This window comes from Pinus tabuliformis, chromosome 4_2 (assembly GCF_031772625.1).
Source record: "Pinus tabuliformis cultivar Carrire ecotype Pingquan chromosome 4_2, CPIR1, whole genome shotgun sequence".
NCBI lineage: Eukaryota > Viridiplantae > Streptophyta > Pinopsida > Pinales > Pinaceae > Pinus > Pinus tabuliformis.
In genome coordinates, this window is record NC_142304.1 from 810,551,556 (window position 1) to 810,839,913 (window position 288,358).

The window sequence follows — 288,358 nt, forward strand, 5'->3', positions numbered from 1 at the left end:
AAATTGTTTTGCAGCTACAATATGTGGGTGTTGGAATGAATTTTCAGATTAGTGCAGGTTTGGGTCACATGTTTTTATGGTATGATTGCATATCCAGATAGAATAGAATGGGAAAATTTGAAATTACGTATAGATTCAACTATAAGAGTTTTGTCACTCGTGAATATTTCATGGAAGGTTTCTTGTTTGCTTCTTAAGTAACCATTGGAAGAATTAAAGGTTGAATATTAGGATGGCATCTTCAAAGAAATCTCCTTTGAAAAAAATTTGTAGCACAATATGATGCTCAGAATTTTTCTCGACTTGATGATGTTTCTGGTATAAAGGATAGGTTGAAGAAAAGAGGTTATGCCACCACCTGTAAGTGGAATTCCAACTAAGAAAGATGCTGGAATCGAGAAAATGTAACACTTCATAAACTTTGCAAACCTCAACACACAATAGAATATTGAAACATTGCTCCCCATGGATTCTGATCTAGGTAAACTAATGTTCCTCAAGGAAACCATGTTGTAAAATATGTTTGTCTGTAGTTGACCAAACAAATAATTTATTAGACCAGAGCATGCCTTTTGGGAGTTGAAGATTTTTCTAGATGATGTTGTGTAAAATAAAAAAATCAAAGAAACAAAGAGTATGGCTTCCTGATGTTAGCCATAGGAGAGAATCAAAGAAATGATCGTGACCTATCAGATGACAATTATATGCACCCTCAGAAGTCAACGTTTTAAGGATGGTGGAAGAAACACTAGATGCTTTGTTTTTAAATAAATAAATAAACAAATATTGTTATTCATAAAATAATCCAAAAAAATAATAAACATAATTTAAATAAAAATATATATTATGAATTACAATTATATGCTGTAATTAATGATATAATTAATTTGAATTTTAAAATGTATGAGAGGTTTTTCTAGTAGCTGTGTGAAAAATATAAAACAACAGATGTAGAGGACCATTTCAATTTATGTGGCTTAAACTATCTTTGGGAAAAAACAGTAGGAATGGTAGAGGGACTAGCTAATACTAGACCGAACTTGATGGGGGGGCGTTGAATCCCCAAAGAAGGCGAAGGTTGTAATGTAACTAATTCCGGGGGATTGAAGCTAAAGAGGGCTATACATATATAACTGAGAATTCTCAATTGATGCGAAAGAGTAGAGATGGGCTGAGCTGGATTGGATTATTTTTAATTTAAAAGTTGAATAAACCAGTGATGATAAGAAAGAGTAACTCACAAAACAAAGTTGTATGTATGTTTTAAATTTGAAAATGGATATTATATATATTAATTTGAAAGTTTAATAAACTTGTCAAAATAAAGGGAGGGTAACCGCAAGATGATAGAAGCGGGAAGTTGGTTCCATTAAACTCAATAAATTCATTGGTGGGTTTAATTAACATGTTAAAAACCTTGGATTAAAGCAATGGATGGATAACACAATACACAGAGACATGTGTACACAGGTAGTTAAGCTGAATCTGAATCCAGAGACATGCATACATAGGTTGATAGAAATGGTATGGTTAAAACTATGGAGGAGGAAACAGGGCATTGAATGAAAACTTCATTGGTATGCTGGACACACCCGAGGAGGAAACAAAACCTTAAATCCATGGCTGATGCACATGGCACAACATGTTATGGAAAAAAAAAAAAAAAACTTGAAGTTAAACCAATACACAACTAACGAGTTGCGGCATATGAAAATTTTCTGGCAAAATGGTTTTCATAATAGTTGTTAGGTTATTTTTCCAGTAATAAATATAATTTTATAAAATTATTTGGTCCCTAACTCTTTTGTTTAATGTCGAGGGTTTTGATTGACGAAGCTTCTACTATTCGACTAGCCTTTACAAAAATATTTCGAAGGACTTTTGACTACTTCAAATTTACAGAAATACGTAAAGGATCACCCGCTTGAAAAACCAAAAATCGCTAGAGGAAGCCAGAATTCACATTTCTACCGTCAGATTCATCCCATGAATATAACACCATTTCTGTAATGAGAATGCCAAATGGTTTTAAGGAAATAGAGAATTCAAGTTATCAAGTTTCTTTAAAAGAATTTGATCCTAGATTGGTATCCTGTTTCCAGTTGAAGTTCACAGTTGAGTTTTATACAAGTGACAGAGTTATCTCAAAGCATTATGAAGCCCATTTTCGTTGAATCCATTCGACACCGTCATGAAAATTAGCTTTAGGAGAAACCGATTTTGAGAAGTGCACATACACAGGGTAAAACCCTTGTAAGTTTCAATTGCGATAAGAGGTGCCCACAAAATCAATGGAGATGATTCAATCTTAGATCCACCCCCCCCAGGCATTTCGACATTTAATCGAAGAGGGGACCTCTGCAATTAACGGTTTTGAGCAAATGCGGGGGCTCCCTCCTAAAAACTGCTTACTGCCTAGACTCCCTCCACATTCTGCCAGTTTGTAGGTTGGGTGGTTTTCGGTGTATTACCATGGAATTTGAATGCCAAAAGGTATGGAAGGTATGCCTTACCTTTAGCTAATGATGTTTGGAATGAAGGAATGGAATAATTCAAAACTTTTCCATATTCAAGTCAAGCTTGTTGCAATGATGGTAGTTCCTTTGCAGGTTATGTCATCTTTGTAAAGGTTATTAACATTAATACAAAATCTCAAAACCATTAATGCATTTTTAGAAATTGTAGAGGTAATCAAGAAAATTACCGAGCGAATGGATATTTCAAAGAGAACTCAAGCTACAAGGAGGAGGTACATGTGAAAGCTATTGGGACCATCGTAAGACAGAGGAGTTGATTGCAAAATGGAAACAAGTTTTCTATACATGAAATTGACTTCCAAATTTCTCAAAGAACCACCTTTAAAGTTCATTTATGAAAAGAATATTGCTGCACAAAATGGTCTTCTACACAATTTCATTTTCCTGAGAACATAAAATTTTCTTGTTGCAACAGAAACTAAAATGTTATTTTAGCTTAGATGGAAGCTTCTACAAGATTGCAAGGAAAATTTTAAAGTGCAATTTACAGGTTAGTAATGTCTTGGTCTTCAAAGATTCAACTAGATTTGAAAAATCTCTAGTAGGTAGGCTTCAAGGTCCAGATTTTGAACCAAAGCTTTGATACCATGTGTAAGAGCCCTATCCTAGGGTCTTCTAACATATCTATTTCTGATGAATTTAAATGCAATAAGAGGCAATAGTTTACTTTCTTACAAGACTTTTAAACAAATAAAATTTTACCATTTACATTCTAATCCTTATAACTTATGGTGAACATTTCATTTTAATAAATTTACATGAGTAATCTATAGAGGAATACTTGTACCGGTGGCTGGTGGAGATGCCTTTGAGCTGCTGCTCCTGCTGAACACTCCTCTTGACTGACCCAACTGGATTTACCTCCCATCCAACTAGGAAATAAATCCCTAGCCCAGGAAACCTCCACAGGTTCCCTATCCCTCCAAGCCCAAGTCCAACCAGATGTAGTGTGCATGTCCAAGACCAAGGTAAACAATATTTCCCTCCTCTCAACTAACCCAAGAAACCTCCACAAGTTCCCTAGGTCTCCAAAATTACTCTCAACCCACTAAAAATCACAGCCAACCCAAAATCATAAGCAAGACCCAACATCCATTTTCTCCCTTCCTTCTTCCCTTTTATACCTCCTCTCTCTTCTCCATTTCAACCACTTCTCATTAATGTCATTAACTTCTCATCCATCCGTACAGTTGACTTCTCTTCTCCCAAGTAAATCTGGGAGTACATTTGGAAATTTGATATGAATATAAAATTGAGAAATTAATGGGAGAGGACCATGTCTTCTCCCATGTAAATTTGAAAGTACATTTGAGAATGTGAGATGCATATATATATATATATATATATATATATATATATATATATATATATATATATATGGAGAGGACTATGTCTTCTCCCAAGTAAATGTGAGAGTACATTTGGGAATGAGATGTAATTAAATGGAGAGGACCATGTCTTCTCCCAAGTAAATGTGAGAGTACATTTGGGAATGTGAGATGTAATTAAATGGAGAGGACCATGTCTTCTCCCTAGTAAATGTGAGAGTACATTTGAGAATGTGAGATGTAATTAAATGGAGAGGACCATGTCTTCTCCCTAGTAAATGTGAGGGTACATTGGGGAATGTGAGATGAATATTTATATTGATAATTAGTTGGAGAGGACCATGTCTTCTCCCAAGTAAATGTGAGAGTACATTGGGGAATGCGAGATGAATATATATATTATTTGAAATAATGGAAGGAGACCATATCCTACCCAACATTCAAATTGAGAAGGCAAGTTGAGAATTTGAATAATAGAAATCATGAATTTTGTATTAGACAATAAATTTATAGTTTCCCAAATGAAGGTATTCACCAATATTTCTCAATATTTTTAGGTAATGTAAACATTAATAAAATTTGCAGGGTAATATTTAAGTGGGACATTACATGGGGTGAATTAGTAGTTCTTTTGGATCTTTTTTATTTTGCAAAAGATAGAGGGCATTGATCCTTACATGTGACTAGAGATTTTAGAGTTATAATAGACTAGTTCAATGGCTTAGCATAGTTGGAAAGTTTATTCCTCTTACCTCAGCAATGTCGAAGACGGAATTTGCATGAGTTATTTGTTGCAGTCTTTATTAATCATATGTATCATGAGTATAATCATTAGGTTGGCGATATTAAATGAAGGGCACTTGGTCATTAAAGAAGTTAGAAACAATGAAGTGTTTCTAGGGCATTAGTTCATTTTATTATGAAGTGTTAAGTCAAAGGATAATTGTTATTTTGCTAATTTGTAGCTTGAGAGGTGTATTCGAAAGATATAATGTTATGTCCCCTTAATTTTATTTAACAATCTACACTAGTACAAAATGGCTAATTAGTTACTAAAACAACGACTAAAATTTGCATATAAATGACTATTTTTCAATCGGTGACCAGTAGTAGCTAATTTACAGTAGCTTATAACGCGACTAACTTTTAGTCGTTTTTAGCTTAGTTATTAATTGATTGTCTCAATTTTATCATCTAGCAGTGTATTTAGTCATAAATTTGGTCATTAATTTAGTTATTTATTTAGTCATTAATTGCCACAATTAATAACCAGATATACAACAAAATATATTACTATATGATTGTTTAGTCAATTAGTGTTCCTAAATTGATGTCATTAATTGTCAACCCGGGGCTCGTAAGCTGATGAAGTGAGGGTGTACTATATGTACTTAAGCAACCTCTTAGAGTTTTTGTCGTTTGGGGGGTGTTGTTTATGGTTAACTTATCTTCCTAAGATGGAGTAATGATTATAGACAGATGAGTGCAAGTGTGTGAAAAGTGAGTTCCAGATGAGTGAAAGTGTGTGATTGGTGATTTCTAATTACTTGCTGAATTTGTAAAGGAAAAAAACTTGAAAGAAATGAATAAATTGAAATGACTTGAAAGTAAATGACCACGTTCTAATGGCATTAGTCTCTACCCATATTGCTGCAAATAAAAGAAACAAGAAAATGACTTCAAGGATTGATGATAATGGTTATCTCCTCCTAACTCCCTGCTTCTACCACATAGTACTGCGTAAAACACGATTAGGAGGTAGCTGAAGACAAATCCAAGAATTGATAAAAACTCTAATTGACAAATTGTAACACTACTAAGCCTTTTCCATCATACTTCTTCCTACATATGTGATTATGTGTAACAAGTGGAAAAAGTATTAGTGCCACAAGCCAAGATTACTCAAAAACAAGCTACAATTAATTAGTGTTATGTTCTCTTGAAAGATAAGCCATTCATGATAAAGAGAGCATAAATTAGTCAGCATCCAACTTGTAAAACTAAGCTAAAAACTAATCTAGAAAACAGAGTAAAAAGGGCAGCATTATGAATCAGACAACTGCAACTACCATTAGATTTTAAAGCAAATACAACACACTCAATCCCGGGTAAACCTACAAAGAAGCAAATCTGATCAGTGAAAATAAAGGCTGCAGCAATGAAAAGAAATGAAGCTGTACATAACTCAAGAAAAGGAAATGCTGTATGTGAAATAAAGAAATTGCAGAAGTATAAACATAAAAATACTTTACAAGGCTAATACGAACAGGGGCCCTCCATTCATATTATCCACAAAAAACTCAGATGCTCTTAAAACTTCAAAACATCACTGTTTCCATTACTTTATATGTAGAAATACATAGTCAAAAAGTGCTGGAACAACTCTTATAAAAACAGAGTTCAAAAACGTGCCAAAATTCTCACAAGTTCATAAACTACAGCATCTAAAAGTTAACATAAGCGTACGCAGACGCAAGTATATATAGGCATCTGCAAGATGGCCTAATACGTAAAGCATAAAACAGAAAATAACTGAATATCATGCGTATTAAAGGTGCAGTTAACACGTCATAGGCTTCATGGTCGAGCTGGAGGTCCTGGTCGATATGGGCAATGAATCCAGCATTAGATCATGTCCCCCACGGCTTTCAAAACACAGACAAATCACCTTTTCCACCGACGTGATCAAACAGCTTACGTATCAACGTTAAGCTGCCTTTATTTGACCGTAACTTGACCCCCTTTGACCGGAGGTACAGATGACGTGGCTGGCTGAACTGATGGCACAGGAACCTCGAGCACGTATATTCCAACATGCCCATGTGGCTCGTTCTGCAAAATAGCACGTGGAACCTTGAAATCAACAAAATGGCTGCGGGATCATCAGATGGCTGCGGAATCAACAGATGGTTGCGGAATCAGCAGAAGGTTGCGGAATGCCTACAAATACGTCAAAAACTAAACAAAACAGTTACCCATTAGCAAAGCTCACTTGATCATGTTTAATGACAACTAATGTAATGATCTGGGTGGAAAATGAGGCAAAAGAGAGAGGAAAGTGATGAAAAAGTAGGTAATGATGGATGATAAGGTGTAAAGTAGAGACTCTACATACCCCCACTACGAGGGCATTGCATGTCCTCATGCAAAAACACTGATAAATCAACCTGCTGTGATGCCTCTGCCAAGACATCCAATCTCCTCTTCTTTCTCTGTGTAGACACATTGACCCTTGGCTTCTTTACTAAGCATCTGAACTTTAGGTTGATCAAGGCTCTGCTTAGCTTTTTGCATTTCTTCCTTAACTTTTTGTTATTTCTTTGCCACAGACCCAAATGTAACATGGTGTTATCATGAATCATCTTATCCAATTTGGCTTGCTCTTTCAACTTTTCATTTTCTTGCATGATATGTCGATTTATAACCTCAATCTCAAAAATTTCCTGTTTCAAGGAGTGGACTTGTTGTTCTAAAGGTTGAACATTGCTTGGGCCAGCGGCTGCTTGCTCCAATGTTTCCAGATAATTATACACTTTTTGCTGCTCCGGATCAACCTCAGGTGACTTTTTGGGATTTGGTTTATAATCAAATTTAGATCCATGTTCATGCTCAAGTTCATGTTCAAACGGACTTTCCTCACGTGGAGGACTAGTCTCACTATGCTCAGCGTGTGAAGGACTTTTCTCTAAGTCAGGACTTGTAGCACCTTTTTGAGGTGAGCTTAAGTCAATGAAGAATGATTGTTTACCCTTTGTGGCCCCTACTTTTCTGTTTTGTAATCTGTTGCTCCTTCTTACAGAGGTGGTACTCTGTTTTTCTTTTGGTACTTTTTGCTTTTGTTTTTCCTCCTTTTTGGAAAGGGCAGTTTTATGAAGTTTGGCCATTCTTTGAGCTAAGGGCTAAGTGTCTTCCTCACTAGTATTCTCAGGAGTGAGGTGAGTTTCTTGGACTACAGATTTACCTTTATCTTGCTTTCGTTTCTTCCTCCCTTCTTTTCTTTTCTGAGCAATTTCTTGAGCAAGTTCTGAAAGAGTTTCAGTGATAATTCCTTGGGCTGCTTGGTTATCATCTTCAGTAAATCCAGGATCAATTTCCTGTTCAGGATGCTATATATCAGTTTCCTCATCAAACTGTTCTTGAACAGTTTCCTCTTGGGCAGTTGTTTCAGGAATAGTGGTATCAGGAACAATAGTTTCTGTTTGGGCAGTAGTTTCTTGGTTAACCCCCTCTCCTCTTTTTCTTCTACTTCTTTTTGGCACTTGAGGGGACCCTCCAGAAGTTTCTCCTAATTCTTGAAAATGATTTCTTATGAGAAACCTCTCCCATGTGTCTCTTTTTTATTTTAATTGTTCCTCAACTAGCAATTTCACAAGACCGTGATGATATAAATGTGCTTCAATATTTCTGGGGTTCTTTTGGACCATTGCACACATTTTCTTAAGACTTGAAAATAGAAAGTATGGGAGGTTAATATCATCTCCTAGAAAATGCATCATAACCTTTGCATGATAAACATATAAGACCCCAAATCTTCCCTCACAAGTGAAAAATTTTTGCACTAACAAGAGTAAAGTGGTCCACTCCTCCTTAACATAAGAAACATGAATCCCTTTGGTAAAGATACTGGTGTCCATACCTGGGTTTTTTAAAATTTGTTTCCACTGCTGATCTTGAACTGACCGGTTCTTAAACCACCTTTCTCCAGTCTGTGGAAGTGAGGTAGCTTGTGCTATGCTGCTTTCATTGACTGTGAATTGTAAGTCCCCTATCTCCACGTGATTATCTTTTTCTCTGAAGGACCTTGCAAAGGCCTTTGTAACCTCCTTATGGTAGCCTCTGAACTTCTGTATGCATTGTAACCAGTTTGCCTTTTGTAATGCCTCTTTGACCTGAGGATAACCCTCCAAAAACTTTGAACCTTCCGGTTCTGCCCTCAAGAGCTTCCCCATTGGCTCTTACGGCTCTGTTCTATTTAAAACATGGCTTCAAAACGGCCTTACACAGTCAATTCACGGCTTTGTTCTAGAACACGGCTTCAACAAGGGTCTTACACAGTAAATTCACGGCTCTGTTTTGAAACTCGGCTTAAAAATGGCCTTGACTTAGTGGATTTACGGCCTCAACACAGTGGATTATGGTTTCAACTTTGAATACGGCCGTAACAGACCTCCACTGGTGATTAGAATTAGCGGAGAGGGAAAAAAAAACAGAGTATGGTGAATGGTAGCAGCGTAGTGAGCACAGCGTAAATGGAATGAAACAGTGTGAGTGGAAATGAAACAACGAAAGTGAAATGATATGAGCATAAGAGGGTAGAAGGGTTATGGAATGATGAATGGAAACGACTATGCCCTTAGATTTTGGTTTCGGAGTTACACTTGGCTGCGTGAGTTAATGTCATAGAGACGTAGTACATTAGGTTACGTCACCTAAGTACGAGATCTTAATGGAAGAAGCAGCCGCAAGTGAAATTCAAAATCGTGGTAATCAAGGACTGATAGACGTGGGAGATACGTGGGTATATGGTCGCATGACTGGTAATCATTACACTTAGTGGCAAGAAACATAACCTAGAAAACTTTGCATAATGAAATAACTGTAAGTTTAGGTTTTAAACCATACCTCAGATTCCCGCTTAGATTTGCCTTTGATGACTTGCCACTAACCCTTCACTGACTTATGGCTGTTGCATGATTATTTTCCATTTATTATTGATGACTACTGAGCTGTAAAGAAATTTCAAACAGACTGTGTTTTTTTTTTATGCAGGTACAGAGAGCTGCGGAATCATTAGATGGCTGCAGAATCCTCAGATGGCTGCGGAATCTGCAGTAGTAGCCTCCGACTGCACAAAAACAACTTTAGTTGTAAAAAAAAAATGACTTTATTGATGGAATGGAGTGTAGTGAGTGGATGGATGAATGAAAAAAATGAGGTGGAGTGAAAATGAATGAAATGGTGGATGAAATGGTGGTGATGATGAAATGAGATGAAATAAGGGAAGAAAGAGATTTTTTCTTTTTGGAAAACATGAGGTGTCAGGTGACCCTGATTTTCACCTCAGGTTTTCTGTATGAGACTGCCAATCTGGGATTGGTTTTCAGGCTCATACATTTATTCCTTTTTTTTTTTTTTTTCAAAAAAAACAAAGATTAGGCTGATGGAGGAGAAGAATCCTTCTCCACCAGCCTGATTGCGGAATCTTCCTTGAACAATTTGACAAACTCTTCTTTTGAGAATGGCTTCTGGTAGATTTTCAAGCGGTGGCCATTCACAATAAGAGGAGTATGAAATTCATCGATAGTTTTTACTCGAACTGCTCCATTGCTAAAGACTTCATCAATCTCATATGGCCCAAGCCAATGAGTTTGAAACTTTCCTTTGAAGTCTTTGAATTTTGAATCAAACAATAGAGCCCAATCTCCTTTCTGAAACTTTCTTTCTTTGATATGACGATCATGCCATTTAGATCTTTGGTGCTGAACTAGATCGGTCCTTAGAATTGCATCTTGTCTTATTTCATCTAGCTCATTTAGCTGGTCCATTCTGTGTCTTTGAGCTTCTGAGAGGCTCATTCCCAATTGGACTGTCATCTTGAAGGTCTTGATTTGGAACTCAATAGGAAGCAGGACTTCCTTCCCATAAACAAGTTCATAGGGAGAATGTCCTGTTGTGTTCTTCCATGTGGTCCTATAGGCCCATAAGGCTTCAGGGAGCCTTTCCGCCCAATCTCTTCTATGAAGATGAACAGTCTTGGTGATAATGCCTTCAAGAACTTTATTGGTAGATTCCACTTGACCATTGGATTGCGGATGGTAGAGAGTAGATGTTCTGTGCTTGATCTTATACTCCTCCATCAGCTTCTCCATCAATTTAGATGTAAACTGGCTGCCTTGATCTGTCACAATTTCCCTTGGGACACCAAAACGAGTGAAGATATCCTCAAAAAGAAATTGAACAACTGAATTTTCATTGGCATAAGGCAATGCTTTTGCTTCTACCCACTTAGTAACATAATCAGTACAAACCAGTATATACTTCTTTTGCTTTGATGGTGGATTAATTGGTCCAACGAAATCTAGAGCCCATTTCTCAAAGGGTTCGATGCATACATGAGGCTGTAGAGGCATTTCATTTGAAGGAGTTGGTTTCCCAACTCTTTGGCAGCTGTCACACCTTTTAACATACTGCTTTGCATCTTTAAAGAGAGAAGGCCAATAATATCCTAGAGATAGGATTTTATAGGCTGTCCTCTTGTCCGCAAAGTGCCCGCCGCATGGTTCATCATGACATGCCTTAAGGATGTCAGGCATTTCATCTTCCCGAACACACCTTCTGATTATACAATCTGGCCCTGTTTTGAACAATTCATTAGAAATCCAAGAATAATGTGAACTCTCCCGAATGATTTTCCTTTTCTCATTAGGAAATAAGTGTAGAGGAAGCTTCCCTGTAACAAGATAATTAGCCATATCTGCATACCAAGGCGTCTTGGTAGTCACTGCAAACAAGTATTCATCTGGAAACTTATCTTCTACTGGAGAATCCTCATTAGTGTTTTGGATTCTAGACAAGAAATCTGCTACTGTGTTTTGCTTTCCAGGTCTATCTAACACAGTAATGTTAAATTCTTGCAAAAGTAAAAGCCATCTTGTAACTCTACCATTAGTGACAGGTTTTTTCATTAAATATCTTATGGCAGAGTGATCAGTATGGACAAAGGTTTCATAGCCGGTTATGTAGTGTCTAAACTTGTTGATTGCATGTACCACAGCTAAGAACTCTTTTTCTGTAACAGTATAATTTAACTCAGTAGGAGTCAAATTCTTACTTGTGTAATAAATGGCATAAGGGATCAAATCCTTTTGTCCCAAAACAGCTCCTAGAGCTGTATCTGAAGCATCAATAGAGATGTGGAAAGGGAGTTTCCAATTTGGCCCCCTTAAGATGGGTGCTTCAGATATTCTAGACTTTAAAGCTTCAAAGGCAGATTGACACTCAGGATCCCATTTAAACTCATAGTCTTTGGTAAGCAATTTGAAAAGAGGAGATGCTATCCTAGTGAAGTTTTCAATAAATCTTCTGTAATACCCAGTAAACCCAAGAAAACTTCTAACATCCTTCTGGCAATTTGGAACAGGTAACTTAGAGATGACTTCAACTTTGGATTTATCAACCTTAATTCCATCTTCTGAAATATGATGTCCTAAAACAATCCCTTCAGTAAACATCATAAAACATTTTTCATGACTTAAAGAAAGATTTGTTTCCTTACATCTTACCAGTACTTTTTCCAAATTTTCCAAAGCTTCTTCAAATGTATTACCATAAACTATGAAATCGTCCATGTATACCTCTACACAATCATGAATCAGATCTGAAAAAATTCCTAATACAACCCTTTGAAATGTAGCAGGTGCATTGCACAATCCAAAAGGGAGTACTCGGTAGGCAAAAGTTCCCCAAGGACAAGTAAATGTGGTTTTGTCTTGATCTTCAGGTGCTACCTGAATTTGATTGTACCCACTAAAACCATCCAAGAATGAGAAATACTTTTTACCTGCTAAAGTGTCTAGTACCTGATCAATAAAAGGTAAAGGAAAATGATCCTTTAAGGTTGCCTTGTTCAATTCTCGATAATCAATGCAAAATCTCCATTTACCATTCTTTTTGGGAACTATAACCAAGGGAGAAACCCATTGGCTGTCTGAGATGGGGTAAATGAAGTTTACCTTGAGCAATTTCTGGAGTTCTTCTTTCACGATTTCCCTAAGGTTTGGATTCATCCTTCTTTGTGGTTGCCTAATAGGTCTGCTATTCTCTTCAATGTAGATGTGATGAATACAAGTCTTAGGATCGATTCCTTTCATGTCAGTGTATTCCCATGCAAAGGCAGTGGAATGTTTTTGCAACAGTTTAGTTAATTCTTCTTGTTGTGGTCTTCCCAAGTTTTTGTTAATGTTTAATGTTTTTCCTGGGAGGATTTCAACTGAAGAACTACCAAACTCTTCCATTGAGAAGAGAGACATTTGTCTAGAGGAGAGATATTCAATGTCTGCATCTATCTGAAAATGTTCAGAGTCATATTCTAAATATACTTCAAAATTTTCTAATGTATTTAGAATTTGACTATCCTCACTGATCTCAGAGATGGTTAGAACTGGTTGTATAGTATCTTCATCCTCTACCCATTCATCTTCTCCTATTTCTGTTATAGCTTTTGCTGGGGGATACAAGTTGAACTTCTTGGTGGAATTACCATCTGATATATACATGTCTCCAGACCTACAGCTTATGAAAGCATCAGCTGTGGCCAGCCAAGGTCTTCCTAAAATAAGAGGATGTCCTCCTAGATTGTTCTTGGGAGTTAAAATCATAAAATCAACTGGATATTCCCAAGAATCTAGAGAGACTGGAATATCTTCCAATACACCATCAGGTTTAATGATTGATCTATCTGCAAGCTGCAGCAAAGTGGGTGTAAAGAGAAGGTTAGGAAGCTTTAACTGATCCATGGTCTGTCTACTCATGATGTTGATCGCGGCCCCTAAGTCAATTAAAGTATTTGGGATTTCAACCCCATTAATATGAGTTTTGACAATAGGACTTCCGGGATCTACATACTTTTGCATGGTAATCTTACCCATCATTATGTCTGCAATTTTTCTAACTAGATGTATCCTTTTGGTATCTCTGGTTCTTTTTACTATTTTCTTCAAACTCAACTCCTTTATTGTCTTCGCTAGAATGGGAATTTCCTTAATGGCTTGTAACAAGGGGATCTTGATACATACATTCTTCAATTCATCTAGGAAGTTATAGTCAGGCACCCATATCTACTTTTCCACCCCTTTGTCAATTTGCAATCTTTCAGGAAAGGGAGCTGTAGCTGTAGGTGTAGGTTGCTCAACTAGGGGAGTTGTAGAGATTGATTCTTTTTCTTTTTCTTTTTGGATATTTTGGTTTTGAAGTGATACTTCAGAACCTTTATTGACTTTGAGAGATTCCTCATCAGAAATGCTTGGTTGTTGAACACTTGTGGAAGGTTGATCTAGGATTCTACCTGATCTAAGTTGTACTTCATTAAGAGGAACAACCATATAGGTAGGGAATGGTTGACCTTCCATCATGTAAGCATTTTGAGGGTTCCTATTATTTGGATTTGGTAATGGCTGAGAGGGAAGTTGATTAGATTTCTGCTGGGATTGAAGTGCTAATTGAGAATTTTGATTTTGTGGAGGAGGTTGTTGTTGTTGAGGGTATGGCAATGATAGTTGTTGACCTTGGTTTGGAAGTTGTGGAGCTTGCTGATTCTGAAATGATGGAGGATATTGATAGAATTGTGCAAATCTCCCATAAGGATTTTGCATGCTTTGCATCCATGCTTGGAAAGCATTTTGAGGTTGAGGCCAAGGTTGTTGCCAAGGATTCCAACTTGGTTGGGATTGAGAATTCATAGAGTTGTTAAACCCTTGATTCTGTTGTCCTTGCCAAGGTCTCCTTGCAATAAAACAGAGAGATTCAAGTGTATCTGGATCCTCTTGAAAGACTGCTTTGAGGCCATGGATTGAAGGACAATCCTTGGTCTCATGAGTTTCTGAGCAAATTACACATGTTTCTACAACGTGTGCATCTAAGGGACATTCCCTTAAAGCATGTTTCTTTCTACATTTCGGGCAAAAGATAGCCAAAGCCTCAGCTTCTGCTTTTTGTTTATTGTGAATCTTAAGGGTATCAAGTTGTTCACTAAGACTCCCTAAGATGTCAGTTTTAAATTCATCAAGCATACTACCGATTTCAGCCCTACTCACTGATCCTGTTGCAGATTTATTTGCCCTAAGGAGAGAAGGATCTCTAGGCCCTTTTTGAGTTTTTGATTTGCCCCTTGAGAGATGGATACAAAGTTCTACTATGTCATTGAGAGAAAGTTGAGAAATATCCCCTTTCCCCATCATGTTTAAGATGTCTATCCATTCATCCCTAATGGATTTCAATAAGAGGGCTTTTAAGGTCTCTTCATCCAAGGTGTTCATTTTTGCTCTTTTCAAGTTATATTGAAACCTTTCAAGTAAATCTTCTAGACTCTCATCTTCTTTTTGTATCATTTTAAAAACCTCGTCCTTGTGATTAGTAGGCATGCAATAGTCTAAATACCTATCCAAAAATGTCTGTTTCATCTCATCCCAAGTCCTAATGGATTGAGTGAGTAACCCCATGAACCATTTCAAGGCATGATCCTTCAGTGTTGAAGGGAACAACTTGAGTTTCTGAGAGTCATCCAGGTAGTCATAAGTTCGACACACCACTTCAAACTCAAACAAGAATGTTTCAGGGTCCTCAGTCCTTAACCCATGGAAGTTAGGGAGGACAGATGATGATATGTTTTTCATAGTGGCTCGGGAATCCTCATCAACAATGGGAAACCCAAATGAATTATCCCCATTTCTATTCCCTCCTCCAATGGGACCTCTACCTCCATTATTGTTATTGTTATTTCCTCCTCCTCCTCTACCTCTACCTCTACCTCCTCCTTCTTCCTCTGCCATGATGATTCTCCTAGGGATTTCAAAATCTTCTGGTTCCTCTATAAAAGGTGAATGAGAAGAGATTTCTCCTTCTTCTTCAGATGATTCCAATTCCTCAATTACAATTGGTCTTCCTGTAGGAGAAAGAGAAGAGTCTCTTCCTGGTTCAAACTCAATAGAAGGTGTAGGAGAGTCAACTCTTGGCTCTTGAATTCCAGGAATTCTAGGACTAGGAGTTTCGGTTGGAGATAAGGGGGGTGTCTCTTGTCTATCCCTTGAAGCAGATGGACTTGTAAAAATTGAACTTCGAACTCTAGCTAAAAACCGTCCTCTAGAATCTCTAGCTCTATGCATGTCATATTTTATTTTTTCTTCAAGTCAAGTTAATAGTTCTTTTTCTGATCTTCCAGTTCACTCTAGGTGCAAGAAGAGAGCATACTCAAGAAACTACTAAATCAATAACTTTCTCCTTTCTGATCCTCCAGATCACTTTAAAGTGCAAGAAGAGAGCATACTTGGATAGGTTATTAACTTCTTTCCTTGAAATTTTTTTATGTTTTTTTTTCTCTAAGTATGGCTACTTAATTTCACTTCCCCGGCAACGGCGCCAAAATGTTTAGTCAATTTAGTGTTCCTAAATTGATGTCATTAATTGTCAACCCGGGGCTCGTAAGCTGATGAAGTGAGGGTGTACTATATGTACTTAAGCAACCTCTTAGAGTTTTTGTTGTTTGGGGGGTGTTGTTTATGGTTAACTTATCTTCCTAAGATGGAGTAATGATTATAGACAGATGAGTGCAAGTGTGTGAAAAGTGAGTTCTAGATGAGTGAAAGTGTGTGATTGGTGATTTCTAATTACTTGCTGAATTTGTAAAGGAAAAAAACTTGAAAGAAATGAATAAATTGAAATGACTTGAAAGTAAATGACCACGTTCTAATGGCATTAGTCTCTACCCATATTGCTGCAAATAAAAGAAACAAGAAAATGACTTCAAGGATTGATGATAATGGTTATCTCCTCCTAACTCCCTGCTTCTACCACATAGTACTGCGTAAAACACGATTAGGAGGTAGCTGAAGACAAATCCAAGAATTGATAAAAACTCTAATTGACAAATTGTAACACTACTAAGCCTTTTCCATCATACTGCTTCCTACATATGTGATTATGTGTAACAAGTGGAAAAAGTATTAGTGCCACAAGCCAAGATTACTCAAAAACAAGCTACAATTAATTAGTGTTCTGTTCTCTTGAAAGATAAGCCATTCATGATCAAGAGAGCATAAATTAGTCAGCATCCAACTTGTAAAACTAAGCTAAAAACTAATCTAGAAAACAGAGTAAAAAGGGCAGCATTACGAATCAGACAACTGCAACTACCATTAGATTTTAAAGCAAATACAACACACTCAATCCCGGGTAAACCTGCAAAGAAGCAAATCTGATCAGTGAAAATAAAGGCTGCAGCAATGAAAAGAAATCAAGCTGTACATAACTCAAGAAAAGGAAATGCTGTATGTGAAATAAAGAAATTGCATAAGTATAAACATAAAAATACTTTACAAGGCTAATACGAACAGGGGCCCTCCATTCATATTATCCACAGAAAACTCAGATGCTCTTAAAACTTCAAAACAACACTGTTTCCATTACTTTATATGCAGAAATACATAGTCAAAAAGTGCTGGAACAACTCTTATAAAAACAGAGTTCAAAAGCGTGCCAAAATTCTCACAAGTTCATAAACTACAGCATCTAAAAGTTAACATAAGCGTACGCAGACGCAAGTATATATAGGCATCTGTAAGATGGCCTAATACGTAAAGCATAAAACAGAAAATAACTGAATATCATGCGTATTAAAGGTGCAGTTAACACGTCATAGGCTTCATGGTCGAGCTGGAGGTCCTGGTCGATATGGGCAATGAATCCAGCATTAGATCATGTCCCCCACGGCTTTCAAAACACGGACAAGTCACCTTTTCCACCGACGTGATCAAATAGCTTACGTATCAACGTTAAGATGCCTTTATTTGACCGTAACTTGACCCCCTTTGACCGGAGGTACAGATGACGTGGCTGGCTGAACTGATGGCACAGGAACCTCGAGCACGTATATTCCAACATGCCCATGTGGCTCGTTTTGCAAAATAGCACGTGGAACCTTGAAATCAACAAAATGGCTGCGGGATCATCAGATGGCTGTGGAATCAGCAGATGGCTGCGGAATCAGCAGAAGGTTGTGGAATGCCTACAAATACGTCAAAAACTAAACAAAACAGTTACCCATTAGCAAAGCTCACTTGATCATGTTTAATGACAACTAATGTAATGATCTGGGTGGAAAATGAGGCAAAAGAGAGAGGAAAGTGACGAAAACAGTAGGTAATGATGGATGATAAGGTGTAAAGTAGAGACTCTACATTGATCATCTGAGAAAACCAATTAATGACCAAAGAAATATGACCAAAATGTTGGTCGTGTTATAAGATACTGTAAATTTGCTACTAATAAGCATATATATGCAAATTTTAGTCGTCATTTGAAACGAATTAATGACCAAAGAAATATGACTAATTTTTTGTCGTGTTATAAGATACTGTAGACTAGCTACTAATAGTCATATATATGCAAAATTTAGTTGTCATTTGTAATGAAAAATTAATCATTTGCAATAGTCATTTATATTTTTTTTTTAGTTTCATATTCATTATATAGACGACTAATTTAGTAGTTTATATTCATTTCATTTATTTTCATTAATAATCTTTATAAACGACTAATTTAGTCATATATTCATTTTATTTGTGTTCATCATTAATTGATATAAACTACTAACTTAGCAGTTTTATATTGGTTTTATGTGTTCATTATTAATCAACATAGATTAATTAGTATGATTTTGCGACTAAATTAAAAAAGCATCATACAATGTGAATTGGTCCATCTAATATGAAAATTCAAAATTAAATATGTTAGTTAAAATACTAAACAATATCAAGTGCAACTATAAATAATTTCAACCACATAAATTATATTATATGAAATGTCGAGTATTACAATATGAGTTTCCAACTTAACATTGGTTGGACTACAATTTACACATGAAATGTTGTTTCATCACTATAAAACATTATCATTGTGTTGTCAAGTCATTCCAGATGAATTCACCAACTATGAAGACTTGAACATCAATCTCTATGTGTGTGTCTTATGCGGGATATTGGCTTTAAGGGTTCCATTAGACCGGTTCTCTTCTCTGTCTTTTTGCATTTGTCACTCCAGCGTTAGTGTTCTCCTTTTTCTTCAAATTCTACTGCTTTCCATCAATACTAAGTTCCTTTTCTGAAAACAAAAGAACCCAGAATGCAGAGTGTAAGACATGAAAGGCGATGAACACTAGAATATAAATGAAAGTAGACTATAAAAGATTTATATTGCATATACCTCAAAATCCGTTCTTCCTCATAAGAGTAAGAAACTTGAACAAGTTTTCTTCAGTTGAGCAAAAGTGTGGCCAGATGACCTGTATAAACAAATTAAAGTCACCATAGAAAAAACACCTTAGTAACTTAGTATTCAACCTTCAAGGAAAGCTTAGGCACAATCATGCCAACTAAGTTACATGCTAAAAAGCTCAAGTTGTAAATAACTTGTTAAAAAAATAATTTGAGGTGTGGTGTCTAATCCTTGTCATTTTATTCGCGACAACAATTTATTGTCTAATGCATGAACTTGGTCAAGTATATAAACAACATGTTCTCAAATAACAACATGAAAGTAAACTTTTCTAATAATCATGAAAATCTTTCAATACAAAACAGTTAAAAGAATTTCAATCAATATCATGTAATATTAATTTCATCTTCAAGCTTTAGTTGTTATTTAAACAGACATAATACCAAGTACTTTCAATTTCATAGTTAAAATACAAATAAAAATTGAAATAAATGTTCAAAATACAATCAAACAATAAAGAGAAGATATCATGGAATGGACTTTGCAATTATAAAACAATTTTTTGCATGTCCATTGATATCTTATCACGCATTCCTAAAACATTTACTTGCCCAAAATAACCATGAGGTGAAAGAATCACAACATTAAAAACCATAGGAATACTTACTAGAAACATTTCCAAAGTCGATGGTTGAAATGCCTGAAGGATCTCCAACAACAAATGAATCATATCTAAGACACGATCTCTATATTGTCTCCCCATCCTTTTTCCATTCACATTTCATTTAACACTTTGAATATAATTTGTTTTGGTAACATATCAATTCATATTTAAAGCCTTCCTATCATGAGAATGTATCAATCAAGTAGAACATCAGAAAGATTGACCTCAATGAGGTCTTCTAACAATTTCTACAATATCAATATTTGCCTTGTTGTGATATCTTGGATAAAAAAAAAAAGAACATATCTGCAAACGAAAAATCCATACATTACTTTTTAATATGTCCCTCTACCTTTACCAAAGCGGATTGTAGCTTGGTTAAACTCTTTATCCTTTCATTCAACATCAAATTTTGCAAGATAAATGTCACATATTATTCTTTCCCATTTCTCAACATGCTAGATATGATAAATTGAAAGTCACATAAAAGCAAGAGAAAACCATTTTCTAACCAAAACAAATAAACAAACAATGCCTCTAATAAAAATTCAGACCTCAGAAATTACTCTGCCATGTGTTCAGGCTAAAGGTGATATTATTTGAATCATATTTAGGTCATATTTAATGGGATATTCATATTTTTACCATGATTTCAATTTGGTGCTAAAAGAAATATATAAATCTAGGTTATTATCAGTGAACTTCAAGTATAATTCAAAAAAATAATGTCATTATAAGGTATGGAGACAAGAACATCTTCATAACTAGGATTCTCTATTTTAGTTTGGTTTGAGTTGAGTTGGTATTTGAATATATATTTTTCTCTAAAGAAGTGAAATAGAAAGATGAGAATCGAAATAACCCTGTGAATTTTTAATTAATTCATATTATATATCTCTAAAACAGCCAGGTCATCCTTCTCTGCTATTTGATAGAGATTTATTGGCATAGAATAATAATGAATTAACTATCAAACACAATGATGCAATATATTAACCAAGGAAAGAAAAATGACATGGATTTGGTATTTGTGTGCTTGAAGGAAATCCAACAATGGTTGTGTTCTTTCTTTATCATGAAATAGTATTGAAGACAAATTTTGGTTCAGAAATTGAACTCTGTTACCAATAGGAGATGGTTGTGTTGGGTAAGGAAAGGATGAATTGAAGGGCTCAAGGTATAGCTCCAATACATAGTTATCCTTGTCACTACAAAATACAAAGTTGTCATCATTTTCTTATCCAGGTAAAAATAAAAGTGAGTTTGTATTTGTGCACTTGTGATAGTATATGAAAAAGAGAGCACTAGTGGAAATCAAAGTGTGTTGTCCCATCATTAAACCTAACAGAAAACTTATATATTCAGTTGTTGACTACAATGGAAATCAAATGTACAACCCACTCAACTTGATCTTTACATGACATAGTCATAATGAACTAGTACAACAAAAGCATGCTAACTCATAAAAAAGAGATGATAAAAAAATAATGGAACATTATTTCCTGCCACATAATTGGCATGAATAAAATTTCCATAGAATTCATCCAAAAAATGAGAAGAAATTATGGCAAAAGAACATATCATTAGTGTTTTGTACCCTCTTTAACAGATGTAGCCTAGGGAAGTAGAGGAGTCCAAATATAGCAGGATTCCAATTGTGGGGATATAAAAACATAAATGTGGAAAAACACAATTGCCAATTCAAAAAATCTCATTCTAAATAATAAAACATGTTAAGGATAGTAATGATGAAAATAGATCATGTATTAGGATCAAGCCCCTTATTGGTCATCAATTAGCAAGGCGGTTGGTAATTTTTACTCGTAAAAAAATATATCATCATTAGTGTAATGATTGTGTGGAGCTTTTTGTGAATTTTTTAACATTGCGTCCTTGCAGGAGAGAGTGATGAAAGTTCTCTAGGTTTGGTCATATTTGTTTCTCCTTTCATATGCTTATGTGAATGGACGGAGAGCTACCTTTCTTCGATTTGGAAATTTAGGTGTCCCTCCCTTTCATTCAATATGTGGAGATGCCCCACCATTGAAGGACCTTGATAGTTCTGAATCTAATCTTACAGACATAACAGATGGATCTGGTCCAAATCAAGATGTTTCTATGGTGATTGGAGAGGGAGCAACAACTTGAGAATTGTTTAGTATTCCTCTTGTGGAGCTTGAAAGATAGTGTAGGAAAAATGGTTTATCTATTTGTGGTGGTAGGGAGGTAATGTTTTTCCGATTGCTTAGCTTAGAAGAAGAAGAGAAGCATAAGAACCAAGATCAAGATGAGGATTTCAGGTATGGGTATAAATTTGCAATTAGAGGGAAGCATGCAAGAGAAACTGATGCTTATATACAATTGGGAGGGGGAAGGTGGAGCACGGGTGAAGAAAGAAAATCCATACTTTATGATGATAAGGACTATATATCATTATCATCATATAGAAAAAATGTCCACAAAGAATCATCTTTACAGTCACGGGTTGAGGAACGTGAATCAGTGGATGCCTCTTGCAGTGGAACTTTACCAAAAAATGTTGGTGTCGTGATGGTAGTGTCACGTGATGTGCCCCCAAAAGTTCAAAATATTCTAGGCAATGTCAAGGAAAATTTCTTTCTCTACTCCTTAACTCATATTTCGCCCCATCCACATTTTGATAGACCAATTATCAAGATCATAGAATGATCTTTTATTTAATGAAGGAGTCCACGGGCTAACAATTTAAGGATATGACCATTCTTTTTTAAAATGGATAGCCTTGTCTAACTTGCAAGGACTTGGGTGTTAAACTTGTTGTCGAGCCAATGTTATTCACATGTCACAATTTTGAGTATGATTTGGGGTTGAGTTTGAATGACAGGATTTTGCTTAATACTATTTAGTCAAGGAAAAGAACCAAATTCAGAGTCCATTTGAATTATGGGTTATGAAGCATAGTAACAGAGTTGGTGAGCTTAATAGGGCTCATCCTTGTCATGATGTGTTACATTCGAATGGCATGAATTCATGAATTTCAAAAGGCTAAGATATGATATAAATCTTGGGAAATTTTGACCAAATAAATAACCCAAACCTGACAATTGAGATATGATATAAATCTTGGGAAATTTTAACCAAATACATAACCCAAAACTTAAACCTAGTAGTGTGAAATCCATTGTTTGAAGTGTGGCGATTGAAGACAAATTTCTTAAATACTTTTAAAAATTAACATACAAATAATTTATAAAAGTATGGAATTTCCTTGTCAATCAAATGTCAATTTGGATAACAATTAAAGCGATAACCCACAATGACAATCCAAAATCGCCAAGGAATATTGGACAAATGCTCAAAACTCATCGGGAACATCCTAATCCTACAACCTGCTCATCTAAAGCAATTGAAGATGTTATCTTTCCTAGGAAACATGGAATGTTAATGATATAAATGACAAAAAGATAAATAATTAAAACTGACTATTAGAACCATTGCAAACAATGAATGATAAACAAAATGAAAATAGGGCAAAATGTTGCATACCCACTCCATGAGACTGTCATCCGCTTCCATACTCGATGTTTCCCAAGATTAAGCAGGTCATTCCACTGGTGTCCACATCCTCGTATCCACAGTAGAATTCATCCTCGTATCCACATACAACCTGCATTGGTCATACCCTTCTGTAAAGAAAAAATAAAAGAAAATGAAGCCCGAAAGCCTTTTTACTGGTCAACGGTTTAAAGATTTTGAAGCGTGTATTTAAAAACAAGATTCCCATACGAATATCCTTGCTTTCTTTGAAACTTTATTCAAATACGTCACTTCCTCCCAAAACTTTACATATCGTGGATCGTCATAATTCAAGTCATCAATTAAACAAAGTTCTATCATCTCTAGAGTAGGGGTGCTCTGAAGAAAGCAACCTAATACATTGATTTCCCTATCATGAAATTTAGTTATGTCTACATAAACCTGTATATACGGAGATGAGAGAGTGGGGATCTGAGACGTCGAGGTATGGGATATTTTGAAATTTCTTGCATTACATTTCAAAACCAGAATAAGCCAACTCTGCACTCATTTATGAGGTAAAAGACATAAATATTCATTATGAACATCATGGAAAAAAACCATGGAAGAATTTTATGGTCTTTTCACATCTTATAGTAGGTTAACTTTTTTAATTTAGGTAGTGTATATTTTCATTAAGGAATAGATATGAAACAAAGTCATTACTTGGTTTTGTTTCATATCTATTGGATATACTGAATCTGCAAACAAGACATAATAATGAACCAAAACATAATAGTCAACCTAAGCTACATCAATATATGCTTTGTATAATTTTTTTTATGCTATACCTGACAACTAAGTAGCAAATGAAAACATTCTTAAACATTGAAACATGTTGTTCATTGCACATGTAAAAGAAAAGCAGAAATTTTGTTTTTACCAAGATAAAGTTGTCACCCATTAACAAACATTAGAGATTAGGAAGCCTCTCGAACAACAAATTGAGAAGACACATATTTCTTTAAGCAAAGGCACAACAAATATGACCAGCTAATTTAATGACTTAAAGTTCCCCATCATCTCAATGAATATGTCCACAAAGAAATTGTATGCATTATCAGGATATGAGTCCATTTCCAGTATGGTCAAATTACTTCCACGTTGCATATTGAGTCTCAAGATAGAGCATGAAAGCTCTTGAAATAATATCCCATTCACTCTCAAATATTTTATCATGTATGCCCCTGCATACACATACAAGACAACCTGCGTTTACAGTGGTTTATATTTTATCCACATACAACCTGCATTTACACTGGTTTCATTGTAAAGCATTGAAAGTAATAGTAAAATCCAGACTTACATGGTTCTAGTTTGAAGCAATGCGATTGAAGAGGTTTTTTCCATATCTAGCGGATGTTTGATGCAAATTCAATGATTCCTCTACTAAGGACCACAAACGCAGGGAGTGCATAGAAGGTCGAATACTGACAATCAAATATTCTTTATGGTTTGGCTAGTCAAGTGGGGCGTCTGATCAAATTGGATGAGCATACAGCTAAGCTTCAAAAGGGGTCCTATGCAAGTGATTTTAAATGATATCCCTTGGAAGCTTCAACATAGTACTCAGTATCATCATACAAAGGACCACCTAAAAACAAGCCATCTGATCCCGTCGAATTTTGAAGAACCAAGTCACCCTTTTTCAAAAGACCATTGCTACTGTCATTTTAAGCAATTATTTTAATGTCAACACCTGTGATTGCTGGCAACAGTGACCCTGAATGTACTTTCCTAGGCACCCCACGAAAGAAGGAATAATAGATTGGCACCCATTAGTTTTAACAACAACATGCTGACTTCTTGGATAAAACAAGACCTTTTCAAAACAATTTTTCTCACTAGCATTCCTTTTATATCTTAGAACAAAGACCATTTCATCTTCAAGATTGGCCTAGTGAGTGTACTAACGTACAAAAATGTTGCTTGGTCCATTAGCACTTGAAGCAAGTTTGACATTATTGATCATATCTATAAATGCACCCTCCTTTTGCCATATGTATACAATAATGCTTCGAGACAACTCATTTGCTTTGGGATAAGAACTTGAATCAACATGTATTTCACCACTCAGTAGATATTTTTCACCAGTCAAATATATAGGCATATGGTTCAATACATTGAATTCTAATGAAGACGTTCCAAAGAAAATGCACTAGTTCAAGAAATGAAGCATGTGCACATGAGAAGCTTCTAAGAAGATTTGCCACCATCCTTTTTAAATCAACAAATTCGTTGGTTCTTTGTTTGTTTGTACGATGTAAGAAGCCACAGGATGAGTAGACGTAATACACAACCAATAGCCTTTTAGATAAACACTATCTCTGAATGATCAAAAACACCAACATTGACATCAATAACCTTTCTCTCCCAACACCACTCATCATCCCAATCTAACAAATCAGATGAAGGTCCATGTTTTACCTCAAGACGCAATGCACCAGGTAGGGCTTTCTAAAATATGAAGTCACTACTCTCATTTGTTAAACTTAAAGAGTTAAGCTTCTCTAAACCTAGAGTTCAACAGCCAAAGAAGTAAGTGATATAGAAACCGAGGAGTCACATCCTTCCTTGCATGTTACCGATCCATGGATATCAATAAGGGCCTTTATAAATTCAATGCCAAACATTGGAATAGTTACTGTCACATCAATATGTGATGGTGAAAATTGAAGACCAGAATAACGTTCTGTTGTTGTGGTTAGTGGGGATATTTGATATTAACATGGTTCAATCTCGAATCAGAAGTTTTCCATATCATCAATCCTCTTTAGTTTAGGCTTAACATTGTCTGGCCCATGTGTCAAGCCAACTTGACGCTTTCCATAAAAGCCATTTGTCACTAATTTTATGGAACCACAAATATTATAATGTGTTGTTTCTATCTTTGGGATTGAAGCCATGTTTGACACAACAATGAAATTCTCCAAACTGCTAAACTCAAAGTGATCCTTCTCAGCCTTGATTGTGTAGAATGTTGATGTTGCATGATCAAGTTTGTAATATCCCTGGACATCTATTCTAGCTCTTTATCGTCCATCAACTAATATCTTAACACCTTCAAAACAGACTCCTTTAGAAGTCACCACAAGTCCTCCAACTGAGAAACCCGTGACCTGAAATCGGTGAGATATATTAACATGACTTTGCTCAACAAGAACCTATATAGATGGAACTGAAACATCAAATATTGTATTCTCACCCTTGTAGAATGGAAACAACCTTTATTTTCCACATGGAATAAAATTAAAAGAAAATTTCCCATATGCATCAGATATTGCATGACAAAGCACTTGATTTGGCCAAGGAGCTTCTTTGAGGGAACTTCACCTCATGGACATCATCTGAATAAAGGTATACATGAACACCTAAAATAGGGTTGCCCTGAGAAACAACTAAGCCATCCTTCTCATAACTTGGGACATAAAATATGTCATCTACTACCAGATTTTCAAAGCCTAACTCCATCTCTGGAGAGCCTCTTTGGACAATTGTTAAAAGAACATGAGAATCACGTATTTGAAAGAGAATATTATAGAAAATATACTATATAAACCTCAATCATTGTACCTCATGTGTAGCGCCATCCTAGCTAGGATCGACATTAGGTATGACCTTGTATCTTCTTCCTCTGTTTAACAATTGGCTCACAGAGCCCGCTCTTTCCACTTATTCACATTTGATTTCATGGAGGGCTACTATGTCCTCTCGACACTCATCCTTAAGGAATCTCCAAACTTAGTCTGTGTATCAAACGAAGTCAAAGAGAGAAAATTATCATGGCCTTTCCTTTTTGAAAACAAATGTAGTGGGATTTGATATGACTTGATATTTATATACTACTTGAGGATTAATGAAGTTTATGTATTCATGATGGGAAGAAACTAGCCTATATTTCCTTGGAGTAATATTTGTAAACGTGTAACTGCCTCCCTGCGATGTAAACACATCATTAATGAGATCATTGCTGGTGGAAATGAGTTCAACATTCACATTGGCACGACCTCCATTTATATCTAGACAACTTTCTGCTCCAACAACCCCCATCACTCTCCCAGAAATAGTGAACCCAGTGAAGTGAAAATTGATGTCTTCATGGCCATTGCAACCATTGTGATCCACTGATACATATTCACCCATTTAAGATATATTCACCAAGTCAGGGAATATGAATATTTCCAATGTAATTTTTCCACTCGATAATCTTAACATCAAATTTGAAACTGTCTTGTTCATCTTCACATCAAATCTGAAATTGTCTCGTTCATCTTCAGAGAGCTCTTGAAACAATTTTTCAGAATTGTATCGAATTTGCACAAATATATTAAAAAATTTATTAATGTATGCTACTTGATTACCAATCAAAATGTTTAAAATAATACAACATCAATAAATTTGTATTTCGTCTCCATTGCACATAATTCACCTTCCTTCGTAGAATGCATATGGCTCGTAGATCTTTTCTAGGTGCTTCAATTGATGTAACATATATTTTGTAGATGATCTTGATAACCCCGCTATCTGCAATATGACTATCAGTTTGCAATGATTCATTATATATATATATATATATATATATATTTATTTTATAATTATGGTGAATCAATAATTCTTTAGATTAAATAACGAATCTACTCCTTGAACAAAGATTATATGAAGAAATTATATGCAAAGTAAAATTTACATGAGTAAATTTTTAACTTTTCAAATTCCACTTATAGTCATCAAAATTTCGAGTAAGAAACACAGAGTATCATTACAACTTACGTTGTTTGGTGAACTAACCGCTCTGTCTAGAGCCTGCCCATAATTATCCATAGTATTAAAGGAGGTTAATTGCTTCAACAATTTTACTCGGTTTCCTTTGTGATTAATGTAGGGATTACATTTAAAATGTTCAAACCTTTACGCCATGCTTTTATGTGTGTCTGGCCATGGCTACTAAAGTTGCATTCGCATGTCTGCCAATATCTGCTATTTGAATTCAACCAAAAAGTTAACACATTTAAGAGAAAAAGGATAATGGTTTTTTGGGTCAAAGTTTTGAAGACATATATGGAAGATTTGATCTCCCAAGAGAAATAAATAATGTAAAGAAGCTCCAAAAAAATCAAATAAATATGATTTAAATAATTAAAAAATGTCAAATCTAAGTTTGGAACCATCCAAATATAGATGAAAAACATAACCTAATAAAAGTAAAAAATTAATATGGAAATACTCCAGAAAATCTAAAATTAATTATGAAATGTTTCTTAACACTTTGTTAAGAGTTACTCACCAGATCTAGCACAGTATGTGGATCGGCCAAGAAGCAAGATAGTTGACCTTTGCCATAGTGCGTAACGATTGGATCAATCATTATGCAAGCTGAATATTTGATTTAGCTCAACAATAATGTGAGAGTAATCCAGCATCAGATCCGAAGGTTTCCTCAACTTCCGACTTTTGATGAAACCTCAGCATCCATTGATCCGTCCTCTAACGAACATCTGAAGCACCCACCATGTCTCCATTACAAGGAACTTCGAATCTAAAAACCTACTAGTTTTTTTCCAGGTTTCAGTAGCTCACTGCATCTCTATTTCTCAAACCACTCTAATGGTTGAGATGGTTGAGATGAGGGGCACCAAACACATGGATCCACTGAAAATCTAGCCACACGATCTGGATCAGTTTTATCCTCCCAGAGATTTGGATAGCCTTTACATTGCCAATTATCAAGGCAAGATGACCTATAACCCCTATGGTTTAGGGCAAAATCACCCAACACCCCAAATTTATGGCAGTTTAAATTATTAAATTATTAAGTTTGTTGTAATTCAAAGTTTAAATAAAATAATTACAAATCTCTATACTTCTTTGAAAGTAGAAAGCAACTTTTCATTCAAATAATATTATTTTAATTTTCAATTAATTGATTTTTTTAATTAATATATATATATATATATAATTGTTTTTGGTTATTTATATGTATTTTTCAAAGTTATTTGTAATTTAAGATTAAAAATAAAATAATTATCGCACCCATGGGGTAGATCTTGCGTAAAAATGTAAACATGTAAACTTAAATGTAAATATAAACGTAAATGTAAATGTTGATATTTAACATTGTTAATCTAATGTGGGCCCTATTTAAAAATCAATCTAATTATTATTATGTATAAACACAACATAAATTTAAAATATAAAGAGGTTTACGAATAGTAAAAAAAAAGAGCTATGGTAAATAAATAAAAATATAAATAAACCAGAAGTATGGTAAATAAATAAGACTTTTTTTTTTTATATTTACTCCAAAGGTATGGTAAATAAAAAAAATAAAAAATAAACTAGAGGTATGGTAAATAAATAAAACTTCTTACTCCATTAACCTCTTTATATTTATGAAAACTCAAAAAATAGGTTTTATTTAGGTGGATCCTGCTAGACACATAATTATTAATACCATGGGCCAATTACCATATTTATAAAAGAGGTATGATAAATAAATAAATATAAAAGAGGTATAAAGATGTATGGTAAATAAATAAAAACATATCAAATAAGATTAGAAATCAACATCTAATTATATACCAAGCCTATGGGCCAAATACCATTGTAAATAAAAGAAATATGATAAATAAATAAAAATATAAATAAACAAGAGGTATGGTAAATAAATAAAACCTCTTTTTATATTTGCTCCATAAACCTTTTTACACTTATTAACACTCAAAAAATAGGTTTTATTTAGGTGAAGCCTATGGGAAAAATACCATGGGCCAAATTATTATTAATACCATGCACAAAATATTATTAACCATAATATTAATATTAATATTATTATTAGTATTATTATTATTATTATGAAATCTAATATTCATATTAATATATCATGATATATATTAACTCTATATATATGGGAGGTAAGAACAAAGACATAAAGTTATAGAGGTGGTGAGATAGGGGGAGTGACAAGGGAGAGATGGAGATAAACTGAAGGAGAGGGGAGAAGAGGATTAAAAAGAGAGAGAGGTAGAGAAGGGTAAAAGAGAGAGAGGGAGACACAAAGATTGAGGGGGAAGAGATAGGAGAGTAGGAGGGAGACAGTGAGAGGATTGGAGGGTAGAGAGAGAGAGAGAGAGAGGGAGAGAGAGAGAGAGACGGGGGAAGAGAGATAAACGTAGGAGAGAAAGGGAAAGAGAGGAAAGATGAGAGAGAGGAGGAGAGAGGGAGGGATAGAGATATGGAGTTGGAGGGGGAGAGAGGGAGGGAAGAAGAAAGAAATAGAAAGTGAGAAGTGGAGAGAGAGGGACTGACAAGGGAGAGATGGAGAGAAAGAGTGTATGTTTAGGGGTGAGATAAAGTGATAAATAAGGAGAGACAGAGAGAAGGGAGGAGAGAAGGAGATAGAAGGAGAGAGGGAGGGATATAGTAACATAGGTAGAGAGAGAGAAAGAGAGAGATGGGGGAAGAGATAGGATTGGAGGGAAAAGAGAGAGAGAGAGAGGGTAGAGAGAGATAGAGAGAGTAAGAGAGTGAGAGAGAGGAAGAATGAGATATAATACTTGAGAGAGAGAAGGTGAGTGATGGGTAAGAGAGAGGATTAGCGAGAGAGAGAGAGAGAGAGAGAGAGAGAGAGAGAGAGGGATGGATAGGGAGATGGAGTTGGAGGGGGGGAAAGGGAGGGAAGAAGAAATACATAGAGAGTGAAAAGTGGAGAGAGAGAGGGCGTAAAAATGGAGAGATGGAGAGAGAGTGTATGTTTGGGGTTAATATAAAGACAAAGAAGGAGAGATGGAGAAAATGGGGGAGAGAAGGAGAGAGGGAGGGATATAGTAACAGAGTTGGAGGTCGAACAATAAGACAGAGAGAGAGAAAGAGAGGAAGGGAGAGAGAGAGGATGTTAGAGAGTGGAGTGAGGGAGGGAAAGAGAGATGGAGTTGGAGGGGGAGAGAGAGAGAGGTAAGAAGAAAGAAATATAGAGAGAAAGGTGGAGAGAGAGAGAGAGAGAGAGAGGGATTGATAAAGTAGATGGAGAGAGGGAGAGAGGAAAGAAGTAGGGAAGAGATATAGAAGCGGGGGAGAGAGAGAGAGAGAGAGAGAGAGAGAGAGGAGGAGGAGGAGGAGGAGGAGGAGGGAGGGATAGGTAGATAGATTGAAGAAATAGAGTGTATGTTTTGGCAGTGATATAGAGAGGCAAATGGACATAGAAATATAGATGGAAAGTGAAGAGAGGAAAGAAGAGAGATATGGAGAGAGGGAGGGAGGGACAAAGAGATTGATAGATATGAAGTGAAATAGCATGTGCGTTTGCAGGGTTGAGATAGAGTGGAAATAATTAGAGATGGAGGGAGATATAGATATATATGAGGGGGGGCGGCGGGGGCAGAGGGAAGAATATTTCTTGCACTAGATACATTGATTTCAGTGTAGACGGTGATTTCTAATCCATTTTTATTTATTGCACTAGATGCATTGATTTTAGTGTAGATGTTGATTTCTAATGATATTTGATTTCTTTCACTAGATGCATTAATTTCAATGTATATGATTTCTAATCCTATTTGATTCCCTGCATTAAATTCATTGATTTCAATTTAGATGGTGATTTCTATTCCTATTTGATTGCTTGCACTAGATGCATTGAATTCAATGTAGATGGTGATTTCTAATCTTATTTGATTACTTGCACTAGATGCATTGATTCCAAAGTAGATGGTGATTTCTAATCCTATTTGATTGCTTGCACTAGATGCATTGATTTCAATGTAGATGTTGCTTTATAATCATATTTGCTTACTTGCACTGGGTGCATTAATTTTAGTGTAGATGGTTTATAATCCAATTTTCCTACGTGCACTAGATGAATTGATTTGAGTGTAAATGTTGATTTCTAATCTTATTTGATTTCTTTCATTAGATGCAGTGATTTTAGTGTAAATGTTGTGTTCTAATATATTTAATTGCTTGCATTATATTCATTAATTTCAGTGTAAATGTTGATTTCTGTTTTGATGTAATTGGATGTATGATGGTACATTAATTTTAAAGTGATTGGATTAACATTGTGCATTGATTTCAGTGTAAGCACAAAAAGTTATTGACAATGTACATTGATTTTTGTTTATAGCAATTCAACCTATTAATATTGGAGAGAAGGAGAGACAAGGAATGGTGTTTACTACAATAGATTGAGCTAAAGATTTAAATGGTTTATGGTTTAACTTGTCATTTTCATATAATCAATATGAAAATATGACAATCAATATGAAAAGATGACAAAAGTAAAAAGGGTGACAATAAGAATAATATAAGAAAATATTTTTAGATTAACCACAGTGAAGACTATTTGTAATTTACTATATTCTTATTATTCACATTTTCTATCATTCAACACTATTACATTGTCCCTTTACATTCAAAATTTATATTTTTTCATTTTCAATCATTAAAGTTATTATCATCAAAACAAACTGAGGCAACTTAGAAAATTTAAAATTAAATATACAGATTAATCTGAGACATATTAACATATTTAAAATGATTATATTGATATTAGATAAATTTACGTATTATTGATAAAATTAATCATATGTTCGTTAGATTTTCTTTGGCCACACATGACTGAAAACAAACCTAGATCCATCTTAACTCTGGATCTATCAAGCACTGAGAGGGATCAAATATCTTGAGGTACAAACCTTTCCTCAAGTTTTGCACTCAAAAAAGAGGTTTGCACCTCAAGAGATGTGATCCCTCTCGTCGCTTGATAGATCCGGAATTAAGATGGAACTAGGCTGGCTTTATTTTAAAATTGAGGAAATTACAAATATTTTTGAAAGTAACTTTTCATTAAAATAATAATTATTTACTTTCAATTACATAAATTGATATAACTGGCTTGGATCTATCTTAATTTTAGATCTTAATTTTGGATTTACCAAGGGCAAAAGGGATCAAATCTCTTTTCACTTTAAAAAAGGTTTGTATATGAAGAGATTTTATGCCTCTGACAATTGGTAAATTAGGAGTAATATGATTGAATTATTAATTATAATTATTAATTTAACATTTCACTTTACTTATTTTTATTTTATAATTTACCCCAACTTTATTTTACTTAACATTTTTCACATTAAAATTTATTTTACAGAGTTTCCTCAAATTAGATGTTAAAATTGATTTTCAAATAAAATAAATTCGCTACATTTTTTAATATTAAAAGTTATTTTTAATTTTCTCCATGGTGTATATTAGTTGATGATAGAATGGGTTGTTAAGGCATTTCTTATGATGTTATTGGTTTAAACTTTGATTAGCTCAGTGTGCCACATGTGAGGCAATGTGGGTACACTTGGAGGTGATTGTGATAGTGGATAGAATCGATCCTTAAGTACAAACATGCTATAGTTGTCTATTTTCTCATATACAAAAAGTTAACAATAATAATAATAATCTTATTTTTTAATTTTATTGAATTACTTTTTATCAAAATTAGATTTTATTAAAAGCACATGATTTTATTGGAAGTAGTTTAGGTGATGGAAACAAAGGGAACTAATTTTCTTGTAAGCATTTTCTAAATTGTATCTCCACTCAAACACTCTCATAGAAAAAAAAAGTGTTGACCCCACCCATCAAGCAAGGCACCCAATGTCACCTTGGTGGTCTTCTTTAACTCTTTAGACTACAAGAAGGATATCCTTATCTAGGTGGGAATCCTTAAATATCGAGCTAAGCTAGGTCATTGAGTAATGAAAGGCGGTTCCTTAACGAAGACTAGTGATTTGACACTACTCACTCTCAAAGTAAAAGGTCAGGGATAAGTGTGCGAATAGTCAAACAAACCATGAATTATTAACAAATTTTGAATGATTTTAATTACACAACTATGCTTATTCATGCAACCAAATTATACTTGAAAAATGAAAGATAAAGCTTGCTCAATTAACCATATAACATGAGATGCTAGTGAAGCATATATACAATGGCACAATAAAAATAGAAAATGAATCATAAATTGTCTATACAAGTAAGGCATTAGATCATTCATTCATCATGTTCATGAGAATTGGAGATTGAGAGTTTGTTATCATCATCAAGAGACCATTCCACAATTAAGAGATCACACACCAACACTATTAACTATGTTTGGGACAACAAAGAGTTATGTGTTTGTGATAATAAATAAAGGAAATATTCAAACTTGTCGTTGTTACTAAGGACAATGAAGACAACAAAGTTGAATGTGGACTACTTACACGTTTGTAACATTCAAATTTCATCCATTTATCATCATGCAAGTTGCATGAAGGAAATTTGGTAGTGGTACTAAGTGAACATTCTTTGATCAAAGTTCATACCCTATCCTTAGCACTACCACTTTGCAAGACGAAAAACAAATGTGAAATATATGTGCAACCAACTAAATAAGTTGGAAAGGTTGTTGCAACATATATAGGTGGTCATGTCTTGTTGCAAAAGGAGGTGTTGGCCCACTCTCCTTTTCGATAATTTGTCAACCTTTGAATTTGATTCCCTGTGAATGTGATCAAATGATATGACCCTAAAGATTCTAATAAGCTCCATAATTTTAATCATCATTTGATCCAATAAAGAAGTGTACGAGGAAGTATAACCTTTCACCCAATCTAAAACAAACTTTGAATCCCTATTAATTGTAAGTTTAGATTGTTGAAGTGACGAAATTAAAATGACTAACATAAACGACTAATTCATATTATTGTAGTTTTTGTTAGGTAGTCATATTTTTTTTCCTAGACTAATTTAGTCATTTATGTTAGTAATTTTTAGTAGTATTACTTATTAGCTAGTCGTATATTTTAACCGGTGTCTTAAATAGTCATTTATGTTAGTCATTTTTAGTTGGGTATCTTAATATTGCTAATTTTTGGTAGTATTTCACTTGGAAAAATTGTGATGACTAACTTTTTTCGTCACCTAGTCACTAATTTCACCATTTTCTACTAGTGCTATATGATTGTTAGGTTCTGGAAAGTTTGGTTTAGATGGCCATTGAGCTCAAATGGTGTGGTTTTCCTTATTAATAGTGATAAATCAACTTGTATTTCGAATAGTATCCAATAACAAATGTCCTCACTAAAAATTGTTAACTAAATTATGATAAAGTTTACTAATAAAAAAAAACAACCTTCTAGTAAATAATAAGCGATTGGTTAATTTATAAAAAATTATTGATCTCAACAACTATGTTAATATAGTAAATGGCATTTTTATTTTAATGTGATATTTTTTTAAAATCATATATAGGAGTCGAGCTCATACTCACATGACACAGAGTTGATTCCAATTGATACCACTATAACCTCTATATAAATTCACAAAACACAAAATTAATCCAAAAAATTTAAATCTAAAATCATATACTTTACATAAAACTTCATATCATGACCATTACAAATTAAACTAAAAATATTCCATAATAATTTTATTTTATTTTTTAATTTTTTTAATATATTTATTAAAATAACATTATTACACTTTTCCCATGCTTAAAAGCTATGTGCAAACAAAAGGGTTACACCTTCACTTTTTTCGTGAAACACCTTAGAATTGCATACGTAAATTCCACGTCGCCAGCTCAAAAAGACGTGAAAGTTCTAACTTAGGAATAACGAAAAAAATAAATATTCAAATGATTTTCTTAGCATTAAACGTTGTATAATTTTAAAAAAAGTCCCACGACTCTCGAAAAACCTTTAAACAACAAAAAAGTGTGGTTGGCAACATCATGGAAAGGACGATGGTTAATAATCATTATGCTGCTCTGCAATAATCGTTCAGTGAATAATGGAGATGTTTTTAGTGTGATTTTTTAGATTTTTTTGGTGCCGGAATTTGGTGGAAAAATTTGAGGTAAAATCTTGATTTGTGTTATTTAAACTGGTTTTTTAACTGTATATATGGATTTATCACCCTGGAAAATTTCTAGGGCACTTGGATTGTGTATGAGTTACTCATCAAACTTGTGATTTCAATAAATTCCTGCCGAAATTTATAGAAATTAGACCGGAAAAACCCACCGGAAAAGCTTCCAAAAAGTCACACTAAAGACAATTTAGTTAATAATAATGTAAATTGACCAAACAATATGATTGGTTATATGAACATTTTCTACCAAAGTATGTTACTATTTTAATAAAATTTGGCGGAATTTTTGGAAATTTAGGTTATAGTTGTCAAGCTTCAAGATTTTGGTATCTCTAGGATTTTTGAAGGTGTTGAATCCATTTCCACCATTAAGAAAAACGATTCAAACACTCCTATAGTTAGATTTTTTCAAAAATTTCTTATCGGATTGCAGCGAGAAATTAATCATCCAGGCAAAATTGTCGAATCGTTAGACAACGCCATTTTGTTTAACTCTCATTTTTATTAATAATATCATTGAACTCTTAAATATTGTTAGCAACCATTTAAAATGATAGAGTTTAAATTTATAAACATTTTTAAATGAGAGTTTAAATTTTATGAATTTGATTTTTTTTAACCAATTTTTAATATTACAATTTTTTATAAAAATATAATTTTTTATTATTTAAATTGTATTTTGTAAATGTATAAATAAATTCAATACTATAAAAAAAAATTATTAAAACATTAAATTATACAATCACAATAAGTTAAATTTACCATTTTAATAAATTTTAATGAAATTTCAAACAACATTAATATAAAAATAAGCACTAAAAAAATACCATAATTTAAAATAGGCACAATTTAAGATACTACTTTTAAAATTAGGTGGATTAATAATAACAATAAAAAAGTGTTGCATACCTGTGGTAGCTTAAGTGGTTGATAGTATAGTTTGTTCTCTCGTTTACATGTGTTCAATCATTTCAAGAGATATATTTAGCCCCTTATGATAAGGCTTGAAGAGTTGGTGTCTCATGACATTTCAGTTTTTATTAAGTCATAAGCTATTAGTACATTTAGCTTGCAAACTCTTAAATATACTTTAGTAGTATAGTAATAATTTACAAATTATTAAATATAATAAGAGTTGAAAATTTTGAATAAAGAAATATGTAGTGGAAAGTACAAAGGTGGTGAATGTGAAATCATCCCAGGATAAAGGGAAAATGATTGCTTAAATAAACAATGATGAAGAGATCGCTAGAGAAGAAACAAAAGAAGATTCCACCAAAGTTTCCAAAACTTGGGCTCAAGTTATTGGCAAGTCTGCTAATAAGGAAGGAGAAACAAATATTCAGGTTGACAACATGCAAGATAGTGAAGGCAAAGAAAGACAAAATAGGGCAGCAAACATAATTATTAAAGGGGTGAAATACTATGGGAAAAATGAATGCACTCTTGACCTTGCAAGAGACTTCTTGAAAGACAGTTGCTATGGCAAGGACAAATATGCCAAGCATGGAGGGTGGGTATGTTTAACAGGGAGAGAGCCAGGCCCATAAAATTCATTATGCCTAGCTTGCGTGATAAATATATCATTCTAAGAAAGAAACATCTCTTGAGGGGTTCTCGTTTTTTCCTAGAAGAATATTTAACTGTAAAACAACAGGAGGAAAGAAGGGAGGAAATTTTAAAGGTTAGGGCAGCAAGAGATGAAGGCAAGAGAGCATGGATTTATAAAGGAAAAGTTGTGATAGCGCGATTTGGGCCTCCTTCCAAAACAGAGAAGCAAGATGGTAATAAAGAAGAGGCAACAAACTCTTCAAAAGGAAATAAGAAAGAAAGGTCGGTATGGGAAAGCAAGGACAAAGACTCAAATGTGAGTCTTGCATGTCAAAATAAATAACAATCAAGTCATACCCAGGTTTCCTTAAGATTAGTTTGTTGGAATTGCAGAGGTTACCCATGGAGACGAGGACCTGAGTTAGGGCCTACTTCGGAAGATAGAGACATAATTTTCCTCATAGAAACGCTTGAGCATGAAGGGTGCAAGACACCTCTGTTTGAAGGATACTGGAAGATGGCAGTGTGGAACAAGGTAGTAGGGAATGGCAAAGGGCACGGGGCTATCATGGTTTTAGTAAGGGAGAAATAAGGTCATCTCATTCAGTTAGAAAAAGAAGACTCAAATAAGCAATTCATTTGGTTTAAAATATTAGAAAATGGAAACCACATCAAAATTGCAGCATGCTATTTTGCGCCGCAGGTTTCAAAAATCTACAAAGGTAGAGGGCTTGACTACAAATATCCATTTTCAACCTTAAAAGCAGATATTGCAACATATTCGCAGCTAGGTGAAGTCCTTACAGTGAGTGATTTCAATGCTAGGACTGCAAGTGAGCAAGCTAGCATTATTTGTTGTAAAGATGATTGTGACCCTATTTGGCTTACATAAGAAAGTAATCATCAATGGGAAATAATTTCATAGGACAAGGGTTGCAATGTCTTTGGTGAACAATTGCTTACTCTATGTGGGGCATTTTATTTAGTCATTTGCAATGGCTTGACTACATGGGAAAAGTCCGGTAATTTCACTTGCAATACTTACAATGGGGCAAGTGTGGTAGATTATGTAATTTGCTCGCATGGTTTGTGTGAGAAAATGGAGGAAGTTTTGATTGGATATCAGTTGTGGGACTTGAAATCAGATCACAAGCCAATTTATTTATGTTTCTCTTGGATTGGAAAGAAACAATTAGAGTAAAAAATTCAGCATGTCCAACAAAATCTCCCACAGGGCACAATTCTTTTGACCCCAGAAAATTGTAATACCTTCAAAATAATGCTAGAGAGTCTCTTCGAGAAGGAGAAAATTGCAATTCACGACCTTCATAGTCATGAATTAACACATTTAATTCAATGCGCACTTGCAAAGTGCAAAAGAGCAAAAATTAAGAAGTCTGAAACAAATTGCTTTTTGCTTAACGCTTGGTTTGACGAGGAATGCAAAAAGGCAAGGAGGATGTGGAAAGATTCAAACAAGGATAACATAAATCTCAAAGATTACAAGAAGTTATTAAGTAATAAAAAGGCCGATTTCACGGTTTCAAGGAGGGAAGAACTAATCTTCCTTGGGAAAAATAATCCCAAATTATTTTGGAAGGAGCTCCAACCGAAAAAGATACAAATTGGAAATAATATTACAACTTCTAAATGGTTTGACTATGCAAGACAAATCTATGAGCAGGTTCCCAAAGTTGACCCTCCCCCCTTGGTCAACACTGACACTGATCTCTTCACAATACAAGAGGTAGAGATGGGTATTAAGAAGTTGGGTGTTGGAAAAACAAAATACTTAGCTGAACTCCAAGTAGAATATCTAAAGTGTGGCTCAAAGATTCTTGCACCTCACATTACAAAAATCTTCAACAACATCATACAACAAGCGCTCCCCACAGATTGGACAACTAGTCTGGCAATACCTCTTTTCAAGAGCGGCGACATCAATAATCCCTCCAATTATAGGACCATCATGATAAACCCTTTGCCTGGAAAGCTATTTGGAAGCATTCTGGAAAACAAAATTAGTAAGTGGGCAGAAGAAAGAGATAAGCGTGCTAAAGGGCAAGCAGGTTTTAGACCTAAACATTCCACAGTTGATCATTGTATAACTTTAAGGCACATCATTGAAAAAGTTTGGGAGAAAAAGGAATAAGTCTTTTGTTGCTTTGTTGAATTCAAAAAAGCGTTTGACTTGGTTGCTAGGGATAAGATTTGGCACAAAATGAAGGAACTTTGGGTTCCTAAAAATTTGAGAGCAACTGTGCATAGGCTGTATGAAGAGGTGGAAGTCCAAATTAGAACTTCAACAGACATTTCTGAAAGTTTTAGAAGTGATATCGGGGTCAAGCAAGGTTTCCCACTGTCTCCTACCCTTTTTGGTTTATACATCGACAAGCTTGAGGAGTGGTTAAATTCACAAGGGGGTGATGGTGTCTATTTGGGCAAGTTTGTTATAAGGCTTCTTTTGTATGTAGATGACCTTATTCTGATTGCTAAATCGGCTCTTGGTTTGAAAGAGCTCTTACTATCCCTTGAACATTTATGTAGAAGTGTGGGGATGCAAGTCAATATCAACAAAATGAAAGTAGTGGTCTTCTCTAAGACAAGAAAACATAACCAACATAAGTTCTAATTTGAAGGAAAAATTCTGGAAGAAGTTACGGATTACAAATACCTCGAAATTGACTTCAACAAAAATCTAAGCTAGAATGGTTGTAGAAAGAAAAGGATTTTGGGCGGTTGGAAAGAATTTTATGCTTTTCAAAATAGGTGTAGAGAGGTAGAGTTATAGGACTGGAAAACCACTCAAACTCTTTTTGGGCTTCTAGTGATTTCGGTGATTATCTATGGTTGTGAACTATGGGCTAGCAGTACATCTGACATGCAGTGAAGGCAATTTGAGAAAATCTAGAAGCATTTGTGTTAGGCCCCTATACTACTAGTGTAACCCCTTATTGTTATTAGTATAACCCACTTATTATATTGATGTACCCATGTAGTGCCCATATTGTTACTATTATGCCACACAGAAGCCCACGATTGTTACTGTTGTGCCCTACAATATTATTGTTATGTAGGCTTTGATTGTATTGGGACCACTTAGACTCCTATATATAGAAAGGAGGTATTTTCATTTGTATCATCCAAGAATTGTTCATTTATGTAATGTAAAGGAGGTTGCCCCCTCGAAGAGGCTGAATTCTAAGGCGTGGATCTCTCTTTTCTATCTTTTTGTGAGCTGGTTTCATAACATTTGGTATCAGAGCTTTGGATTCTAGGGTTTCGCTGCTCCAAACAGGTCATCGTGGCATTTTCGCTATAACTTTTTTTCTGTGATGTTTCAGAAGTCGCAAACAAAACCCATTTGAGAAGAATTGGCGCTAAACCTTGGGTCCGAATTTCAGATCTTTTCGCGCGATATTTTTGGAGATATGATCTGCGGAAGTTGGTCTTTTTGCAGACTCCTGAATTACACTCAAAACAGGTGACCTGGGGAAAATCGTCATAACTTTCTTTCTGAGCATCGGATTGAAATTTCGTAAGAAGGTACAGAAATAGAACGGACTGTAGTTTCTGTTTATATATTTTTCAGAGTCAAAGGTTGAAACAGTGACACGTGGCACTTCATACAAGTTCGCTCTACTGAACCAGTCTATAATCAGGTCATTGCGGGAGATTGTGCATAACTTTTTCTTGGAGAATCCAATTTGGATCAGACTTGTGGCATTGGAAAGAGGACACAGAGGGCTACTACAGGTCACAAGTTCAGAACTTAAATATCTGAAAGTACAGAGTTACAGTCGTTTCAAGGTAGATCTCCTAAAATCAAGAAAAAGCAAGATGAGGAAGTTTGATGGCAAGGATCCGGTAAATTGGATACTTCAGATGGAGCAATATTTTGATATACATGGTGTACAATTGTTACAAAAGGTATGTATTGCATCTTCATATTTAGAACCAGATCAATTTTTATGGTACAAAGGGCTTTGTTCTCGTAAAAAACTTGTTACGTGGTCAATTTTCACGGAGGAAATGATAGCACATTATGAGGATATAAAGAGAAACACCTTCTTTAGAGCAACAACACAACAATTGGAAAGAGTAAAAGGGCTTTGTGACATAATGGAAAGCAAAATTATGGAAACCAGGAATCATACCCCTCACAACTATAAAGATGGAAGTGTTGTTTCTCCCAGCCTTCCACAACCTACAAGGGTTACACCACAACAATTGGAAGAAAAAAGAGAAAAAGGGCTTTGTTACAATTGTGATAGCAAATGCACTAAAGGTCATAGGTGTGCTGAGAAGAAATTATTTTACATAGAATATGAAGAGGAGGAAGAAAAGGATCAAGAAACATCAAAAGAAGAGGATATACGTCAGGACACCACCCCAGAGAAAGAAGAAATGAATCAGACCATATCTTGTAAAGCCTTGGCAATAATTACCACTCCTCAAACTCTCAAGATAGAAGGACATATCAAGAAGAAAAAGGTGCAAGAAGTGAAATATCACATCGAGAAAGAAGAAATGAATCCAACCATATCTTGTAATTCAATGGATGAAATTACCACTCCTCAAACTATCAAGATAGAAGGACACATCAAGAAGAAAAATGTTCAAGAAGTGAAAGATCACATCAAGCATCAAGAAATGAATCCGACCATATCTTGTAAAGGACTGGAAGAAATTACCACTCCTCAAAAGATAGAAGGACATATCAAGAAGAAAAAGGTTCAAGTAGAGAAAGATCATATCGAGCATCAACAGCAAGTTCTCCAACTTTTAAAGGATAACGCCACTTCGGTGCAAAATCAAATGAAACAACAGGTAGATCAACATCGTAGTGAAATTTTTTTTGATGTGAGTGATTGGGTATTTTTACTGCTACATCTCAAGCAAGCTATTTATGAGAAGGAAATGTTGGCAATACTACATGCACTTAAAAAATGGCGACCTTACCGAATGGGAAGACGCTTCAAGGATGAGGATGTGGAAGAATTGTTTTGTGCTATTTATATTATCCAACCAAATTGGATAAACGAAGCAACGGATGAATGGAAGAAGAACGAAGAAGTATGGCGACTTATTCAAAAGTTGCAAAAGATCCCAATTCAAGCAATATTGCCAGAAATTGAAGAGGAAGGAAAAATCATATTGGAACCTGGAGCAATCATAGAAACAAGAACCCGACAGCTACGAAATCGATCAATTTCAGAGTATCTCATCAAGTGGAAGAACTTACCCGCTGAATATTCCACATGGGAGGACAAGAATTTTATATAGAAGCATCAAGAACTACTCAAGCGTTGAGGACAATGCTTTTTGAAGGAGAGGGGCATGTTAGGCCCCTATACTACTAGTGTAACCCCTTATTGTTATTAGTATAACCCACTTATTATATTGATGTACCCATGTAGTGCCCATATTGTTACTATTATGCCACACAGAAGCCCACGATTGTTACTGTTGTGCCCTACAATATTATTGTTATGTAGGCTTTGATTGTATTGGGACCACTTAGACTCCTATATATAGAAAGGAGGTATTTTCATTTGTATCATCCAAGAATTGTTCATTTATGTAATGTAAAGGAGGTTGCCCCCTCGAAGAGGCTGAATTCTAAGGCGTGGATCTCTCTTTTCTATCTTTTTGTGAGCTGGTTTCATAACAATTTGATTACAAACAAATTTAAGATTAAAAGTCCAGTTCCTTATGATATCTTGTTAAGTGAAACAAGGACTCGTCCTATTGAAGCAATTGCTATGGTGCAAGTCATATGGTATTTAAAAAAAATTGAGCAAATGGAAGAGGGTAGATGGCCTAAGGTTGTCTTTAATGATAGATTGTGCAAGAGAAAAATAACTTGGATGCAAAAAAATGAAAAATGGTTTAATAGATGGGGTATTTGCTTGAACGCGTGTCCCATACACAACAAAGAGATAAAAAAAATTGTTATGGAAAAGTTCCACAAGCATACCTGGGATAAGGAGCTAGGAAGAAAGAAAAATTACTATATTGAAGTGCTTAATCCCACTCATAGTCATCAACCAAAAGCATACATAGAGGTCAATATCTCTTGGAGAGCCAAAATTCTTATTGCTCAGTTAGGGACTAATTCTCATCAACTCCGTTGTGAAATAGGGCGTTAGAAAATGCCAAAGGAAGTGTGGGAGGAAAGGTTATGCAGATATGGAAACAGAAAAACATTTCATTTAGAATGTGAGGCCTTCAAAGACAATAGGGAAAGTTATGCAGATATGTTGGTAGCTAGCTCTTGGGATAATCTATTTAGTGAGGGGTTTGTCGAGAAGTTGGGAACATTTATTTTGAAGCTTCATAGAAAAAGGGCCGAATACATCAAGCAGATGAAGAAGCAATCTGTCCCATAGGCTATCCTTAGCCTCGTGGATATTAAAATATTTTCTTCTTCTTCTTCTATGAATTCATCGTAATAAAAAATTAATAAAAAAAATATTAACCAATCTTCAAATATATACCTTTTAAGTTTTAATATAACATTTTGAAAAATGCACATTCGCTTATATGATTTTGTTGCATCCAACCAGGATAATATGCTTGGTCCTCGGGGGATTCAAAGGTCCATTTACATCTATGAAGGAAGATGCACAACATTATACTAAGGTGACTTGTTGAAGACCAATTATGGGGTGAATCTTGTAACATGTGTACTTTATAATTATGGTTGAAGAACTTTTTGATAGCTTATTAAGTAAAGATAAGAACAACTCCTCATAATGATAAACATATAAACTACATAAGTACATTGGAAGTCATTAAAAATTATAAAACATATAAATGGTCATTTTTAACCTTTATATAAATACATATAAAAAATGCTACTCAACTCTACAATTTCAAGTTTTTCATTTATTTTTATATGATTTTTATTTATATATTTATTTATTTATTTTTCTTAAGTGGTGGAGATGTAGAACGTACAATGAGTGTTCGTAGTATAAAAATCTACTACCTTTCTAACTATGAAAATATTTAAATAATGTCATGTTTATCATCCCATTGACCCATCGAGGATGAGAATGACGAATCTATAATCAAGAAGAATGTCATCCCACTGAGGAAATTGTCTTTTCAATATTTGACACAATGAAATGATTTTTTCACGATTTATTCACATGGTTGGTTTTATATATATCATAATTGGTAATTTATTGGAGCAATTTAGATTAGGTTTGAGATCAAATTTACTTGTTCTTGTTATAATCTAAGAGTGTATACAATAAATCGCAAGTTAGATATGACAATCACTTGTGGTTTATTAAGGGTTGTGTCTCCAGGCACATCAAAGTGGACCTCTACCGCTAGGGACCTCTACTCTTTTAGCCTTATCACAGTGGGCCAACATGTCACTTGTGAGCAATGAACATGGGTGGAGAGGAGAAAAAACAATCCACCCAATCTTTTGAGCTATGAATCTTAAACACATAAACATTATTTATTAGCAATTTAAGCCTAAATTTTAATAATATAGGTTTTCACATGTCTATGAGATAGTCAAATTTAATACTTTTATGTATTAATATGAAATGCAGTTGAGATTTATAATGATCATCGTACATGAGGTTCCTTCATGTGGTTATTTTGTTGTCTAGTTGTATTATTTTCCTAGGAAATAATTATAATTTTATTTTATTTGGAGAAATGATACAACTTCTATATATACGCATGTATGCATGTATTCAAGTTCATAGTGAAGGTCTAAGAACTAGTTATATTGAGAAATCATTTGGATTTATATTGGTTGGATGATTGAGAAATGGCATGCTATAGCCTAAGAAAATGCTCATAACCGATGTTGGGTATGATTTTTGCTATTTAATAGATTTGGAAATGCATATTATTTGGCCAATATATCTGCACTTGTATCAAGTGAATAAAAAATATTGTTGGGTGTTATTTTAGGTAAATATAATTAATGGAATCACCATCAAATCCATCTTCAACAAGCACATTCAAATAACAAAGTACTAATTCGTTGGAGCATATACAAATGCTTGTACAGGTAGATAAGAGTGTTAATTTCTATTTATTTTTTGGTAGATTTCTAATTGATGAATTTCCTAAAGGTATATTGGGTGTGCATGAACGATGTGTAGATTTATAATTAATAAAATGTTTGAATCTTGTGGTATTTTTCCTGGTTGGCAAAGAACATTTACATGTTCACTTGAGCATTGGTCTTGGCAATGCCAATAAGTAGCCCAATCTAGAAAACCCATCTTAGAAACCAAGCCATCCTTGTATGGTTGTTGATGATTGGTAGTAGAGAGGTTTGCATTTAGAACTCCACCAAGAGCATAGAACATTGTTTATTTCCACAAAGGATTTGTGCTAATGAGATGGACTGGCCATAGGCATACCTTTTATGGATCATATGGTATCACAATGGTTGAATTCATGACATTGAAGAAGTTGTATCACTTTGAGGAGAGAAGAGTGGGCATCAAACCATTCCATGACTAATAGAAGCTTGAAAGAGGGTAGCCAAAGGGGGTTCCATGACCTAAAAACTACACAATACTTTGGAGACCAAGTAAACAAGTTGACAAGAAAAAATATGGGACCGTTCAAAAGATGGGAGAATAAGAATTAGAGGTTGTCAACATCTAGAGAAACATGTCCATAAAGCTTTGGCATCGAGAAAAGACAAAGATAAAACAACAACAGCATTAGATGGTTGTACCGAAGACTGAAGAAGTTAAAATCTATCCATGACTTTCCCATGGTTATGAATGTGGTTCTAGAAGCATTGCAAAATATCCAAAGATTTGTTCAAGGTGATCAATAATACTTGAGAATGAGTGGAATCCCTTGCATTGTAATCCTCAAATCAATCAAGTTTCGAGAAGCGAGAGAGAGTGTGCTGGAAAAGAACATAATATACCATACCTTCGAGTTGAATCTTATGGTAACCAAAATCCCATGAATGGAAAGATGTAATTTGAAATGGAATCAAATATTTCCTCATCCAAACTTTGTAAATTAAAATTAGGCAAAATTTGCATTAAAAAATCAACTTGAAGATAAAAGGCCAAAAGGCCTTTGTAAGATGAAGGAAGTGAGCTAGATGATTGGCATTCTAAGATAGATTTATTAAAGAGAATGCCTACTTAATGGTATGAAGCATGGGAACATGAAGGGCAATGGAAAAGAAAAGAGCTTGAAGAAGCAACTTGCTCGAAAATTAAGCAATAAAAAAGTCATGGATTCTATCTATGCATAAACAAAAGATTACCTATGAACCAAAGACATCTAAAAAAACATTCCTAGTGAATATGAATGTATCAAAATCTCATATGAATATATCAAAATCTCATGTAAGAGTGCATCGTTCAGCCTTGTAATAATCTTTCTCATTGTAAGCAAATCTCAATGAATGTTTTTTTTTTCCTTTTGAATTTTTAGGATAAAAAAAATCTATATTATCTTGTGATGTTTAAATTCTCTATAATTTTATATATAATCAATTGAAGGTATTAAAAAAATCATATTCTATGCCCCATTTAGTTCACATATAACAACATAGTGATTGAGTTGTTTTCAACACTAAAATGGTATCCCATTATAATTACCTCATAACTAGTTCATCTGCATTCTCGGATTCAATTTCAGATTAGCTTTATTTATTGCTGTGAGTAATCACATTATATGACACTAATATGAATTTACAACCACTAAGTGGGTTTCGTGTATCAATTTATTTGAATAGTCGGATGCACCCAGAGATCGATATCATAGTCAATTGAGTCATTGAATGACATCTAATGCGAATTGTTTACTTGCTTTTTCATTGGTGCAATGACTTTGGGGGAAGTTATACGCAAGGTCAACATTATCATGTTGTTGATTCATTGAGATTAGCGTTAAAAACATTGCATGACATTACCCATTTCTTTCATAACAAAGCTCACACCCTAAAGAGGTGCAAGTTTGACTAAGCTTTTGTGAATGTACACTAGATGGTAGTGATCCTCTTCAATTTAATAGCTACGTGAATCATATCTTATAGCCATATGTGCTTTCATATGTGGTTATTTTATTGCCTAGTATATTGGCTTGGCTGGCCTATTATATTGGATTGAGTAATAGCATGCTACAACCAAAGAAAATCTTATAACCAACACCAAACATGAAACTTGCAATTTAACAAATTTGGCAGTGCATGTTATATTCAATCAATGGATTTGGAATTCTTATATCATGTGAATAAAAGATGTGTTTTTTTATATGTACCACCAATGAAATTTAAGGCTATATTTAATAAGAAACTTTTAAATTATATAGTGCTAATCCCCTTAGGCATACAAATATGTTTGAATGGAAAAAAGAAGACTGTTAACCTTTGTTTATTCTTTGGGAATATCTCTAATTGATGAATTGTCTAAAGGTAAATGAAATGTACCTGAATTATAACTACATTAATGAAATCTTGTGGAGTTTTATCTAGTTGGTAAAGTGCATTTGCATTCTCATTTGAGCATCAGTCTTGACTATGCCAACGAGAAATGTAAGCTTGAAAATTCATCTTAGAAATGAAACCACTATTGTATAATTGTTGATGATTGGCGGTAAAGAATTTTGTACATAAAATTACACCAAGAACATAAAACATTGTTTATTTCCATAGAGGATCTATGTTGATGAGATGGATAGGCCATAGTCCTACCATTTAGGAATGATATGATATCATAGTGGTTGAATCCATGACCTTGCAGTAGTTGTATCACTTTGAGAGAGAAGGAATGGGAATCAAACCATTCCAACATATTTTTAAAAGAATGAAAGAGTTCTCCAAACGGGGATTCCAGCACTTGAAACTATATCAAGATTTAGGGGATCAAGCAAACAAGCTGAAAAAAAAAAAAATAGAGGGTCATTTTGAAGATGGAAGAAGAAGACTTAGAGTCAATCATCATCTAGATAATCAATTGCATAAATCTTTAACATTAGTAGGAAGGAAAGACAAAGCAACAACAATATCAAGGGACTATACCAAAAGATTGAAGAGGTAAAGGGATAGCAATTACTAGCCCATAGTTTAGGGAGGTAGTTTTGGAAGTGTTGCAAACTATCCAAATAATTGCAAAATTTGAGTAAGAACAATCATAAATGAGTGGAACCCCTTGCACTGTTATCCTTGAATTAATGAATTTTTGAGAAGCTTGGGATATTGTGCTAGAAAAAAACACAATATTCCACACCTTTGAGTTGAAGCTTTTTGGAACTAAAATCCTTTGAATGGGGAGGTGTGATATGAAATTAATTAGTTCAACCATTTCATATACAATTGAGTCAATGATTGATATCCAATCCCAATTCTTTACTTTTCTCGTCACGTTTCTAATAAAATTTGTGGAACCTATACATAGGGCTAGCATTCTCATGTTGTTGATTCACTGAGATAGAAAGTTGACACAATTGATTGAAAGGAAACATAAATCCACATGTGAATGTATGCTAGATGGAAGAAATCCTCTTTGATTTAATAGCTATATGAACCATATCTTATAAACATATGTTTGGCTTACCTCTACGTGGTTATTGAATTTCCTAGTTGTATTAGGAAAGGGACCAGATTTATATTGGCTTAATAGTTGAGTAATAGCATGTTAGAACCCACAAAAAATGATTAGAGTAAATGTTGGGCATGATTCATTTTATTTAATGGATTTAAGAGTGCATGTTATTTGGCCAATATATTTAGACTACTTGTATGATGTGAATAAAACACATTATTGGGTGATGTTCTAAAGATATAACACCAATGGGATCACCGTTAAGGTCATCTTGAATGATTACATTAAAAAAATAGAGTATTAATATACTGAAGCATATACATATGATTGTATAGGTAGAGAAAAGAGTTAACTTCTATTTATTCTTTGGGTGGATTTCTAATTGACGAATTTCCCAAGTCATATTGAATGTGCATGAATGATGTATAGAATGTTGAAATATTTTGGAGTTCCATTTGGTTGGTAGAGTTAATTTGCATTTTCGCTTGAGCATTGGTCTTGGAAATTCCAACAAGTATCCCAAGCTTGAAAACCCATCTAAAAAGAATCCATTTAGATATGATTGTTGTTGGCTAGTAGTTGAGAAGTTTACACTCAAAATTGCACCAAGCATATAGAACATTGTTTAATTCAATAGGGAATCCATGTTGATGATATGTATAAGCCATAGGGATACCAGTTATGAATCATATGTTAAGAGAGTGGTTGAACTTGTGCTCTTGAAGCAGTTAGAGCACTTTGAGAGAAGAGGAGTGGTGATCAAACCCTTCCAACCTACTTGTAGAAGCTTGAAAGAGGGTAGCGAAATGGGATTTCCACCACTAGAAATTGCACTAACACGAAGGGGACAAACAAGAAAATAAAACATGCACGCATAGAGGACCATTTCAAATATGAAGAAGAAGACTTGGAGTTTTTCATCATCTAGAGAATCAAGTCCACAAAATCTTCGACATTAATAGGAAATAGAGACAAAGCAACAACTACATTAGAGGAATGTACCCAAGACTAGAGAGCTAAAAAGATATACATTACTTTCCCATAGTTATGAAGGAAATTCTAGAAGTGCTACAGAATATCCATATAATTGTAAAAAGTGAGTAAAAACACTTGTGAATAAGTGGAATCCCTTGCATTGTAATCCTTGAATAAATAAAGTGTCAACATGCCACACCTTAATATTCTAGGAACCAAAATCCTATGAATGGAGAGGTGTTATTTGAAATGGATCTAAAGCATTTCCTTGGCCAAAATTTGTAAACCAAAACTGGGCAAAGTTTGCAATCAACAACTAAATTGAATACAAAAGGTCAAAAAGCCTCAAGAATTTGAAATGGGCCACTTTAATGGTTGGAATTTTGGGGTAGTTTTTTTTAATTAAAGAGAATCTTTTCTCAGTGGAAACTAATTTGAAGGACATTTAAAGCTTGGGAAGAACAAGGAGTAACAAAAGAAAAGAGCTTGAAGAGATAGCTTGCTTGAAACTCCAGGGACTAATAATTCATTCAGTCTATCAACACATGAGTAGAAGATTGTATGTGAACCAAAGCCATATACAAATGATTGTCAGTAAGTGTGAATGCACTAGAATCTCATGTAAGAGTATATAACTCACTCTTGTAATAATCTTCCGAGTAATAACCAGATTCCAATGAATGGCAATTTTCCCGTTTGGGTTTCCAAGGTTATATATATATATATATATATATATATATATATACACACACACACACACACACACACATACATACATACATATAAAATCATGGTGCTTAATTTTTCTTCAATTTTGAACCATTGTCTGCTTTCTTGGTACTGAATATGTTAATCAACCTTAATAAAAAAATAAGAAAATAAAAGAAAAAAAATATTGTTTATGCACAACAATTGAGTTGTTGCACCATTAGAATGATACATAATTGTAATTGCCTCATAACCAGTTTGTTTACATTCCCACATCACTATTTCCCATTTTCTCTATGTGTTGGTGTGAGTAATCACACTCTACAACACTACTCTGAATTTATGGCCATTGTGTGGATTTCTGATCCAAATTGGATCCTAGAACACTCTCTAATATTTCATGAACTCTTAAAAAATTATGCCAAAGGCTACAAATCTTGTGAAGATCAAGCTTAACAGAGGTATCCTCGTAACAATTGCAATCGGTGATCAGCGCAAAGCAACGAGGACCGTCGGTCAAGTGTGCAGACCTTCGACCCATGGTAATGCGCGCTATCGCAAATTAGCAAATCTAGGGTCGTTTCAAGAAATAGGGGTCGTTTCCGATATCGTAGGGCAAACCGCTCAAAGAAGGAAAGGCTGCAAGCACCCAGACCCGAAAAATCATAAAATGCAATGGATATCGTTCTAATTCCATCAGAAGCGAGGTCCCACAAAAACCGGCAGGATATCGGAAGGGCTTTGAGTGGTAAGAAGTTTCAACCAAGTCCCGCCCGATGCCATACAATGGTTGCCACGCATCCGGCGAAAGAGAGAGAAAGCTGCTCACATCGGACGGATAAACATCATGTTACTTATCTGCCCGATATGGATGATGACCGTAGGATTTGGAGGCTCCAGATCAACGGCGAATACACATTCCGATGGATGACCGGATTTAACGAGGTTAACATGCAGAGTTGTATAGGATTTGAAGTCCGATATGGACGATGAGTTGGCAGAAGGTTATGTTTTGCGGGCATTCTTGGAGTTAACGGTAAAAACGGTCGTTTCAAGTATGTCCAAGAGAACTGACACTCATCCATTATGAAATAGGTGGCCACCTCCCTGTGAGGCGTTATACAGTGACTGATGACATAGGATAGAGGGATTCAAATGGACAGAGGCAGGGAAACGAACAGTCAAGAAGCAGATTGGCTTTTAAGCCACAAACTGACAGAGAGAGCAAGGAGGCAGAAAGCTAAGAGCAGTAGGCAGTAAGCCGAAAGCAGAGAGGAGAAGCCGAGCTGACCTACAGAAGCAAAGGCAGCATCGAGCCAGAGTCAGGACAGAGACAGAGAGAGTCAGAGAGTCTGTGTGCTCCAGAGAAGGCTTGAGAGGTTCAAGCGCACTCCTCTATAATGCCTGTCATGTATGAGTCTCATATTGGGCTCATACTACTATGACCAATAGAGGTCGAGAGTCAGTAAGGAGAGTCTGTGTACTCCAGAGACTTGGGGGATCCAAGTACAATCTTGCTGATTTATATCTGTTGTGTGAGACTCAAACTGAGCTCACTGTTGTAAAAAATCTGCTTGAAAACATAATAGAGAGGCCACCACTAAAGGCTGGACCAAGAGACATAGCCCAGGAGTATTGGGTGAACTCCTTATTAAACTTGTTGTGTTTATTTGATTGTTATGTTTCTTTAACTACTTCATTGCCTGCGTATTTCGCAATCTTATCGATTCAATGCATAAAATAACATAGACACCTCCATGCACATGAGTCTGTAATACCTTATTGTTTGTCTTAGATCAATTTCAGATCAGTTTCCTCCACTAAGTAATAGTTTGTTAAATTGCTAATGCATCCATATATCAATTTCATAGCTAATTAAGTCATCATTTAGTATCCAATCCAAATTGTTTACTTGTTATGTCAGCCATATAATAATATTGATAGAAACTATACATACACGAAATTTTCTCATGATATTGAAAACCATGGTAAATGCCCATGTGAATGTATGTTTGATTGTAGTGATGAATTTTTATTTAATAGATATGTGAACCTTAGCTTACAACCATATATTTAGCTTAATGTTATGTTCTTATTTCATTTCCTAATTGTATGGGGGATGGTTCAAATTTACATTGACTTGATGGTTGAGTAATAGAATACTACAACCCAAGCAAATGTTTGCAATCAACATTGAGTAAAAGCGTTGTTATTTAACATATTTGAGAATGCATGCTTTTTGGTTAATAAATTTAGGTTACTTGTATTGTATAAATAAAAAACATTATTTGATGTTGTTCCAATTATATATAATTAATGAAATTATCTTCAAAACAATCTTTTATATATACATTCAAACAACAAAAACTATCTTCTATACAACTCGTCAACAATGTCTGAAAATCTTCTTGACTGTGTCATTACCAACAGTAGTTGCACCCTTTGTAAAGCGCACTGCTTCATGATTGCCCGCTTTGTCAAGCACTTCAACGATCTCAAAGAAGAAGTTCATGCAGATAGCAAATCCAAGAGGAAAAAGATGGAAAATCAGAGGGCGGAAATAAAAAGCCTCAAAGAGAAGTGCAATCACCTGGAAGAAGCCATCAACCACATAAAAACTATGACCCAAAGCATGCAAGGGGAGGCCTCTATAAAGAACAGTAACAAGAAAGAGCCACCGCCCGATGATTCAGTAAATCAATTTATGTAAAACATCTTATGCTTTGTAAATACTGCTTGCTCCTAGGACAGTTCATACGGCAATATAGCCATTATATCTTCCAAGTCTTAAATCTTAAGTCTAGTGAATTGGACTAAGGGGTTGTGTGCCCATTTTGGATCCATTCAGCTTCGCTTCCTCCAATATATGTAACAGGACTTGTTCCTCTGCTGAAGTTTTTTATAATATAACAGTAATCGATCTTGTTAAAAAAAAAAAAACTATATTCTATAAACACATTTAAACAACAAAGCAATACTATGATGAAACATATAAACAAAGTGTTATATTCAGTGAACACATTCAAACAACAAAACACTACTCTAGTACAACATATATATAAATTTTTATATACAACTTCAGTGGGCCTAATGGTTAAGAGCATGTGTTTCCTCCTAAGAGGTCACAGGTTCAAAACCAAAGGGGGGTAGAGTATGTATGCCTTCGTAGACTTAGCAGTCAAATCGCTACGCAAATGTGGGTCCCTTGTCCCACAAACAAGGGGGTCACATACACCAATTTGGAGTCCCTTGTCCCACAAACAAGGGGGTCTCATACACCAATTTGGTGTCTAGCTTTGCTGTGACCTTAAAAATGAATATTATTATTATTATTATATAAATAGAGAAAAATGTTTTTTTTTTTTTTCTATGTAAAGACTGAGCTAATATATTAAGAAAAAGAAAAGTATTTACAAAGAGGGTCTGGCCTCTGAGGATGAATAAATTCACCCTCCATCTGGAAAACATAACAGGTGCAGAAGGCTGCCTGAATTACAACGGAACTGGAAGTTCGGATTTACAAAAATAGATGCATTGAAAATGAGCATGGAAGTAACAGTTGCCTTAGGACTTCCTCCATACCGAACCTTAGCAGCATAATTACGACACCAAAGATCCTCTTTCCTCTGCTCTCTTCTTGCTGCCATTGCCATTTTACTGATAGAGGGTAAAATGGTTGGTGATTCCAGAAGTCTGGAAACACTACTGGAACTGGGTACACCTCTATTCTTAAAACAAAAGATGGGCATCTCTGACAGAGTGAGACCCCTCCAAGACTTCAAAATTTGTTCAATTTTCATCACTCAAAACTTCAAAATTCGCCTGCAAAGGCTCACCTTAAACGTTTTTGTCCGAGTCTGGAATATGCGCATCTTCATTCATTAACTGGCTGGAACTCGGAGGAAATTCTGTCTGTTGAGACTGACCCATAACCCGAACATGCTCGTCAGAATGAGCAGCATCTGGAGGAGGATTATCGTTGCTTAGTTCCGCCCTCTCTTGCGTCATGCTGGCTTGTGCTAGCTCCCCTGCATCGTCCTCCTGGCTCTCATAATCATCATCCTCTTCCTCTGTTGCAATAACCGTGATAAGCAGTGAAACCTTGGATCGATTTTTCCTGCACCTAAATGTAAAACTGGAAGTGTGCATTTGGCTATCGTGCTGGTCCGACTCCTCAGATGGAGAAGACGGTGGAGAAACCATGGCCAGAGGTTGAATTGCCCTTGCTTGGGCCTCCTCCCTTCCGCTGATGCCCAAAACCCCTCCTCTTCTCGGAACACCACGTCTTCTAGGCGCCATAATGGACTGCTGGGCCAAACTCTGAGTACCCACTACCAAAATCCTCGTCCTACAGCGATGGAGCTCCCCCTGAACTAAGGTATTTCCTCTGTCTCCACTCACGCTAACGGCAATAACATTCTCTCCCCTCTGCTCATCGCAGAGCCTTATAACATCACAGACACTCATGATCTGAAATCGATTCTCCTTAATGGCGTTCTCTGTGCGGAATTCTCTGGAATCCGCCATTCCGAAAACCAACACAATGGCGTACAGTACCATGGAGCTCACCTCACGCGAACCCATCTCCCCTGCTGCCGTTACCTCCATTCAGTGTTTAATAGCATTAAAGACTGGTATCGCCATCTGGAATGGCCTTCCCACCAGCTCTTAAGTTCACGCCAGCTGCCCTTTGCTGGTTACCTTTATAACCACCCGCATCCGGGTTAAATAGAGAAAAATGTTAATCTCTATTTATATTTTAATAAATATTTAATTAATAATTTTAACAAAAATATATTAAATATAGATGATATTGTGTAGATTTACCATTCTTGTAATCTTGTGAAGTTCTAATACGGTATGTATTTTCATTTTCACTCTAACATGAATCTTAACAATGCTAACGAATAACCCAAACTTATAAACCCATCTCCAAAACAAAGGCATTTATATATAATTATTAATAATTGACCGTATAAAATTGCATTAAAAAATAGGGAGTCTTGTTTATCTTTACCAAAATTCTACATTAATAAAATTAACACACCATAAATCTATCTTTTATAAATTACATATCAATAAAACGAGCAGCCCATAAATAACAAAAACAAAAAACAAAAAGCAACATCCTGGCAAGATCCAACATTAATGCTCTCTACGTCGAATTTCGATTTAATATAAAACCTACATCGATGCAGGAATCATTTTAAAAAATGAAAATGGCAATGGAATACTTACATATTAAGCATGTCATTTATTAGGGGAAGAATGCACATTGCCTCGTATAATTTTGTCCCACCCAACCACCATAATACGCTTTACAACTTGGCATTCTTGGGTGGTCCTCATATGGGCCACATTATGCTAAGCTGGCATGTTTAAGACCAATTATCACATGAATTTGGTAACATGTGGAGCTGATATTCGTAAACATCCCTTCGAAATAATAAAGCATATTAAAATTGAATAAGTTTTAATATATATAATATAAATTTATTAATATAATTTAATTTATAGATAAATATATTAATATATTGTAGATTTTATTTGTAGAGTTAACGATTTATGTACAAAATATAAGACAAGAATCTACTCTATTTTTATAGCGGAAACCAATAATGATCGATGAAAATAATAATAAGAAAGAGGAAGAATATTAATGGCACATAACACAATATTTCTCTGGGGAAAGCAACTCCTCAAAACCCTGATTATCTATATTGCATTAATCAGAAGATCTGAGAAGAAAATACAATGCGCGTTCCTCTTGAACAATTCCTGCACAAGTATAATCTAACTCTCTGCTCACAAGCTAGCTCAAGCCAACACTTAACATATTATGTTTCCTTCCAAGCCCCTACTTCTTTGCCGAATTCTTAGAGGAATTAGCTTATATTTAATGAGGAAATCCTTCTTCCATAACTGCGCAATCCAAAACTATGTCCTTAACTGATTGCATGCACCATCTATACAACTCGAAAAATTATACAATTGATAGTACATTATCCCTACACTCTAGTCTCAACTAGGTCTTCCTTTGAACTGACATGCATGAATTAATTGTAAGTGAATCTTCAGTTAACTGGTGTGGCACTGAGGATGCACTGACTCACTACTAAACCTCTACTAGTTCCTCCAACAGTTAGAAGTAGTTTAACTGACTATAACTCAGTTAGAGTGAGTTATCTAGTTACAACTCCAAGGAACTCAACTTGGACCACTAAAATTTAGGGATCACACTTACATGACTCCATATAGACTTCCAACTCGAATTTCCTAAGTTAACTAAGTCAACTTAACTTAGTTAACTATTACAAGTTGCTATGAGAAAATAATTACAATTTAATTCAAAGACAGATTAAATTAGAATTTCTAGATGTTGTTTTTAACATTTCTTCTTGTTATTTTCAACATATATTAATGACTTTATTAAAATTAGTGTTTTTAAGTAGCTTAGAATTTCCTTTCATATTTATTTTATTCTTATATAATAGATATCTAGTTATAACTATACTTTTAATAAGAAAAGTGTTAACTTTTATAAAATAAATAAATTATGATGTATTGTTTTTAGTTTTGAAATTTTAAGTTATATAATTTTTTTTTAATCTACTCTATTTTTATGGAGGATTCTTTAAAAGTACCATTTCTCTTAAAAATTTGTAATTAAATAATATAATTTTAGGGTTAAAGTCATGGTTATGCCAAGACACCAAATTGGTATATGAAATCTTCTTTATTTATGGAACAAAAAACCTCTTCTACAAAGTGATTTGATTACTAAAATCAACTAAAATATATATATTCTGCCCTCCTCTAATTTTAAAATAAAGTAATTAAAAATTAAAAAAATAATATTCCATCTCTAAGTGTTTTTTCCTTAATGTTAAACATAAAATTGACTTGTGTATATTTAGATAACTATAATAAACAAAATATTTTAATAATAACAAATAATTGAATATGGAAAATTTCTTATAATTAAAACATTATAATAGTATATTATCAATTATAAATAAAATATGTAAATTCTTCCATATCTACTGTAATATATAAATTTATCTTAATTTCATATATATAATTCAACAAAAATTATTAATATCTAATAAATTTAAATTTAAAATAATTTTATGTTAATTTACATATAAATATAAAATTTTAATTAAAATAAATTATTTTATTTATAAATTAATATAATAATAATAATAATAATAATAATAAATATGGTTAAAATGACGCTGTTCAAATTCAAATCTTGATCATTTATATACCATATTGCATAGGTTATACATCATAGTTACTCTGAAAATGTTTAAAAACTTTTAACTTCTATATATATATAATTATATGTTTTCATTATATAAATAATAATTTTATTATAATATTAAATTATAATATTTTATTCATATTTTTATTATAATTTTAAATTTTATTATTATTATAATATAATTTATAATTAAAATTTTGTTATTATATATATTCAAATAAATATTTTAATTTTTTTAATAAAACTTAAATCATAAACTTTCAAACATATAATGCATATATCTCTCTCAAAAAAAGGTTTAAAGACATTGCCATAAAATCATTTTAAACTAAATATCCTATCAAATAATCGACAAAGCATTAACTTTTCCTTGAGTCTTTAAAATATTTATACCAGTAACCAGATAAACACTTTCAAGTTTATTTATTTGATTTTCATTGAAATAATAACTAACATAAAATAAAATAAAATAATTTTATATATAGTTTTAATAAAAATAATTATTATTGGTTTTTAAAACGTCATCAAATATATTAACAATCTAAAATTTAAAGAAATTGAGCAAAAATAAAAATTTACTTTTTACTAATTATTTTAGATTATATTTAATAATAATGGTCTTTAATGTGATTCGACAATTAAGTCAGGATGGATTTTATATATATGAAGAATTGTGGATAAAAATAAACCAATTTTAAAATTGTTTTATTATTTATAATTTAAAAAAAATTACATCTTATAGTTAGATTTTCCCTATTAAGAACAAAAATATGATTAGCTATTTAATGTATAAAAACAAGATAAATAACATGGAAGACATTATGCTTTCTAACATTGCTTCAAAATTTAGTCAAAACTATTTACAATTCAAGTGGGGTTAGCACAAAGATGCGAAGCCTTGGCTAAATATTTGTGAAATAAAATTAAGAAATTAGTTTGCAATATTGAGAAAATATTAAAAATATTATTTTATCTAAATTTAAGGGGAAATTGTAGTGTGATAAAGAGTTAAAAGATAAAAGAAAATTAGGATAATATAAGGAGGTCATCAATCCTAATATGAAAAATTAAAAGTATCTTTTTATTTTGACTAGGGTAAAGAAGAAAATTTGCATTTCTAAATTAAAAATAAACTCTCATGGGTTCCATAGGGGTGTTGGACAATTTTTAAAACCTCATGGGTCAAAATAATTTGCTATCTTTGCGACAACAAACAAGTCGAAGATGGAAAGCACTTTATCTTAAAATGTCTCACATACACATACATTAAATTACAACTTTAAAATATTTGTTATAATATTAACCTTCATAGTCTTTTAACTCATAAAAACTATAATGATATAGAAATACTTTCCTTAAGTAGTTCATGGACACTGGGTGGCCGCTACATCCATGGGAAAATCTGGGCAGATCAACCCCGAAGGGAATCAGATCCTGTCGGTTAACCCCAAGGGCATCGAGGAGAATTGATTGAGGCACTTGGAAACGAGAACTCGACCAATTGAGCTAACCCTTGGGGCTTAGAAACATTTTTCTTAGATTTTTTTCAAACATAAAAATTGTTAAATTTGTACCAAGAAAAGGCTCCATTTGACTTGTGGCTTAGTCAAATGGAGAAATTTAATTTTTGACATCAACATGATGCCTTAGATTGAAGTTAGCTAGAGTGACATGGATTTGTCTCCTAGTTAAATCGGTAAATTCGAGTTATAGGCTACAAGTAGAGTTGTGCATGGGTTGATTGCTTAAATATACCAATCTAGTGGAGTTATTGTTAGTTAAATTGAGCTAACTGAGCTCTAGCCTTTAGTGGAGATAATAAGAGTTCAGTTGAGTAGTTATAACAATTGTTAACCAACTGATCTCTTAGTTAACTGATCAATTTACTAAAAATAGTCCTAGTCATGCATGGAATTTGAATTGTCTAATTGAAGTGGAGGCAAAGGCACATTGTAATTATCAATTGTATACTAGTTGATTGTACAATTTTTTTTTGTATTGAGCAGGTGGTCAATTCCTTGAGGATTTGTGCAAGGAAATAGGAAATTCTTCCTTTTTTTAGGGGATAATTTTCAAGGATTGTGCAAGGAAATAGGAGGATAGCAGAGGCCTATTTTGGCTAAGTGTTGGTCAGAGTAGGTAAGAGAGAAGGATATTAGAATTGTAGTGCAATGTGTGCTTCAGGATTGAAGCAAGACATTGTAATTGATCCATATTCTCATTTGAATTAATGCAAAGTAGTAGAGGGGTTTTTCCCAGTTGGGTTCCCCTGTAAAATCATCGTGTTCCTTGTGTTTTAATGGTTGCATGTTATTGCATGTGTTTCTATCATGTGTTTTCCTTTCCGCAAAATAGTGGAAGAAATTTGTGTCTCTTGATTTCAGTGCAATTTCATTAGCAGTAGAAAATTTATTGCAATTTATAATTAGTATCAGAGCTATGGAAGGCTACATAGAAACCTTGTTCCAAACATTTTCTCATAGAAATTTTGATTTGCAGAGTTTTTGGTGCATATTTTCTTCAGTGTAGGAAAAATGTATTTCAATGGATTGAGGCTTGAGAATGCATTAGGGGGACCCTTGAATTTTAGTGCTTGGAAAGATAGGATGAAAGTTTTCCTAGATGACAATGGAGTATGGGAATACACACAAACTGGTATTCCAAAACCAAAAACATTAGATGCACATGCACTTGCTTAGTGGAAGAAAGACACATCGAAATCCAAGAGGATAATTCTAGAGGGTCAAACTTGCATGGAAAGGAGACTCCTTTTGCAATGGGGAAAAATCTCACATATCTATTCCATAGCAGCAGTGATGCCAGGAAATTAGCATTGGGAGATAAACTCAGAAGAATTCAAATGCAGAAAAATGAAACCAATCCTCAATACCTATCCAGATTCACTCAGGTTCGAGATGAACTTGGAGGAGTAGGAGAAAATGTTCCATCATCTGAACTTGTGAGCTTAACACTCCTTGGCCTTCTGAAATCCTGGCATATCTATGAAGATTTAGTTAATGGAAGAAACAAGCTACTAGATTGGGAGAGACTTTGGTCTGATTTGGTGCAGGAGGAGATCAGAAGAAACAATAGATATGGTGTCTCATTCATATATGACGAGGAAGAAAATTATGCTCTAGTTGGGAAAGGAAATAATTCCAAAGGCAAGAAGGCCCAAGGTGAGGCAGAATCTAGCCAAAACCACGACAAGAATAAATACCTCAATAAAATTAAATGCTTTCTTTTTTTTTGGTTGACAAGTGGGTGAATCCTGAAAATCACTCTTACCTTGTGGCTGAGAGGCCACGACTTAGGGGCATCTAAGCCGTCAAAGTCACCCGGGGATCGTACCCGGCTTGAGCCGCACCAGCTGAAACCATGCTGGATTTTTTGGTATCGGCGAGACTAGAACCGGTGACCTTTGCTTACGGAGCGCCTTAACATCGCGCTCCTTCACCAACTATTCTAAATCTCTTTGATATAAAATTAAATGCTTTCACTGTTATGAGTATGGACACTTTGCAACCAAGTGTCTACACAAGAAATCCAATAAGCAGCGCACAACAGGAGTGGGAGGAGATGCTCTGGCATCACAATTCAAGTTGGATTTCACCCTCATTTCTTGCATTACAAGCCCAATAAGAGGGAGTGAGTGGTAACTAGACTCTGGTGCCTCATATCATATGACATGAAGTAAGGAGTTCCTCAACAACCTAGAGGAGAAGGACTTGCAATTACACAGAGAGCTTAGAGATGATGGAAAGTATAGTACCAAAGGGATTGACACTATCACATTTATGAGGGAGTCAGGCTCCCATCTTCACCTAAAGGATGTAATGTATATGATTGGTCTGAAGAAAAATCTAGATTTTATAGTTGTACTTGAAGACCATGGATATAACATGTTATTTAGTAAGGGGAAAGCTTGAAGCATGTCGCTACTAGACAAATAAAAAAAATCGTGTTCAAGTTAAAAATCTCTATAAACTAGAAGTATATTTCGCCTTGCATGAAACTATGCCTCCAAGGGTGAGGTGGGGTGATGTAGAGACTTAGTCCAGAGTTGCAAAGGTTTGGGCAGAGTGCATACGAGATTAGCAACAATTGCAGTACACTCTTCTCATGGATCATTACCCTTGCTATAGGGGCCCACAATATTAAGTAGTAGAAGGATCACTGTCAATTGATGTAGTCATATTTGAGTGACAATTGCAGGCTAGCAGTAGTCAAAGACTTAGGAGATAGATGCAACTCAAAGACAATTGATTTAGTATTTTGGATGCTTCTTAGCTGTAGTTGTTGCAGTAGCAACAAGAACAATGAGAGGGAGTGTTAATTGTGTTATAGTGAATTCTATTGTAGCAGGATTAGAGTTGTGCAAAATATTTTTCTTTCTAAAAGCGAACATAAAATTGTAGCAAGAAAAGGCTCCTTTTAACTTGTGCGTTAGTCAAATGGAGAAATTTGATTTTCCACATCAGCAAGATGACTTGGATTATAGTTAGCTGGAGTAACATGGCTTTCTCTCTTAGTTAAATCAGTAAATTCGAGTTATAGGCTAGAAGTAGAGTTGTGCATGGGTTGATTGCTAACATCTAGCAATCTAGTGGAATTATTGTTAGTTAAACTCAATTAATTGAGCTCTAGTCTTTAATGGAGTCAATAGGAGTTCAATTGAGTAGTTATAAGAATCGTTAACTCACTGATCTCTCAATTAACTAATCAATTACTAAAAATAGTCCCAATCATGCATAGAATTCGAGTTTCCTTCTTGGAGTGGAGTCAAAGGCAAATTGTAATTATCAAGTGTATACTAGTTGATTGTACAATTTTTTTGTATTAAGAAGATGGTCAATTCCTTCAGGATTTGCGCAAGGAAATAGGGAATTCTCCTATTGTTTAGGGGCTAATTTCCTCAAGGATTGCACAAGGAAATAAGAGGATAACATAGGTCTATTTTGGCTAAGTGTTGGTTAGAGTAGACCAACAAGCAGGAGATTAGAATTGTACTACATGGTGTGCTTCAGGATTGAAACAAGACATTGTAATTGATCCATATTCTCATCTAAATTAATGTAAAGCAACAAAGAGGTTTTTCCGAGTTGGGTTCCCCAGTTAAATCATTGTATTCCTTGTATTTTAATAGTTTCATGTTATTGCATGTATTTCTATCGTGTATTTTCCTTTCCACAAAATAGTAAAAAAAAATGTGTCTCTTAATTTCAATTCAATTTCATTAGCAATAGAATTTTTTTTACAATTTCTAAAAAATAAAATTTTAAAATAAATCACATCATTTTTTTACCTTTTAAAAATGTGATAAACTAAATTTCATATCAATAAACATTTAACACCATTATCATCAATATCGTTAAACCATATAACTTATATATTATAATTACATTTTATTATTTTTAAAAAATAATAAAGTAAATTTATATTATTATTAAGTAAAATGAGAAATACCTATACAAAACTTGATGATACTTTAAATTTCAAAAATATAATCATTTCAAATTCAAAATGCATCAAAATTTTTATTAAAATAAATTTCAACCATTTGTATATACTATTAAAATATGACTTTGCCTCATCATCCAACTTTACAACTTGCCATTCTTAGATGGTCCTCAATATAGAACATGGGCAACTTATACTAACTACACATATTGAACACCAATTAAGAACACATATTGAAAACCAATTATTGGATGAATTTGGTGACATGTCTGCTCGTTGCTAGCTTATCTAGCAAAGATAAGAACATCCCCTTAAGATAACAAAAAAACATCAAAAGTCAAATGTATAGTTTTTAAAATATATTATAAAGATATAACAACAAAGCTAAATGTGATTTAGTGAGAACATCATTGCATACCTCATCTCAACCACTTGAAGTTTCCACATATGTTTTTAAAATGATCTCTTTTTCACTGCTTTTTAAATATGTGTTGAGTGGTGGAGTTTTAAAACTCCCAACAGGGAGTGTTAAACTAATTAAATTCAATTGTCTTATAACTATGAACATATTTAATAAATTTGTCCTTATCACCCCCATTGAGGTTGACAATGTGCAATTTATCATTCCATAGAGATGATACCCAATCGAGGATGACAATGTCCAATTCATAGTTATCACTCCATCGAGATGGCTATGTTCAACTAAGCAAATTGTCTTACCAAAAGATTTGTTGAAATTTTTTGTGATTAATATATACATTCTCTTCATAGCCATTTAAATTTAAGTATTGATACTTATAGATGTTAGATGTGCATATGAGTTATTTAAATTTAATGACTTTAGATGTGTATGTGTATATGAGTTAGTTCATATTGAGTGAAGATAATGATCATTGAATGTGATGTTCTTCTATTCTTCTATGTGGTTAGTTTTTTTTTTTTTTAATTATATTGGAATTCTTTTTAGATTTATATTGACTTGAAAATTGAGTAAGTAGGTTAGTTTAAATAAATGCTTATAATTAATATTGAATATGAATTTTGTTATTTAACGAATTTGGAGATAGATGTTATTTGGCCAATAGATTTACATTATATATATATATATTTATATATATTTAAGGTTTTTTATAATAGATACATTTAAACGCATTTGAATATATACATATGTTTGTATAGGTAGAAAAGTGCGTTAACTTTTGTATATTTTTGAGAAAATTCTGTAATATATACATATGTTTGTATAGGTAGAAAAGTGCGTTAACTTTTGTATATTTTTGAGAAAATTCTGTATTGATAATTTACTTAAAGGCATATTGGACGTGTTTAAATTATGTGTAGACTTATTATTAAATGAAATGCTGGAAGTCTATAGAATTTTAATTGGTTGGGAAAGTTTATTAGTGTTAAATTCACTTAAGTATTAGTTTTGGTAATGTTAACAAGTAGTCCAAACTTGAAACTCATATGAGAAGTAAAGTCATTTTTATATAATCGTTGATGATTGGAAATAGAGAAATTTTCACACAATATTGCACAAAAAATATAGAATGTTATTTATTTCAACAAAGGATTCATGTTGATGAGATGCACAAGCTACAACCCTACCATTTATTGATCATATGGTATAATAGTGATTGATTGAATTTGTGATGTTGAATAAGGTATATCACTTTGAGGAGAGGAGTGGACATTAAACCATTCCAACCTACTTGTAGAGGCCTAAAAGAGGGCAAAAAAATGGGGTTTTTCCCACCCACAATTACACTAGCATTTGGGAGACCAAGCAAACAAGTTGACAAGTATAAATACATGACGATTTTGAAGATTGGAGAAGAAGAATCAAAGTTTGTTATCATTTGGATAATTGAGTCCACAAAGTTATGGCATTAAGAGCAAGTAGAGATGAAGCAATACTAACATTAGAGGACCATACCAAAGTCTAAAAAGGTAAAGAACTAGCAACAACTTGCCCATGGTTATGAAGGAAGTTTTGAAACTACTACAATATGTCCAAAGAATTGCAAAAGTTTAGAAAGAACACTTAAGAAGGAGTGGAATTCATTACATTGTGCCTCAAATCCATGAAATATTAAGAAACTAGAAGACAATTAAAATGAGGAAAAATTTGCAATTAGCAATCAACTTGAAGACAAAATATCAAAAAGCCTCAAGAAGTGAAGCACCTTGATGATTGGCATTTTGGAGTATTTCTATTAATTAGAGAATGCTTGCTTAATGCGAACCAACTAGAGGGGGAATTGAAACTTGGCAATAATAAGGATGGTAACCAAAAAAAAAGCTAGAAGAGACAATTTTATCAAAGATCAATGGATGAATAAGCCATTGAGCTTGTCCACGCATGAGGAAAATATTTCCCATGAAGAAAATCCATTTACAAAACACTGCTATTGAGTGTGAATGCATTGAAATGTCATGTTAGAGTGCATATATCACCCTTATAATAATCCTCTAAACAAAATTCAAATCCCATTGAATGTTGATTTTCTCATTTGGATTGCCAAAGGCAAAAAATTCTCTATTATTTTACGGTATTTAAATTCTCCATGGTTGATGAAAAATAAAGTGATTACTTGGTTTTAAGTATGTTAATCAATTCTTTGGTTTCCCATTTAGATAGTTTATATCATGTGAATAAAAGTCAATATTAGATATTGTTCCAAATATATTTAGCAACGAAATTCCACTCTAGGCAATCTTTAATGGACACATTCAAATAACAAAGTGCTAATCTATTGAAGCATATACATATACAACAAAAGAATATTAGCATCTATTTATTTTTTGAATAAAATTTTAATTAATAAATTTGCTAAATATATATTGAATGTACAAAAATTAGCTGTAGTCTAACCAACTCGCAAATTTGCCTTGGAAATCATGGAAATTCCGGTAAGGTTTTGATAAAATCCGGTAGAGATTTTTGTAAAATCCAGGTTACCACTATCAAACTTCAAGATTTTGGGTGCCCCAGAAGTTCTTGAAAGCACTGAATCCATTTCCACCATCAAAAACATGATCCAAAGACTGCTACTGCGAATTTTTTTAATTTTTTTGTGCCAAATTCCAACCACTTTTGACGGTTCAAACAATTCTTCCACCTCAATAAATGACGCTTAAAAATTATATAAATTTATAAATAATAAAAGATTATAAAAATAAACATTTTTATTTGATTTCTCAGTATATTTGCATTTTCATTTAAGCATTGATTTTGTCAACAAATAGCCACAACTAAAAACTCATCTAAACTGTTTTGTTTTTTTTGTTTTTTTGTTTTGTTTTGTTTTTTTTTTTTTTTTTTTTTCTGGGTTAATGATAGATAATAAAGAAAATTACAGTTAAAACATTATTTATATTTATGCAAAAGATGCATTAATGAGATGGATTGAACATTATTTATATTTATGCAAAGGATGCATTAATGAAATGGATAGAGCATAGATCATATGAGGTTGCACTTTGAGGAGAAAGGGAATGGGCATCCAATATTAACACTCTCCTCGAAATTTTCATTATCTATAAAATAAAACAACACAACAACACATGGTGGGTCCTCTTCCTATAACAGGATTGATTTTAATAATGAATATGCCAATAGAATATATACATTGAATATATACATTTTGAGCTTTAGTAGGACTGGTGGAAGAATGCACATTGGGTTATATGATTTTGTCTCATCCAGCCACAATAATACGCTTTATATAGTTCTTGGGCCAATCGAAGGTCCAAATCCCAATATTCATTTATATGTTAGGGAAGGAAGATGGGCAACACATACCAGGGAGACATGTTGAAGACCAATCCTGGGATGAATTTGGTAACATGTGGAACTAATAATTATTATAGAACAATTAGATAAGAACACTTCCTCAAATTAATAAAATACAAGTCAGTAAAAATTATAAAATAATAGAGCAATTAGATAAGAACAATTCCTTAAATTAATAAAATACAAGTCAATAAAAATTATAAAATATTAGGACTGGTAAAGAACATCGTTGTAGAACAACTAGATAAGAACAACTCAAATTAATAAAATGCAAGTCAATAAAAATTATAAAATATGTAAATGCATAGTTTTAAACATAATGTGATTTAAAAGAAAAAGGCCAGCCCATAGATGAGCATATTATTGCATACCTCATCCCACACTTAGTTTCTACGTTTGCTTTTTCTAATGGATTTATTTTTGTCTTTCTTTCAAGTCTTAAGTGGGAGAGTTTTAAAAGTGGTCAACATATAAAATACAATAACCTTCTAACTATGACAATATCTTAATAAATTTATATTTATTACTAGTTTCTACGTTTGCTTTTCTAATGGATTTATTTGTCGTTCTTTCAAGTCTTAAGTGGGAGAGTTTTAGAAGTGGTCAACATATAAAATACAATAACCTTCCTAATAAATTTATATTTATCACTCCATGGATGGTGACAATGTCCAATTTATCCTTATCACTCTATCCACTCCAGAGTTTTAAAAGTGGTCAACATATAAAATACAATAACACAATTCGAATAACATATATGGATATAACCTAACTCCCACATACATACATATATATTAATAAGAATGAATTTTGTTTATAATTAACAATTTCAAAAGATGGAATGTTCTCATGACACGGGATACAATTATTTTATAAATACTCTAAATGAATTAGTTATAACATGTTCCGAGAGACTTTAACCCATATAGTTAAAACATGTTCCGAGAGACTTTAACCCATATAGTTAGAAAAAAGAATGGTTTACCAAATCATTAGAGGCAAAGTCCTTTAACATATAATTCTAAAATGGTTAATTTATAAATTTACTTTAAATTAATTATTAAATAACGCAGTAGATTTTTGCTTTGTTATATATATATATAATGTAAACAAAAAGTAAAATAAAAAATAGCAATATATATATATATATATATATATAACCTAAAAATTATATATATTTTTATGTTGATAATCCAGAAAAAGTGCAATGGTTACCAACATTTTTTGAGAATGAAATCTCCAATTAATTAGAGCTCCAATAAAATGAAATGTTGGACAAATTGTTACATAGCCTTTTACCTTTATAAATAGCTCCTTAGAAACAAAATTTGGACCACTTTTCTCATCATTGATGAATATGAACCACTTAATGTGTCTTTTTTATCAAATTTCTTTTACGTTGAATGGTCACACTAATTATGTAATGGGTTTTATTCAAAGAAGTTGGCATCATATATCAATTGACTAATTATTAAGTGCTCCAAGGTAGGGAGAGTAGAGTAGAGAAGTAACATATCCTCCCCCTGTAAAAGCAATATTGTCCTCAAGGGTGGAGGACTTGTGGAAAATGAATTAAAATTATTGTTAGTTCCAAGGTTTTTCAATATGAAACTCCTTTAATTGTATCAGTATTTCATAAATAATGTGATGGAGTAGTTAATCCTCTCTTGTGGCTACTATTACCTTTGAATGTAAACAAATGGAGCTTGACAATGTGGTCTCACTGCCTTCATAAAACATGATATATGAAACACTGGGTGGAAGGCTTAGAGTGGGTCAAAACAACCAATCTATAGGCAACTTGTTCAATTCATTGGAGGATATAATAGGGCCCATAGAAATTTGGCACTAACTTCTATTGGTCCTTGTATTTGAGAGATGTTTGCTTATATGGTTAGAGATGAAGTAACACCTAACATCTTTCTTCAAAAGAGTACTCAAATTGATGATGATCCCTTTGTTGCTTCATTCTATTTTTAGCTAACAACAAATAGTCCTTGAGTGTATTTAGAGTTGTTTCCCTCATGTTAAGTATGTGATCCACTACATGATCCTTAGATCTACAAGGTAATTGGCATGAAGTGACTAAGGAAGGTTTTGTCCATAGATAGCTTCATATGGTGATATTATGGTAGCATGATGATAGGTGTTATTGTACCATCAACGTTTAGTAGGTGGTAGCTATTGAATCCATTAGTCTAATACAAAAAAATCACAAATATGTTTCTAGGCATGTATTGATCACCTCTATTTGACAATCTATTTGGATATTATAATTTTTACTCATTGTCAAGTGTGTGCTTTGCAGTTTAAACCAATATTGCTAGAATATGCTCATGAAGGTGGGATCATGATCCATCACAATGGAATTATCCATGCCAATTGGTACATGGGGCTCTACTTTCCTCATTGGAATTGTTACCCAATGCATTTTTTTTAGAAAAAGGTTAGTTTAGAAAATTCAAAACATGACACTACGAGGAGGTTTTGCGATTGCATCAATTTGTATATTATATTTTGAATCAACTTTGTGTCAAAGTGTGTAAGTTGTATCATATTATCATCATCATATGTTGATATAAGGCGGTGCATTTGTGTTGTATGTACATCATGCTAGCATTGATATTTTGAACTTTTGCCACTTTGCATCGAAATTTGCAACTTTGTAATATTTTTTCATCTCATTTGCATTAGTTTTCATCTTATTAGCATTATTTTACATCATTGTTGCATCATGTAAGAAATATTATATTCTTCTTTTTTTTTACTTAACATCATATTAACCAATCATTTTTCATGTTAGCATCAACTCTACATCTACATCATTATTATTTCTTTGCATCTTCTTGGCATCATATTATATATGTTTTGCATGGTTAATGTCAAAATTAAATTGTGTTAATATCATATCACCACATTATTATTATTATTATTGATTTATTTTTTTTAATTATAGTATGAGTAATTAGTTAATTATTTTTATTTACTAAATTATCATTAATTAATTAATTAATTTATAATAAAATTTATTATTACTAATTTAATTATTAATTTTGTAGTGCATTAATGATGAGATAAAATGCATATATAAAAAAACAAAAAAACCATGTTTATATAAATATAATTATGGAATTTTAGCGCTCTAACATTCAATCATTTCCACGCTGTAGAAGGAAAACAAATGTGTATATAAAAATACAAGGATGAAATTTACAATTTCATAGGGGCAGTTCACTTGGCAAGCCCATGATATCTTAAAGTTATGTGAATGATGAAGGTCCCATGTTCAATTTCCTTGACTGTGAAACATGTGTCATCCTAGTGATGGGGGGTGGGGGCAGTTACACCTAGAGATATAGTGGTAGGGATCGGAATCGTCCTTGTGTCAAATGAGTATGAGCCCGACCTAGTTGTCAATTCCTCTATTATTAAAAAAATCACAAAATAAAATTGTAATATTGTTACCTATAAACAATGTTACATCTCCACCCTAGGGAAATGTCAACCGTGTGTACAACATTAAATGAAAAGACATGTATACATAAAGGAAATAAAACGAATTTGACATCAAAAGTTGATTGACTTTTATAGACTAACTGTATAACTCCCTAATCAACTGACAAATAAACATTGATTTGCACTTTTTGTTAGCATAGTTTGTGTGAATTGTATTTCAATACAAATAATTCACAATGTGGCATTTGGTTACCATCTTCTAGAAAAATTATCAATGAAGAGTAATATAGAGAAAACTCAAAATGCACCCAAAAATGTAGCAAGGACGTCAGAAGAAATCATATTGAGACTCAGAAATATTTCACCTTGCATTATGATTAAAAGAGAAGAAAAGGAAATCTCATATTGTAAAAAAATTGGAATTATGCTAGGTGTGGGATTATGCTAGGAGTTCAAAAAGGAGTTTGTGTAGGGAATCATGTGCTTCAATCCCTAAGATCAGCCTATAAATACTTGTTGTAACTAACATTCAGTTACAAATATGACCTTCTTGGTCTTGATGGTTTTTTGGAGGTGAATCCCTTAATGTTTATCTCACTCCATTTGTAATAGCCTTGGGTTAAAAGTCCATGTAATAAAGGAAAAATAAGACCAAGGTCATGGGATATGTATTCCAAGATGAATCTTGGGTAAAACATCCTAGTGGGCATCACTTATTGTTTATTATGGCTAAGGGGAAATTTGAAAAGGCATATTTGTTTTTTACTATGGCTAAGCACCTTTAAATTATATAGTGTTAATCCCCTTAAGCATACAAATATGCTTGAATAGAAAAGGAAGAGTGTTAACCTTTGTTTATTTTTTGGGACTATCTTTAATTGATGAATTGTCTAAAGGTAAATGAAATGTGCTAGAATTATATGTAGATTAATAATTAATGAAATGTTGAAATCTTGTGGAGTTTTATCTAGTTGGTAAAGTGCATTTGCATTAGTCTTGTTAATGCCAACAAGCAACGTAAATTTGAAAAGTCATCTTCTAAATGAAACCACTATTGTATGATTGTTGATGATTGGCAGTAAAGAATTTTGTACACAAAATCACACCAAGAACATAGAACATTTTTTATTTCCATAGAGGATCTATGTTGATGAGATGGATAGGCCATAATCCTACATTTATGAATAATATGATATTATAGTGGTTGAATTAATGACCTTGCAGTAGTTGTATTGCTTTGGGGAGAGAATGAATGTGAATAAAACCAATTCATTCTTTTTTTAAAAGAATGAAAATGCTCCAAAGGGGGATTCTGCCACTTGAAACTACACCAACATTTAGGGGATCAAGCAAAGAAGCTGAAAAAATAAATTAGAGGGTCATTTTGAAGATGGAAGAAGAAGAATTAGAGTCAATCATAATCTAGATAATCAATTCCATAAATATTCAACATTAGGAGGAAGGAAAGACAAAGAAACAACAATACCAAGGGACTATACCAAAATATTGAAGAGGTAAAGGGATAGTAATTATTAACCCATGGTTTAGGGAGGTAGTTTTGGAAGTGTTGCAAACTATCCAAATAATTGCAAAATTTGAGTAAGAAAAATTATAAATGAGTGGAATCCATTACACTGTAATCCTTGAATTAATGAAGTTTTGAGAAGCTTGAGAGATTGTGCTAGAAAATAACACAATATTCCACACCTTTGAGTTGAAGCTTTTTGGAACCAAAATCCTGTGAATGGGGAGGTGTGATATGAAATTAATTAGTTCAACAATTTCATATACAATTGAATCAATGATTGATATCCAATCCTAAATCTTTACTTTTCTCATCACTTTTCTAATAAAATTTGTGTAACCTATAGATAGGGGTAGCATTCTCATGTTGTTGATTCATTAAGATATAAATTTGAAACAATTGATTGAATGCCAACATAAATCCACACGTGAATGTATTCTAGATGGAAGAAATCCTCTTTGATTTAATAGTTATGTGAACCATATCTTATAAACATGTGTTTGGCCTACCTCTATGTGGTTATTGTATTTCCTAGTTGTATTGGGAAAGGGCTCAAATTTATTTTGGCTTAATAGTTGAAATAGCATGCTAGAACCCAAAAAAAATGATTAGAGTGAATGTTGGGCGTGATTTGTGTTATTTAATGGATTTGAGAGAGCATGCTATTTGGCCAACATATTTAGACTACTTGTATGATGTGAATAAAAATATTATTGGGTGATGTTCTAGATACATACAACCAATGAGTTCACCATTAAGGACATCTTGAATGGGAACATTCAAAAAATAGAGTATTAATCTACTGAAGCATATACATATGATTGTATAGGTAGAGAAAAGTGTTAACATCTATTTATTCTTTGGGTGGATTTCTAATTGATGAATTTCCTAAGTCATATTGAATGTGCATCAATGATGTGTAGATTTATAGTTAATGAAATGTTGAAATATTTTGGAGTTCCATTTGGTTGGTAGAACTAATTTGCATTTTCACTTGAGCATTGATCTTGGAAATTCCAACAAGTGTCCCACGCTTGAAAACTGATCTAAAAAAATCCATTCTGATATGATTTTTGATGACAAGTAGCTGAGAAGTTTATAATCAAAATTGCACCAAGCATATAGAACATTGTTTAAGTCCATAAAGGATCCATGTTAATGATTTGTATAACCCATAGGGATACCATTTATAAATTATATGTTAAGAGAGTGGTTGAACTTGTGATCTTGAAGCAGTTAGAGCACTTTGAGGAGAAGAGGAGTGGTTGTCAAACCCTTCCAACCTACTTATAGAAGCTTGAAAGAGGGTAGCCAAAAGGAATTTCCACCACTGGAAATTGCACTAACACGAAGGGGACAAACAAGAAAATAAAACATTCACACATAGAGGACCATTTCAAATATGAAGAAGAATACTTAGAGTTTGTCATCATCTAGAGAATCAAGTCCACAAAATCTTTGACATTAGGAGGAAATAGAGACAAAGAAACAACAACATTAGAGGAATGTACAGAGGACTTAAGAACTAAAAAGATAAGCATTACTTGCCCATTTTTATGAAGGAAATTATGAGAGTGCTACAAACTATCCATATAATTATAAAAGTGAGTAAAAACACTTGTGAATAAGTGGCATCCCTTGCATTGAAATCCTTGAATAAATAAAGTATCAACATGTCACACCTTTGAGTTGAATATTTTGGGAACCAAATCCTATGAATGGGGAGGTGTGATTTGAAATGGATCTAAAGAATTTCATTGGCCAAAATTTGTAAACTAAAACTAGGCAAAGTTTGCAATCAAAAATTAAATTGAATACAAAAGGCCAAAAAGCTCAAGAATTTGAAATGGATCACCTTGATGGTTGGCATTTTGGGGTAGTTTTTTTAGTTAAAGACAATGTTTTCTCAATGAAAACTAATTGGAAGGACATTTGAAGTTTAGGAAGAACAAGGGTAGTAGCAAAATAAAAGAGATTGAAGAGGTAGATTGCTTGAAATTCTAGGGACTAATAATTCATTGAGTCTATCAACATGAGTAGAAGATTGCATATGAACCAAAGCCACCTGCAAATGATTGTCAAAAGTTGTGATGCACTAGAATATCATGTAAGAGTATATAACTCACTCTTGTAATGATCTTTCAAGTAATAACTAGAATACAATGAATGAAAATTTTCCCATTTGGGTTTCCAAGGTATTATATATATATATATATATATATATATATAATCATAATCATGGTGCTTAATTTTTCTTCAGTCATGAATAATTGTATGATTTCTTGGTACTAAATATGTTAATCAACCTCAATAAAAAAAATCAAAAAACAAAACAAAACAAAATTATTATTTATGCACATCAATTGAGTTGTTGCATCATTGGAATGATATCTAATTGTAATTGTCTCATAACCAATTTCTTTACATTCCCACATCACTATTTCCCATTTTCTCTATTTGTTCATGTGAGTAGTCACATAACCATGAAATTATGGCCATTGTGTGGATTTCCTCCACCAAGTAATAGTTTGTTGAATTACTAATGCATCCATATATCAATTTCATAGTTAGTTAAGCCATATGTTATCATCCAATCCAAATGTTTAATTGTTATGTCAGCCATATAATAAAATTGGTGAAAACTATACATAAGGGAAATGTTCTCAGGATATTGAAAACCATGGTAAATTCCCATGTGAATGCTTGTTTGATTGTAGTGATGATTTCTGATTTCATAGATATGTGATCCTTAGCTTACAACCATATATTTAGCTTAATGTTATGTTCTTATTTCATTTCCTAATTGTATGAGGATGGTTTAAAATTTCCATTGACTTGATGGTTGAGTAATAAAATAATACAACCCAAGCAAATGTTCACAATTAACATTGAGTAAAAGCCTTGTTATTTAACACATGCAAATGTTCACAATCAACATTGAGTAAAAGCCTTGTTATTTAACACATTTGAGAGTCAATGCTATTTTGTTAATAAATAAATTTAGGTTGCTTATACTGCATAAATAAAAAACATTATCTGATGTTGTTCCAATTATATATAATTAATAAAATTATCTTAAAAACCATCTTTTATAAATACATTCAAACAACAAAAAGCTATCTTCTATAAACACATTTAAACAACAAAACACCACTCTAATAAAACATATAAGCAAAGATTTATATTCCCTAGACACATTCAAACAACAAAGCACTAGCATAGCACAACATATATGTAAACTTATATAAATAAAGAAAAATGTAGCACAACATATATGTAGACTTATATAAATAAAGAAAAATGTTATCCCTATCTATATTTTAGTAGATGTTTAATTAATAATTTTAACAAAAATATATTAAATATAGATGATAATGTGTAGATTTATAATTCATAAAATTTTGAAGACTACATAAAATTTTATGATGCAAGAGCATCCAGCTAGGGCATCATGATCGGGAGTTGGTCTCCGCCAAGATAGAAGTTGTCTTAACAAGTTGTTGGTTTTTTTTTGTTTTTTTGTTTTGTTTGTTTGTTTTTTTTATGTTAGTTTGTCAAAGTAGGATTTAAGTTTTTGTTCACTTTTAATTTCAATACTAGTTAGGGACAGTTTGGTCGGTTAGCGTCATTATTTTATCTGTTTTTAAACAATAGAGATTTAATAACTGTTCTGTCATTCTGGAAAAAAAAACAAAACAAAATGTGTTTGATGTAAAATCTTGTCATAGAGCAGAACCGAATACAAGCATTGTTATGTAACTAAATAGAATTACAATTGAAAAACTGTAACTGCACAGTTCAGGTAACTGTGAACAGAGACTACAAATGTACATGAAAAATCCATTGAAAGGGTTCAACATTTTAGCATACAAGCATTGATAATAAAAGAGCAAACTTATTCGAATCCATCTGTGTAACCAAAACATTTTTATTTTTGCTTCCTAATTTACCGAATAGTCAGAGATATTGATACAATGCATGCATACTAGTTTGTTCCTTTTCTTTTCCTAAGAAACAAAGCCGGACAACGAGATTGTAACGAAGTTCCAGAATGAGGGTTTGTAACCCATGAAAAGAAATCAACAGTGAATGTACAGGAACAAACGCATACACAAGCCACATATCATTTTCCCAGTTTCGAATCCATCCACCAGAACGAATACAAGAGTAACCATAGCTTTTTTGTTCATTGAAGAAATTGCAAACATAACCTCAAATTAACAAGCATAAGTCAAGAACGTTCAAGCTAGAACGAAAGGAATGACAGTCAACAGTCACCATTTCAACAGAGGTAATTCGAGCCTACATTTTCTCTGAAATTTCCTTTAAATTATTATATGAAATGTCTGAGCACACATAGCAGAGTTCGAAAATAACCACGAACAGTCACAAGACCGACGACCGATAAACCCTAGGTGAGGGTTTTGGGAAACGACTCCCATATTATACAAATTACAGTCAATGAGCACATAATCGAGGAAGCCTACGTTAAAAATGACCAGGACATCGAACTACAGCCGAGACACATCAACGACAAGCGTTGAGGAGAACCAGACCCTCAACCCACAGGCCCTAACTCTAAAACTAAGAATTGATTATGTTGACAGAGCCTACCAGGCAGAGGTTGAAGAGATTGTTCCAAGCACGCTCAACTGCAAACCCCATAATCTACAAAAGAACCAAAACACAATTGTTAGCAAACTATCGATAGAGAAAGGAGAAACCAGTGCAAGAATGTAAGTGGAAGAGGGATACATTTCCCTACCTGAAAGGTTCACAGCAAGAACAGAGCACAGGCCATTGAGCCACGAATCCCATACGACGACTGAGACAAAGGAGCAGTTACATTAGAAACAGAACAACAGAAACAGTAAATTGAATCATGGATGGAAGAAGCTACCTGCATTGAAGCCGAAGACCGGAGAGCGCCACTGTTTTGCAACCTGAGTGCATGCCAACCCACTGAGTTTTACAAGCAAGACGACCTCATACCAGAACAGAGACTGTGGAGCAAAAACTAGTTAAAACAGTTGTAGAAGAAGCACAGGAATATACTTACGCAGGCGACAGAGCCACCCTCGGTTGCATAATGAACCAGGACCAAAAGTTAACCAGGTGAAAGAAAGAGCTAAACCCTCAGACATAAAACCTGAACAACGCGCCCAAGAGTTGTAGCGCAACTGCATATCCAAGCGGCATAACCCTACCAGACCAACCCTCGACAACAAAGAACCAAGAGCAAAAATGACCAAGTGATAGACGGAAGAAAGGTTTTGGCGTGAAACGAGGAGCGGGAAAGCACAATCCAAGGCACAATACACCACAATAAATACATACATAATTGCCACCTAATCATATTCCAGAAATATCTGAGAACGAGATGTTAATAATATCCTAATCCACAGTTAATCAATCATTTAGATCATCTAATTATTGATAAACCGAAACAGTGCTGGGCTGGTCCCATCATTTTGAAATCCTGTGAAATTCTAATCTGTTATGTATTTCCATTTTCAGTGTAACATCAATCTTAACCATTCTCACGAATAACCCAGACTTATAAACCCATCTCAAAAACAAAGCCATTGATATATAATTATTAATGATTGACCAAATAAAATTTCATTAAAAAATAGGGAATATTGTTTATCTTTACCCAAAACCTGTTTTAATAAAATTAACAAATCATAAATCTATCTTTTATAAATTACATATCAAAAAAATGAGCTGCCCATAAAGAACAAGAACAAAAACAAAAAGCAATGCCCCTTGCAATTGAGAAAAACACACCTGGCAAGATCCAACATTAATGCTCTCTACGTGGAATTTCAATTTAATATAAAACCTCCATTGATGAACGAATCATTTAAAAAAATGAAAATGCCAATGGAATACTTACATTTAAAGCCTGTCCTTTATTAGTGGAAGAATGCACATTACCTCGTATAATTTTGTTCCATCCAACCACCATAATACGCTTTACAACTTGGCATTCTTGGGTGGTCCTCATATAGGTGACATTATGCTAAGCTGACATGTTCAAGACCAATTATGACATGAATTTGGTAACATGTGGAGCTGATATTCGTAAACATCCCTTCGAAACAATTAAATATATTAAAATGGAATAAGTTCTAATAAATATAATTTAAGTTATAGATAAATATATTAATATATTTTAGATTTAACCGCTCATGTACTGAAATACAAAACAAGAATTTACTCTAGTTTTTATAGCAGAAATCAATAATGATAGATGAAAATAATAATTAGAAAAAGGAAGAATATCAATGGCAGATAACACAATATTTTTCTCGGGAAAGAAATTGCTCAAAACCCTAATTATTTATATTGCATTAATCAAAAGACCTGAGAAGAAAATACAATGTTTGTTCCTCTTGAACAATTCCGGCACAAGTATAATTTAACTCTCCGCTCACAAGCTAGCTCAAGCCAACACTTGTCTTCTTTTGTTGCCTTCCAAGCCCCTACATCCTTATGCAATTCCTAGAGGAATTAATCTATATTTAATGAGGAAATCCTTCTTCCATAACTACACAATCCAAAACTAGGTCCTTATCTGATTGCATGCACCATCTATAAAACTCAAAAAATTATACAATTGATAGTACATTATCCCTGCACTCTAGTCTCAATTGGGTCTTCCTCTCAATTGACATGCATGAATTATTTGTGAGTGAATCTTCAGTTAACTGGTGTGGCACTGAGGATGCATTGGTGCACTAACTCACTACTAAACCTTTACTAGTCCCTCCAACAGTTAGAACTAGTTTAACTGACTATAACTCAGTTAGACTGAGTTATCCAATTGCAACTCCAAAGAACTCAACCCAAACCCCTAAAATTTAGGGATCACACTTACATGAGTTGATATATACTTCCAACTCAAATTTCCTAAGTTAACTAAGTCAACTTAACTTAGTTAACTATTACAAGTTGCTATGAGAAAAGAATTACAATTTAATTCTCAATTTAATTCAATGACAAATTAAATTAGAATTTCTAGATGCTATTTTTAACATTTCTTGTTGTTATTTTCAACACTCCCTCTCAACAAGAAAGGAATTCAACTCTATCCTTATCCCGAACCTTTATGCTTCTCTCTAGTGTTGTTGTTACAACAACTCCTAAAACTGTAAAAACATCCAACTTGAATCAATATGATGCATCTGTCATCAAAGTATCTGACTGCTACTAGCTTTGCCTATGTCGACTGAAAACTTTGTTCTTTTGTTAACTCTGCGTTTTTGTAATGTTGTCAACTCTACTTTGTGCTATCTAGTATCTAACTGTTCTAGCCTTTATCACTTTGATTTCTGATTGTATCAACTGCCACTGATTCATCGTGCTACTTTGTACTTTAGGCTCGCGTAGCAAGGTATGATCCAAGAAATAAAACCTCTGAATGGACCCTGCCTAATTTCTACCCTCTTGGGACTATCACTTCACATCACCCCACCTTTCACCTGGAGGTATGGTTGCATGTACTCCCTCTACCCACTTGGCTAGAAATTCCCCCCTACTGGAAGTTTCAACATGAGTGGATGCCTTCACTCGGTCTCCTCTTTGCTTCTCCAATCGTGGCTGCTCCACAATTGTCTAAGATTGCTTCTTCTCTACTTGAGTGGATCTCTCCACTCGGTCTCCTCTCTACTTCTCCAATTGTGGTTGCTCCACAATTGTCTGAGACTACTTCTGAGGCTTCTTCTTGGGCTACATGTTGAAAGGTAATGCACTCTCCCTCTCAACCACCAAGTATCTAATCTTTGCATTGCTCCTCAAGGATTTGCATGCATCTTGTAACTCAAGAGCATATAAGTTCTTGACTCGTACACCAATCTATTTGACCTGTCTCGTGGCGATGTGTCTAAGGAAAACTTTTCCCTTACTGAAAATCACATCATAGCCATGGTATTTTAATACCACAATGGAAACAAGATTTTTCTGTAGTCCTGGACCATACATCACATCTGTGCCTAAGATGGGAGCCAGAATCCCTCTGAAAGGTAACTGTACCAATCCCAGTAGCACTATACCTCCCATCATCTCGAAACTCTATATTATGCTTGAGGTCTTTCTCCTCAAAATCACTAAACAGATCTTTGTTCCCTGTCATATGGAATGAGGCACCGCTGTCAAGATACCACACACCTCCCATTATAGTGTTGACCATGCATGCAATGAGAGTGAAATCAAGTTCGAAATGTGAAGCTAGAGCATCACTTGCTTTAGCTACTACAGACTCCTTCTTGCTTTCTTTTTTCTGTGGGAAATTTGTGACATAATGCCTGTACTCATGACAGTGAAAAAACTTTACTTTTGACAAGTCCATCTTCTTGTCGCCTACCTTGCCTTGGGACTTCTTTCCCTTGGCTTTCTTTGCCTTACTTGCTAAGGCAAAGTCCTCTTCCACTTCTTTGGAAGAGGTCCCATCTCTAGTGTTCTGTTGAAACTCTTCTTGTACCAAATCCAACCATAGTCGTTCCCAATCTGGCAGCTTATCCCTCCCATTGACAGAGTCCTGATAACTGTGCCAACTCTTGGGAAGTCCTAGAAGAGCTAGGCTCACCATATCATCCTTGGAAATAGTAATCCCGACACTTCCAAGCTCATCTCGACAATGGGTGAACTTGGTCAAGTAATTCGAAATTGAGTTTCCCTTCTCCATCTTGATCTTTTTGAGTTTGTCCTTCAGTGCCAACTTCCTATAGTCACTGCTATTCTGAAATAGGTCCTTCAATGCCTTCCACATTGAGTATAGAGTTTCCTTGCTGTGGAGACTTGAGACAATGTGATCTCGAAATCCCTCAAGGATAATCCACCTCGCCCTTTGCTACACACTTGCTCCATTCAACCATATCTTTAGCATCCAATGTTAGAGGCTTAGGAATGTCTTGATCAATGAATTCCTTGAGGCCATTGTCTTCCAGCACTGCTTCTATCCTGTCCTTCAAGGCTATGTAATTCAAGCTTCCATCCAAGTTATACTCAAGTCTCAAACCATAGAAAGCCATTTGCCAACTCTGAAGTATGAACTGCAAATTCGATTTTCACCTGCACAACAAACTTGAAATCTCCTCTTCTATACTGTCTTCAACAACGATACCATGTAGAAATTTCTACAAATCTAGCTCTCATTCCATGTAGATTTTTACTTGTAGATTCAACAACTCATGTGATGTACTAAAACAAAACACAAGAATCTACTTTACTCTTTACAACGAAAACCAATAATGGTCAATGAAAACAATAATCAGAAAGAGGAAGAATATCAATGCCACATAACACAATATTTCTCTGGGGAAAGCAACTGCTCAAAACACCGACTATCTATATTGCATTATTTAGAAGATCTGAGAAGAAAATATAATGATTGTTCCTCCTGAACAATTCCTGCACAAGTATAATCTAACTCTCTACTCACAAGCTATCTCAAGCCAACCATTAGCCTATTCTATTGCCTTTAAGCTCCTACTTCCTTACGTAATTCCTAGAGGAATTAACCTCTATTTAATGAGAAAATCCTTCTTCCATAACTGTGAAATCTAAAACTAGGTCCTCAACTAATTGCATGCACCATCTGTACAACTCGGAAAATTATACAACTCATAGTACATTGTCCCTGCACTCTAGTCTCAACTAGGTCTTCCTCTAAACTGACATGCATGAATTATTTGTGAGTGAATCTAGTTCACTGGTATGGCACTAAGGATGCACTGGTGCATTGACTCATTACTAAACCTCTACTAGTTCGTTCAACAGTTAGAACTAGTTTAACTGACTATAATTCAATCAGCTTGAGTTATCTAATTACAACTCCAAAGAACTCAACTTGGACCCCTAAAAATTAGGGATCACACTTACATGACTCGAGATAGACTTCCAACTCGAATTTCCTAAGTTAACTAAGTCAACTTAACTTAGTTAACTATTACAAATTGCTATGAGAAAATAATTACAATTTAATTCAAGGAAACATTAAATTAGAATTTCTAGATGTTATTTTTAACATTTCTTGTTGCTATTTTCAACATATATTAATGATTTTATTAAAATTAATATTTTTACGTCATTTAGAATTGTCTTTCATGTTTACTTTAATCTTATATATTAGATATCTAGTTATAACTATACTTTTAATAAGAAACGTGTTAACTTTTATAAAATAAATAAATTATGATGTATTATTATTAATTTTGAAATTTTTAAGTTATATAATTTTTTTTATTCTACTCTATTTTTATGGAGGATTCTTTAAAAGTAATATTTCTACAAAATTTTTGTAATTTAATAATATAATTTTAAGGTCAAAATCATGGTTATGCCAAGACACCAAATTGGTATATGAAATCTTCTTTATTTATGGGACAAAGGACCTCCTCTACAAAATGATTTGATTGCTAAAATCTACTAAAGTATATATACTCTACCCTCTTCTAATTTTAAACATATAAAGATAAGTAATTGAAAAAAAAAAATTAAAATTCCATCTATAAGTGTTTTTTCCTTAATGTTAAACATAAAATTTACTTGTGTATATTTCAATAACTACAATAAACAAAATATTTTAATAATAACAAATAATTGAATATGGAAAATTTCTTATAATTAAAACATTATAATGTATACTATCAATTATAAATAAAATATGTAAATTCTTTTATATCTATTATAATATATAAATTTATCTTAATTTCATATATATAATTAATTTTTTTATATTAATACCTAATAAATTTAAAATAATTTTATATTAATTTACATATAAATATAAAAATTTAATTAAAATAAATTATTTTATTTATAAATTAATATAATAATAATAAATATAGATAAAATGATGCCTATTCAAATTCAAATCTTGATCATTTATATACCATATTGCATAGGCTATACATCATAGTTACTATGAAAATGTTTAAAAATATATAAATAATGATTTTATTATAATATTAAATTATAATATTTTATTAAGATTTTAAATTTTATTATTATTATAATATAAATTATAATTAAAAATTTGTTATATAATTTTTTTTTCAAATAAATATTTTAATTTTTCTAATAAAACTTAAATCATGAACATTCAAACATATAATGCATGTCTCTCTCAACCAAAAGCTTAAAAACATTGCCATAAAATCATTTTAAACTAAATATCCTTTCAAATAATCGACAAAGCATTAACCTTTCCTTAAGTCTTTAAAATATTTATACTAGTAACCAGATAAACACTTTCAAGTTTATTTATTTGATTTTCATTGAAATAACAACTAAAATAAAATAAAATAATTTTATATATATTTTAATAAAAAAATATTAATTATTATTTGTTTTTTAAATGTCATGAAATATATTAACCATCTAAAATTTAAAGACATTTAGAAAACATAAAAATTTACTTTCGCCCATTATTATAAATATTAAAATTTCCATTATTGTTTAATGATAAATTAATTTAAATTTGTAAATAATATTTAATAATAATTGTTTTTAATGTGATTTGACAATTAAATTAGGATGGATTTTATATATATCTATCTCTATATATATAAAGAAGTGTGGATAAAAATAAAGTAATTTTAAAATTGTTTTACAATTTATAATTTCAAAATAAAAAAAAAATACATCTTATTCTATTTTCTTTATATTGATCTGAATTTGAAACTAAAGAATTGTGGATAAAAATAAAGTAATTTTAAAATTGTTTTACAATTTATAATTTCAAAATCAAAAGAAATACATCTTATTCTATTTTCTTTATATTGATCTGAATTTGAAACTACTTGTAAATGGTTTGCAAGGTATTCCATTCAGATATATACATATTTAAAAGATGTCCATGTCTTGCAGAAAGAAAACAAATGAAATTTTCAGCTGTTCATGACCCATTTAAGCATAGCAGATTTATTTCCTTTTACTGTTTAACACACTAAAACGAATTTGTTTTGCAAAATAAATCAACCACAGATGCAAAAGAAGTTGATAAAGCAGTTCACCTCTCCTGGGCTACGTCTGCTGGGTTCAAAGCTCCCAAATGACCCTGTCCTTGTTTTAATTAAATGCTCAAATTGAAGATACAACTGAATAGAAGCATCTACAGGTGGAATAGATGGTAAAAACGGATTTAGAACACTTGAATCCTTCAGGATTGACTATTGGTTCACCTCCAATGGATACCTGCAACCCTATACAGTCTTCACAATACTGGGCCCTAGTGGCTCCTAGAACTTTCACGGCTCCAAAACCTCTGCAAATGACCTCAGATGGCTGTAATACCTACACCAATAGCTTCAGAAGGTAGAAAATACCGAAATAAAAAAAAAAAAAATCATCCAAAACCGCCTTTCCTAGCCAAAGTTATGGCCCATTAAAGATTTCCTCCAGTTTGGCCTAAAAAAACTCCAGTTAACTGTAGTTACGGCCAGATAGGTCCGCCAAATATGGAGCGGCCACCAAATTTGGCGCGCTCCGCCAAATATTCTGCCATGCTAACTGCAGTTAATAAATACATGTGAACGGATTTGTGGGGCGGCGGTTAGGCGCCTCGGATTTTGTGCCCGACGGTTAAAGGTTTGGCCCACGGTTTTTGGGCTGTGGTCACATGGTATGGGGGGCTGGCCCCCTTGGGGCCCCGCCAAAACATATTTCAAACCTTATAAACTTTTCCACCGCTTTTACAACGCAACTTATAGCGCTGGTCCATTGGTAAGTTTGTTCATTAGCACATGGGAGGTCCCGTGTTCAAAACTTGCCAATGCCAAAATTTTTAAATATGCGTCCATAGGATATGCTGACGTCATATTTGGGCCACGTGGCGGCCTCTGGGCCTGCCATGTGGAATCTTGTGATTGGCTGCAAAAAAAGAATATTCCCTAGAATATTCTACAGAATATTCTTTTTTTATTTTTATTTTTTGAAAAATTCAAAATTACAATGTTATTGAGAAATTCATCTTTTTGCCATAACTTTCTCATACGGCGACTGTTTTTCGAACTGTTTGTGGCGCCGAAATCAGGAGGATGAGCACTTTCCAGTCGTTCAAATTTGAACTAGTTCTGAGCATTTTAAATTTTGAGCATTTTACGACACTTAGGACATGAGCACCTGATCACGCCTCCCCATTGGGAAGCTTTTGGACCCCAAAAGCCTTCAACTACCTATTAAATAGGTGAGGGTACAACTCCCTCACTCTGTCCACTTCCATCCACTTTGCCTTGTTCGGTTTGCTGCCTTTGAAACCAACCCGAACATAATCTACATTGCCCCCCCTTGAAGTGCGTGTCCTTCTGTCAAGGATTGTATCTTCTTTCAGCTCATCTAAGAATTCTGGCGAGAAATATTCTATAGATGGTAGCTGAACAACACTTTCATGATCAACAATCAAAGGAGGTTCATACAAACGTAAGTTCTCCACATTGACAACAGAATACATTTGCATGTAGGAAGGCAAATCTAATTGAAAAGCATTATTTCCAACCTTCTTGAGGATTTTGAATGGAACATAACGAATAGGCTTCAGCTTTTTACCTTCTCTTTACATCCTTTCCTTACTAATGTACAACCATACCTCATCCCCTTCTTGAAACTTGTGATCGACTCTATGCTTGTCGTGTCTTTCCATGTACTTGCCTTGACTCTTCTCAAGCTGTTCTTGAATTTGCTGATGTATTTGCTGAATTCTTTCAATGAATGAATGAGCTTTGTCAATATCACTATGTCCCTCAATGGCAACATCTTTCTCAAGAATGAAATCAAGAGGTGATTTTGGCAAGTAACCAAACCAAGCTTCAATCAGTGAGGTGTTTGTGGAAGAGTGCTTGGCACGGTTGTAAGCATGCTATATGTATTGCAAATGTTCATCCCAAAGCTTGGGATGCTTTCTGCAATAACCTCTCAAGAGGTGCACAATGGTTCTGTTCACAACTTTTGTTTGTCCATCTGTTTGCGGATGGAAAGCAATACTTTTCTTCAACTTTGTGTCCATCATCTCCCATAGGTTGGACCAAAAATTCCCAACAAATCTGGAATCCCTGTCACTAATAATGGAAGTAGGCAAACCAAAATGAATCCATACATGATGAAAAAATAATTCAGCAGTTTGTTCAGCAGTTATAGTTTTCTTACAAGGCATAAGTATACACATTTTGCTGAAACGATCAATTACTACATATAAATAATCATGCTACTTTCTAGATTTTGGCAAACCTCCTACAAAATCCATAGAGATGCTCTCCCATGGTCTAGAAGGTATCGGCAAAGGAGTATACAAACCAAGCTTCCTATTACTAGGCTTGCTTGTAGCACATAATGAACATCCTCTTATGAACCTTGAAACAAAATCTACCATGCGAGGCCAATAGCAATACCTCTGTAGATGTGCAATTGTTTTGCTTACCCCAAAATGGCCAGCAATAAGAGAAGAATGAGCTTCTCTTATGACATTTATTCTCTCCCCCTGTGGTATACACAACTTTCCCAAATGAAATAGCAAATTGTTATGCATGTGATAGTCATTTTCCTCTACATGATTCCCTTTACTCAAGTTAGCATACACATCTTTAAAGTCATCATCAGATGCATATTGTTCTATGTAACTATCATGTACAATGGAATCATTCTTAAGTAAAGTAACAACACCAATAATAGGTCTTGAAAGCATATCAGCAACCTTATTCAAAGTACCTTTCTTGTACCTTATTACCAAATGGAACTGTTGCAAGAAGCCCATCCATCTGAAGTGCCGTGACTGTTGTAACTTGCTTTGTGATTGCAAGTACTGTAAGGGCTGATGGTCGGTATGTATAACAGTTTCTTTGCCCATCAAATAGTGTTTCCACTTTTTGACGCTTTGTACCAATGCATACAACTCCTTATCATATGTAGGATAATTTACAACAACACCATTAAAAGTTTCAGAATGAAAAGCAATAGGCTTACCATGCTGTAGAAGAACTGCACCCATGGCATAATCACTAGCATCGGTTTGTATCTCAAATGGCTGTCTCAAATCCGGTAATGCAAGGACCAGAGCTGAACTAATCTTCTCTTTCAAAGATTCGAAAGCTTTTTGCTGCTTGCCTCCCCATTGGAAAGCATGCTTCACACTTGTCACTGCATGCATAGGAGCTGTTATAGAAGAGAAGTTAGAGATGAACTTCCTCCAATATTGAGCTGCACCCAAAAAACTTCTTACCTCTGTTATGGATTTGGGAGTAGGCCACTTCAAAATAGCCTCAATCTTAGCAGGATCAATTCTCAAAGAACCTCCTCCTACTATGTGTCCCAAATAAACCAAAGAAGTCTTTCCAAATTCACACTTTGAAATTTTAAGAAATAACTGATTCTTCTTCAAAACATCAAGTACTTTCCTAACATGCATGACATGATCTTCTCTAGACTTGCTGAAAATTAAGATGTCATCTAAGGAGACAATAATGAAATCATCAAGAAAAGGATGCAAGACATCATCCATTACCCGCATGAAAGTTGCAGGTGCATTGCACAAACCAAACGGCATCACAAGCCACTCAAAGAGTCCTTGTTTGGTTTTAAAGGCTGTCTTCCAAATGTCACTTTCTTCAATTCTTACTTGATGATATCCACTGCGCAAGTCTAACTTAGTGAAATATCGAGCATCTTTCAGCTGGTCTAGCAAATCATCTATCCTTGGGAGTGGGTAATGATTCTTTACCGTTATCTTATTCAAGGCCCTGAAATCAACACACATACGCCAAGTGCCATCTTTCTTTGGAATCAATACAATCGGTGACCCACATGGCAAAGTACTTGGCCTTATGAAACCCTTGTCCAACAAGTCCTTGATTTGCTTCTTTATTTCAGCATTCTCCATAATAGACATGTGGTACATGCCTATGTTTGGAAGAGGACAATCTGGATGAAAATGGATTTCATGCTGAATCTCCCTCTTAGGAGGCAAACCTGTTGGCTCTTGAAACATCTCATGATATGCATCAACTACATCATACAGTTCTGACTTAAGTTTTGGATCACAATTGTCAAATGACTCATGATTCACATCAACCTTGGGCTTAATCATAAGAAGAACAAAATTCTTACTTGAATTGACCAGCCTTTTTACCTGTCCTACATTCACCATCGCTATATTTGTCTTCTTGCGATGAGCTCTAACAATGAACTCCTTGCCATCTTTGAAAATATGATATTTGTTTTCATGGCGATGAAAGATAGCTTTCCTGTCAAACAAGTAAGGACTTCCCAAAACAATTCCTGCTATATCAAAAGGTACCACATCAAGTTCAACTGTGTCAATAAAATGTGCAGTAATTGCAAAGCGCAATGTGCACTTTCTTGAAACTTGTAAATTTGCATCTTTGCAAATCCATCCAAGTGGATATGGCTTCGGATGTGGAACGGTCTCAAGTTTAAGCTGCTTGACAAAGTCCTATGATATAAGGTTTGCTTGTGACCCACTATCAAAAAGTGTGTCAATTTTAGTATGTTTTGAAATCACCCTCACATGAAACAGTTCAATTCTTTCTTCCTCATTAGGAGCTTGTACATGGCAGTTTGAGGTACTAGTGCTGGCTTGAGTTTCAATTTCTTTTCCCTTCAAGTTTTTCAAACCCATGGCTGCAATTTTGGTTTCATCACCTGAATCATCCCCTAAATCCTATGGTGTAGATGTAGTAGCAGTAGTTTTCTGTTTCCCTTTGGATTTGTTAGATTGAGGTCTTTTTTCAGGATGTAATTTCCAACAGTTTTTCTCCTCATGGCCTGGTTTAGAACAATGTTTACATATCACTTTCTCACTCTCCTGTTTGACAGCTGCATTCTTTTTGCCCTTTCCCTTGGAGGTTTTCTCTTTGTTTTTCCCCTTGGGGGGCTTGTTTCTACCCTCTTCAAATGTGTTTTTTCCCCTTGCCTCTAAATGTGTAGCTTGGACACAAACCTCGTCCAGGCTAGTAGGGTTAAACATCACGATGGTGTGTCTAAGGTAGCTATGCAAGCCACCAATGTATTTCAGCAAGGTTTCTTGGGTCTGTAAATCTACCCCTAACAAGAGAGCTCTTCTCCTGAATTCTTGGGTGTAGTCTTGGACACTCTGACCCTTAAGTTGTCTGAAATTTTTCCAGTTCATAATGGCTTTCTGCATGTGAGCAAGAGGATAAAAATGTTTTTTAATGGCTAACAGAAATTCAGGCCATGTTAAGGTAACCTTACCAAATTTCTTGATCTCCTCTTTAGTCTTGCCCTCCAACCAGACCAATGCTGCTCCATCCATTCTCAAAGAAGCCAACTGACTCTTTGTGGCATCATCATGCATATTATGGATCCTCAAGCAAACTTCCAACTGCCTAATCCAGTTGTCAAGATTTTCTGCATTCACTTCACCATTAAACATAGGTAATTCGAATTTTACATCAAGCTTCAAAAAAGGACTTTTTCCAGAGGATCTATGCTTATGCACAAAAGAAGAAGACGAGGATGAAGAGGAAGAAGGTGACGATGGGGGTGGTGGATCACCATTACCTCCATGTCCTTTCTTGGAATGATCATCATCCTTCTTACCTCCTGAAGAGCCCTCTCCTTCCTGTGGATGTTTGGACCCTTCTCCAGCCAATTTCTCATTTCTTTCTTGGTACAATATCCTCACCATTTCAGTGAGGTCCAAGAAAGCCTTTCTGAAGACTCTTTCTTCTTCTTTTGGATCCATGTCTGCAGGAATTTCTCCTTCATGTGCAGACATTCTTGAAGCTTCTGCTGAGACTCTTGAGGGTGAAATTGAAGGTGGAGGTGATGGCTCTCTGGCATTCCTTGACTGAGGATTCTCTCGTTCTCTAGTCAACTGTCCTTCCCCTCTTTTAATTTTCAACCTGGTAAGCATCAATACTTGCAAGACAGTTAGAAGATCTTTGCACAAAAATAATCAAAAGACAACTACACCAGAGATTGACTGAAAGAGCATTTATCTATTTTGCAATTGTATAACAAGAGCATTTCGAAGGCTTCTTGGCTCGTTTCAGTGTCCATCTATAGTTTATTTGACTGCTTTTGATACAAAGAAACAACAACATAGCTCTGATACCAACTTGATCTGAATTTGAAACTACTTGTAAATGGTTTGCAAGGTATTCAATTCAGATATATACATATTTAAAAGATGTCCACGTCTTGCAGAAAGAAAACAAATGAAATTTTCAGCTGTTCATGACCCATTTAAGCATAGCAGATTTATTTCCTTTTACTGTTTAACACACTAAAACGAATTTGTTCTGCAAAATAAATCAACCACAGATGCAAAAGAAGTTGATAAAGCAGTTCACCCCTCCTGGGCTACGTCTGCTGGGTCCAAAGCTCCCAAATGGGCCTGTCCTTGTTTTAATTAAATGCTAAAATTGAATATACAGCTGAATAGAAGCATCTACAGGTGGAATAGATGGTAAAAATGGATTCAGAACACTTGAATCTTTCAGGATTGACTACTGGTTCACCCCAATGGATACCTGTAACCCTATACAGTTTTCATAATACTGGGCCCTTATGGCTCCTAGAAATTTCACGGCTCCAAAACCTTTGTAAATGACCTTAGATGGCTATAAGACCTACACCAATGGCTTCAAAAGGTCAAAAATACCCAAAATAAAAAAAAAAAATCGTCAAAAACCGCCTTTCCTAGCCAAAGTTATGGCCCATTAAAGATTTCCTCCAGTTTGGCCTAAAAAAGCTCCAGCTAACTGTAGTTACGGCCATATAGGCCCGCCAAATATGGAGCGGCCGCCAAATTTGGCGCGCTCCGCCAAATATTCCGCCATGCTAACTGCAGTTAATAAATACATGTGAACGGATTTGTGGGGCGGCGGTTAGGCGCCTCGGATTTTGTGCCCGACGGTTAAAGGTTTGGCCCACAGTTTTTGGGCTGTGGTCACATGGTATGGGGGGCTGGCCCCATTGGGGCCCCGCCAAAACATATTTCAAACCTTATAAACTTTTCCGCCACTTTTACAATGCAACTTATAGCACTGGTCCATTGGTAAGTCTTTTCATTAGCACATGGGAGGTCCCGTGTTCAAAACTTGCCAATGCCAAAAATTTTAAATATGCGCCCATAGGATATGTTGATGTCATCTTTGGGCCACGTGGCAGCCTCCGGGCCTGCCACGTGGCATCTTGTGATTGGCTGCAAAAAAGGAATATTCCCTGGAATATTCCAAGGAATATTCTTTTTTTATTTTATTTTTTGAAAAATTCAATATTACAATGTTATTGAGAAATTCTTCTTTTTGCCATAACTTTCTCATTCGGCGACCATTTTTCGAACCATTTGTGGCACCGGAATAAGGAGGACGAGCACTTTCCATTCGTTCAACTTTGAACCAGTTCTGAGCATTTTAAATTTTGAGCATTTTACAACACTTAGGACATGAGCACCTGATCATATATAAATGGATTTTCCCCATTAAGAACACAATTATGGTTAGCTACTTAATGTATAAGAACATGATAAATAGCATGGAAAACATTATGCTTTCTAACATTGTTTCAAACTTTAGTCAAAACCATTTAAAATTCAAGTGGGATTGGCACAAAGATGCCAAGCCTTGGTTAAATATTTGTGAAATAAAATTAAGAAATTAGTTTGCAGTATTAAGAAAAAATTAAAAATATTATTTTATCTAAATTTAAGGGGAAATTGTAGTATGATAAAGAATTAAAAGATAAAAGAAAATTAGGATAATATAAGGAGGTGATCAATCCTAATATGAAAAATTAAAAGTATCTCTTTATTTTGACTAGGGTAAAGAAGAAACTTTGCATTGCTAAATTAAAAATAAACTCTCATGGGTTCCATAGGGGTGTTGGGCAATTTTTAAAACCTCATGGGTCAAAATAATTTTTTGTCTTTGCGACACCAAAAAGGTCAAAGATGGAAAGCACTTTATCTTAAAATGTCTCACGTACACATACATTAAATCACAACTTTAAAATATTTGTTATAATGATATAGAAACATTTTCTTAGGTAGTTCACGGACACTAGATGGCTGCTACATCCATGGGAAAATCTGGGTAGATCAACCCCAAAGGGAATCAAATCCCGTCGGCCAACCCCAAGGGCATCGAGGAGAATTGACCATGTGACCTCCCAATTGGCGAGGTACTTAGCAATGAGAACTCGACCAATTGAGCTAACCCTTGGGGCTTAGAAACATTTTCCTTAGATTTTTTCAAACACAAAAATTGTCAAATTTTTAGCAAGAAAATGCTCCATTTTACTTGTGTCTTAGTCAAATGGATAAATTTATTTTCTACATCAACAAGATGACTTGGATTGCAGTTAGCTAGAGTGACATGGATTTATTTCCTAGTTAAATCGGTAAATTCGAGTTATAGGCTACAAGTAGAGTTGTGCATGGGTTGATTGCTAAAATATACCAATCTAGTTGAGTTATTGTTAGTTGAATTAAGCTAATTAAACTCTAGCCTTTATTGGAGATAATAGGAGTTTAGTTGAGTAGCTATAACAATTATTAACTCACTGATCTCTTAGTTAACTGATCAATTTACTAAAAATAGTCCTAGTCATGCATGGAATTTGAATTGCCTAATTGAAGTTGAGGCAAGAGTACATTGTAATTATCAATTGTATACTAGTTGAGTGTACATTTTGTTTTTTTGTATTGAGCATGAGGTCAATTCCTTCAGGATTTGTGCAAGGAAATAAGGAATTCTTCTATTTTTTAGTGGCTAATTTCCTCAAGGATTGCTCAAGGAAATAGGAGGATAACAGAGGCCTATTTTGGCTAAGTGTTGGTGAGAGTAGGTTAGAGAGCAGGATATCAGAATTGCAGTGCAAGGTGTCCTTCAGCATTGAGGCAAGACATTTTTATTGATCCATATTCTCATTAGAATTAATGCAAAACAATGGAGGGGTTTTTCCTAGTTGGGTTCCCCTGTAAAATCATTGTGTTCCTTGCGTTTTAATGGTTGCATGTTATTGCATGTGTTTCTATTGTGTGTTTTCGTTTCTGCGAAATAGTAGAAGAAATTTGTCTCTTGATTTTAGTTCAATTTCATTAGCAGTAGAAAATTTCTTGTAATTTCTAATTGGTATCAAAGCTATGGAAGGCTACATAGAAACCTTATTCTAGACCTTCTCTCATAGAAATTTTGATTTGCATAGTTTTTGGTGCATATTTTCTTCAATGTAGGAAAAATGTGTTTCAATGGATTGAGGCTTGAGTATGCATTAGGGGGACCCTTGGATTTCAGTGCCTGGCAAGATAGGATGAAATTTTTCCTAGATGACAATGGAGTATGGGAATACACACAAATTGGTATTCCAAAACTAATAACATCAAGTGCACATGCACTAGCTCAGTGGTAGAAAGACACATCGAAAGCCAAGAGAATTATTCTAGAGGGTCAAACTTGCATGGAAAGGAGAATCCTTTTGCAATGTGGAAAAACCTCACATATCTATTCCATAGCAGCAGTGATGCCAGGAAATTAGTATTGAGAGATAAACTCAGGAGAATTCAAATGCAAAAAAATGAACCCAGTCATCAATACCTATCCAGATTCACTCATGTTCGAGATGAACTTGGAGGAGTAGGAGAAAATGTGCCATCATCTGAACTTTTGAGCTTAGCACTCCTTGGCCTTCTGAAATCCTGGCATAGCTATGAAGATTCAGTTAATGGAAGAGACAAGCTACCGAATTGGGAGAGACTTTGGTCTGATTTGTTGCAGGAGGAGATAAGAAGAAACACTAGAGATGGTGTCTCATCCAGATCTCATGAGGAAGAAAATTGTGCTCTAGTTGGGAAAGGAAATGATTCCAAAGGAAAGAAGGCCCAAAGTGAGGCAGAATCCAGCCAAAACCACGATAAGAATAAATACCTCAATAAAACTAAATGCTTTCACTGCTATGAGTATGGACACTATGCAACCAAGTGTTTACACAAGAAATCCAGTAAGGATACCGCAACAGGAGTGGGAGGAGATGCTCTAGCATCACAATTCGATTTGGATTTCACCCTCATTTCTTGCATTACAAGCCCAACAAGAGGGAGTGAGTGGTACCTAGACTCTAGTGCCTCATATAATATGACATGAAGTAAGGAGTTCCTCAACAACCTAGAGGAGAAGGACTTATAATTACACATAGAGGTTGGAGATGATGAAAATTATGGTACCAAAGGGATTGAAACTATCACATTTAAGAGGGAGTCAAACTCCCATATTCACCTAAAGGATGTAATGTATATGACTAGTTTGAAGAAAAATATAGATTTTGTAGTTGTACTTGAAGACCGTGGATATGATGTGTTATTCAGTAAGGGGAAATCTTATTTGAAACATGTTCATACTAGACAAATAAAACAAATTGTGTTCAAGTTAAAAATCTCTACAAGATAGAAGTAGATTTCGCCCTGCATGCAACTATACCTCCAAGGGTGAGATGGGGTGATGTAAAGCCTTAGTCCCAGAGTTGCAAAGGTTTTGGAAGAGTGCATACGATATTAGCAAAAAATGCAGTATACTCTTCTCATGGATCATTACCATTGCTACAGGGGCCCACAATATTAAGTAGAGGAAGGATCAATGTGAATTGATGCAGTCATATCTTGAGTGATAAATGTAGGCTAGTAGTAGTTAGGGACTTAGGAGACAGTTGCAACTCAAAGACATAGTTGATTTAGTATTTTAGATGCTTCTTAGTTGCAGTTGTTGCAGTAGCAACAACAACAATGAGAGGGAGTGTTAATTGTGTTACAATACATTCTATTGTAGCAGGATTGAGTTGTGCAGAATCTTTTTCTTGCCAAGAGTGAGTGTTAAAATTGTAGCAAGAAAAGGATCCATTTAACTTGTGCATTAGTCCAATGGAGAAATTCGATTTTCCACATCAGCAAGATGACTTGGATTGCAGTTAGCTGGAGTAACATGGCTTTCTCTCCTAGTTAAATCAGTAAATTCGAGTTATATGCTAGAAGTAGATTTGTGCATGGGTTGATTGCTAAAATCTAGCAATCTAGTGGAATTATTGTTAGTTAAACTCAATTAAATGAGTTCTAGTCTTTAGTGGAGTTAGTAGGAGTTCAATTGAGTAAGTTATAATAGTTGTTAACTCACTGATCTCTTAATTAATAGATCAATTTACTAAAAATAGTCCCAGTCATGCATGGAGTTTGAATTTCCTTCTTGGAGTGGAGTCAAAGGCACATTGTAATTATCAATTCTATACTAGTTGAGTGTATAGTCTTTTTGTATTAAGTAGGTGGTCAATTCCTTCAGGATTTGCGCAAGGAAATAGGGAATTCTCCTATTTTTTAGGGGCTAATATCCTCAAGGATTGCACAAGGAAATAGGAGGATATCAGATGCTTATTTTGGCTAAGTGTTGGTTAGAGCAGATCAGAGAGCAGGAGATTAGAATTGTAGTGTAGGGTGTGCTTCAGGATTGAAACAAGACATTGTAATTGATCCATATTCTCATCTAAATTAATGCAAAGTAGTGGCGAGGCTTTTCCCAGTTGGGTTCCCCTATAAAATCATTGTGTTCCTTGTGTGTTAATAGTTGCATGTTATTGCATGTGTTTTTATCGTGTGTTTTCCTTTCCATAGAATAATAAAAGAAATTTAGATCTCTTAATTTCAATTCAATTTCATTAACAATAACAAATTTCTTGCAATTTCTACATAAATAAAAATTTAAAATAAATCACATCATTTTCTTACCTTTTAAAAATTTTGATAAACTAAATTTCATCTCAATAAATATTTACCACCACTATCATATATATCGTTAAACCATATAGTTTATATTTTATAATTACATTTTATAATTTAAAAAAAAATAAAAAAATAAATTTATATTATTGTTAGGTAAAATAAGAAATAGCTATACAAAACTTGTTGATACTTTAAATTTCAAAACTATAGTCATTTCAAATTCAAAATGCATCAAATTTTTAAACTAATATATTAAAATAAATTTCGACCATTTGTATATACTATTAAAATATGACTTTGCCTCATCCAACTTTACAACTTGGCATTCTTAGATGGCCCTCAATATAGAACATGGGAAGGTTATACTAACTACACATATTGAACACCAATTAAGAACACATATTGGAAACCAATTATTGGATGAATTTGGTAACATGTGTACTCGTTGCTAGCTTATCTAGCAAAGATAAGAACATGCCCTTAAGATAACAAAAAACATCAAAAGTCAAATGTATGGTTTTTAAAGGATATTATATAGATATAACAACAAAGCTAAATGTGATTTAGTGAGAACATCATTGCATACCTCATCTCAGCCACTTGAAGTTTCCACATATGTTTTTAAAATGATCTCTTTTTCACTGCTTTTTAAATATGTGTTGAGTGGTAGAGTTTTAAAACTCCCAACAGGGAGTGTTAAACTAATTAAATTCAACTGTCTTCTAACTATGAAGATATTTAATAAATTTGTCCTTATTTGCAATTCATAGTTATCATTCCATCGGGATGACACCCAATTGATGATGACAATGTCCAATTCATAGTTATCACTCCATCGAGATGAGTATGTTCAACTAAGCAAATTGTCTTACCTGATTTCTTTTTATGATTAATATATACATTCTCTTCATAGCCATTTAAATTTAAGTTTTGATACTTATAGATGTGTATATGAGTTAGTTAAATTTAATGAATTTAGATGTGTATGTGTATATGACTCAATTCATATTGAGTGAAGATAAAGATCATTGAATGTGATGTTCTTCTATTCTTCTATGTGGTTAGTTTTTTTTTTTATTATATTAATTTTTTTTAAGATTTATATTGACTTCATAATTGAGTATCTAGGTTAGTTTAAATAAATACTTATAATTAATGTTGGATATGATAACAAATTTGGAGATGCATGTTATTTGGCCAATAGATTTACATGATTTATCTTTAAATTTTTCTATAGTAGATAGATTTAAACCATAGAGTTAATGCATTTGAATATATACATATGTTTGTATAGATTGAAAAGAGTTTATATATTTGGATATATACATATGTTTGTATAGGTAGAAAAGTGCGTTAACTTTTTTATATATTTTTAAAGAAATTTTTTATTGATAATTTACTTAAAGGTATATGGGATGTGTTTGAATTATGTGTAGACTTATAATTAAATGAAATTTTGGAAGTTTGTAGGGTTTTAATTGGTTGGAAAAGTGCATTAGTGTTAAATTCACTTAAGCATTAGTCTGGGTAATGCTAGAAAGTAGCCCAAACTTGAAACTCATATGAGAAGTAAAGTCATTTTTATATAATTGTTGATGATTGGAAATAGAGAAATTTTCACTCAATATTACACCAAAAATATAGAATGTTATTTCTTTCAACAAAGGATTCATGTTGATGAGATGCACAAACCACACCCTACCATTTATTGATCATATGGTATTATAGTGATTGAATTTGTGACGTTGAATAAGGTATAGCACTTTGAGGAGAGGAGTGGACATCAAACCATTCCAACCTACTTGTAGAGGCCTAAAAGAGGGCAAAAAAATTGGGTTTTTGCCACCCAAAACTACACTAGCATTTGGGAGACCAAGCAAACAAGTTGACAAGTGTGAATACATGATGATTTTGAAAATGAGGGAAGAAGAATCAAAGTTTGTTGTCATTTGGATAATTGTGTCCACAAAGTTATGGCATTAAGAGCAAGTAGAGATGAAGCAATACTAACATCAGAGGACCATATCAAAGTCTAAAGAGGTGAAGAACTAGCAACAACTTGCCCATGGACCATGGTTATGAAGGAAGTTTTGAAACTGCTACAATATATTCAAAGAATTGCAAAAGGTTAGTAAGAACACTCAAGAAGGAGTGGAATCCATTACATTGTTCCTCAAATCCATGAAATATTAAGAAACTAGAAGACAACTAAAATGAGCAAAAATTTGCAATTAGCAATCAACTTGAAGACAAAAGATCAAAAGGCCTCAAGAAGGTGAAGTGAAGCACCATGATGGTTGGCATTTTGGAGTATTTCTATTAAAGAGAATGCTTGCTTAATGGGAACCAACTAGGGGGGGAATTGAAGTTTGGGAAGAATAAGGATGGTAACCAAAAAAAAGCTAGAAGAGACAGCTTTATCAAATATCAATGGATGAAGAAGCCATTGAGCTTGTCCATGCATGAGGAAAATATTTCCCATGAAGAAAATCCATTTGCAAAACACTGTTATTGAGTATGGATGCATTGAAATCTCATGTTAGAGTGCATAGCTCTTCGTTATAATAATCCTCTAAACAAAATTCAAATCCCATTGAATGTTGATTTTCTCATTTGGATTGCCAAGGTAAAAAATTCTCTATTATTTTACGGTATTTAAATTCTCCATGGTTGATGAATAATAATGTGATTGCTTAGTTTTAAGTATGCTAATCAATTCTTTGGTTTCCCATTTAGATAGTTTATATCATGTGAATAAAAGTCAGTATTATATATTGTTCCAAATATATTTAGCAATGGAATTCCCCTCTAGGCAATCTTTAATGGACACATTCAAATAACAAACTGGTAATCTATTGAAGCATATACATATACAAAAAAGAAGAAGAATATTAACGTCTATTTATTCTTTGAGTAAATTTTTAACTAATAAATTTCCTAAATATATATTGAATGTACAAAAATTAGCCGTAGTCCAACTAGCTTGCAAATTTGCCCTGAAAATCATGGAAATTCCGGTAAGATTGAAATTTTGGTAAGATTTTGATAAAATCCAGAAGAGATTTTTGTAAATCCAGGTTACTATTGTCAAACTTCAAGATTTTGGGTGCCCTAGAGGTTCTTGATAGTGCTGAATCCATTTCCACCATCAAAAAACATGATTCAAACACTACTAGTGCGGAATTTTTTTATTTTTATTTTTCCAGATTCTAACCACTTTTGACTGTCCAATCAATTCTTCCACCTCAATAGATGACGCTTAAAAATTATATATAAATTTATAAATAATAAAATGTTATAAACATATATTTTTTATTTGATTTCTTAATATATTTACATTTTTATTTATTAATATATTTGCATTTTCATTTAAGCATTGATTTTGTCAACAAATAGCCACAACTAAAAACCCATCTAAAATGTTTTTTTTTCGTTAATGAGAGATAATAAAGAAAATTACGGTTAAAAAATTATTTATATTTATGCAAAGGATGCATTAATGAGATGGATAGAGCATTATTTATATTGGAGTTGTCTATAATGCGACTTTTTGGAGATTCCGGTGATGGAATCCGGCGGAAGAAATTGAGGTTAAATCTTGATTTGTTGCAGTTAAAGTGGTTTTTTAACTGCATATTTGAATTCAGCACCCTCGAAAACCCCTGGGACGCTTTCATTGTGCAGAAACTAGCTATCAAACTTGCGATTCCAATAAATTCCTGCCGGATTTCGACCGGAAAAACCCATCGAAAAGACTTTCAAAAAGTCGCATTATAAACAACTGCATTTATATTTATGCAAAGGATGCATTAATGAAATGGATAGAACATAGATCATATGAGGTTGCACTTTGAGGAGAAAGGGAATCGGCATCCAATATTAACACTCTCCTCGAAATTTTCATAATCTGTAAAATAAAACAACACAACAACACATGGTGGGTCCTCCTCCTATAACAGCATTGATTTTAATAATGAATATGCCAATATAATATATACATTGAATATATACATTTTGAGCTTTAGTAGGACCGGTGGAAGAATGCACATTGGGTTATATGATTTTGTCTCATCCAGCCACAATAATATGCTTTACAGCGTGGCATTCTTGGATAGTTCTTGGGCCAATCGAAGGTCCAAATCCCAATATTCATTTATAAGTTATGGAAGGAAGATGGGCCACACTATACCGAGGAGACATGTTGAAGACCAATCCTGGGATGAATTTGGTAACATGTGGAAAATAATTATTATAGGACAATTAGATAAGAACAATTATTATGTGGAACCAATAATTATTGTAGAACAATTCCTCCAATTAACAAAATAAAAGTCAATGAAAATTATAAAATAATAGAACAATTAGATAACAACAATTCCTCAAAATAATAAAATAATAGAACAATTAGATAAGAACAATTCCTTAAATTAATAAAATACAAGTCAAATAAAAGTTATAAAATATTAGGTCTGGTAAAGCACATAGTTGGAGAACAACTAGATAAGAACAACTCAAATTAGTAAAATGCAAGTCAATAAAAATTATAAAATATGTAAATGCTTAGTTTTAAACAGAATGTGGTTTAAAAGAAAAAGGCCAGCCCATAGATGAGCATATTGTTGCATACCTCATCCAACACTTAGTTTCTACGTTTGCTTTTTCTAATGGATTTATTAGTGTCAAGTGTGTGCCCTGCAGTTTAAACCAATATTGCTGGAATATGATTATGAAGGTGGGATCATGATCCATCACAATGGAATTATCCATGCCAATTGGTAAATGGGACTCTACTTTGGAATTATTACCCAATACATTTTTTTGGAAAAAGGCTAGTTTAGAAAATTCAAAACATGACACTACGATGAGGTTTTGCGATTGCATTAACTCTACGTTAGTTTTTGCATCAATTTTTCATTGTTAGTTTTTTGTTATATTTTAAATCAAATTTGTGTCAAAAGTGTGTAAGTTGTATCAATAATATCATCATCCTATGTTAATATAAGGCCGTGTATTTTGTGTTATATGTACATCAGGTTAGCATTGATATTTTGAACTTTTGTCACTTTGCATTGAAATTTGCAACTTCGTAATATTTTTTCATCTCATTTGCATTAGTTTTTATTTTATTAGCATTATTTTACATCATTTTTCCATCAGGTAAGAAATATTATATATATTTTTTTACTTAACATCATATTACACCAATCATTTTTCATGTTAGCATCAACTCTACATCATTATTATTTCTTTGCATCTTTTTGGTATCATATTATATATGTTTGTCATTGTTAATGTCAAAATTAATTTGTGTTAATATCAATATCACCACATTATTATTATTATTTATTTATTTATTTTTAATTATAGCATGAGTAATTATTTAATTATTTTTATTTACTAAATTATCATTAATTAATTTATAATAAAATTTATTATTACTAATTTAATTATTAATTTTGTAGTGCATTAATGATGAGATAAAATGCATATATAACAAACAAAAAAATCATGTTTTTATAAATATAATTATGGAATTTTAGCACTCTAACATTCAATCATTTCCACATTGTAGAAGGAAAACAAATGTGTATATAAAAATACAAGGATGAAATTTAAAATTAAATCATAGGGGCGGTTCACTTGGCAAGCCCATGATATCTGAAAGTTATGTGAGTGATGAAGGTCCCATGTTCAATTTCCTTGACTATCAAACTTGTGTCATCCTAGTGATGGGGGGTGGGGGTAGTTACACCTAGAGATATAGTGGTAGCGATCGGAATCGTCCTTGTGTCAAATGAGTATGAGCCTGTTATGAAACCAGCTCACAAAAAGATAGAAAAGAGAGATCCACGCCTTAGAATTCAACCTCTTCGAGGGGGCAACCTCCTTTACATTACATAAATGAACAATTCTTGGATGATACAATTGAAAAGACCTCCTTTCTATATATAGGAGTCTAAGGGGTGATAACATAATCAGAGCCGACATAACAATAATAATGTAAGGGCACAATAATAACAATAATGGGCTTCTATGGGGCACAATAATAACAATATGGGCACTACATGGGTACATAAATATAATAAGTGGGTTGTACTAATAACAATAAGGGGTTACACTAGTAGTATAGGGGCCTAACATGCCCCTCTCCTTCAAAAAGTGTTGTCCTCAACGCTTGAGTAGTTCTTGATGCTTCTGTATAAAATTCTTGTCCTCCCATGTGGAATCTTTAGCGGGTAAGTTCTTCCACTTGATGAGATACTCTAAAATTGATCGATTTCGTAGCTGTCGGGTTCTTGTTTCTGTGACTGCTCCAGGTTCCAATATGATTTTTCCTTCCTCTTCAATTTCTAGCAATATTGTTTGAATTGGGATCTTTTGCAAATTTTGAATAAGTGGCCATACTTCTTCGTCCTTATTCCATTCATCCCTTGCTTCGTTTATCCAATCTTGTTGGATAATAGAAATAGCACAAAACAATGCTTCCACATCCTCATGCTTGAAGAGTCTTCCCATTCGGTAAGGTCGCCATTTTTTAAGTGCATGTAGTATTGCCAACATTTCCTTCTCATAAATAGCTTGCTTGAGATGTAGCAGCAAAAATACCCAATCACCTACATCAAAACATTTTTTACTACGATGTTGATCTACTTGTTGTTTTGTTTGATTTTGCACCGAAGTGGCATTATCCTTTAAAAGCTGGAGAACTTGTTGTTGATGCTCGATGTGATCTTTCTCTGCTTGAACCTTTTTCTTCTTGATATGTCCTTCTATCTCTAGAGTTTGAGGAGTGGTAATTTCTTCCAATCTTTTACAAGATATGGTCGGATTCATTTCTTGATGCTCAATGCAATCTTTCACTTCTTGAACATTTTTCTTCTTGATATGCCCTTCTATCTTGATAGTTTGAGGAGTGGTAATTCCGACCAATGAATTAAAAGATATCGTTGGATTCATTTCTTCTTTCTCGATGTGATATTTCACTTCTTGCACCTTTTTCTTCTTGATATGTCCTTCTATCTTGGGAGTTTGAAGAGTGGTAATTCTTTCCAATGCTTTACAAGATATGGTCTGATTCATTTCTTCTTTCTCAGGGGTGGGGTCTTGGCATATATCTTCTTCTTTTGATGTTTCTTGCTCCTTTTCTTGATTTTAGGAGCTCGATCTTGAAACGATTGTAACTCTATACTTTCAGATCTTTAAGTTCTGAAGTTGTGATCTGTAGTAGCCCTATGTGTCCTCTTTCCAATGCCACCAGTTTGATCCAAATTGGATTCTCCAAGAAAGAGTTATGCACAATCTCCCAAGATGACCTAATTATAGACCTTTCCAGAAGAGCGAACTTGTATGAAGTGCCACGTGTCACTATTTCGACCTTTGGCTCTGAAAAATATCTATAAGAAACTACAGTCCATCCTCTTTCTGTAACTTCTTATGAAATTTCAATCCAATCCCCAGAGAGAAAGTTATGACGATTTTCCCTAGGTCACCTGTTTTGAATGTAATTCAGGAGTCTGCAAAAGGACCAACTTCCTCAGATCATATCTCCGTAAATATCACGCGAAAAGCTCTAAAATTCAGACCCAAGGTTCAACGTGATTTCTTCTCAAATGGGTTTTTTTTGCGACTTCTGAAACGTCACAGAAAAAAGTTATAGCGAAAATGCCACGATGACCTGTTTGGACCAGCGAAACCCTAGAATCCAAAGCTCTGATACCAAATGTTATGAAACCAGCTTACAAAAAGATAGAAAAGAGAGATCCACACCTTAGAATTAGCCTCTTCTAGGGGGCAACCTCCTTTACATTACATAAATGAACAATTCTTGGATGATACAAATGAAAATACCTCCTTTCTATATATAGGAGTCTAAGGGGTGATAACATAACTAGAGCCGACATAAAAATAATAATGTAAGGGCACAATAATAACAATAGTGGGCTTCTATGGGGCACAATAATAACAATAGTGGGCTTCTATGGGGCACAATAATAACAATATGGGCACTACATGGGTACATAAATATAATAAGTGGGTTGTACTAATAACAATAAGGGGTTACACTAGTAGTATAGGAGCCTAACAGAGCCCGACCTCGTTGTCAATTCCTCTAGTATTAAAAAAATCACAAAATAACCTTTTAATATTTTTACCTATAAACAATGTTACATTTCCACCCTAGGGAAATGTCAACCGTGTGCACAACATTAAATGAAAAAACATGTATACATAAAGGAAATAAAATGAATTTGACATCAAAAGTTGATTGAATTTTATAGACTAACCATATAATTCCCTAATCAACTGACAAATAAACATTGATTTGCTCTTTTTGTTAGCATAGTTTGTGTGAATTGTATTTCAATACAAATAATTCACAATGTGGAATTTGGTTACCATCTTCTATGGAAAATCTTCTAGAAAAATTATCAATGAAGAGTAATATAGAGAAACTCAAAATGTACCCAAAAATGTAGCAAGGACGTGAGAAGAAATCATATTGAGACTCAAAAATATTTCACCTTGCATTATGATTAAAAGAGAAGAAAAGGAGAATCTCATATTGTAAAAAAATTGGAATTATGCTAGGTGTGGGATTATGCTAGGAGTTCAAAAAGGAGTTTGTGTAGGGAATCATTTGCTTCAATCCCTAAGATTAGCCTATAAATACTTGTTGTAACTACCATTCGGTTACAAAGATGACCTTATTGGTCTTCATGGTTTTTTGGAAGTGAATACCTTAATGTTTATCTCACTCCGTTTGTAGCAATCCCAGGTTAAAAGTTCATGTAATAAAGGCAAAATAAGACCAAGGTCATGGGATACGTATTCCAAGATGAATCTTGGGCAAAACATCCTAGTGGGCATCACTTGTTGTTTACTATGGCTAAGGGGAAATTTGAAAAGGCATTGCCAAAGGCTTTGAAAAGGAAAATTGGAAATTATTAGAATTTATTTATGAAAATAAAGGAAAATAGGAGAAAAGGGAGATAAAAGGTCACACGTTGCATGTGAGGATGGAATTGAAGGGAAATAGAGGAAACATGAAGATATTAGATGCATCAATAATTAAAAGGCATCAGAGCATTAGTTTGGGGCCTTTTGTCAGTTGAGATCTGGAATTGGTTTTAGAAAGAAGAATAGCACCAATAGGAGAAAGAAAGAAAGCAAGAAAGAAAGAAAAGTAAAGAAAGGAAAACGCAAGGAAGAGTTGGATCAAGTGGCTTCAACAAGAATACTTTCAGGTAACGGGTTGCATGTGTGATTTCCTAGCTATTTTTGGCATGCATTGTACATTCATGCGTGTATTTGGTTCACTTGGTATCATTTGCATCGTTTTTTCCTGGTTTCGTAGCGGTTTCATCCTTGCCTTGCCATTTCTAGATAGCCATGGTGTGATGAGATTCATTCTTATTTGAGCTTTGAATTTCCAAAAGGTTTTGGATCCAAGTGAGGTGGTCTAAGGAAAATCCCAAGGGTTGTGGGTGGAGATGGTTTTCTCCTGGAAGACCTCAATAGGTCGATGGAGACATGAAAATTTCTCAAGGGATGGGGAAGGAATTCTAAGGCATCCAATCTTGGTTCACTTTTGTGATCTCGGGACCGGTTTAGGTGAGATCACAGTAGCATGAGGGTGGAGTTCGTTTAACCTTTGGATTCCCTTGGTTTTTTATGTCTTAATTTATCCCATGAGATCCCACATTCATGCTTGGAATATGGCATGGGGGTGATTGGCTGAAAGAAATATTTGGTTCAATCCAATCTATGGTGGGGTGGTACATGGAAGTCCCTAGCTTGGTTGGCTTTTGCATATGTTAATAAGAGCTAATTTCTTCATGTATTTTATGAGTAAATGTACTTGTTATGATGTGGCTTTGATTTTTATCTATAATGCTTATTATCTTGGTTATATGCTAGATTCTAGTTATGGCTCTTATCATGTTTTGATTGGTAAATGAATGGTTATTTGATGCATGACATAATAGATGTTATTTAAGATATTTTGAGAGATCATTAGACTTTCTTGATGATTCTCAGATAAGTTTCATATCTCTATGTTCAGATATGCATTCATGACCTGTAGATTTCATGTTCACCATGTGTTTGACAGAATGTTTATCATGGTTATGCCTGGTTAGGTCAAGTTCTTATCTAAGTTTTGTGTTAATGGATTTTCCCTAGTGTCATTCATCATTCTAGAAAGTTTTATCAAGTTATAGGCAGAGGCATGGATCCTATCCTTGAAAAAGTGGCTCAGATTCTAGGGTTGCATGCAAAGAACTGGGAATTCTAGATTGTAGTTGCTGGGAGGCAGGGTCATGCATGTGACTGGAGGGCTACAATCCCTAACTTGCCTTGTTATGCAAGTGAACCATGGTCCATATCACTAAAAATGCAAGTTAACTTAGGGTTATGGAACCTGGAGTGGTTGTTTGGCTCTTGGAGGTCCTGCAACTCCCGAGTTTTAAACATAGACAATATATGAAAGGTAAATCATGAATTTCATTTACTATTAACATAGATGTACATTTATAATACATTATTGAAGCATCTGTTTGAATAATGAGTGGTTTTATGAAAATTCTGACATGGATGGAGATCAAAACAATGATCTTTCATATGGCCAACTTTGTGACAATGTTGGCATTTAACAATCTATTGTAGAAGAGGACCAGAATCTAGAAGAGCTGAAGTTGAACTGTCATAAAGAAATCCAACACTCTCGAACTAGATAGGTTTTGACTAATTTGGAATATGAGAGGAAACATCCTTATCATATCCATGACAAGTTCTGTTTTGGTTGCTATCAAGCTCTTCCCAAGGTATGATAATGGGCTTGGGAAGTGGAACTTGAATTTCTACTTCTTTCTATAAATCTACTCCTTCATTAGGTTTTGAATGTGAATCAACTTCAACCTTAATGATTTCATCACTTTTTGGTTATTGATGGGTGTTTGTCTCTATGTTTGAACAAAAACATGTTCAAAATGATGTTTATTTTGTTGTATCTCTTCTTGCTGGAACTGAGTTCGATTTGTAGAAACTCAATCTTTTCTTGAGCATCTTGTAGACATGTTTGAATGTCAGAAAGAGTGATTTTTCTTATTTGACTGTGTCTACAATGGTGGACAGGATTAGAGTGCTTAGTAACTCTAAAAAATCATTAAGTCTCGCCATTGTCTTAGAAAAAATAAAGACTTAAAGTTAACAAATAAGCATCAAGGAGTCAAAAAAATCATTTAACCAAGCCAATAATCAGTTTGAGTATTCCTTCAACACTATAATTATTTCTTGCAAGGAGCCAACAAACTAGACAATGGAAACTGGTTCTTGGTAGAGACTTTTATATATCAAAATACTAAAGAATGCCAAAATATCAATATGTGTTCCCAGTGGAATATTTTTTTATGCGCTGTCTGGACTCTCGAATGGAAATTTTTTTCATTTAATGCATGCATAACTTTATCGACACTAATGCACATTACTTATTCAATTCATAATTGTATACATACCTTCATGATGTTCACAACTTATGCACAACATTTCACCGCTAGCAGAATGACCAGCCAATATATGCCATCATCTTAGAGAGAAAAATGAGTTTAAGCATTAAAAATAATATATTACAAAAGGATTCTAGGCTTGTTGTGACTCGAACTCCTTCCCTCTACTCGATCATTTTTTGCACATACCTTTCTTAAAAGAGCTTGTTCCATGTGTCCATCATTCCTTTTGTATGAATTATAACTCAAATACAGATATCGAATGGATTTCACCAGGAATCAGCGTACACACGAACCTAGAGCAGTAATAACCTCATTACATATGACAACTAGTGCCTAATATAATATTTGGTCATCAGCTCGCATAATACAAAACTACATCCAAAATAACATTTCTATGGGTGTAAATATGAGCAAAACTAAGAAACACAGTGCTTGATAACTACCCGAAAATCCTCTAGTAGACAGTTGGGTCGAATTCCTTCCCTCATTGCATGGTGGAATAACAATTTGCAACCCAATATCAAGTGAGATGTGTGGGAAATAGAGGAAGAGAAAATGTTGGTCAAATGTAGAACTCGACAACAAATGGGTTGAAATAGCAAAGTGTTTTCCAAGAAGAAAAAAGAATGCTATTAAACATCATTGGAATTCCTAGGAAGATGTCATGAAAGCAGGACTTATTGGATGTGGTTTTGGTGATTTCGATGCTAATATGAATTTTTATGTTCTCTACGAGGATAAATGAATTGGTTTAGGTGAAGGAGTACTGCTTGATGATGTGCGTGAAAAACTATTTCAATCCTTGATAATCCACAAATGTTGAGGTTCCCCACATTAATAACTTTGATTATGAATAATCTTGATGCTTCCGTTGTGCCACTTCGATGAGTCACTTGCATGATCTACGATACCATGTTAAACACAACACTCCCTTGGGAAGAGGCTAGAACGGTTTCACTTGTCCATTGCAATACAAATGTTACAACAATTATTTAGTTTTCTTAACTATGTATGTGCACCGATGAAGTTTACCAACAAGTCATAGGCCAATGCAGATGCAAGTGTAATTTCCTTCGACATTGCAATCATTAGGATCATGAATTCACGGTTCATGTTTCCACTATAAACTGATATTATATGCACATAGATAAATTTACCACGCATTGAGAAAAATATATGAATGGTGATATGTGAAATATCAACCAATGCTAATGACCCAACTTTTTCTTATGGTTTTAAAAAACTTGGTGACTCATATCAACTCCTCACATAGGCATCAAAAGAGACTTCAACACATATTCATTGCAACTTTGCCATATTAGGAAAACATTCCACATGAATTATCCAAAGGACATCGCAAAGAAGAGAGTGTGGCTTTCAAAACATTAATACAATGTGCATATATGAATACAACACATATATATTCAACATATGAACCAACGTACATAACAAAAGGAGCTTCAATGCATTTGTAAAACACATAAGAGAAGGAGAAATTCATTGCTTCATTCACCTTTGTGGAATTCAATACAGCGACAGATTATTTTTTATTCCCTTTGAACTTCAAATCCAGGATACGCTAGTATGGTAAGAACTTAATGGAAAGGTCGTTGGCGAGGAGTAGGCACAAAGACATTATGGAAAGGATTGTTAGACACATCTGAGAAATCCAGAGCATAGGAAATTCATACTTAAAGACCTGACACTCTGATACCATGTTAAACATAGACAAGATATGAAAGGTAAATCATGAATTTCATTTACTATTAATATAGATGTACATTTATAATACATTCTTGTGACTGTTGGATTCATCTTCCAACGTCTCTTGGACTCCATTTGATTGTCCAACTTCCACACCTTAACCCTTAGCGGATTAGGTGTCCAACACTGAGGAAGATCAGTAAAGTTTCAACGTTTCAATTCTACTTCCTTAACTATACTTAGGAGGTTGATTCATGTCATAACATCCCTCAGCTCATGTTTAGCCTAGTAGGATAGTGAAATTGGGTAAATGTGGGAGGTGGCATTATAGATTGGTATCAGAGCATGGTTTAAACACTTTGACAAAATGGGCTAGATGCATGTTGGTATGCATGTGTTGTCATGGTTATGGTTGTCATGCACGAGGTTATAGTATACAGTTGGTATTGTCATGCATGATGTCAACATATTGATATGATTATGATTATACATGTATCATGCTAATTCAGATTGATTTTTAAAACAAGATAAGTCTTCCCTGAACATCATTGAGGTACACTTTTGGTTATGGTATCTATTTTGTTTCTCTAACATGGCATGCTTACAAGAAGAAGAGAATCAAGATGACGAGAAAAATGGTGGACTACAGTTCACATAACTCTTCCTACAGATAAGGTGGGAAACAAGGAGATGTGTATTCTCCTGATATAGCAGATACATTAAGGCGTTTTAGGGCAGAGATCATAAGTTGCAAGGTAGACAATGATAGGTTGGTTCAGGTTCATGAAAGACTTGCAAGGACTCAAGAAAAGCAGGTAGAGGTCAATGAAATCATCCTTCAGAGTTTGTTAGACTTGTAGAGACAGGGAAAACTAAGGATTGGTTAAGAACATGAAGAGAAGACTAATGGGGCATATGGTAGTAGGTCTCGGTCAAAATACAAGTTGGATAGAGGGGACATAGTTAGAGGTGGGAGATCATTAGGTACATTTGATAGGAGGAATGACATGTATGAGTTTCATTATAATTCCTCATATAGGAGACATCATTGCCATCATCACTGCCAACATCCTTATAGGAGGAGTGAGTACTTAGTTTTCGTCTTATTAGCATTATTTTACATCATTTTTTCATCATGTAAGAAATATTATATTCTTTTTTTTTTTTTACTTAACATCATATTACACGAATCATTTTTCATGTTAGCATCAACTCTACATCATTATTATTTCTTTGCATCTTCTTGGCATCATATTATATATGTTTTGCATGGTTAATGTCAAAATTAATTTGTGTTAATATCAATATCACCACATTATTATTGATTTATTGATTTTTTTTAATTATAGCATGAGTAATTATTTAATTATTTTTATTTACTAAATTATCATCAATTAATTAATTAATTTATAATAAAATTTATTATTACTAATTTAATTATTAATTTTGTAGTGCATTAATGATGAGATAAAATGCATATATAACAAACAAAAAAATCATGTTTTTATAAATATAATTATCGAATTTTAGCACTCTAACATTCAACCATTTCCACATTGTCGAAGGAAAACAAATGTGTATATAAAAATACAAGGATGAAATTTAAAATCAAATCATAGGGGCGGTTCATTTGGCAAGCCCATGATATCTGAAAGTTATGTGAGTGATGAAGGTCTCATGTTCAATTTCCTTGACTATCAAACTTGTGTCATCCTAGTGATGGGGGGTGGGGGTAGTTACACCTAGAGATATAGTGGCAGCGATCAGAATCGTCCTTGTGTCAAATGAGTATGAGCCCGACCCCGTTGTCAATTCCTCTAGTATTAAAAAAATCACAAAATAAACTTTTAATATTTTTACCTATAAACAATGTTACATTTCCACCCTAGGGAAATGTCAACCGTGTGCACAACATTAAATGAAAAAACATGTATACATAAAGGAAATAAAACGAATTTGACATCAAAAGTTGATTGACTTTTATAGACTAACCATATAATTCCCTAATCAACTAACAAATAAACATTGATTTGCTCTTTTTGTTAGCATAGTTTGCGTGAATTGTATTTCAATACAAATAATTCACAATGTGGAATTTGGTTACCATCTTCTAGAAAAATTATCAATGAAGAGTAATATAGAGAAAACTCAAAATGTACCCAAAAATGTAGCAAGTATGTGAGAAGAAATCATATTGAGACTCAGAAATATTTCACCTTGCATTATGATTAAAAGAGAAGAAAAGGAGAATCTCATATTGTAAAAAAATTGGAATTATGCTAGGAGTTCAAAAAAAAGTTTGTGTAGGGAATCATTTGCTTCAATCCCGAAGATTAGCCTATAAATACTTGTTGTAACTACCATTCGGTTAGAAAGATGACCTTCTTGTTCTTCATGGTTTTTTTGAAGTGAATACCTTAATGTTTATCTCACTCCATTTGTAACAACCCCAGGTTAAAAGTTCATGTAATAAAGGCAAAATAAGACCAAGGTCTTGGGATACGTATTCCAAGATGAATCTTGGGCAAAACATCCTAGTGGGCATCACTTGTTTACTATGGCTAAGGGGAAATTTGAAAAGGCATTGCCAAAGGCTTCGAAAAGGAAAAGTGGAAATTATTAGAATTTATTTATGAAAATAAAGGAAAATAGGAGAAAAGGGAGATAAAAGGTCACACATTGCATGTGAGGATGAAATTGAAGGGAAATAGAGGAAACGTGAAGATATTAGATGCATCAATAATTAAAAGGCATCAGAGCATTAGTTTGGGGCCTTTTGTCAGTTGATATTTGGAATTGGTTTTAGAAAGAAGAAGAGCACCAATAGGAGAAAGAAAGAAAGCAAGAAAGAAAGAAAAGTAAAGAAAGGAAAACGCAAGGAAGAGTTGGATCAAGTGGCTTCAACAAGAATACTTTCAGGTAACGGGTTGCATGTGTGATTTCCTAGCTATTTTTGGCATGCATTGTACATGAATGTGTGGATTTGGTTCACTTGGTATCATTTGCATCGTTTTTTCCTGGTTTCATAGCGGTTTCATCCTTGCCTTGCCATTTCTAGATAGTCATGGTGTGATGAGATTCATTCTTAGTTGAGCTTTGAATTTCCAAAAGGTTTTGGATCCAAGTGAGGTGGTCTAAGGAAAATCCCAAGGGTTGTGGGTGGAGATGGTTTTCTCCTGGAAGACCTCAATAGGTGAATGGAGACATGAAAATTTCTCAAGGGATGGTGAAGGAATTCTAAGGCATCCAAACTTGGTTTGGTTTTGTGATCTCAGGACCGATTCAGGTGAGATCAGGGTAGCATGAGGGTGGAGTTCGTTTAACCTTTGGGTTCCCTTGGTTTTTTATGTCTTAATTTATCCCATGAGATCCCACATTCATGATTGGAATATGGCATGGGGGTGATTGGCTGAAAGAAAGATTTGGTTCAATCCAATCTATGGTGGGGTGGTACATGGAAGTCCCTAGCTTGGTTGGCTTTTGCATATGTTAATAAGAGATAATTTCTTCATGTATTTTATGAGTAAATGTACTTGCTATGATGTGGCTTTGATTTTTATTTATAATGCTTATTATCTTGGTTATATGTTGGTTATAAACATGGTTTTATGCTAGATTCTAGTTATGGCTCTTATCACGTTTTGATTGGTAAATGAATGGTTATTTAATGCATGACCTAATAGATGTTATTTAAGATATTGTGAGAGATCATTATACTTTCTTGATGATTCTCAGATAAGTTTCAGATCTATATGTTCAGATATGCATTCATAACCTGTAGATTTCATGTTCACCATGTTTTTGACAGAATGTTTATCATGGTTATGCCTGGTTAGGTCAAGTTCTTATCTAAGTTTTGTGTTAATGGATTTTCCCTAGTGTCATTCATCATTCTAGAAAGTTTTATCAAGTTATAGGTAGAGATATGGATCCTATCCTTGAAAAAGTGGCTCAGATTCTAGGGTGGCATGCAAAGAACTGGGAATTCTAGATTGTAGTTGCTGGGAGGCAAGGTCATGCATGTGAATGGAGGACTGCAGTCCCTGACTTGCATTGTTATGCAAGTGAATCATAGTCCATATCACTAAAAAGGCAAGTTAACTTAGGGTTATGGAACCTGGAGTGGTTGTTTGGCTCCTGGAGGTCCTGCAACTACTGAGTGTTAAACATAGACAATATATGAAAGGTAAATCATGAATTTCATTTACTATTAACATAAATGTACATTTATAATACATTATTGAAGCATCTGTTTGAATAATGAGTGGTTTTATGAAAATTCTGACATGGATGAAGATCAAAACAATGATCTTTCATATGGCCAACTTTGTGACAATGTTGGCATTTAACGATCTGTTATGGAAGAGGACCAGAATCTAGAAGAGCTGAAGTTGAACTGTCATAAAGAAATCCAACACTCTAGAACTAGATAGGTTTTGACTAATTTGGAATGTGAGAGGAAACATCCTTATCATATCCATGACTAGTTCTGTTTTGGTTGCTATCAAGCTCTTCCCAAGGTATGATAATGGGCTTGGGAAGTGGAACCTGAATTTCTACTTCTTTCTATAAATCTGCTCCTTCATTACGTATTGAAAGTGAATCAACTTCAACCTTAATGATTTCATCACTTTTTGGTTATTTATGGGTGTTTGTCTCTATGTTTGAACAAAAACATGTTGAAAATGATGTTTATTTCGTTGTATCTCTTCTTGCTGGAACTGAGTTCAATTTGTAGAAACTCAATCTTTTCTTGAGCATCTTGTAGACATGTTTGAATGTCAGCAAGAGTGGTTTTTCTTATTTGACTGTGTCTACAGTGGTGGACAGGATTAGAGTGCTTAGTAACTCTAAAAAATCATTAAGTCTCGCCATTGTCTTAGAAAAAATAAAGACTCAAAGTTAACAAATAAGCATCAAGGAGTAAAAAAAATCATTGAACCAGGCCAATAAGAAGTTTGAGTATTCCTTCAACACTATAATTATTTCTTGCAAGGAGCCTGTTATCTCAAAATCAGGCCCCTGATAGGCTGCTGGTCAGGTTGACTCTAAGTAACTATTTCAAACCTACTTTAGGCTGAGGCTTAGCCTCCTCAACGTGAGAGGGCTCTCTCTGGGTATAATAATGATTTTGGTTTAAAATAAGATGGCTAACTCTTGTAGAATAATTGTGACAAATATGAATGCTGGAAATACATTAAACAAGTATCCATTGGGCCTATGGAGTCAACAACACCTCAAAATAACAAAGATCTTGACCTTACATGGAAGTCAGGGCATTCAACATTTGAATATTCAGAACCTTCACTCATATGGAACCACAGTTTACAGATGCATACAGGAAATCAAAGCACATTCAGTGAATTCTGAGTGATTATACATCCATACTACTGGAGACAAAACTAAGAAAAGGAAAACATCACACATTCTGAATATAAGAAATCCTTCATGAATCCTAAGAAGTAAAATCAAAATTCTATTACTAAAAAGTCAGTCTTTACATAAGCCAAATACTATGCTCTGTTATAAAGTTTCCAACCCTGATTACATTGCTGTTTCAGCTATATATAGAGCTCTTCCACCTAACTGAGGTTCCTCCTCCAGCGTGAGGGGAACTCCAATTCTGCCTATGATGACACCTACTAACACTTTAACTAACTAATAATTACAACTGACTACTAATTGACAGCTCTGGAATCCTAAAACAATTAAGATTCTAATTCTACTAGATCTTCTAGACTTCTAAATCAAATAGGACTCTAATTCCATAACAGCCTTGGTCTACAATCATTTTCGTTCTCTGACATCTGGTTCCCTTCTGGCGGTGGCTGTGATGGACCTTTAATGCTTCATGTTGCTCTTCGATATCACATGTTTTCCAATGCCCTGAAACATAGGAAACTGCCCCTGTTTGTCGGTCTTTAGTTTTCCTCAAAATATTCGAATCCAAAGAGGCATGTCCTTTATCCTTGATTATCCAAAATGTAACAGATGGCCACGTCCTTGATGTGCTGTCCACCTCTTTTATGTGTAAAGGCAAAAACTCTTTCAACTGCTCCAAAGCTTTTCAGAGCTGAGTGAGGATTTATGATTCTGAAATTGTATTCATTTATGCCACAGTCACCGGACAGCCTACATAAACAATGCTTGAATCTGCGACTTTATTTCGATAAGTTTGCAGCTCCTTCAAATTTGTAGGCCCAGCCATAGGTTTGATATCTGAGTTCATCATATGATAGAATGGGTCTTGTAATTTCAAAATGACTCTGAAAGTCAATGTCAATGATCAGGCGTTCAGTGGCTCTGTCATCACCTTCCAGTATAACATCTATGTACTCATATTCACCCCCTGGAACTTTATCAGTTCCCTTCCACTCTGACTTACAAACTGCAGAGTTGTATCCAATAGACCTCAAATGCTTCACAATTGACTTGAGCAAACCAATTCCAGATTATTGATGTGAACAATTTATTGAAAATACCTGGGGCACTTCATCAGTTGAAAGTTGCACCATACTAATTGCTAAGCCTAACCCATTTTATATCAGAAATACTGGTGCATTTAATAAGGATTGTGCAGGCCACTAAACCAAATGAGTTTCAGGTTAAATACCAACTGCACTCTTATCAAAATTGCACTAAGGTCGCTTCATCAAGCTCAGCCACAAAACCCGTCTTAGATAGCTTCCCTAACACATTATTGCCAAAGTCACTCCCACATTTTATCAATTGCAATTCGCTCACCAGTACTGAATCTTGCCAAGTGCCTTTCAGCAGTATCTTAACAGAAGTTGCTTACTGTTGAATATGCCACAGCTTTGATGGAAAACCTTTATAAAGATTCATGCAATAGTCTCTCGACCTCTTCCGGTGTGTGATCCTTGCACAATTTATCCATGAGGGTGTTATATGTAATCATATCAGGGACATGACCACTATCTATCATCTGTTTAAATAAGTTAATTGCCTCACTGGAAAAACCCGCTTTGCAGAGTCCATCCATCAATGTGCTGTATGTAATAACATCAGGGCTCAAACCCCATTTTGGTATCTCATAGAAGATTTGTTGAGCTTCGTCCATTCTGTGATGCTTACAGAGTCCATTTATTAGTGTTCTTGATACAAATAGCCTTGCAAATCCCTTCCCTTGAGCAATGAAAATCAATTTTATTGGATAGAATGAGAGCTTGTATCATAGAGAGCAAATCCTTCTCGAATGGCATCACCGAAGTCTTCAGGCCCTTAATGTTACACTAAAAAATGTCACCTTGACTACTTACAGTTAGTATGGCTCAAATCAACAGTCATGCTACCCCTTTTAGGCAAGTCTCATGCCTCTGTTATCCATCTCAAACTCAAAGAAGAGAGAAAGTCTTGTAAAAACTATGTTTATCTCTGGGGTCGCAGGTTCTCTCTAGCCTTACCTGCGGGGACGCTGACCATGTTCACAAAAGCTGCGTCCATGGACGCTCTGTATGTTAAGGGACAGGTGTGTCCTTCTGTAAAAGGCAAAATGTGCGAGTTTCATCTTAAAAAAGTTACTTGTGGTTACTTCTAGAACATTCTAGAGGTCGGTTTGATGAAATGGATGCGCCTCCAGTTGGTTCATGTATCTCTATTAAGAGGGAACTTATCCCATCAATAAGGGAGCTATCCCACCCATAGAGGGGGATGATCCCATTGATAGTGGACCTGAATAACCTCTTTACAGCACTATAAATAAAGACATTGAGCCAGAGGGAAGAGAGGTTGGAGCTATACATTTTCTTTGGGTAAATGCTGCAGGATTTAGGTCTTCCATTAGAGCCTTTGTGAGGAGAGATTGTCTTCATTTGATTCTACTTGGAAGTGGGTGAGCTTTGTCAAAGTAGAGGAAAACCCTTGATGGACCCTGGGAGGAACTTGCACAACACCAAGGCCAGGTTGTAAGAGTTTCTTTGTTTCGTTATTAATACAAACTGGTTTATTTTTCTCAATAGCTTGTGTTAATGAGTTATTTCATGTGTTCCTTGGTCTGCATGTTGAATATATGTTTTATTATATGAAATGCAAGTGCTTGGTAATTGTTTGATTGTTTGTGGTTGCAGGAATTGACTTGAAGGAGGAGCTCATCCGGATTGGCAAGGACAAACTACAACAACAGCGTTTTGGAATAAGGTAAGCCTAAACACTTGTAATCTTCATGTTGTAAAAGGTGTATTTAGAGAAAGATCACTCCATTTTGTCTTGTTTGTCATTAGAATGTCTTAGACTTCTAGGAAGGTCAGTCGTGTCCGCACCCTTGACAAATTCCGTGTGACACTTAATACTTACTACAAGCTTTAAAAAGTTGGTTGTGCCGGAGTTGATGTCGCTGCTGTAACAACTGCCATCCTGCCCAGAGCTTCCATTTTCCATGAAATCTTGCACTACAACAGCTAAGTCATGCTCGTTCTCATAGCTTCCCTTATCGTAGCTACTATGCAAATCCACACAATAGAACATGGACCCATGCAAATCCAGCCCCAATTCGGCGTATTTCAGATGGCCAAGTCATAATAGATATTTATCTTTCTGCGAAATCTGCATTGACTTTAATACAATTTTATCCTAGTTGTGATATCACTGCGACATATAGGGCATGTAACAATGTTCTGTCCACAGTCATAACAGGTCTGATGATCGCATCCAAAAGCAAGATCTTTAGCATTCATCAGGCAGATTGGACACAGTTGAGCATCCTGTGTATCCTTGGCTTCTGGAGGAGCAGATCCTGCAACGGAATCAACACAACGATTTCGGGAGCTATTTGTTTGGAAACTGTCTGCGCGCTGATATTGTTGCCTTGCAGCATAATTATCATTGCCAAGTGCCAGAACCAAGCAAGTATTCAAGTGCCCTAGAACTTGATATGTGACTGGAGATGTCTTGCTAATCACAAGGAATGTACTGAAGTTGACAGACGCGGAGATCAAACAGGATAAAACAACGAAAATTAGAACATGAGGCGTATACTTAAATGCAAACACATTTTCGTTTGTCAAAAGCCCATCAACAAAGGGACCAGTAATGAACAAAGTCGTTGCTTGATATGGGCATGATTGGTACAAAAGCTGTGTTGAAGAAACTTTGAATCTTTTCTGGATGGTATTTGTCATAATTTGTGCAACGCATGTCGTCACTATTGCAAGCAGAGATAAGACTGATCCTAGAAGATTGAGCTGCAAGTCAGTGACAGTAGCAATGCCAACACCCACCAAAAGGATCACAAGTGAAAACTGGATTTTCCGGCTGAAATCCTTTTGGAAAAAGAGTGTTTCCAAAAGAACAGTACAAGGAATAATTGCCAACTTGGTCATCTGATAGAATCCAACAGAGTTAAAACCCAGACAGAGGTTCAGAAGTCCAATAGAGATACCATTCAAAATACCAAATCCCATTACAGCCCGTGCATCAAATGGCTTATGTTCAAACAGTTTCAACCATAATGCTATATGCAGAGAACAGAACGTAACCAGAAGATGCCAGCTGGTCAATGTTGTGGCAAAGCTAAATCCGAGAGTGCTGATGAGCGCCTTGTTGCAGATGACTATAGAAACAGAGGAAATAACAGAGAGACTTAAAGCTCCAACAGTTCCCAGCTGAAACCCCGTGCTCTCTGTCATGTTTGCCCTGTATTATCGCTTTGCTCTCCCGGTAACCACTAGCGCGCCCAGATTGAATCGACCAAAACCGCTGATTAAAATACAACTGCAAACATGTGCCAGTACCAAGACACCTAACGACCTAATGATGAGGATAAGCAGTCGGATATGATAGACGAAGTGTATAGGCTGACAACTGTTGATGGATTTTGATGGATATGATAGCTGTGAAGGAATGGCTATGGATTCGAACAAATCCCCAATTTCGTAGCGTAGCCAGTGCAAAATATGAATTATGCGCTACGAAATCATCTAAAACATGTTGCGCTGCGAAACTGCTGAAAAGGATTTATGTGCTGCAAAACCACTTTAAACTGATTACAGGCGCTACGAAATCACCTAGACAATTTCGGCTTTGAAAGGAGTTTGGACATATGATATCCATGTGAGATGTGAGACCAATGATAGACTAAAACAGAGAATTGACCCCATTTGACACACTAGCAAGACTCTTAACAAGACTCTAAAACAAGATGAAAAGACTAGACCTAAAATTGACACCAACCCTTTGACAAACAATCGAACTGATGTGAACAATCTTAAAATTTTTTCTTGAGTGATAACAGAGCCAACAAACTAGACAATGGAAACTGGTTCTTGGTAGAGACTTTTATATCTCAAAATACTAAAGAATGCCAAAATATCAATATGTGTTCCTAGTGGAATATCTTTTTATGCGCTGTCTGGACTCTTCGAATGGAATTTTTTTTCATTTAATGCACGCATAACTTTATCAACACTAATGCACATTACTTATTCAATTCATAATTGTATACATACCTTCACGATGTTCACAATTTATGCACAACATTTCACCGCTAGCAGAATGACTAGCCAATATATGCCATCATCTTAGAGAGAAAAATGAGTTTAAGAATTAAAAATAATATAATACAAAAGGATTCTAGGCTTGGTGTGACTCGAACTCCTTCCATCTACTCGATCATTTTTTTGCACATACCTTTCTTAAAAGAGCTTGTTCCATGTGTCCATCATTCCTTTTGTAAGAATTGAACTCAAATACAGATATCGAATGGCTTTCACCAGGAATCAACGTACACACGAACCAAGAGCGGTAATAACCTCATTACATATAACAACTAGTGCCTAATATAATATTTGGTCATCAGCTCGCATAACACAAAACTACTTCCAAAATAACATTTCTATGGGTGTAAATATGAACAAAACTAAGAAACGCAATGCTTGATAACTACCCGAAAATCCTCTAGTAGATAGTTGGGTCGAATTCCTTCCCTCATTGCATGGTGGAATAACGATTTGCAACCCAATATCAAGTGAGATGTGTGGGAAATAGAGGAAGAGAAAATGTTGGTCAAATGCAGAACTCGACAACAAATGGGTTGAAATAGCAAAGTGTTTTCCAAGAAGAAAAAAAAATGCTATTAAACATCATTGGAATGCCTAGGAAGATGTCATGAAAGCAGGACTTATTGGATGTGTTTTTGATGATTTCGATGCTAATATGAATTTTGATGTTCTCTAAGAGGATAAATGAATCGGTTTAGGTGAAGGAGTATTGCTTGATGATGTGCGTGAAAAACTATTTCAATCCTTGATAATCCACAAACGTTGAGGTTCCCCACATTAATAACTCTGATTATGAATAATCTTGATGCTTCCGTTGTGCCACTCTGATGAGTCACTTGCATGATCTACGATACCATGTTAAACACAACACTCCCTTGGGAAGAGGCTAGAACGGTTTCACTTGTCCACTGCAATACAAATGTTACAACAATTATTTAGTTTCCTCAACTATGTATGTGCATCGATGAATTTTACCAACAAGTCACAGGCCAATGCAGATCCAAGTTTAATTTCTTTCGACATTGCAATCATTAGGATCATGAATTTAGGGTTCATGCTTCCACTATAAACTGATATTATATTCACATAGATAGATTTACCACGCATTGAGAAAAATATATGAATGGTGATATGTGAAATATCAACCAATGCTAATGACCCAACTTTTTCTTATGGTTTTAAAAAACTTGGTGACTCATATCAACTCCTCGCGCAGGCATCAAAAGAGACTTCAACACATATTCATTGCAACTTTTCCATGTTAGGAAAACATTCAACATGAATTATCCAAAGGACATCGCAAAGAAGAGAGTGTGGCTTTCAAAACATTAATACAATGTGCATATATGAATACAACACATATATATTCAACATATGAACCAACGTACATAACAAAAGGAGCTTCAACGCATTTGTAAAACACATAACAAAAGGAGAAATTCATTGCTTCATTCACCTTTGTGGAATTCAATACAGCGACAGATTATTTTGTATTCCCTTTGAACTTCAAATCCAGGACACGCTAGTATGGTAAGAACTTAATGGAAAGGTCGTTGGCGAGGAGTAGGCACAAAGACATTACCGAAAGGATTGTTAGACACATCTGAGAAATCTAGAGCATAGGAAATTCATACTTGCAGACTTGACACTTTGATACCATGTTAAACATAGACAAGATATGAAAGGTAATCATGAATTGCATTTAATATTAATATAGATGCACATTTATAATACATTCTTGTGACTGTTGGATTCATCTTCCAATGTCTCTTGGACTCCATTTGATTGTCCAACTTCCACGCCTTAACCCTTAGCAGATTAGGTTTCCAACACTGAGGAAGATCAGTAAAGTTTCAGCGTTTCAATTCCACTTCCTTAACTATACTTAGGAGGTTGATTCATGTCATAGTATCCCTCAGCTCATGTTTAGCCTAGTAGGCTAGTGAAATTGGGTAAATGTGGGAGGTGGCATTATAGATTGGTATTAGAGCATGGTTTAAACACTTTGACAAAATGGGCTAGATGCATGTTGGTATGCATGTGTTGTCATGGTTATGGTTGTGATGCACGAGGTTATAATATACAATTGGTATTGTCATGCATGATGTCAACATATTGATATGATTATGATTATACATGTATCATGCTAATTCAGACTGATTTTTCAAATGATATAAGTCTCCCCTGAACATCATTGAGGTACACTTTTGGTTATGGTATCTATTTTGTTTCTCTGACATGGCATGCTTACAAGAAGAAGAGAATCAAAGATGACGAGAAAAATGGGGGACTAAAATTCACATAACTCTTCCTACAGATAAGGTGGGCAACAAGGAGATGTGTATTTTCCTGATATAGCAGATACATTAAGGCGTTTTAGGGCAGAGATCATAAGTTGCAAGGTAGACAATGATAGGTTGGTTCAGGCTCATGAAAGACTTGCAAGGACTCAAGAAAAGCAGGTAGGGGTCAATGAAATCATCCTTCAGAGTTTGTTAGACTTGTATAGACATGGAAAACTAAGGATTGGTTAAGAACATGAAGAGAAGACTAATGGGGCATATGGTAGTAGGTCTTGGTCAAAATACATGTTGGATAGAGGGGACATAGTTAGAGGTGGGAGATCATTGGGTACATTTGACAGGAGGACTGGTATGTATGAGTTTCATTATACTTCCTCATATAAGAGACATCATCGCCATCATCACTGCCAACATCCTTATAGGAGGAGTGAGTACTTGCCAAAGGATTTCAAGAAAGTCAAGCCTCCTACATTTGATGGAGAGATGAAGAAGTCAGAAGATGTAGAGGCAAGGTTGCTTGGGATGAAGAAATTATTAAGATTGCATAACTATTAAGAGAAAATGAAATCCAAGATAGCTACCTACAATCTTAAATGGAAAGTAGATATCTAGTGGGAATATGTGAAGAATGTCAAAAGCATTCGAGAATAAGAGCTTATTTGGGATTAGTTCGAGAGAATATTCAAGAATAAGTACCTATATGAAAGATATTACGATAACATAGCTAAGGCATTTTATGAGTTGCAGATGGGTTCTATGACATATTATGAGTATACTAGTAGGTTCTTGGAGTTTTTGAGGTATGTGACTTACCTCAAGGATGAGAAAGAAAAGATTCAAAGGTTCATTAGTGAGTTGCTAGTAGAATATAGAGACCAAATTGAATTTGATGAGCCTCGATTTTTGGAGGAAGCCATCAAGAAACTAAAGAACTGTTACAAGAAATCAATGTGTAAAGTTGAGCTTAAGAGTGTTGAGGGGGAATAAGAAATTGAAAGGGAAGTAGCCAATGAAGCGAGGAAGATATCAGGATGTAGGTGAGAAAGAAAATATTACTCCTTACAAGAAGTTTAATGCAGTTGAGAAGGGACATGGGTCATATCGTGGAGAGTAGTAGAATAGAGGTGATGGTGGGGGACTATTGTAGTGTTGGATTTGTTGAAAAGATCATCACAAGAAGGATTGTCCATTGTACAAGGGTGGCGGACCTCAGATCTATAATGCTTAGGAGGCACAAACAATTGGGGATGTCGGTCATAACATTCCTCATATTTATGCAGCTATGGAAAACAAGCATGAATATCACCAGACATCCATTATTGAGATGGAAGGCAAGCTTTACGATCAAGTTGTTTCTATTTTGATTGCCCATGGATCCATTTATAGTTATGTTAATATTGACCTCATGGATAAGTGTGGTTTGAGAAAGGAAGTGCATGCAGAGTCTTGGTTGGTGCAGTTGGATATAGGTATTAAGAAGAGAGTTCATCATTGGGTAAGAGCTTGTGCATTTGAGTTGAATCGTGTGCATACATCAACACATCTAAATGTGCTTCCATTGGGATCATATAGTATTATTTTTGGTATGGATTGGATGTACCTCCATAGGACTAAGGTGGATTATTATGACAAGGCTATTGAGTGCCTAGACGATAATGGGGAAAACAAAATCTTTTAAGGAAATAAGAAGCCTACATCGACGAGGATGGTCATAGCTATGTAGGAAAAGCGCACTTGCAGGAAGGGGTGTGTACTATTTATAGCCCATATTTCTAATGAAAAGGGTAAGAATGTTGAGGATGAAATAGTCCTCAAGAGGTACTTTATCTTACAACAGTTTTAGGATCTATTTCCACTAGAGATTTCAAATTTTCCTCCCCACAAGGAAGTGGATTTTTCTATTGAGTTGGTACTAGGAGAAGCTCTAGCATCCAAGGAACCTTACAAGATGAGCACTCTATAGTTAGTGGAATTGAAGTTGCAATTGAAGGAAATTCTTGATAAGGGATACATTAGGCCAAGTGTATCGCCTTGGGGTACACCAATATTGTTCATAAAGAAGAAGGATGGTGATCTTATATTTTGCATTGATTACAGGCTACTAAACAAGGTGATGATTAAGAACAAATATCCATTGCCAATGATTGATGACTTGTTTGATGAGTTTAAGGGAGAAACGGTTTTCTTAAAGATCGATTTGAGATCAAGATATCATCAAGTACACATCAAAGAAGAGCATATATATGGGATTGCTTTCCAGACTAGGTATGGGAATTATGAGTTTGTTGTGGTTCCTTTTAGTTTGACTAATGCTCCATCTACTTTGATGTTCTTGATGAATATTATGTTGTGTCTTTATCTGAACAAGTTTGTGATCGTATTCATTGATGATATATTGATATATTCTAAGAATAAGGAAGAGCATGTAGAACACTTTGCAATATTGTTGATATTTCTAAGAGAGCATCAATTATATGCCAAGTTTTGTAAATGCAGCTTCTTTCAGACAATGGTACATTACTTGGGAGATGTTATTTCGAAGGAAGGCATAATAGTGGATTCAGAAAAGATCAAAGCTATCATGGAATGGGAAACTCCTAGAAATGTGGATGAGGTCAAATCATTCATGGGGTTAACGGGTTACTACAGGTAGTTCATCAAGAACTTCTCATGGACTACATAACCTATTACATCATTACAGAGGAAAGGAAATAAATTTGGATGGACAAAGGAATGTGCAACTAGTTTTGAGCAGTTTCTTACAAATGCTCAGGTTCTAAATATTGGAGATCTGGATTAAGAGTTTGTGGTAAGTACCAATGCTTGCAAGAGAGGACTTGGTGGAGTCCTAATGATGGAGGGGCATGTGTTGTGCTATGAGTCAAGGAAACTAAATGAACATGAACAAAACTATGTGACTCATGATCTTGAGTTGGCATATATTATTAATGCCTTGCATTAGGGAAATTTTGAGGTCTAAAATGGAACTCCTAAGGAAATTATAAAATAATAGTGGAAATAATAAAATAAGATTACATTACATCATCAAATTTTAGAGGGAAAAAATAAAAAACTATTTTTTATTAGGAGTCTTAGGAGGTTCTGAAACATCTTCAATTTCTACTTCATCTTTCGATTGGAAGAGTACTCTAACAAGAACTAGAGAATTTCCATTTGGATTATGGACTAGACTAGGTTCACAGTGTGAAATAAGAGCCCTCAAAGAAGGTTATGTCTTTGTTGCATTATCCAACACTACTTCAAAAGCACCAAAATAATTAGTCCTAAAATACATGAAGAAATTAGCTCTTATTAACATATGCAAAAGCCATAACTAGGACCAAGCACCAAAATACACAAGGAATGAGAAAATAAAATTGATCTGGGATAAAAATGGGTATAATGTCGATAGCCCTACTCTTACCTCCTTTAGGAATACCCAAGGCGTGTATATATACCACCTGAAATTAGTTAATTCAGTTGTGCTACAAGCTTTTGTAGGTGGGCTCTTCGTAAAACTTGTGAACCCCACCCGAAAGTAGAATTTTATTTTATTTTTTCATATTTTAAAAGGTATACGCTGGTAGAGATTTATAGGACTCACGTATGTATTCTATTTAGTGTGGGCAGAGTAGTGTATGGAATTTGAAATATTGTTTTTTAATATAAGGTCAAGTCTTCAAGGGAAAAGGCTTCCCAGTACCATATAAGAGCATCAAATCTACAAGAGTGTTAAATGATGCTATAACAATTATCTCTACTATGTCAGTCATGAATAAAGTTACCCCAGTTAACTCTGTTAATTAGTCTCGTTCCACACTTTGAAACTGATTATGGTCGAGGAATCACACATGGAAATTGTCTAATCCATAATAATTCGTAATAATTCCCTATGTCATTTAGAATTTGGGTTAAACCTCTCCTGTAATATCCCTGACATGATCTGGTTATCATCTTTTTGGAGTCTGCCATCATCTCATCATAATTAATCGTGATCACCTGCCTTTTTAGTTTTCATGTCATCCAGGCCAGGTCCAGTTCACAGTCTTCATTAATGACATGATTTGAACCAAGTGTAGAAATTTGTCGTATTAATTAGTTAAATGGTCTAATAAAAAGCGATGCGTCAAGTTTTTCTATTTAGTTCCCATGGCAACATTAAGTTCTTCATTGCTAAAGCGTATGTGGTTAAATTACTTAGTCTAACTTCTGTGTCGAATTCCCCCAACCCCCGCCTAAATTCAAAATCCCTATGTTTGTTATGTATAGTCACTGAATTGAAACAATGAAAAATGATCTATAAACTATCGTGTATATTACACTAGATAGTCTCACAACATATCTGACAATATTATATTAAAAATCTCAAGTTCTACGCTATTACAATTTTATTTAATTTCTAGATCTGTAGATTTTACTATAATTAGTTCATGCATGCGAATAGAAATTATGTAGAAAAATAGAGAACGAAAAAATAATATCACACACACATATAAGATGAAAAATATTCTCTGGGAAACCCTTTCAGGAGAAAACCCAACTAGAAGGTGGGGTCGCTTCGCTCTCCTTCTCTATCTGGAAAATATGGCTGCAAGTACAAATAAGTAATGTTTGTGACCCATGGGATGCTATAGTGCACATATCATCTCTGTTTTTTTTGCCTCCTATCTCTCTTGGTAATATTTTCTCAGCTATGGAAATAAATTCTCTCGAAATAATGGAATGCCTCTTCCTCCTAGTGGCCTCGTCATAACACAAATCGATAGCCTACTAGTGGTTAAGTTTGACTGCATCAATTTTTAAGTAGACTTACAATATACAATCTTATATAGTATTTTACATCACAAACATGTGGATAGGCCCTTTTCCACAAATAATGGGGGCTGAAGACATCCTCCAAAACTATTGGTGTGAAAAAGGGAAGGTCATCTTCTGAGTGGCATAACTTTTGCATACAAACTTTGATTGACACGCTTCTTGCATCATTGGAAAAAAATCTGTGTAGAACAACATTATTTTGTGTAGTGAAAAACAAGAAAAATTTTACCCCCAAAAAATGTTGTTTGATGCCTCAAAACACTCTCGGAATGTTTCAGACCCCATTTCACCAAACTGAGTCGCACCGGTAAAAACGGTCCCATGAGACGATTCCTCTAGTTTTTCCACTCCAAATGCAATGAGATGGATGAAAAATAATATAACGATCTAATCTAGATCACTAATCCTCAATTTGGGAGGATTTTGGTCCCCATAAGATTTTATTGAATGAGGTGAGGAAATTTTTCCTCCACCTTCTCTCTAATGTACCATTTAGCTTTTCATGGAAGTTGTCCCTTCAATCCAATATACCAAAGGTCATGCTACCCTTTTCTTGTAGTTTTGGGCCTCTTATGAAAAATTGTATCTTTTTTTAACTCTTCTTGAGCATCTGGTGCCAAATCCTCCACAGAAGGTAGGACCTATTCCTCTTCCTGGTCTAGCATGGAAGGCTCATAGAGTTTCAAATTCTCTACATTCACAACTGAGTAAATGTGCATGTATGGTGGTAGACTAAGTTGATAGGCATTATTACCCACCTTTTCCAGTATCTCAAAGGGGCCATACCTTAGAACCTTTATTTTCTTACTAGGCTCCTGCAGCCTCTCCTCTTTCATCTATAGCCATACTTTATCTCCCACCTTGAACAATTTCTTTGTTTTATGCTAATCATATATGGCCTTATACTTCTCATGCAACTTTTGAAATGTTTCTTGTCCCTGTAGATGGATCTACCTAATCTTCTCTATAATTTTTTCAGCCCTCAAATAATCTCTTAAAAGATCTTCCCCCACTCCTCTTGGTTTCCCTTATGCAATATCCAAAAGTGAAGGTGGAAAATACCCAAAACAAGTATCAAATAGGGAATTTCCTATAGAAGTGTGGAATTATTTGTTGTAATAAAGTTGTATATATATTGTATTTACATCCTAGTCCTTCAGATGCTTTTGGTTGTGTCCCCTCAGAAGTTGCACTAAATTCTTGTTGACTACTTCTTTCTTCCCATTTGTCTTTGGATGGAATGTTGTAGATCTCTTAAAATTTGTCCCCATATTCTCCCACAATGTAGTCTATAATGCACAGAGAAATCTTGTATCCATGTCTGAAATGATGCTCCTTGGTATCCCAAAGTGCATGGAGACCTATCCAAAGAACAATTTTGCTGCTTCCTATCCACTGATGGTATTTTTATAGGGTATCTTAACACACATCCTGCTGAACCTGTCAACTACCATGAATAGGTAGTCAAGTCCCTTCCTAGTTGTCGGAAAATATCCCAGAAGGTCCATGGCAATTGTTTGCCGAGGATGAGTAGGCACAGGTAAGGGATGATATAAACCGTATTTATTGTGGCTAGGCTTGTTGGTACAACAAAGCATGAACCCTCTTAAGAACCTATATACTTGTTCTTGTAGCTTGGGCCAATACACATACCTTTGCAAGTTAGCGATGGGCTTCCCTACACCAAAGTGTCCTACAAACTTGGAGGTATGAGCCTCTCTAATCAGCTACAATATCTCACCTTTAGGAACACATAGTTGATCCATCTTATAGATTAACCCATTCTAGAGATGGTAGTCAATGGTGTTGTCTCCATCAAGCACATGACCATGACTCTGCAATTGTTGATACACCTCCTTCAAGTCCTCATCCTCTGAATATGCCTCTCTAAATGCATCATGGGTGAATGGATCCATGTGTATAAGATTCCCCAAATCTATAATATTTGATGTGAGTGGCCTTGACAACAAGTCATCCAACTTGTTTGTGTTGCCCTTCTTATGCTTGATCACCAAATGAAAATAATGTAAAAACCATATCCACTTGTAATGTTTGGTCTGTTGTAGCTTACTTTGGGCTTGCAAGTATTTTAATGGTTGGTGATCTATGTGGATTATTATATCCTTTCCCATTAGATAGTGCTTCCACTTATTCATAGCTTCCATCATGTCATAGATCTCCTTATCATAGGTAGGGTAGTTAAGAACCACCCCATGAAATACTTCAGAATGGTAGCATACAGGCCTTCCTCCTTGTATCAAGACAACTCCTGTAACAAACCCACTTGCATCCATCTTCACTTCGAAGGGTTGCTCCAAGTTTGGTAATGCTAGAACTCACACTAGGCTAATCTTCTTCTTTAGCTATTCGAAATCCCTTTGCTGGCCTTTTCCCACTGTAAACTCTTGCCACTTACTGTTATGGCGTGGAGCAGTGAGGCTATCGCTAAAAACAATTTTATGATTTCCTTATGTACTGTGTTGCCCCAATGAAACTCCTGACCTCATAAACATTAGTAGGAACCGACCATTTAATGATGGTCTCCATCTTAGAAGGATATATCTTCACCTCTCCTCCACTGATCACATACCCCAAATACACCAAAGGCTACTACGCAAACTCACAATTCTTGAGATTTTCTAGTAATCGATGCTTCTTCAATGTTTCCAACACCTCCGTCAAATGTGACATATGCTCCTCCCAAGTAGCACTATATACCAATATATCATCCAAATAGACAATAACAAATAAATCTATAAAAGGGCACAGGAAATCATTCATTAATCTCATAAATGTAGCTGGTGCATTACATAAGTCAAATGACATGACTAACCACTCATACAAACCTTTCCTGATTTTGAAGGCAGTGTTCCATGTATCTTCTTCTTTGAATCAAACCTAGTGATATCCAGACTTCAAGTCCATATTGGTGAATTATTTTTCTTGTTGCAACTAATCCAACAAATCATTTATCTTGGGTAGGGGCTATATGTTCTTTAGAGTGTTTTTTTCAATTTCCTGTAATCTATACACATCTGCCAAGTCCCATCCTTCTTCGGCATAATTTTCATGGGTGACACGCATGGTGATGTACTCAATAGAATGAAATCTTGTTCCAACCGTTGTTGCAACTATTTCTTCACCTCACTTGCTTCTATCATAGACTGCCTATACAACCCATTATTTGGCAATGTAGAGTCTGGAAATAGTTAGATCTCATGCTTCACTTCTCTTTTAGGTGGTAACCCTTTAGGCTCTCAGAAAACATCCTTGTAGGCCTATAAAAACTCCTCCAATAGTTTTTTTTGGTATTACACCCCTCAAGGGATACCTTGCCTCTTAGTGACTCCTCTATAGACTCACTTTCTCTTAAAAACAATGAAACATGTTTTTTTATGGAATTTATCAATTTCTTGGCTTGGTTGGCACTAACTAGTGAAATGTTTTACTTCCCCTTATGCCCGTTAATGATGAATGATTTTCCATCCTTAACGAGTTGGTATTGGTTAGCTCTCCTCATGAATATTGCATCATGCATGTACATGTATGGAGTCCCAAACATGATGCCACATACATCAAGGGGAACCACACCTAGATCTACTTCATCAATAAAATCAACACTAATAGCTAATCTAATTTTACGTTGTTTTGTTACCTTCATATCTGCATCCTTATTTACTCATCTCAATGGATATGGGTTTAGACGATCACAAAATTCCAGCCCCAACTTCTTGACCTTCTCTTCTGCAACGAGATTCACATGTGATCCTGAGTCAAACAGAGCATCAATCTTTGTCTTCTTGACTTGTATATTTATATGGAAGAGTTTGATCATTTATTTCTCTTCCTATTTCTAAAGGTTACTCACATTAACCTCCTTCTTCACTGACATATAGACAATCTTCTCATCCACATCCAAGTTGATTTCAACTTGGTTGCTTGAATCAGTAGCCATGAGATTCTTCTTCTTGTTATCTTTCTTCTTGTTATTCAGGTTTAGCTTTGATACCAAATGATATGTTAAGTCCATGGATATTCCACTGGATAGTTTGTCACAACAGATCTAACAATATTATAAAAGATATGAAGTTCTACACTGTTATAGTTTTATTTAATTTATAGATCTATATATTTTACTGTAATTAGTGCATGCATGTGAATGGAAATTATGTAGAAAAATTGAGAATGAAAAAATAATATCACACACACATATAAGATACAAAATATGATCTAGGAAACCCTTTCAAGAGAAAACCCAACTAGAAGGTGAAGTTGCTTTGCTCTCCTTCTCTATTTGAAAAATATGGTTGCAGATACAAAGAAGTAATGCTTGTGGCCCAAGCTATTACAATGAATAGATATTCTCTATGTGTTCTACCTCCTATCTCTCTTGGCTATCTTTGGTCAATTATGGAACAAAATTCTCTCGAAATAATGGAATGCCTCTTCTTCATATTGGCTTGGTTATAACACAACCTGATATCCTACTAGTGGTTAAGTTTGACTACATCAACTCTTAACTAGAGTTACAATATAGACTCTTCTAGAGTATTTTACATAAAAACATGTGGCTAGCCCCTTTTCCATGAATAATGGGGGCTGATGCGGCATCCTCCCGAACTATAGGTGTGAAAACAAGAAGGTCAACTTCTGAGTGGCATAACTTTTGCATATGGACTCTAATTAACACACTTCTTACGCTGTTGGAAATATATTTATGTGTATAATAACATGAAATTGTGCACACTTAGTTTGAAAATTTGAATCCCAAAAAAAATTCCTTTGATGCCTCAAAACACTCCTAGAAGGTTTCAGACCCCATTTTGCCAAACTTGGTCTTGTCGGTAAAAACTGTCCCATGGGCTGATTCCTCCATTGTTTTGACTCTAAATGCATCGAGATGGATGAAAAACAATACAATGATCCAATTCAGACCAACCAAAGTATCAAAAATCTCTATTCCCACTGATCCATTGGACTCGAGAGTCACTGAGATTGAGAATATCTATGGAAAATATGAGAAGGCCACACTCATGGATGACCTCTCAAATTCTTGCCATTTTCCCATGCTCAAGTGCGAAGTTTTTACAGAGGATGTAAGTAAACCAGATGGTAGCCATTCATTTAGAATAAAAGAGGATTTTAGAGGAATACAAAGGTCCACATTGTTGAACTTGCGAGGTTTACTAGTGTTCGACACCTCAGGGGCAACAATGCAATGTACTAAATTCCTTATCAACCAACTGCATGGAGGTTCTCTCTGGTTAGACAAAGAATACCCCATACATGTTAACGACATTCAACAATTAACATGATTTTCCGTTGAATGGGTCGCAATGTCATATGCATTCCAAACTAATTCTAAGTGGGGAAAGAAGACGACTAACAAAAATTACTACAACAAGTATGAGACTCATCATGGTGGCAAGGGAGCCAAAATTGAGTGAATTATTGTTCCCACCATCAAATTCGTACGTTATATAGTTGCTGGAAAAATAAATTGCCATTACACAAAAGGAAATTTCACTTTGGACAAAATTTTAGTGTCGGAAGGTTGTGAGAAGGGAGAACAATTGAATTGGTGTAGTTATTTGTTGAATGAAATTTTTGAAGCCTGTGAAGTTGTGTACAAAAGGGTGACTTAGGATTCCTATTGGAAATGGAATCCCCTTGCGGCATGTTTTGGGGCTCAAAGCCCATGTTTTGACCAAACGATGCTGTAAAGCCTCGTGAATTATGGGCGCGAAAGTATGTTAGAGTCATAGGGTTGTCCACCCTAGTTTGTAATGTAATGTCGGCCTACCCATGGTCCGCGGACCATGGGATTGTATAAATAGAGCGAGGCTCTAAGTGTAAAAGAGAGAAAAGGAGAGCGAAGTATGAGATAGAGAAGTAGAAGCACGGAGCAAGTGTCTAAGTGTATCTTGGGTCGTAGAGTAGGAGAAGGCTCTGCAACTGAGTGCGTAGAGGCCTAGTTGTCTGCAGCTGAGTGCACAGACCCCTGCAGCTGAGTGTGTAGGGAAGAGTTGAGTTTGTAATTGAAGAAGAGAATAATAAAGAGAAGTTTTATCCAAATTCTTTGTATCTGTTCTTCAGTTATTACATGGTTGATGTCAATTGCAAATATACTGTTTATTTACTGTGCACATTTGTATGAATGATTTATATTACTAATTATAATTTACACATGAAATAAGCTAAGTTAATCAACTAATGATGGAATACTAGTAACGAGTTGGGTAATAACAGTGTTTGGACCACGGGTAGGGCTACGCGAAGGCAACATCACAGGCTGCGAGGTACGAGTAAGTGCGCATAGCGACGTGCATGCGGGGCCAAACCGCAAACCACTTGAACTCATCAGACATCTCTAGGGTGTGGAAACCTGGTTCTATCACCCTCCTATACTACTTTGGGTGAGACCTGAGTCTGCGCTCTGTAGACTATTGTTGAAAGGGCCAGTAGTACTGGGATTTGTTTGGCTAAATCACCTCTGAACCTGGGTCAAGCCCAAACATGCCAACAAATGGTTCATAACAATGTAAGTATTGAGGAGGATGATCAGGACCCATGGAATATTAACATTCCCAAAACGTAAGGCTATCGTGAGATTCGAGGACAATTGATTTAGGATCTTGACATCACCGCGTCGCTAAAAACGAAGCAGGTCAACATTGGGACGGAGGTGGAACCAAAAAATGCAACACTTGATGACTATTGGGATGATGCAATGGTGGATAAGGTCACTGAGTTACTCCGCGAGTACCAAGACTTATTACCTAACAAAATTACAGATTTAAAAGGGATCATTGGTGACTTAGGGATAATGGAGATCACCCTAAAACCCGACGTGAAGCCGGTCAAGCAGAGGCCTTACCGCTTGAATCCAAAGTATAAGGAAAAGGTTCACGTAGAACTAGACAAAATGCTCGCAGCCAGAATTATTGAGCTGGTGGAAGAATCCGACTGGGTGAGCCCTATGGTAGTGCAGGAGAAAAAGTAGAAGGGTGAAATAAGAATATGCGTGGACCTTAGGAAGCTAAATGACGCCTGTGTACACGACCCATTCTCGACATTGTTCACTGATGAAGTATTGGAAAATATTGGTGGACAAGAAGCATACTCATTCACGGATGGGTTCTCAGGGTACCACCAGATCAAAATCACGCTAGAAGACAGGAGCAAGACGACCTTCGCAACAGAATGGGGCTTCTTTCAATACACCGTTATGCCGTTTGGGTTGAAGAATGCACTAGCCATATTTTCGTGTCTCGTTGTTGCCGCATTTAAAGAATACATCCACAAGTTCCTAGAGGTCTATCTGGATGATTGGACTGTCTTCGGATTGGTTAAGCACCATGTAGCAAGCTTACACTTGATGTTGGATAATTGCCAACGATGCCAGATTGCACTGAACCTTAAGAAGTGCACATTACTTGTTCCCTTTAGAAACCTATTGGGACATGTGGTCTGAAAAGAGGGACTAATGGTGGAGCCCACGAAGATTGTAGTAATTCTAAATTTGGAAGCACCACGAAGTGTTAAACAGTTGAGAGCTACCTTGGGACACACATGATACTATAGGAAGTTCTTCAAAAGCTATGCCCAAATCACCATGCCAATGGAGAAAATATTGAAATAAGATGTCACATTCTGCTGGGATGATGCTTGCATGAAGAGCTTGGATGTCCTAAAGGGGAAATTGGCCTCCGCTCCAATCTTGGTCTTCCAAAAATGGGATGTGGAATATCATGTACATGTTGATGTGTCGTGTATCACATTGGGAGTAGTGCTCACACAAGAGGGCAGAGAGGGCTTGGATCATCCTATCGAATTTGCAAGTCGTATATTGTCCAAAGTCGAGAAGAAATACTCCACAACTGAGTGCGAGGGGTTGGCGATGGTGTACATGATTCAAAAATACTGACACTATTTTCTAGGAGGACATTTCAAGATGTATATAGACCATTCTGCACTGAAATACTTGGTTAGTAAGCCTATGTTGGGGGGGTGCATATTTAGGTGGCTCTTATTGTTCCAGGAATATGACTTTGAGGTCATGGTAAAACTTGGATGACTGAATGCAGGACCAGATCACTTGTCACGGATTTAGATGGACGAGGAACCTAGTAGTTTGGAGGAAGGATTACCTGATGCATAGATTTTTGTTGTACACATCACGGATGGACACTTCGAAGATATAATCCACTTTCTGACAATAGGGGCCGCGCCAAAGGAATACTATGTCCAACAAAAGAAGGAATTGGTGGTGTGCGCGATGGATTTTTCTGTCATCGCAAGGAACCTATAAAAAATGGGAAATGATGAGATATTGTGAAGATATGTCCCTGAATTTGAACGAAGTCAGAGCCTTGCGGAAGCACATGGGGGTGCTACAGGAGGACACTATGCAGGATGTGTGACTGCACCAAAGATTATTCGCGCAAGGTTGTGGTGGCCAACCCTTCACCAGGATTCAAAATCTTATTGTAAGGCCTGCGATATATGTCAAAGGACCGAAAAACAATCGTGAAGGGACGAGATGCTGTTGAATCCACAAATGAAACTGCAACCGTTCGAGAAATGGGCAATTGAATTTGTGGGACCTATCAAACCTTAGGGAAAGACGGGTACACACTACATCATCACTATGACAGAGTACCTGACACGATGGGTGGAAGTGCAGCCGATCAAAGATTGCACGATCGCTATGGCTGCAAAGTTTTTGTTTGAAAATGTGTTGACCCGATTTGGCTATCCGAAAATCTTAATGAGTTATCGCGGAACACATTTCCTGAAAGAAACCATCAGTGCGCTCATAGAAGAATTCCATGTGTATCATCAAAAAAGTACACCGTATCACCCCCAAGCCAATGGGATTGTAGAAACTTTCAAGAAAATAGTGGAGACTGCGCTGACCAAAGTGTGAAACACGTAGTGAAGCGATTAGGACCTGCACGTACCCGCAGTGCTATGGGCTTATAGGACAATGTGCAAGAAACTGACGAGAAAAACACCTTTCTAGTTAGTTTATGGTCTAGAAGCTGTCATGCCAATGGAATATATCATTCCTAGTCTATGCATAGTAGTGCTCATAGGGATGACGGACCGTGAAGGTTTGGAGTAAAGGCTCGCGCAATTGGAAGAACTTGAGGAGGAACGGTTCTTGGTTGGTTTTCATCAAAAGGTATATAAGTAGCGTCAAAAGGCCTGACATGATCACCATATTAAATTGTGCACCTTTAAGGTAAATGACTTAGTGCTGTTGTATGATAGTAAGTTTGAAAAATTTCCAAGGAAATTCCAAATGCATTGGCTAGGACCATATGTGGTTAAGGAGGTCACAGACGGAGGCGCGGTCCAGCTAGGTAAACTAAATGGAGAACCATTCCTAGGTAAAGTGAATGGAAGTTACTTGAAGCCCTACACGGGTAGGCTGATTATCTGACTAGCCGGCTGAAGCACAATCTTCGTGCTCCGAGGAGTCGGACAAAGGCATGGGACTATAAACATATGCATCATATACCGGTATAGATGTATGGAAGTTCCCTAGACACAAAGGTCTCAGAATAAAGGATGCAACAGATTTAGCAAGTAGTAGCTCACCGCGCTGCTGACATCAACACAGTTTGAGGACAGTTGGAGGAAATCCGTGCCAAGATCGCCGCATCGACAGAGTGACTCGAGGGAGAGTCACGATGTTTGTGTTGGGGGCTTGTTGGGCATGGAATCCCCCTGCAACATGTTTTGGGGCTAAAATTCCATGTTTTGACCGAATGATGTTGTAAAGCCCCACGAATTACAGGCGTGGAAGTATGTTAGAGTCATAGGGTTGTCTGCCCTAGTTTGTAATGTAATGTCAGCCTACCCATGGTTCGCAGACCATGGGATTGTATAAATAGAGAGAGGCTCTAAGTCTAAAATAGAGAAAAGGAGAGTGAAGTATGATATAGAGAAGTAGAAGCACGGAGGAAGTGTCTAAGTGTATCTTGGGTCATAGAGTAGGAGAAGGCTCTGCAGCTGAGTGCGTAGAGACCTAGTTGTCCACAGCTAAGTGCGTGGACCCCTATAGCTAAGTGCGCAGGGCAGATTCGAGTTTGTAATCGAAGAAGAGAATAATAAAGAGAAGTTTTATCTAGATTCTGTGTATCTGTTCTTGAGTTATTACATGGTTGATGTCAATTGCAAATATACTATTTATTTACTGCGCGCACTTGTATGAATGATTTATATTACTAAGTATACTTTACACATGCAAATAAGCTAAGTTAATCAACTAGCGGTGAAATACTAGTAAGGAATTAGGTAATAACAACGTTCAGCCCCCGGGTAGGGTTGTGTGAAGGCAACATCGCAGGCTGCGAGGTATGGGTAAGTGCGCATAGCGACGCGCGCACAGGGCCGAACCGCGAACCGGTTGAACTCATCAGACATCTCCAGGGTGTGGAAACTTGGTTCTATCACCCTCTTATACTACTTAGGGTGAGACCTCAGTCCATGCTCCGTGGACTGTTGCCGAAAGGGCCAGTAGTACTGGGATTTGTTTGGCTAAATCACCTCTGAACCTGGGTCAAGCCCCAACAAGCCAACAATTCATATATGGATATCTTGTAGTTTCTCTGGCTATGATGAAGTGGTCCCCTATGGAAGGTAGGGATCTAGAGCTTGTGTATGAAGATCAACCTCTAACACTCAGGTACTTACCATGGCAGACCTCAAGGGACCCGAATAATAATGAAATAAATAAGGCCTCTTTTGCAGGATGTTATCAAAAGATGTTAATTGTCACCAAAGCTAATCTTAGAATCCCATCAATGCTTCTGGATGAATACTCATATCAAATATGGTGTTTAGAAAAATACTGAGAGGAGGGTAAATCAATATTTAAAAAATCCATAATACTAATTTTATTTTCTAAAATATGTATGCAAATTTACTGAACCCAACTTGTGTATGTATGTGGCTGTTGTAAAAGAGACTAGTGTATGCTTAGTAAACTTGTAAAATAGCTAATTATTTATCTGTTAAACTTAAACCAGAATGTAAGAGATTTATCAGGCATTTGATAAGAATTAAGTAGGTGTAGTAAGAACAAATTAAAGTATCACACATAAGAAACATAAATGAACACCAGGATTTAAGGTGGAAACCCAATGTGGTATAAAACCATTGTTGTTGTCATCTCAGTCTTCAAACTTATTAATACCAAAAGCTTCTTACATTCTTGTACTGGTGCAGACTCATGCCGGTATGCAAGCACCCACCTGTTGAAGGTTACAACCTTCAGTTGTTCTCTAGCTCCCACTGGAAGGGAGCTCCAACCCCCTGATCTAATTACCAGCTACTATTGGCATGAAGCTTTTACTTCCTCACTAAAGGCTCCAACCCTCAGCAACATCTATGGACCGTGTTTCATAATTTTTCACACTGGATCCACCTGCTTTAATAAATCACAACTTGTAGATCAACTTAAGTAAACACCAACTTAATTCAAGCAAAATAGTGAGATCATTGTAACCAGAACACAGAATGGAAATTAGGATACTACATCAACAGACAAAATCAACTAGAACCCTAATCATTCATATGCCAACATGTATACACTACTTCACTTAAGACAACCCCCATGTATACATGCTTTTATGAGAGAAACCTACATACATATCTCAATATACTAATAACTTGTAATTCTGAATCAGACATTGAGTTTACCAGAGTTATTCTGAAAGATTTTTTTAGTTTAAAAAACCCTCATATAGTTAGCAGCATCAGTAATATTTTCAACCAATCAACATGTAATCAAAGTCAACTTCATCGTTCAATTAGTTCTACTTCAAACATTATAACTCAACCCAAATCAACATGAGGACATCATTGATAGATAATAGAGATACAGTAGCACTAATCAGGTTGATCAATCATTTATGAACAAAAACACTTCCTTTATGTATGCGAATTTGAAGAAATGAACCCGCGTGTATATGCTACTTAACTGATACCAACCTGTGTACAGATTTGCAAATTTTAACCTAAAGTTTTGCATCTCTTAGAAATTCAGAGAGGCCCAGATCGTAATATTTAGAGATAAAAACATGCGTCTATAATTAGATCTAGTCAATCCATGAGAAGATCATACAATGCAAAGTCAATTCAGGTCTCATGATCCTAATCCATCATTGTATTCATCAGTGCATAATTATTTTAGATCTATGTGTCAACTATGGCCCTTACAATTCAAATATAATTCAGATTGAAGTATTCATCAAAAACCCTTTCACATGAACACTTAGCACTTTGATCTTCACCTCCTTATATAGTTAGAGCCTTAGCCGATACTGTGAGTCAAAACTACACTAGTGTCGGCGGTAATCTTGGATGGGATCAAGTAATCGTTACTGCACTCAATATTGTGGGCTAATATCATGGAAAGGACCCTTGGTATTCTTAAATTAGTGTGCCAACATGCACGTGACTTTGCTTCTTTTTACCTGCATGTATACATGACTTGGCCTTGACGAACCCACGTATAGATCTTCAAATATTCACCTTTATCAAACTTCTGATTCTAATCTGTAAACCTTTGTCCCATCATTTATTTATTTTGTTCCATCACTCTGTCACCTCTGAACTGACTTGTGGATTCATCTATTTACCATATACTTGTTTTGTTACAAGTGAGTTGCCATTAAGGACAACACATGCATCATAATGCGAACAATCACCCACTTTGGACTTGATGGAAGCCATTTTGGTGTTGATCACGTCAACTTGTAGAAACTTGTTATATACATCAAATAACCATGATTCAAATGCCAAGATACTCTCCCCCTTTGACACCAATGGCAAAGTGTTGGGCGTGGGATCCCCCAAGGGCAGTTTTGGGGCTTAAAGCCCATATTTTGGTCCAACTTTTCTAATCCAAATGTAAAGACTCTGAATTTTGTGGTCGCAGAGTGTGTATATGTTAAAGAGTCATAGGGTTGTCTGCCCTTATTTTGATAATGTAATGTTGGTTGTAAAAGATATATCCATGGTCTGCAGACCATGGGATTGTATAAATAGAGCTAAGCTCTAAGTAGATAGAGAGATCAATCAAGGTAAGAAATCAATGATGGAATAGAGGTAGCTCTGAAGTAGAAGTCTAAGTTTTGGGTTGTAGCATAGGTAGAGGCTCTGCAGCTAAGTGTGCAGAGGCCTAGAAGTCCACAACTGAGTGTGCGGACCCCTGCAACTGATTGCGCAGGGCGAGTTGAGTATGTAATCATTTGGAATGATTAATAAAGAGAAGTCTTTTATGATTTCTACGTCTTTATTTCCTGTTTATGCATCTGTTATATTGGGTATGAATTTCACTTTTAATGGTTATATGACGCGAAAATGTGTATAACTGTGTTGGTTAAGAGAATGCAAGTAAGAACATCTGTTTATGTGAAGCTAACTTAGATCTGTTAATAAGATAAGTAAGATACTGAGCGTAGTTTGGGGAAATATCACAATTCGCTGCCCTAGCAACATGAAAGCATATTAGCCCCTAGTTTCGTGAAGGTACTGAAGGGTAGAGAAGAGGGATAAGAAACCCACGCGAAGGCAGGTATAGTTGGAATAAACCAACATCACATCCATCTTAAGGGTGCAGAAACTTGGTTCCAGCATCCCCCCATACTACTTCAGGTGAGACTTTAGTCCGCGCTCCACGGGCTGATGTGGAAAGGGACAGTAGTGTAGTGATTTTTTTGGCTAACTAAAGCTGAACCTAGGTCAGGCCCCCATAATCCAACAAATGGTTCCATTTTTAGGACTAGAATCTGCATCAGATATGTGTGATGTTGTATCCATGGAATCCAACTAAGAAAGAAATCAAAGGCTAGTTGGATAGAAGGATTCATGAGTTCGCGACGCAGGAGAACAGAAACCCGTGACTGTCAAAAGAACAATGGTTGGACCAATACTTGTATATGGAGATCCATGAAATATTTTTCGCCTCCTTCCCTACTGAGCTATACGAGTGGATCACGAAGCTAGCAGATAGCCAAGGAAGGTGGAAACTTGATGGTCCTATTGTGTGGACCCTAGAGCTAGTGCGAAGGTTGGAAGCATCAGAGGATAAGATCACGTGTGTCATTGATCATTGACTCAATTGCATTATAGGAGGATTTGTCACTGAGATTGTGGTCGACACCTCAGTTAGCTACACTAAGGCAGAGTGACGCTTTTTCAAAGGACCGCAAGGAAAGTACGTAAAATACCTGAATACTTGGATTAAAATATTGTAATGCGAAAAATGGGTTATGTAGTTACCTTGATGTTTGGGACTACGTGAAGCGGAAAAAGTTATAGAAATGAAGGAAATAAGAGTCTGGAGTATAGCCCTTTGATTTCACCATCGCGAAGGGATGAAGAAGGGATAGTGAAGGTCTCTCCACAAAGTGTTATTCAATTGATAAGACAGGGATTTCTGTGAATACCACCTCCACCCACACCACCTCCATCTTCACCACCATCACCTCCAACTTCACCCATACCACCTCCACCACCACCGTGATTCAGTATGGAAAACACAATGAAGTTTCCTTTGTTCAAAGGCTTGGGAAATGAGGACCCGGACCAATTTTGGTTCATTATGAGGGCTGTATGGGAAGCTCAAGGTGTTACAGATGATAACATAAAGAAGGAAACATGGGTTAGTGCTCTTCAAGATCACACTCTAACTTGGTATATTAAGTACTCTAGCAATAACCCAAATGCTAAAGTAACGAACATCCAAACAACACTGAATAGGGAATTTATCAAGCCTAAATCTAAAGTGCAGCCGATTGTGGGATTCAAAGAGATAATGACGTTGTTATACAACAAATTGACCTCCTTATCAACTCAGAGGGGAAAGACATGATAGCTGAAGCAAAGACCAAAATCACATGCCTTGTTTCCACACTAACGTTAGATATGCACTAACAACCTACTTTATAAAGCTTCTCTGCAAGCCTAAGGGTGCGTTAGTGACCCTACTAACTCAAGCTGCTAGTATGGGAACAATGTTAGTGAATCCTAGTGAAGTTCTAAGGGTCAAAGGAATGAAGTGACTCATAAATATCTAGATATTTGTTCCTAAAATTACTCAAGAAAAGCAAGGAAACATCCAAATTCGACCTATTTGGGGGATTTCTAATCCGAAAGAAGGAGGCAAATGGGAAAGAGCTAAAAAGAATGGCAACTTCATTGCTTTTACCCTAGGGAACTCAAGGAGGAACTTGGCAACCTTAACTCAATTTCTACATAAGCAAAGCTAGGGCTATGGTGATAGAGGTCAGAGAATTTGAAAGGATAACATACTTGATTGTTGAGCATTGTCTCAAATCATAGGAAGTTGGCAAGAAGGGAGAGAGAGAGAGAGAAGCTATAGGGGTAAAGGAAGGTTGATGCAACAGATGGTTGTAATCACTCTTCCAACATTAATATAGAACTGTAGTTGTACTTTCTACTTTGTGGTGTTGGTACTATCATTCATTTAGTTGTTTGTCCAATACCTTTTAGCATAAGTAGCTTAGATATGTGTTACTAGATGTTCTTTTATGTATTCATGTATTAGTTATCAGAGTTGTATGCTGTGATTATGCTTGTCCCTTCTATATGCAGGACTTGATCTAGAGCCGGATCAGGGGACTTCCACCTAGCTGCATTGTGCTCTCCAGAAAATCTATGTGGAGGCTTGAGGTAATATACTTCTCCTATTTTGATAGTTAGTTATTGTTTATGAACATGCATGTAAATTTGTGATGGTTGCAGATAATCGTACAGTCTGTTGAAGGTCCCGGGAAGACCTTTGAGGGTATCTTCATTCTCCATACATCGTGCATTTTATCCTATAGCAGATGCTACCAGGTGAGACACCTTGGGAACTAGATCAGAGGCTGAAATGTACGATCTGTGAAGCCAACATGAATTTGACAGATGGACAACATCGTGAGTGGTTTTTAGCCTCGCTACTACCACATTTAAGAAGTGCGTTGTGGTAGCAGAAGATAACAACTCAAGCAGAGGCCTTGGAGATTATCATGAGACCACATGAGACCCCTATGAAAGATCCTAATCTAGGAGTTCAACAGATCCATGTGCAACTGAAGAATCTGTGCCTTGAGATGCAAAGATTGAAGCAGGATAGGACGATTTGACCAGAGGTACGCGAAGAGGTATGGTGTGTGAAATCCAATAGTCAGGGTCATGACAAAGACCATTTCCTGGTCTTTAAAAATTAGCTTGCAGGAGGAGGACTGATGCCTTTAAGGCCAAAAGCTCATGCAAGACCTAGTGCGACACCTCCTTTGTGGTGCACTATCTGTCAAATAGTAGGAAAATATGCCATGAATAACTACCACTTGTTACAGAAGTATACGCAAACTCTGCAACAGTTTTTCTACAACTTTTGTAGATCGGTGGGAAATGATGAGTGTACTTGCAGGAGCTATGAACTGATGATGGATAGAACACCTGCCTATAGAGTTCATCCCAAAATGTGGCCCCTTGACTAGAATGTAGGGATGGTGCAGACAGGATTTCAAGGGCGGGGCCGAGGTGGAGGAGGACCTGGTAGAGGTCACAAACATTTGATTTGCTACAATTGTGGAGGGTCAGGACACTATGCCTATGATTGCGCTAATCCAACGTGCCCGTCATGCAAGTATTACATGATGTTTGATCATGAAACATAAGACTGTCCTATGCTGATAGCTAGGATACATGACAAAGGAGCACTTCTGCCTCCCCTGACTCAGAACCTGCAGATGATGAGGTCTGAGCCACGGGAGGAAGACCCGAATGTAAATATAGTGCTCCAGAGTGGAATTGTTATAGGGGATGACAAAGGAAGAAAACTATAAGACAGTACATGGGTTGGAAAAGCCCTGGAAAAAGAGGCTGATTTCGATTTGGAGCATGCTCAAAAAACCTTAATGGAAGCTAAGAAGAACTTCATTAAGGCCTCCACTTCAGGAAGAAAAGATAATCTTGAGCCGAAGATGGACCCATCCATGCTCACAACTTTCCTGGAAACCTGTATGAAGTTACTGCGTAGCAGTTAGGCTATGAAAGGGTTAGAAGAACTTATTAATCGATGTGCTGGGACCAGGCTAGGTGAACGGCACGTAGTCCGCAAGATCGGAAAGCATAAGACAAGGATGAGACGTGAAATGAGACTGACCGCACAGATCAGAGAATACGAGATGGATCAAGTCATTCTGGATTTGGGATCATACATGAATTTTCCACTGAAACAAACATGGGAGCGAATGGGGAGACCTACGCTGTAATGGTCTAATATTCAGCTAAGGATGGTGAATCAACAAAAAATTATACCCATGGGGTAGCTGCAGGGAGTGACCGTGGATATTGAGGGAGTGAGCACGCTGATAGATTTTGAAGTAATAGAGATTGTTGATGACAACAATCCCTACCCTGCACTCTTGGGAATTGAATGGGCTACTAATATGAATGGGCTAATCAATATGAAGAAGTGAAAAATGATCTTTGAGAAGAAGGCACTACGCGTAATAATACCCTTGGATCCTACTGAAGGATTACACTATACAGAGCCGGTCCGTGATTATGAGAGTGATGATGAATTGGACTACATCTATAAGATAACAACGTGAGACCAAGACTGGGTAAATCCCACTATGGACGGGTGGATTACATGGGAGCATGAGAGTTCCTACTCTTAGGATTCTGACGAAGAAATAGAACGCTGGTAGAATCAGGTACACGAAGTAACTACGCTGAATTATAACATGGTGACCCGGTCCCTGCATTGCGTGTCATTAGAGAAAAGAAATGTGCCTACTTATGATGACCTGAATGAGGTAGATACCTTTTTGGATGCATTCGAAAGGGAAGTGATAGAAAAACAACGATTACAGGCCTTGGACTGGGAATTGCACACTATGTCAGCAAGATGGTGGGGTATGCACAAAGGAAACTGTGATGATTGGTGCAAATGTAGGAAAATGATGTGAACACGGTTTGGGAAGCCAAAGATGTGACTGATAGACAAGTATGATGGGCAGGATGATCCACGCTCACATCTGGCCAAATGGATGCAGACCTATGAAGAAAAGCCCCATCTTGAGTAAGTGCACCTGTAATCTGCGCTGAAGTACTTGGTCAATAAGCCTATGTTGTGGGGGTGCATCTACAAATGGCTCTTATTGTCCCAGGAATACGATTTTGAAGTTGTTGTGAAGCCTAGACGATTGAACGCGGGACCAAACCACTTGTCGCCCATTGAGACAGGGGAGGAACCCACTAATTTGGAGGAAGGATTACCTGACGCGCAGCTTTTTGTTGTGTGAATCACTGATGGACATTGCAAGGATATAATACACTTCCTAACAACTAGAACTACGCTAGAAGGATACTCTATCCAGAAAAAGAAGAATTAGTGGTGCGCACGACAGATTTCTCTATCATTTCTATTCATCTGTACAAGATGTGTTGGGTGTGGAGCCTGATTATCTTCTATATTCAAAGGTATCGCCGCATTGGACCCCAGTTTGAAATGGGGCAGCAACACCGCCCGTAAAATATTCGTTGTAGGGGGGTCCAGGGGGGGCGGCTGCAACCTTTTGGGAGCCCCTCCCTAGCGGGGAGATCGGGGGTAGCGCCCCTGAAGCTAACAATAGATGTAAAATTGCCTTGTAAAATGTTGTAATTTTGTAGTCAATCTGGGCCATTCATTAGGTGGAGATCTAACGGTAGAAGTTATGTTTAATTTAGGATTTTTTGCCCTAGAAGGAAAGCCCTCGCTATATATGAGGGAATTGTATTGCGTCTATGTAGATAGGTGTTCTGAGTGAGGAAGAGAGAGGAGATTGAGAGCGAAGAGGGAGTTACAGTGGATCTACTGTAGGTTGTATCTGTTCAGTTTGTTGGATAGTATAAAAACAAGGACTGGCTGTTTCTCCGTGGACGTAGCCCAAATTGGGTGAACCACGTATATCTATGTCTCTCTTGTTTTATGCGTTTTATATGTTTATCTTTCTACAATATTTTATGTGTTCCATTGCTCTGTAATATATAATTTTATAACAAGATGGGGAATGATGAAATACTGCAAAGGTATGTACCTAAGTTTGAATGAAGCAGCATCTGTGAGGGCGCCGCAAGAGGACATTATGCAAGGAGAGAAATCGCATAAAAGATTCTACACATAGGGTTGTGGTGCCCAACCATTCATAAGGATTCCAAAGAATATTGAAAGGCATGCGACATATGTCAAAGAATAGGTAGGCCATCGTAGAGGGATGAAATTCCTTTGAATCCACAAATGACGTTGCGACCTTTCGAAAAATGGGCAATAGATTTTGTAGGACCTATTCAAACCCAAGGAAAGACAAGCGCGAGGTAAATTATCACTATGACAGAGTACTTGACTTGTTTGGTAGAAGTGAAATTGGTGAAGGATTGCATGGGCGTGACTGTCGCGAAGTTTCTATTTGAACATGTACTGACACGATTTGGATGTCTAAAGATCTTGATGAGTGATCGGGGAACGCGCGTCCTAAATGAGACAATCAGTGCACTGACAGAGGAATTTTATGTGTATCATCAAAAGATCACACCTTATCACCCGCAGGCTAATGGGATAGTGAAGGCATTCAACAAAGTGCTTGAAAACGCACTGACCAAGGTATGCAATGCTCAGCCTAGTGATTGGGACCTACACATACCTACAGTGTTGTGGGCTTATCAGACAACGTGCAAGAAGTTAACGGGACATACACCCTTTAGGCTGGTATATGGTGTTGAAGTGGTCATTCCTATGGAATACATCGTGCCTAGTCTGCGCATAACAGAGCTCACAGGTATGAAGGATCGCGGAGCCATGGAAGAGAGGCTCGCACAGTTGGATGAACTGGAAGAAGAGAGATTTTTGGCTGGATTTCACCAGTAGGTCCAAAGGTAATGCGAAAAATCATGTCATGATCGAAATATTAAGCTACCCACCTTTAAGGTGAATTAATTGGTTATATTATATGACAGTAAGTTTGATAAATTTCTAGGGAAACTCAGAATGCATTGGTTGGGGCTGTCTGTTATTAAGGATATTACCGATGGTGACGCGTTCCAGTTGGTTAAGTTGAATGGAGATCTCTTCCCAGGAAAGGTGAATGGTAGTCATTTGAAGCCATACACTGGTGGCCCGACCATCTAACTAGCCAACAGAAGCACAGTCTTAGCCCTCCAGGCAGCTGAAAAGAGGCGCGGGACTATAAACACACTGCCCCAGAGCTGCACGATGTCAGGACTGCATCAAGCAGCGAAGTGTCACAAGGTCCACGACAATGCGAAGATAGCTGCGCTAGCACGCAGGTCTGCTGGAAGGTGACCATTAAAGTCACTATTCACGATTTGATGGTTGGTTTGAGGCCAAATGGAGCGGGTGTTAGGATATTGAGGTAAACTTTATGGGATATATTCTTTAAAATCTGCTGCCAATCTAGCATTAATGGATCAAAGGTGGGGGGAACGGTGGAATTCAAATTCAAAAGGCCCTATAAATTACAAGTGGCTGTCTAACGAAGAGCACTTTGAATTTTAAGAATTGAGTTGTTGCGCTATCAAGTGTGTATGGACCTTTTGAACTTTGAGGCTTTGAGAGAAAGTTCAGCATTTGAAACATTGCCGAAGGAGATACAAGACCTCCTGACTAGAACGATGTCGACACCCAAGGAAGCTGCACAGGAAATTATGGAAGTGGAAGCTGCAGAAAGTGCTAGAATAATAGTTGAGGTCCCTAAATCATCACGAACACTGAGACCTAAGAAGGATAAGCAAGCCATGATCCCGGTACGCCTCTTGCCCAGAAATCCATAGAGGACCAAGCTCACCTTGCAGGAAAAGGGGAAGGCCATTAATTTAGAGGCCGATGATAGTCTGAAGAAATCCTAGTGGAGGATGAGGGCAAAGAAATGGAAGTTGAAACCCAGGGTGTGGACCCTATTACCAGGACGCAAAAATATGTTTCTCTATGCAAGGGCAAAGCTAAGGTGCTGAAGGACATAGATGAGAGCAAGAGATCTCTGCAAACTCCATTGCTCCCAGATGATATTATTTTTGAGGGAACATAATTGGGGCAGGTTCCTGTGTTGAAGTTTGAAGATTGGGACCTCGCAGACCATGAGAAGTTCCCGCATTTAGCGACTGTGAAGCTAATGCACCAAAGGATTAACGAGACTACTGGAACAATTCAATTGGAGCTGTAGACATGGATCAGAGGTATAGAAAAAGTTTGGTTTCCTAACCTGATCTGGGTGTCGCATTACCACCGCACCCTAGTGACCATCTTCGTCATCAGGCAGCTGCTCTACTTGGTGCATGATGGGTGTTTGTGGCTAGAAGAGCCCATCCCCATCACAGACCATCTGATTCACCAAATTACATGGCTGCCTTACTCAGGGGAGGATCCAGCCAATATTTCTGAAGGAAAAGGTGGCGAGTTGGCCCTCACGGAAGCAATGAAGAAGAGGTTCAAGTTGGAGAAGAAGAAGCAAGGCTACACCATCTCCAGCATTAACAACCCTACAGTCAAGGTCGCGACACAAATCCTAGCAAGAAATGTAATGCGGAAGTGCCGCACAGATGAGGTGCTCGTGCCCATGGTTGCACTTGTAGCCCAATTTGCGGAAGGAGTCCAGTTCAACTAGGCGAACTATCTATGCAGTGAGTTCCTTGTGACTTGTCATGAGGCACAAGAGTATGGAAAAATGTTTCACTACGCATGGCTCCTATTTTCGATAGTACTGGTGGCATGGGAGCTTCCTGAAGATAGCTAGTTCCCTTCGGTCGTGCAGGACCTTCCAAAGGCAGCGAAGTATGCTTCACTGTGGGCAACTAAGGATGCACAACGTATCATAGAAAGTAAGATATTTTGGATATTAAGGGAGATGAATATCCGAATGGGGATCAATCACAAGCCGCGATTGTTGCCCACAATATATCCGAGTCTGACGAGCTTTGCAGAGTTCAAATTAGATTTCCACCATGCTTTTATTAGGGCACGGAAAGACCCTACAAAGACATGGTACAACTTACCATACCTGGTGACTGATGATGTCATATCTGCAGTCCTTAAGTCTTGGCCATCAGAATGGTTTGATCCAGCTGGCTCCACACTAGAAACGGACAAGTCCGCTATGTAGCGCATGAAGGATGAGACAAAGATTTGAATGGTGCAGCTGGTAGAGAAGCACAAAAAAAAGGAAGTAGATGTTGAGGCCCAGGCAGGGTGCGATGCTGCGAAATTGGCTAAACAACAACAGAAAACAGGGGAAGAAGAGCGTGAAGGACATAAGTCACGTTCGCCCGACACCGAGGCAGAAATAGAGACAGAACAAGGTGGCGCAGTCCCGTAAATGACATCCACCCAACTTAAGCGTTTGCGACCACAAGAGCAGACAGTGCCGCGAAAGAAAACAAAGGCATCAAAGACGTCCTTCGACCCAATCACCCTCACTAAAAGGGATTTGCATGAAATTGGAGAAATGGTTAAGGTTATCACTGCGGAGGTCCTCTAACAATTTGAAGAACAACAACAGCTGGTATTGGGGGCTCTTCGAACAGAGCTACAGGAGTTGTAGGTTCACACTCCACATGTTGGCACAGTGTCCACCAACCCCGTGATTGACACTTTAGCTGCTGAGAAGATGTTGTGCACAAGGGTGACAAGCATGGTACTGCTACTTGATGGGGTGCTCACTACAGAAAATGAGGCCGACAGGCCTAGGGTTAGCAGTCTGAAAGGGGTAGGATTGAACATGGTTGCGCTCCCTCGGGAGATGCTCTACCTCTTATAGGATGGAGTCATCACGAAACTCAGGGCTTAGGAGAGTCGCACTCTGCAAGTGATGAGCAAGTAGCGCATCAACATTAAGCAGTTAGGTCTGCAGCACAACGAAGCAGTAGACCAGAATACGCAGATAATGCAGGTTGTGGAGGAAGTTTGCTGGATGGTACCGGAGTTGGACATTTAGGCAAAAGAATAGGTGGAGATGTGCATATGCAAATTGGCCATAGGGGTGCATGGCGCTCAAGCAGAGATGGCCAGGGTTCAGCTGGAGATGAACCTGCAGATCGTAGAATTGTAGTTGAAGGCTCAACCTTCAACTCTACCAGAGATTAGGGAACCACATACCACCATTTTTAAAACAAGAATGGCAGCGGTTGACAGTGCAGTGGTAGACTGCATGTAGCTATTTGAACAGTCATTCGAGGTCCTAACCACCCTACAGGAGGACCTGAATGTAGAGCACTTGGAGACAGAGGTGCACGAGATACAATAGAGGTATGACGAGGTAAAAGGGACTGCACAGATGGTCTCCCTTACATAGAGGCTTGGATGGATGCAGGAGGCAAAGGCGCTCAAGGAACAGGTGGATTCCACTTGACATAAGGAAGCAGTCTTAAAAGCATGCCTATAGCCATGGATTGACGAGGATTACATGATCAAAACCTCCATTGAAGGAAAGCTCACAAAACTGCAGGTAGCTCAGTAGAATATTCAGAGCATCAGTTTAGCAGCAGTCACCAAACAACGCGTGGAAGAAGTCTAGAAGGTGGCTGCTCATTGCATTGCCGAAGTTGTGGTGATCCACACAGATCTGGGAGGTCTTCGCGCTAAGATCTCTGCACTTGTATAGTGACTCGAGGGTGAGTCACAATGTTTGTGTTGGGGGCATGTTGGGCGCGGGATCCCCCAAGGGCAGTTTTGGGGCTTAAAGCCCATATTTTGGTCCAACTTTTGTAATCCAAATGTAAAGACTTCACATTTTGTGGTTGCAGAGTGCGTAGATGTTAAAGAGTCATAGGGTTGTCTGCCCTTATTTTGATAATGTAATGTCAGTTGTAAAAGATCTACCCATGGTCCGCGGACCATGGGATTGTATAAATAGAGATAAGCTCTAAGTAGATAGAGAGATCAATCAAGGGAAGAAATCAATGATGGAATAGAGGTAGCTCTGAAGTAGAAGTCTAAGTTTTGGGTCATAGCGTAGGTAGAGGCTTTGCAGCTGAGTGCGCAGAGGCCTAGAAGTCTGCAGCTGAGTGCGTGGACCCCTGCAGCTGAGAACGTTGGGCGAGTTGATTATGTAATCATCTCGAATGATTAATAAAGAGAAGTCTTCTAAAATTTCTACATCTTTATTTCATGTTTATGCATATGTTATATTGGGTATGAATTTCACTTCTAATGCTTATATGATGCACGAATGTGTATAACTGTGTTGGTTAAGAGAATGTAAGTAAGAAAATCTGTTTATGTGAAGCTAACTAAGATCTGTTAGTAAGATAAGTAAGATACTCAACATAGTTTGGTGAAATATCATAGTTCCCTGCCTTGGCGGCGCGAAAGCATATTAGCCCCTGTTTAGGGCTGCACAGAAGCCTATTGTAACATGCGAAGGTACTGAAGGGTAGAGCAGAGGGATAAGAAACATGCGTGAATGCAGGTATAGTTGGAACAAAACCGACATCACATCCATCTCAAGGGTGTGGAAACTTTCTTCCAGCATCCCCCCATATTGCTTCAGGTGAGAATTTAGTCCATGCTTTATGGGCTGATGTCGAAAGGGCCAGTAGTGTAGGGATTTGTTTAGCTAACTAACGCTGAACTTGGGTCAGGCCCCCATAAGCCAACACAAAGGGCAGACCAAAGCTCCCCCTTTAGATCTGATTTGCACTATACTGTCCATGCTCCCCCTGAGCACATGCTGAATCTTCAGAAATATTTTCAAGTGAAGAACATGAATCTATAACTCAACTGAGTATGAATTTCCTATCACCAAGGACTCATAATTACATGAATCACCCAACCAAGTGGGGATACATATTTGAGTCAACCACCCAATGAAGTGGGATTACAATTTTGACACTACCACCCAACCAAGCGGGATTAAATATTTGACACGACCTAAAAAGTCCATATATTATTGAATATGACAATTATTACATCATAGGTCTCCACATGACCTTTACATCAAATGACAAATATGAAATTAATAAATGAGACCAAAAGATCTTAATAGTAGCATAATTTAGCAACCATAATGCCAACAATACATTATATTCTGCAAGACTAATGCTCCCTGTGAACCTGTGCTAGCTATTCATTGTTAACAACTCATTCATCAAATCATCTTCATCAATTAGATAAATATCAATGATACAAACATAACTCAATACCATATCAAAATACCATACTGATCAACACAAGACCATGAAAAATCAAAGCATAGCTGTCAGTAGCATGCTAAAGGTTGATCTTGAGTCTGTCCCATTGTTTTTCTATCAGAGAAAAACATATGTGACTATCTGTAAAGAAACTCACGTATATATGCGACTGTACTTCATGAAACCTGCATACACAAAGCAACCTTCTCAATTTTCACCTGTAGACCGAGAAGACTAGATTAAAAACAAAATGAAGCAAAGACAACTCCTAGTTTCTATCTCAGATATTCAAATTCTTATTTGAGGAGAGGTTTAATAAATATATCAACAACTTCTTCTTTGGAGGGAACATACTCCAATTTAACCTTTTTTCTCAAGAACTTGTTCTTGTAGAAAGTGATACTTAATTGGAATATGCTTGGTATTGGAGTGCATAATAGGATTTTTCGAAATACTAATAGCACTTGTGTTATCACATAGGATGGAGATGGGTGGAGAACATTTGAGTTGTATATCTTGTAATGTTTTCATCATCCATACAAGTTGTGTGCGACAAGATGTAGTAGCCAAATATTATGATTCCGTTGTAGATAAGGAAATGGAACTTTGTTTCTTTCTTAACCAAGATACCAATCGGGGCCCCATGTAAAATGCACCTCCACTAGTGCTTTTTCATTCATAAACATTTCCAGCCCAATCCACATCTCTCTATGCATGAAGGGTAAGATCTGAATCTTTAGGATACCATAGACCAAATTCTTGGGTTCATTGGAGATATTTGGATATTCTCTTTATTGCCTAAAGATCTGATTCCTTTGGATTGGCTTGGAAATGTCCAATAATCACAACTGCATGCATGATATCTAGTCTGGTACCTATGAGATAAGGCAAAATTCCCATCATAGACCTGTACTATGGTTGGTTTACTATAGGAGAATCATCATTAGAACTGAGGCTACATCCTATTATCATGGGTGTACATACAGGTTTGCACTCTTCCATCCCATACTTCTTCAGAATCTGTTGGAAATATTTTTTCTTGTGAGAGAAAGATTCCATCTTTTGCTTGTTTCACTTGTAGACCAAGAAAATAGGTTAGTTCCCCAAGTAAATACATTTCAAATTATTGCTGCATAATAGAAGAAAATTTTTGACTCATATATTCTTCATTACTGCCAAAGATGATATCATCAACATGAACAACAATAATTAGCAATTTGTCATCCTCATTTTTTGTGTACAAGTTGCTGTCTGCAGATCCTTTTGTGAAACTTTTTTTTAAGCTATTTGTCAAGATGATAATAACATGCTCCCGGATCTTGTTTCAGCCCATATAACACCTTTTTGAGTTTTCGCTCAAGCTTTTCATCATTCCCCAAAATGAATCCTTCTATTTTTTCAATATATACTTCTTCTTCTAGTTCTCTATTAAGGAAATAAGATTTTACATTGATTTGATAAACTTTGAAATGTCAAAACCTTGAAAATGCAAGAAACATTCCTATGGTTTCAAGTCTGGCTACTGGTGCAAATGTTTCTTCAAATTCTAAACCTTCTTGTTGAGCATAACCTTTACAAACAAGTCTAGCTTTTTTCCTAATGACCTCTCCATTTTCATTCAACTTGTTTTTGAATATCCATTTTGTCCCAATAAAATTTTTATCAGGAGGCCTTCGAACCAATTCTTAAGTATCATTTTTTACAATTTGACCAAGTTCTTCATCCATGGCCTTAACCCAACATTCATCTTTACTAGCTTGATTTACATTTTGTGGTTCAATGGTGGATAATAAAGCTAGATAACTAGGAGATCCTATAAGGGTTCTTCTTGTTTGTACCCCAGATTCCCTTTCTCCTAGAATTTGAGTTTCTAGATGATTCTTTTGAACATACCTGGATGGAGCCTTTTCTTTGTATGATGTGTCTTCTTCTGCTACTTCATTAGGTTCTTCTTCTATATCATTGCGATTTGATGTGGGGAATAATTCATCATCATCATTCTCTTTTGTTGATGTTACCTTTTTGGGATCTATGCATGCTTCATCAATCACAACATTAATGCATTCAAAATTTTTCTAAAGTCTCTTATTGTAACATTTGTGTCATTTGCTTCTAGATGATTAACCAATAAGTATTCCTTCATCTACTCCAGCTTCAAACTCACAAAGTTTTTCATCATTATTTTTAATGAAAAAATTTCTTCTAGAAACTCTAAAACGCTTTATAGTGGGAGGCTTACCATACCAAAGTTCATACGGAGTTTTATCACTATTCACACAAACATGAGCCTTGTTGAGAATATTTATTGCGTTTTATGCAGCTTCACCCTAGAAGGTTTCAGGAGTTCTAGACTCATCAAGCATAGCACGAGCCATTTGTTGAACAATTCTAATCATTCTTTCTGCCATTCCATTTTGTTGAGGTGCTCTAGCTACATAAAATTGTCTTTTTATGCCATGTTGTTCATAGAAATCAAATAATTCATCTGATATGTATTCTCCTCCTCAGTTAGACTTGATGCATTTGATTTTTAGATCTAATTCATTTTCAACTAATTCTTTGAAGACTTTAAATTTATCAAATGCTTCATCTTTGTGTTTCAATAAACCGATCCAACACATTCTAGAAAAGTCATCAATGAATAAGATATAGTATTGTTCTCCACAAGGTGACTTTTTCCTTATTGGTCCACACAAATCAGTGTGTATAAGTTCAAGATGCTTTCTTTCGGACCCTTCTTTGGCATTGAATTGAACTCTGGTTTTCTTACCGAATTGACATGACTTACATATGGTACTTTCTGGTAGGGTGATGTTGGGTAGATCACGAATAGCTTTGAGCCTGCTTGATTTTCTTATTTGAGAGAAGCTTAGATGTCCCAACCTTCTGTGCCATAACTAGTTTTCCTCTACCTTGCCTAGGTAACATTGTTCTTGGCCACCTTTCAATATATACAGATTTCTCGGGGTTCTTGTTCCTTTTATTATGGCCTTTCCCGTGTCAAGTTCACAAACCAAACATTATTTTTTATCAGAATACCACATCATTTTCTTGGTCACACATTTGGCTAACACTCAACAAGTTATGCTTTATTCCATCAACATACATAATATTACCATATTTAACCTTTTCTTTTAGAAAAATAGAACCTTTACCCTTAATGACAATAGGTGAGTCATTTACAAAAGTGACATTCCTTTATTTCTCTAAAGAATTGTATGAAATAAGTTTATCTTTATCATATGTCATGTGTTTTGAGAATATTCTATCAATGTACCATTGATTTTCTTGTCCTTCTCCAAAAAATTCTATGCCACAACTTTCAGACTATAACTCCTTCCTTTTCCATACCTTAGAATTTGTTGATATTGTCTCTTTTGGAGATGTTGGCTGTAATTTTCTCCTGCATTCAGATTCTTCATGTCCAAAGTTTTTGCAAAAAAAGCATCCAATTTCATATTTAAGATGTGAGAAGTTATTATAAGTGTTCTTCTTGACTCCTGTCTCATTCCTTTGTTTTCTTGCTTCTCTAGTCATGTTGGTTTTGTATGAAACACATTGAGTAGCCTTATGACCAAAATTATGACATGAGAAACATTGTACATTAAAGAAGAAATTTTTTTGATCATAGAATTTTCTAGTGTTTCTTACCTTTTGACTGGTACTTCTGTTTTTTCCATCCTTGGATAAGAGTGAACATTATTTACCTGTGGAATGACTTTATTCTTTTGTTGAGGACTGAGGCTTTGCTGACTGGTTTTTGCTGCATTTAGATAGCTTCTGGTGGTGGATGAAGAATTTTATGTTTGAGATTTTTCTCCAATGTATCCAAGATTTGTCTTCATAAGAGGAGAGAGTTATACCTTAATAATTTCATCTTAGGTTTTAGATCCTTTAGCAAATTTAATATTCATAGTTTTTATTTTCTCAAGTTCCTTTCTTAGACTTACTACTTCACATTCTAAATTCTCATTATGCTTTTATTTTTCTATGAGTTGATGCTTTAATGTATCTATGGCTACTTTCTTTTCTTCCGAGCGAATTTTGAGTTGAGATATTTGTTCAAAGAAATAATTTTCCTCTAAAGCATCCACAAATTTATTGGTAGACTCATTAGTATTTTTCTCAAACTCCATGAGTAATTTAAGATCTTGATCAGATTCTCCTTCTTCACTATTTGACAAACCATCACTATCTTCATGAGTATAATAAATTCTTCTATTGTCAAACTGTCTCCTATTATCTTTTGCAGTATCCTTCCCCTTGTCATGGTTGTCTTTATGAGGATATTTAGCAGCATAATGACCAACTCTACCACAAGAAAAACATTTGAAAGGAAGCTTACCTCTGAACCTGCTGGTGCCCACTTGAATTTTATTTACAAGTTTCACCTCATCTTATTTTGATATATATCCTGATTCATTGTGTTTTTCCTTTTATTTTCCTTTTTTAGATCTTTAAATGCGACTTCTCTAACTTTTGAGGGATATCCTTTTCGCATTTCAAAATAAATCAGGATCCTGTGAAGTTGAACAATAGTAAGAGTCTGCAGATCCTGCTCCTCTTCTTCAATGGCATACACTTTTGAATCAAACTTAGGAGTTAGAGATCTTAATATTTTCTCTACTAAATTGGTGTCATTTATTTCTTCATCCAATTTTTTCATGTGAATTACAATCTCATCAATATGTAGAAAGAAACTAGCAATACTTTCATCATTATGTATTATGAGAGTTTCATATTGAATTTTGAGAGTTTGGAATTTAACACCTTTTACCTTGGTATCACCTTCATAGCTTTGAATTATTTTGTCCCATATTTCTTTTGTTGTGTTTAAATGCATAAATTTGACAAATTTCGATTCTATAAAACTTCCCAATAATTCATTGACAACTTTGGCATTGGTTTCATATGACTTCTTTTCTGTTGCATCTATGAGAACTACACTTGAATATTGGTAACCTCCTTCCATAATTTCCCAAACATCTGCTCCAAGGGACTAAAGATATGATCCGGTTCTTCTCTTCCAATATATTAAATTACTTCTGTTGAAGAGTGGTGGTCTGATAGATGTTGCTTTGTCTTGATTTCTCATCTTGGGAGATCTTCTTTCAAGTGATCCAACTTCTTTTGAAGGACCTGTGCTGATTCCAATTATTGGGAAAAACACTTGGGGGGGGGGGTGAAACAATATTTTAAAAATTCAATAATTTTTTTTTTCTAAAATATGTACACGAATTTACTGTACCCAATTCGCGTATGTATGTGGCTGTTGTAAAATAAATTAGCGTATGCTTAGAAAACTTGTAAAAGATTTAATTATTTATCTTTTAAACTTAAACCAAAATGTAAGAGATTTATAAGGAATTTGATAAGTAGTAAGCAGGTGCAGTAAGAACATAATAAACTATCACACATAACCAACACAGATGAACACCAAGATATATGGTGGAAACCCAATGTGGTAGAAAACCACCACTACTTTCATCTTACTCTTGAATCAATTTTATTAATATAAAAAACTTCTTACAATCTTGCACTGGTGCAGAATTATGATAGTATATAGGCACCCACCTACTGAAGGCTACAACCTTCACTCATTCTCTAACTCCTACTAGAAGGGAGCTCAAACCCCCTGATCTGATTACCATCTACTACTCGCAGGAAGCTTTAAATTCCTCATCGAGGTCTCCAACCCTTAGCAACATCCGTGGACCACGTTTCATAAATTTTCACACTCGATCCACCTGCTTTAATACATCAAAACTTGTAGATCAACTAAAGCAAACACCAACTTAAATCAAACAGAACAGTGAGATCATTGTAACTAGAACATGGAAATGAACTCAGAATACTGCATCAATACACATAATCAATTGCAACCCTAATCATTCATATGCCAACATGTATACACTACTTCACTTAAGGAGACTTGCATGTATACACACTTTTTTGTAGGGAAACTTGCGTACAGATCTCAATATACTAATAACTTGTAATTCTAAATCAGATGCAGAGTTGACCAGAGTTATTCTAAAATATTCTGTTAGCTTACATAACTCTCATACAGTTAGAAACATCAATAATCTTTTCAACTAATCAACATGTAACCAAATTAAACTTCATCCTTCAATCAATTCTACTTTAGACATTATCACTCAACCCAGATCAACATGAGGACATCATTGATAGACAACATAGATACAACAACATTGATCAGGTTGATCAGTCACTTATGAATATAAATCATTCCTTTATGTATGCAACTTTGAAGAAATGAAACCATGTGTATACACAACTTAACCGAGACCAACTTGCGTATAAATGTGAAAATTTTGACCTAAAATTGTGCAGCTCTTCAGAACTTCAGAAAGGCCTAGATCATCATATTCAGAGATAAATACATGATTCAATACTTAGATCTAGTCAATCCCTGAGCATATCATACAATGGAAAGTCATTTCAGGTCTCATGATCCTAATCCATCATTGTATTCATCGGTGCATAATTATTTCAGACCTATGTGTCAACTATGGTCCTTACAATGAAAATATACTTCATATTGACATATTCATCAAAAAACCTTTCACATGCACATGTAGTACTTTGATCTTCACATCCTTATATAGTTAGAGCCTTAACTAATACCATGAGTCAAAACTACACTAATGTTGGTGGTAATCTTAGATGGGATCAAGTAACCGTTATTGTGCTCTATATTGTGGGCTAATACCATGGTAAGGACCCTTGGTATTCTTAAATTAGTGCATCGGCATGTACGAGACTTTGCTTATTTTTACCTGTATGTATACGCGACTTGGCCTTGATGAACCCACATATAGATCCTCAAATATTCACCTTTATCAAATTTCTGATTTTGATTTGTAAATCTTTGTCCCATCATTCTGCTATTATGTTCCATCACTCTGTCACCTCTGAATTGACCTGTGGATTCATCTAGTTACCAAATGCGTGTTCCATTACAATTCAGTTGCATCAAGGACAACACATGCATCATAGTGCAAACATATGGTTTGGTTTTATCCATGTCAGCACCTGGATTTTCTCTAAATGTGTCAATCCACACACATTCTAGATGTGTTCCCAGCCTTACATTCTCTCTAAGGAGGCATTCCATAATGAAGTTCTATCGTGGTCAGGGGTTATTGGTATATTACATGACAATAAGAATATTTATTCTTTTAAAGGAATGTTGTCTAAACCACTCCCAAGTGAGAGCCCCTCCACTCCTGAAAGTGAGTAACCAAGGAGATGCTCGACCTGGTCTTCAAGAGGTTGGAGACAACAATTAGATCAATGCACAAAATTCTAGAGGGTCTTGAGTTGTCGGTAAGTCATTTTACCTTGTTCTTTGAATTTCTTAATATTAGTCTAATTACTACCTTGTCACTTAGCCCAATCATTGGTTCACTTCCCTCCATAGGTCCCCACTCTACTATTGAACCCATCATCTAAGATACTCACCCAATTTCTACCAGGCCACCACGACTTCCCAAGAAACTTGTGAAAGTTACCTCTGCTTGGGTCATCGATCTCATCGATAAGGAACCACATTCCCACACAAGCATACGAGTCCTTGAGGAAGACCCTTCACCGACTTCCACTGTGTCCCCAACATCACACAACTCATCACCTTGCACAACCTCCTCCTCCACCACTTTTTTAGACATTCCTTCGTCTGACAATCTTCTCGGTGTAAAGACTAACATGGAAGTAGACCTCACAAGCCAGTCCATCATTAACACTACCAAATATGCACTTGTTGTTCACCCTAAAAATATGGAGTCAGTTAATACATCTATGTTATCTTTGCTACTAGCATCAGGCCCATAAATGACAACCAACCAGCATATCCACTCTGATACCAAAGGCACAAAATTCATACACACCTTACCTATAATTTCCAACCCCACCTCCCTTTCACCACTAAATTCCATTCCAGACCATACTAGTACACAAACCACTTAGATCCTCCAGTGGGAGACTTGCCCCAAGGGAAATCTAAGAAATTAGCTACTAGTGGCTAGCCATTGCAAAGTTGGTATCCTCCACCTACTACTATGACACCTGATAACCTCCAGAGTTGGTCATATTCTCAATTATTTACATTTATTCAATTGGTTGCACGCCAAGAAGAGACATTGCACAACCATTTGAAAGCTGAGCATGAGAAACAACAATAAAAAAATATTTCTATTACGCCTTAGTGTGATGAACTTCTCCTAGAGAAGAAAGAGATACATCAAAAAATTGATGAAATCAGTGCAAAGTTCTTGGATATTTGGCCCATAGTTACCGAGATAGTACCAAATGCACCAGAAGAATTTTCAGCTTGCACTCTTTTTATTTGCTGTGATCATATCCAAACTCCCTGCACCGAACTTTTCTCAGCAAATAAGAAGCTTCAGAGAACTATTGTTGCCACCCAAAGGGTGCTCCCTGATTCAGCAACCCAGTATGTTAGTGAGATCAAGTGGAAAATTAGTGAAGTGGCTTCTCTAAAAGCCTCCATTCAATAGGCTATGAGAGAAGCTAAAGAATTCTTAGTTCAAGTTTGAAATTTGTTAGAGTTCCTTGCAAATAAAACTAAACCACTCTACACATTGCACCAATAGGCTAATCATCTCTTCAAAGAAGCCTTGAACACCCTTGACCTCAACTAGGAAAAGGAGATTTTTGCATAGATTGATATCCTAGAAAAACAAATCCTGCAAATTGAGGATGATTGGAATGCCAAAAAAACTATGCTCCATGACATTAAGCCACCTTCATGGGTCCACTTCCAGAAACTACAACAGATTAGCACATAAGCAGAAACTCACTGGAATGCTATCCTGACTATAAGACCAAATCAATCAATAACTAAAATCACCACACACTTCCTTGAACAAGCTAGCACTCTCATGGGTCCATGGAAATCGAACCTTGTCGAGTACACATAGTTTAAAACTGTAGCCATCCAATGCATCCCATAGTTGGGTCCTTCATTTGAAGGAACATGAAAAGAAGGAGCAACACTAGAAGGAAGCATCAACAACGTAAGCAAATGATTGACCCGGGGATGAGTCAATTGATTGTGGTTGGGGCCTATTGGGTCCTTCGTTTTGGGGAATTTTTTTTGATATGTTTGACCAAATCTAACTGACGAGAAGTCACAGAGAAAGTATCCAATGAAAGAGAAGCAATCATATAAGATCTATTAGTTGCGGAAGGTTGGCTAGGGAAAATAGGGAGACATGCAGTCACAACCAAGTCGAAATAGCTAAGGAAGCAGACTTATTCAAGCTACAGAAGCATCCAAGAAGGAAAGGGAAAGGAATCTAAGGAAGAAACTAGAAATTTAAGCGAGCAAAGTGCATACAAGCTGAAGGAAAAGGAAAAATGAAAAAAAAGGGCCTATGTACTGAAATGTTGTCACTAAGTCTATTGACTTAGATATGTTCCTTATTTATTTGATTCCAAATTAGTTTGTATTTTTATTTCATGTCTTTATCGGAAAGGCTTTAGAGCTTGAATGTAATGATGTATTGAAAGTTGAATCTAATGAAAATAAGTTGTGGGGATGTTTATGGATATTTCTGTGTTGATTTTATTGGGCCCTTTTCAAATTTTAGTATGAATGCATGTGTATACTGTTTAATCCTTTGAATTCTTTATTTTTTGTATTTCATAATTGTTATACTTATGATGTTGTATTTCTACATTAAAGGGGTCTGTTAGTTTGTGCGCTACTTCTCCCAATGCCTGGTTCCAATCCCTTAACTAAGTAAGGTCACGACGTACCTCAGGTGAAACGCCTTATTCTCTTTAAGTAAGGTGAAAATTTTGGTGTTACAATAGACTAAAATGGACCCTTTGTTGGCCCCTTCGCTTGAACCCAGGGTCTCTACCCATTCATAATTTTCCTCCAACACCCTATTGAAACATGTACATACTCCTAGCTTTTGGTTGGCATGCTAGTGCATTTAAGTATCTTAGCCTAAAACTTGTATAACACTATCATCTTTGATTGTGCCAAGCTCCTAACCCTACATCTATCTAGTGTACCTGAGTTTAAGCCCTAGCAAATTATTCTTTTAGAGTGATAATATACAAATAAAATTTAAGGTAGATATATATTTTTGGATTGATTTTGTATTTTTGCAATGAATGAATTTTTATTTGTAGGGTTAGTAGAAATTCCATACAGTAATGTATCTTCATCAACGAAAATCATTCATCCAGTGACAAGAAAATGCTAGTAAGGGAAATAGTAGAAAGTAGCATTGAAGGAGTTGTAAAGAGTCTTATGACTAAGGTGCTAATACTCAAGGACACAACATGGTACATTGACATGTCAATATCTATTTTATGGCCTATAATATTCAAAAATATCTTTAGGAAAGAGATCCCGAAGAACGAGGAAGGCTAATAAGTTTACATCAAAATAGGAATTCCATATTTCATAAAGTTGGTGCCCGTTATCCCATGTTGCCTTGCGTTGAGACTATAGGATGGATTCCACAACAAATTGACCCTGAAAACATGATAGTTTGAAGCATAAAAGGCATACTCTTGGATTCATATTAGGCACACGGTCTTCATACGTACTAAAATCTTCCCAAGCCACGGAAGTACTTAAATTTAATATGGTATAACAATTTCAAGAAGTCTATAAAGGATATCCCCAAGTCTTGGTGGAAGAAACCAAATAAATTTCATCAAAAGCTTGATGGTATATATAAGACTAATATGTTGAGGAAGGTATATTCGTACCTAATGGCTATGTGTTGTTGAATATATGGGAGATAGAAATTGAATTCTTTGAGGAAAAATGGGTTTATGTGGTCTACCCTTGTGCCACCAAAGGGACTAACTTCTATTGGTCCAATCTTATAGCCATAATTTCATTACAGAAATGTGTTGAAAGAAAAAAGAACATAGCAGTAGGTGAGAAATATATGTCTTCTTATTTAATGGATGGCATATGCACAAATAATGAATTCCAAATAATGGATTGGAAATGGGCCTTTTCAAAATATATACTACCATAAACATATATTTCAAAATACTTTGGGAAACAAGCTACATAGGCACATATGCTAAGATCATTGAATTCTTCATTTCAACATTATATCAATTTTTATTTGATATCGATGCACCATGAATGTTGGAAAAAGTGGATGCATCTCTATCATACATTTCATATTGATTCACACCTCTTTATGGGACATGTATCAGGGTCTATAGTGCATATATAATTCCTCATCTTCTACCTCTATTTGTGACTGACAAGGTGGTGATGCAGGAACTTGGTTATAAAATAGCCATAGGGTTATCTAGATCGCTACAAAAGGCTAAGAAATCATTGGGGATAATCTTCCTTCTATACATAGGATCATACAACATAAACAACTTGAAAGAGGTAGAATCAAAAACTAAATAACTAGAGCACCTTAAGTTTGATGAAATGGGATATAATTGATATGCCATCATAGAGGCATAACTACACAACAATGTGTAAAAAACAGATATAGTTGGTTATATGCCTCAGTTTCTTGGGAAGAGGAAGAGAAGGTAAAGAATTTTTACAATCGCACCATAGCGATTGAAGTAGGTAAAAAGGGGGCCCTTCTTAAGAAACAAGTGTCCCATATGATCAAGAATGAGGAGACCAACATGAGATGGATATTGAAGAAAAGACTAAACTGGAAACAAACCAAGAGAAAGAAGAAAAAAGGGAGATAAATAAGAAGCTCAAAGCCAATGTAGATGCTAATAAAATAGCTTAAGAAGGAAATAAAAAGACATATCTATAGGAGGCACAAAGTTAGAAATGAGAAGAAGAATCAAGACAAGGAAAGGAATAGGAAAAACAAAATCAAGTGGTAGTAAAAAAGAGGAAAGAAGCATTGAGAAAGAACAAGGAAGAGGAAGCCTTAAAGAAACAACAAGAGGAAGAAGAGGAAAAAATAAAACAACTTGAGGAAGAAGAGAAAAAGAAAAGAGAAAAGTAATCACAAACAATCTAGAAGAAGAGTTAATTACCAAAGCGTTAAATGAAAAGCAAGTAGAGGAGATAATATCAAAGAATATGGAAGAAAACCCAATTGTAGCCACTTTATCCATGGAATTTACCTAGGTTATTGTAACTAAAAAATGCTATAAGTAACAAGTTGCATTATGTAAAAGCATAGATTGTCCACCACAATGTAGCTTTTACAGTTATTCTTTGTTTTAATAAAAAAATCATTGTGGTTTTGTTTACTCTGTGTTCTCCTATTTTCTTCTAGAATTTCATTTTTTTCGATCTTAGGGTCCTCCTCCCAAGATTTGGATCAGTCGTATCAAATTCAGGTTATGACTCCATGGGAATCAATGTCTGAACAATATTTTAGTTTCAAAGTTTTGCAGCAATCTTTAGAAAACTTCATGAAAGTGTTAGGATCTCTATAGAAAATTTTATAAGGTGTAAATATCTCATTTGAAATTATTTTTTGTTAACTCAAATGGTTTTTCTACGGAATTTGTTTTAGTTTCCCCATTTGGGAGATATAAGTAATTGAAGTTACACATGTGTGGATTGCGCGACTGCGCCTACCATGAGATTTTGGAATCATTTTCTCACTCCACATGTCATCAAAGTTCAAGTGTCTATATCAATGGAAATATCGCTTTAATAGCTCAAATGGCCTTTTGAAGGAATTTTATTTTATCACCTATAGTAGAATTTATCAACAAAGTTGCAGCGAGAGGTCTATAATGTGAAAGAATCCTTCAAAACATCTCATTGGATAGGAGAATCTACCAGACAAGCTATCATGATTTTACCAAGAAGATTGATAAGCATGACGGTTATGGGTCACCCACAAACCTAAGGTTATGGATAAACCACATAAAACCCTTGTCATCGAAGTCCATTTTCCAACAAGATAAAACCCTTTTCATTGAAGTCCATTTTCTAGGCCACACACTATTAGTGTCACAATTGGTTGCAAGAATTACAGGTTATCTCTATCCTCGGATCTTTGTTTGTCATGGTTATGGGTCATCCACAAACCCACACTTCATCAAAGTCCATTTTCTAGGTAGCATATTGTCAGTATCATAGTTTTTCACAAGAATTACAAGGTCATCACGGTTATGGGTTAACCACACAAACCCTTCTCTTTAGTGGCTCTTCATATTCAATAAAGGCTTCTTAGGAGGGAACTTCACAAAATGGGGACCTTTGCTTCTTAAGCAGGGAGAAATTATTGAAATGAAAAGTGACATCCATCCATGGTATTCATCCACCCATGATATTTATCCACCCATGGTATTGTAAGTGGCATCTATCCATGGCATTCATTCACTCATGGTATTTATCCACTCATGGTATTAATCCACACATTGAATTTAACCATGGTATTGTAAGTGGCATCCACCCATAATATTCATCTATCCATGGTAATTACCCATGGTATTGTAAGTGACATACCCATGGTATTCATTCATCCATGGTATTTACCCACCCATGGAATTTACCCGTGGTATTGTAACTAAAAAAGGCTATAAGTAACAAGCCACATTTTGTAAAAGCACATATTGTCCACCACAACATAGCTTTTACAATTATCCTTTGTTTTAATAAAAAAAATCTTTGTGATGTTATGTACGTGTGTTTTCCTCTTTTCTTCTAGCATTTAAAATTTTTAGATCTTGGGGGCCTCCCCCCAAGATTCAAATCAGTTTTGGTAAAGGTTCATGTTATTCATTTTGCTAGTAGTAGTGTTTTATGCGTGTTATTTTCAAGTATTTCATAAAGCTATCTTTACTTGTATTTGTCAAAAGTGATAGTGGTTTCTCAAATGTTGTTGATTTGTGCCAAAGTATATCATAAGTCAAGAAAAATAGTAGCTAAGCCAATATACCAGATGGGACTCCTATTCAAAAACATTTAGGGTATAATTGGGTTTTTACACCAAGCAGATCCCCTATCACTGGTGAAAGATTCGGGCTTGTCAACATGTTGATATTAACAGAGAGTTGTATATTTACATTAATTCATTAATTATTTTTCCATGTTGTTGTTTTTGCAATTCCTTTAGTTTGTGTTGTTACAATTCCTTTAGATTATATTGTTATACTATTACATGTTGCAATTCCAATTGATATGATTTATCAAGATTTCATCCTTTTTATATTGTTACAACTTGAGAATCTTATATTGTTGGAATTCAACATTAACCTTCAATACTATATTTTTAGGATTCAACCGTATTGTTTAATGGTTTCATTCACAAAAAATGAGTTGTATTCTATTTCTTTTATAAGAAAAGGAGTGAATTGATAATTTTATATTTCATTGAAATCCATCATCACTGCAATTATAACTCTGTTACAACATATAGGATTACTCTATCACTTCAACAAGTCACCTTCAATACTATATTTTTGGGATTTAATCATATTTTTGAATGGTTTCATTCATAAAAAATGAGTTGTATTCTATTTCTTTTATAAGCAAAGGAATGAATTGATAATTTTATATTTCATTGAATTCCATCATCACTACAATTATAACTTTGTTACAACATATAGGATTACTTTATCACTTCAACAAGTTACCTTATGGTTAATGTGTGATTTATTTTTTGCAAGGGTAAATTTACTTTCTCGTGATTCAGATTAGACACATGTCCTTTACATTTTTGCATATTGTGGATTGGATTGCATGTTTTGCATGAAATTAGATGGTGACTTGATGATGCATTATAAATCTTGAACTATGACAATCATCTAGATTACTACAATTGTATTTACACAACCCAAATTGTACTAAGCATATATGGTGCATGCCAATTCATAAGTTTTGTATAAATTCTATATTGACAATTAAATGAATAGCCCTTTAATTGTATGACAAGCAATTTGAGGATAATTGAAAGGCTCATCAATATATAAAATATTATAGACATATTTAACCTCACTCCATTGAAATAATCATTAGGAGAGATGTTAAATTTGGTCCTTTTCCTATGAGCCTAATTCAACAATTATTCCCTCTTTGGCTTGTGATCTGTATTAAGTGTTTGTTCCACCTTTTATTCCTATTCTAGTTTCTTCTTCAAATGATGAAGATTAGGATGAAAATCAACCTATGTCTACTCACCTTCCTCGACATGAGTCCATCAAACATGAACCTGCACTAGTGATGAGTGCCAGTATTGCAGCAAGGATGCTACAACTCCTGGGCCCCCAGCTTTACTTTATCAACCCGAGGTTCATACAAACTTGGAGGTGACAGTGTTGTATACACAAGTAAAAGTGATGGTTATGGTTGTTGTCACTGTTCAGCTGGCGAGAGACCACTGTAGTTCCAAGACATACTTTTATGGAGTCAGAAGAAGCTTGATTCTTTGATGGAATAAAGGTAAATCTACTCTAAGAGAGAGTTACTCTACTGCAATAATGGAGAAGGTCGTCATGTAATGCTAAATCACACCATTTCTTAATTGACTGCTAAGAAATTATGTTTGGAAGAAATGCTAAATCAACATGAAACAAATGCTACTATCTAAGTTATAGAAGTAATAATAATCAAACATCACTAATGTGCAAGTAAAGGGATTAAACTAGTTCTATTTTTTCTTTTTTTTGTTTTTTTATGCAAGATCAAGTATGCAAACTAATTGATTCTGTTGATGTTGCAGGGGAATTAAGGATGTTTGAGGATCGATGGAAGGGTTATTAGATGGTTGGATTGTGTGGAGGACCCCTAGGAGGTTTTTGGTGACTTCCTAGAGGTTTTCCATCAATTCGGCCTCAAAACAGGCCATTTCAGGAAAACCTACAGGATGTACTAGAAACCTATAGGATCCCCTGTAAACCTACAAGATACAGTCGAGAGCAAAATGTGAGGTGTTGGAGGTGATGGAAGGCCTAGGAAAGGTGTGTGATGGGTGGAATGGAGTGGGAGAAGGTCTAGGATCACTCAAAAGTCAACATCAAAGATAGTATATGGCTAGATTCACTCAATGTGCTTGGAAGAATTTTTATGAAAATTGATGAGAAACTAATGAAGGTGATGGTGAAAACAAGGGATGGCTAAGGTGGATGGAGTGAAAGGTGGCTACTGGCTATGAAGTCTTAGTCTCCTCCCGAATCACCTTCTCTGCAAAAAACATGTATATCTTCCAAAAAGCTATGCAAACAAGAAACCTTTTCGTAAACTAGAAAAGCAAAATTAATGAATTAACTACCTACACTATGCATGAGAAAAGTTGCTGAAAGGAATGAAAGCATGGATGAGATGTAATGCAGAAATGGAGATGAAACATATGAAAATGGAAATATACCTTGCAAAACTAACCAAATACTAATTTAAAGACAACAAACTCCAAAGCTCATAAAATAACTAGAAATCTATGTTTTTGGGACTACTTAAGGGTCCCTTCCTCAAGTCATGATCCCAGAGGGAGGAAGTGAGGCCGAGACACCTACTGCCAACCTTATGGTGATCCTTTTTTTCCTTCTAACCTGCTACTTAAGTAAGGCACAAATGGAAGCAAATTAATAAACAACAAATCTAATCTACACTACTTGTAATGGAAATGCATCTAAAAAGCAAATTAATAATGAAGCTATGAAACTACACTAAACATACATATAAAAGAAAGAGGAGTCTTGGCTGCTAGGGTTGGGCCCTAACCCAAGAGCTTCAACCCTTTGAGTTAACTCAATGCTGGTTCAAAACAAAACACATCCTTATTACCAAAACAACAAATTACATCAATAGAACTTTCGCAAGTATTGTAGCTCGAAAACAGCTTAGAGTTTTACAATAAAAATCCGAATTCTACTGAGGTCCTAGGCCTATCTACTTATACAACTAAAGTCCCCAGTGACTTCCTTAAAATTAGGGAGGCTCGGCTCCCAAACTCAAGACAAATTGGTGCTTTGTCTCTCACTTGCTTGGCTGCCTTATAATCCTCATGATTTGGTTGTTTGCACTCCGAGTTGATGTGATGAATGGAGGAATATTCGAATGGAGGAGTAGTAAATGAGGAGGATTTACCTCCTACAATCCCTCTCCCTTGTCGCATTCAAGTTTTTACCTTAATCTTTGCCAAAATTCCATGATTTTCTCCTTTAATTTTGAATTCAATGCATATTAGTCCACTAAGCATAATATCCAACTCTAACTCACCTCATAAACAAAAAATAATCAAAAACATGTAATAAGTTATTAGAAAAGTTGGTTTAACTAAGCTAGGAGGTGAATTAAGGCCCATATAATTACCCAATGATGAGGGTAATCATCACCCCCCTACTAAAAGTGTTGCTCATCCTTTGAGCAACTTAATCAATATCCATATCCTTCATGGCTCTAGTGGCCTCTCTGACATCCCATGCCTCTTCTCTAGTCTCCTCCTCTTGTTCATAGAAGCCTGCTTTATTTTCTACCTCCTCCCATTGCCTCTTTTCTTCTTCTTCCTTTCTCCCTTCTAGCATCCCTAAGAGTAGTGGTGGACTAAGTTTTAGTTCAATCCAATTGACTTTCAACCTTTACATATATTGCTTATACATGGGTGTCCCGTTTAGTGCCTCTCTCAACCTTTGAGGAGAGTTGAACTTACAAGCACCTCTCCCACTTACAAAGCTTAAATATTCCCAAGTCTATATGATTAACCAATGCAGAATTAAATATGTGCTTGAAAATAAGGTGTATGCTTGTGTTTGTTTTTAAACTGTTTGTATATTTTAAATTTATTTGCTTGAGCTGATATAAAACATATAACAGCAAATAAAACAACAGATACAATGCAGCAATAAAACACACATAGAACAACAATTTAATATGGAGTTCACCCAAAACTCTTGGGCTACATCTCCTTGAGCTCTAGTCAACTCAACTAGGCTCTCTGGGATTATGGTCTAAGTTATTTTACAAGCTCCATGCTTAACTCCACTGGTTTACATAGAACACAATGGGTTCAGAACACCATCTTATCCCCTGGCTCTGAAGCTCTTGGTTTTCTAGCTCTAGCTTTGGCTTTCTGCAACTTTCAGCTCTCTGGCTTTTCACTTGACCTCCAAGTGACTCCAAAGACTCCCTCAGCTACTCTGCGCATTAGCTTTTCACTCTCTATGCTCTCTTTCACCTTAGCTTCCTTCTTTGGCTTCACTACCTCATCAATTGGCTCTCTGGATTTCTTTGAGGCATTTTTTTGACTTTTCGTCTACCTCAGCCGTTCCTCTGCAATTCATTATCCCCCTGTAGCTCTGCGGCTTCTCTGCTCCCTGTCAATTAGACTAGCCATTTGGCTCTGCGGCTCCGTGGCTTCAAAATGCATCATTACTTGTAAAAATGCCTATTGCGGCATGGCATGATGATTAGGAGTGGTTATAGAAGGAATCTGGGCCATTTCATAGGCAAAAACTTGAAAAATGAGAAAATCCTATCACATAGAGAATGTCTACAAAATACATTATCGAGCGTGATTTTCGGATGTGGAATCCCATTCAATCGCCCCTAAATCCCTATTGGGTCCGCCATTAGGTAGTATATTGCATCGCATTAGTGTATTGGGTCCACCTTTGGCCACTATCACAAGCCCCACCATCGATCTATAGGATCCCCAATCCAATGGTCCCTATACGATTTTGGGTGGCTTAAGGGTATGAAGATTACTCGCCCGAAAAGGTGGTTTTTCTCTCTCCTCCACCAACCACGCGCCATTCATTGTATGGCATCAGGTGCAGCTGGCCCAATACCATTTACCGCTCGAGGCCCTCTCAAAATCCCGCTTACAGGAACTCAAATTTTATGAATCGCGCCTTTAATTCCCCTTCAAGTCTGGCTTTATCGCTTTGGGGGATTTTTCCTTTGTATTTTGGTTTTTATGCCGAAATGTGCCAATACACAGAAAATCCCTTTACGGTGGAACTCAAACATTATGAAGCCAGGTTTATAAAACCCATCAGGTTCGGTGATCGCATGTGCATGTATTATCACCCCTTTTATCACTGTGATGTGACGTTGCGATATGATATATCGCAATCACTCGTCGCATAGCCTCGGGGGTCCATCCCTTGTCTTATGCCATCGCTGATGCTGATCCGCTGATCATCGATTGCAATGTCGCATCAGCCCGGGTCCTTTCCTCATGTTATATGCACTAGCCTGCCTCCGACTCGATATGTCAGAGATCAACAATTAGGGGTCTCTTCCCCTTTCTGCTTAAATTTTCTCTTGGACCCTCTCCGAAGCGATTTCCCTTTATAAGGGTTTTTTTCCCATTTTAGGGGATTTTGCCTCTTTTTCTAAAGAACAAAGGACATATTCTTTCTGTGATAACTTCTACATCGTAAGTCCATTTTTTCCCATTCAAGTTGCAATAGATTCAGAATGAGATGATCTCTACAATGGGGCTATTTCCAGGTACTTCCTTGGAATTTCATTTTCCTCTGTGAGAAACACTTAGACTTAGGAGTCTCTCCAAAATCCATTTTGGATCACGCGTTCCCACTAAAAGAAATTTTGGTCTCTAAAAGACTGATATACTGATATGAACAGTAAATGAGAGTAACATCACCCTCTTCTTTCATCCTCCATGCACTTGCCTTTGCATAGTGCCTCTGAACCAAAGTCTCTAACCACTTTCATTCCTGGATGTGCTGGCCCTCCTGGAAAGAACTGCCTTCCTCCTTGCCTCCTTGCAAAACTCCTACTGAAATGGTCATAAAAGGTAGTTTGAAATTTTTTTACTTGATCATTGATCCAAGGTGGCTCAAACAAATGTGAAGTACACCTGCTCCACAAAATTTTCATTTTGTACCTGTTTGAAAAGCTGTCAACAACAACTGTTAACAACAACAGAAACATAGACAACAACTGGATGGACTAAACTCTTGCTTCACAAAAGAAACAGATTTCACATCTTGTGAACACCTCCATGCCTCACATATACATATAAATGATGGGCTAGGCAAGAAGCCCACAAAACATGCCTTTAAAACAAATGACCCTTCAATTCAAGCATGTAGAAAAAAAGGACCATTAGAACACTTTTTCAAAAGATGAAACACTTCATCATTATCTCCAACTTGGAGACCAAATCAACTTTTCCCAAGTCAATATTGCATTACATGCATGTTTGAAAACAAAGCAATCAACCCTTCAAGTCAATTACATATACATGTTTAAATACAAGGAAAATATCAACATCCCTATGTTCATGTATCTCATGCTCATGCATGCATTTCATCCTTCAACTTTCTCTTAAGCACACTGTACTTTCGATGTTGAAATGAAATATAATGTTGCAGCAACAAAGTGAGCCTCCTACTCAACTTTTCCATTCACCTTCTTGGTAGAAACCTGCAACTCGCATTCCATTAACAAAGGAATGCAAATAGATGCATTAATAGACATGCAATCTTAACTGGATAAGAACTCTAGCCATTTCTTACCAATCCATTTCAAAGGTCCTTCCTTTTTCTACACATCAGCATCAACATGTGAATCATCCTGAGACTCATCACTCATGGAAACTTCCTTTCCATTTCTACCATGTTCTATTTCCACCTTCTTCAGCTTTTGTGGAAGCATTGCTAGATTCAGGGTCCAACACCTTTCAACGAGATGCCCTTACATATGGCAGTAGGTACAACACATGTGCATCCTCTTGACAGCATGATTTTCCTTGTCCAATGGACCTTTGACTTTTTGCTTCTTTTCCTTCAAAAGCTTCTTGTATGTGGTCATTCTCTTCCAACATCTAGAAACATGATGGTTATCCAAACCACAAAAGGAACATGCAATTATTTTCCCATATCTATGTGGAAATTTACCATGCTTTGCATGATCAAAAAGAATATGTTTAGAATCAGATTTATACCTTTCTCTTTCACCTTTGTTGCCTTTATGAGGAGGTGAATTGAATGAAGAAGTGGCTCCTTTTGGAACACCATGAATCTCTTCAAGGTTGTCAAGGTTTTCACAACTCCCTGGTTCAAGTGTATGCTAATATACACCTTCTTTCTGCAAGGTATGATTCACACCATTCCATTCCCAAAGAATACAATCTTCACAATCTTGGGGTAGAAGACCTGCAATGTAACTCCTTCTTGGAAATGTTTCAATGGCCTTCATGGCAGCTTTGTAACTTTCTCCATAAGACTATCCATAACCAAGACCCAAATACTTAGGCCTTTCCTCAACCATTATTGGCTCAACAATACCTTGTGCATATTTTCCCAAGCCTTTTCCTTCATAGCCCATCTTGGACATTAGCTTGGAACCTATGCCTCTAGTATGTTTTTCAAAAAAACCAATATAAGCATTCTTAGAAGAATTTGAAGACAAACAGGAACTATTTACCTCTTCTTCAAGCTGATACTTGAACAAGGCTTCTTTGGCAACAAAGAGCTGTGACTCCAACTCATGCATCATTCTCAAGTTCATATTTGCAATATGAAGTTGCCTCTCCATTTCCTGCAATTTTTCAGAAAGCAACTGCTTCTCTTCCTCCACGGAATTCAACTACTCTCTAAGTATGCTGCTCTTCCTTCCATCCTCATACATTTCTCTCACCTTGTCCATCGTGATGAACAGGTCTTGCTTAATGTCACCATCAAAGAATCTTGTGATGAAGGAGGAATTTGAGGATACACTTGTAGAAGTTGTCATTATGCCAATGAACAAAAGAACTTCAAACACGATTAATAAAGAGCTTATTCAAGCAACCTTTTGCAGCAAACCTCTTGTGCTTCAAGGATTGCTTTGAGGTCTTTTGGGATAGAAGAATGCCTTCAACCCTTCTTTTTTCTTGTCCTTCCTAGACTGAGCTATCAATAACTCTCCCTTCACCTCTACAACTTAAAAAATATTCAGTCTGCAAACACACGTACAATCAACCTCTGATTGTTTAAACACCTTTCAAACAAGCAACCTTTGCTTTGTCAATCAAGCATTTTGAAACAACCTTCTTTGAAGGTGAGGTTAATCAATCTCAGGCTTTGATACCACCTGATCTGAAAATGGGGCACTTAAGCTTCTTGTCTAACTTACAAGCACCTGTCCCACTTCCAAAGTGTAAATATTCCCCAAGTCTATATGATTAACCAATGTGGAATTAATTATGTGCTTGAAAATAACGTGTATGCTTGTGTTTTTTTTTAAACTATTTGTGTATTTTAAATTTATTTTCTTGAGCTGATGTAAAACATATAATAGCAAATAAAACAATAGATACAATGGAAAAATAAAACACAAACATAACACAAATTTAATATGGATTTCATCCAAAACTCTTGGGTTACATCTCCTTGACCTCTATGTCAACTCAACTAGGCTCTCTGGGATTATGGTCTAAGTTCTTTTACAAGCTCCACGTTTAAATCCACTAGTTTACACAGAACACAATGGGTTGAGAACACCATCTTATCCCCTGGCTCTGAAGCTCTTGGCTTTCTGGCTCTAGCTTTGGATTTCTTCAACTTTCAGCTCTTTGGCTTTTCACTTTACCTCCAAGTGACTCCAAAGACTCCCTCAGTTGCTCTGCGCATTAGCTTTTCACTCTCTTTTCTCTCTTTCACCTTAGCTTCCTAGTTTGGCTTCACTACCTCACCAATTGGCTCTCTAGCTTTCTTTGAGGCATTTTTTTGGATTTTCAGTTACCTTAGTCATTCCTCTACGATTCATTATCCCCTTGCGGCTTTGCGTCTTCTCTGCTCCCTATCAGTTAAACTGGCCATCTGGCTCTGTAGCTCTGTGGCTTCAAAATGCATCATTGCCTATAAAAACGCCTGTTGCAAAGTGGCATGATGATCAAGAGCGGTTACAGAAGGAATCGGGGCCGTTTCATAGGCAAAAACCCGAAAAATGAGAAAATCCCATCACACAGAGAATGTCTGCAAAATACACTATCGGGCATGATTTTCGGATGTGGAATCCCATTCAATCACCCCTAAATCCCTATTGAATCTGCCATTAGGCCGTATATCGCATCACATTAGTGTATTGGGAAAAATCCCGAATGCATGGGAAAACGATGAAAAACCTGACAAAATTCATCCTATCGGACTTCAAAATATATCGCAATCGCCCCTAATATCACATTGGGTCCGCCTTTGGCCACTATCACAACCCCCACCATCGATCTACGGGATCCTCGATCCAACAGTGCCTATGCGATTTCGAGTGGCTTAAGGGTACGAAGGTTACCCACCCAAAAAGGCGGTTTTCCTCTCTCCTCCACCAGCCACACGTAGTTCACTGTATGGGATCGGGCGGAGCTGGCCCAATACCATTTACCACTTGAAGCCCACCTGAAATCATGCTTACGAGAACTCAAATTTTATGAATCATGCCTTTAATTTCCATTCAGGTCCGACTTTATCACTTTGGGGGATTTTTACTTTGTACTTTAGTTTTTATGCCAAAAAGCGCCAATACACAAAAAATCCCTTTACGACGGAACTCAAACATTATGAAGTCGGGTTTATAAAACCCATCAAGTCTGGCAATCGCATGTGCATGTATTATCACCCCTTTTATTGCTGCGATGTGATGTTGCGATTATGATATATCGCAATCGCTTATCACATAGCCTTAGGGGTCCATCCCTTGTCTTATGCCATTGCCGATGTCGATCCGCCAATTGGCGATTACAATGTCGCATTGGACCGGGTCCTTTCCTCATGTTATATGCACCAGCCTGCCTCCGGCCCGATATGTCGGGGATCAAAAATCGAGGGTCTCTTCCCCTTTCTGCTTGAATCTTCTCTTGGACCCTCTTTGGTGCAATTTCCCTTTATAAGGGTTTTTTGCCCATTTTAGGGGATTTTTCATCTTTTTCTAAAGAACAAAGGACATCTTCTTTCTGCGATAACTTCTGCATCCTAAGTCCATTTTTGTCCATTCAAGTTGTAGTAGATTCAGAATGAGACGATCTTTGTGATGGGGCTATTTCTAGGAACTTCCTTGGACTTTCATTTTACTCTGTGAGGAACACTTAGACTTAGGAGTCTATCCAAAATCCATTTTGGATCAAGAGTTATACTCTCTTATCTTTAAGATATATGGTAGTTTGTTTCATCTCCTCAAGCAAGCATGTATGTTATCATCTCCTAACAACCTGAACATGTCCTCAAAATGTGAAATTGCTTGCTCTTGGGCACCAAGATATCTAGGTGCAATCTAAGTATCATTTGCAATCAAATTATGGGTACTGATGAGGGCCATGGGATTTGATTGTTCAGCTCTGATCACAAGAGGTTTAGTTTTCTCTCTTTCCAATATATTTTTCATCTCTACAGCCCTTGACTCCTCATGGTTCATCCATGATGCCAAAGCCATCAATTGTAAATCTCCTAGCTTGGCATTAGGGTCCCATACATTCATGTATGTTAGGGCCACGTTGTGCAAATAAAACTCATCCATCTTGGCCCTATCTTCTAGTGTGCTAAGATCACAAAGATCAATGAACTGCCTGTAGTCCTGAAATGGTGTGGTGCCTCTCTGTGCTAGGGTCTTGATCTGGAACTACAACCACTGTTCTTTGAGGTATAGGGCATAGGATTTAGCTGACATCCAACACTGGATTACTTCTAAAGAGAGACTTGCCATACATGCCAATTGATTCTCTCTTTCCTGTAGTTGTCCTCTCAACCATGTATTTTTTGTCTCTAGTTGATTTGTCATTATGGCCTCTCTGTCTCTCAATCCACTTAGTTCTCTGCCCATCTCCTTGAGTTTCTCCTCCATGTGCCCAATGTCTTATACCCCCTTTGATTTGGCGATTTGTATCCATCGGTGAGTTCTGGCCCTCTCCTTCTCAAGCTTGAAGAACAGTGGGATAGCAAATTTTTTAGGTATGACCCTGCCTCCTTCAATGAACCTGTAGTAGGAGTCCAAGTTAGGTTGAGGGTAGGGTTATGTTGTCTCTGGGTACTATTATTTACTTTCCTACTAGTTCCCTACCTCCCTTTCCAATTTTTGTGCCTCCTGTAGGTTCAACAGAGTATCTTGTAGGACTGCTTCTACTTCCTGTAGATTCTACTGTGTATCCTGTAGGATTTCCTTTCCCTTGGAGGAGGTTGATCTAGTAGTAGGCCTTCTCACATAGGTGATAGGAGACCCAGGGGAAGGAATTTTCTCCTTTTGTGTAGGGGAGTCTTCAATCACAATAGTAATTTTCTTTGATGTTTGGGGTTTCCCCTATCTTATTCTTGTGATTTTTCTTGTCCTGAAATATAAGGGGGTCTGCCTCTATATTTTTCCTTTTTTCTTGATGGGGGTGCTAAGAGTAGTGAGGGAAACTGCTTCCTCTCTCTCAATGGGTTCTGGAGACACCCTAGGTGACTCCTCCTTGTTTTCTATCCCCTCTTTTCCATTTCCTTCTTCACCTATGTCCTTCTTGTCTTCTTCCTCTTGTAGATCTTCAACATATTTATCAGTTTCCTCCTTAACATCCTCCTATGTTTCTTCATCATCCTCCTCCTCTTTCTCCTCTTCTTCTTCATCTTCATCATTTTCTTATATTTCATCTCCTTCTTCATCCATCTCATCCTCATCTCCTTTTGTTTATTCCTCTTCCTGCTTTACTTTTTCTTCCTTTGCTTCAGCATTTTCTCTCCCTCTTCGTTGACAGTAGGAATAACATCATATGTGAGAGATTTGATGTCATCCTCTGCCGGCATGTCTTTGAAAACTGACCATGTTATAGTAATTCTAAGGTTTTGGAGGGAATCTTCTATAAGAATCCTAATTAACCCATGGAGAGCTAACTGTTGGGAATTTCCCTCCTGCACTTGGATGCTTGAGTCTATTTGTGATTGTAGCAGGAAGTATGGTATGCTGAGCCTTTGGTGAGGGGGTGTTTCTGCTCCAAATCTCAATTCTTCAAGTAGCCTAAAATGATAGCCATAGACCACACTATACCTACCCTCACATGAAATGTATTTGATCAGTTTGTAGCTTATATCATTCCATGGATATGGCAGACTTTCCCTCCTTAATCCATTTTTTTCCTCAGTTGGTTCCTCACCTTCTAAAAAGAATTTCCATTTGGCAACTTGACTATCTCCTTTGTCTTCTTTTCTCCATGGCATTCCTGGGGGAAGTGCGGTGACTCTTCTGATGAGCTCAGGGGTGAATTCTATGGAGAGGCCTCTTATCACAATAGTGGCATGGATTCTGGTGAGTGGAATGAGGGAGAGAGAAAATTCTTGGGCCACCTCATCATCATACTCTCTGAATTTCTTGAAAAACCCCATCCAATTATGTCTTGTGAAGATTTCAAGCACTTGAGCGTGTTTTTGGATTCTCATAGTGTTAATGGGCTCCCTCGTATTAAACCCTCCTGTCATCTTGTTGGTGAATTTTGAGGAGATGAGAGGATTGAGACACTTTTCAAATGCAGAACCAAAACTGAAATGATTGTGTGTGTAATTCCCTTACAAAGTTGCTAAATTCACTCAAACTTAGAGGATTTCTAGTTCAGTTACTTGTAAAGAGGGATGTAATTACAGAGCCTACCTCTTCATATTATTTGCAGTGGCCAACTTCCATGTTTTCCCCTCTGAAATTCCTCTCGGTCAATCCTGTAGGCAGTCTCTGTGTATCCTGTAGGAATTCTTGTGCATGATCCTGTAGGAATTCCTGTGCAAGATCCTATAGGAATTCCTGTGCAATCCTGTATGAATTCCTTTGTAGTAAAACAATGGATTTTTTCTTCCTGTAGGTTGCCTAGGTATGAGAGCGATGTGTGAGAGTGAGCTTCAAGGAAGTGAATGCATGAATGCATGGGGATGAGGATTATTTCTTCTTATGGTTATTTGAGGTGAAGTGGTGTGTTGGCAGCAAAGGTACATTTCCATTTTTGAACCATTGGTCCTCACTACCACCTCATCATTCCCAACTCCTCATAATTAGATCCCACCTTATGCATCTGTAGTTTTAACTGCTTTTGTCCTTCTCCCTCTATGTCTTTAAGTTGACTGTTGCCATGATCTGAATTGGATCCATGAATATTATCAAAGTGCCATGACTGTATCAAAACATGATAGACTTTTAATTTATGGATAAAGAGCAATCAGGAAAACCTCTGGATAGTGGTAGTTTGCAGCCAGCAAGGAACGATGAGGACCTCGGTCAAAGTGCACTGACCGAGGCCCATGGAGACTGTGCAGGAGGAAAAACTAGCACTTGGGAAGCCCAGATTGGGAAACATAGGGCATTTCTGATGTGTGATTAGTGCATCACTGGGAAAAACCCCTTGAGAAGGAAAGGCCCTGAGCGCTCAGTCACATGGACGCTGGGAAATCGTGGGGAAAGCACTAAGGCGAAAGGCGGGACCCACGCTCCAAAAGCGGCAGTATATCGGAGGCATCCTTAGGTGGCAAGTGGATTTGGTGAAATCCGAGAAATTCCATACATTGCGCGATGCGTGTCCGAAGGTTGAGAGAGAAAACCACCTCTCATCATGTGCTAACGGTTGAGCAAGTCAACCGCGCGAAATGTCGTAGGATTTGGGGGCTCCAGATTTGACGGTGGAGATTGCGCCCGATGGAGGAACCGGATTTGACAGGGGATTAAGTCGTGTCACATAAGAATTCTACGTTCGATTTGACTACTGAGTTAGTAGATGAGTCACTCCAAAACATAATCGAAAATACCGAACCGTCGGGGAAGAGCTGGTGCAGTTCGTGAGAGGACAAGTGGCCACTCCCTGTGAGACGTTGGCGAAGGCGTAGAGGCAGGGAACTCCAAGTGAACAATAGTAGGTGAACTGAAAGGGCGAAAGAGAAAGTGAGTAGTCATGAGATAGATTCAATTTTAGCCTTGAATAGCCAGAGATCATAATAGAGGAAAAAAGAACAAGGAGCGGGAGCACTGTAGGAAAGAAAAAGACAGTGAGATCGAGAGACAGAAAGGACAGTAAAGCAAGAAGCAGAAAACAGAGAGCCGAGCTTACCATAGGAAACATCGAGCAGACAAAAAGCTTCAGAGGTTCAAGCAATCCTTGAGAGGATCTGTCGAGAATTGAGCACCACATTGGGCTCCTCCCATTAAAGACCAGAGAGGTCAAGATTTGGAAAGGAAAAGAGTCTATGCACTCTAGTGGCTTGGGGAATCCAAGAACCACCCTACCAAACATTCTCTATTTCAGAAGACTCAAATTGAGCTCCTCATTGTAAATCTCTGCTTTAAATACACAATAAAAGAAGGTCACCACTGAAAGTTGGACTAGAGATGTAGCCCTAGAGAATAAGGTGAACTCCTTATTAATTGTTGTGTTCTTGCATTTGCTTATTGTTTTCCATTTTCCAATGTCTGTGTATTTTGCAATCTGATTGATCCATTGCCTAAAATAACATAGACACACACCAGCACATGAGTCTGTAATACCTTCATTCAATAATTAATTAACTGAGGTCACTCGCAAGTGATTTTCAGATCAAGCGGTATCAGAGCTCTAGGCTGTTAAGGTTAGACAAGCTTGTGTTGGTTTAGCTGTTGAATGCTAACTAGATCAAAGCTCAAATTAGGAGAAGGAGAGTTGGTCGAAACTAATCCTGAAATTGGGAGAGTCTATTCTCAGAAGACAATGTCAGAAGAAGGTTTTGTAGGGCCAGACCCTCAATTCATAGATAGTTTCCTAGCCATAAGGTCCATGGTAGAAGAAATGTATAAGGACTTTAGAAAACATAAGGATGAAGATGCATCAGGCTCTAAACAAGACAAATGAGAAGATGAGTCTTTCCTCTATGACCACTCAAAAGGCAAAGGGAAAGAAGAACACTTTCTCACACCTCCTAATAGCCTTGAACATAGAAAGAAAGCATCTTTGATCAAACTAGATGTTAAATTTGATTTTCCTATATATGATGGAGAGTTGAATGTGGAAAAGTTGGACAATTGGATTAGACAAATTGATGTTTATTGCAGAGTATTGAATCAGATAAGAGCAAGATTCAACTGGAAAGCCTATGCCTTGTAGGCACTGGCTTGGTTTGGTGGGAAGGCAAGACCCAAGCTGACCTGAAGGGACATGGTAAGACTATCTCTTTCTGGAGTGAACTTGTTTCTGCAATCAAAAAACAGTTCTATCCATTGGCCTACATGCAACAATCCATGATGAGTTGGCAAACTCTTCGATAGTTGAAAGGGAAAAATGTGCAAGGGTATACTCAAGAATTTAGAAAGAGAACATTGATTCTAGGAATCTAACTAGACTCACCTGAGACTCTATTGAAGTACATTTGTGGTCTACATAGCTACATGAGGCACACTATCCTCATGTTTAATCCCTCTAGTATAGATGAGGTATTTGTACAAGCTACTCATCTAGAAGCTAGAGGAATGAATGGAAGTCCAGAAGTTGGGGGATCATCCCAAACCAATGCAAGCAAGAATAAGGAGAAAAGAAAGCAGAAATGGAAAGGAAGGAAGGCTAATTTTGCGCAAAATAGCAAGGTTTCATGCACTCACTGTAAAAGGGATGGGCATGATGACAAGCATTGTTGGATTTTGCATCCAAAGTTGAGGCCTAAGAAGTTCGAGGGCAAGAAGAAGAAGATTGTTGCATCTATTTAGAAAGATTTGGGGTCAGACTCAGGAGATGAAACTACTATTGTAGCCATAGTTATAGAAGGTAAGAATTCTGAAGCATCTACTAGTAATTCTGTACAATCTACTATTGATGAATAAAATGAGAGAAAAAGACATGAACTTTTCCATATTCGAGTTATTTCCAAGCATCAAAAGATTGATACTTTGTTTGATAGTGGCTCGCAAGTAAATTTAATTTCTGAAACAATTGTAAAGAAGTTGGGATTAGTAACTATACCTCACAAGAAACCATACCCATTAGGATGGTTAAATGATAAAGCACAACTACAACTGACTAGACAGTGAAAACTCAAGTTTTGTTTTGGGTCAGCATTTGTAGATGAGGTTGAGTTAGACATAATTCCTTTGGATATATGTGGAATTGTTTTAGGAAATCCTTACTTGTATGACAGAAAAGCTATTTTCTATAGATCTGAGAACAAGTATCTACTTGTTAAAGATGGAATCAAATACTTTGTAAGAGCTCATAAGCTTAGGAATAATTATACTCTCATAAACTCAGGTCAGATGAAAAGAATGATAAATTCATGCAAACAATTCTTATTGATGGTTCTAAAGGAAAAGAAACTTGATAAACCAATGTATTTGAAGGCTGTAATACTTAACAACAAGTTGATTTAGAAAAAGTTGTTTCAAAGTATGATATCTTGTTTCAAGAACCTAAAGGTCTGCCACCCAAAAAGGAAATAGTACATGATATTATTTTGCAGCAAGATGCTCCATTGCCTAACATTGGAATGTACAGGTTGTCTGCTTTAGAGAATGTTGAAATCAAGAAGTAGGTGCAGGAGTTGCTCGAGAAGGGGTTCATCAAACCTAACACATCACCATGTGGGTCACCAATCATTTTGGTGAGAAAGAAAGATGGCTTGTGGAGAATGTGCATTGATTATCGAGCACTGAATAAGATAACAATAAAAAATTGTTATCCCCTTCCTCGCATAGATGATCTTTTAGATTAATTGAAAGAAGTTGTTTGTTTTTCCAAGTTAGACTTGCATAGTGGATACCATTAGGTCAAAGTTGCAGAACAAGATGCATGGAAGACTGCTTTCAAAACAAAGTAGGGATTGTATGAGTGGCTGGTTATGCCTTTTGGCTTAACTTATGCTCCTACTACTTTCATGAGATTAATGAATGATGTACTTAGGCCTTTTCTTGATGATTTTGTTATTGTGTATCTGGATGACATTCTGATTTTTAGAAAAACATGGGAAGAACACCTAAAGCATGTTAAGAAGACACTAGATGTTTTGAAAAGAGAAAAACTTTATGTTAAACTCTCAAAATGTGAATTTGGAAAAACATCTTTGAATTATTTGGGTCATGTAGTAGGGGGTGGTGAATTGAAGATAGATCCCTTTAAGGTGGCAGTCATTGTAAATTGGCCTAAACCCAAATATGCTACAGAAGTTAGAAGCTTCTTAGGGGTAGCAAAATATTGGAGAAAGTTCATTTCTAAATTTTCCCTAATTGCAGCTCCCTTACATGCTTTAACAAGATTGAACAAGGTGTTTCAATGGGGAGGCAAATAGCAAAAATCCTTTGACACCTTGAAATAAAAGATTAGTACAACACTTGTACTAGCACTGCCTGATCTTCAAAGACCATTTGAGATCCAAACAGATGCCGGTGACTATGCCATGGGAGCAGTGTTGACACAACACGATAAACCCATATGTTATGATTCTGAGACATTTAATTCTGTAGTAGTTAACTATCCTACATATGATAAAGAATTATATGCATTAGTACAGAGTGTGAAAAAACGGAAACATTACTTAATGGGCAAAGAGACAGTAATACATACTGATCATCAACCACTTCAATATCTACACTCCCAAACTAAGTTGCAGCAGTCAAGACACTATAGATGGATTGTTTTTCTACAACAGTTTCATTTATTCATTAGATATAAAAAGGGCATACATAATAAAGTTGCAGACATGTTATCTAGACCCATTATAAATGAATCTACTATACTTAAGCATAATTCTATGTTACATGAGAGTTACATTGAACAATATGCTCAAGATATAGACTTTAAAGATGTATATGAAACTTTAAGTCAAGGCAAAAGAGTAGAAGAATTGGACTATCATGTAAAGGACCAACTCTTATACCATTGTGGGAAGTTATGCATTCCACAAACTGAAAGAGTAAAGATAATTCGAGAAGCACACACTCATCTAATATCAGGTCACTTTGGGGTAAGTAAAATAGTTACACAACTACAAAGATTTTTTTATTGGCCAAGAATGAATGAGACAATTTCTAGATATGTAAGAGGGTGTACTATGTGTGCTAAACGTAAGCCCGACAATAGAAAAATAGGCTTGTACACTCCACTACCAATTCCTTCTCACCCTTGGGAAAGTGTTTCCATGGATTGTGTTGGAGGACTACCTAAATCTAGGAAAAGTCATGATTATCTATATGTTGTTGTGGATAAGTTCAGCAAAATGTGTATTTTGATACCTTGTAATAAACAAATTACAGCTGAACAAACTGAAAAACTATTCTTTGAACATGTATGGGCTCATTTTGGATTACCCACTTCCATTATATTTGATCGAGACACTCAATTTGTGGGGAAGTTTTGTTCAATTTTGTGGGAACTGATGGACCCCAAACTGAAGAAAAGCACAACTTTCATTCACAAACTGTTGGCCAGACAGAAGTAGTTAATAGGACAGTGATCTAGTTACTCAGGGGATATTCCAACAAACATCCTAAGCTGGGATGAACATTTGTGTTATGTGCAGCATGCTTACAACAGATCAAAACATTCTTCTACACAAAGATCTCCTCTTGAGACCTATTTTGGTTTCACACCAAGGTCTCCTTTGGATTTTGTCTTTGCTAAAGACACCACAGTTGAGGGACATAGTGATGTGGACAGGGCAACTAGGTTAATTGAACAAATCCAAGAGATCCACCAGGTAGTACAGGTATAGTTGGAAAAGAGCCAAGCCAAATACAAGGCAAGGCATGACAAGCATCAGATGGAGCATAGTTTCCAAGTTGGTGACCAAGTCTGGCTGTACATCAGCAAGGACAGGATGCAAGGTGAAGGTAAAACGCTAAAGCCTATCAGGTGTGGACCTTTCAGGATACTTGAGAATATTAGTGAGAATGATTTTTTCCTTGATCTACTAGCTTACATGCACATCTACTCAGTCATAAATGAAAATTGCTTGAGATTGTTTGAACCTTCACTAATTTAGGATCCTGAAGATTAGAGTCGATTGCCTTCTATTGATGACCTGCTACCTGAATATCTTAATGAATTGCAGGAAGACACAATGCTGGATAGGAAGGTGAGGATGACGTGTAGGGGAGATGTTGAGTACCTCAGAATTTGGCTCAAGGGTTCGAAGTCTAGCAGTGCAAAGTGGATAGAGATTGGACAAGTGAGACAATTGTACCCTCACTTAGTCGATGCTTGAAAACAACATTTTGGTGGTCCAAAAGCTTTTTCAGTGGGCAGGTTGTGATCTGAATTGGATCCATGAAGATTATCAAAGTGCCATGGTTGTATCAAAATAGGACAGACTTCAAATTTATGGATAAAGAGTGATCAGGTAAACCTCTGGATAGTGGCAATTTGTATCCAACAAGGAACGACGAGGACCTCGGTCAAAGCGTGCTATTCGAGGCCCATGGAGACTGCGCAGGAGGAAAAATGGGCACTTGGGAAGCTCGTATCGAGAAACAAAAGGCATTTCTGATGCACGATTAGCACTTAACATCGCTGGCCAAAACCCCTCGAGAAGGAAAGGCCTCGAGCCCTCGGTCACATGGAAGTCGAGAAACCGTGGGGAAAGCGCTAAGGTGCAAGGCGGGACCCGCGCTCTAAAATTGGCAGTATATTGGAGGCATCCTTGGGTGGTAAGTGGATTTGGCGAAAAACGAGCGATTCCATACATTGCATGACACCTTTCCGGCAGATGAGAGAGAAAACTGCCTCTCATCGTGCGCTAACGGTCGAGTAAGTCAACCGCGTGAAATAATTGAATGTCATAGGATCTAGGGGCTCCAGATTTGACGGTGGAGATTGCGCTCGACGGAGGAACTGGATTTGACAGGGGATTAAGCCATGACACATAAAAATTTGATGTTCGATTTGACCACTGAGTCGGCAGATGAGTCACCCCACAACGTAATCGAAAATATTAAACCGTCGAGGAAGAGCTGGCACAGTTCGTGAGAGGACAAGTGGCCACTCCCTGTGAGACGTTGGCGAACACGCAGAGGCAGGGAACTCCAAGTGAACAGCAACAGGAAAACTGAAAGGGAAGAAGAGAAAGCGAGCAATCATGAGATAGATTGGGTTTTAGCCATGAATAGCCAGAGAGCATAACAGAGGAAAAAAGAACAAGGAGAGGGAGCACTGTAAGAAAGAAAAAGACAGTGAGACTGAGAGACAGAAAGGAAAATAAAGCAAGAAGCAGAAAATAGAGAGCCAAGCTGACCATAGGCAGCATCGAGTAGATAGAAATCTTGAGAGGTTCAAGCAATCCCTAAGAGGATCTGTCGAGAATTGAGCACCACATTGGGCTCCTCCCATTAAAGACCAGAGAGGTCAAGATTTGGAAAGGAAAAGAGTCTGTGCACTCTAGTGGCTTGGGGAATCCAAGAACCACCCTACCAAACATTCTCTATTTCAGGAGACTCAAATTGAGCTCCTCATTGTAAATCTCTGCTTTAAAGACACAATAAAAGAAGGCCACCATTGAAAGCTGGACCAAAGATGTAGCCCTGGAGAATAGGGTGAACTCCTTATTAATTGTTGTGTTTTTGCATTTTCTTACTGTTTTCCATTTTCCAATGTCTGTGTATTTTGAAATTTGATCGATCTGTTGCCTAAAATAACATAGACACACACCAACACATGAGTCTGTAATACCTTCATTCAACAATTAATTAACTGAGGTCACTCACGAGTGATTTTTAGATCATGCCACGTGTGAGAGGGCACCCTGTATGTGTTGATTGAACGAAGGTGGCCAAGTTAACTAGCCACATTTTCACTTATAAACAAACTTACTCGTAACCCTTACATTTTTTTGACTACATTATGCATATGAAAGAGAAAGCGGGATACTTACTTGTGGTGCCAATGCTTTGCTGTAGTTGTCAAAGACTAGAGGTGCTACTATGTGTATTAGTTGCATGCTATTCCTTTTCCTCCTCTTGTTGTTTCCTAATGACTCTATTGTCTGTGTGGGTACCTATGGTTGAAAATGGTGGTGGTGGTGTTGCTTTGGAGCTCCTGGATCATCATGCTGGAGACTTGTTGTTGTTATGATTGGTATTCTGTGGGATAGGCTGCTGCAGGATTTCCTATGGGATGTCGTGTAGCTACTTCTCCCTTAGAAATATTAATCATACTTTTTGTTGGGGTTGTGAGGATGGTGATATGGATGGAGAGAAATAATAGGAGTGTGGAGAACAAGGAATACTCAAGTGATTCTCTCTATTCCTCCATGTTTCCCTTCTTTTCGAAGACTGAAAAAAATACTCTTGAAACTGATTTTGTTTTTAATGGCGAGTGCAGGGGTGATGATGGTGGACAAGGTATGGTGATTGAATGATGAAGGGGGTGCATTTTATTGGCATATAAAGTCATTCATTTTCCTTAGAAATACCTCTTGTACGATTTCTGGGTCACTATAATTCCTACAGGATCATGCTGTAGGTTTTTAGGGGATCCTGTAGAAAACACAGTCCCTTTGTAAACTGAAGCAACAGAGTGGAAAAAATGATAGAAATGGTGGATGAATGAATGGTAATGAGTGGAAAAATAAAGATGTGAGTGACAAGGGTCTCTTTGTGATCCTCCTTTACTCCTTGACTGTCCTTCTTGCTGACCTTCAAATGGGAATTTCATGATATTTTTTTTTTTGAAAACAATTAGGCTGCCTCTGAGAGGTTTTCACATTAGCTGTTTTCCTTGGGCACCTCAAGAGAGGTTTTCACCCAAGGATCTTTCTTATTCTCGTTTTTTCTTTTTCTCTCTTTTTTTTTGACACCACTCGGCCGCATCAAGAGGTTTTCAACCCAATAATGGGACTTAGGTGCCTCATTGAGGTTTTCACTTGAGTCTTTATTTTTATTTTTTCTTTTTCTCAGTGATTTGATGAGGGAGGAGCTAGAACTTGCTCCACTATCATCACTATTTTATTGATTTCATCAATGAACTCTTGTTTTGATAAAGGTCTCTTGTAAATTTTCAATCGGTGTCCATTAACAAGTAAAGGGATGGCCTCTTCATCTATGGTTCTTATCTGCACTGAACAATTATCATGGCACATTTCTACGACATAAGGTCCTAGCCATCTTGTCCTTAACTTTCCCTTGAAGTCTTTATACCTGGAATCATATAGAAACACCCAATCACCTTCTTGAAATTTCTTCTCCTTAATGTCTTTATCATGCTAGATCTTCCTTTGAAGTTGAACTACCTCTGTATGTAGGAGGGCTTGCATTCTGAATTCATCCAAACCATTCAACTAGAGCAATCTCTCTTTTTGTGTACTGCTGAGATCTAGATCTAGTTTGGCTACCATCCTTAATGTGTTGTACTCAAATTCAATCGACAACGAGGCCCATTTCCTATAGACTAGCTCATAGGATGTGAACCTAGTGGTGGTTTTCCATGTGGTATTATAGGCCCAGGTGGTGTCAACTAGTCTATCTTCCTATTGTGGCCAGCAACAACCCCCCTTCTTATTTAGTGTTATTCCTAATACTAAATAAGTGGGGGCCCTTAGTCAAAAAAATTAAAAAATTAATTAGTGCTTGTATTTCCTTTTTAAATAAAACTTATCATCATAAACTTAGGAAAATACCCTTGAAAAGTCTAAAAAGCCTAAGTTTTATGATAAAGTAGAATTATTCCTTAGGAAATATCGCATTGCAAAAAGATAATGGATACCTCCTTACAAGTAGAAGTCTAAGATTGCGAGATCGTGATGCGAAACTACACATTAAGAAAACATTTATTGTATCACATGTCTAAAAAATCACTTGTGCTAAAAAAACTTTAAACTGTCGATATGCGATGGTGCATATCACAAATCGCATTTCGTAGAAAACAGATTAATGAATGATTGACATATATTGTGCTCCAGCGATTTGCGATATAGCGATTTTGTGATATTGTGAATTTGCGATATTGCGATATAGCAAGCTAGCAACTCTGCGATGTTGCGATCTGCGATATTGTGAAGAAAATCACAAAATCGCTTCATCGCAGATCTTTCGGGCTTGTGGTTTGAAAAAGTATTTTCCATAAACCGAGACCTGGTTATGTGCTTTATTGCTAATTAATGAGTTAGTTGCCAGTCATTAATGGAATATGGTTTTGTGCTTATCGAAAAGTCATTTCACGTAAGGTGGTGCATGTTATATGTCTTCAACATTTAAAACTTTCTCGTCACCTTTCCTTATCATTATCCACACTTCACTTGTAAACTGTAGGAACAGAGAACAGAGAATGATACAAAGCAGTATTCAGGATACTATGGGAAAGAAAGGCAAAGCTCCGAGTTTTGAAGAGAAATAAATGGTGCCCTTATATACAAACACTGCCTATAACAGAGACGCTGGCATTGCTACTTGGGAAGGCATGTATAGTCTACTTGAGGAAGAGAATCCTAAAGTGATGGAGGTTGCGGCTACTGCTGACTCACATGGTTCTTCTGAGGCATTAGTTACAGATTTAACTTGTTCGTTTTTACACCGGATAGCAGCGAGGCCCAAAATTCTCCCATACACAGACATGGTTAAATGGGTAATGGACAGGGCTGACATAAAAAATAGACAATTTAAAACTTAGGGTCAAGAGCTTACCGAATCATTATTTTCACAAAATTTGAGCTTTATATCTGCTAAAAGAAAACACGTAAAAGGTTGAAAATGCACCAAGGAAGCTCAGATCAAGAAAGAGAGGTAGTTTCCGATGCACAATTAGCACCTAGCACTAATCGCGCATCGTTGGGCAAAACTTCTTGAAAATGAAAGCTTCTAATTGCTCAGTCATCTGTAAGCCCAAAAATTTGTAAAAAGAATGCTAGAGGTTAAATAAGAAGTAAAACTTGAATCCTAAAACTAGTGGTAATTGTCTGAAACCACTCCAGGGTATCTACCAAAAGTACAACAACTACAAATAGGCTAGAGACAAAAGGCTCAAGAAAAAGCAGAATCAATCCAAAGGTTAGCCAAGTTGAATTGGGATTCTTACTGGGTGTATTTAGTAAAACCACGCAGCCAGTGCATGACTCTCGAGTGTATCATCAATTCTGTCGAGAAGATGGTGCCAACTCTTGCCGATTCTGATTTCACAGCACAGCTAAAATCGAAAATCAGCCAGCCAACTCTTCTCAAACAAATGCTGAACGCGTGTGATTTCAAGGATCAAATACAAAAATAGTTAGTTGTTAGTTTTAGATTCAATTTTAGTTTTAATTTTGCTTTATTTTTGCCTGAAATGAGGACGGTCATTTAAACTATATCCTATATTTTTGTAATAAGTTATTTTTAGATTTAGTTATTAGTATTTAAACCCCTCTCATGCATTTAGAGAAGGGTCCTGAAATTTGTCAAAAACTTATCCCCAGAACATGCACTTTTGTACCCTCTGAGGAGGTTTTTGATGAATGAATGGAATAGGATTTATTGATATCTGCATTTAATATCTACTACTGATGTTGCACTTCTTTAATCTTAGTGGATGTTGGATTAAGAAGAAATAAATCATTATCACTTGAAGCTCATGAGTAGAACTAGTTATAAATGGTACTTCTATCTCTTAACTATTTCTGCCTTTATGTTAAAGTGATATTTATGTTTAGTTGTTTATATATTGATGCATGAATGTCTGAGTTATCATTTGGTACTTCTGTAGAGTGATAGCTATTTATTTATGCTTAATGTATGAGTAGCTTATTATGCGATATGCCTTTCACAACTGTTTCGTCTAACTTTTTATACGAAGTGGTTCATCTCTATTGAATTATTTTCTCATAATAGTTGAATGATCTTTATTACCAATTGTTATCTGAAATCATTTTAGATCGCATAACAGAAGGATTACACCCTAGGTTAGTGTAGACTTAGATATTTCTGCTTATTAGAATACAATTTGCATGTTATTAGATTAGAGTTAGAATTATAGCATCTCACTTAGGAAATTTTAGAAAGGAAATATCAATTCTTCACACACACACATAAATTGGGAAACTGGTCTCATATCCCCAGTCGGACCCACTATACCAAACAGAAAAGGAGCTGCTAACCAAGGTCCGGACCAGATGGGTATCCCCCTTGTTGTAGACCCGATTTTTGGGGCTTCAACATATTTGGCACTAGAAGGAGGGCTTCGAACTGTGAATGGAAAGCAAGTCTAAATCTAAGTACCATTATGAGAGTAAATCACCCTCACCATCTCCCCTGACTTCTCCATTGCATTTAGAATCTTTAAATCCAAAGCCAGAAGTCGCAAGAGCAACAGCCGCTGCTACAAACCCTGAAATTTCAGAACAATCTACTATTGAACCATTTGAGGTTGAATCTTTGATTCACAAACTTCAACGATTTTCTATATCTCCTCAAAGATCTGATAAATCTCAACGCAGTGTGACTTCACAATATAATCCTGCTCATCCTCTTACCAGATTAAAGAGTGAAAATTTAGCATTCAGCCAACCGAGTTACCTCTACCCACAAGGAAGAGAGAAAGGAAATCTCTGAAAGGGTCTGATAGCAAGACTCTTTCATCATCATCATCCATCTCAACCTCTCCACCGTGAAGTCAACCATCCACTCCTCCACTTTAGATCATTTTCCATCAGTCTACCGGCACTCCCACATCTCCTTCTCAATCATTTGGAGTCGTAATATCCTCATCTTCTGAACCACAGGGATCATCTTCTGCACTTTCCTCTGTTAATAGATCAACGATGGCCCAATCTCCATGGAATAACCCAGGGGCAGTCTTAATGCCCGCACCCTTGAGTCAGCTACCGGCCCATCCTGAAAAATGGCTGCCTAAGTTTAATCTTGAGGCAGGCATGCTAGCGGAAGAACGTATAAATAAATTTATGCTATCCATAAATCTCAATGGAGTTACCAATGAAGATGCTATCATCTTTATTTTTCCTTATACTCTGCAAGGAGCAGCTGGATCATGGTATTTTTCATTACCATCTGGATCTATCACTGGTTGGAATATCTTCCAAGAACAATTCCTTGTTAAGTTTGGTGATGACAGGTCTACAACAACACTGATCAAAGACCTGTCTAACCTTAGGACTGAGTCAAAAGAACCTATCAAAGATTTCAATTCACGTTTCAATAAACTCTTAAACAAAATTCCTACTGCTTCCAAGCCTAGCGAAGAAGTGCAAAGTGAGTGGTACATCATTGCTTTACCATCAAACATAGAAATCTTTGTTGATAGGGCTAACAAAACAACTTTAGCCGAAAATATGAAAGAATCAATAGTAGTAGAGAAACATATTATAGCCCTAGAAAATAAAAACGTGATAGAAGAAAAAAAATCCAAGAAGGTTTCTTTCAAGGAAGATCCCAAGAAAAAACAATCGAAAGATCCATTTGATTTAGAAGGATTACAAAAAGTTTTGAAGACCATGTCTAACGAGATGGTTGACATTAAGAAACAAGTGGCAAAAACTTCTTCTAAGACCTTTTAAAAGAAACCCTTCGACCGGTTCCAAACCCCCTAACGCTATTACAAGTGTCGAATCCGAAGAAGAAGAAGAGGAAATCGCTACTGAAGAACATACCGATGAAGAAAAAGTTGTAGAGTTACCAGGTATGTGGGATTTAATCCTCCCAAATGAAGAGGATCAAGAGGCATCCCCGGTTAGTACTCGTAGTAGAAATCAACTTGATCCTCCTCAACCTACGCCTAAGCCAAAGAGCGCAAGCTCGATGACTAAGGATAAAGTCACAGCCAAGAAAATGACATCTAAAGTGACTCCAACCAGCCCAATCCAAACAGACCCATCAACTCCATCTAAAACGCTGATCGTTTTGGATGAAATGGAGTATAATATCATAAAAGACATGAAAAAGACTAGGGCCAATATCACTTTTTATGAATTGAGCAAGTTAAAACACCAGCAAAAGATACTTTTGAAAGAATTACATGTTGTACCAGTTGCACCTTTGCCTGCCGCTATAATCTCTCAAGCCTCCCATGACATGGGAAGACCTCCAACTAATGCGATTAATAAATTTTATCCAAATGATATCGCCTTAATTGGAGGAAGATTGAGATCTCATACTCCATTTCTTCTTACTTATGAAATTTTCAATAAAAAATTGCATAATTGCATAGTGGATTTTGGAGCTTCATCGAATATTTTACCAAAGTCAATATGTGCAGAATTGAACGTTCAACCACAAAAATCCACTGTGCGCATAGTTCAATTAGATCGACTGCAAGTCGAAGTGATTGGAAAATTAAATCAGGTTACCATAAGGCTGTCATCCAACCCAAAGGTATGTCAAGTTATTGACATTTTAGTTGCTGATATTCCAGAATTTTATGGCTTAATTCTTAGTAGAGATTGGTCAGAAAAACTTCATGGATATTTTGCGACTGACTGGTCGCACATGTGGCTCCCTTACAATGGTAAACTAAATCAGATAAAAGTTGAGCGAGAAAGACGTCAGAAATACATAGTAACAAAACTGGAGGGGGAAAATGAACCAATAGCATATAGCAATAACATCATTGGCAACTACTCAGTAGATTCTTTCCTAGGAAATTTTAATGCTCATAATTCACCTTAATTAGAACATTCTGTTTTATCTCAAGTAGAAAATTTCTCCCAAATAGATAGTTCTAAATGTCTTAATTTTATAGATAGTCTTATAAATAAATCTTTGTTTTGGAAATCATTTTTTGATGGTTCTAAGTCTAACGAAGGAGTAGGAGCAGGATGTGTGTTAATAAGCCCAGAGGGAGATAAAACCATGCTAACTTGCAGACTCGAATTTGATTGCACCAACAATACCATAGAATACGAGGCTTTAGTCCAAGGGTTATACAAAGCAATCGGATTAGACGTCAAATACCTTCAAGTTTTCAGAGATTCTGAAATTGTAAACAGATAGGTACGTAATACTATACATTGTTTATCAAGTCATTTAAAACATTACCAATCTTTAGTTCAATATCTGACTGAACATTTTATAGTATTTAATATTTCATCAATTCCCAGACTCCAGAATGCTAGTGCAGACCTCTTAGCTAACGTAGCTTCCAAGCTCATTCCTTCAAAAGATTTTAGCCCTGATCGACTTTCAATTGAATTAATTTTTAGACCATCTATTCCTGATAGCGTTACCAATTGGAGGATTTTCAACGACGATCCTAATATTGTGAGTTTCCTCACATTTGAAGGATCCTACACCAATCAAATAATTGACGAAGACCAACATGACCGAAAATTGCAACAAGATAGCATTAACAATGCCATACCTAAGTTAGTAGTCAAGTTAGAAGACCTTTATGATTTGAAAGATCAGTTTAAAAGATCTACCAATTCAAAACTCCAAAGTTCAACTTTGAACTATGAATTAGTAAATCTAGGAACTGATACCAAAACACATAATATCAATCTAGGCCTTGGTCTAGCTCTTGAAGAAAAATTAGCGTATATTCATTTCTTGAGACAATACAAAAGTGTCTTTGCTTGGAATTATGATGAACTCAAAACGTACGACACCTCCATCATCCAACATACTATTCCAATGATAGACAACGAAAAACCTGTCCAACAAAAGTTGAGAAAGATCCATCCCAATCTAGAAAACCAGATCAAATCTGAACTCAATAAGTTATTGAAAGCCAAGATAATTTTTCCCGTCTGAAATTCCAAATGGGTTTCCAATATGGTCCCTGTTAGAAATAAAAAGGAGACATTAGAATCTACATTGAATTTCGAAATCTTAACAAAGCCTACCAAAAGGATAATTTTCCTTTGCCTCCCATGGAACAAATACTGCAGGCAGTCGCGGGGTCAGAATTAGTGTCATTCTTGGATGGATTCTCAGGATACAATCAAGTGTTGGTACATCACGATGATCAATTAAAAACCACATTTAGAACGAAATGGGGCACATACGCATATCAAAGGATGCCATTTGGTCTGATTAACGTTGGTGCCACATTTTAGAGAGCCATGGACATCGCATTCAAGGGGTTAGTTAATAAATCAGTGGTAATCTATTTGGATGATATAACTGTATATTCCAAGAAATGAAACAATCATCTTAGAGATTTAAAACAAATATTCCAAAAAAAATCATTAACCCGAAAAAATCCTTTTTTGCATTAAGTGAAGGAAAACTTCTCGGATTCATATTGTCAAAATCAGGAATTCACATTGATCCTGATAGAATCAAGGAGATTTCCACAATACCACTACCTCACAACAAGAAAGCCATGCAATATTTTCTTGGCCAGATTAACTTTGTAAAGAGATTTGTTCCATATTTTTCAAGAATCATGTCTCCTTTACAAGCAATGATTAAAAATAACTCAAACTTTAAATGGGGCCAAGATGAACATGAGGCATTCAATTTGATTAAACATGAAATTGTTAATGCTCCATCTTTAGCAACTCCAAATTTTTTTGATCCTTTTATTTTATATACATTTGCCTCTGATATATCATATGCTACGATACTCACTCAATAAAATCAAGAAAAGACAGAAGCCCCAATTGCTTTTTTCAGTTCCAATTTACAAGGGGCTGAGTTAAATTATTCAGATGTGGAGAAACAAGCTTATGCTATTTTCAAAGAAATTAAATATTTCAGAACCTTTTTTACTCAAAACACATAAAAAAATCATAGTACCATTTCCAGTGGTGAGAAATCTTCTAGTATAGAAGGATGTGGGTGAGAAAAGAGCCAATTGGGTTACTGCCTTACAAGAATATGATGTAGAAATCAAACCAGCAAATATTGTAAAAGGTCAAGGCTTTTGCAAAATGTTGGTCGGAGCATCGCTTATGTCCAAAATTCCATCTATAGAGATACAAATGTACGAGGTAAGCCTAAATGATGTTGAGTCATTATACACTGATATCATTTATTATCTAAAGAATGAATACACTCCTTCAAACCTCAATCATACCAAGAAAAGAGATCTAAGGTTAAAAGCCAAACAATATTAGCTCGTGAACGATGTTCTTTTTAGAATAAATTATGATTCTTTTCTCCTTAGATGTCTTGAGAAATCTGAAGCTGAAAAAGTCTTGCAGGAACTCCATGATGGGCCAGCAGGCGGACACTATGCTGGAGACGCTACTGCTCGTAAAATCTTACACGCAGGCTATTACTGGCCCACATTATTCAAAGACTCACATAACTACATGAGGAAATGTCAAATCTATCAAACCGCTACTGGGAGACAAAAGAAACCATCCTTACCACTACAACCAGTTAACATTGAGCAGCCTTTCGATCAGTGGGGATTGGACATAATAGGTGAGATTGTTCCTCACTCTTCTAAATAGCATAGATATATCCTTACAACAATAGATTACTTTACTAAATGGGTAGAAGCAGTTCCACTCAAGACGGCTAATGATGAACATATCATCGAGTTTATAGATCAGTTCATAATCACCAGGTTTGGGTTGCATTCTGCTTTAATGTTTGATAATGCATCAAATTTTTCTGGTAATGTGATGACTGAATTTGCACTCAAAAGGGGTTTCAAGTTTAAATACTCTGCCAATTATTACCCACAGGGGAATGGATTAGCTAAATCTACAAATAAAAACTTAATCAGAATTATTAAGCGAACCATTCACCAAAATCATAAAAATTAGCATAAGTCTTTAATATATGCTTTATGGGCAGATCGAATAACGCAGAAAGCCTCCAGAGGCACTTCCCCCTTCAATTTAGTTTATGGGAAAGAAGTGGTTCTTCCAACTCATTTGGCAATTCCCGCTTTAGCCTTGGTTCATTATATTGATGAAGCACCAACTTCTTCCTTACAACTAAGGCAGCTGGAAATAATTAAGTTAGAAGAACAACGAGAACAGGCCAAAATAACTCACACTTATCATCAAGCATTAGTAAAAAGCCTCTTTTGATTCAAACATGGCATCCAGAAAAGACTTTCAGATGGGAGATCTAGTTTTAAAATGGGACAAGGCTCATGAGGAAAAAGGGAAACATACAAAATTTCAAAGAATGTGGCTTGGTCCTTTCAAAATCATAGAAGTCATAGGTCCGTCCACTTTTATGTTACAGGATTGAATAGGAAAAAGAGATTCTTTACCTGTTAACGAACAGATCCTCAAAAAATATTTTCCATAGGAGATTATTCTTCTATTTTGTAGAGTAGTTGTTTTAGTTTCATAATAAAACTAGTTGTAAATGGTTACAATATGAATTCATGAAAAAGACACAAATTCTCTTTTATATTTTGTTTTTTCACTTGTATAAATAGAATTCTTTTAGAAAATTGATCGTTATTATTGAAAGATACAATTAAAGGCTCTATGCCTAGAAATTGTTTTATATCAGTCCAATGAAAGGTATCACTAACAAAAATGAAGATTCTTTGTAGAAAAGCTCTTTCCAAAAAACTCTACTATTGTTTTCTAGAGCCATCTTAAGGAAACAATGACTTCCTCCCCACCTAGGAAACTACAATGTTCAGAGAATGATCCAATGATACACTTTAACTTAAAGAGTAAGAGGTCTCATCACGAGCCGACTTATCATGATCATAGATATTATAGCTTGCTAAATTTGCCAATAATGCATACCACAATAGGGAAATGACTCAAGATTGTTGCAATCAAAAGACAAGGGGTCTCATCACGAGCCAGCTTGTTTAGCAACGCCATAAATCAAGTGAATGACCGTGTCATAAATTGGCTATCAAACCAAGACATTGTTCTTTAAGGATAAAGAAAAAGAAAATGAAAGCAATAAGTGTGGATATGGATTTCTCTTTGAATGTTGTAAATTTCTCTAAGTAGGATACATGATCATTGCTGGGTAACAAGTAATCCTATCGAGGCTATAAACGCTTTCTGGTAGCAAAGGCTCTACCTACGACAAATGAGAATATTCAAAACTGATTTACAAAGAAGGCTTTATTTTTATCTTTATAAACCAAGTAGTGACTGATGTAGATACAAGGACTAGCTTGAGGGAGTAAAACAATCAAAGTAAAACACAGAAGAAATGAAATATCATTGATAGGTAAAAGCATAATGTACTTTGTCTTTTTATAATAAAGTTTGATTTTCTGGAAAATTTTCTGTTTTGGAAGTTTAGGAAATTCAAAAGAAAAGCATAGATAACTGGTTCTCCCAAGTGAATTGCCAATTGTTGTGGCCAGCAACAACCCCCCTTCTTATTTAGTGTTATTCCTAATACTAAATAAGTGGGGGCCCTTAGTCAAAAAAATTAAAAAATTAACGAGTGCTTGTATTTCCTTTTTAAATAAAACTTACCATCATAAACTTAGGAAAATACCCTTGAAAAATCTAAAAATCCTAAGTTTTATGATAAAGTATAATTATTCCTTAGGAAATATCACATCGCAAAAAAGATAATGGATACCTCCTTACAAGCAGAAGCATAAGATTGCGAGATCTTTATGCGAAACTACACATTAAGAAAACATTTATCGCATTGCATGTCTAAAAAATCACTTACGCTAAAAAAAACTTTAAACTGCCGATATGCGATGGCGCATATCGCAAATTACATTTCGCAAAAAACAGATTAACGAATGATTGACATATATTGTGCTCCAACGATTTGCGATATATAGATTTTGCAATATTGTGAATTTTCGATATTGTGATATAGAAAACCAGCAACTCCGCGATGTTGCAATCCTGTGATGTTGCGATCTGCGATATTGCGAAGCAAATCGCAAAATTGCTTCGTCGCAGATCTTTCGGGCTCGTGGTTTGAAAAAGTATTTTCCATAAACCAAGACCTGATTATGAACTTTAATGCTAACTAATGATTTAGTTACCAGTCATTAATGGAATATGGTTTTGTGCTTATCGAAAATTCATTTCACGTAAGGTGGTGCATTTTATATGTCTTCAGCATTTAAAACTTTCCTGTCACATTTCCTTATCATTATCCTCACTTCACTTGTAAATTGCAGAAACAGAGAACAGAGAACGATACAAAGTAGTATTCAGGATACTATGGGAAAGAAAGGAAAAGCTCCGATTTCTGAAGAGAAAGAAATGGCACCCTTGTATACAGACACCGCCTGTAACAGAGATGCTGGTATCGCTATTTGGGAAGGCATGTAAAGTCTACTTGAGGAAGAGAATCCTAAAGTGATGGAGGTTGCGGCTACTGCTGACCCACATGGTTCTTCTGAGGCATCAGTTACAGATTTAGCTTGTTCATTTTTACACTGGATAGCGGCGAGGCCCAAAATTCTCCCATACATAGACATGGTTAAATGGGTAATGGACAGCGCTGACATCAAAAACATACAATTTAAAACTCAGGGTTAAGAGCTTACAGAATCATTATTTTCACAAAATTTTAGCTTTATATCCGCTAAAAGAAAACATGCAAAAGGTGAAAAACGCACCAAGGAAGCCCGGATCAAGAAACAGAGGCAGTTTCCGATGTGCGATTAGCACCTAGCGCTAATCGTGCATCACTGGGGAAAACTTCTTGAAAAGGAAAGCTTCTAATTTATTAGTCACCTGTAAGCCCAGAAATTTGTAAAAAGAATGCTAGAGGTTAAATAAGAAGTAAAACTTGAATCCTAAAACTAGTGGTAATTGTCCGAAACCACTCCAGGGTATCTACCAAAAGTACAGCAACTACAAACAGGCTAGAGATAGAGGCTCAAGAAAAAGAAGAATCAATCCAAAGGTTAACCAAGTTGAATTGGGATTCTTACTAGGCATATTTAGTAAAACCACATAGCCAATGCATGACTCTCAAGTGTATCGTCAATTATGCCGAGAAGATGGCACCAGCTCTTGCCGATTATGTTTTCACAGCACAACTAAAATCGAAAATAGGCCAGCCGAATCTTCTCAAACAAAGGCTGAACACGTGCGATTTCAAGGATGAGATACAGAAATAGTTAGTTGTTAGTTTTAGATTCAGTTTTAGTTTTAATTTTTCTTTATTTTTGCCTGAAATGAGGATGGTCATTTAAACCGTATCCTACATTTTTGTAATAATTTATTTTTAGATTTATTTATTAATATTTAAACCCTTCTCATGCATTTAGAGAAGGGTCCTAAAATTTGTCAAAAACTTAGCCCCAGAACATGCAATTTTGTACCCTCTGAGGAGGTTTTTGATGAATGAATGGAATAGGATTTATTGATATCTGCATTTAATATCTACTACTGATGTTGCACTTCTGTAGTCTTAGTGGATGTTTGATTAAGAAGAAATAAATCACTATCGCTTGAAGCTCATGAGTAGAACTAGTTATAAATGGTACTTCTATCTCTTAACTATTTCTGCCTTTGTGTTAAAGTGATATTTATGTTTAGTTGTTTATATATTGATGCGTGAATGTCTAAGTTATCATTTGGCACTTTTGTACAGGGATAGCTATTTATTTATGCTTAATGTATGAGTAGCTTATTATGTGATATGCCTTTCACAACTATTTCGTCTAACTTTTTATACGAAGTGGTTCATCTCTATTGAATTCTTTTCTCATAACAGTTGAATGATATTTATTACCAATTGTTATCTGAAATCATTTTAGATCGCATAACAGAAGGATTACACCCCGGGTTAGTGTAGACTTAGATATTTCTGCTTATTAGAATACAATTTGAATGTTATTAGATTAGAGTTAGAATTAGAGCATCTCACTTAGGAACTTTTAGAAAGGAAATATCAATTCTTCACATACACACATAAATTGGGAAACTGATCCCATAACCCCAGTTGGACCCACTATACCAAATGGAAAAGGAGCTGCTAACCAAGGTCTGGACCGAGTGGGTATCCCCTTGTTGTAGACCCGATTTTCGGGGCTTCAACACTTCCCAATCCTTCTTGCTGTTTCTTACCACTTTGGTCAATATGCCCTCCAGTGCTCTGTTGGTCACCTCCACTTTCCCATTAGCTTGTGGATGATAGGGAGTGGAGGTTCTATACGTGATCTTGTGCTGGATGAGTAAGTCTTTGATCATGTTGGAGGTAAATTGGCTGCCTTGATCTATGACCAGCTCTCTAGGGTACCCAAATTTGTAGAATACATTCTCCCTTAGGATCTCAACCACCTTCTCCTTTGTTGTTGCCTTAATTGCCTTGGTTTCAGCCCACTTAGTCAAATAATCAGTGCACACAATGATGTACTGTTTTTGCTTGGAAGGATAGTTAATATGCCCAATGAAGTCCATGCCCCACTTGTCAAATGGCTCGAAAGTCACTTGAGGCTGCAAAGGCAGTTCATCTCTTGCAGTAGGCCTTCACATCCTTTGGCATTAATCACACTGACTAGTATATCTTTTCACATCCTGATGAAGAGTGGGCCAATAATAGCTTGCTTGTAACACTTTAAATGCTGTCCTCTTTGCTGCAAAGTGACCTCCACAAGGCCCATCATGATAGGTCAGAAGGATGTCAAATACTTCCTCCTCCTTGACACACCTTATCAAGATTTGATCTGGGCCAAGTTTGAAGAGATTTCCCCCAATCCAAGTGAAGGGGGCGCTTTTCCTTACTATCTTTCTCTTTACTTTGGAGGAAAAGTTTTGTGGGAACTATGTTGATATCAAATATTTTTCTATATCAGCAAACCATGAAGAGAGAATTGAAATAGAAAATAAGCACTCATCCGGTAACTGGTCATCAACCATTCCTTCTTCACCTGCAGGCAAATTTACTCTAGACAAAAAGTCTACAACAACATTTTCCTTACCAGGCTTATCAATAATAGTTAGATCAAGCTATTGTAATAAAAGTAACCATCTTATAATCTGAGCATTCACATCTAATTTCATTAAATATTTGATTGCAGCATGGTCAGTATGCACAAATGTTTGACAACCTATAATATAATGCCTGAATTTGTTCAATGAGTGCACAACAACTAGGAGTTCCTTTTCAATCATTGTGTAATTTAGTTCAGCCTTTGACAGATTCTTACTAATAAAATAGATAACATAAGGAAATTTTTCATCTATCTGGCCTAGGGCTGCTCCTATGGTTTTGTGTGAGGCATCATCATGAATATGAAAAGGGAGGGACCAATTTGGGCCTCAAAGAATCGGTGTAGTGGTTAACTTTCCCTTTAGGAGGTATAAGGTCTCTTGACAACATTTTGACCATATAAAATCAGAGTCCTTGGCCAACAAACCAAATAAAGGAGAGGCCAACTTGCTGAAGTCCTTTATGAACCTTCATTAGTACCTGACTAACCCTATGAAACTTCTAACATCTCTCTGATTTTGAGGAGGTGGGACCCTTTTGATGATATCTATTTTGTTTGGGTCCACCTGCAGTCCTTGCTGAGGTATTGAATGACCTAGCACAATCCCTACAGTCATGAAGAATTCACATTTTTTGAGACTGAGAGACAGGTTCATTTCAATGCATTTGTGCAGTACTCTTCCTAGGTTAGATAGAGCTTCTTGAAAATCACAGCCATAAGGTGTAAAATCATCCATATAATTTTCCACTACATCATGGACTAATTTGGCGAAAATACTCAGGACTGCTCTTTGGAAAGTGGCAAGAGCATTGCATAGGCCAAAAGGAAGGACCCTATAGGAAAAATTAGCCTAAGGGAAAGTGAAGGTGGTTTTATCTTGGTCTTCTGGGCTGATTTGGATTTGGTTGTACCCACTGAATCCATCTAGGAAAGAGAAAAACCTTTTCCCTGCCAGGCCATCTAGCACTTGGTCAATGAAGGGTAGAGGGAAATGGTCCTTCTTTGTGGCTTAGTTCAAATCCTTGTAATTGATACAAATTCTCCACTTACCATTTTTCTTTGGAACTAGCACCAAAGGAGAGACCCACTCACTATCGAAGATAGGGTAAATGAATCCTGCATCCATCAGTTTTTGTAGTTCCTCTTTGACTATATCTTTAAGAGTTGGATTAATCCTCCTTTGGGGTTGCCAGACCAGCTTGCAACCTTCTTTGGTGTATATGTGGTGAGTACACATTGAGGGGTGTACTCCATTCATTTCTTTGTAACTCCAAGCGAAGGCTTCTAGATTTTCCTTTAGCATGTTACATAACTTCTCTTCTTGGAGAGCAGAAAGAGATGGATTTATTTTCAAGGTTCTCTCTGGGCCAAATTCTATGATTTTGACACGAAGTGGGTTGGAATAAACCAAGCATAAGTCAATTGGATGATTATTCTGGGTTTCCTTTACTGCTTCTTTTAAGGGCAATGAACCAGGAGTTGGACTTTTGAGTAGGTGTTCAATCAAGTCATCCTCATCCTGTTGTCCTCCTCCCATGGTTGTTTCTAAAGTATAAAGTTGGGCGACATAAAATTCATCTTCTTCCTCCTCCTCCAACCATAAAGGTAAATCATGCTCTAGAGAAGGTTGAGAAGGAGGGTATAAGACTAACTACTTGGACATATGCACATTCTTGATGGTCATATTCCCAGCTCTGCAGCTAATGTAAGCATCGGCAATGGCCAACCATGGTCTCCCAAGGATGAGAGGGTAACCAATAAGCTTAGCCTTAGGCTGGAGAACTAGGAAATATGTAGGGTACTCCCAAGAGTCAATGGAGACTAGCACATCCTCCACAATCCCCTCAGGGGTTGTTGTGGGCAGTCTGCAAGTTATAGAAATGTTGTGGTCTTCCTCAATGAACCTTGGAGGTTGAGCTTGAGCATGGTGTCCTTTGTCGTCACATTAATGGTAGCCCCAATATCAATCACAGTGTGTGGGATAATGGTGCCATTGATGTGCATGTCTAGTACAGGGCTTCCAGGGTCCAAATATTTTGGACAGATTGCCTGCCCTAACATTAAGTTGAATAGCTGCCCAATGACATTAATGGTAGGGGCATCCCATCTTCGCCTCCCTGGATGCTTGAAGCACTTATCCTTAATCAACTTATTGTAAATAGGAACATCTTTTATTGCTTGGAGAAGTGGAATCTTTACACAATGATTTTTCAATTCTCCTAGAAGTTCAATCTCTTCTAGGGTAGGCTGGAGTGGTTGGGATAATCTCTCAGGAAATGGTGGATTCACTTTAAGATTTCTTTCCTCTCTTTCTTCCTCAACCTCTCTAGGTGGATGTGGAGGTTGGTTATCCGGGAGAACTCTCCCAGATATCAAGTTAATCTCTTGGATTTCCACAGCATAAGTTGGATATGATGTCTCTCCACTGTATACTTACTAAGCCTGCTGTTGTTCAGTTCAGATTTGGCTGGGCAGGCATTTTGGGTTACTTGGGTGGAGCAGAGTGTAGGAGCTATGGTTGGGTAGGTGGTGGAGGCAATAGAGCTGAATCATTGTTGTATTGGGGCCTCCACCCCTAGGGCGGGGTATTCCACTAAGGTTGTGGTAGATCAGAAGGTTGAAATGACTGGATGGTTGGTTGGGAGTGATATTGAGATGCAAAGGACCAAGGAGGGGGTGTAGATTAGAAAGGATGAGTAGGGGGTCCCCAAGAAGGAATGGTTGTGGTTGTAATATGCATGGGATGACCCTTGCATGCCCTGTTGGTATGGTCTAGGCCCATGAGGTATCCTTTGGTTAATGTAGCAGAGCTGCTCAGTGACCCCTTCAACTCCTTGATATACAACTTTGAGTCTAGGCAAAGAATGGAACTTGTCCATGGAGTGGTTTTCTTCACAGACTGAGCAAAGTTCAATAGAGTTCAATGGACATTCACTCCTAGGATGCCTCCTGGTGCATCTAGGACAAAAAATGGCCAAGGCTCTCTCTACTTCCTCCTGCTTCCTCTTAATGTGCATGGTGTCCATTTGCAAGGCAAGGGTTTGCAGCATATCACTTTTGAAATCTTCCAGCATGTTTCCAATTTCACCCTTGATGGATGAGTTGGAAGACAATGTACTGACCATAAGTAGACTACCCCTACCCTTTTTCCTACCTGCCCTAGAATGGTTTCTAAAGACAGTCTTGATATCCTCATAGGGTAATTGGTAGATATCTCCTCCTGCTAAAAAATATAGGGTATCCAGAAGATCTTCCATTACTCCCATAAACAGGACCAACTTTAGTGACTCAGGGTCAAGTGTGTACCTGGCCCTTTTGTAACTAAGCTAGAATATTTCTTCGTAATCCTCTAGGGATTCATCATTGCCTATGGTCATCCTGAAAATTTCTATTTTAGTATCCTTTGACTGATAGTAGTCCCGATATTTGTTGTTAAAGGCCTGCTGCATATGGGCCCAAGTTGTGATGCTATCTCCAGGTAAACCCATGAACCTGAGCAATTCTGCATCCTTGAGGGTAGATGGAAATAGTTTTAACTTATGCTCATCATTTGTATAGTCATAGGTTCGACATATAACAAAAAACTCAAATAGGAAAGTGTCAGGGTCCTCTTTGGTCAGGAAATTGAAATGAGGTAGGGCATAGGGGCTTATATTTTTCATCTTAGTGTCCCCATTGGTTTCTTTAATGGGCAAGACACACTCAACTCTCTCTCTATTCCCTCTATCATTTCTGTTTTCAGCCATTGGTTCAGTAGGAATGGGTTCTTCTTCTTCTTATTCCCCTGTACGTTCTTCAAATATGTCAAGTTCCTCACTTAAGGGTTCCTCCAGTTCATAGCCACCAAAGAAGAGGGAAGGTTGGATGTTTGATGCAGTGGGGGTATTTGGCAAAAATTTCCCTAAGTTGTCCCTATTCCTACGAGGCATGAAAGGAAATATTTTTGGTTTGGTTTTGTATTTTTTCAAACTTGGAAAGTACTTTGTAGAATTGAAATTGTTGATTGAATGAAAATTACTGAAAGAATGAAAAATTTACTTGCCGAATTGAAATCTTGCTTGCAAAATGGAAAGGAAAGAAAAAAATGCAAAATGGAAGAAAATAAACAACTAGATTACTTTTGTAGAAATAAAGTAATGGCAGAATATTGAAGACAAGAAATAGAAGAAAAGAAAACAGTAATCACATTTCACTTAGATACCTCCTCGGCAATGCCGCTAAAAAGTGATGAATGCCAGTATTGTAGCAAGGATGGCGCAACTCCTAGGCTACCATCTTGACTTTATCAACCCGGGGTTCGTACAAACTTGGACGTGACAGTGCTGTATACACAAGTAAAAGTGATGGTTGTACATGTTTTCATTGTTCAGCTAGTGAGAGACCACTAGGGTTCCAAGTCAGAATTATAAGGAGTCAGATGAAGCTTGATTCTTTGATGGAAGAAAGGTAAATATACTTGTGAGTTACTCTACTGCAATAATGGAGAAGGTCGACATGTAATTCTAAATCACACCATTTCCTAATTAACCGCTAAGAAACTATGCTTGGCAGAAATGCTAAATCAACATGAAACAAATGCTACTATCTAATTTATATAAGTAATAAGCATCAAACATCACTAATGTGAAAGTAAAGAGACTGAACTAAATCTGTTTTTGCTTTTTTTGTCTTTTTATGCAAGATCAAGTATGCAAAATAATTGCTTATGTTAATGTGGCAGGTGAATTAAGGATGTTTTAGGATGGATGGAAGGGTTATGACATGGTTGGATGGTGTGGAGGACCCTTGGGAGGCTTTTGGTGACTTCCTAGAGGCTTTCCATCAATTCGTCCTCAAAATCGGCTATTTCAGGAAAACCTACAAGATGTACTAGAAACCTATAGGATCCCCTGTAAACCTACAGGATACAACCGAGAGCAAAATGTGAGGTTTTGGAGGTGATGGAAGGCCTAGGAAAGGTGTGTGATGGGTGGAATGGAGTGGGAGAAGGTCTTGGATTACTCATAATTCAACATCAAATATATTAGATGGCTAGATTCACTCAATGTGCTTGGAAGAATTTTTATGAAAAATGATGAAAAACTAGTTAAGGTGATTGTGAAAACAAGGGATGGCTAAGTTAGATGGAGTGGAAGGTGGCTTCTGGATATGAAGTCTTAGTCTCCTCCTAAATCATCTGCTCTGCATAAAACATGTATATCTTCCAAAAAGCTATGCAAACAAGGAACCTTTTCATAAACTAGAAAAACAGAATTAATGAATTAACTGCCTAAACTATGCATGAGGAAAGTTGCTGAAAGGAATGAAAGCATGGATGAGATCTATTGCAGAAATGGAGATGAAAAACATGACAATGGAAATCTACCTTGGAAAACTAATCAAATACTAATTTAAAGATAACAAACTCCAAAGCTCATAAAATAACTAGAAATTTGTGTTTTGGGGGCTAATTAAGGGTCCCTTCCTCAAGTCATGATCCCAGAGGGAGGATGTGAGGCCGAGACACCCACTGAAAACCTTATGGTGATCCTTTTTTTTTTTTTTTTCTGCTAACCTACTACTGAAGCAAGGCACAAATGGAAGCAAATTAATAAACAACCAATCTAATCTACACTACTTGTAATGGAATTGCATCTAAAAAGCAAATTAACAATGAAGCTATGAAACTACACTAAACATACATATACAAGAGAGAGGAGTCTTGGCTACTAGGGTTGGGACCTAACCCAAGAGCTTCAGCCCTATGAGTGATGAGCGCCAGTATTGCAGTAAGGATGCTGCAACCCTCAGGCTACCAGCTTTACTTATCAACCCGGGGTTCATACAAAGTTGGAGGTGATAGTGTTATATGCACAAGTAGAAGTGAAGGTCCTGCCTATTGTCACTTGTTCATTTGGTGATAGACCCCAGGGGTTCCAAGCTAGACTTCCATAGATTCAGAAGAATCTTGATTCTTTGATGGAAGAAGAGCAAATCTATTCTAAGAGGGCTACTCTACCTCAGTAATGGAGAAACAACATGTAATGCTAAATCACACCATATCCTAATTAACCATTTATATAGCTATGCTAAGTAGAATTACTAAATCAACACTAACCTAATGCTGCTATCTAAGTTACAGAAGTAATGAGCATAAAAAAAAACTAATGAGTAAGCAAGGAAACTAAACTAAATCTATTTTCACTTTCTGGGTTTTTTGATGATCGGATAGTGTTAGAGTCTGATTGAATAACCAAATCAAAGCTCAGAAGTGGTAGTGTTTAAATGATATGTAGAACAAAGTTCGGGAAGGAGTCAAGCAGAAAAGCAATCGAAGATCGAAATCAGCGAAGGGAGGACGTAATGAAGTAGTAGTGCATAGGAACCGTTGGATCGATCAGCGAATAGTAAAAACGAAAGATGAGTGGCAAAGATATTATCACAGGAGATTACATGAATAGATGGACGAACAGGAATAATGGGGGATGAATGGCAGAGATCTTATCGCAAGGGATTAAGTGAATATAGGGACAAACGGGATTAACTAAAGATAAGCGGCATAGATCTTATCACAGGGATTAATTGAATAGATGGATGGATGGATCAACAAACAGGATTAACGAAATATGAGCGGCGAAGATCTTATTCCAAAGATTAAGTGAATAGATGGATGGACCACATTAAGTCACATGGTGACAGAAGGAAAAAAACATCTGGAATGATGGAGCGGTCTTCATAGGTGGTAAGCAGTTTCTCGCAACCCTCAAAGCTGTAAGTGGAATTCCTAAATTTTGCGTGATTAGCCTATGTGAGTGACACATAGCACAAGAAAACCACTTTTCTTGCGGGCTCTCAATCAATATCGGTCGTGCAAGAATTTGCGTGAGAGCCATTGGATCATCCAGGATTAATCAATGGTGGAGATTAGCCAAGCTAGTTGGCAATCAAGTGACGCGATAGTCGTTTGATTGAGTGAAATAGATCAACAGTGGAGATTTGGAGCACCTAAATTCAAACATTGAAATTAATATAGGTGGTAAGCAATATCTCATGTGCCCTAAGATCTGTAAGCTGTATTTCTAAGTTTTACGCAATTAGCCTAAGTGAATGACACATAGCACAAGAAAACCAATTTTCTCGCGTTCTCTCGGGCGGATATCAGTCGTGCAAGAATTCACGCAACATTGCATGATAGCTATTGGATCATGCGAGATTGATCAACGTTGGAGATCAGCCAAGCTAGTTGGCGATCTAGTGACGCAATAACTATTGGATCAGGCAAGGCATATCGACGGTGGAGATTCAGAGTGCCTAAAGTCAAATGTTGAAATGAATACGCACACGGTTGACGATGATTGGCCAGGTTTGTTGTGGATTGGACAATAAGGAAATCTATGGGCATAATCTAATTAAGACGTGATTTATTAGCTTCCGCATATATTATGCATGGAGAAAGTGTTGAAGGAAATGAGAATATGAGTGAGATCTTATTATAGAAAGAGAGTGATGGAAAAAGATGACGATAAAATGAACCAAGTACTGAATCAAGACGACAAACTCCAAAGCTCATGCACAAACTAGAAATTTGTGTTTTTGGGGTTGCTGAAGGGTCTCTTCCTCAAGTCATGGTCTTGAAGGGAGGAGGTGAGGCCGAGACACCTGCTAACAACCTTATAGTGATATTTTTCTCCTTGCTAACCTGATAATTGAAAGAAGGCACAAATGGAAGCAAACTAAAACACAACCAATCCATGCTACACTGCTGTAATGGAAATGTAGCTACTTAAGCAAATGAATGATTAAACCATGGATCTATGCACTACACTATTGTAATGGAAATGTAGCTACTTAGCAAATGAACAATTAAACCATGAATCTACACTAGCATACATGTACAATAAAGAATATCCTTAGCTGCTAGGGTTGGGCCCTAACCCAAGAGTTTTAGCCCTCTGAGTTAACTCAGTGCTCGCTCAAAACAAAATTCATTCTTATTACCAAAACAATGGATTATATAAAAAAAAACTATCACAAGTCTTGCAGCTTGAAATTGGGTAGAGTTTTACAATCAAAAGTTTGAATCCTACTGAGTTCCTAGGCCTCTCTACTTATGCGTTTGAAGTCTCCAACGACTTCCTTAAAATTAGGGAGGCTTGGCTCCCAAACTTGAGATAAACTGGTGCTTTGACTTTCACTTGCTCAACTATCTTATAGTCCTCATGATTTGGCAGTTTGCACTCTGAGCTAATGGAGGAATATTCGAATGGAGGGGTAGTAAATGAGGAGTATTTACCTCCTATAATTCCTCTCCCTTGTCCCATTCAAGTTTTGACCAAGGTCTTTGCCAAAATTCCTTACTTTTATCCTTTAATGCCGCATTAAGTGCACATTAGACCACAAAACAAAATATCCAACTCTAACTCATCTCATAAACAAAATATAATCAAAAGTATGCAATAAGATGTGATAATAGTTGGTTTGACTAAGCTAGGAGGTGAATTAAGCCCCATATAATTACCCAATGATGAGGCTCATCATCACCCCCCTACTGAAAGTGTTGCTCATCCTCTGAGCAACGCAGTCAATGTCCATGTCCTTCATGGCTTTGGTAGCCGCTTCGACATCCCGTGCCTCTGCTATGGTCTCTTCTTCTTGTTCATAGAAGCCTGCTTTCCTTTCTACTTCTTCCCACTACCTCTTTTCCTGTTCCTCTTTTCTCCCTTCTAGCATCCCTAGGAGTAGTGGTGGACTGAGTTTTAGGCCTATCAAATTAACCTTCAACCATTGCACTGATTGCTTATACATAGGTGTCTTGTTGAGTTCCTCTCTCAACCTTTGAGGGAAGTGATATTCTCTGATCCTCAAGCTGTGTGGAAGTGTGTTCCATCTCCTTGAGTAGGCATGCATACTATCATGTCCTATCAGCCTAAACATATCCTCAAAATGTGAAATTGTTTGCTCTTGGGCAGCAAGATATCTAGGTGCCAGCTGAGGATCATTTGCAATTAGATTATGGGTGCTGATTAGGGCCTTGGGATTTTATTGTTCAGCTATGATGAAAATAGGTTCATTTTTCTCTCTGGCCAATATTATTTTCATCTGTACAGCCCTTGACTCCTCATGGTTCATCCATGATGCCAAAGCCATTAATTGTAGATATCCTAGCTTGACATTATAATCCCAAACATTCATGTCTACGAGGGCTATGTTTTTCAAGTAAAACTCAACCATTTTGGCCCTATCCTCTAGTGTACTTTGATCATAAAGATAAATAAACTTCCTGTAGTCCTAAAATGGCATGGTGCCCCTTTTTCTAGTGTTTTAATCTGAAATTCAGCCATTGTTCTCTGAGGTAAAGAGCATAGGATTTAGCTGGAATTCTACACTGGATGGCATCCAAGGAGAGGTTGTTCATACATGCTAGTTGGTTTTCCCTTTCCTACAGTTTTCCTCTCAGCCATGCATTTTCCCTCTCAAGTTGATCTCTCATTATTGCTTCTTTGTCCCTTAAGCCACTTAGCTCTTTGTTTTTCTTATCTTCTTCCTCTTGCTATTCTTTCTCATCTCCATTAGTTTCTTCCTTCATTTCCTCCTCTATTTTAGCATCATCCTCCTCTTTTCCTTCATCATGTTCCTTTGTATTAGTTTCTTCTTCATCCATATCATCCCCATCTAGCCTTGTATCTTCTTCTTGTTGTTTTGCCTACTCCTCACTAACAGAAGGACTAACATCATAGGTGAGGGTTTTGATGTCATCCTCTGCTGGTAAGTCTCTAAAGACTGACCATGTTATAGGGATCCTGAGGTTTTGGAGGGCATCCCCAATGAGGATCTTGATCAGCCCATGGTAAGCCAATTGTTGTGAATTCCCTTCCTTTACTCTGTTGTTGGAATCTGTGAGTGATTGCATCAAGAAATAGGGTATGCTGAGTCTTCGATGAACTGGTGTTTCTACCCCAAATTTTAATTCTTCAAGCATCCTAAAATGGTAGCCATAAACAACATTGTATCTATGGAATGGTAGATGAGGTGACGGGGTACGATGAATGAGGTGGATGGTAATGAATGAGTGTGGAAGATGACATGGAGGAGATGAGATGGAGTGGAGCGATTGGGGTGGCCCATTGCGAGGGTAGGGAGTGTACAGGATGTTCATCAAGCTTGAACCCCCCACAATAATCTCAAGCCGTAGATCTCAGTCAAACGCCTTGACGTCATGGTCAACTGCGGGGTTTGAGCCTGATTTATAACTAGTGCTCATTACTCCCCCGCAGAGTACTTTATCTGCCTCTCAAACCCACACTTACTTAAATTTGGTGTTATTTCTCGAACTTTAATATGGGTTGGGGCCCCACCTTGCATTGGATTTGAATGACAAAAAATAAATCACTATTTTCATACTCTTGCATTCTCTTTTGATTTTAAAAAGAATTTCCTTTTTGTCACTTGACTGTCTGCTTTTTCAAAGGTGCCAAGTTAACTGGCCACCTTTTCACTTATAAACCAACTACCTCGCAACCCTTATAACTTTTTATCAAATGATGAATATGAATGAGTGAGAGAGATACTTACCTGTGGTCTCGATGCCATGCTGCAGTTGTTGAAGATCAGAGGTGTTGCGTTGTTTATTTTCTACATGGTCATTCCTCTTCCTCCTCTGTTGTCTACTGTCTGGAGCTCCTAGATCATCCCAGTGAAGATCTGTAGCTGATGATTGATATTCTATGTGATAGGCTGCTACAGGACCTAACCAACCTACCATTCACCTTGGATTTCTTCCTGTAGGTTTTCAGGGGATCCTGTAGGAATACAACGGATCTTATAGAAAACACAATCTTTACCTAAATTGAAGCAATGAAGTGAAAAAAAATGGAATTGATGGAGGGATGTAGGGTAAGGAGTGGAGGAGATGAATATGCGAGGCAAGGTTCCCTTTGGATCTTATCTTTGCTCCTTGATTGTCTTTCTTACCCACCAGCAAATAACAATTATGTCTTTTTCTCTCTCTCTCTCTCTCTTTTTTTTGAAAAACACCTAGGTTGCCTCAGAGAGGTTTTCACCCTAGATGTTTTCCCTGGGTGCCTCAAGGAAGGCTTTCACCTAGGGATCTTCTTATTCTTTTTTTTTTCATTATTGGGTTGCCTCACAAGGTTTTAAACCCAAATATGGGACTCACGCGCCTCATGGAGGTTTTCACCTGAATCCTTATTATTATTATTATTTTTCCTTTTTCAGTGACCTGATGAGGGAGGAGCTGGAATTTTCTCCACCATCATCATTGTCTTATTGATATTGTCAATGAAATCTTTTTTTGATAAAGGCCTCTTGTACATTTTCAATTGGTTTCCATTAACAAGAAATGGAATGGCTTCTTCATCTATAGTTCTAATTTGCACTGAACCATTATCATGGCATATTTCCACCACATAAGGTTTGAGCCATATTGTCCTTAGCTTGCCCTTGAAGTCTTTATACCTAGAATCATATAAAAATTCCCAATCGCCCTCTTGAAATTGATTTTCCTTAATATGTCTATCATGCCAGATCTTCCTCTAAAGCTGAACTATCTTTGCATGTAGGAGGGCCTGCATTCTGAATTCATCCAAGCCATTCAATTGGAACAATCTTTCTTTTTGTGCATGACTGAGATTCAAATCTAGTTTGGCTGCCATCCTCGATGTGTTATATTCAAACTCAATGGACAAAAAAGCCTTTTTCCCATAGACTATCTCATAGGGTGTAAATCCCATGGTGTTCTTCCATGTTGTATTATAAGCCCAGGGGCCTCAACTAGTCTCTTTTCCCAGTCCTTCCTGCTGCTACTCACTACCTTGGTTAAGATGCTCTCCAGTGCCCTATTGGTCACCTCCACTTGCCCATTAGCTTGTGGATGATAAGGAGTGGAGGTCCTATGCTTGATTTTGTGATGGTTGAGTAGTTCTTCAATCATGTTGGAGGTAAAATGCCTGCCTCGGTCTTTGAATATCTCTCTAAGGTACCCAAATTTGTAGAATACATTCTCCCGTAGGAGCTCGGCCACCTTATCTTCTGTTGCTGCCTTAATCGCCTTGGTTTTATCGCACTTAGTCAAATAATTAGTGCACACAATAATGTATTATTTTTTCTTTGAAGGAGGGTTGATAGGCCCAATGAAGTCCATGCCGCACTTGTAAAATGGCTCAAAAGTCACTGCGGTTGTAGGGCCATTTCATCTCTTGGAGTAGGCTTTCCCATCCTCTGGCACCGATCACACTGACTAATGTAATTTTTCACATCTTGATGAAGAGTGAGCCAATAATAACCTACTTGTAACACTTTGATTGTTGTCCTCTTTTCTGCAAAGTGACCTCCACAAGGCCCATCATGACATGTTAGAAGGATGTCAAAAACTTCCTCTTCCCTTACACACCTTCTCAAGATTTTATCTGGGCCAAGTTTGAAAAGATTTCCCCCAATCTAGGTGAAGGGGGATCTTTTCCTACCTATCTTGATCTTTTCTTTGGAGGGCAAGTTTGGTGGGAACTGTGTTGATACCAAATAGTTTGCTATATCAGCAAACCATGGGGAGAGAACTGAAATAGCAAAAAAATGCTCATCTAGTAATTGGTCATCCACCATTCCTTCTTCACATGTAAGAAGATTCATCCTAGATAGAAAGTCTGCAACAACATTTTCCTTACCAGGCTTATCAACAATAGTTAGATCAAGCTGCTATAATAAAAGAAACCATCTTATAATTCTAGCACTCATCTGGTTTGTTCATTAAATATTTGATTACAACGTGGTTAGTATGCATAAATGTTTGGTAGCCTGTAATGTAATGCCTAAATTTGATTAATGAATGCACAATAGCTAGGAGTTCCTTTTCGGTCACAGTATAATTTAGCTCAACCTTCGTCGGGTTCTTACTGATAAAATAGATGGCATAGGGAAATTTCTCCTCTACTTGACCTAAGGCTGCTCCTATGGCTTTGTGTGAGGTATCATCATGAATATGAAAAGGGAGGGCCCAGTTTGGGCCTCGAAGAATTGGTGCAGTGGTTAACTTACCCTTTAAAATGTCTAAGGCTTCTTGACAACTTTTTGATCATATAAACTTAGAATCTTTGGCCAACAACCCAAATAAAGGAGAGGCCAACTTGCTGAAGTCCTTTATGAACCTTCGTAAGTATCCAGCTAACCCCAAGACACTCCTGACATCCCTCTAATTTTGTGTTGGTGGGACCCTTTGGATGATTGCTATTTTGTTTGGGTCCACCTGTAGTCCTTGCTGAGATATTGACTGACCTAGCACGGTCCCTTTAGTCATTAGGAATTCACATTTTTCTGGACTGAGAGATAGGTTCATTTCAATGCATTTTTGCAATACTTTGCCTAGGTTTTGGCTTGTTGGGGCCTAACCCAGGTTTAGAGTTGATTTAGCTAATCAAATCCAAGTACTGCTGGCCCTTTCAACAACAGACTGTGGAGCGCAGAATGAGGTCTCACCCAAAGTAGTATGGGAGGGTGCTAAAACCATGTTTCCACACCCTAGAGATGTCTGATGGTTTCAAGTGGTCCACGGTTTGACCCTGCACGCATGTCGCTACCTCACTGTCTAAGATGCTGCCTTCACACAACCCTACTTGGGGGCCGAACACTGTTATTACCCAATGTCGTACTAGTATTCCATGGTTAGTTGATTAACTTAGCTTATTTGCATGTGTAAAGCATACTTAGCAATATAATTCATTCATACAAGTGCGTGCAGTAAATAAATAGTATAATTGCAATTCATATAAACAGACAATAACCCAAGAATAGATACACAGATTTAAGATAAAACTTATCTGTATTATTATCTTCCTTTGGTTATAGACTCGACTCTACCCTATGCACTCAGATGCAGGGGTCCGTGCACTCAAGTGCAGACAACTAGGTCTCTGTGCACTTAGCTGCAGAGCCTTCTCCTACCCTATGACCCAAGACACACTTTACACTTGCTCTGTGCTTCTACTTTTCTATCTCATGCTTCCTTCCATGTCTCTTTACCACTTAGAGCCTCGCTCTATTTATACAATCCCATGGTCTGTGGACCATGGGTAGGCCGACATTATATTACAAGATTAGGGCGGACAACCCTATGACTCTAACATACTTCCACACCCGCAATTCGCGGAGCTTTACAACCATATTAGACCAAAACTTGGGCTTTGAGCCCCAAAACATGCCATGGGGGGATTCCATGCCCAACAGGCCCCCAACACAAACATTGTGACTTGCCCTCGAGTCACTCTGTTGGTGCGACAATCTTGGCATGGAGTTCCTCCAACTATCCTCGCACTGTGCTGATGTCGGCAACACACTAAGCCGCTTCTTGCTGGATCTGTTGCATCCTCTGTTCTAAGACCTCCATGTCTAAATTGTTTCCATACATCTGTATTGGTATTTGCTGCATATTCTTATAGTCCTGCACCTTTTTCTGACTCTTCGGAGTGTGAAGACTATACTTCGGCTAGGTAGTTAGATAGCTGGCCCACTTGTGTAGGGCTTCAAGTGGGTGCCATTTACTTTGCCTGGGCAGGGTTCTCCATTTAGTTTGACTAGCTGGACTATGCTTCCATCTATGACCTCCTTAACCACGTATGGTCCCAGCCAATGCATTCTGAATTTGCCTGGAAATTTTTGAAACTTACTGTCATATAGCAACACTAAGTCGTTTACCTTGAAGGTGTGCAACTTAATATGGCAATCGTGCCAGGATTTTTCACGCTTATTTTGTACTTTCTGAAGAAAACCAGCCCAAAACCGATCTTCCTCAAGTTCTTCCAATTGTGCAAGTCTTTCCTCTACGGCTTCACGGTCTGTCATCTCGGTGAGTGTTGCTATTCACAGACTGGGCATGATATATTCCATTGGCATGACAACTTCCACGCCATAAACTAACCAGAAAGGGGTTTGTCCCTTCAGTTTCTTGCACGTTGTCCTATATGCCCATAGCACTACAGGTACATGTAGGTCCTAATCATTTCGCTATGCATTGTACACTTTGGTCAATGTAGTCTCCAATATTTTGTTAAATGCTTCTATAGCCCCATTGGCTTGTGGGTGATACAATGTACTTTTTTTATGATACACCTAGAACTCTTCCGTGAGTGTGCTGATGGTTTCATTCAGGAAATGTGTTCCTCAATCACTCATTAAAATTTTCGGACAACCAAATCAGGTCAACATGTTTTCAAACAAAAACTTCGCAGTCGTAGCGACCGTGTAGTCTTTGACAGGTTGCAGTTCCACCCATCGTGTCAGGTACTCTGTCACGATGATGATGTAGTGTGCGCCCATCCTTCCTTGAGGTTTGATAGGTCCCACAAAATCAATTTCCCATTTTTTGAACGGCTGCAGTGTCATTTGTGGGTTCAATGACATCTCGTCCCTCTACGATGGTTTTCCAATCCTTTGACATATTATAGACTTTACAATGTGCTTTTGAATCTTGATGAAGGGTTGGCCACCATAACACTATGAAAAGAATGTTTTGTGTGGTCGCGGGTCCTGCATCGCCCCCATGGGTTTCTGTGAGGATCTGACTTTGTTCAAATTTAGGTACGTACCTTCGCAATATCTCATAATTTCCCATTTTTTTAGAGGTGCCCCATAATAACAGAAAAGTCCGCTGCGCACACTACCAATTCCTTCTTCTGTTGGATGGAGTATTCCTTCACCGTAGTCCCTGTCGTCAAAAAGTGGATTATATCTTCGAAGTGCCCATCCGCGACGCGCACGAAAAGAATTGTGCATTAGGTAATCCTTCCTCCAAACTAGTAGGTTCCTCGCTCGTCTTAATACGCGACAAGTGATCCGGCCCTATGTTCAAGCATCTAGGTTTGACTCCAACCTGAAAGTCATATTCTTGGAACAATAAGAGCCACCTACATATGCTCCCCCCCAACACAGGCTTATTGACCAAGTATTTCAATGCGGAATGGTCCGTATACATCTTGAAATGTCCTCCTAGCAAATAGTGTCAGTATTTTTGGAGTGTGTACACCATCGCCAACCCCTTGCGCTTAGTTGTGGAATAGTTCTTCTCAGCTTTGGACAATCTATGAATTGCAAACACGATAGGGTGATCCAAGCCCTCTCTGCCCTCTTGTGTACGTACTGCTCCCAATGTGGTACACGACGCATCAACATGGACATGAAACTCCACATCCCATTTTGGGAAGACTAGGATTGGAGCGGAGGCCAATTTCCCCTTTAGGACATCCAAACTCTTCATGCAATCATCATTCTAGTAGAATGTGACATCCTTTTTCAATAGTTTCTCCACCGGTGCAGTGATTTGGGCATATCTTTTGATGAAATTCCTGTAGTATCTTGTGTGTCCCAAGGTAGTGTGAAGCTGTTTAACACTTTACAGTGCTTCCAAATTTAGAATTGCTGCAATCTTCATAGAGTCCACCATCAGTTCCAGTTTGTAGACCACGTGTCCCAACAGGTTTCTAAGGGAACGAGGAATGTGCACTTCTTAAGTTTCAACGCAATTTGGTGTCGTCGACAAGTATCCAACATCAAGAATAAGCTTGCTACATGGTGCTTAACTAATCCAAAGATAGTCTAATAATCTAGATAGACCTCCAGGAACTTGTGAATGTAATCTTTGAATGTGGCAACCACGATGCGTGAAAATATGGTTGGAACATTCTTCAATCCAAATAGAATAATGGTGTATCGAAAGCAGCCCCATTCCGTTGCGAAGGTCATCTTGCTCCTGTCTTCCAACGCGATTTTGATCTGGTGGTATCTTGAAAACCCATCCCTAAACGAGTATGCTTCTTGTCTGCCAACATTTTCCAATACTTCATCTATGAATGGTGTTGAGAATGGGTCGTGTACATAGTCGTCATTCAGCTTCCTAAGGTCCACACATATTCTTATCTCACCCTTTTGCTTCTTTTCTTGTACTACCATAGGGCTCACCTAGTCGGATTCTTCCACCGACTCAATAATTCTGGCTATGAGAATTTTCTCTAATTCTACACAGACCTTTTCCTTTTACTTCGGATTCAAGCAATAAGGACTTTGTTTGATTGGCTTCGCATTGGGTTTTAGGGTGATCTTCATTATCCCTAAGTCGCCAAGGATCCCTTTTAAAACCATAATTTTGGCCGAGAATATGTCTTCGTATTTGCGGAGTAACTCAGTGACCTTATCCACTGTGGCATCATCCCAATAGTCTCCAAGTGTTGCATACTTTGGTTCCGCCTCTGTCCCAATGTTTACTTGCTTAGGTTTTAGTTGTGTGGTGATGTCGAGATCCTCAATCAATGGTCTTCGAACCTTACGACAACCTTCTGTTTCTAGAATGTTAATATTCCGTGGATCCTCATCATCCTCCTCAACATTTACATTGTAACACTCCAATGCGCAGCTCAGCTATGTCGCCCATTCTGGCTGAAGCACTTCCATTGGTTCTTGGGGTATTTTGAAGATAGTTTATTTTACTGCTTGTAGCGCATCATCAACAGTATCCCACCAATGATCTTCAAACGTGAACGTTAGTAGGAATCCTTCGCATAAGATATCCCATTCGCTCGTACCATGGCAGAGCTCTATCTTAGTATACCAATTCATGGGTATGATATCTAGGGTATGACAAAACAAATGCACCCATTCGGGTTGTGGTTCCTCCCTGTAGACCTTGGTCCATTTTGCGAGGTGTGCACATGGATCATCCTGTCCATCGTACTTGTCTTTTAGTTGCATCTGTAGTGTCCCAAATTGTAGGCGCATCATATTTCTACATCCCCTCCAATCCTTGAAATTTCGTTGATGCATACCCCACCACCTTGCAGGCGTAGTGCACAGTGCCCATTTTAGAGCATCGAAACACTGCTATTTTGGTACTTCTTTTTCAAACCTATTCAGGAAATCGTCTGCCGCGGTCATTCCGTCATACATAGGCAGATCCCTTGCCTCTGTTGCTACACAATGTAGTGAATTTATCATCATGTTTCAATTGAGCGTGGTTACCTCGTGTAACCAGTTCTATCATCGTTATATTTCCTCATCTCAATCCGATGTGTAGGAGCTTTTGTGCTCCCATGAAATCCTACCATCTGCAGTTGGATTCACCTAATCCTGTTCCTGGGCAGCTATCTTGTAGATACAGTCTAGATCGTCGTCGCACACTGGCTCTGTGTAGTGCGATCCTTCTGTAGGGTCTAAAGGTACCACTACGTGCAATGACTTTTTCTCAAAAATCATTTTGCGGTTCTTTAGATTTATCACTCTATTCATATCAGTGGCCCAATCTATTCCCAGTAGCATGGGATAGGGATTGCTATCATCAATGATCTCTATCACTTCGAAATCTGCAAGTGTGCTCGCACCTTCGATATCTACCATTATTCCCTGTAATCTTCCCATCGGTAGGATCTTCTGTTGGTTGGCCATTCACAATTGGATAGGAGACCATTGCAATGTGGGCTTGGCCATGCGCTCCCATGTCTACTTTGGTAGAACATTTGCATCCAATCCAAGATCCAAAATCACTTGATCCATTTCATATTCCCCGATTTGCACAGTCAATCTCATCTCCCTTCCTGTTTACATTGTGTGCATCCTGAGCTTCTGGACTATGCACGGTTCCCCTGATCTAGCACATCTAGTGATGAGTTCTTGTAGTCCCTTCATGGCCCCCTTCATGGCCTTGCTGTCACACAACAGCTTCATGCATGTCTCTAGAAAGGTAGTAAGCATTGATGGGTCCATCTCCGATTCTAGTTTGTCCTTACTACCTGAAGTGGAGGCCTCCGTGAAGCTCTTCTAGCTTCCATGAATGTCTCCTTTGTTCACTCTAAGTTGAACTTCAGTTCCTTCATTAGCACCTTGTGAACCTAGGCACTTTCTTCTAGCTTCTTACCCTTGTCATCTCCTGTTGTGATACCCCTTCGGAGCGCGATGTTTACATTCAGGTCCTCCTCGCATGGCTTAGACCTCATCATTTGTAGGTTCTAAGTCAGGGGAGGTTGGAGTATTCCTTTATCGTGCAACCTTGTTATCAGTGTAGGGTAGTCCTCTATCTCATGATCAAACTGGGTACAATATAAACATGATTCTCTCATCGGATTTGTACAATCACGGGCATAATGCCCTAGACCTCCATAATTGTAACAAATAAGCTGTTCGCGACCCCTTCCTAGTCGCATTCCACCTCAACCTCGTCCGCACCCCTGAAATCCAGTGCATGCCACTCCTGCATTTTGATTGAGGGCTCGTGTTTTGGTCAGAACTCTGTAGGAAGGATTCTGATCCATCATCAGCTCATAACTTCTACAGGTGTGTTCATCATGGCCTATTGATCTGCAGAAATTACATAACAACTGCTTGGACGTCTGCATATACTTTTGTAATAGGTGACAGTTATTTGTAGCGTGCTTCCCTCCTCTCTGACAAATCGTGCACCATAATGTAGGCGTTCTGCTTGATCTTTATTGTGCCTCTGGTTTCAATGGCATCAGCCCTCCTCCCACTAAGTAGTTCACGAAGATTGGACAATTGTCCTTGTCAGGCCCGTGGCCTTTGCATTTTATGCACCATACCTCCTCGCGCGCTTCTGGGCAAGTTGTCCTATCATGTTTCAACTCTGCATTCTAGACACAAATTCTTCAGTTGCGCATGGATTTGTTGGACTCTCAAGCTAGGATCTTATATCGGGGTCTTGTGTAGTCTCATTACAATCTCCAAGGCTTTGACCTGGGTGGATAACTTCTACTGTGATAGGGCAGTCCTTAGATGCAGTGTTAGTGACGCTACAAACCATGTGCAGCGTTGTCCATCTGTCAAGGTCATGTTGGCTTCGTGAATCATACTCTTCAGTCTCTGATCCAGCTCCCGGGGGATCTCGCTTGGAAGCATCATGATTTCCTTAAACCCTCTAATCGACTGTGTCTCTGATTTTGGCATGTTAAATTCCCTGTTCAGCGCAACGTAGATATCTATGATCCCCACGTTTGGATGGTCATGAGAATGATTAATGTACCATGTTAGTGTGTGATCCTGCAATGCGCTTACCAATGTTTCCTTCTTTATATTGTCATCCACAACTCCTTGTGCTTCCCATACAACTTTTACTATGAACCAAAATTGGTTCGGATCTTTGTTCCCTACTCCTTTAAACACAAAAAATTTTATCACACTCACCATATTGAACTGTGGTGGTGGCGGAGGTGGTGTGGGTCGAGATGGGAAAAATGGTGAAATTGGTGGTGGTGTACGTGGAGGTGGTATGTGCAGAATTCGTTGCCTTATCAGACTGATCGCACTTCTTGGTGAAACTTTCATGAGCCCTTCATCGCTTTCTTGCCAAGGGGAAATTAAGGGGCTAGTTTATATCTCTGCATTACCTTCATTTCTATAGATCCTCCCACTTTGCTTAGCCCCAAACATCAATTTATTTGCATAACCCATTTTTCACACAGTATCATTTTAATCGAAGTGTTCAAAGATCTAATGTACTTACCTCGCAGTCCTTTAAGGAAGCATCATTCCACCTCCCTGTAGCTAATTGACGTGTCTACAAAGAATTTGATGATAAATCCCCCTATACTTTGATCGAGCCAATGGTCCACAGTGTGCACGATATTATCTTCCAATGCTTCTACTCTCCTCACCAATTCTGGAGTCCACACAATCAGTTTGTCGAGCCTACACCTTCCCTAACTGTCTACTAGATTCACGATCCACTCATACAACTCAGAGGGGAAAGATGCAAAGAAAATTTTGTGGATTTCCGTATATAAGTAGTGCTCTAACCATTGTTCCTCCGATACTTTTATATTCCTATTTTCCTGTGGCGCGAACTCGTGAATTTTTCTGTCCAGCCACACTTCAATTCCTTTCTTTGTCAGATTCGAATGACACAAGATCAGACATCCCTTATGCAGATCTTGGTCTTAGAAATGTAAGCATTTGTTGGCTTGTTGGGGCTTGACCCAGGTTCGGAGTTGATTTAGCCAAACAAATCTTGGTACTATTGGCCCTTTCGGCAACAGTCTGTGGAGCGTGGACTGAGATCTCACCCAAAGTAGTATGGGAGGGTGCTAGAATCAGGTTTCTGCACCCTAGAGACGTTTGATGGTTTCAAGTGGTCCGCAGTTCGACCCTGCACGCACGTCGCTACACGCACTTACCCGTACCTCGCGGTCTGAGATGCTGCCTTTGTGCAGCCCTACTTGGGACCGAAAACTGTTATTACCCAATTTCATACTAGTATTCCATGATTAGTTGATTAACTTAGCTTATTTGCATGTGTAAAGCATACTTACCAATATAATTCATTCATACAAGTGTGCATAATAAATAAACAGTATAATTGCAATTCATATCAACAAACAATAACCCAAGAATAGATACACGGATTTAAGATAAAACTTCTCTTTATTATTATCTTCCTTCGGTTACAGACTCGACTCTGCCCTGCGCACTCAGCTATAGGGGTCTTGGCACTCAGCTGCAGACAACTAGGTCTCTCCGCACTCAAATTCAGAGCCTTCTCCTACCCTACAACCCAAGACACACTTTACACTTGCTATGTGCTTCTACTTTTCTATCTCATCCTTCCTTCCATGTCTCTTTACCACTTAGATCCTTGCTCTATTTATACAATCCCATGGTCCACAGACCATGGGTAGGATGACTTTATATTACAAGATTAGGGCGAACAACCCTATGACTCTAACATACTTTTGTGCCTGCAATTCGTGGAGCTTTACAACCATATTAGACCAAAACTTGGGCTTTGAGCCCTAAAACATGTCATGGGGGGATTCCATGCTCAACACTAGGTTAGTTATGGCTTCTTGAAAATCACAACCATAAGGTGTAAAAACATCCATATAAATTTCCACTGCATCATGTACTAATTCAGCAAAAATACTCAAGACTTCTCTCTGGAAAGTGGCAGGAGCATTGCATAGGCCAAAAGGAAGGACCCTATAGGCAAAAGTACCCCAAGGACAGGTCAATGTGGTCTTATCCTAGTCTTCTGGGTAGATTTCTATTTGGTTGTACCCACTGAATCCATCTAGGAAATAAAAAAACTTCTTCCCTGCCAGGCCATCTAGCACTTAGTAAATGAAGGGTAGGGGAAAATGATCCTTCTTTGTGGCTTTGTTCAACTCCTTATAATCGACACAAATCCTCCACTTACCATTTTTCTTTGGAACTAACACTAAAGGAGAGACCCACTCATTGTCAAAGGTAAGGTAAATGAATCCTGCATCTAGTAGTTTTTGCGATTCTTCTTTGACTATATCTTTAACAGTTGGATTCATCCTCCTTTGTGGTTGCCGGACCGGCTTGCAACCTTCTTTGATGTATATGTGGTGAGTACAAACGGAGGGGTGTAGTCCCTTCATTTCCTTCTAACTCCAAGCAAAGGCTTCTAGGTTTTCTCTCAACATGTTGCATAGCTTTTACTTTTCAAGAGCAGAAAGAGATGGATTAATTTTCAAAGTTTTCTCTGGGCAAAATTCTATGGTTTTGACACAGAGTGGGTTGGAATTGTCCAAGCATAAGTCAATTGTATGATTGTTTTGGGTTTCCCTTACTTCTTCTTCTAATGGTAATGAACTAGGAGTTGGACTTTGGAGCAGATGTTCAATTAAGTCATCCTCATCTTGCTATCCTCCTACTATGGTTGCTTCCAAAGCATAAAGTTGGGCTGAATAAGCCTCATCTTCTTCCTCCTCTAACCAAAAAGGTAAATCATGCTCTAGAGAAGTTGAGCATGAGGGTATATGATTAACTGCTTGGACATATGCCCATTCTTGATGGTCATATTCCTAGCTTTGCAGCTAATGTAAGCATAAGTTGTTGCCATCCATGGCTTCCCAAGGATGAGAGGGTAACTAGTAAGCTTAGCCTTAGGCTAGAGAACTAGAAAATCTACAGGGTACTCCCAGGAGTCAATAGAGACCATCATATCCTCCACAATTCCCTCAAGGGTGACTGTGGAATGGTCTACAAGTTGCAGAATTGTTGTGGTCTTCCTCAATGACTCTTGGAGGTTGAGCTTGAGCATGGTGTCCTTGGTCATCACATTAATGGCAGACCCAAGATCGATCAGAGTGTGTGGGACGATGGTATCATTGATGTGCACATCTACTACAGTGCTTCCAGGGTCCAAATATTTCAGACATATTACCTGCCTCAACATTAAGTCAGACAATTGTCCAATGACATTAATGGTAGGGGCATCCCTTTTTCTTCTTCCTGAATTCTTGAAGCATTTCTCCTTAATCAAATTATTGTAAATGGGAATATCTTTTATTGCTTGGAGAAGGGGGATCTTTACACATAGATTCTTCAATTCTCCCAGAAGTTCAGTTTCTTCTGGGGTAGGTTGGAGTGGTTGGGATAATCTCTCAAGAAAGGGTGGACTTACTTTAAAGTTTATTTCCTCTATTTCTTCCTCAACCTCCCTATGTGGAGAGGGAGGTTGGTTATCTGGGATAATTCTCCCAGATATTAAGTTTATTTCCTATATTTCTACAACATAAGCTAGGTATGATGTCTCTCCACTATATACTTATTGATCTTTCCTATTGTTCGGGTTCAAATTTGGTTTGGAAGGCATCTGGGGTTGCTTGGGTGGAGCAGAGTGTAGGAGTTGTGGTTGGGTAGGTGTGGAGGCAATAGATCTAGAGCATTGTTGTATTGGGGCCTCCACCCTTGGTGTGGGGTATTCCACTGAGGTTGTGGCAGAACATAAGATAGAAATGACTGGTTGGTTGGCTGGGAATGATATTTAAATTCATAGGACCAAGGAGGGGGTGTAGACCAAGAAGGATGAGCAGGGGGTCCCAAAGAAGGTATAGCTATGGTTTGGTTGGGGTTGTAGTATGCATGGGATGACCCTTGCATACCTTGATGGTATGGTATAGGCCAAGGAGGTTTCCTTTGGTTGATGTAGCAAAGCTGCACATTGACCACTTCAACTCCTTGATATACAACTTTGAGTCCAAGGAAATAATGGCGCTCGTCTGTGGAGTGGTTTTCTTCACATACCGAGCAAATATCAATGCACTTCAATGGACATTCGTTCCTAAGATGCCTCCTAGTGCATCTAGGAAAAAACATGGCCAAGGCTCTCTCTGCTTCCTCTTGCTTCCTTTTTATGTTAATGGTGTCCAATTGCAAGGCAAGGGTTTGTATCATCTCACTTTTAAAATCTTCCATCATATTTCCAATTTCACCCTTGATGGATGAGTTGGAAGATGATGTATTGGCCATAGGGTGAATACCCCTACCCTTTTTCCTGGCTGCCTTAGAATGGTTTCTAAAGAAAATATTGATGTCCTCATAGGGTAATTGGTAGATATCTCCACCTGCTAACAAGTGTAATCTATCCAGAAGATATTCCCTTACTCCTCTGAGTAGGACCAACTTTAGTGACTCGGGGTCAAGTGTGCACCTGGCCCTTTTGTAACTGAGCTGGAATCTTTCTTCGTTTTCTTCTAAGGATTCATCCTGGCCCATGGTCATACTAAAAATCTCTTCCTTAGTATCCTTTGACCTACAATAGTCCTTATGTTTGTTGTTAAAAGACTCTTGCATCTGAGCCCAAGTTGTGATTCTATCTCCAGGTAAACCCATGAACCAACATAATGCTGCATCCTTAAGGGTAGATGGAAATGGTTTTAACTTTTGATCATCATCTATATAGTCATAGGTTCAACATATAACAACAAACTCAAATAGGAAGGTGTCAGGGTCCTCTATGGTTAGGCCATGGAAATGAGGTAGAGCAGAGGGGCTTATATTCTTCATCTTAGTGTCCCCATTGGTTTCCTTGATGGGGAAGGCATCCTCAAATCTCTCACTATTCCCTCTTTCATTTTGATTTCAGCCATTGGCTCAGTAGGAATGGGTTATTCTTCTTCCCCTATAGGTTCTTCAAATATGTCAAGTTGCTCACCTAAAGGTTCCTCCAGTTCATAGACACCGAAGAAGAGAGAAGGTTGGCTATTGGATTCAGTGGGGGTATTTGGCAAGAATTTCCCTAAATTGTCCCTATTCATAAGAGGCATGAAAGGAAATGTTTTTGCATTGGGTTTTATAAGATTTTTTTAAGCTGGAAAGTACTTTGTAGAAATGAAATTGTTGATTGAATGAAAACTACTGACAGAAAAAACTACTTGTTGATTGAAATTATACTTGCAGAATGGAATGGAATGCAGATAATGACAACTGAAAGAAAGGAAGCTACTAGATTACTTTTACAGAAATAAACTAATGGTAGAAAATTGGAGACTAGAAATAGAAGAAAAGAAAGCAGACTAGAAATAGAAGAAAATAAAGAAGTACTCACATTCTACTCAGACACCTCCCCGGCAATGGTGCCAAAACGTGATGAGCGCCAGTATTGCAACAAGGATGCTACAACTCCTGGGCTACTAGCTTTACTGATAAACCCAGGGTTCATACAAACTTGGAGGTGACAGTGCTATGTGCACATGTATAAGTGAATGTAATTCCTATTGTCACTTGTTCATCTGGCGAGAGACCCCAGGCGTTCCAAGCTAGATTTCCATAGCGTCAGAAGAAGCTTGATTCTTTGATGGAAGAAGAGAAAATATATTCTAAGAGAGCTACTCTATTGTAGTAATGGAGAAAACAACATGTAATGCTAAATCACACCATATCCTAATTAACCATTGAAACAACTATGCTAAGAAGAATCGCTAATTCAACACTAACCTAATGCTACTATCTAAGTTATAGAAGTAAAGAGCATCAAACCAAACTAATGAGTAAGAAAGGAAATGAAACTAAATTTGTTTTCACTTTCTGGGTTTTTTGATGATTAGATAGTGTTAGAGTCTGATTGAATAACCAAATCTAAGCTTAGAAGTGGTAGCATTGAAATGATATGCAGAACAAAGTTCGGGAAGGAGTCAAGTGGAAAAGTAATCGAAGATCGAAATCAGTGAAGGGAGGACATAATGAAGAAGCAATGCATAGGAACCATTGGATCGATCAACGAACAGTAAAAATGGAATATGAGCGGAAAAGATCTTATTGTAGGAGATTACGAGAATAGATGGATGAACAAGATTAAGGGGAGATGAACGACGGAGATCTTATTGCAGGGGATTAAGTAAATAGAGGGATGAACGAGATTAATGAAAGATGAGTGGCAGAGATCTTATCACAGGGGATTAAGTGAATAGATGGATGGATCGATCAATGAACATGATTAAAAAAAAATTAGTAGCAGAGATCTTATCATGGAGATTAAGTGAATAGATGGATGGACCACATTAAGTCACGTGGTGACGGAAGGAAAGAAACGTGCAGAATGATGGAGCGGTCTTCGTAGGTGGTAAGCAGTTTCTCGTGTGCCCTCAAAGTTATAAGTGGAATTCCTAAATTTTGCGTGATTAGCCTAAGTGAGTGACACATAGCATGAGAAAACCACTCTTCTCACGTGCTCTCGATAGGATACCGGCCATGCAAGAATTCGCAGGAGATTGCGTGATAGTCGTTGGATCATGCAGGATTGATCAACAGTGGAGATCATCCAAGCTAGTTGGTGATTAGGTGATGCAATAGCCATTGGATTGAGCAAAAGAGATCGACGGTGGAGATGTGGAGTGCCTAAAGTCAAATGTTGAAATGAATATAGGTGGTAAGCAGTATCTCGTGCACCCTAAGAGTTGTAAGTTGTATTTCTAAATTTTACGCAATCAGCATAAGTGAATGACATGTAGCATGAGAAAACCATCTTTCTCGCGCACTCTCGGGTGGATATTGGCTGTGCATGAATTCGCATGAGATTGTGCGATAGTCGTTGTATCATGCGGGATTGATCAATGGTGGAGATTGGCCAAGCTAGCTGGTGATGGGGTGACACGATAGATATTGGATTAGGTGAGGCAGATTGACGGTGGAGATTCAGAGCACCTAAAGTCAAACATTGAAATGAATACACATGTGGTTGACGTTGATTGGCCAGGTTTGTTGTGGATCAGATGGTAAGGAAATCTACAGGCATAATCTGATTAAGACACGATTTATTAGCTTCCACGTATATTATGCATGGAGAAAGTGCTGAAGGAAATGAGAATATGAGTGAGATCTTATTACAGAAAGAGAGTGATGGAAAAAGATGATGATAAAATGAACCAAGTACTGAATCAAGATGACAAACACCAAAGCTCATGTGTGAACTAGAAATCTATGTTTTTGGGGTTACTGAAGGGTCTCTTCCTCAAGTCATGGTCCCAGAGGGAGGAGGTGAGGTCGAGACACCTGTTGACAACCTTATGCTGATCTTTTTCTCCTCGTTAAACTGCTAATTGAAAGAAGGAACAAATGGAATAAAACTAAAACAAAACCAATCTACACTACACTGCTGTAATAGAAATGCAGCTACTTAAGCAAATGAATGATTAAACCATGAATCTATGCACTACACTGCTATAATGGAAATGCAACTACTTATAAAATTAATGATTTAACCATGAATCTACGCTAGCATACATGTATAATAAAGAGGAGCCTTAGATGATAGGGTTGGGCCCTAACCCAAGAGCTTCAGCCCTCCGAGTTAACTCAGTGTTGGCTCTGTTATTGCCTAAATCTACCTCAGGTTGAGAAAGGCAGGTCTAGGGTAATGTTAAACCACTCTTAACCTGGTAGCTAGCCCTACCAGGATCGGAGAGGGCTCTCTCCTTGAAAATCTCAAAGAAAATATGGCAAGTAAGGCTTGAGATGACTGATATGAATACTAATTTTAAGCTAGGTATATGCTCAGAGGATTTTGATTGATTTTAATGGTTGGTTGCTGGATCATATGAGGAAGGCAGCTTTGGGTCTAGGAAATCAACATAGATTTGCAGAGGTTTCAATGGGGCGAGGTAGGCAAGTGTTTTAGCACTTTGAAATGAATGTGATGGTGAGTCTAAAGACTAGTGAGGAGTTGGAGAGGGCATGCAAGTTTCATGAGTCCTCTTCAAACAACAGAAAACATTTAAAACTAAATAAACCCCAAGGCAGAGCACTGAACCTCAATGGATTCCACCTTTTAATCTTGATTCATTTAGTTATGCAGAAAAAGATAGATGATGGAACATATAAACATAAGATAAACTAAATAACAAAGGAGAAAACAATGCTAATTCACATTACCACAAGAATCCCACAAAATGCTGCAAAACCCTGGTTCATTTCCTTGCCAAATTGCAGAAGTGATGTACAAAGTAGCTCAATGCATCCACAAGAGTCCAACCTTGACAAATGACTAAGAAAGTACAAGATACAGGCATCAAACCACCTATGCTAACCATCAGGGGTCAAATCCATGAGTCAAGGAGTTGTTTCAACAAGATATAAACTAGGAACTGAAAAATAGGCAGTGGAACAACGTGCCTCTAAAACTATGGAAACCGATTCATTCATCCTCAAACCAACTCTAATTGATGTATCTACCTCCTTATGTAATTTTTTAATCATATTTACATCATGGTACATAAAGTTACATCAAATTATATCATTAATTGACCAAGATAGAATAAAAAGTCAAACTGATAGCAAACTAGGTGAAATTCTGAACAAACTGGCAAATTTTCCTCCTATGCACCGCACCACTGATCCTATGCATAACATATTTTCCAAGCTAGCTTTGAAAGGCTTCCACAAGTCCAAATTAGGTGAAAAATAGCTCATTGGAAAGCTTGGTGAGTCTACTTTCTAGGAAAACTTGAATTTTTTGATTTGGAGTCAATTTGCCCCTCCAAAAATGGAATCTCCCAAGATTTCTTCCTGTGTGGCAAAAAAGTGGCAGAGAGGGCACTTTTTGGGTGTTTTTGGCCCTTTTGGAGATCTAGAGCTTGTAAAAATTTCTTAGCCATTTTTGAGAAAGCATAAATTTTCCTGCTGATTACGAAAAAGTAAAATTTTTTGCAAATGGAGGACCCCATCAAAAGCATAGTGCCGGTGGCACTATGCACCTGCCGAAAAAACCTGTGTTTTGCTTCAAAATTTTCAAGAATGACAAAAACTTCACCAAATTTCTTGAAATTTGGCATGAGTGATCCTTTTTATGTGCCTTGTTGGGCCAATGATGCTTTGGCCAAGATATTGAGCTTATCTTGTTCCTTTTTGCTTCTCAAAGTTCTCTTTAGTTTCGCCTTTAACCTCTTCACCCTTGTTTTACAAATCTTATTTCGGGTTAAGTAGTGATAGGCCATATGGCACAAATTTTCCTTGTTGGATTTATCAAGAAATTTCTCCAGATGAATGTTTGTTCTCTCTAACCATGATTCCCGGTCAGCCTCAATTTCTTTCTCAAGGGGTGTCATTTTAGTTTTTCTTCTTTTTGCCACTTGTCAGTTTTATCTAATTGTGTGCAGCTCCATGATTGCTTGTTTGTCCTCTAGTTGCTTGTTCTCTTGTTCAAGGAAGTTAATAATCCATTTAGCCCTCTCAAGGTTAAGTGATAAGGCTCGAATTTCAGCCTCCTTCTCTTTGATGATCATATCCTTGAGTCTTGAGCTTTGAGGGCCCAAATCAGTGTCATCCTCCTCAACCAAGACAAAATCTCTATCTTTCCCTTTAGAAGGGCCTTCATCATGCACCTTTTTCTTTCCTTTATCTTTATCTTGTATCTATTTAGCTGAAGAAGAAGGCAAATCCCCTTTCACCCCAGGTGAAGATAGCATTTGCCTATGATCTGATGAAGAAAACGAGACCCCTTCCACCCCTAGTGAAGATAGTACTCGTTTGGCAGCAGCGAAAAGTCTCCTGGTGCTTTTTTGATAAGTGACAAAAACTAGAACACCTGTAGTTTCAGTCTCATGAACATCTAGCTATCTAGAAGGCCATCCTTCTTCTTGAAACACTGATGGAATTACCTGAGGGCCTTTGAAAATCTCATGTGCAATGAAGGTATCCCATGGTATGTTTAGCAAGCTTAGCTGATGCAAAACAAAAATTTTGATAAGAGAGAAGTGGTAAATGCTATTGAACTATTGAGGAAAAGGTTTTCTTTGAACATATATTCCATATTCTCAATATTCCTGCAGATAAAGTATGGGAGGTTCATCATCCTCACTCTTGTGAAATGCATCAACAATCTGACATGGTAGGTATAGAGACGAGAAAACCTCCCTTCACAGGTGAAATACTTGATGATGAGTTTCATGAGAGGAACATAAGTGTCCAACAAGTATTTGAAAGGAGAAACCCTCATGATCTGCCTCTGATAACCAACCTTGATGTAAGGCTCATAATGCTCTTTTCCCACATGCTGCCCCTTATTCCACTGTTCACCTACATTAGGGATTCCTGTTGCTGCTGCAATAGTTTCAGGTGTCAAGGTGAAAGAGACACCAACTAGGTTCACCTGGTCATTGTGAAAATAAAGAACAAACAACCTAGCCAGCTCATCATGATACTTCACCCTTTCTACCATTTGACAAAACTGATAACAAGATTGATGTTTTAAACAGGCTACAGCAAGAGGACAAGCAAGTAATTCTGTAAGAGTGGTGGGATCCTCTCGGATATGTTTTCCTCCTTTACATGGTTTTCTTGGCACATGGGCTTCTCAGGAGGAATCACTAACAGTTTCATCATCCCTCTCATATACTGAGTCTGTCTCCATGTTTGTGAATTTGGAGTGAAAACTGATGAGTATGAAGAGATTTTAAATGACTGCTGTTTTTCTTTTGGGAAATGAGGGAATGACTGATATTATGACTGTAGGTGAGGGATTTGATGATGGAATGGATGTAAGTGGGGAATAGGAAATGGGAATTAGGGTTTTGGGAATATAGGGTTAGGGTTTGGTAATAGGGAGTGGGATTTGGGAGGTGAGTGCTAACAATATTGGGAAAGGAAAAGGGAAAAATGATTTAGGGAAATTAGTTTAAGGGAAAGGGTGTAGGGAAAAACAAAAACTCAAGGGAATAGAAACAAGTGAACACAATACCCTTTGCAAATTTTAGAAGGAAATTTAGAGACAGCTAGGGTTTAGTGTTTTTGACATGCAAATCACCACCACTGATGAAAAATTGCTTACTAGACAGGATGAGAGGCTTCACTTGCTGAGATGTTAATTGTGAATTTGGAGGCAGAGGATGATAAAAATTGATTTGATGCTTCAACAGGTAGGTGTGTAGTTTCGATGCCCAGGTGCGTAGCGCACTTTGTATGTGTAGCGCCTGAAGAAAATTCTGTGTAAAACATGTGCCAGGTGCATGGCGTCGATGCCCATGTGCGTAGTGCCAGTGAAAGTTTGAGATTTTACTCTGTTTTTTGCCTCTTTCCTCAAAAATTGCAATTTTTCACCCAAAACCATTCACTCACAACAAATGAAGGATTTCAAACCATAGATGGGATTTTATATCTCCTTACTTTAATTTCTCATTTATAAAACCCACTTTTCTAATGTCTCATTCACTTTTGCTTTAAAAACCTTGTTTTTCATTTGCAGTTTGACTCTTCTTGATCACTTGATGAACTAATGCATTGATGTTTTTGTTTCTTGCAGTGGCTGGAGTTGGCAAGGTGACCAAGGACAACAACTGGAGCTTATTACATATAGAAAACACTTTAAATTACATAAAATGTGTACATAGAAATAAAAAACTTTGTTTTCACCTCAAAATAGAGTTTTGAGGTAAAAACCATTTATTGAGCATATCATCAGTAAATTTATGATCTTATGAACTTATAAAACCTCCTCATGTGCCTGCTGACCTTTGACTTTTGGATGACCATGGTGGAAAACCCTAGACCTAGTGAGATATAAAACCCTAAAAATGGCTTTTGCAAATGAAATGACACAAAATGACAATACATGACCTAAACATGTGAAAACAGGCCAGCAGGTAAATGGCATGAGGGAAATTAACAATGAACCACTACCATCGGTTGATCCACGACCTAATGGAATGCAGCTGATCAGATGGGACACCTACTATGCATGCAAAAAGAGAAATTGATCACTGATGAAGGGATGAAGATACCGACACGAACAGGCTCAAATCAAAACTCATTCTTATTACCAAAACAATGGATTACATAAAAAACTATCAGAATCCTATAGATTAATGCCATACTCATTCATAGTTCTAGTCCTCCTCTTGTTTTATGGCTCAAGTTTTAGATACTTGTGATCTAAAAATATTTTCAGAAGCTTCAATCCATCTAGATTAGGAAAAAATAATGCATGAATAATATCAATCCTTGAAGGAAAGCGATATTCTTCCAAAAGGAAAAAAACTTTTCAAATGTAAATGTGTATAGAACTAAGTATGCATTAGATGGAAGCATTGAAATACATAAGGATCAATTAGTTGTTAAAGGAATCTATCAAGTTTAAGTAATTAATGACAATGATATTGATTTTTGGTAGCATCAGATGTGCTCTAGCCATAAAATGTGGTGGATAGGTGTTACATAACATTTTGTCACTATCCCTATACTCCTTGTTCCTTGATCCTGTAGGACCTCTACAGTGAACCCCACATGCTTTCCCTTCATGAAGAAACTCCCAGTGTGTCCCTCTTCATGAGCAGATCAATTCCCTTTTGCACCATTTCCTCTGAAACTTCTGTTTTGCCCAGTTTACAAGACTGACACTAATTGCCTTTGTGTCCCCCACGTCGATGTGCTGAGATTAGCACTATCCCTAGCGCTGACCAGAGAAATTGAGCTAGTTTCTAGTCCCATCGGTCCTGTTATGGAATTTTTTTTAAATTAGGAGCCGAAGCTTCTAACTCTAGAAGCTTCGTAATGGAAGTCTAGTAAATGGTTTGGCCAGATGGGGTCAAGGATGTCAGTTTGGGCTCCTTTCCCCTATAATGATGGAACTACCTCAAGGGATAAGACCTTCTACCATGAGAAGAGGATCCATCTCCCATCCATTCATCTTATATAAACCTCCATTCTTCCCAAGCACAAGCTAGTGTTGAAGTATTAATGTTGGTGTGCTAGTGCTATTTTCGTTTGGAGTAAACAACAAGCTATTCTAAGTTGTTGCTATCTAGTTGTGTGAGGGAAAAGTGTGATTTGGTTTGGAGTGAAGCCTAAAGGGGAGAGCCTTAAAACTATTGTTGATCAATACCATCATGGAATGTTGGCAGAAGTGTGTGGGAACCTAGTCTTGTCAGAGGAGAACTGCAAGATCAAAACAATGGTTGTAATCTCTCTTTGATATTAATATATGCGACTATCGATTGATTTCCTACATGTTTTGTCATCTTACATATTCATGGGTTAATGTTTCTTGACTTGTTAAGTAGGTTGAATTACAATTTGTCTATTATCACGGTTGTTGTTTGCTGTTGTTTACTTGTTTTAGGTGCTTGAATAAGGAAGCAAGAGATAGATGGAGTGAGCAAGCAAGGACATCATCAAATGGGATAAGCGTACCAACAGGTAGGCCCTCTTGATTGTTTCTAACCTAAGGAAATATTCCATAGAATGTATCTATTGTGGCTAGACCCACTATCGGGCTAGAGGAATTTCTTTTGTGTCCGCACTTATAATTTTAATTCACCAAAAATTGGCGACTCCACTGGGGATCCCAATCCTCTTGTTTGTCTTGGATTTCATGATTTCGTGAGAAATTTTCTAGTTCCACTTTTTCCCTTTGGTTCTGTTTCTTTTCTCCTGCTTATTGATCTGAGTCTAAAATTCATAGTATTAGATCTAGTCCCTATTTCAAAATTTTTTATTTTTTTCCTTAGCTGCCTCGAAGAGTGCACTTAATTCACTAACATGCGTGCCGATCAGCGCGAGTTACTGAGAGACAGTCGTGCTGACTAGCCTCTGGTGCTTGTTGTTAGTTAGGTAGTCACACCGATGCCTGTAAGTGAAGATTAGGGCCTCACCCCAATCTTCGCCAATGTGTTCTGCTCTTATGATTTTGACCCCGTAAGCCTTTTAGACCATTTTCTCCCTAACTAGAAAGCTGCTTTTCATTTGGTTTTGTTTGCTTGTTGGCTTATCATTCTTCTGCTTGATTGTTTGAGTCATTGGGTGGAAAATGACACTACAGCATCTAGTTTGTCATCCGTTTAGCTGTTTGTGAACTCAGTAAGTCAGGTTGTAGATGTACTTACTCCTTGCATTTTTGTTTTTGGTCCTTTTACGACTTTGACCTCTATTACACAAGTTTGAAAAGTTTATGTTTGATTTTCTAAACGTTTCTTTTTTGGCATTGATTATGTTTCTTGTCTTGTGGTTGGTAAAGTCGATGTTTCAGTGATCTGAATGAGCTTCTGTTTTCATGTTTTCATCTGCTTGAAGAGCTTATTGTCTCAAAAAAAAAAATCATCAAAGAATTGTATGCAAAAACTTTATTTCGTTGCTTCATGGGAAAATGTGAAATTCTAGTTTGTTGCATCATTGCACTATGATAGCTTGCATCATTGAAAGACTAGAATTGTATTGGCATTTGGAAAAGGAAAATAACTCTTTTTTATTTCAAAAGGACTGTTAGATAAGTGCTTGTCAGGAAATTAGGAATTGGAATGCATTTTTCATTAGTTTATTTTTTGAAAAAGTAAGGTAGTGAAAGATCATTTCATTTCAGTTGCTTGTTTGTTTGCATTTAAATGAGTAGTTTCTACCCTCTCTAGTGTAGGCATTTCATCGAATTGAAAGTGTCTTGTCTCATTTAGTTACATTTAAGGTTTTTCCGAGTCACTTCGCTAAGATCTGAAAACTGAAACATAAATCAAGATAAACTTCAAAATGAATTCAATTAACCTAAGGTGCATTTGACATTTAACAATCATATCTAGAAGGTCTAGGCTAGATATGTTTTTCAGCGTCTGTAAACCTAGCAGCTGTTGTTAACTTCAGCATTATACAATGCTAGTACGGATTTGTGTTCCCCATATCGTCGAGTATATAGCAGGAGACCCCTCTAGGATGCAATCCTTTTTCCTTAGGAAGCCGAATCAGCCGCCTTGCAAACGTGATACACCAAACACAACATTCGGGGAGATTGCCTGCTCGTACTTCTCAGTTTGCCGAGAGGTATTCTGTAGTTCACGGTTGCCTGGTAATCCTATTACCTAGATCATCCAGAGTAGTCATTTGATCTTTTTGACTCATTAAACTTAAAATATAATTTAAGAACTTGTCCTTTTGAGCTTGTTTCCAATCAAAAGCGATAGAGTCATCTTTGTTTCTTTCTTGACTCTTAAAAATTAAAGAGCAACAGTTTTTGATGTGGCTTAATAATTGATTGCCCACAGTGCGAAAACATATTACTAGTCTTTTTTGAGACCAAATCGTGAGCCTCCTTAAAAAGAACATTTTAAAAGCCTTGAAGTTAATTTTTTTGTCGACTAAGACAAGGTCATCATGGCTGAGCCATCTAGTTCACCCAGATCCTCTTCCTCTCCTTCATCTAAAATATTGTCTGAGGAGTCGTTTCCTAAGTTACCAGAGTCACTTAAGGACCAATGTGTTGAAATCGAAATTGTTCTGAGTATTCAACCTTTTTCATCTCATCCTCCGCCTACTTTCGATGCTAGGTCATCTGCTGATCTTGGCCTGGAATCTCTGGACAATCCTGTTCAAACTCTTGAGTATTCACCAACCACTTATGGTCAACTTGGACTGGTTATTTATCCTCTAAATCCTTTGTTTGACCCTGTTGTGATATCACCATAGTGTCCTTACAGTCCGTATGACCAATTGGGTGTTACATTGGAACTATCCCCTCATACTCATTCAACTATTTGGTGTTGTTTATTTCGATACATGGAACCCAAAGTCGATGCTCCAGTCACCTCTCTAAAAGAGTCTGAATTTTCCACTCCACACACTATTGAGGAGGAAGAGTTTCATTTTCCTCCTAAGGGTTTCCCCAATTAAGGGGGCATTTCTGCCAGTTTGACACCCTACTATGTGTCTTTGGCATAGTTGATTTTAGGTACACCTAGTGCCTCATCACTTTACCATAACCTTGTTTGGGTGTCAAGCACCATGCCCATGTCAAGTCTGTTTACTGCGAACATGACTTCCCAATAGCCTGTTACCTTAGTGCTAGTGCAACCCACCATTCTGAATACTCTTGTATCATCAATACCCGTTACCCATTAGGCACAACCGACAGTTTCAAAGAATGTCTCTACCAGTTCCTCCATCCCTCTAGTCAGTGGCCAAGCTGTGCCACCACTTGGGGGGTAGAAACTAAATGTTTCTATCGTGTCAGGTGCCTCTAATGTGAGTGGCTCAAAAGCTCACATGCTTGGTATGAACCAACCATCTTCTGGCATATTCACAACCCTACTGACCCTACTGCATCAAGAAATGTCCAGTACCAATAGGTTTAGAATCTCGTTGGTCCATCTAGATCGAGCAATGTTCAATATTAGTAGCCTTATGGGGCTCAGGTCCAATACCAAACTCCTTATGTTCCATATGGATCTCAAGGGATGGTTAATCAACATTACACCCTCTAATCTAGGTAGTACATTAAGCCTAGATATGGCCAGATTCAGCTCAGAAATTTTCTGAGCACTGTTCATGTACCCTTGCAACAACAAGGACAACCGATACAACAAAAAGGGCAGCCTTTGTTACCACAAGGGAAACCTTTGTTGTAGCAAGGGCTCCCCATGCAACCACAAGGGAAAATGATTCCGCAGCAAGGTCAACTGCAAGAACCGCAAGGTCAACCCTTGCAATAGTTGTAGCAAACCGTGCAACAGAAGATGCAATATGCTCTGCACACCTCCCAACTCATGTCCTCACAGGGCCAACCACTGTAGCCTCAGGGAAAAAAATTTCAACAACAAAACAAACCAAGGCAACATAAACCCTTGTATACATATCAATAGGGTCAACCCTTGTAAGGGTAGGGTCAACCCTTGTAAGGGTAGGGTCAAGGTCAAGTCCTGCAGCAACAGGATCAAAATCCCAATGTCCTAGGTCAAGAGGTCTAGAATCCTATCGGCCAAGGGAATAAAGTACAAAAAACTAATGCCTTAGGTCACCAAGTTCAAAATCCTTTTGGTCAAGGGAATCAGGCACAAATCACTATGTCTAAGGACAACAAGTGTATTAACCTTATGCCCAAGGATAGCAGGTCCAAAATCCTCTTGTTTAGGGACAACAGGCTCACCACCCGTAAGTTTAAGGACAACATGTGCAATATCCATATGTACAAGGTCAACATGCTCAACAGGATTTTAACCCATATGTTTCTTATCAACAACCTATGGCTAGAGAGTTCCAAGGTATTCAAGGTCAAAATCCTCTTTATGGTTAAGGTAATTCACAATGGGGGCAACGTTAGATGCCATATGGACAAAATCCCCCACTATGGAGCCAAAATAATTACTAGCAGGGATGCACTCCTCCTTATGGACCTTCTTATTGACCTCCCATGCCTTCTAACACCCAATTTCCATTCTTGGCTACACTCGAGTTGCCAGATGTATCTCACCTTACAAATGATTTGATCCTTCATTCGCCGTACTGGCCTCCAGTGTTGTCCAAGATACAAAGCGCTTGTCCAAAATTCAATGGAAAATCTAAAGAAGATCCTCAGGCCCATGTGATGAGATATCACCTCTGGTGCTCATTGATGAGCCTCGGTACTACAACAATAAAGTTGCAACTTGTAAGGCTACTGACTTTAATTGTCAACCAGGGGTTCGTACAAACTTAAGAGGTATCAGAACTATATGTGTGGCATACAATGTGTCCTTCCTTTGCTGCCATCATGTAATGGAGTGCATGTACTAATTCAAATCCTAAACTAATTGCAGAAAATGAAATGTTTGAAATGGAACCTTAACCTATTGCAAGAAAGAAAGTACAATGAAAGAGACCAGAATTCAATGCTAAATCACACCATTTCCTAATTAACTGCCAAGAAATTATGCATTGCAAAAATGATAAATTATCATGAACCAAATGCTACTATCTAAGCATGGAAGTAAGAAGAACAAACATCACTAATGTGCAAGTAAAGGACTGAAAGAAATTTGTTTTTGTCTTTTTGTCTTTTCATGCAAAATCAAGTATGCAAACTAATTTCCTTTGGTGATGTGGCAGGTGAATTAAGGATTTTGGAGGTTGGATGGGAGGGTTAGGAGATTTTTGTATGGTTTGGGAGACCCTTGGGAGGCTTCTGGTGACTTCTTAGAGGTTTTCCATCAATTCGGCCTCAAAACAGGCCATTTCAGGAAAACCTACAAGTTGTACTAGAAACCTATAGGATGATCCTGTAGGAATTACAGGAAACCTATAGGAAACAACCGAGAGGAAAATGTGAGGTGTTGGAGGTGATGGGAGACCTAGGAAAGGTGTGTAATGGGTGAAATGGAGTGGTAAAATTCCTAGGATCACTCAGAACTCAAAACCAAAGTCGAGAGTTGGATGGATTCGCTCAAAAAGCTTGGAGAAGTTTCCTTGTGAAATGATGAAATTGGTGAGGGTTTAATGACCAAGAAAATCAAATCCAAATTGGATGGGACAAATTTTTTTATTAAATAGGATGTCTTAGGTCCCTATTCCAAGTGGAATCACTCAAAAATACCTATGTTAACCCATGCAAAAAAAATAAAAAAACATTACTAGTCAAAAATCTAGAAATTTGAGAACTAGTGAGCTAGTAAATCTAAGAAATGCCTAACCAAATCAAGTGAAAATGAAATGGGGTAATTTTTGTTATGAACTAGAATTTTTTTTTGATCTAATGCAAGTGGAATCAATTCAATTGAAGCTCATTAGGATTCTCTAAAAAATAGCATAAATTTATTGTTCTTTGCTAAAAAGGAGGTCCAACAATCTAGATTTGGGAATAAGAAGACTAATCCAAGCAGATCAATGATTACTATGAACTTCCAAATATTTTCCAGAGATGAAATAATGCTTGTGATTCCGCAAAAGAACTTACATCAACCATTTAACTCAATCCTACAACAAGAAATTATTAATCCTAAATGTAGAAGTAGAAAGACATAAAAACTAGAGATGCATGTGAATAAGCAATGAAAAGAAGGAAAGAAAATGATAAAAAATGGCTCTGAGGTTTCTGGGATGGCCAAGCCCAAGGAAACTCAGAGACGTATGGAGGATAAAAATATCTATAAGCTGAAAATGACACCAATCTTCATTATTTTCATCAATACAATTACATCCCTGAAAGAAAATACAATGGAGCTGCAAGAATACAAGCTCTCTCCACAATAACGCTAATGAAAAACTCCCCCTAGAGGCAAATTCGACTTGGTACTTATACAAAATGATTAGGAATCATTCCCTATGAATGGAGGAAGCTTTCCCCACCAAAATCCCTTGATTAGTGGATCTAGTCCCCAATACTGGGAATTTGCATTAAATAGTAGGGAACACATTCCTAGATTTTCTCAATCATTCCCTAGACGCAAATTCGACTTGATACTTATACAAAATGATTAAGAATCATTCCCCATGAATGGAGGAAGATTTCCCCACCGAAATCCCTTGATTAGTGGATCTTCTCCCTTGATTAGTGGAACACATTCCTAGATTTTCTCAGTGATTGGAGTTCCACAATTTGTGCCATAATTCCATAATATCTTGTTGAATTATTATTTATTATTGATCCTCTAGTAGTAGGGAACAGGTCCCTAAATTATCTCCTCCTCCAACTCTTCATAATCTACCCAATATTCTCATAATATTCCACAAAATATAAATAGTATTAGGCACAAATATTCAATTATTCATAAACCTTCCTAATGAATATATTAAAGTTAAGAATAAATTATCTAATGCAAAAAGAAAGGTTTAATGTGATGAAGGATGATCATAGGCCTTAATTTATGTTTTAAATTAGAGGCATGGGCCTTAATTTATGTTTAATTTAGAGGCCCATCATACCCCCTATTATCACCCTAACAAACTCTCCTAGGTTGTAGCTCAGAGATGCTCGGGAACATTATAAACTCAACTTAATGTTGGAAATGGATGAATGGAAGGAATGATGCTTGTTCAAGCCAGATAACTACTTCTACTTTTCTTGACTCCAGACATGCATGAACACCCCTAGACTACAAGGCTTTAGACCACCAATTACTCACAGTTCAGAGATTGGGTGAATATGGAGAATATTGACCACACCAACAGATGAACAAGATCCTTTGATGGCCGACTACAACCAATCAAGAGGCCTACAAATCTAATTCCCTAGTGCACAGACAGGATGACAGCTCCCTGTCACTAAGTGAAAAGAAACCTGATTAACACATTCACTGCTACATGCAAGATTTAAACACAGAGGTAGGATAACAGCTCCTCTAATGCTATACATCAAGAGTTCAGGAAAACTGCATATCAAGCACAGCGTGTAATAGAATAGAAATGGAAAGTGAGTAATTAACAACAAAAGAAGCTTGTATTAGCTGAAAATGAAGATGAGACGCTGCAAGTATCAATGTAGTTATAGTCTCTAGAAGTTGAATATTACATCAAAAAAACAACCATCAACCCTGATTACATCTTGTTTCTAGATATATATAGAGTTTGAATACAAAGGCACTCGACCACTCTAAGTATGGGGAGGTCATAATTGACCACCAATATCTTTAACTATCTGATGGAGTCTCTGGTGCAATTGTTTGTTGCAGTTGACGGATGTGATCTTTTCCTGCGCTCTGCTATCCTCTGAGGTAGCTAGAGTGTTATATGGGATGAAGTCCCATAACTGTTGAATGCATTTATTTGCTTAGCTCTGTCCTTTTCCTTCTTAGCCATGTTGTCCATGGAACGTAGTTGTTGAGGAGGAAATGCATCTGGTACCAAAAATTGATTACCTTTGTCCTTTCGGGAGCATAGAATGGTTACAGTACGTGGATTGCACAGTGGGCGGAGTAGTCGGATGGCGGAGCAATATCGGTCATTGGATCGGGCAGATAGATGGTGGAGATGAGCCAACAGGGATATCGGAGGAGGCGGGAGCGGGGTGATCACAGGCCGTTGGATCTCGGGCGGGCAGATCCAACGGTCACCGGGCGTCAAAGATGCGGGGGCATTACCGAGTGGGAGAATAGGTCTGAGCGGTAAGTGGTATTTGCTCGCACCGGCATTGGGGGTTGGGCGGTAAACGTACATTGGCGTGCGATACCACTCGGAGTGCGACGCGTGGTGGTAGGGAAAGGGAAAACCACCCTCCCATCACGTGTTAACATGCGGTCGATTTGTGGGTGTGGGGAGAGAAATTGTTGTCCGATCGTGGCGGAGGTGATCGGACGGTGGAGGTTCAATCGAGCAGGGTTTTTGTTGGATGTGACAGGGAAACGTTGGATTGGGGGTGACGGAGAACAACGGTTAAGGTCACGGCAGAGGGTTTGCGAAGGCGTGCGGATATATGGGGTTTTTATAAGGTTTTGTGTATTGACGCCCGGGGCTTTGACAAGGGCTTTTAATATGATTTTCAACAAAAAGCACAGGAAGTTAAGACAAAAGGAGGGTGAGAGAGGTAGAGGGGAAGGTGAGGGTAACCACTATAAGCCCCCTTTTTTAGCATGACCACGGACAAAGTGGCCCCCAGCTTTAGAAAATCCTGATTATATAGCAGAGCTAACACTGGCTCCTTCTGGGGATGAGATCCTCCCTGTGAGGTCTCAAGAACTGCAGATCATTGCCTTTCCTATGAAAAACAAATTAGCAAAATTTCCTAGTGTTCCATTGGGCATGGAGTCTAATTGAGCTTACACTAAAAACTGATCAAATAGCATATTTACAACCTTAAGGCCAGAAGACCTTAAACAACATAAATTTTCAAAAAACGCCCATTTATTAGACCATCAAAAACAGTCTCCCCTCCCATACTTTGTAGTATGAAGGTATTGTTCCCTTGAATCTGAGAGATGATGAAAGGCCCAGTCCAGAAAGCATCAAACTTCCTATGGTTTCCTTTCTTCTTTATTAGTGCATCCCACTTAAGAACTAAGTCTCCAACCTGAAAATTTTTTGTTTTCGTTCTTCTGTCAAAAGCTTCCTTGATCTTCTTTTGATATGCTACAGACCTTTCAACTAGTTGTTCTCTAATTTGGTGTACCTTTGCCAGATTGGTGATCCTCTTTGCCATGTCTTCTTCCTGATTCTACTCTTCTTGTAGGAACTTTGCCACAGGGAGGGTTAACTGAATTGGCAACACAACCTAAGTGCCATATACCAGCTTAAAAGGAGAATTCCCTGTGGATTTTTTGGTGGTCACTCTGTCAGCCCATAGTGCATATTTAAGCTTAGAATCCCAATTCTTTTTGTTGTCTTCCAATAGCTTTTTAATTATCCTTATTAGGTTTTTGTTGAAGATTCTGCTAGACCATTTCCTTGAGGGTAATATGAGGTGGAATGAACCAGCTTAATGCCCATTGAGTCACACATGTCCACCCATTCTTTTTCCCTGAAGGCTGCTGCATTATCTGTAATTATTTTATTTGGACAGCCAAATCTGGTGAAATATTCTTTGTTAAAAACCTCATAACCACATGATGGTCATCCTTTCTGGAAGGGATTGATTCAATCCAATTAGTGAAGTAATCAGTGGCTACTAAGATCCATCTGTGTTGTCCACTGGAATGTGGATTGATTTCTCCAATGAAATCGAAGCCCCACTGCTAAAAATGGTCACTAGCATGTATGGGTTTTAAGGGCAGGGACTTCAATTGCTATTTTCCTTCAAATCTTTGGCACCTGTCACATGATTTAACAAATGAAAAGACATCAGCAAACAAGGTGGGCCAATAGTACCCAGCTCTGAGGATTTTGTGGGCTGCAGTTTTCCAATAATTATGCCCTCCACATATACTAGAATGGAACTGCTGCATGACTTCAATGGATTGTTCTTTGTCTAGACACCTCAAAAGAATTCCAGAGGGGTCCCTCTAGTAGAGCAAATTTTCATGGATGCAATATCTAGCTGCCCTAATTTTAACAGTTTTGGCTTGGCTTGAACTAAGGCTTGGAGGAATTTCTAGCTTCCGAAAAAATTGAGCTATTGCATAGTACCAATCACAAGAAGCTAGATTTTCTGCTAATGACTGATTTTTCCCTGGTTCGGTGGCTTCTTCTTCTGTCTGACCATTCTATGAAATTGTGCTCATGATATTTATGTCTAGCTTTCAGCAATTTTCTTGGGCCATCAGTTTGGCAAGGCCCTAACCTCTAACAAGCTTAATGGGCTTCAGTTCTATGTTAAATTCAATAAGCTTTACAATCCATTTAGCCCTTCTTCCATCAGCATTAGGCTGCATTAGAACATCTTTTATTGAAGAAGAGGGTACATATGCAATTATCTTAGAATGCAGAATGTAAATTCTGAAAGCTTTCAAAGACTTGATAAGACCATAAGCCTGTTTTTCAATGATATCATACTTCAGCTTAGCATCCCTTAATCTTTTGCTGAAAAAAGCCACTGGATGCTCTGAGCCTTCTTCATCTGCTTGCAATAAAACTGTTGCAAGGGTGTCATCAGAGGCAAATGAAAATATATGGAACTCCTTGCTGTAATCTGGACTTCTTAATAGATTTCTTAATGGACTCAAAGGATCTTTTTGCTGCATCAATCCATTTGATCTTCGACCCCTTTCTCAACATGGAGGTAATGTGCTTTACCAGTTCTGCAAAATTTTGGATAAACCTCCTTACAAAATTTATCTTTCCTAGAAAGGACTGGATATCATTCTTTGATCTCGGGACAGACAAGGTCTGTATTTCTCTTACTCTTTCTGGGTCAATTCTGACACCTACAGAAGAAACAACATGTTCTAACAACTTGCCTTCTTCTAAAGCAAACTGTGACTTTTTAGGATTGACTGAAATCCCAAACCCTCTGCACTTCAGGAACACATTTTTCAAATGTTGCAAATGGTCTTGGTGGCTGCTGGAGTACACTGTTATATCATTTAGGTAGATAAGGACGAACTTATCCTTCTCTCCCACAAATGCTATATCGATAGCTCTCTGAAAGGTGGCTCCAACATTCATCAACCCAAAAGGCATCTTGGAATACATAAAAGTGCCCCAAGGAGTGGTGAATGAAGTATTCTCTTGGTCATATGGATGTACAACAACCTGATTATATCCTAAAAATCCATCCAGGAAATGCATTACTTTGGCCACTGAGACCTTCTATAGTAAATGCTCCATCTTGGGTAGAGGATAATTGTCTTTCTTAGAGAATTTGCTTAAGCTTCTGAAATCAATGCAAAGCCTGATTTATCCACTTTTCTTCCTTACCACTACTAAGTTGGCAACCCACTTTGAATATCTGAGAGGGACTATGATTTTGGCAGCCAGTAACTTCTTTATTTATTTTTCAATCAGAGGAAGAGCAAAGGATTTATTTGTCACAGCTTCTACTTAAAAGGGATGGTTTCTTTCTCTAAAGGAATTTTATGCTGGATGATCTTTTTTTCATATGTTTTCAGGTCACTATATTCCCAGGCAAAGACATAAGCAAATTTCATCATTAAATTGCAGTATTCAACACTATGGGCAGCAGACAAATTAGTGGACAGATTTATGTATCTGGGATGATCTGGACTCCCTATATTATGCTTACAGACTGCAGATTGGTCTTGTTTTTGGGCAACCTTATAAGGCACATCATTTTGGTCAAACAACTTTTCTAATGGAACCAGACCCTTAGGTATATGACTGTTGGGCAGTTGGACAATGCTATCTTTACCAATTCTATTTCTAAGCTGGGATTGGGGATTTTCTTCCAAGGTTTCATTTTCTTAGTCAATTTTCATTTTGAAAAATTCATCAATGACTTGCAGAAACCTATTCACTTCATCATCATTTTCAAAGACTTTCCAATTCTGGACATTATCAGGCAAGGATGGTATGTATTTCATCTGAACTTCATAAACTAGTCTGGGAGGCATGGGAGGGATAAACATGCTAGCAGACACAGCAAGGGAATTAGCAAGATGATTTTTGGATCTAAGGATATATGAGATACAAAAATTATTAAAAAAATCTTTAAGTCTCCATACCTCATCTCTATATGCTTTTAGCCTTGGGTGCTTTGCTTGGAATGTTTTATTCACTTGTTGAATGATAAGATCAGCATCTCCAAACACCTTTATGTCCCCGATTCCTTTGTCTTTCGTTGCATTGAGACCCAATATTAGAGCTTCATATTTTGCTATATTGTTTGTGACTTGAAAGGCTAGCTTAAAAGATATGTGTGTGCTTTCTTGTTCTGGAGATATCAGCACCACCACTGCTCCTGCAGACTCCCTAGAACATGCTCCATCAAATAACATTTCCCAAACCTAACTTCCTTGCTCTCCCTCAGCCTAATTTACTCGTTTCTTGATCTGCATTCAATCCTTTTGGGATTCTTCTATTTGGAGAATAAACACTCCAAAATCAGTGTCTACAACATAAATGGGATGATTATAAGGATTCTTCTCATCACTAATGATGTATGTCGGCTGTGCTTCTCTGTACACTCTCCTTCTTTCCTATCCAAAAAATGGGACAGTTGCATAAGATAGATCATTCTGCAATGTCCCCCTAGTCTCTTAATCCATCCTCTGGACAACAACATGCCAAACTTAGGGGGAACATCTGCTACCACAATTTCCATCACCATGCTCTTCATGGGCAGCTGAGTTAGGGTAAGAGCTAAATATTTGATCAATCCTAGACATCTCACCTTCCTTGAATCAAATGAGAATAAGTCATGATATGGTCTAGTGATATCAAGGCCTAACTCTTCCATGACAGCTTTGGGCATCAGATTATAGCTGGCCCCCGTGTCTAGTAGGAAATTGTGGAGGATTTTGTCATGAATGGTCAAGGAGACATAAAATGATGGAGAATTATTATCAGCAGGTTCGATCCTAGGGCTAAGCATAATTGTAGGCTTATCATCTTGCAATTGACGTAGTCAGTGGAGGTTTGTGAGGCTTGCAGCTCAAGGGAATCAAGGATAGGCTTTCTAAAAACTTCACTCTTCACAAGTTCTATCAGAGGTACAGATGTTTTTAACTTCTAGACTTCTAATTCAAAGCTGAAATGGGAAGGGGACTTGTCAGGACCTCTTACCTCTTGAGCTGGTGCTTTGAGGATGACTGGATCAGCTGCTAACTTCCTCTGTTTGATATTATGTTGCTCTGTTGGGATAGCAGCTCTTTGGGCAGGATTCTCCTTGACATTGTTTGCTTTTGACCTTAGATTATATCTTTGTTGTTCACCAGTCTGGAGGACAGCCTCTCTGTCCCACTCTTAACTGGTTTGGTCCTGTAGTAATGATTCTTCATATGCAGTCAATGTCAAAAAGGCAGCACTGCCTTTGTCTTCCATGCAATGGATTTCATCCTCTTCTTCAAACTACTCTTCCTCCATGACTACATTCTAGAAAGGAGCCTTAAATTTTTGTTCCTCATTTGCTTTTTAATCCCTTCGAATGATTTGCAACTGTTCATTTGCTCTTATGAATGGATTTGGATTTCTTGGAGCAAATGTGTTTGGAAGCCTTGCTTTTCCAGAGCTCTACTCAACTTTCAGCTTAGATATCTCAGCAGCCAATGACTCTATCATTTTAGTCATTTTGTCTAATTTAGGTTCTGAAGATGAAGCAGAGGAAGAAGAAACCTCACCTCTCTGCCTCCTTCTGTCAACATGACTTTTAAGCTTTTCTGCAGCCATAATATTTGATTCCACCTCCAGTGTTGCATCTTGCATATCAGCTAGAGTGGCACATCTTCTTTCTCTCAAAAGCAGGCAGAAGTCCGAGTCAAAAGCATTAGCACAAGCGAGCTTGGTAGAGGTGGGGGTAGGCTTTACTTTGGCTGGTATCTTACTATACATACGGTTAAATATTTTATTAAAATCAGGCAATGATTCCCCATTTTCCCTCTTTAGGTTTCCAAGCTCTATATGGTAATAGAGCAGATCTTTCCTACCCCCCCATTGTTTCAGGAATGCATCATCTAATGCTTCAATGTCTGCTATGGACTATGGGGAAATTCTCTGAACCACTTCCTAGCCTCTCCATCAAGGCTCTGGACAAACACCCTCATCCACACATCATCTTCACTGATATCTAGGTTATCAGCATAGCTATAAAAAGATTCAAGGTGTTCTTCAGCTGTTACTCCCTCTGTACCCGTGAATTTGGGCACATATTTTTGATATTCTCTTGTAGGCATGGCATTCAAAGGAACAGGCAAGACCAGGGGTCCATACCTAGCAGCTATGATTCTTTCCATCTTCGTGAGAGCTTGTTGGCCTGCCATGACTGGGATAGGTGGAAGGATATTGGCAGATTGAAAGGTAGGAAGTAATGAAATAGATGATGGACACAAAGGAATATGATGGGCTGTATGGGAGGCTTTCTTTGGATTGAGATCCAAAGGAGAATTGACTAAACAAGGAGCTTTATGAATCTTTGAATGTATTTCTTCATTATCAATGCTAGGCTCTATTACTTCAAACTGTATATCCTCAGCTATAATATTTTCTTTTAGAGATGCATAAGATTTCTTAGGTTTACCTGATCCTGATGCTCCTTTCTATGATGTTTTCCTTTGCTTAGCAATCTTCTCAGGGTCAGGCACTGGGTTAGCTGGTGATTTCTGAGGATTTCTCTAGGTATGCCTCACAAACTGAGCCAGAACTGTAATGTGGAGTCACCACTAGGTTGGTTCTCCAGTAGAGTTTCCAGATAGATGATTACAACCAGAAATGTGTTTAGACTTTGTCTATCATCAAATCTAGATCTGTTTCATTTCCTAGGGAATCTAAGCTTCAATCTCCTCTCCCCAAAAATAGTGCCAATTAATGTTATCACCCCAAGAAACTCTCCTAGGTTGTAGCTCGGAGATGGTCTGGAACATTACAAACTCAACTTAATGTTGGAAATGGATGAATGGAAGGAATGATGCTTGCTCAAGCCAGATAACCACTTCTACTTTGCTTGACTCTAGACATGCGTGAACACCCCCAGACTACAAGGCTTTAGACCACCAATTACTCATAGTTCAGATATTGGGTGAATATGGAGAATACTGACCACACTAGCAAATTCACAAGACCCTGTGATGGCCGACTGCAACCAGTCAAGAGGCTTGCAAACCTAATTCCCTAGTGCACAGACAGGATGACAGCTCCCTCTCACTAATTGAAAAGAAACCTGATTAACACATTCACTGCTACATGCAAGATTTAAACACAGAGGTAGGATGATAGCTCCTCTAATGCTATACATCAAGAGTTTAGGAAAACTGCATATCAAGCACAACCTGGAATAGAATAGAAATGGAAAGTGAACAATTAACAGCAAAAGAAGCTTGTATTAGCTGAAAATGAAGATGAGACGCTGCAAGTATCAAAGTAGTTACAGTCTCCAGAAGTTGAACCTTACATCAAAACAACAACCATCAACCCTGATTACATCTTGTTTCTGGGTATATATAGAGTTTGAATACAAAGGCACTCGGCCACTCTAAGTATGGGGAGGTCATAATTGACCACCAACCGCTTTAACTATCTGATGGAGTCTCTGGTGCGATTGTTTGTTGCAGTTGACGGATGTGATCTTTTCCTGCACTCTGCTGTCCTCTGAGGTAGCTGGAGTGTTATATGGGATGAAGTCCCATAACTGTTGAATGCATTTACCTGCTCGGCTCTGTCCTTTTCCTTCTCGGCCATGTTGTCTGTGGAACGTAGTTGTTGAGGAGGAAATGCATCTGGTACCAAAAATTGATTACCTTTGTCCTTTCAGGAGCATAGAATGGTTACAGTACATGGATTGTATAGTGGGTGGAGTAGTCAGATGGCGGAGCAATATCGGTCATTGGATTGGGCGAATAGACAGCGGAGATGAGCCAATAGGGATATCAGAGGAGGCGGCAGTGGGGTGATCATGGGCCATTAGATCTCGGGTGGGCAAATCCAATGGTCACCAAGCATCGAAAATGCGGGGGTATTACCGAGTGGGAGAATAGGTCTGAGCAGTAAGTGGTATTTTCTCGCACCCATGTTTGGGGTTGGGCGGTAAACGTACATTGGTGTGTGATACCACTCGAAGCGCGATGCGTGGTGGCGGGGAAAGGGAAAACCACCCTCCCATCGTGCGTTAACATGCTGTCAATTCATGGGTGTGGGGAGAGCGATCATCATCTGATCGTGGCAGAGGTGATCAGACAGTGGAGGTTCAATCGAGTAGGTTTTTTGTCAGATGTGATAGGGAAACATTGGATTGGGGGTGACGGAGAACAACGGTTAAGGTCACAGCAGAGGGTTTGCGAAGGCGTGTGGATATATGGGGTTTTTATAAGGTTTTGTGTATTGATGCCCAGGGCTTTGACAAGGGTTTTTAATGTGATTTTCAACAAAAGGCATAGGAAGTTAAGACAAAAGGAGGGTGAGAGAGGTAGAGGAGAAGGTGAGGGTAACTATTATAAGCCCCCTTTTTTAGCATGTCCACGAACAAAGTGGCCCCCAGCTTTAGAAAATCCTAATTATATAGCAGAGCTAACACCCCCTACTGAAAGTGTTGCTTATCCTATAAGGAATTTAGTGACCTCATTATGCCTCATCCATGGCCCTGGTGGCCTCTCTCTTGTGTATTAAGAATATTGGTTGTAAGCTTTGCAAGGACAAGCCCAAAAACATATTTGTTCAAAGAAAAATCATTGTTTATTGAGACCATTAGTTTCCCTTCTTCCCCTTATTCAAGATGGTTCTTGATTATATTTTTCAGTTTGGCAAGGTCTTCCACACCCTTATTGACATAGAAAATCATTTATTTGCCTTAGGACCGCCTCGTGTGGGATTTCTGGGTCATTGTAATTCCTACAGGATCATCCTGTAGAAAACACAGTCCCTTTGTAAACTGAAGTAAAAGAGTGGAAAAAATGACAGAAATGGTGAAGGAATGAATGGTAATGAGTGGTAAAATAAAAATGTGAGTGACAGTGGTCTCTTTGTGATCCTCCTTTGCTCTTTGATTGTCTTTCTTGCTGACCTGCAAATGGAAATTTCATGAAAATGGAGAGGATGCTCTATTTGTTTGTTTTTTTTTTTCAAGAATGAAATGAGATGGATTAATGATGAATAGATAGTGAATATGAAGTGGATGGAGGGCTTGGAGTGCTGTGGTGATTTTGGCCTTTGAAAAAAATTGTTCTTTTGATTGTTTTCCTAATTCCTTGAAATCATCACCCTCCATAATTTGAATTTTCAGCATAGCATGAGTGAAGGAGTGAGCTGCAATCAACTAGTTGAGGGCAGCTGAGACTACTGACCCATCCTTAGCTTATAAAACCTCATCTCTCATGCATTGACAACAAATTTATAGCTATAATATGCTCAAGAGAAGAGGTCAAGAATATTTCATACCTGTACCTACTTGATGGTTGTTGGAGAGACATGCATGCTGCTGCTGAGTTGATGTTGATGTGCAGGTGTTGGTTGGTGATGCTGATGATCCTGATGCTATTGCAAATCCCTCAAGGAGCTTCTTTGACCTCTGGATCTCCTTTAAAATTGTTCACTGCCAATCCTGTAGGTGTTGTTTTGTATCATGTAGGTTTATAGGACAACGACTTGTTTTGTCCATTTCTCCCAAACGGTAGACTGGACTGAGTTGAAACATTTTGAGCATGTTGCCATCATCATTATGTACCTCCCCATAGAAAACGTTTGGTCAATGGGTACATGGATCTTAAGAAAAACTAAAATGGTTGAACGTGATGGAGGTCAATTTCTTGGAAACCGTGCATTGGAATTTTTTGAAATTTCTAGGCATGTTACCATCATCCATATGCATCTCCCCATGAAACAACATTGTAAATGGATGCACAGATATTGAGAAAATGAAAAAATGGCTTAAGGTGATGGAGGCCAATTTCTTGGAAACCGTGCACTGGAATTTTCTGAAATTGCTTGAGCATGTTACCATCATCCATATGCATCTCCCCCTGAAACAGTTTGGAAAATGGATGCATGGTTTTCAAGTTATGGCAAAAACACATTTTTTCTCTATGTATTTTTGTATCTTGTAGTAAAACAGAGCATCATGTAGTTTTTTAGGACAACAAGTAAACTGAATGGTAGAAGCTTGAGAATGATGGGTGGAGCATTTGAGCAATGGAGGAGAAAGTCAAAATTTGACTTCTTTTGACTAGGTTGACCAATTTTTCTATTGGTACCAACTTGTTTTTTTTTTTTTTCTTGCAGATGTTGGAGAGTACATGCATTTGTCAGAGAGATACATGAAGTAAGGATTTCTTTTATTTTTTCTCTTTTTCTCTTCTAGGCCTACTAGCTGCCTCAATGAGATTTTCAACTAGTAGGTCTACTTAGGCGCCTCAAAGGAGGTTTTCACCTAGAATCTTTTCCTTTTTCTCTTTTTCTTTTTTCCAACCCATTGACCGCCTCATGGATGTTTTCAACCAATGAGCCAATTTGAGACACCTCCAAAGAGGTTTTCACCTGAGATTTTTATTTTTTCTTTTTATTTTTCATTTTTTTCATTTTATTTTTTCTACCCTACCCTACTTGAAAAACGAAATCACTTTTAAGTATAAGAATACTTCCAATGGAGCCATGTTCACATCAAGATGACAGGAACAATGATGTGGAGGTTTGAAATGTATGCGTTGACATGTACCTAGATTTTAGAGACCAAATGATTTGACTTTGAAAGGATCAAGCATAGTTGAGAAAGAGAGTGATGCTGCAACTTAGTGACTGTCTGGAACCATATTTCAATATAGTTGTGATATCCTTGGTCCTTTTGTTGATTTGGATCATTCTTCATGTCTTCTTCTACCATGACCTTCAAATATTCCTCTTTTTGTTGATTGTTCTCTTGAATACATGGAGGATTTGATGGTAACCATGAGGGAGTTCTCTCGATCTCTGATTTTGATGTCTACTCTTCATCAATCGCAACCCATGGTTTTGTGGTATTCGTATTTGAATCTTCTCCTTTTGGAGGTGGTCCTTCAATTATATTAAGATGATCTCTTTTTTTCAATACTCTTCTTGAGCATGGTGAATACCATTGATCTCAAGCGGAGATGTTTGGAAGTGTTGTACCTCAACATTGTAAGTGGGCTGAACTACTTCGATGTGTGGGTTTGGAAATGGTGGTACAAGTAGTTGAGTGGGAGTGTATATTTGAGATGGATGTGGATTGGGTTGTGGTTGTGGTGAATGGTAAGGATAACATGGAGTTTGGTATGGATGATATCAAGGAAAATACTAAGGATATTGTGGATGACTCTCGTAAGTTCCTTGCCAACCTTATTGCCAAGATTGGTTTTGGGGTTGAGATGGCCAATTTTGCTAAGGAGAGGGTGTGTTCCAATTACTTTGAGGTGGATGTGCATAAGATATAAATTGTGAATTAGGCTCTTGCATCATATCAGGCTGAATAGGCTTCCATGGTTGTTATAGACATTTTTGGGCACTACAACCCCAATCATACATGTCCATAAACCAAGGGCTCCTAAGTCCCTAAAAGTGTTTCTTCACACCCTAAAGGAACAAGGTCAGGTGATTACATCATCTCCCAGAAGTTCTCCATGAAAAACTACTCAGAAACGGTCAAAACTGGGCCATACTGATTGCTCAGTGCTGAGGGTGAGATGCATTGCACCTACTACACATGGGGGGTGCGATGCATACTAAAAAGTACTTCTATAGGGTGCGATGGATGAGAGTAGACAAATGGCGGAGGCAGTTTTCTAAGTGGATGATCTTGGAATCTTCCAGAAACTTCCCTAGGACACTTGTCTCTCTAAATTCGCCCAGGGATAAGTAAGAGATCGTGAAAGCTCCAAGTGGAATCAAGAACTATCAGAGAGAAGACACTAATCAAAATCCCAGAAGCTGACTCACCTCCCTGCAATCATCTATATATGGATCCCTCATCCCAGAGATCCAGAGGTTGGAATTTTGTATCTTGTAAGGAAGCGTTGTTGGTTTCTTGGTGGAACATCATAGTGTTGGGTGATCTAAGCTTTCATGAGGTGAAAGAAGGGCTTTCATGCTGGAGGATGATGTTGGGTCAGAACAATTGGTTGTAATCGTCTTTTCTATTCTTGATATTAATAAAGATATTCAAGTTTTCCTCCACATTCTTGTATGTTTGATGATATATGCATTTGTGTGGTTAATATATATCTGGTCCTATATTTTTTATGATTGTAGATCTTTGTTCTTCGATAGTATTATGCTGCTTTGACTCCATAGGTGCTCTTTGAAGCTGGGTAGACGAAGGAGAAGCGGCAAGGATTTTTCAGAAGGGAGAGGAACCGAGCAAGGAACCAAGCGCAAGACTGAGGTTGGTGTCCTTCATTCCCCTCTTATCTACTTCTCATAAAGGAAAATGAAAGTAGTTTTAGTTTGTTTGTTTCTAAGATAGCTACCAGTCTTAGTGGGACTAGCAGCTCTGAGTGGACACTAGATTTCCCGATAACAAAATGGCGACTCCACTGGGGAGCGAATAGATTGTTTGTTTGTCTATGTTTGTTTGTTTTATAAACTTACAGACGGAGCCTGAAGTCAAGCCAGCTAGCCTTCGAACTGCATTTGCTATGCAAGTGCAAAGTAGATCAATGTTGCTTCAGTCTATCTCTGGGTTTTGTTTATAAACTGAATAGTCGATTTGCAAACCTTCTAATTTCCCTAGTGGTGGCTCTAGTAACCTCATTAGATCAGCCCCTGTGATTTCTATTTACTGTACATCACTTGCTCGGCCTAAATCCCTGAACTGAGATGCAAACTGTGACCCGGAACCCAGTTGAAGTCTCGTCTCTGGACCATCGCACCTTCTCCTCTTGGGAATCTGGATGCATCGCACCTCCCATGTGCAGTAGGTGCACTGCATCGCACTTTCCCTGTGTTACAGGTGTGCTGATCAGACAAGACCTCTTCTGATCTCAGATTTTGGTTTCTGTGTTCACTTTCTTCAGCTTTATTCAGGAGTTTTGCTATCGGTGATTAGTATACCACTGTGGAAACTCCCTTCCTTTCCATCATTCCGCCTCCATTGTGCAAGTAACTATGAAAGTTTGTATGTATTGTGTGCCATTTTCAGTTCTCTTTTACAAAGAAGTAGCATAATCAAACTGTCGTCTTTTGATTTGAAAGTGTCACAAGTGTTGTTTTCAATCAAAGAAAAGAATTCTATTGTTCATGATGGTCGATTATATAGTCACTCTTGTAATTGATTTGAATTAGTAGTTTTTTTAAGTGTCGAAAGCAGTCTCATCTGGAGAAGCTTCAAAACAAAATCCTCTTGGACAAGGAAGAAGAATGGAGGCTTAAGAGTAGGGCAATATGGCTAAAATCAGGGGATGAAAATACTAGTTTTTTTCATAACTTTGCAAAAGGAAGAAAATCTGTAAATACTATTTGGAGCCTTAAAGATGAAGAAGGTAGGGAGGTCAGTTCTTTTTCAGATCTCTCTGGTTTAGGACAGAGACACTTCCAGGAAATTTTCTCAGATCCGGGAGAGGCCACCATAGCAGAAGTCATAAGAACAGCACAATGCTTCCCAAGGTTCGTTGAGGAGGAAGAAGCATAAGAGCTATCAATTCATGTTACCAAGGAGGAGGTTGAAGCTGCTATGAAACTCATGGCCAAAGACAAAATTCCAAGTCCTGATGGCTGGACTATTGAACTTTTTCTCACCTTCTTCGACCTAATAGGCTCTGAAATTACTGATGTTGTAGAAGAATCAAGACAGAAAGGAGAAGTCTATAGGCCTTTCAATTCAACTTTTATTGCCCTGATACCTAAGAAGGATGATCTGGAGAGCTTTGAATATTTCAGACCAATCTCCCTGTGTAATTGTATTTACAAGATCATTGCTAAGGTAATAGCTATCAGAATTGTTCCTATTCTATCAAGAAACATCTCAATGGAACAATTTGGGTTTTTGGATGGAAGACAAATTCACGAAGCCATTGGAGTAGCCCAGGAGGTAATTCACAGTGTCAGACAAAAGAAGAAGAAGGGAGCGGTACTCAAAATAGACCTTTCCAAAGTTTATGACCAAATAAACTGGCTCTATCTCCAGCTGTTGCTTACTCACTTGGGCTTCAACTATTCTTTTATTAGCTGGATAATGGGATGTATCACAAATGTCAGTTTTGTAGTTCTGATCAATGGAGCAGCCTCCCCTTTTTTCAATAGCCAAAGAGGCCTCAGGCAAGGCTGTCCTTTATCCCCTCTCTTGTTTCTCCTAGTGGCAGAAGGGCTAAGCAGACTGATTCACAAAGCAAGAAGAGAGGAGAAGGTAAAAGGTATTGAGGTAGCAATTAATCTTTTTATCACCCATCTGCTTTTTGTCGATGATATATTGATTTTCACCAATGGATCTTATAATGAACTTAAGGAGTTAAAATGCATTTTCGATCTATTTCTGAAAGCTACAGGAATGCAGATAAACTCTAGAAAATCTCAAGTTTGTGTGGCAGATTTTGACAGAAGAGAAAGATCCAGGATGGAAAATCTTTTCCCCTTCCAACATCAGCCTCTGGACTCCCCTTTCAAATATTTGGGATTTTGGCTAAAGCCGACAGCTTATAAAAAAGAGGATTGGAACTGGCTCATAGCAAAGCTAGAAGCCAAAATTTCTCATTGGAGTTTCAAGTGGCTCTCAAGAGCTGGCAGATTGACCCTCATAAAATCTGTCTTGTTAGCCATTCCAGTATATTGGGCAGCTTTAACATGGGTCCCCAAAGGAGTGATGGAGAAAATCAGAAGAATGTGCTGTAGATTTCTATGGGCAGGTTCCAAAGAATCCTCCGTCTTACCCTGGGTGGCATGGGATAAGGTGGCTAGACCAAAAGACTGGGGAGGATGGGGAATAAAAAGGCTCCCTGAGTTCAGCCTTTCTCTAGCAGCTAAATCAGGCTGGAGACTAGTCACAATGGAGAATCTTTGGACAAAGGTGGTTAAAAGGAATTACATTGATCCAACTCCCTTGGAAGACTGGATTCGGAGCCAAAACAAGAAAATGAAGAATATCTCAGTCATCTGGAAGGCCACGGTGGAGGCTTTCTCTGTGATTGAACAAGGTTTGGCATGGAAAGTGGGAGATGGAAGACATATCAGAATCGGCAGAGACCCATGGGTAGGTTGTAATGAAGCTTTTGCCTTGTCACCTGGTCTTCTCAGACATCTTGATAGCAAAGGAATTACAACTCTAAATTAGGTGGAGAAAGTAGGTCACTCTACAATATGGGGCCAGGCTTGGAAGAATGATGAAGACTTAGAATTAAATATCAGGTGGAAGAACGAATGGGCTTCTTACATCCAAGAACTGCATCGTTCAAATGTTAGGCTAAAAGATGAACCAGACCATCTGATATGGGCGCAAGGCAAAACAGGAGAATATTCCCCAAAAGATGGATATACTTTCTTAATGGCAAAGAAAGGATGGGGAATACCAGACTGGTGGGCGAAAAACATATGGAAATTAAAATGTCCAACTAAGGCCAGGATTTTCCTATGGTGCATACTAAAAAGAAAGGTCCCTACTTGGGACATTCTACAAGCCAGATATTTAGTTGGGCCTGGGAGGTGCCCCTTATGCAAGTCAGAAGAGGAATCAATCAGTCATCTCTTTACAGCATGTGTAGTCTCTAAAAAAATCTGGGAGGAGGTAACCTGTTTACTTAAGGTAAAAGCTCAATGGGGTTTAGGTCCTTTGGAGGAGGCTTGGAGGAAATGGTGGCAAAACTATCTGGAGGGAAACATGAGAAACCTGCCTCTTATTTTCTTTTGGGGAGTATGGTTAGCAAGGAACAAAAGCTTGTTTCAAGACAAGGACACTCCCACAGCCACCATTTCCATAAATAGTGTTGCCATTTACTCTGCCATCCCAATCCCTGATACTAAAAATATTCAAAAGAAACAAAAGCCTGTTTCTATCTTAGAGGACATTCCTTGGGCTTTTTTTGACGGGGCATCCCAGAATAACAAGGCCGGGGCAGGCCTGTGCATTCACTTGAACCCTGAATATACTCTAAAGGCATCTGTAGGGCTAGGACCTGGTACAAACAACTATGCTGAGCTGTCTGCCTTGCGCTTTCTCCTATGCTGGTTACTTCAAAGAAATATCTTCACAATTCAAATCTTCGGAGACTCTCTGAATGTCATAAAATGGGTTAATGGAAATGCATCCTGTCAAAACCAGATCCTGAAGACTCTTGTAGAAGAAATTATGTTTTTAAAGTCATCCTTTAACAATTTTTCTATTTGCCACATCTACAGGGAGAAGAACGAGGAAGCAGACCAGCTTTCTAAGGCTGGTCTACAGCAAGATCTGGGCGTATGGTCAATAGTAGAAACCAGACAGGGGCAGTCATCCTCTTCTCATCAGGCCCCTTTTGCTCCACCACTGTGATCGAGGCAATACTTTTCTTTTTTTTGTCAGCAGTCCCGCAGGCTAAATGAAATTTTTTGTACTCAGTTTTCTCTACTTTTACTGTTACTGTTATCTTTATCATGAGCTCTACAAACAGCTAAACAAAACTTTCTGTACAGCTTTCAGTGTTTTTATCAAAGTCACTTTTTTTAATCTTGTAAGGGGTTGTTTTCCTTCTCTGAAGGAGACCCCGGAGTATGCATAATCTGGTTTGTATTTAAAGCCTCCTGTAGGGAGGAAGACTATTCATGTTTTTATCAGCAAGTTTCAGGACAGAACATATCCCTCACAATCAGTCATAAAAGGACTGAGAATTATGCTTGGTTTTTAACTCTTAAGAAGTACAAAACAGCACACATGGGAGCCAACAGGCCTGTAAAAGATATCATCAGATTGTAAACTTTTTATATGCTTAATAAAAAGTTTTTCTTTTTTCCTCGGAAAAAAAAAAGTGTCGAAAGCAGTTTTCAATTCAAAATAGCAAAGGGTCGTCATTATCTTCCTTTCGTTTTTGAAAAGAAATTTGTTAGTATTTTCGCTTTGAAAAGATAATTAAGATTTGTACTTAGCATTCTTCTTGTCATTCACACATTAAGAAAGCTGAAAACAAATACATGCATGTGCATTTTCATTTAGACTACTTGTTGGTTTGATTTAGGACAGTGCATCTAGTGTGTGCTCTCTGCTCTATGTTGAAATAATATCGTCTCTCTTTCTTTAGTAGCTAGGCTTTTCATTGCAAAAAGAAGATTAAACGATTGTTTATAATCTTAGATTGCAATTTAGGAATTGTATATCTACATCACGCGGTGAACCTGTAAGGAAAATTTATTAAGAAAGATCAACTGTAAAATAAATTCAATGAACATAAAAACACTTTGGAACCTAACGCACAACATCTAGAAGTCTAGGCTAGAGACATATTCCGGCATCGTAAAGCCTGGTAACTGTCGCTTTCACTGTTGGTTGGGTGATTCCTCCTCTTTGAGATGACAAGTGCCAGTACGGACTTGTGCTCCCACGTACTGTTGAGTATATATTGGGAGACCACAATAGGCTATATCCTTTATCCATAGGAAGTCGTGTCTACCGCCCTATCGATCACAATGCACTGAACACAACATTCGGGAAGATTGACTGCCGTACCATAAAAAGTATTCTCCAGTTTTGCGATTGGTTTGGTAATCCCTCTGTCTAGATTTCTAGAGTAGTCTCTTTCGTTCCTTTTCAGACTCCTTAAAGGAAAAGGTCCATCTGAGCACTTGTCTGTTGTTGGGAAAAGTATCCAATACGGAATGACCCTATCCCACTCTAAGGGTGATAGTTCCTTAGCAACAATCAAAGCAAAGCTATCTGAGATTACTTCTTTATGAGATGTAAAAGAGGGGAGAAAGAGATCCACTAACCGATGTCTTTCGCTAATGATTGATCCAATCTTCTCTCTTTGCTGCTTGCCGTCAGTTCCTTGCTCTTTCACTGGCCCAGCTACACCAAGATCCTGCAAAATGGCAAGAGAGGGAAACTACAAGAAGCATACATTCATAATTGATTCAAGGATTAGAATAAATCAAATACACAAGTATAACAACACACCATTGAGACACATGCATATAGAAGAACCTCAAATGCTTTATTAATGGAAGAAGTAAGGTTCAGGAAGTGATACAACCATAAGAGGCCCAATCCAGCATCACCTTCCCAGCAGAAAGAAATCTCCTCTTCACCTCCTTCAAAGTAAATCACCCAATAGTTCTAAACTCAAACCAACAACAATTCTTTACATTCACAAGATTCCAGCCCTCTTTAGACCTCATGAGAGAGATCTATATATAGGAGTTTTGGAGAAAGGATGAGTCAGCTTGAGGCTGGCATGAAGCTGACTAGTGTCCTCTCTCACTTCAGTTATTCTTCAGTTCTTGAGTCCACTTGGAGGTTCTTGCTTCCACTTGAATATCTAGAACCTCTTACTCATCACCAGTCGAATTCCCTGATCCAAGTGTCATTTTGGAAGCTTCCTGGGCATTGACACCTTGAGGAATGACTGTGCCACATGTCCAAACTCGCCCAGCGCAGGTAGCCTTCTTTGCAGTTGACATTCAACGCAGGTAGACAGTGGAGCTGTTGACATTTAGCGCAGATGCTCAATGGAGCAGTTGACATGATCCAGAATTGCCTTGTTTTTGAGTGTTTTCAGGTGGAGAACTTTTATTCAGTGCTGTGGTTTGCTGACCTTGTTCCTCTAGGGGTAGGAACAACATGCTTAGGGACTTTGGATCCCTTAGATTATGGAAATTTCATGCTTCATGCTGTAAGGCACAAAAATGTCTATAACAGTTGCCCCCTAAATTATGAGGTCGTTTATCAGGTGAAATTCTTTATCAGGAGGGTCCGAAGTTCATTCAATTGCTGAGAGGTGACCTGTAATCAAATACAATACAATACATTATGATTCATTCTGTTTTCATGATCTAGCTGAGGCGGGCATTCCCATGCTCAGCTTTATAAATACATTTTTCTGTACATAGAACAGACAATCGTCTGATGGTAGACTGATAATTCTCTGCTGAAATTATCATCCTTTGAGTAGGATGATCATCTGCTGCACATGTCAATGTCTTTATTTCCTGAATATATATCGCAGCCCAGATGGATGAAACTAGATCCGGGGTCTTCAAACTCGTCCGATCTTCACTCTAAGTACAAGTCGATCCATGTGAGAATTTCTTGGAGTCGAACATGGAAAGACATCGCTTGATTACCAGTCAATGATGTAGACTGTTAACAAGCGCGAGAGGAATCAATGATAATGATGATGACCCTCAAGGTACGGCAGTACAATTCACGTGGTGTGAATAAAGGACTTGGCGTCGAACACCATGTAAAATCTTCTGGTCGAAAGTCATTGATGTATACCTGTCGCCGGAAGTGAGAAACTTGCCATTGAGGCATGCAAGCTTTAAAGTACTGAGGGGGTTGTTCCTAGATCAACTCCTTGGATAATGAGCTGATGTCGACAAGGAGCGATCCATCAAAGGAGGGCCTTAATGAATCCCACATCAGTGACACGGAACGGAGCTAATGATTGTGATGAAGGTGAAAACGATTTGTGAAATATGATTCAGGGTGGCGGTCATGAATGGATGAAGGATAATGCATGACAGTGGATGGGACACGGTTGACTCTTTCTGAACAACATCTCTTGAACATATAACGACACTGATGCGATGGATCGGTAGCATTACCCCAAATGTGGATGGTTTGGCGAGACCATGGTGATGAGACCGGTGAATGAAACAACCCAACCCGATGTGGTACAGAGGAAAAGTGTCATGTTCAAGAGCGACTTGCTACCATTAAAGCTTTGAGGTTCTCCCAATTTTTCCCCAGTCATTTCTGACCAGTACCTCTTTATTTTTGTCAAGCTTGAGGAGGATAACATATGCTTGTTCTATAACCTGCCCTTCGGGCAAGCCCATCGCTATGTTTTAACGAGCCTAGCGATAGGGAAACTCGTTCTCGTCTAAAGACAAGTTTGTCGCTATTTAATCATTTTAATGAGTCTAACGACAAGGAAAACTCGGTCCTTTTCATTTTTAGAGAGTCTGAAAAGGTACATAAAGTTAACTCCAAAATTCCTTTTTCGTCATCTAATCCCTTAAGTCCGAAAAAGTATAAAACAATACAGAAGGGATGAGTTTTCGATAACTTTAACGAGCCGAATAAAACAAGCGCTCGACCTTTTTGTGCAATAATCCCTCAGGTCCAAAAAGATTAAAATCTAGAGGAGGGATAGCTCTTCCGGTCCTTTTAACGAGCTGGAAGGCCAAAACTCAGTAATCTTTTCATATTTTACGAGTCAGTTGAAAAGAGCTCAAAGAAGACTCGTCTTTTGAGGAACGAGTGATAAACAGGGATAGCAACTGATTCCAGGTACAGGTTGGAATTTTCCAATCACGACAGTGTCACAAGGATGGCTAAGTGAAATCACTCTTCGCAGCTGTTCCTAAAAAATGGGTAAACAATCATATGGAGGTGAACGATCGGCCAAATGAAAGTGGAGGTGGCAGGTGAAAACACGACCAAGGCTCTTATGGCTGATAAATTTATGATCACAGTGGTTATTTACCGGGATAGGTTCATTTTTTATTTAAAAATGAGCTTAAACTTTGGAGGAAACATTGCTCACTGCTTTTATTTATTTTTTAACGAGCATGAAGACCGCGTTAAAACTGCTAGGATCTTGCGTTTATTTTTTAACGAGCATGAACTTTATGCTAAAACTGCTCGATTATACCAGTCATAAGATAAGAATGTCTCCTGAAATATCCCATTTTTTATAGAGCTTGCGCCTTACCAAAGCTATGCTCCCTCTCATCCTTTCTTTATGCAAGTTTCGGAAACGGCTAATCCTACGAGTTTAAAGGGTTAGACCTACAGGTTTAAAGGGAGGACCTAAAAATTTAAAAAATAAATAGTCGCCCCTTGCCCGCACTCCGAAAGGTTGCATGCCCCCAGGTATAAAATACAATTTCAAGGTTGCCCCTCCTCCTTCCCACCTCTGTTTTTCCTTGGGTGTTCACAGCTACTTGTCATCTTGCTAGTCCAATTTTAACGATACTTGTCTTCTCGTTAATTTTAACGGGTCTATACGATACTTGTCTTCTCGTTAGCCCAACTTTCAACAGATTTTTCGCAAGATCGTAAGAGAACAGCTACTTGCGACAAGAGAGCAGCTACTTGCGACAAGAGAAGAACACTACTCAAAGACAAAAACATTTGTGTTATTGAGGGAGGCTTAGCTCTTTCTGGTTACCCAAAGATTGTCTTGTTATTTTTTCAACAAAACACTTCCTCGGCAATGTCTACCGAAGTAGACAAGGGTGAATGACCTTTGTCAAACACGTAACTTTGACAAAAGAATCTTATTCTAGAACAACCCCTCTTCCATCCACGGACGGGGTACGGACTAGTCATATTCTCTCGCGGAAATTCTACCTTATACCCAAGGTTTTCTCTGCCTAACACAGACCAGGATGCATGCCCCCTGGGTTCCAGTCCCATCTTTCCGAATCACTCGCACTCATCGGGAAGAAGGACTGGGGGTGGAGACATTTCTTGATTGAATAGACCATTCAGGGTTGGTATGTGACTATTTGCGATGCGTGATCCCGGAAATGAAAGTTGGTCTACGAGCTTGACCATTCTTCCTTCGTGTGGAAAACACATTACTCTAAAGAGTGATGAGACTATTGCTCCCATGCAATATATATAGTCTCGTCCAAGGAGTAGGTTATAATCCAAGGGTCCTTGAACGACCATCACGTTCATTTGAACGGCCTTCCCTTTCAATGTAATAGGCACATTGGGGAGGATCCCTAATGGTCGACTGGTTCCTTTATCGAAACCCGAGAGATTTCTTATCTCAGGCAAAAGCGCCGGGGAACCCAGTGCTTTCCAAGCAACAGAGGAAAGGATACTCACAGATGCCCCTTCATCAATGATAGTGCCAGCCATTACCATTCTATATATTTGGACCATGATTCTAAATGGTATACTGGCTGGCAACCGGGGTCTGCCTAGTTGGTTCCAATCAAAGGACACAACCAGGTTGCTTGGTGGTGGGACCGAATACACGACCGGATATGACCCTGACGATGTTCCTTCCTGCGATAAAGGAATGGGCGCATTGCCCTGACGCTCGTCAGATTCTGTGTTGATGAAAATAATATGGATGGTGTCATCCTTATTCTCTTCAGTGTGGGTGTCATTTGAAGATGAATCTTCAGTGACGGTGTCATTTGAAGATGAAACTTCTGAAGGGAGAACCGGGTCAACTGCCATTTCGACCTTTGGACTTTCGTCCGGTCTGGATTCAGTAGGTTCATTTTCAGTGACTGACGCTTCAGCTGACCACTTGAGCGGGCCAGCTGCATTCTCAACCAACGAAGGACTTGGCACGAGTTTTTTGTATCTAGGAGGAAGTCTCAACGGTGAAACCGGACGACCTTCCAAAACTCTCTTCGCTTCGTCTAAGAAGGGACAACGGTGGATGGCGTGATCACCTTCACACAGTCTGCAGGGGGATCTTGCTCCCCCTCTTTGTCTTGAACCTTCACTTTCGGTGATTGACGGTAAGCATTCAACATGGCTATCAGAGGTTGATGCTCCTGAACTATGCAAACGAGGGGACCAGTCTCTTAGTATCCGGGGAATACAGGGACAATCTCTATGGAAGTGGTCTCCTCTACATATGACACATGGCGATTTAGGCCTGGTATGTGCTGTGTGTGGATTTTTGTCAGATTTCTTTTGCTTGCCCCCAGTCGCCTTAGGCTCCTTCTTCTTCTTCTCTCTCTTCTTCTTCTCCTTCTTCTCTATGGGAGCTTGGCTTTTGCCGGCTCTACCTTGTGAAGATGAAGGATTGGAGGAAGAGTTATAGGAAGTAGAAGGCTGGTGAGCAGCTCTAGACTGATCTAACTGTTGACTCGACTATTCAGGAACCATGGTGTTCTGAACTACATTAGTTGAGAATAGCCATATTGGCAGGCCAATTGTCAGTCCTGGAAGAGACAATGTGGCCATGTGGGGCGCACCAACTTCTCCCCAAGAGGAGAAAGGACTAGGATTTCCATCATAGGGAATTCCTTGGTTGGTGCATTCCATGTTCTCAACCTACAGATCAATGCAGGAATAGGAGGTGATTATGTTCCGTTTAAAATAAATTTTATAACGACGCTTTAGACACAACTTGCTTTTTCACTTTTTAAGAGTCGAGAAAAAGCTAAAGATGACTCTAGTCTCCTTCGATGTTTTAACGAGCCCGAAGTGACAAATGCTCGGATGGACTTTTTCAGTTGTAGAGTTTGAAAAAGGCCAAAAGAAACTACTCTAGAGTTCTAGGCAGAGGGTGTGCCAAACTTTTCGCAAAACCACAGAATACGTTTTACGGTACGGGTGGTCGATCTTCGTGAATGTTGTGTTCACTGCATTGCGATCAGTAGGGCGGTCGACACGGCTTCCTATGGATAAAGGGTTTGTTCCTATAGGGGTCTCCCAATATATACACGACGGTACGTGGGAGCACAAGTCCGTATTGATACTTATCGCTTCACCGTGGAGGAATCACCCAACCACTCAACGCTAAGATATCACGTTTAACGACGCCGGAACACGTCTCTAGCTTAGACCTCTATGTGTTTGCATTATGTTTCAAAGCGTTGTTATGTAAATTCAATTTATTTTAGGTTGATCTTGTTTAGCAGTTTGCCTTTTATGGATCACCACGTGATGTATAGTACAACTCCTAAATGCAGTCTAAAGATGATAAGCAAGCATTTTCAATCTTTTCAACTTATGAAAATCTTAACTACTGAGGGAAAAGAAAGAGATCATCTTTTCACACAGATCATAGAGCACACACTAATGCACTTTTTCCTAAATCAACATGCAAGCTGTCAAAACGTACATGCACAATGCAGGTATTTCTTTTCTCTTTCTTAATGTTGGTGTACTACAAAAAGAAAGCTGTTGTATAACTTTGAATTCAATTTCAAGTGAAAGCAAACAAGTTTTTGTCCAAAATCAAAAGACACCTTAAGATTAACTTGTTTCAACACTAGAAATACATAAATTAAAACCATATGACGGAAGCAAAAGCTCAATCAGCTATGAACAACAAACAAACTAACTCTTAAGATCAGAACGACACTTATCACAGGTCTAGATCTAAGAGGCCACAGCAAGACTAGTTCACTTTCGTTATGGGAAACTGCAAATGATATATAAGAAATACACAGAGAAAAAATACAGTTTCTTTATACAACCGAGGCGGAATAGTGGCAAAGAAAGGTGGTTTCAGATAGGTACATTGACTGATAACATGCTGCAAAAACAGGGATGAAAATAGGGAAACAGAAAGCAGAGAAACCCAGTTGCACAAGGCCACACTGGTTCAGCGCAGGTAGAACACTGTCAGTTTGACATTCAGCGCAGGTAGCCCCGTCGGGACCTGCGATGAAATGCAGACTGCCTTCACAGTGCCTGCAATGAAGAGAGAAACTCTCGTTTCTCTTGGTTTCCGGGTCACAGATTGCTCAGAAATCAACAGTTTTTGGCCAAATCAAAGCTATCAATCAAGTACACACTAAAGGATGAAAAGGAGGATGAAAAGCTATCACTAAGAGCTGTTCAGAGTCCTTGTGGATCAGCTCTTCAAATCATAAACATGCCCAGAAACTGAGCTAGAGTAGCTACCCTCTACTTTGCATTTGAAAGATCCAAATGCAGTTCGATTCGGTACTCCCTGTGTTTAGGAAATGAATAGCAAAAAACACAAACAACCAACAAGATACGATCCCCAGTGGAGTCGCCAATTTGTTTTTGGGAAAAGTATCCAATATGGAATGACCCTATCCCACTCTAAGGGTGATAGTTCCTTAGCAACAATCAAAGCAAAGCTATCTAAGATTACTTCTTTATGAGATGTAAAAGAGGGGAGAAAGAGATCCACTAACCGATGTATTTCGCTAATGATTGATCCAATCTTCTCTCTTTGCTGCTTGCCCTCAGTTCCTTGCTCTTTCACTAGCCCAGCTACACCAAGATCCTACAAAATGGCAAGAGAGGGAAACTACAAGAAGCATACATTCATAATTGATTCAAGGATTAGAATAAATCAAATACACAAGTATAACAACACACCATTGAGACACATGCATATAGAAGAACCTCAAATGCTTTATTAATGGAAGAAGTAAGGTTCAGGAAGTGATACAACCATAAGAGGCCCAATCCAGCATCACCTTCCCAGCAGAAAGAAATCTCCTCTTCACCTCCTTCAAAGTAAATCACCCAATAGTTCTAAACTCAAACCAACAGCAATTCTTTACATTCACGAGATTCCAGCCTCTTTAGACCTCATGAGAGAGATCTATATATAGGAGTTTTGGAGAAAGGATGAGTCAGCTTGAGGCTAGCATGAAGCTGACTAGTGTCCTCTCTCACTTCAGTTATTCTTCAGTTCTTGAGTCCACTTGGAGGTTCTTGCTTCCACTTGGAGATCTAGAACCTCTTACTCATCACTAGTCGAATTCCCTGATCCAAGTGTCATTTTGGAAGCTTCCTGGGCATTGACACCTTGAGGAATGACTGTGCCACATGTCCAAACTCGCCCAGCGTAGGTAGCCTTCTTTGCAGTTGACATTCAATGCAGGTAGATAGTGGAGCAGTTGACATTCAGCGCAGATGCTCAGTGGAGCAGTTGACATGATCCAGAATTGCCTTGTTTTTGAGTGTTTTCAGGTGGAGAACTTTTATTCAGTGCTGTGGTTTGCTGACCTTGTTCCTCTAGGGGGTAGGAACAACATGCTTAGGGACTTTGGATCCCTTAGATTATGGACATTTCATGCTTCATGTTGTAAGGCACAAAAATGTCTATAACATTGTCACTTCAGGCTCATTAAAAATCGAAGGCGACTAGAGTCATCTTTTGTTTTTTCTCGACTCTTAAAAACTGAAAAAACAAGTTGTGTCAAAGCGTCTAAAATTCATTTAATTAGGAAACATTTTCCCCTTTATTTTTAGTTGATCGAGTAACCCGCAATCGTGGAAGAAAGTCAATTGAAACCCCGTTGTTCGCGGAGACTTACAAGTCAAACGTCTTTGTCCCCAGAATCAAAACTATTCCGGAAAAAGTGAACTCATTTAACCGGCTCAAAATCCCCTGGTCTGGTTGGGACAAGTGTTCCGACACCCTCGGTTACTCCAAACATTTCTAGTACCCCTGCCTTTACAGAAGAAGTTCCGTAGCCACTAGAGGACAGTAGAAATGATCCTAGTATACGTGAATTGGCTCCATCTATAGCTGATTCAAAAGGTGTTGTTCCCCAAACATCAGTCGCTGTAGAATCTATACCTTCTTCGGCACTGGAAATATTTTACGAACCTAACGGTCTACCTCTTCCACCTGGTTTGATTTCTATAGAAGAGATTGTGGAGGATCCACCATCTAGTACTCCATCACATTTTGGAGTTGGGATCACTCTATATCCTTCTTCATCAGAAATTAGTCTACCGTTATCAGAAGTTCCTGTAGAATCGCTAGGAAACCTTTTGGATAGACTAGATATGTCTGAACAACCGTCGACATCTAGGACTGTGTCATCTGACACAACAGCGACAGAACTGCCTATTGCCACTCCGAAAATGTTCGTCGGCGTACCATCTGTCGCAACTAGCTCTCAATCGCTGGATGGAATCCGTCCAGAGGTTGTTTCGACAGTATGGTCTGTTCCCGTTTGTTCGTCCGGAATAATATCTGGAATCTCTTATGTTGAGTCTCAGCAAATTGATCCTTCGCAGTGTCAATTTGGGCAGTCCGGTCTTCAAAGGAAAATCATTCCATTAAGCACCGGACTACCATTATATGGGGGACAATATGCCCTTTCATTGTCTCCTCCAGGAGGTCAAACATACGAGGGTTCACAAAAGAATTCAGGTTATGCTGGAATTACATCCAGTGGTTGGATACCAATACTGCCTCAACAAACAAGAGTTGTATACTCAATGCAACAAAGTATGCCTATGTCAAATATCTCCACTACATCAGCTATTGTGACGGTGTCGCAAGTACAAGCATTACTTGTTGTATGCCAAACTCAAGTCTCTCAAGTCGCAATCCAATAGCCCCTTGTCCCCGCGACGCCACCACAATCATCGGTTAGTGGCTCCTTGTTGTTGGGAAAAGTATCTAATTCGGAATGCCCCTATCCCACTCTAAGAGGTGATAGTGCCTTAGCAACAAACAGGTAAACTTATTTGAGAATTCTTCTTTATGAAATGTAAGTGAGGAAGAAGGATCTAACTAACCTGTATCTTCTACTAGTTTGTCGATCCAAATCACTCCTCTCTTCAGTAGCTCCCAGCTTCTTGCTCCTTCACCGGCCCAGCTTCACCGAATTCCTGCAAGATCACAAGAGAGAGAAACTACACAAAGATACAGATATACATTCATAAACAACTCAAGATCAGATTAATCTAACCATGTAAGCATAACAAAACATCATTGGTACACAACATGTAGGAGAAACTCAAATAGTTTATTGATGAAATAAGAAAGTCCAAGAGGAGATAAAACCAAGTGAGTTCCGATCCAGCATCTACCTCCCAGCAAAGGAATCCCTTCCTCTCCCCCAACAAAGCATAAATCACCCAATGTGCTAATCTCAATCTCAAACCAACAACAATTCTCTGCAAAGTACAAAATTCCAGCCTCCTGAACCTCTGGGTGAGAGATCCATATATAGATGTAAGCGGAGAGGATGATTCAGCTTATGTTTTGACTTGTGGCTTCTCTCTGTCAGTTCTTGCTTCCACTTGGAGGTTGAGAACCTCTTACTCATCACTAGTCGAATTCATTGAGGCAAGTGTCATTGGAGAAGATTCTGGAAGCTTCCAGGGTCTTTCCACCTCGTTGAATGAGCTTGCCATTTGTCATTTCCCGCTCAGCGCACCCTGGTAGTGCTTCTACCTGCATTGCAGTGCACCCAGCCAGTGTAGACTTTGCATTTCAACGCAGGAAGCTAGTGGAGCCTCTAAATTGATCCTGAACTGACTATTTCTGAATGGTTTTTGGTGGAGAACTTCTTGGAGAAGCTGTCATTGGTTGACCTTGTTCCTTTAGGAGATGCAACAACATCTTTAGGGACTTTGGATCCCTTGAATTATGGACATTTCATGCTTATAGCTGTAAGGCACAAAAATGTCTATAATAGTTGCCCCCTAAAGTATGAGGCCGTTTATCGGGTGAAATGCTTTATTAGGAGGATCCGAAGTTCATTCAATGCTGGGAGGGGACCTGTAATAAGATACAATACAATACATTATTTTTCATACTATTTTCATGATCTAACTGAGGTGGGCATTCCCATGCTCAGCTTTATAAATTCATTTTTGTGTACATAGGATAGACAATTGTCTGATGATAGACTGATGATCCTGCTGAAATCATCATCCTTTGGTAGGATGATTGTCTATGCTGCAATGTTGTACATGTCAATGTCTTTATTTTCCCTGAATATATATTGCAGCCCGGATGGATGAAACTAGATCCGGGGTCTTCAATCTCGTCCGATCTTCACTCTAAGTACAAGTCGATCCATGTGAGAAATGTTCTGAAGTCGAACATGGAAAGACATCGCTTGATTACCGGTCAATGAGGTAAACCGTTAACAAGCGCGAGAGGAATCATCGATAATGATAGTGACCCTCAAGGTACTGCAGTACAATTCACGTGGTGTGAATAAAGGACTTGGCGTCGAACACCACGAAAAATCTTTCGGTCGAAGGTCATTGATGTATACCTGTCGCCGAAAGTGAGAAACTTGCCATTGAGGCATGCAAGCTTCAAAGTACTGAAGGGGTTGTTCCTAGATCAACTTCTTGGATAATGAGCTGATGTCAACAAGAAGCGATCCGTCAAAGGAGGGCCTTAATGTATCCCACATCAGTGACACAGAACGGAGCAAATGATTTTGATGGAGGTGAAAACGATCTGATGATATATGGTTCAGGGTGGCGGTCATGAAATAATGAAGGATAATGTATGGTAGTGGATGGGACACGGTTGACTTCTCTGGATGACTTCTCTTGAAAATATTGGTGACACTTATGTGATGGATTGGTAGCATTTACCCCAAAGATGGATGGTATGGCGAGACCATGGCGATGTGATCGGTGAATGAAACAACCCAACTCGACTCAGGCACGGAGTGGAAGTGTCATGTTCAAGAGCGACTTGCTACCAATAAAGTTCTTTGAGTTTCTCCCAATTTTTCCCCAGTCATTGCTGACCAGTACCTCTTTATTTTTTTCAAGCTTGAGGAGGATAACATATGCTTGTTCTATAATTTGCCCTTCGGGCAAACCCATCGCTACGTTTTAACGAGCCTAGCGATAGTGAAACTCGTTCTCATCTAAAGACAAGTTTGTCGCTATTTAATGTTTTTAACGAGTCTAACGACAAAGATAACTCGGTCCTTTTCATTTTTAGAGAGTCTGAAAAGGTACGTAAAGTCAACTCCGAAAGTCCTTTTTCGTCATCTAATCCCTTGAGTCCGAAAAAGTATAAAACAATACAGAAGGGATGAATTTTCGATAGTTTTAACGAGCCGAACAAAACAAGCGCTCGATCTTTTTGTGCAATAATCCCTCAGGTCCAAAAAGATTAAAATCTAGAGGAGGGATAGCACTTCCGGTCGCTTTAATGAGCTGGAAGGCCAAAACTCGGCAATCTTTTCATATTTTACGAGTCAGATGAAAAGAGCTTAAAGAAGACTCGTCTTTTGAGGAACGAGTGATAAAACGGGTAGCAGCTGATTCCAGGTACGGGTTGGAATTTTCCAATCACGGCAGTGTCACAAGGATGGCTAGTGAAATCACTCTTCGCAGCTGTTCCTCAAAATGGGTAAACAATCATATGGAGGTGAATGATCGGCCAATGGAAAAGTGGAGGTGACGGTGCAAACACGACCAAGGCTTTAATGGCTGATAATGTTACATTCACGATGGTTATTTACCGAAGGGTAGTTCATTTTTTAACGAGCTTAAACGCGGAAAAACACTGCTCGGTCTTATGTTTATTTTTTAACGAGCATGAACTATGTGCTAAAACTGCTTGATAAGTTTGCATGCCCCCAGCATAATAACTCAAATCGAGGTGCATGCCCCCCAAGCTTCATTGCATTCAACTCGGTGGTTGGAATGAAGGTTTACCTTTGAGATTTGAAAAGGGGATTTGTTTCATTTTTTGATGAGGTTGACACAGTAAAAGAACTATCCTCATGACTCCTTGTTTCATTTTTTAACGAGGTTGACACGAGATAAGAACCGTCCTCGGAGTCCAAATCCATTAGATATAGAAGGTTTCATATTCCACTGTGGCCACTTCCGCCAGATTACTCGGAGGTGGTAGGGAAAAAGTACCCATTAAGGCAGGGTCTTTTAGGAGACCTACTCCGATATTTTGGAGCGAATGATTGCTTCCATGGATCATTGGAATGCTTCCCGTAACTTGAGAACCATTGGGGAGGAAGTTTTGCTGATCGACGATTGTAATCCCTCCATGAAAGGGAAATGCAATCTTTCTGAAATAGGTCGACACAACAGCTTCCATGGCATATATCCATGGTCTTCCTAGTAGGATGTTGTAATCAAGATTCCCATCTATGACTTCAACATCTATTTCTACTGTTTTCCCTCCTAGTTTAACTTTCAAGTTATTTGGAATACCATATGGGGTATATGTCCATCCATCAAATGCTTTTAATGTCGTCGAAGATTGCGACAAGGTTGGAGATCCTAAATTTTTCCAGCAACTCATCGACATAATGCATGTAGATGCCCCCTCATCAATAATTGTTCGATGAACAGTTTTGTTGAGGGTTTTCACTTGAATAAGGAAAGCTAGTTGGGTTGGTAACTGAGGATCGTATCCTTTGTGTTCAAAGGATACAAGATTGGAATCCTTAGGATCAACCCCACCAATGGCTGATAACAAAGCCTGCCTTTGGGATGGGCAATTTTGTAGTACTTTGAGAGTCAACATAGCGGATGGCGATTGGGCCAAATCTTCCACTATGTTATAATGTTGTGCTGCTCTGGCACGAGGATTAAATGTCGACTTGTGTACTACTCCCTTTGGTGGTTTTATTGTTAATTCAGGAATGATGGGTGGTACAACTTCTGTCGAAGTTGTTGTCAAACTGCTTGGTTGATCTTTTTCCTTGCCGTTCGACAGCTGCGGATTCCTATAATCTTTGTTCCTTATCGAAATCAAAGCATCATTTTGTTGCTTGGAAATCGACAACATTAGCACTTGCAACAGGGAAGCATTTCCAATATCAACCAGATTCGTGCCTGGATTTGGAAACGGATCAGTTAACACGGCTGAGGTTTGCGAACTCTTAAAGAATATTTTAAGCTCAGCTTTGTATGGACACTCTTTCGTCCAATGATCCTCATCACATATCTGACACCCTGAGGGGGGTGGTTTCCTATTTCCAGGAGGGTTTGAAGAAGTTTTTTCAGGAGATGATTCACCCTGTTTCTTCTTCTTCCCTTTGCTTTGCTTTTTCTTGCTTCCTGGTTGTTTGGTTTCTTTGCCCTTATCTGCTGATACGACATTTACTTCTGAAGCAAGAATTTCGTCTTTTGCATTTTGATCCGAAATCTTACGGGCCTTCTTGGAGTTGGCCTTTGTCGATTTCGCGTTTGTCGTGCCAATCATGCCATCACCAGCATGAGAGTCATTGTTTGATTTAGGAGGAGGAGGAATTGAGAATTCCGGTCTAGGGGCATCAGGTATTTTGTCGTAGAGCGTGCCAGACTGAGTATAGACTAAGTCTAGATATTGCGCACGAGCGATAACTTGCTCTTCCATTACGACTCCCCCCTTTGCCACATCTTCCGTTATGGCAGGAAGTAACGACTTGATAAACCATTCAGCTAATAGCTGATCGGGAACGTACGTTTTTACCATCCTACAACGACGTCGCCACTCATGTATATGATCAGATATGTGAGTGGCCATTTTCTGTTTGAAGTTGGTTAAGATTTTCGTTCCCGTTTCATACCTTATCGGTAATTGAAAATGGGTTAAGAAAGTCGTGGCTAAGGTGCTGAAATTGTCGAACGAAGCTCTAGGCAATTCAATATACCATTTTGCCACTGGACCCGTTAACGTCCTCTGAAAAAGGCGAAGCCTTATCGAATCATCGTTTAGGGTGTTTGATGAACACCATAGATGAAATGTCATCACGTGATTCGATGGGTCCTCACCTGGATTTCCATTAAATTTAGGAATATCTGAAGGAAGTTTGAGAGGAATCGCTGGCCACCAAGGGGCGTAAGCAATTGGATCGTTTGTTAACCGGTGTAAATCGGGTAACTCTAAAGCTGCCACGAATGGTAACTGTTGATTCATGTTAGGTGAAGCATACCCAGGATATGATGGAATTGCCTGAGCAGTTGGCCTTTGCATACCAGCATAATGTAATTGATGCTGGTATGACTGATACGGTTGGTGGACATGACCACCGTAAAGTGGTTGATTTTGACCGTTTTGAATGTACGGTTGTCCACTGTTCGCAAAGATCTGCTGCTCAGAACCTTGGTATACTTGTTGGAATTGTGGTTGTTGATATTGCACCAGCCACGGTTGCGAAGCCATGTTCTGTTGTGCTATACTAACCGTTGGACCAAGGTGTGGGGTAATTGTACCCGTTTGGACCTGTGTCGCCCCACCAGTAGGCGATTGTGGTTGAGTCACAAGGTCAAGGAGCTGTTGCATTACAACCTAAGAAATCTGAGGTTGACACACAACAGGCAACGTTTGAACTTGCGACACGGTCACAATAGCTGGTGTAGTCGGGATGTTCGACATAGGTACACATTGTTGCATAGAATACACAACCCTTGGTTGTTGAGGTAGCATAGGTACCCAACCACTTGATGTAACTCCCGTATAACCTGAATACTGTTTTGAACTCCTGTATGGATATCCTCCTAGAGGGGGTAATGAAAGGGCATACTGCCCCCCATACGGTGGCAATCCAGAACTCAAGGGGATTGTCTGCCCTTGGGGACTGGATTGCCCAAATTGACCTCCAAATGGATCAATTTGGCGAGTCTCAACATAAGAGTTGCCGGATATTGTTCCGGAGGAACAAACAGGAACCGACCACACTGTCGAAATAGTCCCTGGGTGGACTCCTTCTAGCGGTTGTGAGCTAGTCGGGACAGATGGTATGCCGAAAAACATCGTTGGAGTGATGGCAGGGAGTTCTGTTGTCGCTGTGTCATTCGACACAGTCCTAGATGTTGACGGTTGTTCAAACATTTTGAGTCTATCCAAAAGATTACCTAGCGATTCTATAGGAACTTCCACTGGTGGTAGACTAACTTCTGATGTCGAAGGAAATAGAGTGACATCGACTCCAAAATGTGTTGGAGTAATTGCTTGCGGATCTTCTACAATTTCCTCTATCGCAATTAAACCAAGTGGAAGGGGAAGACCGTCAGGTCCGTAAAATATTTCTGGTGCCGAAGAAGGGGTTGAATCAACAGCGACAGATGTTTGAGGAACAAGACTCTCTGAACCGATTACAGACGAAACTGGTTCAGTAACACAAGTGTTTGCTCTCAGACTAGGATCATTATTACTGTCCCTTTGTGGCTGTTGAACTTCTTCTGTAGAGGCAGGGTTTCAAGAAATGTTTGGAGTAACCGGAATCCCAGATGTTGTTGGAACACTTGTTCTAACTTTGATAGGAGATTTTGAACCGGTTAAACGAGTTTTCTTTGTCTGTACTGTTTTCGATTCCAGAGACAAAGACGGTTGACTCGTAAGCCTCCGCGAACGACGGGGTTTCAATTGAATTTCTTCCACAATTGTGGATTACTCGATCAACCAAAATACAAAAATGGGAAAGTGTGTTTCCGAATTAAATTAATTTTTAGACGCTTTAGACACAACTTGCTTTTTCAGTTTTAAAGAGTTCAGAAAAAGCTAAAGATGACTCTAGTTTCCTTCGATGTTTTAACGAGCCCGAAGTGACAAATGCTCGGATGGACTTTTTTCGTTATAGAGTCTGAAAAAGACCAAAAGGAACTGCTCTGGAGTTCTAGGTAGAGGGTGTGCCAAACTTTTCGCAAAACCACAGAATACTTTTTAAGGTATGGGCGGTCAATCTTCCCGAATGTTGTGTTCAGTGCATTGCGATCAGTAGGGTGGCCGACACGGCTTCCTAAGGATAAAGGTTTTATGCCTATAGGGGTCTCCCAATATATACTCGACGGTACGTGGGAGCACAATCCGTACTGGCGCTATCGTCCCTCAGGAGGAATCACCCAACCATCAGCGAGATCGACAATCACCAGGTTTTACGACGCCGGAACACGTCTCTAGCCTAGATCTCTATGTTGTGCGTTAAGTTACAAAGCATTGTTAAGTTCATTCAATTTATTTTAGGTTGATCTTTCTTATAAGTTTTCCTTTTTGGATCACCACGAGATGTATGATACAATTCCTAAATGCAGTCTAAAGATGATAAGCAAGCTTTTATATCTTTTCAACAATGAAAATCCTAGCTACAAGAAACTTTTCTCAAAGAGCATAGAGCACACTGTAATGCACTTTTCCCTAATTCAAAGCATGCAAACTATCAAAATGCAAATGCACAAATGCATGTATTTGTTTTCGCTTCCTTAATATTGATGCCTAAAAAGAAAGTTGTTGTACAAATTTGAATTCGATTTCAAATGAAAACATAAACAAGTTCCTTTTTCAAAATCAAAAAGACGATTACGACACTTTATGATTTACTTGTTTCGACACTAGAAATGCATAAATTCAAACCAAACGACAAAAGTAAAAGCTCAATCAACTGTGAACAGCAAACAAACTCACTCCTAAGATCAAAACGACACTTACGACAAGTCTAGATCTAAGGGCGACAGTATGACCATTTTACTTTTGTAATGGGAAACTGCAAATGATGTAACAAATACAAAAAGAACAAATACAGTTTCTTTATACAACTGAGGCAGAATTGAGGCAAAGAAAAGGGGTTTCAGATAGGTACACTGACTGATAACAGGCTGCAAAAAACAGAGATAAAACTGAGCAAAAGGAAGTAGGGAACCACAGCTGCACAAGGCAAAGGCTGATCAGCGCATCCTTAGCACAGAGGAACTGAACTTCAGCGCAGGTATCCTTCACGGGACCTACGTTGAAATGTAGAACCTCTTTACAGAGTCTGCGCTGAAGCAGAAACGAGAGTTGTCTCTGGGTTCTGGGTCACGGTTTGCAGTTTAATCTACAGTTTTTGGCCGGATCAAAGCTATCAATTAGGTACAATTAGGAGGATGATTTAAAGGAGGACTAAGATCTATCACAAAGGGATATTAGAGCACTTGTGGATCAATTTGTTCAGATCATAAAAACAGGCCCAGTAAATGGACTAGAGAGGCAGATCTCTACTTTGCATTTGAAAATGGAAAATGCATTTCGATTCGGCACTCCTGAGTTTATGAGAAGAACAACAATAGAAACACAAATAAACTAACAAGATACTCTCCCCAGTGGAGTCGCCAATTTGTTGTTGGGAAAAGTATCCAATTCGAAATGCCCCTATCCCACTCTAAGAGGTGATAGTGCCTTAGCAACAAACAGGTAAACTTATTTGAGTATTCTTCTTTATGAAATGTAAGTGAGGAAGAAGGATCTAACTAACCTGTATCTTCCGCTAGTTTGTCGATCCAAATCACTCCTCTCTTCAGTAGCTCCTAGCTTCTTGCTCCTTCACCGGCCCAGCTTCACCGAATTCCTGCAAGATCACAAGAGAGAGAAACTACACAAAGATACAAATATACATTCATAAACAGCTCAAGATCAGATTAAGCTAAACATGTAAGCATAACAAAACATCATTGGTACACAACATGTAGGAGAAACTCAAATAGTTTATTGATGAAATAAGAAAGTCCAAGAGGAGATACAACCAAGTGAGTTCCGATCCAGCATCTACCTCCCAGCAAAGGAATCCCTTCCTCTCCTCCAACAAAGCATAAATCACCCAATGTGCTAATCTCAATCTCAAACCAACAGCAATTCTCTGCAAGTACAAAATTCCAGCCTCCTAAACCTCTGGGTGAGAGATCCATATATAGATGTAAGCGAAGAGGATGAGTCAGCTTATGTTTTGACTTTTGGCTTCTCTCTGTCAGTTCTTGCTTCCACTTGGAGGTTGAGAACCTCTTACTCATCACTAGTCGAATTCATTGAGGGAAGTGTCATTGGAGAAGATTCTGGAAGCTTCCAGGGTCTTTCCACCTCGTTGAATGAGCTTTCCATTTGTCATTTCCCGCTCAGTGCACCCTGGTAGTGCTTCTACCTGCGTTGCAGTGCACCCAGCCAGTGTAGACTTTGCATTTCAACACAGGCAGCTAGTGGAGCCTCTGAATTGATCCTGAACTGACTATTTCTGAGTGGTTTTTGGTGGAGAACTTCTGGGAGAAGCTGTCATTGGTTGACCTTGTTCCTTTAGGAGCTGCAACAACATCTTTAGGGACTTTGGATCCCTTGAATTATGGACATTTCATGCTTATAGATGTAAGGCACAAAAATGTCTATAACACTCCTTAACTGGAGTGAACCAGGCTCAAACGGGTACCATTACTCCTCATCTCGGTCAAACAGCTAGTATTGGACAACAACACATGGTCTCGCAACCATGGCTGGTGCAATATCAACAACCACAATTCCAACAAGTTTACCAAGGAACTGAGCACCAAGTCTTTGCAAGTAATGGGCAGCCGTATATTCAAAACGGACAAAATCAACCATTTCATAATGGTTATGCCCATCAACCTTATCAAAGTTATCAGCATCAAATGCACTATGCTGGTATGCAAAGACCCACTGCTCAGGAAATCCCATCTTATCCTGGGTATGCTTCACTGAACCTGAATCAACAGTTGCCCTTCGTGGCAACTTTAGAGTTACCAGATCTAAACTGGCTAACAAACGATCCAATCGCTTATGCCCCTTGGTGGCCAGCGATTCCTCATAAAATTCCATCAGATATTCCTAAATTTAATGGAAATCTGGGTGAAGATCCGTCGAATCATGTGATTACCTTTCATCTATGGTGTTCATCTAACACTCTAAACGATGATTCGATCAGGCTTCGCCATTTTCAGCAAATGTTAACTAGTCCGGTAGCAAAAAGGTATATCAAATTGCCTAGAGCTTCGTTTGATAAATTCAGTACCCTAGCCACAACGTTTTTAACCCATTTTCAGCTACCCATACAGAGCTTCTTACCAATTTCAAGCAAACGACGGCCACTCACATATCCAATCATATTCATGAGTGGCGATGTCGTCTTAGAATGGTAAAAATATATGTTCCTGATCAACTGTTGGATGAATGGTTTATTAATTCGTTGTTACCTTCTATTACGGAAGATGTGGCAAAGGGAGGAGTCATCATTGAAGAGCAAGTAATTGCTCGTGCACAATATTTAGACTTGATCTATACTCAGTCTGGCACGCTCTATGATAAAATCCCTGATGCTCCTAGACCATAATTTTCTGTTCCTCCCTCTCCTAAATCGAACAAAGACTCTCATGCTGGGGATAGCGTGATAGGAATGACCAGCACGAAAACCGTAAAGGCTAAGTCGAAGAAGGTCTGTACGGTTTCAGGTCAAAATGAAAATGAAGAACTTCTCGCCTCAGAAGTAAATGTCGTATCCACTGACAAATGCAAAGAAACCAAGCAACCAGGAAGCAAGAAGAAAAAGAAAGGGAAGAAGAAGAAACAAGAAGAGTCGTCCCCTGAAAAACCTTATGCAAACCCTTCTGGAGATAGGAAACCAAATCGTCCATGCCTTATATGTGATGAAGATCATTGGACAAGAGAGTGTTCGTATAAAGCTGAGCTTAGAAAATTCTTCAAGAATTAAAAAACCTCGGCAGTATTGACTGATCCATTTCCAAATCCAGGAACAAATATGGTTGCTAGTGACAATGCTTCCCCGTCCCAAGTGCTAATGTTTTCTGTTTTGAAGCAGAAAAACGATGCTTTGATATTGACAAGGAATAAAGATTACGAGAATCCACAACTGTCAGACAACAAGGCCAATGATCAACCCAGTAGTTCGACAACAAATTCGACCGAAGTTGTGCCACCCATCATTCCTGAACTAACGATAAAGCCACCAAAGGGAGTAGTACACAAATCGACATTTAATCCTCGTGCCAGAGCAAAAAAACATTATAATATAGTGGAGGATTTGGCCCAGTCTCCATCCACTATGTCGACACTTGAGGTACTGCAAAATTGCCCCTGTCAAAAGCAGGCTTTATTATCAGCGATAGGTGGGATTGACCCAAAGAATTCCAATCTTGTGTCCTTTAATCACAAAGGATATGACCCTCAGTTACCAGCTCAACTAGCTTTCCTTATTCAAGTGAAAGCCCTCAACAAAAGTGTTCATCGAACAATTATTGATGAGGGGACATCTACATGTATTATGTTGATGAGTTGCTAGAAAACTTTAGGATCTCCACCCTTGTCACAATCTTCGACGACATTAAAAGCATTTGATGGAAGAACATACACCCCATATGGGATTTTAAGTAACTTTCCAGTCGAACTGGGGGGAAAAATGGTAGAACTTGATGTTGAAGTGATTGACGGAAACCTCGATTACAACATATTACTGGGAAGGCCCTGGATATATGCTATGGCCGCTGTTGTGTTGACCTACTTCAGGAAGATTGCATTTCCCTTCCAAGGAAGTATTATAGTCATCGACCAACAAACATTTCTCCCCAACAGTTCACAAGTTACGGGAAGCATTGTGATGATCCATGGAAGCCCTCATTCGCTTCAAAATATCGGAGTAGGCCTACTAAAATACCCTACATTGATGGGGACTTTTTCCCTACCGCCTCCAAACAAACTGGCGGAAGTGGCCACGGTGGGAACCTGCAATATGATATCTTCTAGATTCAGAAGATTCTTGAACATTTTGTCAGCATGGATCATCGCCCTAATAGAAATATTGTAGCAATCAATTTTCTTGGCCTGCGGAGCAAACCCAAATCAATGCTTATCGAGTGTTTGGATAGATAGGTCTAAGGAATATGGTACCTCTTTAGATCCTTGGTCGCATGTACATTCTACAGGCAAAGGAATCATTCAATCAATGATGTTAGGAGAGGCACCATGGGAAGATTACCACCATCGTTCCCATCTTCCAGATTACCATGAAGATTATTCTAGTGACCTTAATCATCCTTTAGTTTTTGATTTTTTATCAAATGTTGTAAATATGGTGGATTTTGAGGATAGTTCCTATCTTGTGTCAACCTCATTAAAAAATGAAACAACTCCCTTTCCAAATCGATTCTTTGATTACGATCTTGTAAAATCCAAGTCGAGTCTTTCAAAGATCTCGAAGGTAAACCTTCATTCCAACCACCACAATGAATGCAATGAAGCTTGTGGGGCATGCACCTTGATTTGCATTATTATGCTGGGGGCATGCAAACTTATCACGAGCAGTGTTACCATAGGGTTCAAGATCATTAAAAAAATAAACCCGCCACGAGCAATGTTTCTGCAAAGTTCAAGCTCGTTAAAAAATAATCCTAGCCACGAGCAGTGTTACCACAGGGTTCAAGCTTGTTAAAAAATAAACCCGCCATGAGCAGTTTTTGTGAAGTTCAAGCTTGTTAAAAATTAAACCTAAGTAATGAGAAAATGTTTCCCCTAGAGTTTAAGCTCATTAAAAAATGAACCAATCTCCAGTAAATAACCATTGTGAATGCATTATCATAAGCTTTTGAGCCTTGGTCGTGTTCTCATCATCACCTCCACTTCATTTTTCGTCGATCATACGCCTCCATGTGATTGTTTACCCCTTTTGAGGAACATCTACGATGAGTGATCTTGTTAGCCATCCTTGTGACACTGCCGTGATTGGAAAATTTCAAACCTTACCTGGAATTAACTGCTACTTGAAAATATCACTCGTTCCTCAAGAAGCGAGTCTCCTTTAAGCTCTTTTCATTTGACTCGTAAAATATGAAAAGATTGCTGAGCAGTTGGCCTCTCCAGCTCGTTAAAGCTATCAGGAGTGTTATCCCTCCTCTAGATTTTAATCTTTTTGGACCTGAGGGATTATCACACAAAACGATCGAGCACTTCTTTTGTTCGGCTCTTTAAAATTACCAAAAATTCATCCCTTTCATATTATTTTATAATTTTTCAGACTTAAGGGATTATATGACGAAAAAGGATTATTGGAGTTTCCTTTACGTCCCTTTCAAACTCTCTAAAATTGAAAAGGACCGAGTTATCTTTGTTGTTAAACTCGTTCAAACCAAATAGCGACAAACTTGTCCATATAGACAAGAACGAGTTTCACTGTCGCCAGGCTCGTTAAAACATAACGACGGGTTTGCCCGAAGGGCAAATTATAGAACAAGCATATGTTATCCTCCTCAAGCTTGAAAAAAATAAAGAGGTACTGGTCAGCAATGACTGGGGAAAATTTGGGAAGAAAAATTGAAGAAGCTTTATTGGTAGCAAAGTCGCTCTTGAACATGACACTTTCGCTCCGCGTTCGAGTCGGGTTGGGTTGTTCCGTTCACCAATCATGTCACCATTGGTCCATTACACCATCCATATTTGGGGTTAATGTTACCAATCCATGTTATTGTCACCGGTATGTTCAAGAGAAGTCGCTCATAGAATTCACCTGTGTCTCATCCACTGCAATACATTCATGCTCCATTCTTTCATGACCGCCACCCTGAACCCTATATCATCAAATCGTTTTCACCTCCAAAATCATTTACTCTGTTCCATGTTGTAGATGTGGGATTCATTAAGGCCTTCCTACGACGGGTCACTTCTTGTCGACATCAGTTCATTATCCAAGAAGTTGACTTAGGAACCACCCTTTTAGTACTTTGAAGCTTACATGCCTCAATGGCAAGTTTCTCACTTCTGGCGACAGGTTTACATCAATGGTCTTCGACCGAAAGATTTTGCGTGGTGTTCGACGCCAAGTCCCTCTTTCACATCATGCGAATTGTACTGTAGTACCTTGAGGGTCATCATCATTATCGGTGATTCCTCTCACGCCTGTTAACATCTTACATCATTGGCTGGTAATCAGGCGATGTCCTTCCATGTTTGACTCCAGAACATCTTTCACATGGATCGACTTGTACTCTGAGTGAAGATTGAATGAGTTTGAAGACCTCAGATCTAGTTTCATCCATCCGGGCTGCGGTATATTCAAGAAAATAAAGACATCAAATGTACATCATTGATGCATAGAAGATCATTCGAATCAAAGGATGATGGCTCTATCAGAATCATCAGTCTGCCACATAGACGGTTGTCTGTCTCATGTACATGAAAATGAATTTATAAAGCTAAACATGGGAATGCCCGCCTCAGCTAGATCATGAAAATATTATGGAAATAATGTATTGTATTGTATCTTATTACAGGTCGCCTTCCAGCTTGAAAAAACTTTGGATCCTCATGATAAAGAATTTCACCTGACATCAAAAGATTAACGACCTCATGCTTTAGGGGGCAACTGTTATAGAAATTTTTGGGCACTACAACCCCAATCATACATGTCCATAAACCAAGGGCTCCTAAGTCCCTAAAAGTGTTGCTTCACACCCTAAAGGAACAAGGTCATATGATTACATCATCTCCCAGAAGTTCTCCATGAAAAAATACTCAGAAATGGTCAAAACTGGGCCATAATGATTGCTTAGTGTTGAGGGTGAGATGCATTGCACCTACTACACATAGGGGGTGCAATGCATACTGAAAAGTCCTTCTATACGGTGCGATGGATGAGAGTAGACAAATGGCGGAGGCAATTTTCTAAGTGGATGATCTTGGAATCTTCTAGAAACTTTCCCAGGACACTTATCTCTCTGAATTCGCCCCAGGGATGAGTAAGACATCGTGAAATCTCCAAGTGGAATCAAGAACTATCATAGAGAAGACACTAATCAAAATCCCAGAAGCTAACTCACCTCCCTACAATTATTTATATATGGATCCCTCATCCAAGAGATCCAGAGGCTGGAATTTTGTATCTTGTAAGGAAGTGTTGTTGGTTTCTTGGTGGAACATCATAGTGTTGGGTGATCTAAGCTTTTCATGAGGTGAAAGAAGGGCTTTCATGCTGGAGGATGACGCTGGGTTAGAACAATTGGTTGTAATCCTCTTTGATATTCTTGATATTAATAAAGCTATTCAAGTTTTCCTCCTCATTCTTGTATGTTTGATGATATATGCATTTGTTCGGTCAATATATATCTGGTCCTATATTGTTTATGATTGTAGATCTCTGTTCTTTGATAGTATTATGCTGCTTTGACTCCACATGTGCTCTTTGAAGCTGGGTAGACGAAGGAGATGCGGCAAGGATCTATCAGAAGGGAGAGGAATCGAGCAAGGAACAAAGCGCAAGACTGAGGTTAGTGTCCTTCATTCCCCTCTTATCTACTTCTCATAAAGGAAAAAGAAAGTAGTTTTAGTTTGTTTGTTCCTAAGATAGCTACCAATATTAGTGGGACTAACAGCTCCGAGTGGACACTAGATTTCCCGATAACAATGGTCCTCTGGGAGCTGCATAACATTACTGCATTGGCAATTGACTTGCTCCATTGCCCTCTTGGTAAACTTCCTTCAACCTTGGTAATGATGGAAAATGTTTAACAGCATGTGATTCTACAACACAAATATTAGCCTTTTATTTTCCTTCATCTTGCATTCTTATCATTTCTACTTGTTTTGTTAGATTGCTAAGAATTTTTGTTTTAAAATCGTCAAACAAATTTCCAAGTTTAACTTGACTTACCGATCTTGAAGTTGATTTACCTACTCTTGCTTTTCCTCTTGATACGTGTTTGCATATTTCACAAATTTCCTCAAATGATAATTCATATACATCACCTTTACTCATGATATTAAGGAGATCAATCCACTCATCCTTAATTGTTCTAAGTAAGATGGTTTTTGTTGTTTCAAATCATAAATGATGTAGTTTTGCCCTCTTAAGATTATACATGAACCTCTCTATTAGATCCTCTAGACTCTAATCTTCTCTTTGATTCATTCTAAAGATTTATTCTTTACGATCATGATATTTATATTTTTCTAGAAATATCTTTTTCATGTCATTCCATGATCTTATTGAATTAGTCCCTAAACTCATGAACCATTTAAGAGCTCTATCCTTCAATGTTGTCGGAAACAATCTTAGTTTTTGAGTTTTTAATAAGTAATCATAAGATCTACAAACAATTTCAAATTCAAAGAGAAAGGTTTTTGGATCCTTTGACCTTAGACCATGAATTTTTGGAAGAAAAGATGGAGGGATGTTCTTCATGTGCACACTTCCATCAGTATCTTGAATGAGAAATCTGATAGGGTCTTCCTCATTTTCATCAACGCCTTCAATTTCTTCTACATTCTTTTCCATCTTCTTCTTCTACTTGCAAAAGTGAATGGTGATATGGCTCTTACTGCACCATGTGATCAAATGGTGGGGTGGGTTGGTGTTGGAGAATTTTGTTTTTATTTTTATGATTGAATGAAAACTATAATGCAATGCAATTTTCTACTTTTGAAATTAAATATGCCTAATGAAAATATTCTTTTTGTTTTTGCAAAATTAAAAAGAAATGAATCAACTAGGGAAGAAAACAATGCATACTTTGACACCTCCTTGGCAACGGCACCAAAAAGTGATGAGCCTTGGTATTGCAACATGAATGCTGCAACTCGCAAGACTACCGACTTTAATTATCAACTCGAGGTTCGTACAAACTTAAGAGGCGTCGACACTATATGTGCGGCATACAATGTGTCCTTCCTTTGCTGCCATCATGTAATGGAGTGCATGTACTGAAGTCAAATCCTAAACTAATTGCAGAAAATGAAATGTTTGAAACAGAATCTTAACCTATTGCAAGAAAAAAAGTACAATGAAAGAGACAAAAATTCAATGCTAAATCACACCATTTTCTAATTAACTTCCAAGAAACTATGCGTTGAAATAATGCTAAATTATCATGAAACAAATGCTACTATCTAAGCATGGAAGTAAGAAGCATAAAATATCACTAATGTGCAAGTAAAGGGACTGAAATAAATTTGTTTTTGTCTTTCTGTGTTTTCATGCAAAATCAAGCATGCAAACTAATTTCTTTTGGTGATGTGGCAGGTGAATTAAGGATGTTGGAGGTTTTATGGGAGGGTTAGGAGATATTTGGATGGTGTGGAGACCACTGGGAGGCTTTTGGTGACTTCCTAGAGGTTTTCCATCAATTCGGCCTCAAAACAGACCGTTTCAGGAAAACCTACAAGATGTACTAGAAACCTACAGGATGATCCTGTAGGAATTACAAGAAACCTATAGGATACATCCAAAAGAAAAATGTGAGGTGTTGGAGGTGATGGGATGCCTAGGAAAGGTGTGTGATGGGTGGAATGGAGTGGCAAAATTCCTAGGATCACTCAGAACTCAAAACCAAAGTCGGGAGATGGATGGATTCGCTCAAAATCTTGGAGAAGTTTCCTTGTGAAATGATGAAATTGGTGAGGGTTTAATTACCAAGAAAATCAAATCAAAATTGGATGGGATTTTTTTTTTTTATTAACTAGGATGTGTTAGGTCCCTATTCCAAGTGGAATCACTCAAAAAGACCTATGTTAACCCATGCAACAAATATAGAAAAACATTACTAATCGAAAATATAGAAATTTGAGAACTAGTGAGCTAGTAAATCTAAGAAATGCATAACCAAATCAAGTGAAAATGCAATGGGGTAATTTTTGTTATGAACTAGAATATTTTTGTGATCTAATGCAAGTGGAATAAATTCTATTGAAATTCATTAGGATGCTCTAAAAAATAGGATAAATTTATTGTTCTTTACTAAAAAGGAGGTCCAACAATCTAGATTTGAGAATAAGAAGACTAATCCAAGCAGCTCAATGATTAATATGAAATTCCAAAGCTTTTACAAGGATGAAATAATGCTTTTGATCCTGTAAAAGAACTTACATCAACCATTTAACTCAATCCTATAACAAGAAATTATTAATCCTAAATGCAGAAATAGAAAGACATAAAAACTAGAGATGCATGTGAATAAACAATAAAAAGAAGGAAAGAAACTGATACAAAAGGGCTCTAAATTTCCTGGGATGGCCAATACCAAGGAAAATTAGAGACCTATGGAGGAGAACAATATTTAGAAGTTGAACATGACACCAATCTTCATTATTTTCATCAATAGAATTATATCCATGCAAGAAAGTACAATACAAGATCTCTCCACAATAACAGTAATGAAAAACTCCCCCTAGAGGAAAATTAGACTTATTAATATACAAAATGATTAGAAATCATTCCCCATGAATGGAGGAAGCTTTCCCCACCAAAATCCCTTGATTAGTGGATCTAGTCCCCAATACTAGGAATTTGCATTAAATGGAAGGGAACACATTCTAATATTTTCTCAAACATTCTCCAGAGGAAAATTCAACTTGGTGCTTATAAAAATGATTAATAATCATTCCCCATGAATGGAGGAAGCTTTCCCCACCGAAATCCCTTGATTAGTGGATCTGCTCCCTTGATTAGTCGAACGCATTCCTAGATTTTCTCAATCATTGGAGTTCC

General features: G+C 37.3%; 1 protein-coding gene and 1 pseudogene across 1 annotated transcript; one reads left to right on the plus strand and one right to left on the minus strand.

Moving 5' to 3' along the window:
* Nucleotides 1-117,789: 117,789 nt before the first annotated feature.
* Nucleotides 117,790-118,909, minus strand: LOC149172159 (UDP-xylose transporter 3 pseudogene; annotated as a pseudogene).
* Nucleotides 118,910-258,386: 139,477 nt separating this feature from the next.
* LOC149172160 (uncharacterized) lies at nt 258,387-259,037 on the plus strand. The gene has a single exon (XM_089426222.1). It carries the CDS (start codon nt 258,387-258,389, stop codon nt 259,035-259,037), a length of 651 nt encoding a protein of 216 aa, XP_089282348.1.
* Nucleotides 259,038-288,358: the final 29,321 nt, after the last annotated feature.

What these genes read in the sequence shown, in the direction of transcription:
- LOC149172160 (XM_089426222.1), top strand. Translation starts at nt 258,387, where the DNA reads ATGAGAAACCTGCCTCTTATTTTCTTTTGGGGAGTATGGTTAGCAAGG.